This window comes from Eschrichtius robustus, chromosome 1 (assembly GCF_028021215.1).
Source record: "Eschrichtius robustus isolate mEscRob2 chromosome 1, mEscRob2.pri, whole genome shotgun sequence".
In the NCBI taxonomy this organism is placed as follows: domain Eukaryota; kingdom Metazoa; phylum Chordata; class Mammalia; order Artiodactyla; family Eschrichtiidae; genus Eschrichtius; species Eschrichtius robustus.
The window spans coordinates 48,178,677-48,422,469 of record NC_090824.1 but is presented as its reverse complement, the minus strand read 5'-3'; the positions used below and the strand labels follow the sequence as shown (position 1 = coordinate 48,422,469).

General features: G+C 40.8%; 3 protein-coding genes, 3 non-coding genes and 1 pseudogene across 8 annotated transcripts; 5 read left to right on the top strand and 2 right to left on the bottom strand.

Annotated features, from left to right (window-relative positions):
* The first annotated feature begins 8,689 nt into the window (after positions 1–8,689).
* On the top strand, positions 8,690–29,136 carry RTRAF (RNA transcription, translation and transport factor). The gene is made up of 8 exons (XM_068545472.1): positions 8,690–8,845; positions 15,541–15,665; positions 18,933–19,032; positions 23,160–23,246; positions 24,148–24,236; positions 26,413–26,481; positions 28,654–28,702; positions 28,808–29,136. Exons 1-8 carry the CDS (start codon positions 8,785–8,787, stop codon positions 28,960–28,962), a joined length of 735 nt encoding a protein of 244 aa, XP_068401573.1. The 5' UTR covers positions 8,690–8,784; the 3' UTR covers positions 28,963–29,136.
* Positions 16,850–16,960, top strand: LOC137778089 (U6 spliceosomal RNA). The gene has a single exon (XR_011076736.1). It is a non-coding gene; the product is annotated as a U6 spliceosomal RNA (small nuclear RNA).
* A 160-nt stretch (positions 29,137–29,296) lies between the features above and the next one.
* On the bottom strand, positions 29,297–122,549 carry NID2 (nidogen 2). Of its 3 annotated transcripts, XM_068545452.1 has the most exons (21): positions 122,212–122,549; positions 121,226–121,534; positions 112,029–112,261; positions 105,542–106,251; positions 95,307–95,456; positions 94,633–94,878; positions 92,910–93,110; positions 91,335–91,565; positions 57,703–57,846; positions 56,873–57,001; positions 55,106–55,249; positions 41,561–41,680; positions 40,502–40,732; positions 36,823–37,044; positions 36,024–36,193; positions 33,678–33,807; positions 33,100–33,271; positions 32,123–32,280; positions 30,825–30,948; positions 30,249–30,361; positions 29,298–29,967 (listed from the first exon to the last, which is right to left on the bottom strand). In XM_068545452.1, exons 1-21 carry the CDS (start codon positions 122,443–122,445, stop codon positions 29,957–29,959), a joined length of 4,182 nt encoding a protein of 1,393 aa, XP_068401553.1. In that variant the 5' UTR covers positions 122,446–122,549; the 3' UTR covers positions 29,298–29,956. The 3 variants fall into 3 exon arrangements, with proteins under 3 accessions (XP_068401557.1, XP_068401553.1, XP_068401546.1); XM_068545445.1 differs by lacking the exon at positions 29,298–29,967 and having other exon boundaries at positions 30,205–30,361; XM_068545456.1 differs by lacking the exons at positions 55,106–55,249; positions 56,873–57,001; positions 57,703–57,846 and having other exon boundaries at positions 29,297–29,967.
* On the top strand, positions 64,744–65,798 carry LOC137765695 (ATP synthase subunit a-like; annotated as a pseudogene).
* Positions 122,550–156,205: 33,656 nt separating the features above from the next.
* LOC137778510 (U6 spliceosomal RNA) lies at positions 156,206–156,309 on the top strand. The gene has a single exon (XR_011076917.1). It is a non-coding gene; the product is annotated as a U6 spliceosomal RNA (small nuclear RNA).
* A 68,319-nt stretch (positions 156,310–224,628) lies between these two features.
* LOC137752912 (FUN14 domain-containing protein 1-like) lies at positions 224,629–225,096 on the bottom strand. The gene has a single exon (XM_068527830.1). It carries the CDS (start codon positions 225,094–225,096, stop codon positions 224,629–224,631), a length of 468 nt encoding a protein of 155 aa, XP_068383931.1.
* Positions 225,097–227,712: 2,616 nt separating this feature from the next.
* On the top strand, positions 227,713–227,819 carry LOC137776578 (U6 spliceosomal RNA). Its single transcript, XR_011076258.1, has one exon. It is a non-coding gene; the product is annotated as a U6 spliceosomal RNA (small nuclear RNA).
* The last annotated feature ends 15,974 nt before the right edge of the window (positions 227,820–243,793 follow it).

Genomic DNA, 243,793 nt, shown 5'->3' with positions numbered 1-243,793 from the left:
ATTTTATTTTTTTTAAGTTCTCCTTTCCCAAGTCAATCCTGATAGTGGCTCTGCTTTTTTTTTTTTTAATTTAATTTATTTATTTATTTATTTATTTATTTATTTATTTATTTATTTATTTATGGCTGTGTTGGGTCTTCGTTTCTGTGCGAGGGCTTTCTCTAGTTGCGGCAAGCGGGAGCCACTCTTCATCGCCGTGCGCGGGCCTCTCACTATCGCGGCCTCTCTTGTTGCAGAGCACAGGCTCCAGATGCGCAAGCTCAGTAGTTGTGGCTCACGGGCCCAGTTGCTCCGCAGCATGTGGGATCTTCCCAGACCAGGGCTCGAACCCGTGTCCCCTGCATTGGCAGGCAGATTCTCAACCACTGCACCACCAGGGAAGCCCTGGGATGGCTTTTTAAAGGTGATATAAGTCTATCGGTGGGCTCAGAGAAGGCAAGGAGACAGGAAAGGATGGGAGGAGGATCTGAAACGTGAAATCTTCTGACTTCTAAGTGTTGGATCTAATTTTAATTTTTTAGTAGTTCAGATGAAACAAAACATATCTGAGGACCACGTGTGGGCCACTGGTTTGCGGTCTGACATAGGCAGATGGGGCTGAGTTACTCAGTTAAACAGGCAACAGCAGAGGATCAGCACTGCAGTCCCCCGGGTCCCAGAGGCCATGGAAGTGGAGTTCTGTCACTTAGATGGTGCAAGAGCAGTGAGATGTTCCAGAACAACTGAGGGCAGTACAGCACAGAGAACCTAGAGACTCGGCTGTGGGCATGAAGGGGGCCAGCAGTGACTTGTGCACCAACAACCAAAGACTGGACAGAAATGAGAACATCCTGGGGTACCAGGGGTGGAGGAGGTGGTCTGTGAGGACACTGATCCAACACCCACTCCTTGGCGTTTCTGAATGTCCCCCAAATTCAGGCATAACCCTTGGAAACGAGATCATAATGGACTCATCATATCGTAAGTTGACTGTGATTGAGCTTCTACCACAAGTGGAAAGGAGGTTCAAGCAGAAATTCGGTTCACGTTTGGGAACTGTTTTATTTCATTTTCTCCAGCAATGCTTGGATTGGACAGGCTGGCAGGTACTTTGTTTCCCATGAGCGCTATCAGAGGCCCATTGTCAGAAGCAGATCTGTACTTTAAAAAAAAAAAAAAACAAATTCCAGGGCTTCCCTGGTGGCGCAGTGGTTAAGAATCGGCCTGCCAATGCAGGGTACACAGGTTCGGTCCCTGGTCCAGGAAGATCCCACATGCCACGGAGCAGCTAAACCCGTGCACCACAACTACTGAGTCTGTGCTCTAGAGCCCGTGCTCCGCGACAAGAGACGCCACCGCAATGAGAAGCCCGCGCACCGCAACCGAGAGTAGCCCCGGCTCACCGCAATTGGAGAAAGCCCTCGCACAGCAACGAAGACCCAACAGAGCCAAAAATAAATAAATAAAATTTATAAAAACAAACAAACAAACAAAAATTCCAAATACTTCCTGACCGTGAGGAAAGAGTGTGAAAAAGGCAGCACTTTTAAAAACACACACTCTGCTGAACTCTGAAGACTAGGGCTGCCAGAAAGTTGGGTTCATTGGGGAAATAGCTCAAACCCTCATTAACAACCTGAATGATTTATTCCTGCATAGTCATTAGTGGGACCAGTGAGGTCAGGTCTCAGGTTCCAACACCACCGTTGGGGAGATTTCGTGGTGACAGCTGGAGGGGAAAGGGTGAGAGAGAATGCCGGTCCCCGAGGCTAACACCCGCGCCCAGCATGGGATGTTAGGCACCGAACATGGAATTCCCAGGAGGCTGCTGCCGCTGCTCTCATTGGCCAAAGCTCAGGAAGAATGACGCAGCAAACATGAAAAATAAAGAGAAACGAAGTGTTCAAGTGGGGATGAGAGTGAAAAGCAAAATTTTTCCTCCTTATTATTAAACCCCAATGCAGTAGCACATTTACCATATTTTCCAGGGAGCTTTTTAAAAGAAAAAGCTTTTCCTGAACCGAGGAGAGGAATTGGGGCCTGCATCTCGCTGGAAAATAGGAAAATCTGTTTGAATTAAGAGTCAAAATGGGAGAGCTGAGAAATAATGTCTTGACTGACAGGGGCTGTATTTCTCCTTTTCTATCCAATGTGCTCTTGCTCATTAGAATGTATTTTACTATAATGGAAAAATTATCCAAATGGCTCTCCAGCTCTTCCAGCAACGCTGAGTAATAAACAGGAGGTATGAGGGTGAATAGTTTATAGGGATGACACTCCACCATCCATAAACATGGCTGAAAAGAGGGCAAAGGGTAATTTGCAATAGCTAATCCCCTCTCATATACATGAAAATACACCAGCCGGCCTGCTCTGAAATTCGCCCCCTGCTCCCTAACCGCTGCGGCAGCCTCCTAACTGGCCTCCCAGTTTCTTATGCTTTACCAGCTACCTTCTGTTCTCCACCCAGCCAGCAGCCAGGAGGATCATAAAGCCCAAGTCGCAGCTTGTCATCCTCTGTTTAACACCATCAGTGGCTTTCCTTTGCACTTAGAAGAAAACCCAGATTTCTTGGCCTCCAAGGCCCTGCTGACCTGTGTCAAAGATAAACAAAGTCAGATGCTAGTTCAAGTGGTAAGGACAGATTTTAATCAGCAATACGTTTTGCAACAAGAAAGAGTCCACCATGAACAGAACTCGACCTGGATTTGCCAAGGAAGTGCAAGATTACAAAGCGCTGGTCGGTATAAGTGCAATTAGACTAGCTGTGTCTGCTGGCTGGCCACTATGGAAGTTAGGATACTATCTTCCAATAGAGACTGAGAGACAGAGGCCTTATCCTCAGTTCATGGCCAGAACAGACAGCAAATTTTTTGACAGCCTTGAGTTTTCTTAAGTAGGTACTTTAAGCAGGGCAGGGGTGGGGGGGGCTAGGGTTATCTTAGGGATGTGGCCTTGAGCTGTTAGAAAATATGTTAGTGTTTGTTCAAGTCTTTATAGATCAAGCTTAAGACCTAGTCGAGGAGAGGGCTCCAAGGAGCGTGGCTGAAGTTAGGCTGAGAAGAGAATCTTTATCACCTGTCCTTTCCCTACCATCACTCCCTCCCCACTTAAGACAAACATACCCACCACCCACCTTGCTCATGCCCTCCTCCACCCTGCTCTGTCTTCGGTTCCACAGTATCATGTCCTTCCTGCCAAAGGGATTTTTGGCTCATGCTAGTTTATCTGCCTTTTTTCTCATTTGGACATCCAGTAATAGTTGGCCGAAGGTCGCCACCTTCAAGAGGCCTCTTCTGACTACCCTGTCTAAATCAGAGAACTTTCTGTTTGTCTCTATCTCCTTTGCCTTGTTGCTGTTTTCTGTCTCCCTGTTGGGCTATAAGTTCCATGAAGATAAAGGTCAGGTCTGTCTTTATCATCAGTATATCTCAAGTATCTAGCATGGTACAGAACAGATGCTCAATAAATATCTGCTGAATGAATGAATGAATGCTCTCCACCCTCACCCAGGTCTGACTTCCTCCTAGATTGACCCACTGTGAGTTACTTGGGGTTTACATGTCATTTGAGCACAGAATAGTTCTGTGAGACTTTGAAGTACAAGGTAGAGAATCTTGTGTTCCTGCATCAAAATAAAATTTTACATAAAATGTCCTCGTATCTGAGAGCCAGTGTAGGATTAGGGCAAGTCTGGAGGAGTTCCCCATCTCCTCCCTTCTTTACAGCCTGCAGGCTGAGCTCCAGTGCTGTGGTTTGCAGAGAGGAACCCTGCAAAGTCTGGCTCCAACGTGAAGCCTGCATTTGGAGCCCACTTGTCAGGATAATGCCCTTTACAAGATGATCAAAGGGCCTTTGAGAAACCTGACTTCGCAACACTATAGGGACCCCTGCCCAACTCCTAGTATCCTGGAGAGAGACCAGTTCTCAGAAATTTGAAAAAAGGAGGATTTAGCCAGTACTATGCTTAGTGAAATAAGTCAGACAGAGAAAGACAAATACTGTGTGATATCACTTAGATGTGGAATCTAAAAAAAATAAAACAAACTAGTGAATATAACAAAACAGAAACAGACTCATAGGGAACAAACCAGTGGTTACCAGGGGGGAGAGGGAAGAAGGGAAAGGCAAGATAGGGGTAGGGGATTAAAAGGTACAAACTACTATGTATAAAATAAATAAGCTACAAGGATATAGTGTACATCACAGAGAATATAGCCTATATTAAATAATAACTATAAATGGAGTATAATCTTTAAAAATTGTGAATCACTATGTCGTACATCTGAAGCATACAATATTGTAGTTCAACTACACCTCAATAAAATAATAATAATTAAATATATTAGAAAAAAGGGAAATGACTAAGCCTTTGTGGGTGATTCAGAGAGTTAGCAAATCTACCTGAGGGTTCACGGGGGTGTCGAGGAGAGGAAAGAGGGAATAACAGTATCCACAGGAGATCTGGAAAGCAGATTATTTAAATTTATATGTTAATATACGAGATCATAAGCTCTGTCTTATTCATTACCTGCTTTCAAGCATTCAGAATTGGCCCTTCTATAATGTTTAGGGGAAGCTTCGTCAAAATTCTGTCACGCAAATGTTGATCTCCATTGCCCTGCTCCCAACGTTGCCTCTCCAAACCCTGCCTCTCCAAACCCTTTCCTCGCTGCCTTTTGGAACGTGACACATTCCTGGTTTTCTTTCTCCTTCCAACCATTTTTCTCATGAAAGTCACTTTTCCGTGACTTTTCCTCTTACTCCCACTTAACTATGAATACCGGGTTTTCCTAGGATGCAGTCACCAGCACCCTCTTTTCTTTCCGTGGTTTCTCAGGGAGCCTATCCTCATGGTTCAACTACAGCTTTATACTGACGGCTCCTCAGCTGACATCTCTAGCCTGGACCACTCACTCAAGCTCACTCCTGAATCTCAGGAGTGTTCACGGGTGTAAGCGAAGACACATCATAATTCTCCCTCTACCCTCTGAGTTCTTGGCTGAAACCCCTGTAACAACAACAACAACAAAAACAGATTAACCAGAGAAAACCAATCCAGTTATTAACACGTGCAGCACGTAACATGCAGGAGAACCTAAACCAAAAGTAACTCAAAATGGCAGCTTAGAATTCCAGCTTACAGAGCATTTTCGACAGAGAACAGTACATTTGTAGAGAAATAACAGGACAGAGCAGTTTTAGTCTTCCAAGGGCAGCCAACTAAGGAGGGAAGATAAATACATGGGAGGAAACTAATGGAGTAAGGTTTGTTTGCAGATTTCTCTATTGCATCTCTGGGCTGATGAGAGTCTATCTCTAGTAAAAGGAGAATTTATAACCCGCCTTTAGGCAAAAAAAGGGGAGCTTTTTCTGGGTTTGCTGCTTCTCAATTGCCTTCAGCTCAAAATAATTTTTATGTCAAAGAGGTACACCTATTTTGCGGTGACATATTCTGGTTTCCTTCACATTTACATCAACCATCACCTAATTTACATCAACCATCACCTCATTTACATCAACCATCACCTCAGAATCAGTAGGTCCTGAACTTGATTCCTCATGTTCCCCAGCTGGGTCATTTGTACCAATGCTCCTGTTTCTATGCCTGCATCCACCATTCTTCAATTCTCTGATGTGTGACATTCCCAAGGTCACCTTTAAGCCATCCCCGGCTTAACCCATGCTGAGTCCCACCAGCTCTGGATTGTTTCTTTTAACTCTCTCTGGCCTCTGGCCTCATGTTAAGACTATTTCAATCATAAGTGACAAAACCCTAACCCAACCTGGATCAAGCACCCAAAGGAATTTATGGGCTCACATATCTGAAAAGCAAGACATTTTCAGGAATTGTCTTTTTCTACCTCTTGGCTCTGTTTTCTTTGTGTTGCTTTCATTGTCAGGCAAGCTTTTCTCCTGAGTATCAAGTATGGAAGGTGAATGCTTCGTGCTCCCTGTATAGGACTAAGGAAATTCCTATTCATTCCTATTCCATTTCTACCATTAAAATTGAGCTTCACTGGCCTGCTTTTTGATTTTAATGTTAAATCATGAAATTCCAGAGCCTGACCTAAAAAAAAAAAGTGCAAGTCTTCATAATTAACAGAAGAGTCTCAGAAAGAGATGAAGGAGATGTTCTCTCCCAAGGAAGAATAAAGACCTCTCTGCATTTACAACTTGTTAAAAAAGATCTGATCAAATGGGGCATTAAATTGATAGCATTCATTAAAATATCCAACTTGTCTTTCTATGCGATAGAGACTTCTGTAGATATACCCACGTGTTACCAACTTGTTCTGTTCATTGTCTTCGGAAGAATAATTTGAAAAAAGGGGTCTAGTAAAAACTGCTAAGACTTTAAAAACATGTTGCAAGTTGTGAAAATAACCTTCAAAGAGCAACCTGTATCTCTGATTTGTTGTCTGACTTGATAATGCGTTGGCCTGGTAATAATGTTGACATTGCCACCTCCGCATTTCTGAAACCATATGAACTCTTGCAAATATTCTAGGCTCTATGAGCCATGTGTCTCTGTCATAACCATTCAGCTCTACGCTTATAGGACCAGAGCAGCCAGTAAGCAAATGGGTGTGGCTGTGTTCCAATACCACTTTATTTAGGGACACAAAATTTGAATTTCATATAATTGTCATGTGTCATGAAATAGTCTTCTTTTGATTTTTCAATTATTTAAAAATATATAAACCTTCCCTATCTCTCATTTGCACTGAGTACTGTACTAGAACTGTCTTCCCCCATTTATTCATGTGGCTAACTCCCTTACCGCCTTACATCTCTACATTTACCTTCTCAATGAGGCCTAACCTGACCATCCTGTTGAAAACTGCAAGCTGCATCGTTTCCCAGTGCCCCCACTGTCCCCACCTCCCCTCCTATTCGTCTTATCTTATGACTGTCCCATAGGACTTACTGCCTTCTAAAATATGAAATAATTTACTTATTTATAATTATATTGCTCATCTTCCCTTGCCAGATGGCAAGCTCTCCAAGGGCAGAGGTTTCTGTGTAAAGTTCACAGGTGCATCCAAAATACCTAGAAGACTGCCTGGCACACAGACAATATTGAACAACTTTGTTGAATAATTAAACAGATGGATTAATGACCTGTCAACCCCCTGGTCAATTATTAGATTGGAGTTCAGGTCGTTTGATAATAAAAGTCGACTTCCCCTTCTTGATGTAAATACATAGAGGGCTCAGTCTTCAGAAATGGAATTGTCTAAGATTCACTTTTTGTTGGACACTTCATTCAAGATAGGCCAAAGGACTCCTTCAAATGCAGGAAAAAAAGACAAAATGGTTTGTAAATAAAAAAGAAGTTGAATGCTTATAATCTGCTATACGCCTTTTCCAAAATTAGCTTTAACCCCTGCTTGCGTCTGGTGGTCCCTGCAGCCTTCTCTGTGTCTGAATCCTCTTCCAATCTTCTCACAACTGGCGATGATGAGCAGAGTTTCAAGTGGCTGATAACTTTGGGCCTGAAATAGACACGGTTAGGAGAAAACAACTTAGTTTTTTGCACTAAAGAGTCAATTGCAGAAAATAAAATTGAAAAGCTGCTTTCCCCCGCTTTTTACCTTAGTGTGGCATGAAAGGTCTTTCTCGATCGGGTCCTTGCCTCTGTCCAAGTCTCATCAGCTGTCATTCTCTCCTACCTTCCAGCTCCCATAAGCTCTAGCCCCTCTGGGCCGTGCTGCTGCTCACTCCTTGCCTTTGTACGTCCTCTTCCCTCAAAACAAGTTACCCTTTTGACTGCATGGTGAATTCCTCACCATCTTCAAGCCATAGTTCATACTTGTATGTCTGTTTATTGCTTGTTTTCCCTCAAGGGCCTTTTAAACTTCATGAAAGTAGAAGCTTGGTCTGTCTTGCTCACTGTTGTCTCTCCAGTGTCTGAAAGCAGATGGGACTGGATCCGAAAGGGTGTTAAATAAAAGTTTTGATTATTACTACAAGGCAACGAGGACCCACTAAAAGATACTAAGCATTAAACTGTTATGGACAGGTTTTTGTTTTAGAAAATCAGTATCATTGCTGTGTGGGGGAATGGATTGGAGAAGGCAAGACTGGACCTAAGAAATCAGACAATTAGAGTAAGCAAAAATGATGAGGGCCTGATTTGAGGCAGCATCAGTGGGGTTGGGAGAAGATGAGGGATTTGAGAGAGACATGAGAGAGAACAGCAGGAATCAATGAACTACTGGATGTTGTAACTTCAGTGAGAGGGAGTAAAGGATAAGTCCAGGTTTCTGGCTTCAAGATTCCGTGGCTGCTGGTGATGTCTGGAACTATCACACAGTATTACCGTTGTATGTTTACCTGTGGATCACTCCCAACGAGTCGTAAAGGGACCTTGCTAAAAGTCTTTGCATTAGCAGTGTTAGAAGAGCACCTATTATGTAGGAGGCATATAGTAACTAAATGAATGAATGAATACACTGAAAATACTAAACAGTTTGTATGATCAAGACAGCGAGGAAAGCAAGAGGTAACTGGCTTCTCACTTGCTTTCTGCCTATTGTACAACTAGGAGGCTGACAATAAAGTTTATTTGAGCGTCGACGTGCCCCGACGTGGCCCCGCCTTCCCAGCCGGAGCCGCGATTGGTGGGCATTGGCCAGCGGCGGCCGTTCCTAAGCCACGATTGGCTAAGGCCGCCGTCATTTCGGAGCGCCCGGCGCCCGCCCGCCCTCTCGCCGCGTCGCCGGTGTCTGTGCAGCCCGCTCCTCCTCGCCTCTCCTCTCCCGGCCGCAGCCCGGGGGACCGGAGCGAGCAGCGGGCACCATGTTCCGACGCAAGCTGACGGCTCTCGACTACCACAACCCTGCCGGCTTCAACTGCAAAGGTGAGGAGGCGGTCCCGGGCCCGCCGTTCGTCCGTGACTCCCCCCCCACTCCCCGCCGCCCGGCCACCGCTCACTCAGCGCCGGCACCTGGGCTCCCCACCCGGACCGTCCGCGGCCTTGTCTCCCCCGGACTCCTCTCCTCCCGGCCGCCAAGCACCTCTGCTTTCCGCCTTCCTTCCCCGGCTTCGGAGCCCCGTCACCAGCTCTTGCCTTGGCATCGCCACTTTCTGCATTTGCTGGACTCCAGACCCCACGCCCACCCCCCTCGCCCGCACTCTCAGCGCTCTAGAGGGAAAGTCTTCGCTTTTTAACGTAGCCTTTCAGCCCCGTGGTTCCCGGGTGATTGGGCGATACCTGGAGCACCTGCTGGGGGCCCAGCACAGTGCTGGAATCTGAGGAAGATGCTGAGTAACTTGAAGACTCGTTCACTGCCCCTCGGGAACTAAGGGGTGGGGGCAGTGGGAGCCCATCCGGCAGTTTGAGCTCGAGATAGAACGAAGTCCAGGACTGACGGTGTCGGGGCAAGCGCGTATAGGAACGAGCTAGTGACAGTGTGCGAGTCGTGCAAAAAAAGTTAATAGCACACGAGCGGGGCGGTTGAATAGTAAATACAAAGGTATTTGGGATTTCACAGCATTAAAATTGTAAAAAGTATTAACATTGCTACCCACTGCTACTCACCTACTACCCGCTATTCATTTTCTTCCAGAGTTTTTGGCCTGTGGTAGACTAATAAGTTTGAAAGTGATCAAGCACAGCCTGGGATGTTCAGACCATTTTATAAGTCTCAAGACTTCATAAGGGAGGCCTGAATTTGAATTCAAGCTTGAATTTTGTAATTGAAAATAATTTCCAAGCAGGATAGCGGTGTTTTGTTCATCTCCAGTAGAAGCATGTCAATTTATAGAATCTTGTTTTTCTGCTTTGCCTTTTATGTAACAAAAAAGGTTCAGTGGTAGTAGAGCTTAGATCTGAATTTGAATCTTTGAGCCTCAGGTTTTTTCACTGGTAAAATCGGGATATTACCTGCCTCGAAATGATGTGGGAGGATTAAATGAAACAACATCTGTACTTTTTCATGAATGCGTTTAATGTGCCATAACAGTAAATGACAATGGTAGTCAGTATCTTCTTTCTGTTTGCCATTTAATTTCTTGTACATTATGATTGCTGTAAATTTAACCTGGCCCAGTCCTTCCTCCTCCTCTTTCCCATAGGAACTGGAATAATAACTGACACTTAAATAGCAAAACTGTGTGCCAGACACTGTTTTTATCCTTAAATATTTTATTTAATCTTCATAACAACCCTATGAGGTAAGTCTTACTATTACTCCCCATTTTGTAACTCAAGAATCTGAGGCCCGGAAGATTTAGGTAATTAGCCCAAGTTCACACAACCACTAAATGTCTGGAGTCAATTTGAATTCAGGCCAGGATATGAACATAAGTTAATCCAAAGTCTGCACTTTTTTTTTTTTTTTTCACCAGTCATCAATTTTATACACATCAGTGTATACATCTCAATCCCAATCGCCCAATTCAGCACACAACCATCCCCACCCCACCACAGTTTTCCCCCCTTGGTGTCCATACGTTTGTTCTCTACATCTGTGTCTCAACTTCTGCCCTGCAGACTGGTTCATCTGTACTATTTTTCTAGGTTCCACATACATGCGTTAATATACGATATTTGTTTTTCTCTTTCTGACTTACTTCACTCTGTATGACAGTCTCTAGATCCATCCACATCTCAACAAATGACTCAATTTCGTTCCTTTTTATGGCCGAGTAATATTCCATTGTATATATGTACCACGTCTTCTTTATCCATTCGTCTGTGGATGGGCATTTAGGTTGCTTCCATGACCTGGCTGTTGTAAATAGTGCTGCAATGAACATTGGGGTGCATGTGTCTTTTTGAATTATGGTTTTCTCTGGGTATATGCCCGGTAGTGGGATTGCTGGATCATATGGTAATTCTATTTTTAGTTTTTTAAGGAACCTCCATATTGTTCTCCATAGTGGCTGTATCAATTTACATTCCCACCAGCAGTGCAAGAGGGTTCCCTTTTCTCCACACCCTCTCCAGCATTTGTTGTTTGTAGATTTTCTGATGATGCCCATTCTAACTGGTGTGAGGTGATACCTCATTGTAGTTTTGATTTGCATTTCTCTAATAATTAGTGATGTTGAGCATCTTTTCATGTGCCTCTTGGCCATCTGTATGTCTTCTTTGGAGAAATGTCTAGGTCTTCTGCCCATTTTTTGATTAGGTTGTTTGTTTTTTTAATATTGAGCTGAATGAGCTGTTTATATATTTTGGAGATTAATCCTTTGTCCGTTGATTCGTTTGCAAATATTTTCTCCCATTCTGAGGGTTGTCTTTTCGTCTTGTTTATGGTTTCCTTTGCTGTGCAAAAGCTTTGAAGTTTCATTAGGTCCCATTTGTTTATTTTTGTTTTTATTTCCATTACTCTAGGTGGATCAAAAAAGATCTTGCTGTGATTTATGTCAAAGAGTGTTCTTCCTATGTTTTCCTCTAAGAGTTTTATAGGGTCCGGTCTTACATTTAGGTCTCGAATCCATTTTAAGTTTATTTTTGTGTGTGGTGTTAGGGAGTATTCTAATTTCATTCTTTTACATGTAGCTGTCCAGTTTTCCCAGCACCACTTATTGAAGAGACTGTCTTTTCTCCATTGTATATCTTTGCCTCCTTTGTCATAGATTAGTTGACCGTAGGTGCGTGGGTTTATCTTTGGGCTTTCTATCTTGTTCCATTGATCTATGTTTCTGTTTTTGTGCCAGTACCATATTGTCTTGATTACTGTAGCTTTGTAGTGTAGTCTGAAGTCAGGGAGTCTGATTCCTCCAGCTCCGTTTTTTTCCCTCAAGACTGCTTTGGCTATTCAGGGTCTTTTGTGTCTCCATACAAATTTTAAGATGATTTGTTCTAATTCTGTAAAAAATGCCATTGGTAATTTGCCATTGGTTGATAGGGATTGCATTGAATCTGTAGATTGCTTTGGGTAGTATAGTCATTTTCACAATGTTGATTCTTCCAATCCAAGAACATGGTATATCTCTCCATCTGTCGGTATCATCTTTAATTTCTGTCATCAGAGTCTTATAGTTTTCTGCATACAGGTCTTTTGTCTCCCTAGGTAGGTTTATTCCTAGGTATTTTATTCTTTTTGTTGCAATGGTAAATGGGAGTGTTTCCATAATTTCTCTTTCAGATTTTTCATCATTGGTGTATAGGAATGCAAGAGATTTCTGTGCATTAATTTTGTATCCTGCAACTTTACCAAATTCATTGATTAGCTCTAGTAGTTTTCTGGTGGCGTTTTTAGGATTCTCTATGTATAGTATCATGTCATCTGCAAACAGTGACAGTTTTACTTCTTCTTTTCCGATTTGGATTCCTTTTATTTCTTTTTCTTCTCTGATTGCTGTGGCTCGGACTTCCAGAACTATGTTGGATAATAGTGGTGAGAGTGGACATCCTTGTCTCGTTCCTGATCTTAGAGGAAATGCTTTCAGTTTTTCACCATTGAGAATGATGTTTGCTGTGGGTTTGTCATATATGGCCTTTATTATGTTGAGGTAGGTTCCCTCTATGCCCACTTTCTGGAGAGTTTTTATCATAAATGGGTGTTGAATTTTGTCAGAAGCTTTTTCTGCATCTATTGAGATGATCATATGGTTTTTATTCTTCAATTTGTTAATATGGTGTATCACATCGATTGATTTACTTATATTGAAGAATGCTTGCATCCCTGGGATAAATCCCACTTGATTGTGGTGTATGATCCTTTTAATGGGTTGTTGGATTCTGTTTGCTAGTATTTTGTTGAGGATTTTTGCATCTATATTCATCAGTGATACTGGTCTGTAATTTTCTTCTTTTGTAGTATCTTTGTCTGGTTTTGGTATCAGGGTGATGGTGGCCTCATAGAATGAGTTTGGGAGTGTTCCTTGCTCTGCAATTTTTTGGAAGAGTTTGAGAAGGATGGGTGTTAGCTCTTCTCTAAATGTTTGATAGAATTCACCTGTGAAGCCATCTGGTCCTGGACTTTTGTTTGTTGGAAGATTTTTAATCACAGTTTCAATTTCATTACTTGTGATTGGTCTGTTCATATTTTCTGTTTCTTCCTGGTTCGGTCTTGGAAGGTTATACCTTTCTAAGAATTTGTCCATTTCTTCCAGGTTGTCCATTTTATTGGCATAGAGTTGCTTGTAGTAGTCTCTTAGGATGCTTTGTATTTCTGCAGTGTCTGTTGTAACTTCTCCTTTTTCATTTCTAATTTTATTGATTTGAGTCCTCTCCCTCTTTTTCTTGATGAGTCTGGCTAATGGTTTCTCAATTTTGTTTATCTTCTCAAAGAACCAGCTTTTAGTTTTATTGATCTTTGCTATTGTTTTCTTTGTTTCTATTTCATTTATTTCCGCTCTGATCTTTATGATTTCTTTCCTTCTGCTAACTTTGGGTTTTGTTTGTTCTTCTTTCTCTAGTTCCTTTAGGTGTAAGGTTAGATTGTTTACTTGAGATTTTTCTTGTTTCTTTAGGTAGGCTTGTATAGCTGTAAACGTCCCTCTTAGAACTGCTTTTGCTGCATCCCATAGGTTTTGGATCATCGTGTTTTCATTGTCATTTGTCTCTAGGTATTTTTTGATTTCCTCTTTGATTTCTTCAGTGATCTCTTGGTTATTTAGTAACGTATTGTTTAGCCTCCATGTGTTTGTGTCTTTTACGTTTTTTTCCCAGTAATTCATTTCTAATCGCATAGCGTTGTGGTCAGAAAAGATGCTTGATATGATTTCAGTTTCCTTAAATTTACTGAGGCTTGATTTGTGACCCAAGATGTGACCTATCTTGGAGAATGTTCTGTGTGCACTTGAGAAGAAAGTGTAATCTTCTGTTTTTGGATGGAATGTCGTATAAATATCAATTAAATCTCTCTGGTCTACTGTGTCATTTAAAGCTTCTGTTTCCTTATTTATTTTCATTTTGGATGATCTGTCCGTTGGTGTAAGTGAGGTGTTAAAGTCCCCCACTATGATTGTGTTACTGTCGATTTCCTCTTTTATAGCTGTTAGCAGTTGCCTTATGTATTGAGGTGCTCCTATGTTGGGTGCATGTATATTTATAATTGTTATATCTTCTTCTTGGATTGATCCCTTGATCATTATGTAGTGTCCTTCCTTGTCTCTTGTAACATTCTTTATTTTAAAGTCTATTTTATCTGATATGAGTATAGCTACTCCAGCTTTCTTTTGATTTCCATTTGCATGGACTATCTTTTTCCATCCCCTCACTTTCAGTCTGTACGTGTCCCTAGGTCTGAAGTAGGTCTCTTTTAGACAGCATATATATGGGTCTTGTTTTTGTATCCCTTCAGCAAGCCTGTGTCTTTTGGTTGGAGCATTTAATCCATTCTAATTATCGATATGTATGTTCCTATGACCATTTTCTTAATTGTTTTGGTTTGTTTTTGTAGGTCCTTTTCTTCTCTTGTGTTTCCCACTTAGAGAAGTTCCTTTAGCATTTGTTGTAGAGCTGGTTTGGTGGTGCTGAATTCTCTTAGCTTTTGCTTGTCTGTAAAGCTTTTGATTTCTCCATCAAATCTAAATGAGATCCTCACCGGGTAGAGTAATCTTGGTTGTAGGTTCTTCCCTGTCATCACTTTAAGTATATCATGCCACTCCCTTCTGGCTTGTAGAGTTTCTGCTGAGAAATCAGCTGTTAACCTTATGGGAGTTCCCTTGTATGTTATTTGTCATTCTTCCCTTGCTGCTTTCAATAATTTTTCTTTGTCTTTAATTTTTGCCACTTTGATTACTATATGTCTCGGCGTGTTTCTCCTTGGGTTTATCCTGTATGGGACTCTCTGCGCTTCCTGGACTTGGGTGGCTATTTCCTTTCCCATGTTAGGGAAGTTTTTGACTATAATCTCTTCAAATATTTTCTCTGGTCTTTTCTCTCTTCTCCTTTTTTTTTTTTTTTTTTTTGCGTTTAATGTTGTCCCAGAGGTCTCTTAGGCTGTCTTCATTTCTTTTCATTCTTTTTTCTTTAGTCTGTTCCACAGCAGTGAATTCCACCATTCTGTCTTCCAGGTCACTTATCCGTTCTTCTGCCTCAGTTATTCTGCTATTGATTCCTTCTAGTGTAGTTTTCATTTCAGTTATTGTATTGTTCATCTCTGTTTGTTTGTTCTTTAATTCTTCTAGGTCTTTGTTAAACAGTTCTTGCGTCTTCTCGATCTTTGCCTACATTCTTATTCCGAGGTCCTGGATCATCTTCACTATCATTATTCTGAATTCTTTTTCTGGAAGGTTGCCTATCTCCACTTCACTTAGTTGTTTTTCTGGGGTTTTATCTTGTTCCTTCATCTGGTATATAGCCCTCTGCCTTTTCATCTTGTCTGTCTTTCTGTGAATGTGGTTTTTGTTCCACAGGCTTCAGGATTATAGTTTTTCTTGCTTCTGCTGTCTGCCCTCTGGTGGTTGAGGCTATCTAAGAGGCTTGATGGGAGGCTCTCCAAAGTCTGCACTTTCAAATACTACTTCAAGCAGCTCAAGTAACTTATAATTTTGGAGTTAAAAAAAAAAATTCCACAGGACTGTTTGTGAAGAAGGAAGTGTTTTACCTGTTACCTGGTGCTTCTCGTGATTTATACGGTGTTTTCATTGCAGATGAGACAGAATTTAGAAACTTTATTGTTTGGCTCGAAGACCAGAAAATCAGACACTACAAGATTGAAGACAGAGGTAATTTAAGAAACATCCACAGCAGTGACTGGCCCAAGTTCTTTGAAAAGGTAACGAATTAGAAACTAAAATAAAACATACAGGGAGCTTGTGTAAAAATAATATGAAGACAGGCAAGCTTAAAATTACTGTGTTCTTTTAAAATAAATAAAACTAATAATGATCAGTGTTAGAAAAGCTAGACTTCAGGGATTTAGCTTTTTTCTTACCATATTTTTTTGTTTTTAAAGCAGATTATATTATCTCTTCCTACCAAGCATTCAGTATTAGATAGAAATAGTATGGTGAATCATTAGGCATGAGGGTGAAGGGGAGTATAGAGTAGGCTGAGGAGAGAGGTAAGCTCATGTGCCGTAAAGAGTTTGAACTTGACCCAACTGGGGAGCTGTCACAGTTTTAGGTGATGTGACTGGACTAGTCTTCCCACCCCTCACCTTTCCCAACCAATCCCTGGTTTTTTGAAACTGTCAGCTTTAAGCTTATGTAGCTGGAGAGGAGGTGCTTATCCCCAGTACTTAGATGTGTGCCTGACATACAATAGAGAGACCTGTTTGTTTCATGAATTTATATATTTGTGTGTGTTTATTTGTATACATATATGTGTATGTATGTAAATGAATGATATATCAATATTCATTTCTGCATTTTCTCTATAGCAAAACTTACTCTGTATTCATATCCTTTAGGGCCCTGTACCTGACTAGCCCGCTGCCATTGAAAACTAACTTTATAGACTATTAACTAATAAAGGTAATGGCACAAGTAGACACTCAAAAAAAAAAGAAGAAATAGTTTTGTCCAGAAACACTGAGACTTCTTAAATAAACAGTGACACATATTCTCTAAATAGTAAAAATGGCAAAAATCAGAATATTTACATTACATTAAAAATATAGCAGAGATACAGTTAGAGTATTATATTAAAATAAGACATTATTGACACACTTGAAAACTAAGATTATGTCTTGTTTTTGCCTATATTTAACATACACAGTTGTCCCTTGTTATGTACAATAGAAATAATCCTAAAAAGATCTGTGTGTATTATCTTATTTTTGTGGCTGGAATAACTTTCCTGTTGACCTAGTTTAATTTTAGTAATGTTTTTGCAGAAAACAGAGTTGTTTTCAAATTAGAATAAAAATTACATTTTACAGCATCATTATTTACATTAAACATTTTTATTGGCTCTGTTACTTTGATGAGATCTCTTCCTTTAAGAATATGAAAAGTAATGCTCACTTCGGCAGCACATCTACTAAAACTGGAACAATGATATAGAGAGGATTAGCATGGCCACTGCGCAAGGATGACACGCAAATTTCGTGGAGTGTTCCATATTTTTAATTGAGTTATTTGTAGTGAGGTGGATGGACCTAGAGTCTGTCATACAGAGTGAAGTAGGTCAGAAAGGGAAAAACAAATACCATATGCTAACAAATATATATGGAATCTTAAAGAAAAAAAAAAAGATTCTGATGAACCTAGGGACAGGACAGGAATAAAGACGCAGATGTAGAGAGTTGACTTGAGGACCCGGGGAGGGGGAAGGGGAAGCTGGGACGAAGTGAGAGAGTAGCATTGACATATATACACTACCAAATGTAAAATAGATAGCTAGTGGGAAGCAGCTGCATAGCACAGGGAGATCAGCTCGGTGCTTTGTGACCATCTAGAGGGGTGGGACAGGGAGGGTGGGAGGGAGATGCAAGAGGGAGGGGATATGGGGATATATGTATACATAGAGCTGATTCACTTTGTTGTACAGCAGAAACTACACAACATTGTAAAGCAATTATACTCCAATAAAAATACTAATAAAAAAAAGAATATGAAAAGTGACTAAATTTTCATTTACTGGTGTTTAGGTACCTAAGTTTCTAGTTTTATGAATTAGAGGATTGTGTAAGTTACATACTGCCTCTGACAATGGGCAAGTTTATTAACCATTCTGTGGCTCAATATTGTTATCAATAAATGGGGATAACAGTGGTATCTATCTCATAGCAGTGGTATGTTTGTTATTGAAATATACCTATGTACCTTTTCACAGAGGTGCCTTGCCCATAGCAAGTGCTATATGTTTATTAATTTCTCTGCCTCTACTACTATTATTGCTACTACTGGATTATTTTCCTTTGCCCTTCAAGAGTATTTTTGAAAATTTTGATAGGCTTCTTAAGACTTTGAAATACATTGTTAGGATTTTATATTTCCTTGTATTACATCTTATGATGGCCCACTCACGTGTACAAGACAATATAGAGTTCCACATGTGGAAGGGTATTGAAGAATATAAAAAACTTTCTGATGAAGAACACCCAGAAATGACAGTAAAGTAGTATAACCTAAAGATAAATGTATTGGAACTTACACAGATATTATCTTTCAAGGTGGTTTCTTTGGAATGATGATGTCATTGCCTAAAGCATATTTGGAACTTCTTTTGCAATTACTTTTAGATCAGGAGACATCTTTTGAATATCCTTAATATTGACAGTTTTTTTATACTTTGAACATGGATTTGCTTTTTGCATCATGACTAAATCTTGTGAATGAGGTGCTTTTTTTTAAAGCAGGGGAATAAAATTTTTGGTTAGAAAATAAGTTATGGCTAAAAAGTGCTGATTCATTAATTATCCCCCAAAGGATTTCCAAAAAGGAGTTCCAGAAGTTTTGAGTAACATCATTGTTGGTGGAATTAGATTTTAAGTTCCTAGGAGACTTATTTTAAGGACATACTCATTTGAATATGCAGCTTCTGACATTTATTAAAAACGCTTTGCTTGTATGTCACATGGCTTACTCCCTTCAGAAGCATTTCCACGATATGAAAGCTAAGGTTTAGATAATAATTGGTTTTGTTTTGTTTTGTTTGGGAGAAACAAAAGTCCTTTTTATTTAGACTTTTTAAAGTCCTTTTTATTTACCTGCTCTATGTGTATTGAGCCCTGGAATCAGAAAGTATAGATTCAGCTCCCCAATTTAAGTCGTGTAACTGTCAGCAAGTGTTGACCTCTAGGCTTCGGTTTTCTCATCTACGAAATGAAGTTATTCTACATCAGTGGTGCCCTATCTGGAATCTGCAAAAGTAAAAATTTCAAAAAGCATGATGGGCCTGCTTCATTATTTTTCCCTGAGTGGTACACTTAAGTGTTTCCTTTTTTTGGGTTATATAATTGCATCAAAGGTTTAGTAATGTAAATGGTTATAAGAAATTCTTAGAGATCCAAACTAAGGTCTCTTTCAACTCTACCATTTTTTTATTTTGTGACTTTATAGTAATAATGAAACCAGACTTTTTATTCCCCTCACAGTATCTCAGAGATGTTAACTGTCCTTTCAAGATTCAAGATCGACCAGAAGCAATCGACTGGCTTCTTGGTTTAGCTGTTAGACTTGAATATGGAGATAATGGTATGTTTTGTGGGGAATGTGTGTTTTAAAGAGAGAGAGAGGAAAGGTGGGAAAGGAGTGTAAAAATGTAGGGAACTTGCCAGTTTGTCTTACATTGTTTTACCTTTGGTTCATTTTAAGTTTTGTACCTCCTCATCTCACTTTACAGCATCTGTTTACAAATTTACTTTTTGTAATTATTCTCCTGTATCCACCTCCCAAATTGTCTAGGAAAGAATTTTCTTTTCTAAAATTAGAGAGTCTCCTTACTATCATAAGATATTAAAAGCACTGGTTTCCATTGGTATGTAGATTTTTCTTTTAGAATTTGAAGATGATGTCTTCTGAAGAAGAAGGCTAATTGAATGTCTTCTCACAATGTCACATTACTTTGGTGAATTTGCCATCTTTCAGTCTGTACCTTAACCTTTCAAGTTCACTTGTTGCTGCTGTCCCAGAATTGATAGGATTTCAAGTGTTGGTTGCAGCAGGTAATTTCGCAAGAGACTGAAATATACATCTAATGCAAATGTGCACTATAGGCCAAAATATATTTATTATTAATGTTTAGTGTTATTTTATTACAGATACTTGTATCATTGGAAGGTTTTGAATGTTAGTACCTATAGTAAAAATAGTTTTCCAATACACTGTTTTCTCTCAGGCCATTTCATTTTGAAAGGCCTGCTAACATCTGAATGTAATATCTGATTATCTTACTTTACCTCCATCCGCTGCATTTATGTTGTTCTCTTTCATGGGACTGTCAGTTCCGGTCCTCTTAATCATTTACGTTTGAAGCCTTTTTAATGTGTTTGGCCTCTCCCTTTTCCTCTCATTCTGTTCCATCCATTTTTCCCTTGTTGTATCTTTCCTTCTCCATCCTCACTGCTGTCGCCCTAATTCAAGTTCTTGCCACTTTTTCCTGAGATGATTGGAATGTCTTTCATACTAGTCTCCCATCTATGTCACCCTCTAGTCTCATCCACATGGCCCACCAAGCTAATTTTTTGAAACATAAATGTTTTAGAATGCTACACTTTGTTTCCAAACGATAGTTCCTTTTATATATTCAGAAACCATTGCTTTCCCATTTAACTCTATAGCTTTTTAAGTCATTCGCCACTTTCCATTTTGCTTATGTCTTACTTGCCCCACTAAATTGTAAGCTGATACTCAGCTTTGTTTCCTACATGGTACCTCTATTAGTTTCCTGTTGCTGCTGTAACAATTACCACAAACTCAGTGACTTAAAAGACTGTTTATTATCTTACAGTTTTGGAGGTCAGAAGTCCAACATCTGTATTAGGACTGAAGTCAATTTGTTGACTGGGTTGGTTCCTTTTGGAGGCTCTAGGGGAAGATCCATTTCTTTGTCTTTTCCATCTTCTAGAGGCTGCCTGCATTCTGTGACTCTGGCCCCTTTATCTTCAAATCTAGCAACATATCATCTTCTAAGCTCTCTGTGATTCTGCTTTCATTGTCACATCTTCTCTGACCTTCCTGCCTCCCTCTTATAAGGATGCTTTGATTACATTGGGCCCACTTAGGTAATCCAGGATAACCCCCATACCCCCAATTTCAAGGTCCTTAATTTAATCACATCCACAAAGTCCCTTTTGCCATGTAAGATACCATATTCATAAGTTCCAGGGATTGGAATATGGACATTTTTTGGGGGGGGGGAGGGAGCAGTCATGATTCTCTCTGCCACAGTACCTGACATGGTTTCTTGTGTACAGTAGATGTGCTTATCAACTATAAATGCTTGGTAAATTCAATATATGAATGTTTATACATACTGGTGTGGAGCATCAACCAGCTGTTTTTTTGCTGGTTCTTCAAACTTAAGTTTCAGATGCCTTATGGCAGAAATCTTAAGGAAAGCTCAAAGACTTTTTCTTTACTATGGAGCCTTTAGCAAAATCTGCCTGTTCTGGTCTGAGTTGGTAGGAACTCTGTTAGTTAATTTGCAACAAAGTATTTTCCAGCTTTTCAAGTGTTTTTCAGCTATTCCCACATAAAATTATAGTCACATCTCAATTTATTTCTGTTTTACCCTTATTTAGTCCATTTGTCCCATTTTTATAATACTTCAACTTAGGTTACCTAGGTTGTACCAACAACAGTAGATGCCATATGATTGTGTATCCTTGTAGTTGACTGTTAAGTACAGTTACTTCTCAGTGATAGCATGGTCTTTTTTTAATGTATTTAAAAAACTGAGTTTGTATGAGAAACATTGCCCCTTATCGGTAGGAGGCACTGCTGTGCTTTTATGGTTTTACATTAATAAGTTGCATTCTTCTTGACTTTTAAATTATTTTAAATTTTTATTCTTTGATAAAACCATTGTGAATTTTTATTGTTTGTGCCTTAACGTTTTTTAAAGCCTTTTGCTAGCTTGTCAGTTAAGGTGATTAAAATCTGACTTAAATTCTTTTAACTTCTTTGACATAATTTTCGATTTACAGAAAGGTTGCAAGAATAGTAAAAAGAATTTTTCATACTCAGATTCTGCAGATATTATTAACATTTTACTTCATTTGCCTTATCCTTCTCTCTCTCTATATATATATACATACTCCTAATTTTTTTCTAAACCATTTGACACTAAGTTGTAAATGATTTCTCTTTTACCCTTGTGCACATTTCCTAAAAAAAGTCATTGTCTTACATAGCTACAGTACATTTATCAAAATCAGGACATTAACTTTGATTATTTACTGTTATCTATAGATGAGATTCACATTTCACCATTTGTCTCAATGTTCTTTATGGCAAAAACAAGCAAACAAAAACCTCCAAAGCAGTCCTGGATCATGTGTTGCATTCATTCTCCTTAGTCTCTTTAGTCTCCTACAGTCTGGAATAGTTACTCAGTCGTCATGCTTCAGGACACTGACATTTATTTTGTAGAATGTCCTTCAGTTTGAGTGAGTCTGATGTTTCCTCATGATTAGATTCAGGGTTTGTAGTTTTGTTAAGAGTAACACAGAAGTGATGTTGTGTTCTTTTAAGTGCATCATATCAGGAGGCATGTGTTGGTGATATGCCTGAATACTGGTCATGTTATTCTGATCACTTGGTTAAGCTTTCTTCAGTGTAAAGATTACATATCTTGTGGAGAGATATGAGATGATTTCTATATGCTTCTCCTCTTCAAACCTTAGCTTTAGTATACATTTGATGATTTTTGCCTGAGTCAGTTATTATGTTGATTATGATGACTAGAAGGTGTTTTTCTAATTCCATCATTCCTCTACATTGATTTTTTGTTTTTACACTATAAGGAAGAGCTTTCCCTTCTCACCAGTTTATGTTTGTTTGTTTATTCATATCAGTGTAGATATGTGGATTCTTATTTTACTCAGTGGGTCTTAATCCTTTTTTGTCATTGTGTATTTTGATGTTTACATTGTTCCAGGTTTGGCCAGTAGCTCCTTTAAGCTAACTCCTGTCTGATTTAAATTTTAATGCTTTTATTTTCCCTTTTTTTTTTTCCATTAGCAAATCATATAAGCACTATAGCCAAAGATGGCATTTTGGGCATTAAGTTTGGTGAATTACTATTAAATATTTTTATTTGTAAAGTCTTTTAAAATATTATTATTTAGTATTTTTCAGGTAAAAGTAATAAAATCTCCTTTTGGAATTCTGCATTTTAAGTCTCCATAAAATAAGTTTAGGTTTGTATATGATGGTGTATTTGAAGTGATTTTTTTAGAAAGCAAGGTTTTTGGTTTTGTATACAGCATTCACAAGATTTGCAAAGAAACTTCTTAGTGTGTTTGTATTTAACCTCATGTGACCTATACTTACCCTTCTCCCATTCTTCTACCCCTACCAAGTTTGAGAGGAAGCTGAAAAGCAGACTTTCTCTTCTAAAATTTAGATGGTGTTTGAAATGTTTTACTTTAAGAAATGTTACTGAAAAGATATTTGTGTCTGATAATCATTTCAGCTTAATTAAAAAGCTAGTCACATTCTCTTCTAGTAGATTTTTTATTATAGCATTTTTTTTTTTTGAATGCTTGAGTTGTCTCATGCTTATAACCAGTTTGGCTCAGTTAAATTCAGTAAATAAGCAACGTTTGTTTTACCTTAAGTTGAAGCTCTACAAATTGTATTTTTGCCTATTTTTACAGCTGAAAAATACAAGGACTTGGTACCTGATAATACAAAAAACGCTGACAATGCAGCTAAAAATGCAGAGCCATTGATCAATTTGGATGGTAAGTTTATAAATGCATAAAAATGATCATCAACGTTTTTGGTTTCTTAAATGTTTTTTACTTCCTAGAATGAAGTCTGGTTTTATTTGGTTTTAGTAGATTAAGAATGTTTCATGCAGACAACATTTGTGTTGATATTTTATTCTCTATGCTGTTTTTTACTGTCAGTTATAGTGTGCTTTCTCCCTCCTCTTGTAGCTGAATATCTGAAACTGAAAATGCTCTTCTTTCATCTGCTCATAGTAACTTGGGGGTTTTGATTTTATTTAATCATGGTGGTGATTGTTTGCCTTCCTGGGTGCAGAAAATATTTTTTCTAATCTAATGACAGTATGAGACAAGTGTTAAAATTTTTCATTGTTTTAAGTCCCAGATGTCTTTAAGTAATTCTTTCTCCTTTTAAAAGTATTAAGATTCTAATTACTTAGATTATAATATGTTAAATATTCTTTCACTGACTGATCGTGACCTGTAATTTATGAGTTACCCTTATGAATTAATAAGCTGGTTGGACGCTCTAGAGCTGCTGCTTGGAGAAAAGGTTTTGGGAAAACTGTCCATTGAAGGGAATCTGTGTATTAAAATTAATAGCTTTGGGAAGAAAGGTTAATTAATAGTGTTACATAAATGGGCCTTGCAGAGAAAGTTACAGAACAAACCTCATGTGAGTTAATTTAGTCATTTATTGGATTGTTCACTTTGGTTGATTAGTAGGAAAACCATTGATCTCATCAATTTACCTAATTTACCCCATACTGCTTTTGTCAGCAGCAATTTTAGAAATTAAAGAGATTTGTTGTTACTAGAAAATAAAAATATTTTTTTAAGTTTATATGTTTGCATATATGTTTGTAATTACATGCCTGCAGAGCTTTAAGTTTCCATTTTTAATGTTTTATAGTAAATAATCCTGATTTTAAGGCTGGTGTAATGGCTTTGGCTAACCTTCTTCAGATTCAGCGTCATGACGATTACCTGGTAATGCTTAAGGTCAGCTTCATATTCTTGATTCGTGACAAAAACCCTGTATATAATTTTAAAAACTTCATTTTCTAAAAATAACTGTGTTTGATATTTAAATCTATGGTAGAATGAGTAAAATGTTGGAGGAATGTGGGACATAAAGCAGATTTCTCGAATTCATTGGTTTTAGATTACCTAACAACTAATATCAAAGAGTGTTTACTGTGTGCCTGCCACTGTGCTAAATCCTGTGCACAGATGACTCATTCAGTCCTCCCAACAATCCTAGAGGTGGATGTTAGTGTCTTTTTAAAATACGTATATGAAGAAACTGAGACTTAAAGATAATAGATAAATAATGTTCAAGCTGACATTGAAAATGATAGTCAGGATTTTAATCTAGGCGCTCGACCTTATGGTCCATTCTTTTTCTTCTTTTTTTTTTTGGCCGCATGGCATCTGGGATCTTAGTTCCCTGACCAGGGATCGGACCCACGCCCCCTGCATTGGAAGCACAGAGTCCTAATCACTGGACCGCCAAGGACGTCCTGGTCCATTTTTTTTCCTATATCACCCCACTTCTTTTTAATCAGTCCTTTTAAATATTCATGGTCTGTATTCATTAAGATTGTGGAAAATGCCAAACTAGTAATGGTGAATTTGGTCAAAAACATACCCCCAAATCTCTTTGAGGAATGAATGTTTCTGTCCTCCAAGCCCCTTACAGCAGGGAACCTGATGGCCTAAAAGAGGCCTCTTATTTCTGAGTGGAAAAATATACTCATGCTTCAGAAGATTTATGTCGAGTAATTATGATAGTCTAGTGGGGGGAAGGGGAGGGGCAGGGGAGTGGTACTTAAGATACCAGACTTGGAAGTTATTTTAGAAATTATTATTGATTTTATGAGAAATTAAAGAGCTTTAAATTACTTTAAACTACTTTGCAGGAAATTGAATAATTTCACTCTACCCCCAAGAGATCATAATTTATTCTCCTTTTTAGAATTGTATTTATTAAATGACAGTTGTAATATGGGAAGACTGTTCTATTCCTAGATTACTATAATTCTCTATACTGAATCTGAATGTTAACTCAGATTGGACGCCAAGAGACAAAAGTTGTTTTTAGTGAAATTTAGCTCTTTGAAAGGCTTGTTCCTTACTCAGGCAATTATAGAAATTGCTTTGGAACAGTTCTACAGTGGTTATGTCAGCTTTAATCATAAACTGAGTGAGAGGAGAACAGACAATGCTAGCATATTTGGGGTGCTAAAGTACAATATAAGTCAGTTATAATCAAAAGCTTTATAAAATTCTAATCCTAGCATGTTTGTCCTTTTGAGTTATTTTAAGAAGCATTCAAACAATACATGACAATATGGAAAACATCCATATTGCAGCTGTGAGAATCAGTACATTAACTGTTTGGCAACTGGACTGTGTAAATACATTTGCAATCACTGTTAGATTGGTTTAATTCTTTTTCATATGTAGCATTTGGTTTGTTTTTATTAAAAATAATTTTTCAAATTTTCACACTTATCTTGGGGTTGTAACTGTCATCCACTAATTAAAATTCCATTAAAAAATCTTACTTTTTAAGTGTGTGCAGGTGCGTGCATGCATTTGTGTCTGCAGTGGTAAAATGCCTTGCTAATGAAAAAAAAACAATGTGTCCTTTGAAAGATCTGAAAACATTGTACTGTAATAAAGTGAAGAAAGCGGGGACAGTGTGCATGATATGCTACCCTTTGTGTCAAAGGTGCATGTTTGTGTGTGTGTGTGCGTGTGTGCACTTGCATATATCCCTGAGCATGCTTGTAATTTGATAGAGGCCTTGTGAGTATACACAAGGATCTGGTAGCAATAATTGTTTTCTGAAAGTATGGCTGAGGCTTGGGTAGAAAGGAGACATACTTTTTCGCCATGTATCCTTCTTTATTTAAAAAAATTTTTTAGCACCCACAAATTACCTATTCAAAAAACGTAATTGTTATGAACATCATTCCACATTATTAAATACTAGAAGTGAAAACTTTCATTACAGTAGCTATTATTTTTATTTTTAATTTGCTGGGGAGTTTGTTAATGAATTAGGTATTTCTAATTTCATCAAATTGGGCATCCTCATTCTGTATTCTCAGAGAAGAAAAGATAACAAACAGCCGATAAAAAGTAAAAATACTATTTTGGGATTTCTTAGGCAATTCGCATTTTGGTCCAGGAGCGCCTGACACAGGATGCAGTTGCTAAAGCAAATCAAACGAAAGAGGTATGCTGTTTTTTTAATTTAAATAAATTCTAAATTAATTATTACTGAAAGTTTCTTTTGGTTGTCATGAGTTTGAACTTTGCCTGAGAATGCTTAAGATATCTATTCTGTGTTAGAACTGCCTAGAGAAAGAATAGCTTACTTCAGTGGGATTGAATTTGATTCTGAAGCAAACTGTATCCAGTCATTTTTGAGTGAAAAGTGAACTTCATGTTTATCTCACTTCATTACTTTTAAGAAGCCTCCAATAGCATATCCACAGCCTACCAGTTCAAAACTACCGCATGTGCCCAGTTCAAGTTTATTTAAAAGAACTTCCACTTGTGAAATTTACTGGGTTATTTTGACTAACTGCTAGAAAACAGGACACACCTTCTCTTTTTTAGTAATTCATTTTCTTTTCTACCTAAGTCTTTATCTTCACCCTTTTGTTTCTTCAGAGAAATCTCAGTTTATTCTATTTCGTAGCATAAATCATAAAAAAGTAACTTGTTAATAAATCTAGGATATTTTTAGATGAACTGTCCAAGAAACCCAAATGTCCCTGAAGTCCTCTTGACTATGGGTCAGTGCAGAGAATGTCCTCAGGGGTTAGCAGCTGCAGGTGTCTGATAACGCCCCTTCCTGCTACACAGATGAATGTCTTGGGTACAGTCCACATTCTGGACCCTGGGCCTTCTATTGTGCCTCCCTCACCCTCCAATTCCCCAGTGTCTTTTGTCCTCTGATCCCATCTTTATCGAAGCCCAACAGCATTAAGGTTATTAATGCTGGGGCAGTGTAGTCTCCTCTGAAAGACGCTCAGTTTCTTTTAAAGGTTCTTATTGGCTTATTAATTATGTATGAATCAGGCCACTGGAAATTGGATTAAAGATCAGCTTATTTCACCCACACTATAGAACAGACAGTAAATTGTTCTGGCATAATAAAATCATTCATCATTCAGCAAAATTATGCCTTTGGTTTGGAAGGCAGTGCAAGTGAGGCCATAGCCAAATCTCTTTGCTCTTGATTGCAAAGTAAAATTCAATTTTCAATGCTCCAAATAAATCTGAACTTTAATGTCATCTCAAAAGATACTATGCTATAATAATACAGTGGAAGAGTTCTATAGTTGAGTGTTCCTGTTTGCAGTTGTTCATAACTAGCATTTGGGGCGTGTGGTCATCTTCAGGGGTGCCTGTTCCTAGGTGGTCTGTTGGCAGATGAAGGGAGAACAGAACCTCTGGTACCAGACTGACACAGAAAGCTACTCAAGTACAATTCTACTCTAGTTTTTTGCTCACAGAATTTTCATACCCATTTGTTTCTTCATGTGTATAATGTATTACTAGTGATTTTAAAGGATTTTTGAGTCTGGGTAGATTTGCATTAATAATTAGGCAAGAAGTGAGTAGTGACAGCTTAGCATTTGTAATGTTGAAAGTATAGTGACTTTTTAAAAAAAACTGGTAATGATTTTATACAGTATAATCAGCAGAAAGTCTAGACTGCCTGTCCTCGTTTTTATTTGATAGTTATTGTGAACTTTGTACAGGTTGGCGCCACCATAGGCACCATCTCTGGTATATCTGTATGCAGGTGCTGACTGGTTAGCTAAATGGGTTAGATTCTGTTCATTTTCCTAGACGACTTCAAAGTAACTTTTAAATGACCTGTTGAAAGTTAATATATAGATAATCTGGTAAACATCATGCTTGCAGAAAAATGTTATGTATATTTTAGATTTGTGCAGTTCATAAAGACAAATTAATGTGCTCCAAAAGTAAACTTGCTTGAGAAAAGTCATCTTAACAGTAGTCCTATTTGCCCGGTACACTGCTGCTTACTATAACTAAAACGGGACAGTAGCAGCCCTGCTCAACCTTCCTTCCATAGCAGTAGTGACAGCACTTCTGCAAAAAGGAGCTATTCTTTTATATGCCTGGTCTTAAAGGATTGGATGTGTTATGGGACTAGCTGCCCACTACATGTAAAGGCCATTCTTTCCTAACTAGTTAGTTGTAGTAGGAAAAAACTCATAAAAAGGCAAATTTAAAGAGAAAATTCTCAGGCACCTTGCCACTGCAGCTTAAAAGGGTTAAAATAACAATAGCTAGCTGCTTTTCAATTTGAGGTGAGAAAATGTGAACGTATAACTATAGTCTGATTTTTGTCCTTTTTTTTCTAAAGGGCTTGCCTGTTGCTTTAGACAAGCATATTCTTGGTTTTGACACAGGAGGTAAGTGATTTTGTTTTAATTCAAACTGTTTTTAGAGACTTTTTGGGGGAAATGAGTGAATAAATGCAAACGTTATTGATTAATGCAGCGTTTCTTATGAAACAGATGCAGTTCTTAATGAAGCTGCTCAAATTCTGCGACTGCTGCATATAGAAGAGCTCAGAGAGCTACAGACAAAGATTAATGAAGCCATAGTAGCTGTTCAGGCGATTATTGCTGATCCAAAGACAGACCACAGACTGGGGAAAGTTGGAAGATGAACATTTTAGGATTTCATCTTCTCACCTACTTAGTACAGTTGGGAACCATGTACGCTTTGGCATGTGTTTGGAAATGTCATGTCTTCAAGGGAAGAATTCCAGAAAATTGAAATTGACTATGTTCTAGAGATTTACCATCACTGCATTTTCTTCAATAAAAAGTTGGGAAGGTGATGTTTTTGTTTTTTGACCATGTGTTTATGTATTTGTATAATTAATTAATCTGCTTCCTCCCTGGTGGTTTAGGTATATGCCACCCCCCCGACTTCATTACACGTATAGAAAATACAGATCCTTAAGTAAGTCATAGGAAAACTTAAAATATTTTATTGGAGTAATCTAGAAAATTTGAGAACTGTTACATCTTTGGTATTTATATATAAATGTAGTAATCTCTGTGGGTAATTCTATAGAGGGACTTAGGATCAGAAAATACAAACTGAAACATTGTAGCACCTTTTAATATAAATATAGAAATGCACTTATGCAGAGGTTAAAAAAAAAAAAAATCTTAGAATAAGAAGTTGGTTCTTTCCCATCAGTTCTGCATAGCCTTCTCTACGTCAAGGTTTATGATCTTTAGGATCATATTTTTATACCGATCACATGTACTTTAATTTCTTGGCCAGAAAGAATCTGTAGCAATAGTCAGATTTAGGGTCTTAACCTGCTCTAATTGGTTCTTAGTTCAATTAATTTGACCTCTTAAATATGACATAAATGTTTATTAAAAGTTGCTTTAATAAGCAACAATTAAAATTGTTACCTTTTTAAACTTGAAATAACTTTTGTTTTTAAAAATACAGTAGTAAAGATTGAGGTATAAACTTTTCACAAAATATACTTAGTCTTTTTGCACTGAAAATGTTCATCTTATATGTCCAGAACTTCTAATGGCCAATTGCTTTTTCACTTTCTTCACCTTTGTTCGCAGTAAATGTTCTTTAGGGTCCTGATTCCGATTGTAAACTCCAAGTCCTTTATAATACCATATTTACTTTCTTCCTGTGGAGGGAGGGGACAGCATGTGAGTATTTTTATATCCAGTTTGCCACAGCAAGTCTTTTAAAGGGGAAATATCCTAATAGACTGACCTTTTTTGTGTGTATAGTTAAGCTAGGTAGACTTAAGGTAGTAGAATGGTCACCCCTATGTGTTGGCCATTAGCTTTTCTAGGTCAGAGTGGCTCTCACTGGTGGCAGCAGCAGGCCAAGTGTGGTCAGTTACCAGATCTATCTTTCTCTACCTGGCTGATCCAAAGGAGCCACCTGAGCATGTCCGTTTACCTGTTGGGCAGTAGGGGTAGACTGCAGTTATCCCGTAGAGATGAGATCGCTGCTCTGGGAGATACTCATCAGTAAACTGGCCACTGTCTCTATTTACTGATATAACACCATCCCTGGTAACAGAAAGGAAGAGTGAATTCACAGGATTTAAGGTTGGATAGAAAAAGCCAGTTTATCAGGAAGAGAAATCTCTGCCAGACTTCTAGAATACATTTTTAAAAGTCAATTTAAATCACATAACTAAATAAGATACCTCATGGTACCATTTAAAGGTCGTCTTTTATTCTCTGAAGATCAGATTCAGAGTAATGTGCTTCCTTTTTGGATAGTTTATTACCAAATAGCTCTGCCATTTTTAAGCTACATGTGAGCAATACCATTAAATTTCTGGGTGATGTGAAAGTATGCTTTTAAAAGCAGTTAACACTTGAATGATGTCTGCTAATGAAGAGAGAATGAAATGAAAACTTTAGCAGGAGGGCTTAATAACTAAAGTCGCTTACTAACATTTGGTACAAGTGGTGCGTCTTCCAAAAGTTTGCCTTTTCAGGCTTGTCCAGAGTGTGTCAGGCTCACCTTCTCCAGTCGGTGTGGTAGAAGTGATCTGCATAGCTCACAATGCTGAAGGGGTAGTTGAGATTGTTTTGAATAACACGCCGTCCAGTTCCATCAGGCAGTGTACACTCTAGTTTTTTAGTTCCTTTTAAAACATCAAAGAGGGAAAAGAGATCCTTTCATGCGATGGGGAAAAAAAAAATCCTTTACCAATAATAGTGGCAGGTAAGTTCATTCTCAAAGGAAACAAAGGTAGAACTAGAGTATTCTATCCCCATTGCAATAATACAAATTAAAAACTGTAAAATTTTCCTATTCTATTACCAGGCTTCAGTTTGTTTAAGAGCATTCTAGTTTTTAGTGGAATTTAAACTCTTAATCCTTTTTTGGAAGAAAGGATTGCATTTACAGAAATCTGGCTAAGTTTCTCCCAAAGTAGGACATTAGAGATGAAATTATATCAGTGTTAAAAAAGTTTGTGTTAGCTCTTAAATTGTTGTAAACATAACATTTGGATAAATATTAATACTTGCCCTTTGTAAGCAATGTATAATAATAGCCAAGGCTGCCTTTCAACTAAAATACTTAATTTTTTTTTTTAAAGACTGTATTATTTTCTAGTTAGGAATAAAGAGTGCCATTTTTCAATGTAAATTTTTAAATAGCTAAACGAGGCAAGAATTTCCAAGTTTCACGTTTCTCATGGAACCCTGATTTAAATTTCAAATACTTACTAAAAATATAAATGCAGTATAATGAAACAGCATCTTTTCAGTTGTGCTAATAATGAAATCACACAACAGAAAGAGAACCTGGGAATAGGCAACCCAAATATATTACTGAAGGAAGCCATCCTGCCACATCACTTTTCACAGAATGTCCTCAGCACAATAGCATACTGACTGTGAAAGTAACAGATATTTATAAATGTTATAATACTGGCAAAAAAGGAAAATGACCCCTGTTCATTTATCTAAGCCTGTCGATTCCAACAGTGGGTAATATTTATTTTTTAACCTAAAAAGTGTGCCAAGTGCTCATGTGGAGGAAGAGCCAGCAGGACAAAAGTAGGTTGGACATAGCACTAGCCCTCAAACCTACCGCCTAATTCAAACACATACATCCAGGACCTCAGGAAATTCATCACAGGAGTCATTACAAAGTGTCCTTTAAAAGGAGTAGATCATTTGCTGTACTGTTATAAACGTAAGCCAGAAGTCCCAAATGGTGGGATTTGGTTTTACTGTAAAATCTGTTAGAGTGCTCACGCTTACTGGACATTGTGGTGTTCTGTATTTGCATTCCATGAGTAGTAGTACCTGCATCTGCCCAGCAGAGCAATTTGGAGAAGGGGTCAAAGGTTAAGCCATTGGGTAGTCCAATGTCTTTATTCACCAGAATTCTTCTATTTTCTCCATCTAAAGACGACGATTCAATTTTAGGAGCTTCTCGATTCCAATCTGTCCAATACAAGTTGCTGTGGATAAATTAAATGGAGAAAGATAAACCTTCCCCAATGTATAGAACCCACATTTCAGAACGATCTTTGAGACTTTTCACTAAGCATTTCTGAGTCAAAAACACTTCGCTGAAAGTGAAAGCTGAAGGTTATCTTTACTGATTTGAAGGTTTCTCTGGAATTTCATTTGGTAGAAGCCCCATTAAATATGGCAAGAGTTTCTCAAGGTATAGAAATCCTCCCTGATTCTACCGAGTCCCACTGAAACACGGACCAAGTTATATGTCCCAGTTGATGACCTTAGCAATTATCATAGACAGGAAACATTGTTCTTTTGACTGTTGCCACTGTGAAAATGAGGTCAGAGAAATAACATGCCTGGTGTCTGAGTTTTGCTTACTCACCAACTAATGCAGGTAACCCCACTGCAGGTTTAACACTGGGATTTCCTAATGTGTTGCTGGAGGAGACTGACTTCATTCCGGTTGAAGTGCTGTCTCAGGCTTGGCCTGATCATCTGATCCAAAGTAGCCCCCAGTCTCTCGCACATACTCTGAATTCTCTATGTATCACATCACAGGCTTAATAATTTCCTTGTTATTCATTAGTTTACTGTCTTATTTCTTCCTAGTAGAACATAAACTCCATGAAAGGACAGACCTTGTCTTTGCCTAAACAGTACCTGACACCTAGTAGATCCTCAGTGAATACTATTAACTTAATATATTTTGAACTTTCATGCCCATGTTCTGACCCTCCCCTACAACTGTACTTAGAGCCCAAGGGCTTCAAATGAGGATCTACAGGTAACAGGAGAATTAGGGAAGCCCGGCTGACCCTCGGATTGGATCCACAGCGATGGCGCGGGGGTTCACCAGGTCCGTGTGGAAGAGGGCCCTGCGCTCAGAGCCATCCAGCCTGGCCCTCTCTATCTTATCCAGGCCGCTGTCTGTCCAGTACATCGTTCTACGAAAGTGGTCGATGGCAAGTCCTTCGGGGCTTATCAGACCTGGAATAAAACAAAGGCAGGGCTGGAGCGACTGCAGCTATGAAAGGTGAACCTGAAGCAGAGCTCTGCTTACTACGTTTGAATAGTTGGGGGAGAAAAAAGTCTTGAGAGTTTCTAAGTCAAAACAAACAGAGTCAATAGAGGAACAGATCCTGCGTTAGTTTTTCTACCACCTCTAGTACCCTCTAGCCTAACAAGACCTCCCAGCCTGATGGCACTAGGCATCCCCAGGGCTGGGGCCAGGCGGCATCAACTGTAGCCGCGCCTTGAATTCTTACTGCAAGCCCTTTCTATTCAGAGTCCTATCGAGAAGGTAGAGGGGAAACTTTGGCATAAAAGAGGCAAATAACTTGGACTTGGTAGAATGAAATGGAATGGGAGTTGTCTTCTGGGTGAAGCTGCTGACCTGAGTTAATGATGGTCTCGGGCTCTGCTCCCGATTCCAGACGGGCGCGGCTAATTGTCCGTCCAGCAACGTCTGTCCAGTACACCATCCTCTCCCGGCAGTCATAATCAATTCCCACGACTATGGAGCCCTTTGTGACCAAGACACAGAATTGGAAGAATTAGGATTCCTTGCATTTCCCCCGACTTCATGCTCGGCTGCCTCACTCATGCGTGGCTGCAGCGAACAACCCTGCATCGCATGGTTTTATGGCAACCGAGCATAGTGGTTAGATGTGTGGGTGATGGAGGCCAACTTCCCGGGGCAGAGCCAGGCTTGGCCACTTGCTAGCTGTGTGACTTTGGTACTGAACTTCTTATATGCCTTTGTCTCCTCATTTGCCAAATGAAGATAACAATACCTACTTCACGTGGCTGCTATAAACATTAATACCATAAGTGCTTATAAAGTATCCTAATCAGTAATTAATATACTGTAAGCTCTCAATAAGCACTATTACTATTGGTGGTAAAAACAGAAGTGATTTCATGAAAAGATTAGCCCCTTCATTGATAAGAGGACAAACGCTAGTCTCAGCGAAGTAAGTCTTTAATATTTCACTGGACAAAAACTGACTCTTTCAAATGTTATCAGTACTTTTTCAAAAAGCCTTTCTAAAATTTGCCAATATATAACAAAATCTACCCTCCCCTCCCCTGTGAGTGAGATCTTTCTGCTATCTGAGGTGCAGTCACCCTTACCCCCATCTCTGCCTCTTCCTCCAAGGCAATCATTTAGTTGTACTCTTGTGTAAAAAGAAAGTTTACAACTTGATGGGTTAAGGAACTGGGGAATGGTGGTCACCTGACCTCTGGCTAGGGAGCTCTCCCCTCCTTCCTTATTGCTAAATAAATGATGCAGTCTTTTTTTAAATGCCGAGTCTGTGATATTCCTTTCCAAAACTCTGCACAGAAGTTGCTTCATTCAATTTCCAACACAGAGTCCTGCTCTGAGAAGCCTGGCAGATGTGCAGAGCCAACATGCAGGGGCCACCCAGCTGTCCCTGAGGTCATGCAAGCTCCCTGCTTGCCTAACAGCCTCCTGGGGCTGTCCTGAACTTATGCCTCTGGGAGAGGAGTCAGTACAAGAAACTACAAAGCAGGATCAGGCTCCTGTGGAAGAGCGGGCAGTTTATATGGGAGGATCTGAAGGTCAAGTACAGTTTTAAAATTTAAAGTCATCTGTCTCGGGCACAGGTGCACGGGCCTCCACTGACCCAGGGAATCATGGGATCCATTAACTCATGTAATGATTTCAAGATTTCTTGGAGGAAAAAGTCCCAGTTTAAGTAAGTTTCCACAAGATGTGCTTAGAACCCATATTCCATTTCTCTTTCAGTTCCACCACCATTACCATCAACCACCCTGCCCTCATCAGAGGCAAGTTCAGAAATGCAGTGAAGCCACCTGACTTGGCTAGAATAAATAGTTAGCTTGAGGTGATGACAATTTTCTCTTTTAGAGAAACTTTACAAAACAGCGGCGAGTATTTGGAAACGCGTACACAACTCACATCTTGGAAAAATAAAACCCACATTGTTTTCTGAACACTGGCTACTTCTAAACTTTTTTAGACCAGATAAGAGGTTGTTCATTAACAGAAGTAAATGTAAACATGGACGCTGTATTATTCTTTCTCATAGATGAGCAAGTACCTGGAGCGTGAAGTTTAGAAATGGAATTAGGCGATTTTCCATTGTAAGTGTCAGTGCCTTTCTGGTGAACTCCCTTCTCTTTTCTCCATTTTAGAGAAGAAATCCCTTCTCCAAAGTGGAGTGCCTTGACCATAGGGAGGCTGCTGGCTCCGGAAGCAGCCAGCATCCCCTGGGGAAAGCCCTGTCCATTCCTTTCCATGATCGCACGCTCCCCAAAGTTTCATCTGTGACGGAGTCAGAGAAGATAAGAGGTTGGTCAACAGAACCAAATGGGAGGGCAGAGGGCTGCAACGATGAGGCCATCACTAGTTGGCTTCCAGGATCTCTGCAGAGATGTCTATGGCTTAAAGAGAATGCTGGGGACTTGGGTTTACCTTCTGTCATTTTCCCTTGGATCCCCATATGCTGCCTCAATACGCTGCCAACTCTGAAATTCCCTTACCACGTATCCGAAACCCCATGAACCAACTGGAGAAAGCGGCCTTGGTCAGTCAGGCGTGACTCCCAGCCACAGAGAGCCCCCTCCTCTTCTGTGTGTCAGGCTCCCAAAGATGGCAGCCCAGAAACCCTCCAGGATCCCCCTCCACCTCCGGCCTTGCCCAGATCTGGAAACCCGATGCAGACCCGCCCCCGGGGGGAGAAATCCACTTTACATGCAGCGACAGCAGGGTCTTGGCTGTGTCCTTCTGAAGCCTGGTACCATTGAGGGGCAAGTGGCCGATCTGCTGGCCCTGGGCATAGAGCAGGAAGGTGCCCACGGGTGGAGGGCTCACGTCGGGCCGGGGCGTGGGCTGGGCTGTGGGCGGAGCAAGCGTGGGTATACCTGCCATGGGGAAGAGGAGGGTGTCAGGAGCGGAGAGGGAAGGGAACGGGGTGGGTGGGAGCAGAGAGGGAAGGGAACGGGGTGGGTGGGGAGAGGGGAAGAGAAGTTACTTTCCCACATACCAGAGCCTCCAGAAACATCACAAGTTTTTTACCCTGGACAGATGTGCTCCAGATGTTCCTTAAAGTCTAATTTCTAGGGTTTTTTCCCCAAAGATCAATTATGTAAATCACTGCCAATTACTGGGGAGGAAGACAACAAAACATTCCCCTCAGAACAAAGGAGAAAGTTTTCTTTTTCTTTTTTTTTTAAGGGAAAAAATCCAGAGCCAGTGTTGTGTCAGCTTCTCTCTGGGGCCCCAGGGTGACACGTGTCCCCTTTCACCCTGGGCTCAGAGTAGGGGAACTGCATATTGAATTTAGTTCCAGATGTTCTAATTACAGAAACTGTTAATGACAAAACCAAATGTTAAATCTGAATCGGGATCTGGGGCAGACCAGGTTATAAATCAACACGGCTTATCAGCGACTTCTTCTGTTGGACCTGTTCACCCCTCATTCCCCCCACCTTCACCCACAGCTGGCAGCTTTCCTTCAGGGACACCTCAGATGCCGCCCCTGGGTGCTTACATGCAGGGGTGATGCCTGGCTGGGAGCGGGTGCCCGGCACCTCTCTGCCGTCCTGGTCCACACACCAGCAGAAGTCACTCTTCCCGTGGCACTGCAGGGGCATGAAGTAGCCCAGGTCATCGCACTGGGGCACGTACTGGTCGTCCCTTGGTGTGCCACCGTAGTGCTCCAGCAGGCTTTCCCTCCAGCGCTCACAGACGGTCCGGGGCCTCTGGGTGGGCTCTGAGCAGGTGGGGACAAAAGGCCTTTGATTGTGAACCAAGGACGGAATGTAGCACGTGGCTCAAGATCCCCACTCCTGGCCTCCTGGCCTTCTTCCTCCTCGTGTCCATTAACGACGCCTCAGCCAAGCCCCTGGATGCTGGCCCTGAGTAGCAAAGTGCTCTAAGCAGTTCTCCACAGGAATCAGGAGAAGGGGTCGTCCTGATGCTCCTGTCTCCCTAGGCCAGAAGGACTGTCATCAAGGCCCAGCCATATCAGGAAAGAACAAGAGGAGGTAACACCTGGGGTGCAAGGCTCGCTCAGCCTGGGAAGGGGCGTGTAACAGTCCTTTGGGACTCAGGGCCTACATGATGCTTAAAGCCAATATTTATTCTTTCTTGTTTCAAACTCCAGGACCTGCGTCTGAGAGGGCTGTCTTGACACTGGCCAGTGTGTCTTAGAAAGTATTACCGAATGCCCTACTTACGTGGCCCTAAGTATCTACCCACTAGAAAACTATATTGAGTAAAAGTAAAACCTATTGTAATTAGTATGTGTGAGCATAGGAGAGTTGGTGGCAAACAATTTGATACTGACTGTGAGACACTCCAGCTCCTTGAAGTCCTTTGGCCACCCTGCTCTGGGCTTATCTCAAAGCTGAACCTTCTTATGGAGGCTCCAGCTTCCCACCATGCTGCTCTGTCCCCTCCTTTCTCCAGCTTCCTTCCCCATCCTTGCCCCTGCCCCCCACGCCCATACCCCCCCTTCCTCACCACCATGCTTAAACTCCTGTTAGCTGCCCTTGCAGAGCAGTTTCTCTGCCTGCAATTTTTTTCCCAGACTGCTTCCACAGGGCTGCCAAGGCTCTGTCCCAAACACGGCAGTTCTCTGAGAGGACTGCTTCAGGCAGTTTAACTTGTACAGCCTCCTAAGATAGGATTACCTAAAGGAACTTAAGTAGAAGGTACTTCTCCTTTATTAATTCCTGCAACTCATGCCTATGGTCCGTAGAATCATACAGCCAAGTACTTACTTATACCACCATGTGGATGTGTAACAGAGATCTCAGAGGAGAACAAAAACTGGGCTTTCCCCCATCAAAGCTGCTCTCCCCTAGACTTTTCCATGTCAGTAGCCAGCACCTCCATCTTTCCATTGCTCAGGCCCAGTCATCCCTGACTCCCTTCTCTCACTCTCCACATCTGATATGTCAAAAAATGTCAGCAGTATATCTTCACATCTCACCACATCCACCCCTGTCATCTTATGCCAGGATTACTACGATAGCCTTCTTACTGGTTTCCCTGCTTCCATCATCTTTCCTGCCCACCCACCTCACCCCCTCCACCACCCCAACTGTAAACTCAACTAGCAGCCAGAAAGAGTCCCTTTAAAAAAACTCATTTCATGTCACTCCTTTGGTCAAAACCTCCAATGGCTTCAAAGAACAGTTGGAAACATTACATTTGGGCTCCAGCACCTACACTTCCTCTAGGAAAGGATGGTGAATAAAATCTTCAGAGCTCAAACCCAACGAGCACAGCTCCAAGACTCACGACGTTTGGGGGAAACGGAGGCCCTTCAGGCTGTCTCTATAGCTTATGACCCACAAGAAGCAAAGCTCTTTTTAAAACATCTTGGAGAAGGAGAGACTGACTTCCTCACCCAGGTGTGTCTCAAAGGACCCAGAGAAGGAAATGCCACTTCCTCAGACACTCACCATCCATCACCAGAGGTGGGATTCCCTGGAGAAGTTCCCAGCACTGCCCCAGATCCACATAACAAACTCAGAGGATCGATTCTCGGGGGACCACCCAACGAGGCCCATCTCTTTGTTTGGAATGCGACACACAGCACAGCTTCTGGGAAAGGGGCACCTCACGTCACCTACACGTGGGCATCCCAATCATTCCTTATTATTTCAAGCTACTTCTCGATCCAACCATGGATTTATTTCTATTTCTGGTTGGCAGGGTTTTAAATATTTTTAAATCTTGAGCACAGAGTGTTCTCTCTCCCTTCAAAGCTGACCCCGTTATGAAGATGAGACTGGTCAGAAATGGCAGCCGAAGCCAAACCAGCACCGAGAGAGAAGCTTGGCCATGGGAAAGAGTCTGCACAAAGGAACATGTTCTTCTTTTAGTAATTAACTTTTCATTCTCTTGGCTCCCTTCTGGATCACTGTTCTTAACACATGCCTGTCTTCATAAATTTCATAGAATTCTGAACCATTCCCTTAAGGCACCTCCCAACCATCTGATTTCTTCAAACCCCAGCTGGAGTTAGAACCAAGACTTTTTAAAGACTAGGCATGAGTGAAACAGAATTTCTCTGTATTCTTTTTTTTTGGACCTGCAAAATATTTTCCTAAAAATAGGGACAGAGAGGAACTAGAAGTGTCACTGTGGAAGCAAGGGTATATATACATCTAGATCAAGCATTAACAATTTTTACTTATATGAATCTTAGAACCACTAATGTCCTGGTCATCACAATTCATATTATTGAAAGGATCAAAACTGGTAGTAATTCTCCAGTTCTTACTCTTATACATGAAAAGCCAAGACTAGTACTTATGGAACCCTTTTCAATAGTAAAAATGGATCTTTGAATAGCAAGCTCATGGATATGTACAGGAATTATTTTGGCTAAAATGATATCAAACCAATTCTATGTTCTTCATAATAAAGTTCTTCTGTATTAAAAGAAAAAGTTCTTCCCATCTTTCAACACCTCAGCGAGGCATAGAAACCCGCCTTGGCAACCTGCGGTTGGCGTGAACTGAGCGCTTGGGAACCACGCCTCACACAGGTGGGGAGTGCTCATACGGTAACAGGTTCATGCGCTGCATCTCAGATCACGCAGGCTAACAAAACAGGTTCCTGCATCTCTTCCAAAGGTGGCAGGAGCAAGAGCGATTCCCCATCGACATGTGAGCCTGGCTAGAGAGGGCTGGGGTTACTTGCTTAGAGCAAACTAGCTGCATCCACCTACGCGTGTCATACTTATTTTTCCCACTGATACTAAATCAGCCTTCAGACTGTTTCCTGCACTCCGGAAGTCAGAGTTAAATGATACAAAGTTACATGCAATAACAGTTTTCCTTTTGGACAAGAGGCTGGTCTGGCAAGGTCATCAAGCTCTAAGATCTCCCTAAGCTGCAGTAACAGATTTGGGCAGTGACCTCAGCCTGACCTCCACACTCAGTCTCAACTTCTAGTCTTGTACTTGTCTAAGAGGCTGGAGTCCAACATGCATGTCATGCACAGGTCTCTGTGTCCCTGTAAGATGTACGTGCACATAGGTGTGTGCCCACCATTCAGGTGTTCCTAGGAGGAAGGAGGCTATGCAAGGATGACGATCAGCCCTGAGTCTGCGTGGTCTGGGCAGGGGTTACAATCTATCCCACAGTAAGCACCATTCTGCTGCTCTGCCCCAGGCCTGTGCTGGGACCAGGTGTCTTTCCTGACTGGCTTACCTTGTGGTCCGCAGCGAGGCGGGACGGAGCCGGGTGGGGTCCGGGTGCCAGGGACTTCCTGACCATCGGGGTCCACGCACCAGCAGAAGCCAGTGCTGCCGTGACACTGCAGCGGCAGGAAGTGGCCCTGCTCATCGCACTGCGGGATGTGGAGCTGGGCAACGGGATGAGTGCGCTGGGCCTGGGCATCGCGCTGCTGGCTCTCACAGGGTCTCAGTCCAGAGGCGGGGTCTTCCGGGACCAGAGCAGAGGAGATACAAAGGAGGAGTAAAAGGCATTGCAACCCATCCACTTTTACCAGCCAGCCTCAAAGTCTCCTGAGGGTTTCTTTTTTTCTATAACTGGAAGACAGGATAACATGGGAAAAATAGCAAGGCGCCGGAATTTTGGAGTCCTGGGTTCTTATTTTAGCTCTGCCACTATCTACCTAATTTCTCCCTAATTCCCGCAGTTTACCCTGTAAGTCCTGGCTGATTATACAGTGAAACAGCCCCTCCCCTCAGCCCTCAGGGTCCTATTGCCATTTGGGTAAAATGAAGAGCAACCCATGACTTCTGTTCAAACATTCCAAGAGACCCCGGAGAAAACAATTACAACTGTATTCATCCCCTGAGGTCCAGAGCTGGAGTCTGAGAAACTCCAGATCAAGGGCAGTTGCTAGACTGCACCGTGTTGGTCAGGTTCTACTAGAACAGTCACCATGGGGGCTAACTCCCCGCTCACTAGTGCATGTGCCTCCTGGTCGGTCAGCTCGATCTCAAGGCTTCATCTAAATTGCACTTATCAAGGCAAAGCAGATCACCAAGAGAGTTAACCAGAACTGCTACTAGGTAGGACCATGGATGGGTCATACGTCGGGCCTCCCAGAATGCTAATAACCAGTGAACTATCAGTAAACTAGGCAGCCAGAAATAATGCAGGAAAAAATCCAGAGCCTGGAAAATCCACCAACTCAGGCCTCAGACCCGGAGAAGTCAAGAGTGGGCTGAGGTGCTGTAGAAAAACAGCATTGAAGGATCCGGGAGTTTTCTGTGCCTGATCTGGCCCCCCAGACCGTACCAGGTGTGCACTGAAATCCATCCCCACGATATCCAGGTTGGCAACGGCAGGAGAAGGAGCCAGGAGTATTGGAGCAGGTGGCTGAGGGGTGACATCTGTTTTCCGAGCATTCGTCAACATCTGCAGCGGTCAGGGAGGGAGAGAGAGGGAGGGAGGGCGGGAAGGAAGGAAGGAGCATGACCTTCACTGCACACAATCTATGCCACCACATGGCTTTAGTGCACGTGGATCAACCACGAGGGCTCCACTTCAGAAGACCTCGGGCATGAGCAGAAACACGTCGGCACCTTAAAGGCAAGCTTAACAGTCCAAAGTTGAGGGGCACGTTCAGTGTAGAAATCAAACATACACTTCACAGAGAAATATATCCTGGCATCTTTCATGTACAGTGAATTCCAGGAAGTTTTTACCTTTGAACTAACCTTTAGTCCGTAAACCATTCATTCCCTTCCATTGTATTCCATATAATAAATGCACATAACAATAGTTTTTTTTTTTTTTCCTTTCCTTATTGGCACCATCTCCCTATAGCACTGATTTACAGGTGCAAAGAACCCACTGAGCCTCCAAATACTTCTTCAACTAAGTTAGAAGCACATTCAGTCTTACATAGTCAGAGAGTCCTACTACCTAGAATGCCCAATTAATCAGAAATTTTCTTTACTTTCCACCTTTAGAAGAAATAGAAAAGTATAAGAAAAATATTATCAGAGATTTTGAAACAACACATAGAAAAGAAAATCTAAATTTGTCTGGCTTATCAGTACAAACAATTCAGGGTCCTAACATTCTCTATATGGTACCATGAGGATTAATTCTCACATTTCTCAAAACTGCAACATCCTGAAACTTCAAACAAAGGCTGACTTATATTCCTTTTATTTACTGAAATCAGCACAGGCTGACAATAGCAAGACATCACCCCCGCTCCACCCTGCTGCCAAAAAATAAATAAAAGTCTGAAAATATCACTGTTGAAACCAGTGGCCAGTGGTTGAGATAAGCCATCTTCAGAGACAGGAAGTCTTCCTGAGTAAAAGAAGGATAAAGGGTGTAGATCTGATCAAGGCTCAACTGAAAATAAAACGGAGTAGTCACATCTGCGGTAACATCCAAGAAATGTTTTTAAAATGTGTGAACAGGGAAAAATGTGGGACCGGGTGATCGGTGTAAAACCTAGAGAACAGGAGTCCCAGAAGGAGAGAACTGCATCAATTCTGTACAGCTCGTGCAGAGATACATTGCACCCTGGAAGCCGGAGACTTACAGCCCTGAATGTGACGTCAATCAGACGTGGCTCCTCGCCCAGCCTCCGGGACCCAGGTGAGGTCTCCTCTAGGGCGATCAGTGCCACCCTTGCTGTGACCGTGCTCGCACTGAGCCACCTTCCCATGACTGAGGGCCTTTCCCAGGTACCAGTAAGTAGATGTGCTGGTTACACAGCACAGACGTTCTGTTCAGGGGAGAGGAGTCTCTGACATCGTAATTAGCAATGTAATTACTTAATCTGCTTATTGTCAGGCTCAGGGAGTTTACTGCACATAAATTAGTTTACACTGAAGTCCAAAACCCCTGAATGCCCGACACAACCAAGTTTAATGCCACCCAGAGAGGCTCTGCCTAGATGAACAGTGGTCCTGTCTAGTCACCTTCCGTTCACTGACAAAGGCTGGAAAGTGGTTATAAATTCATTTGCAAGCTTAGAAATCAAACCAGGTTTGCTGGTTAGCTCCTCAGTTAACCAAAAATAAACCAAATAAAAATAATTACAACAACAAAAAGCTTATCTCCAATCCAATCATCATGGAGTCTATATTGTCATATTTAATTATCTTTGAGGTTGGCCCTCTGTCTCTTCAGAAGGACAACTCAAATGCCCAGTTGGATGAAGCTGGTGCCCATCCAGATCCTTGGGACTGGAAGATGCTATAAAACCAAAGCTGTAAAAATTAACGTCCAGCCAAATGCAGGAAATTAAAGCTATTCATAATGCATATGCTAAAAGTACTTCTCATGGTAACAGGAACCCCAGGCAATGGCAGGAAGCAGGAATTCCTGAGATACAGGGCCTATTTCTAGAAAGCACGGATCACTTGCTTGTGATTATTTTTGAACTAAGAGAAAGAGGACTCCCCAGAGGTACCGAGTTATGTTCTTAAAGCCTATGGCCTAGGAATTCTGACCGGACCCGAAAGAGCAGCCATCCTCCCACAGATACCAAAGTCACGGGGAGACGATAACTGATGAAGAACCAACAGGGAGAAAGTCTCTGAAGAGACTGAAAGCATCACGAGTGAGCAGCACCTGTCCCCCAAAGCTGGAGAAGTTTAAGACTCCCTGAAGCACGGTCCCCAACACCTCTTTGGAGAACCTTGCACCGTGACAGGAAACTGAGGCTCGCCAGCCAGCCCAGGGCCTGGGTGCAGAGCAGGCTACACCCCCCTCCTTAGGAGCGCCAACCCTGAGGAGTGTGCGGGGGAAGCCCGAGCTTTTGTGTAAAGGAGAAGTCTTCCCAATTTCACGGGCGGTCAGGTGTCGAGAGAAAGTGCAGAGAGACTTTCAACCCCTTGGCAAGGGAGGAGCTTCCTGTTACACCACTGGGGACGGGGCGGGGGGGGGCTGCTTAACCATCACTGTTGGGGTCTTCAAGGATTGGAAGAATACTGAGGTCAAGGCAGCGAGGTTCAAGGCAGAGCAGAGCCCCTTACCAGTCAGATAATGCAAGATGGCTTATTCTCAGTGTAATTCTCCATTCTGTCCTCTACCAAGCTGCTAAGAAAACCTGTTTGGAAACTGTATTAAAAATTCTCTATTTTGAGTTCATGCTTTGGTGCTTCAACATTCTTCTCCCTGCCTTACTTCTGAGCCCACACCCAAAACCAGCTGAAATCCCTTCAAAACAAACCCAACCCCTGGACTCGAGCTTCCCCCTCTCTACCTCCCCTGCTTTGCTTTTCAACCACCCAGTGAAATTTCCTGGCGGCCAACTCACCTCGACCCACCTCCAGACCCCAACAAAGGCTTCGGCCCATGAGTTCCTGCTCCCTACCTACTCGGTCAAGAACGCTGCTGCTGGCTGTGCCCTTTGGATCCTGCGTGGTGTGCAGTGACCCGCTCTCTGGGACCTGAGTATAATCAGCTTCTTCTCTGCTTCCGCTGTGACCACGCCAACTTTACTATACCTTACCCAGCATCTACACGCTTCCAATAGGAACCACGAGAGAGGACAGTGTAAGTACCTCTCCTCACGGCCCTTCTCTGGGTAACGGGCCATCTGTAACCCAGTACCTCAACTCACACGTGAGGAAAGGTCCCAGTTCAAAACACTCTGCTTTTCCACCCGGCAGGATCATCAAGATCTGCAGGGACAAACATGCCTGAGAAATATCCAGCTCACACCAATGCAGGGCTGAAATCAATCCCCATTGAGGGGAGCTGGAAAGATTTCATTCAGTTGCATAAAAGTAATTCCTCTTAGTGACTCAGACTAGGTCGAGAACCCAAAGCCAAGTGCGGCCTCCCTGGGGAACCTGGTTTTTAACAAACTGGCTGGAGAAAAACCCACACACCCTTTTAATGCTAGTTTGATGGAGTGAAAACAAATGTGTGCTTCAAGTGTGCACACTTTCCACAAAATAGAGCCTTCATCTCTATTTTTCTTTTTTTCTCTATCGCTATGGTCACTGGGACATATGCACACTGTGACATGCCTTTAAAAATGCTCACACACACACATTTATATACTTATCCTGCAAGCCTCCTTCATGATTAGCCCAGCCTGATTTATGCACAGCATAGGTCTTTAGGAAAATGACTATTCATTCTCTACTACCCCACAGTCTGGAAGCTTGGACGGCAACCACAGGGTAACTGACTATGGCAGGCAGCCTCTCAGATGGTCCCCAAAGATCCCTTCCTCCTGATATTCAGTGTCTTATGTAATCCCCTTCCTTTGAGTAACTTGCTTCCAACCAAGACGCTAAAGCAGTATTGAAGGGATGTCATTTTTGTGATCACTGCCAACCTGCTGGCAGACCTCCTGCTGCTGGCTTTGATGAAGGAAGCTACTTTGTAGGAGAGGTCCTCATGGCAAGAAGCTAAAGGTCACCTCCAGGCAACAGCCAGCGGGGACCCGAGGCTCTCAGTCCGATAGTCCTTGGGGAACTGAATCCTGCCAATAACCACGTGAGGCTCTTTCCCCACCTGGGCCTTCAGATGAGGCCCCAGGTCTGACAGAGACCCCCTAACTAGACCATATAGAGAATAATAATGTGTACTGTTTTAAGCTGCTATGTTTCAGGGGAATTGGTTATGCTGCAGTAGATCACTAATACACTGGGGAAGCAATGGATGGGCTTGGCCTATTTTTAAGTTTGATGGGTTCCAGAGAGAATCTCAAAAATAGAGAACCAGAGACAAAACAGGGACAACTGAAAATGGCAGAAATCATCAAGAAGACAACAATAACAAAGAATGACAGCCCTATAAAACTCCCAGCATGGAAAAGTAGCTAATATCAGGATCCTAATATGACCCCAAAATGTAACCCAAGTCCTACAGGACAAGCAGAAGTTAAAAGAAGGGAGAGAGAATGATTCTAGAAGGGGTTAGGACAAGAAGCTCACCTACATTAACATTCTGATTTTAACACTCATCACATCTAAGCTGCAATAATTTCAACTTCTTTGTTTTAAACCAAAGACCTAAGGAATGAAATACTTTCAAAACACCATCTCTGCTGACCTGAGCAGCCGGATGTTTAAATACAAAATTCTAGGATTAACCAAGATGGCGGAGTAGAAGGACGTGCTCTCACTCCCTCTTGCGAGAGCACCAGAATCACAACTGGCTGCTGGACAATCATTGACAGGATGACCCTGGAATTCAACAAGGAGGATACCCCACATCCAAGGACAGAGGAGAAGCCACAGTGAGACGGTAGGAGGGGCGCAATCAGAGTAAAATCAAATCCCATAACTGCTGGGTGGGTGACTCACAGACTGGCGAACACTTATACCACAGAAGTCCACCCACTGGAGTGAAGGTTCTGAGCCCCACGTCAGGCTTCCCAACCTAGGGGTCCGGCAACGGGAGGAGGAATTCTTAGAGAATCAGACTTTGAAGCCTAGTGGGAATTGATTGCAGGATTTTGACAGGACTGGGGGAAACAGAGACCCCACTCTTGGAGAACACACACAAAGTAATGTGTGCATCGGGACCCAGGGGAAGGAGCAGTGACCCTGGGGGAGACTGAACCAGACCTACCTGCTGGTGTTGGGGGGTCTCCTGCAGAGGCGGGTGGTGGCTCTGTTTCACTGTGGGGATAAGGACACTGGCAGCAGAGGTTCTGGGAAGTTCTGCTTGGCGTGAGCCCTCCCAGAGTCTGCCATTAACCCCACCAAAGAGCACGGGTAGGCTCCAGTGTTGGGTTGCCTCAGGCAAAACAACCAACAGGGAGGGAACCCAGCCCAACCCATCAACAGTCAAGTGGATTAAGGTTTTACTGAGCTCTGACCGCCACAGCAACAGTCAGCTCTACCCACCACCAGAGCCTCCCATCAAGCCTCTTAGATAGCCTCAACCACCAGAGGGCAGACAGCAGAAGCAAGAAAAACTACAATCCTGCAGCCTGTGGACCAAAAACCACAGTTACAGAAAGATAGACAAGATGAAAAGGCAGAGGGCTATGTACCAGATGAAGGAACAAGAAAAAACCCCAGAAAAACAACTAAATGAAGTGGAGATAGGCAACCTTCCAGAAAAAGAATTCAGAATAATGATAGTGAAGATGATCCAGGACCTCGGAATAAGAATGGAGGCAAAGATTGAGAAGATGCAAGAAATGATTAACAAAGACCTAGAAGAATTAAAGAACAAACAAACAGAGATGACCAATACAATAACTGAAATGAAAACTACACTAGAAGGAATCAATAGCAGAATAACTAGGGCAGAAGAACGGATAAGTGACCTGGAAGACAGAATGGTGGAATTCACTGCTGCGGAACAGACTAAAGAAAAAAGAATGAAAAGAAATGAAGACAGCCTAAGAGACCTCTGGGACAACATTAAACGCAACAACATTCGCATTATAGGGGTCCCAGAAGGAGAAGAGAGAGAGAAAGGACCAGAGAAAATATTTGAAGAGGTTATAGTCGAAAACTTCCCTAACATGGGAAAGGAAATAGCCACCCAAGTCCAGGAAGCGCAGAGAGTCCCATACAGAATAAACCCAAGGAGAAACACGCCGAGACACATAGTAATCAAAGTGGCAAAAATTAAAGACAAAGAAAAATTATTGAAAGCAGCAAGGGAAAAACGACAAATAACATACAAGGGAACTCCCATAAGGTTAACAGCTGATTTCTCAGCAGAAACTCTGCAAGCCAGAAGGGAGTGGCATGATATACTTAAAGTGATGAAAGGGAAGAACCTACAACCAAGATTACTCTACCCGGCAAGGATCTCATTTAGATTTGATGGAGAAATCAAAAGCTTTAGAGACAAGCAAAAGCTAAGAGAATTCAGCACCACCAAACCAGGTCTACAACAAATGCTAAAGGAACTTCTCTAAGTGGGAAACACAAGAGAAGAAAAGGACCTACAAAAACAAACCCAAAACAATTAAGAAAATGGTCATAGGAACATACATATCGATAATTACCTTAAACGTGAATGGATTAAATGCCCCAACCAAAAGACATAGACTGGCTGAATGGATACAAAAACAAGACCCATATATATGCTGTCTACAAGAGACCCACGTTAGACCTAGGGACACATACAGACTGAAAGTGAGGGGATGGAAAAAGATATTCCATGCAAATGGAAATCAAAAGAAAGCTGGAGTAGCTATACTCATATCAGATAAAATAGACTTTAAAATAAAGAATGTTACAAGAGACAAGGAAGGACACTACATAATGATCCAGGGATCAATCCAAGAAGAAGATATAACAATTATAAATATATATGCACCCAACATAGGAGCACCTCAATACATAAGGCAACTGCTAACAGCTATAAAAGAGGAAATCGACAGTAACACAATAATAGTGGGGGACTTTAACACCTCACTTACACCAATGGACAGATCATCCAAAATGAAAATAAATAAGGAAACAGAAGCTTTAAATGACACAATAGACCAGATAGATTTAATTGATATATATAGGACATTCCATCCAAAAACAGAAGATTACACCTTCTTCTCAAGTGCGCACGGAACATTCTCCAGGATAGATCACATCTTGGGTCACAAATCAAGCCTCAGTAAATTTAAGAAAATTGAAATCATATCAAGCATCTTTTCTGACCACAACGCTATGAGATTAGAAATGAATTACAGGGAAAAAAACGTAAAAAAGACAAGCACATGGAGGCTAAACAATACGTTACTAAATAACCAAGAGATCACTGAAGAAATCAAAGAGGAAATCAAAAAATACCTAGAGACAAATGACAATGAAAACACGACGACCCAAAACCTATGGGATGCAGCAAAAGCAGTTCTAAGAGGGAAGTTTATAGCTATACAAGCCTACCTAAAGAAACAAGAAAAATCTCAAGTAAACAATCTAACCTTACACCTAAAGAAACTAGAGAAAGAAGAACAAACAAAACCCAAAGTTAGCAGAAGGAAAGAAATCATAAAGATCAGAGCAGAAATAAATGAAATACAAACAAAGAAAACAATAGCAAATATCAATAAAACTAAAAGTTGGTTCTATGAGAAGATAAACAAAATTGATAAGCCATTAGCCAGACTCATCAAGAAAAAGAGGGAGAGGACTCAAATCAATAAAATCAGAAATGAATAAGGAGAAGTTACAACAGACACTGCAGAAATACAAAGCATCCTAAGAGACTACTACAAGCAACTTTATGCCAATAAAATGGACAACCTGGAAGAAATGGACAAATCTTAGAAAGGTATAACCTTCCAAGGCTGAACCAGGAAGAAACAGAAAATATGAACAGACCAATCACAAGTAATGAAATTGAAACTGTGATTAAAAATCTTCCAACAAACAAAAGTCCAGGACCAGATGGCTTCACAGGTGAATTCTATCAAACATTTAGAGAAGAGCTAACACCCATCCTTCTCAAACTCTTCCAAAAGATTGCAGAGGAAGGAACACTCCCAAACTCATTCTATGAGGCCACCATCACCCTGATACCAAAACCAGACAAAGACACTACAAAAAAAGAAAATTACAGACCAATATCACTGATGAATATAGATGCAAAAATCCTCAACAAAATACTAGCAAACAGAATCCAACAACCCATTAAAAGGATCATACACCACGATCAAGTGGGATTTATCCCAGGGATGCAAGGATTCTTCAATATACTCAAATCAATCAATGTGATACACCATATTAACAACTTGAAGAATAAAAACCATATGATCATCTCAATAGATGCAGAAAAAGCTTCTGACAAAATTCAACACCCATTTATGATAAAAACTCTCCAGAAAGTGGGCATAGAGGGAACCTACCTCAACATAATAAAGGCCATATATGACAAACCCACAGCAAACATCATTCTCAATGGTGAAAAACTGAAAGCATTTCCTCTAAGATCAGGAACGAGACAAGGATGTCCACTCTCACCACTATTATTCAACATAGTTCTGGAAGTCCTAGCCACGGCAATCAGAGAAGAAAAAGAAATAAAAGGAATACAAATTGGAAAAGAAGAAGTAAAACTGTCACTGTTTGCGGATGACATGATACTATACATAGAGAATCCTAAAACTGCCACCAGAAAACTGCTAGAGCTAATTAATGAATATGGTAAAGTTGCAGGATACAAAATTAATGCACAGAAATCTCTTGCATTCCTATACACTAATGATGAAAAATCTGAAAGAGAAATTATGGAAACACTCCCATTTACCATTGCGACAAAAAGAATAAAATACCTAGGAATAAACCTACCTAGGGAGACAAAAGACCTGTATGCAGAAAACTATAAGACACTGATGAAAGAAATTAAAGATGATACCAACAGATGGAGAGATATACCATGTTCTTGGATTGGAAGAATCAACATTGTGAAAATGAGTATACTACCCAAAGCAATCTACAGATTCAATGCAATCCCTGTCAAATTACCAATGGCATTTTTTACAGAGCTAGAACAAATCATCTTAAAATTTGTATGGAGACACAAAAGACCCCGAATAGCCAAAGCAGTCTTGAGGGAAAAAAATGGAGCTGGAGGAATCAGACTCCCTGACTTCAGACTATACTACAAAGCTACAGTAATCAAGACAATATGGTACTGGCACAAAAACAGAAACATAGATCAATGGAACAAGATAGAAAGCCCAGAGATTAACCCACGCACCTATGGTCAACTAATCTATGACAAAGGAGGCAAAGATATACAATGGAGAAAAGACAGTCTCTTCAATAAGTGGTGCTGGGAAAACTGGACAGCTACATGTAAAAGAATGAAATTAGAAAACTGCCTAACACCATACACAAAAATAAACTCAAAATGGATTAGAGACCTAAGTATAAGACTGGACACTATAAAACTCTTAGAGGAAAACATAGGAAGAACACTCTTTGACATAAATCACAGCAAGATCTTTTTTGATCCACCTCCTAGAGTAATGGAAATAAAAACAAAAATAAACAAGTGGGACCTAATGAAACTTCAAAGCTTTTGCACAGCAAAGGAAACCATAAACAAGACGAAAAGACAACCCTCAGAATGGGAGAAAATATTTGCAAATGAATCAACGGAAAAAGGATTAATCTCCAAAATATATAAACAGCTCATTCAGCTCAATATTAAAGAAACAAACACCCCAATCCAAAAATGGGCAGAAGACCTAAATAGACATTTCTCCAAAGAAGACATACAGACGGCCACGAAGCACATGAAAAGATGCTCAACATCACTAATTATTAGAGAAATGCAAATCAAAGCTACAATGAGGTATCACCTCACTCCTGTTAGAATGGGCATCATCAGAAAATCTACAAACAACAAATGCTGGAGAGGGTGTGGAGAAAAGGGAAACCTCTTGCACTGTTGGTGGGAATGTAAATTGATACAGCCACTATGGAGAACAATATGGAAGTTCCTTAAAAAACTAAAAATAGAATTACCATATGACCCAGCAATCCCACTACTGGGCATATACCCAGAGAAAACCGTAATTCAAAAAGACACATGCACCCGAATGTTCATTGCGGCACTATTTACAATAGCCAGGTCATGGAAGCAACCTAAATGCCCATCGACAGATGAATGGATAAAGAAGTTGTGGTACATATATACAATGGAATATTACTCAGCCATAAAAAGGAACGAAATTGAGTCATTTGTTGAGACGTGGATGGATCTAGAGACTGTCATACAGAGTGAAGTAAGTCAGAAAGAGAAAAACAAATATCGTATATTAATGCATGTATGTGGAACCTAGAAAAATGGTACAGATGAGCCAGTTTGCAGGGCAGAAGTTGAGACACAGATGTAGAGAATGGACATATGGACACCAAGGGGGGAAAACTGCGGTGGGGTGGGGATGGTGGTGTGCTGAATTGGGCGATTGGGATTGACATGTATACACTGATGTGTATAAAATTGATGCCTAATAAGAACCTACAGTATAAAAAAACAAACAAAACAACTAATACTAAACTTTCATTGGGTTATTTGCATGGAAATATGTTCATATAAATGTTTCAGACATTACATGAAATTTCTAAAAATCTTATATTTGTATTTGTATGGAAATATGTATGGAAATATGTTAATATAAATGTTTCAGACATTACATGAAATTTCTAAAAATCTTATATGTTCTGGTATAATGTTATAAGTAATAATCCTAGTTATTACTTTAAAATGTATATCTCAGAAATAACTAATTTTCTTGTCAACTGCATTATTATGAACTTTCATCAAATCTTTAACCGTGGTCATTTTTAAGTCTTTTGTCATTTACAGACAGTTCTGGGTGTACTCTGATGATTTTGCAAATATGTTCCTATAAAAGGGTTTCATCTTCAGGAAATTCATGGAAAAGACTCTGACAAGTACAGGTTTCTGGTAACTGACTGTACTGCTGAACTGAATGAATAAGCATTTTCAGAACTCTAATGAAAAACTGATGAACTCATAAAAGTGCTAACAAAAGATCAAGATGAAAAAAAAATTTAATTACATGGGACTGAGTGAACTGATGAGGATGAGTATAATTTTTGTGACTTTCTGTCTGAATTAAAAAAAAAAAAATCCCACAAGGACTCAGAGGCAAAGAATATACAAATCAATTTTCACTGCAAAGTAAAGGAGCTGTTGCAGTGGAGGATTACTGGACTGAATGTCAATATTATGACATAGTATGAGTGTGTTTCATGTTTAGTAATTGCAATCATTGTTGCTTTTGTTGTGGTCATCCATGTACAATGCTTGGTGTCAGTCTATTTATCTCTTGTAAAAATAAAATACAGTGTGTGTGTGTGAAAAAAAAATAAAAAAATAAATACGAAATTCTACTGACAAGACTTTTTCCTCTGTGCATTCTCGTTTCTGAGAGCCAGTAGTGTGTTAAATCGAACTGAATGATGAGTCCCACGAGGTGGAAAGAGCAGTATTTCCACTGCGGGGGCTTAGCAGAAACATGAGAAGTTTATGTGTGTCACCTGACACCCCTCCCTCCAGACCTAGAGGGTACCTCTGTCTGTACAGAGTATCTACTACACATGGAGCTCTCTGGCCGGTCAAGTGGGACAAGCATCTGTGACTTACAAATCTACCTCATCCTAACTTGAAAAGCACCTGAGCTCTGTCTAAACCTGGGGGTGTTTTTAGGGAGAAAAAAAAAAAAAAACCTCAGGGTTGAACTGAGCCATAGCTTTGGGTCATTTCAATATAAACTGTGTTTTCAAAAGTAAACCATACAGCTGAGCTTCTGTACAGCAGAAGTGGAAACATTAAAGAGCCAGGTTCAGACAATCCTGAAAAACCCCATATCTGGAAAGGAGTAGAGGGGCTTTGCTGCCCTGACATGTCTGTTCTGTCAATAACGCGTGGCTTCAGGCTGCTGGTCCACTCAGCCTGTCCTGCTGAAACCAAAGGGAAAAGGGAGGAGGAGGAGAATCAAACATCTAGCGAGGAGGGCAGGGCCAAGCTATTCGATCAGTTGACAAGCTCCCAGGGGGCTTCCCTGGTGGCGCAGTGGTTAAGAATCTGCCTGCCAATGCAGGGGACAGGGGTTCAAGCCCTGGTCCAGGAAGATCCCACGTGCCACAGAGCAACTAAGCCCGCGAGCCACAACTACTGAGCCTGTGCTCTAGAGTCCACAAGCCACAACTACTGAACCCACATGCCACAACTACTGAAGCCTGTGCGCCTAGAGCCTGTGCTCCGCAACAAGAGAAGCCACCGCAATGAGAAGCCTGTGGACCACAACAAAGAGTAGCCCCCGCTCGCCACAACTAGAGAAAGCCCGCGCACAGCAACGAGGACCCAATGCAGCCAAAAATAAATAAATAAATAAATTAAAAAAAAAAAAAAAAAAAAAGAAGCTCCCAGGAGTTACAAGGCTGTTCTTAGCAAATCAGCTCAGTGGGCCCAGGTATACAGGGGCAGAGGCAAGAAGCAATTTGATGAGAGAGGGAAAGCCTGCATTTCAGGTTTATATTCCTAAAACCAACCCTTTTCCCACCATCCTCTCATTCCCAGTGTCTCATTTAACCATTATTTGTGTGCATTACTGACAGATGTTTTGAAGATCTTTAGTGATTACGTAGATTTACTGAATGATCTCTATATTAAGGTACTACTAATCCCAGTTTCATGAACATTTATAATCAGTGTTATGCCTAGTTTTTCAGTAACAACCTCATACAGTTCTAAGTTAAATTTGAACAGTTAGTCCTGCTTTCTAGGTTAGTGATTTTATAAAATTCAGTATGAAGTCTTAAAAATTTAGATTTCTGGGAGAAAAGCTTTGAGTACTTAGGTATGCATGAATATCCTTTTATATCTGTGGATTTATTTCTTCTCTCTCTCTCTCTCCCTCTCCCCTTCCAGGGAGAGAGAAGAAAGGGAATACATTCCACAGAAAGAACTGTATGTATGTTTAGAGATTGCCTAAATTACCACTTCACGCAGGGGAATAGCAACTAAAAATTAGGCAGGACTGGAGGCGCTGAATTAAGCCATTAGCTAGAGAGACTGAAGGATGGAGACTTCCTCCCAGGAGGATATATGACTTTCCCCACATCCCTCCTGGCTACACTAGCTCCAGGGAACAGAAGGTTACAAGCTGGCAGGGTCTCCCCACTGCTCCAGGCACGGCTCTTCCAAGGACAACCATACACGCTCAACAATCTGGTCCCAGGGCAATCACCCTCGGCCTCTCTTTCTGACTCAAAGGACACCTTTTCTTTCTCTTTCGGCAGTTCCACAGCGGTGTGAGTCAAAGGAAGGGAGAGGCTTCTGAGAGGCCCTGGGGATGTGCATCCAAAGCAACGTTCAGGGTCGCTGAGGCCGCCCACAGTTACTCACCGGTGCACTGGTGCCCGTCGCCGGCGTAACCAGGCAGGCAGGCGCAGCTGAACGAGCTGCCTCCGTGGTGAATGCACTGGGCCTGGCCGGCGGGAGCACAGTTGTGATGGCCATCCTCACAGGGGTTGGGAGGTGGGGCGATCACTGAAAAGAGAAGAAGGCAAGGATGTCCAAGAGCCCAGACCTGCGAATGGGTGAACCCTGCTCTCCACAGTGTGATCTGCACACCAACAGCATCGAGACATCTGGGGGCTTATAAGGAATGCAGGTCCTCAGGCCCCAGCGTGGAGCCAGTGAATCAGAATAGGAATTTTAACAAGATCCCTAGATGGTTTGTATGCATATTAAAATTTGAGAAGTGCTGATCATGGTTTGTGGCTCTAACACTAGGCATGAAGATCAGTCATCAAAAACTGTCCTTGGTGGGGCTTCCCTGGTGGCGCAGTGGTTGAGAATCTGCCTGCTGATGCAGGGGACACGGGTTCGAGCCCTGGTCTGGGAGGATCCCACATGCTGCGGAGCAGCTGGGCCCATGAGCCACAACTACTGAGCCTGCGTGTCTGGAGCCTGTGCCCCGCAACAAGAGAGGCCGCGATAGTGAGAGGTCCGCGCACCGCGATGAAGAGTGGCCCCTGCTCGACGCAACTAGAGAAAGCCCTCGTACAGAAATGAAGACCCAAAACAGCCAAAAATAAATAAATAAATTAATTTAAAAAAAAAAGTCAAGCATGGATGGCTTAAAAAAAAACTGTCCTTGATTAAAGTTTATAACTCCCCAGAGCACTGCTGCTTTGCATGCCTGCGTGTACACACACACACACACACACACACACACACACACACACACACACCGTCTCTGTGACCGCTGCTACTTTTTCATCTCACTGGATTGAAAAGTGGGTTGTCTCTAATATCATCTAGCTCTAACAGTGGGATGAATTTGGAATTCTAGTTCTTTTGGATCCACTTTTTTTTTTTCAATTTTATTTATTTATTTATTTATTTATGGCTGTGTTGGGTCTTCGTTTCTGTGCGAGGGCTTTCTCTAGTTGTGGCAAGTGGGGGCCACTCTTCATTGCGGTGCGCGGCCCTCTCACTATCGCGGCCTCTCTTGTTGCGGAGCACAGGCTCCAGACACGCAGGCTCAGTAATTGTGGCTCACGGGCCTAAGTTGTTCCACAGCATGTGGGATCTTCCCAAGCCAGGGCTCGAACCCGTGTCCCCTGCATTGGCAGGCAGATTCTCAACCACTGCGCCACCAGGGAAGCCCTGGATCCACTCTTCGGTCAAGTATTTTTCTGGAATTCTAGAAAGGGTATATTTATTACAGACGGAGCTCTTTGACCAGTCAAGTGGGACAGGCCTCTTTGAATTACAAATCCATTTCATTCTAATTTGAGAAACATTTGACCTCTATCTAGACCTGTTGGTATTAGAGAAGTTCATAGTCTTGTTACATGATTGGGCCAAACACCAAGATACACAGCCATCCCGAAAGAGGTGAACATCCTTCCATAACTTACACCAAAAATATCTATTTAGAGAAAAACAACAACACAAGAACAACAAAAAAACCCAAACAAAAACAAAACCCCAACAAACAGGGCTGAACTGAGCCATAGCTTTGGGTAATTTCAATGTAAATTGTCTGTTTTCTAGAAAACCATGCAACAGAACTTCTGTATAACGGAAGTGGAAACAGTAATGAGTCCAAGAGCAAGGTTCAGCACGATTTTGGCTAAAAAGAGGCACAGTTTTGGCACTCACAGACGCAGGTGTGCCGGTCGTCTGCAAACTCATAACCACTCCGGCACTCACACCTGTAGCTTCCCAGCAAGTTGACACACACAGAATTGGGGCCACAGCGATGGAAGCCGGTTGCACATTCATTTACATCTAAGAAGGAATAAGAACAGAAAAGGCTGCATAAACCAAAGTCCCCACAAGTGCAAGGTCTGCAAACTCAATGTTCTCTCACCCTTAAGAGGTTTCAATGGGACTAACGGTTGGTAGACTCAACAGGGGTTGAAATGCACGCTAAGCACCAGATGTGGATGCATGTTGCCGATCGTCATAAAAATAAACATTTATTTCAAGTCATTCAAGTATGAGCCCCAGGGAGATATGTTTTGAACAAATATTCTGAGAATTCTTTAAACATTTAAACAATTCTGAACATTTAGAAGAAAAACTCACAAAGTAACGATTTTTCTCTTAAAATGTAAAGAAATTTCCACTACTGTTTTTGAGATACAGTAAGTGAAAGAAATAGGTGAATGTCTGAAATCTGAAGGTAACCAGAAAATGTACTCTTTAATGAATGTAAAAAATACTTGATTCCATCTTAAAATGACAACATTTGAGAATGTAAAATATTCAGGAATTACAATAGCCATTTTCAGAGTCCCAGCCCAAAATACCCACCTCCAAACTACCCTCTTAAACCTAACCAGAATATGCTTAGTTTTTAAATAGCTGTATTTAGATGAATAGCTGCTAAACTCATTGATCCATGGAGATGACAAAGCAGACACTTGTCTTCTATGGACATAATGTTGGAGGACTCCATGAGGGAACACAGAGCATACGGCTCTTACCCACGCAACTCCGTCCATCTCCCTGGTACCCGGATGCACACTCGCAGGTGTAGTGTACACCTGTCGCCGGATGGCACTGAGCTGTGGTGGCACATGTGTGACTCCCGTCATAGCAAGGATTCACTGGGGTGGGATCTGAGTCCCCTGCATGGGTAGAGAGAAAATAAAAAACAAAAGCACAATCTGGCTGTCATAAAGAGAACGGCACAGAAGGAAGAAGATCGGCAAGTCCTTGGAACTGTCTGTGAACCTGTCTGTCTGGGGCCCGCCTGGCGACCTTACTAAATTATTAATATCCAAAGCGAGGGCGGATCATCTGCGTAGCAGTTTTCGATTCCAGAATGGCTTCCCCTTGCCTACTCTGCAGACTACTAACCTTTTCTTGTTTACAGCAGGTTTGTGTCAGGGAATAAAAATATCCAACACATGGCATCCTTTTATTTAAAAGTGCTTTCATTCTATCTTCTCAAGATAATTCTGTGAGGCAGGCTGTCATTCCTTTTATTGGTAATTTTCACCGATAAGGAAAATAAGCGAGAGACATTAGAAAAATTGCCCAAGCTCACAAAGCCAGGAAGTGGTACATCAAGGACTTATAGCCAAAATTTCTGCCTCCTAATTGAGCAGTCTCTCACCAAGTGCACTATTCCATGGGTCAAAATTCAATTAATGAGAAAATCTTGCTTTTTAAAAAAAAGATTTATTAAGACCAAATAAATAGGAATGGCTTTCACAGTATTTACTCTTTAGGATTAACCTTGCCATGACTCCACCCATCCACTGGGTAGTGATGACTGTTAACATCTGAAACCTTCCCTAAAGACCTTTACTTCTAGATCGAGTGTAACAGTAATGTGTATTAAGCACTTATGTGCCTAGCACTGTTCTAAACCCATACATATACCATTCCATTAAATACTCATGTCTATAACGTGAGGAAGGTATCATCATCATCTTCATTTTACCGCAGCACAGAGAGGTCAAGTAACCTGCCCAAGGTCACACAGCCAGAAGAAGTGGATGCATCAAAAAGTTGGGCAGTCTGGCTGCAGAGCCCACCCATGCTTTCCATCATTTTGCTACAACTACCACCAAAGGAACTTCATGAAGTCATCTAATCGAAGCCAAGAGCACAGAGATGGTGGCGCTGGAGACAGCCCCAGTTGCCCAGACTGGATGAATCCATTAACTTTGGGCACTTCCATTTACTTCTCCGATTCCTCAGGTGTAAAATGAGAATAAAAATAATGCTTATATCTGCTAGAACTGCTGAAGAAAATAAAGAAAACCCAACTCAATGTATGTGAAAGGAAACTCCACCACAGGCCAGCCCACCCAGCCCCCAGTGACTGCGTTCCTTCTTCCTCATCAGCCGGGCAGAGTTCATTCTCGCTTGAAGTTTTAGCTTTGTCTCAGTCCTGGGAATTAATTCTGACCTTAGATTCAAAAGATTGCATGAGCCCCACCCAAACCTCCCGGGCTCTACCTCAAGCCATCCCTGCTCCTAATGGGGCTCCATCTAAGTCATGATAACTTGACTTCTGTCCCCGGGTTTCTGTCTCAACAGCCAGCTTGGGGCACAAGCCTACCTTGCCCTCCACAGCTGTCTCACTGCCCTAGAAACCAGCAGCTTGGCACCCATAGACTTTGGCAGTACCACCTCCTCCTGGACTCCCTTTGCTTTCACTCTAGCTCACCCACATCTCCCCACCCCCTGACCTCATGTGAGTGGGCCTCACCCACATAATTCCCAGTCGAGACCCAAGTGCTTGCTGCTGTCACCTGCCTCACAGATGGACTTCCCTCCAGTCCTTAGGATGCCTGGTCATTTCCCCAGTGCTAGCCCACCGCCCACGTTATGACTCTTCCAGTTTCCTCTATGAGTCTGCTGTGAATGGGGATGCCTTGGCCGAGTCCCTGATGGGACGCCTTCACTTTCTGGTAAACTCCCATCATCGCTTTATAAGAAACACCACGTGTGGTCCCGTGGTGGAATATTCTCCTATCATTGATTCCCACATTATGGCCTGAAAATAAGGAGGGCCATGGTTTTATCCTCAGTTCACCTCAGTGACACTGGCTGGAGTAACGGAATCTTTGCAAGAAAACAGGACCAACAGTGGCTCTAGCATTTTTAAACCTGAGGAACTGAAGTACGCCAGCAGAGGCCTCGCTCCCCAAATCACGCAGACATCCTTGGACGTCCCTCATCCCTCCCCCTCTGGTTCTCTTGCCAGACGGGCCCAGGAGCACAGCGCTGGGGTTGTAGTTGCAGGGTTGACGTGGTCGTATTGACCAAGGTCCTGAGTCAGTCCCCTGTGTGCTGCAGTTGAGAACGACAGGGTTGCATCCTCACTGAAGGCCCCACGTGAGACAAGAACCTGATTGCCCCCCATTATTCCCTCTCCATTTTAGGAGAAGGTTTTGTACCAATTCCTGACGTACCCAGTCAAAGGAAGAAGTGAGCTTTGAAATGTTTTCGTTTACAAACACTAGTGGCTTAGCCCTCATGTTCAGTACTTTCCAGTATCAAAACTTCACCGTGGCACACTCCAGCAGAGATTAGTGAGTATACGTAATGTCAGGAGTGTACCATCCGGTGAGGCATTAAAAGAAAAAAAATGGGCTTCCCTGGTGGCGCAGTGGTTGAGAATCTGCCTGCCAATGCAGGGGATACGGGTTCGAGCCCTGGTCTGGGAAGATCCCACATGCCGTGGAGCAACTAGGCCCGTGAGCCACAACTACTGAGCCTGCGCGTCTGGAGCCTGTACTCCACAACAAGAGAGGCCACGATAGTGAGAGGCCCGCGCACCGCGATGAAGAGTGGCCCCCGCTTGCCGCAACTAGAGAAAGCCCTCGCACAGAAACGAAGACTCAACACAGCCATAAATAAATAAATAAATAAATAAAAATTAAAAAGAAAAAAAGAAAAAACATGCAGCACAAAAGTTGATTGGCAAACTTGGACGGGACACACTAGCGTACCTGAAATTGCGGAGAAAGTGTGCATAATTACATCATGCTGACTTAAAATAGACTTCACTGACAGCAAGGCCACATCATTTGCTGAGCCCAGTGCAAAACGAAAATGTGGGACTCTATGTTCATAAATTATTAAGAGTTTCAAGACGGTGACAGCACAGCTTTAAACCAAGTGTCAACCCTTTCTGAGCCTGAGGCCCTGTGCTCAGAATTTGGTTTCCAACAACACTATATTAAAAACCCATTTCTAAAAATGTTTGGTTATTCATTCTCTACGGCTAGTTAGCTTTTCTCCTATTATAGTAAGTAAAGAAGAGCTGTATCCTTCTTAAGACATTTTCTATTTCACCCTTACCCTCTGAACAGCTTGACTCTCTGACAGAGGATCTGGAACTAATTTACTCATTTAATCAACAGGGGAAGAGTGGTTTTCCTTAAAGGAACAGTCCGTTCAGCTTCAACGCATGGCCCTCCGCCCAAAGGCTCCTCAACTGGAGAGCTGAGCGGGGGCAAAGGCAGGAAGCGTTCCTGGATCCTGTCCTGTGAACCCACCGATACCAGCCAAGCCGCACTGGAAGCTCAAACTCTCGGGGAGGGCAGGGGGCTGACTGGAGGGTTGTGGAGGGTCTGGAGACTGCTTCTAAATCCCAGGACACTGAACCAGGGGCTCCCACGTCAGGTGGGGCAGCTGTGTTGTTTCACGTGCATTCCAGCCAGATAACTGCTCCCTCCAGAAAAAATGCAAAGGCTCTCGAGAAGATACTGCCATGCGCTGCGAGGGGAAAGAAAAAATAGGTTGTGTTTTGTTTTCCTTTTAATAAATTTTCTTCTTTCTTCCCCATTTTTCTCCTATTCGGGTAGAATGAACAGTATGGCTGTTTTCTGTAGGGGTGGATGAGCAGGGTTGAAACGCAAAGGGTAAATCCCCACGTTCCTTCTTTTAAAGTTTGGTCTATATTACGAGGCAGTCCCGGGGTCTGTGAAGTCAACGTGGAGCCGCAGTGCCTTTGGGGGGAAAGAGTGGGCTCTGGAGCCGGCGTTGGGTTTGAGTCCCAGCTCAACACTTCTAGCTGTGACCAGGCAGATTACTTCATGTCTACACCGCAGTCTCTGTAAAATGAGTCATAATTCCCTTACTGGGTAGCGTTGTGGTGGGGATTAAATGAGTTAATTCATGCAAGGTACTTAGAACAGTGCTTGGCATCAAGAAGACTGTCCTTTGCTACTACTAGCACTACTACTACTACTTATTATTATTTGACCTGGGTAGAAGGGAAAAATCATGCAATTCTAAAGGCAAATTAGCAGCTTGGTACCTGGCCAGTTTGCTGGCTTTCTGACCCTTTGCTACTTCTCCCTCTGGGTATGTCTCTAGGAAAGATACACCCAGAGATCTGTCTTTTCCTTACATGATTCCAGAGTCTGAATGAGACCTTGAGGGCTGGGAGGCTCTCCTGATAAACTACTCCTCTTACAGATCAGACGCCTACAGCCAGAGAAGGGCTGAACTGGACATTCAAAGGTGAAGGTCATTTTCCCCTGGTGTTTTTGTTGAAATTTCTCCTTGAGATCTTTTCCTTCCTTCTGAGGTACGTGTTCCTGTAAAGTCAGCTGACATTTTTATACTATTAATTCACTACCGTATAATCCCTTCTTCAGACAGTCAATGGCTGCGCACCCCGCCCCCCAACCCAGTTTCTTAAAACCAAACCAGCCAACCAACCACACCAACAAGCTCAGGATTCGCATTTTGAATCACCTCTACATCCTAGGGAGGAGCCCTGTCCTCTTACCTTAATCTCCTGTTATCATACTGCTGATGTGACCTCTGCACATGAGCCCAAGGAGGCTTAAGGGGTCCTCAGCTCCAGTGGTGAAGCACAGACTCGCCAGTTACACGCTCACCTCTCTGAGGTATGGATTCTGGGCTCAGCAGTATCAATACAGAACTGAACAAGGGAAACATTCTTTCTCCTCATGTGCCTCTTCTAGGGGAAAACTACCTACTGGTTTTCAGAATTAAAATGCTCCCTTGATCTGACAAGGTCATTTCACATCTGTAGAGTTCCCTGACTTCCCAGGCTCATCCTCTGGCTTGCCTAGAACATTTTAAAAAAATTAACATACTTTATTTTTTTTTAAACAGGTTTAGGTTTACCAAAAAATTGAGCAGAAAGTACAGTTTCCATAGCTACCTCCCATCAAGTTGCACAGTTTCCTCTGTTATTAGTATCGTGTATTAGTGTGGTACATTTGTTATAACTGATAAACCAATATTGATGTATTGTTATTAACTAAAATCCATAGTTTACATTGGCATACACCCTTTGTGTGGTCCAGTTCTATAGGTTTTGACAAATGTATAATGATGTGTATCCACCATTATTGTATCATACAGAATAGTTTCCCTGCCCTGAAGATACCCTGTACTCCACCTATCCATCCCTCTCTCCCTCCCCCCGAGCCCCTGGCAACCACTGATCTACTTACTGTCTCTACAGTTTTACCTTTTCTAGAAAGTCTAGAATCACACAGTACAAAGCCTTTTCAGACTAGCTTCTTTCACTTAATAATATGCACTTAAAGTTCCTCATGTCCTGTGGTTCCTTGATAGAGCTAGAACATTTGTATCCAGATTTTTAATCAAGCTTCACAGGTGATGATGATTGAAGTATAAGAACCACTGCTTTAAGAGTTTTGGTTTTTTCCCCACAACTGTTTTTTCAAATTGAGATATAGTTCACATACCATGCAATTCACCCATCTGAAGTACACATTCCATGCAAATGGAAATGAAAAAAATGAAAAACATCAAGTGCGCAATTAGTTTTTAATATATTCACAGAGTTGTGTAACCATCAACCACAATTAATTTTAGAACATTTTAATTTTAATCCCCCCCAAAAGAAACCTTGTACCTTTTAGCAATCAACTCCCTATCCCACTATTATGCCTCCAACCTAGGCAACCACTAATCTACTCTCTGCCTCCGTAGATGTGCCTATCTGGATATTTTGCATAAATAGAATCATGTAATATGTTGTCCTTCATGACTCATTACCTTCACTTAGCATTATGCTTTCAAAGCTCATCCATATTGTACCATGTAACAGTGCTTCATTCCTTTTTATGTTTTATGTTTATGTCTCTATGGCGTGTCCTCTCCACCTAGATTTTCAAGATGCAACATCACCCATTATAGAAGAACTACTACACTTTCATGATCATACGTTAATAATCATCTTTTTAATCAGCTCCTTGGTCCTCTATATTATTTTACTCATATTAACAACTCAACTAACACATACAAGTACAATAGATGCACAAGAAGTAGAAGCTGTCTGGACAATCTTACCAGCCATTATCCTAATTCTAATTGCCCTGCCATCATTACAAATGCTTTACATGCTGGACTAAATAACCCTTCCCTTACCGTAAAGACTATAGGACACCAATGGTACTGAAGCTATGATATACAGACTATGAAGAATTAAATTTTGACTCCTATATCATTCCAACATCAGATCTAAAAACAGGAGAATTACGACTAGTAGAAGTAGACAACGGAGTAGTTTTACCTACAGAAATAACAATCCGAATACTAACCTCCTCAGAAGACATTTTACACTCATGAGCTGTGCGCCTTTACTAGGCGTAAAAACAGAGGCAATTCCAGGATGTCTAAACCAAACAACTCTCATATCACCACAACCAGGTCTATATTACGGACAATGCTCAGAAATTTGTGGATCAAATCATAGTTTTATACCCATTGTCCTTGAACTAGTACCACTAAAATACTTTGAAAAATGATCCTCATCAATATTATAAATTCCTTAAGAAGCTAAATAGCATTCACTTTTTTAAGTTAAAGACTGGGGGTTAAAACTCCCTTTCATGATATGCCACAATTCGACACATCAACATGATTTATTACTATTCTATTAATAATTCTAGTCCTATTATATTCCAACTAAAAATTTCAAAATATACTTATTATTCAAATCCAGAATTGATGTCTACCAAAGTACAAAAACAATCTACCCCTTGAGAAACAAAATGAACGAAAATCTATTTTCCTCTTTCATTGCCCCAACAATAATAGGACTTCCTATTGTTATCTTAATCACTTTATTCCCAGGTATTTTATTCCCAACACCTAATCAACTAATTAACCATTGTATAATTTCTATTCAACAATGATTAGTTCAACTCACATTGAAACAATAGCTATTCACAATCACAAAGGACAGACCTGAGCACTAATACTTACATCACTTATTTATTCGATCAACAAATCTATTAGGACTATTACTACATTCATTCATACTACTACACAACTCTCAATAATATTAAAAGCAATTTATAATATTAGGAATATTATAATAATAATATTAGGAACAGCAGTTTCTCTATGGGCAAGAACAATAATTACAGGCTTTCATCAGAAAACAAAAGCATGCTTAGCTCACTTTCTACCACAAGGAACACTGGTTCCTCTTATTCCTATGCTAGCAGTCATCAAAACTATTAGCTTGGGGCTTCCCTGGTGGCGCAGCGGTTGAAAGTCTGCCTGTCAATGCAGGGGACACGGGTTCGAGCCCTGGTCTGGGAGGATCCCACATGCCGCGGAGCAACTAAGCCCGTGAGCCACAGCTACTGAGCCTGCAAGTCTGGAGCCTGTGCTCCGCAACAAGAGAGGCCGTGATAGTGAGAGGCCCGCGCACCGCGATGAAGAGTGGTCCCCCGCTTGCCGCAACTGGAGAAAACCCTCGCACAGAAACGAAGACCCAACACAGCCAAAAATAAATAAAATAAATTAATTTAAAAAAAAATTCTATGAGAACAAAGTTTAAAAAAAAAACAAAACTATTGGCTTATTCATTCAACCAACAGCTTTAGCCATACTATTAACAGCTAACATCACAGCAGGACCCCTATTGATTCATTTAATTGGAAGAGCGACTGTAGCATTGCTGAGTATTAGCACCACCACAGCTTGCATTACATTTCCTATCCTTGTCTTACTTACTATCCTCAAATTCACCATTGCAATAATTCTAGTTTATGCATTTACCTTACTAGCAAATCTTTACCTACATGACAATACATAATGTCCCACCAAACTCATGCATATCACATAGTAAATCCCAGTCCCCGACCCCTTACAGGAGCTCTCTCAGTCCTTCTAATAACAGCAGACCTAATTATATGATTTCACTTCAATTCAACATTATTATTAGCACTAGGCCTACTAACTAATGCCTTATCAATATATCAGTGATGACAAGGCATCATCTGAGAAAGCACTTTTCAAGGCCATCATACACCAAGTGTTCAAAAAGGACTTTGATATGGAATAATCCTATTTATTATTTCAGAAGTCCTCTTTTTTACCAGTTTTTTTTTGAGCCTTCTACCACTCGAGCCTTGCCCCTACACCTGAACTAGGGGGATGCCGACCACCAACAGGTATCTGTCCTCTAAATCCATTAGAAGTACTACTTCTTAATACCTCCGTATTATTAGCCTCTGGGGTGTCAACTATCTGACCTCACCACAGCCTCATAGAAGGAAACTGAAAACACATACTCCAAGGTCTTTTTATCACAGTCGCCCTAGGTGTTTATTTTACTTTTCTACAGGCCTCAGAATATTATGAAACATCCTTTACAATTTCAGGTGGGGTATACAGGTCAACTTTCTTCATAGCTACAGGATTGCACAGACTGCATGTTAACTATTGGCTCTTCCTTATTGTCTGCTTCTTTTTTTTTTTTTTTTTTTTTAATTTATTTATTTATTTTTGGCTGCGTTGGGTCTTCATTGCTGCGTGCGGGCTTTCTCTAGTTGCGGCAAGCGGGGGCTACTCTTTGTTGTGGTGCGTGGGCTTCTCATTGGGGTGGCTTCTCTTGTTGCGGAGCACAGGCTCTAGGCACACGGGCTTAAGTAGTTGTGGCTAGCAGGCTCTAGAGCGCAGGCTCAGTAGTTGTGGCACACGGGCCTAGTTGCTCCGCGGCATGTGGGATCTTCCCGGACCAGGGCTCGAACCCGTGTCCCCTGCATTGGCAGGCGGATTCTTAACCACTGCGCCACTAGGGAAGTCCCATCGTCTGCTTCTTATGTCAATTAAAATATCACTTCACATCTAACCACCATTTCAACTTCAAAGCCACTGCCTGATGTTGACATTCTGTAGATGGAGTATGACTATTCCTTTATGTATCCATTTATTGATGAGGATCTTATTCTTTTAGCATTAAATAGTACAGTTGACTTACAGTCAATTGGCTTCAGCAGAATCCGGAAAAGAGTAACTCTAATATTGACATTAATTACAAACATAGCACTAGCCTCACTACTTGTATTTATCACATTCTGACTTCCCCAATTAAATATTTACACAGAAGAAACAAGTCCTTAAGAGTGCAGATTTGACCTTATAGGATCAGCACGTCTACCTTTTTCCATAAAATTTTTCCTGGTAGCCATTATATTCCTCCTTTTTGATTTAGAAATTGCTCTTTTACCCCCTACCCTGAGCATCTCAGACAAATAATCTAAAAACAATACTCATTATAGCTTTATTCCTAATTTTATTACTAGCAATAAGCCTAGCCTAATGAATGAACCCAAAAAGGACTAGAATGAACTGAATATGGTAATTAAACTAAAATAAATGATTTCAACACATTAGATTATGATTAAGTTCATAATTACCAAGTGCTTTTAGTGTATATAATTATTGTAACATTTACAGTATCTCTTATAGAATTATTAATATATTGATCTTACCTAATATCTTCACTATCATGCCTTGAAGGCATAATATTATCACTATCCATTATAGCAACACTAATAATCCTAAATACACATTTTGCCCTAGCCAGCATAATACCAATTGTTCTGCTAGTATTCTCAGCTTGAGAAGCCACACTCGGAATATCCCTACTAGTAATAGTATCAAACACATATGGCACTGATTATGTACAAAATCTTAATCTCCTCCAATGTTAAGAGTTATTATTCCTACAATTATACTAATACCACTAACATAATTATCAAAGAACATAATCTGAATTAATACCACAGTCCATAGCTTATTAGCTCATAGCCTTTTTCTTCTTAATCAATTTAATGACAATAGCCTTAACTTTTCACTAATTCTTTTTCTCCAGCTCCTTATCAGCACCATTATTAACTTTAACAACATGACTCTTACCATAAATATTAATAGCCAGCCAATTTCACCTACTCAAAGGATCATTAACTCGAAAAAAATTATATATTACCATGTTAATTACATTAAAAATGTTCCTAATTATAAAATTCACTGCCACAGAATTAATCTTATTTTATATTTTATTTGAAGCAATACTAGTTCCAACACTTATTATCATTACCCGATGGGGTAATCAAACAGAATGTCTTAACACAGGACTTTCTTATTTTATACACTAGTAGAATCACTTCCACTCTTAGTAGCACTAATACATATTCAAAATGTTACAGGCTCACTAAATTTTCTAATACTTCAATATCAAACACAAGCAATAGCCAACTCCTGATCCAACATTTTCATATGACTAGCATGTATGATAGTCTTTATAATAAAAATACTCCTCAACGACTGAGCTTGCGCGTCTGGAGCCTGTGCTCCGCAACAAGAGAGGCCACGATAGTGAGAGGCCCGCGCACCGTGATGAAGAGTGGCCCCCACTTGCCGCAAATAGAGAAAGCCCTAGCACAGAAACGAAGACCCAACATAGCAATCAATCAATTAATCAATAAAATACATCTTTAAAAAAAAAAAAAAGAACAAGCACAAATTTTCAAAAAAAAAAAAAAAAAAAATACTCCTCAACGGCCTTCACCTTTGATTACCTGAAGCACATGTAGAAGCCCCCATTGCAGGATCCATAGTCCTTGCAGCTGTACTACTAAAACTCAGAGGCTACGGTATATTGCGAATTACAACAATACTAAACCCACTAATATATTTCATAGAATATGCTTTTCTCACACTCTCCTATGAGGACTAATCATAACTAGTTCAATTTGTTTATGCCAAACAGATCTAAAATCACCTATCGCGTATTCTTCCGTCAGTCACATAGCACTTGTTATTGTAGTCATTCTTATCCAAACACCTTTAAGTTACATCGGAGCCACTGCTCTAATAATTGCCCACTGCCTCACATCACCCATATTATTCGGCCTAGCAAATTCAAATTACAAATGAATTTACAGCAGAACAATAATTGTAGCCCGAGGTCTACAAACATTCCTCCCATTAATACCAACATGATGACTACTAGCAAGCCTAACAAACCTAGCTCTACCCCCTAACTATCAATCTAATTGGAGAACTCTTTGTAGTAGTAACATCCTTTTCATGATCAAATATCACCATTATGCTCATAGGAATTAACATAGTAATTACCACCTTATACTCACTATACATATTAATCGTAACACAATGAGGCAAATATACCCACCATCATTCACATGAGAAAATGCCCTTATAACCCCTTCAGTTTTACATCTCTTACTCCTATCATTAAACCCCAAAATCATTTTAGGGCCCTTGTACTGTAAATACAGTTTTAAAAAAACACTAGATTGTGAATCTAGTAACAGAAGACTAAATATTTTTATTAACTGAAAAAGTATGCAAGAATTGCTAATTCATGCTTCCATATCTAACAGTATGACTTTTTCAAACTTTTAAAGGATAGCTATCCATTGGTCTTAGGAACCAAAAAATTGGTGCAACTCCAAATAAAAGTAATAAACTTATTTACCTCTTTCACACTAGTTATACTATTTATACTAACGATACCAATTATAATACGAAACACCAACATCTACAAAAGTAACACATAACCATCCTTTGTAAAAAACCACTATCTCATATGCTTTTATCACCAGCTTAATTCCAACAATAATATTCATTCATACAGGTCAAGAGATAATTATCTTAAACTGACATTGAATTACTATCCAAACCCTTAAATTATCACTTAGCTTCAAAATAGACTATTTCTCAATATTTGTGCCAGTAGCATTATTTGTCACATGATTATAGAATTTTCAATATGATACATGCACTCAGATCCTAACATTAATCAATTCTTTAAATACTCCTTTTTCTTATCACAATACTAATTCTTATCACTGCTAACAATCTTTTACAACTTTTCATTGGATGAGGAGTCGGAATTATATCTTTTCTACTTATCAGGTGATGATATGGACAAGCAGATGCAAATACAGCCACTCTCCAAGCAATTTTATATAATCGCATTGGAGACATTGGACTTATTATATCCACAGCATGATTTCTATTTAATTGAAACTCATGAGAAATACAACAAATCTTTATACTTAACGGAAATCACTCAAACCTACCTCTAATAGGACTTGTGTTGGCTGCAGCTGGAAAATCCACCCAATTTGGCCTCCAGCCATTCCCTCAGCAATAGAAGGCCCTCCTCCTGTTTCAGCTCTACTTCACTCAAGCACAAGAGTTATAGCAGGTATATTCCTACTTATCTGCTTTTACCCTTTAACAGAGAATAATAAATTTACCCAAACAATAACATTATGCCTGGATAAACCTAACTACATTATTTACAGCAATATGTGCTCTCACCCAAAATGACATCAAAAAAATTGTTGCCTTCTCTACTTTAAGCCAATTAGGCCTTATAATAGTAACAATCGGTATTAAACAACCTTATCTAGCATGTCTCCATGTTTGCACACACGCCTTTTTCAAGGCCATCCTGTTTATTTGCTCTGGATCCATTATTCATAGCCTACATGATGAACAAGACATTCGAAAGATAGGAGGTTTATTTAAAGCAATACCTTTTACCACAGCGGCCCTCATTATCTGAAGTCTCTCACCGACAGGAATACCGTTCCTCACAGGTTTCTACTCTAAAGAACTAATTATCGACACTGCTAACATGTTGTACACCAACGCCTGAGCCCAGCGAATAACTCTCGTCACCACATCCGTTACAGCTGTCTATGGCACTCACATTATTTTCTTCGCACTATTAGGACAACCTCGCTTTTCTACTTTAACTTTAATTAATGAAAACAACCCACTGCTAATCAATTCTGTTAAACGTTTATTAGCTATAAGTATCTTTGCTGGATTCATTACCTCCAGCAAAATTCCCCGAATGACAATCCCACAAATAACTATACCTGATTACTTGAAACTAACTGCCTTTGCCGTGACCATCCTAGGTTTTATTCTGGCATTTGAAATCAACCTCACTACACAAAACTTAAAATTTAAATATCCCTCAAACTTCTTCAAATTTTCCAACCTCTTAGGTATTTCCCATTATACACCGCTTCCCACCATACTTAAATTTATCAACAAGTCAAAAATCAGCATCATGTCTCCTAGATTTAATCTGACTAGAAAGTATCTTACCAAAAACTACTTCCCTTATTCAAACAAAATTTTCTATACTAGTGTCAGACCAAAAAGGCCTAATCAAACTATATTTTCTTTCATTCCTCATCACCCTTGCCCTAAGCATAATTCTATTTAATTACCATGATAACCTCTATAATAACCACAACACCAATAAGTAATGATCAACCAGTAACAATTACCAATTAAGAACCATAGCTATACAGCACTGCAATTCCTATAGGCTCTTCACAAAAAACCCAGAATCACCTGTATCATAAATTACCCAGTCCCCTAGTCCATTAAACTTAAATACAATCTCCACTTCCTCATCCTTTAAAACAAAGAATACTATTGAAAATTCTATCATCAACCCTGAAAGAAATATACCTAGAACAGTCTTATTAGAGACTCAAACTTCAGGATACTTCTCAGTAGCCATAGCTGTCGTATAACCAAATACTACTAATATTCCCCCTAAATAAATAAAAAATACTATTAAACCCCCAAGTGAACCACCAAAATTCAACACAATCCCACAACCAACACCACCACCTACAATCAATTCAAGTCCACCATAAATAGGTGAAGGTTTTGAAGAAAAGCCCACAAAACTAATTACAAAAATAGTACTTAAAATAAATACAATGTATGTTATCATTATTCTTACATGGAATCTAACCATGGCCAATGAAATGAAAAATCATCGTTTTAATTCAACTATAAGAACACTAATGAGCAACATCCGAAAATCACACCCATTAATAAAAATTATTAACAACGCAATTATTGACCTCCCAGCTCCATCAAACATTTCATCATGTTGAAATTTTGGCTCCCCACTGGGCATGTGTTTAATTCTACAAATCTTGACAGGTTTATTCCTAGCAATACATTATACATCAGACACAATAACTACTTTTTCATAAGTAACACACATCTGCCGAGATGTAAACTATGGATGAATTATCTGATATCTACATGCAAATGGAGCCTCCATATTTTTTATTTGCTTATTTATTCATGTAGGACAAGGCTTATATTATGGATCTTTTTACAAACATGAAACATTGGAATCATCTTACTATTTACAGTCATAGCTATAGCATTCATAGGCTATGTCTTACCCTGAGGACAAATATCATTCTGAGGGGCAACAGTTATTACTAATCTCCTTTCAGCAATTCCATATATTGGCACAAGCCCTGTCGAATGAATCTGAGGTGGTTTTTCAGTAGATAAAGAAACTCTTACACGATTCTTCGCCTTCCATTTTATTCTCCCATTTATCATTGCAGCACTAGCAGCTGTCCACTTACTATTCCTTCACAAAACAGGATCTAAAAACCCCACTGGAATCTCAACTGATATAGACAAAATCCCATTTCACCCCTACTGTACAATCAAAGATATCCTAGATGCCTTACTGCTAATTCTAATACTAATAATATTAGTGCTATTTTCACCCGACTTACTAGGAACCCAGACAACTACACCCCAGCAAACCTTCTCAACACACCACCTCATATCAAGCCAGAGTGATTATTTTCTATTTGCATATGCAATTCTACGATCAATTCCTAATAAATTAGGAGGAGTAATGGCCCTAATCTTTTCAATCTTAATTCTAGCATTTATCCCAATGCTTCACACGTCCAAACAACGAAGCATGACATTTCGACCTCTCAGTCAATGCGTATTTTGAGTACTAGTAGCAGACCTATTAACACTAACATGAATTGGAGGACAACCCATAGAGCACCCCCTTCATTATTATCGGACAACTAGCATCCATTCTATATTTCTTTTTAACTCTAGTACTAATGCCAGTAACTAGCATCACTGAAAATAATCTCCTAAAATGAAGAGTCTTTGTAGTATCAATATATCTATTACCCTGGTCTTGTAACCCAGAAAAGGAGAATAACACATCTCCCTAAGACTCAAGGAAGAAGCTCCAGCTCCAACATCAGCACCCGAAGCTGAAATTCTATTTAAACTATTCCCTGAAGATTTGTTATGGGACGTTTACAAGATTACTAAGTACAATCTTAGTATTAAAATAACCTCTTTTTACCATAAATTACCATGTACTTCATGCATAATGTGTATTACCACATTAATAAGTACATATACCTCATACCACACATAATACATGATATGTATAATCGTACATTATTTACCCCATACTTATAAGCATGTACATTATTATTACATAGTACATATTATTGATTGTACACAGTACATTAAGTCAAATCAATTCTAGTCAACATACATATCATATCCACTAGATCACAAGATCAGTCAGCAAGCTGTGTGAAACTATCAACCCCACTTAGCAGGTGTCCCTCTTCTTGCTCTGGGCCCATAACTTGTGAGGGTTTCTATTAATGAACTTTATCAGACATCTGGTTCTTGCTTCTTGCTCACCTAAAATCACCCACTCTTTCCTCTTAAATAAGACATCTCGATGGACTAATGACTAATCAGCCCATGCTCACACATAACTGTGGTTATGCATTTGGTATCTTTAAATTTTTATAGGGATGCTGTGACTCAGCTATGGCCATCTGAGGTCTTAACACAGTCAAATAAACTGTAGCTGGACTTTAATTGAATATTATTTACCAACATCATCAACCATAAGGTGTTATTCAGTCAGTGGCTACAGGACATAAGGAAATTACACACACATACATATATACATACACATACACATTGAACAGGTAAATAACCTGTTTAACAAGCCCTCCTTACGCCCCACTAAATCCCATACTCTACATGCCGATAATGCCCTGCCAAACCCCCCAAACAAGGCAAAAACATATAAATACATAGAATTTAGTTAATCTACCCAACAAACATAAACAATGCTCAAAATAGGATATACCTAGAAAATAAACCCTAATCGTACCAATGAATTACTTAGATATTTACCATTTATATAGACAGGCATCTCCCTAGCTCTATAGACAATTTTTATCAAAATTTTGATACTAAATCTAGCATAAACCATACAAAACTATATACATGTTACTTCACAATATAAACACAACTTGTTAATGTAGCTTAAAACCTAAAGCAAGACACTGAAAGTGCCTAGATGAGTTTATCAACTCCATAAACACATAGGTTTGGTCCCAGCCTTTCTACTAGCTTTTAATAAAATTACACATGCAAGCATCTGAGCCCCAGTGCAAATGCCCTCTAAATCATTAAAAGGACCTGGCATCAAGTCCACTAATACTAGTAGCTCATAACACCTTGCTTAACCACACACCCACGGGAAAGAGCAGTGATTAAAATTAAGCCATAGGGCTTCCCTGGTGGCGCAGTGGTTGAGAATCTGCCTGCTAATGCAGGGGACACGGGTTCGAGCCCTGGTCTGGGAAGATCCCACATGCCACGGAGCAGCTAGCCCCGTGAGCCACAACTACTGAGCCTGCGCGTCTGGAGCTTGTGCTCCGCAACAAGAGAGGCCGCGATAGTGAGAGGCCCGCGCACCGCGATGAAGAGTGACCCCCGCTTGCCACAACTAGAGAAAGCCCTCGCACAGAAACGAAGACCCAACACAGCCAAAAATAAAAATAAATTAATTAAAAAAAAAAAATTAAGCCATAAACAAAAGTTCAACTAAGTTGTATTAACTAAGGTTGGTAAATTTCGAGCCAGCCACCACGATCAAATGATTAACCCAAATTAATAGAAATTCAGTGGAAAGCGTGTTAAAGAGTAACATAAAGTTAAATTTTAATTAAGCTGTAAAAAGCCATAGCTAAAATAAAATAGACTGCGAAAGTGACTTTAGTATTTCCTAATTACACGACAGCTAAGACCCAAACTGGGATTAGACACCCCACTATGCTTAGCGCTAAACCCAAATAATTATTATAACAAAATTATTCACCAGAGTACTACCAGCAGCAGCTTAAAACTCAAAGGCTGGGGGGAGGAGAGAAGATGGCGGAAGAGTAAGACGCGGAGAACACCTTCCTTCCCACAGATACAGTAGAAATACATCTACACGTGGAACTGCTCCTACAGAACACCCACTGAACGCTGGCAGAAAACGTCCGACCTCCAAAAAGGCAAGAAACTCCCCCCGTACCTGGGTAGGGCAAAAGAAAAAAGAAATAACAGAGACAAAAGAATAGGGACGGCACCTGCGCCAGTGGGAGGGAGCTGTGAAGGAGGAAAGATTTCCACGCACTAGGAAGCCCCTTCGCGGGCAGAGACTGCGGGTGGCAGAAGGGGGAAGCTTCGGAGCCACGGAGGAGAGCGCAGCCACAGGGGTGCGGAGGGCAAAGCGGAGAGGTTCCCGCACGGAGGAGCGGTGCCGACCAGCACTCACCAGCCCGAGAGGCTTGTCTGCTCCCCCGCCGGGATGGGCGGGGCTGGGAGCTGAGGCTCGGGCTTCGGTCAGAGGTCGGATCGCAGGGAGAGGACTGGGGTTGGCGGCGTGAACACAGCCTGAAGGGGTTAGCGCATCACAGCTAGCCGGGAGGGAGTCCGGGAAAAAGTCTGCAGCTGCCGAAGAGGCAAGAGACTTTTTCTTCCCTCTTTGTTTCCTGGTGCGCGAGGAGAGGGGATTCAGAGCGCCGCCTAAACGAACTTCAGAGACGGGCGCGAGCCGCAGCTAACAGCGCGGATCCCACAGCAACAGGGGCGCAGAGGAAAAAGCGGAGAGACTCACGCACAGAGGCTCGGCGCCGAGCAGCGCTCACCAGCCCGAGAGGCTTGTCTGCTCCCCCGCCGGGGCAGGCGGGGCTGGGAGCTGAGGCTCGGGCTTCGGTCGGATCGCAGGGAGAGGACTGGGCCTGGCGGCGTGAACACAGCCTGAAGGGGTTAGCGCACCACAGCTGGCTGGGAGGGAGACCGGGAAAAAGTCTGCAGCTGCCGAAGAGGCAAGAGACTTTTTCTTGCCTCTTTGTTTCGCTGTGCGCAAGGAGAGGGGATTCAGAGCGCCGCCTAAACGAACTCCAGAGAAAGGCGCGAGCCACGGCGATCAGCGCGGACCCCAGAGACGGGCGTGAGACGCTGGGGCTGCTGCTGCCGCCTCCAAAAAGCCTGTGTGTGAGCACAGGTCACTCTCCACACCGCCCCTCCCAGGAGCCGGTGCAGCCCGCCACTGCCAGGGTCCCGTGATCCCCGGACAAATTCCCCGAGAGAACGCACTGCGCGCCTCAGGCTGGTGCAACGTCACGCCGGCCTCTGCTGCCGCAGGCTCGCCCCGCCTCCTCCGTACCCCTCCCTCCCCGCGGCCTGAGTGAGCCAGCGCCCCCGAAGCAGCTGCTCCTTTAACCCCGTTCTGTCTGGGCGGGGAATAGACGCCCTCAGGCGACCTACACGCAGAGGCGGGTCCAAATCCAAAGCTGAACCCCAGGAGCTGTGTGAACAGGGAAGAGAAGGGGAAATCTCTCCCAGCAGCCTCAGAAGCAGCGGATTAAAACTCCACAAACAACTTGACGTGCCTGCATCTGTTGAATACCTGAATAGACAACGAATCATCCCAAATTCAGGAGGTGGACTTTGGGAGCAGAATATATTAATTTTTCCCCTGTTCCTTTTTTTTTTTGTGAGTGTATATGTATATGCTTCTGGGTGAGATTTTGTCTGTATAGCTTTGCTTTACAATAGCTTTATTTTACTTCACTATATTATAGCCTCTTTCTTTCTTTCTTTCTTTCTATTTTTTCTCCCTTTTACTCTGAGCCGTGTGGACGAAAGGCTCTTGGTGCTCCAGCCAGGCATCAGGGCCGTGCCTCTGAGGTGGGAGAGCCAACTTCAGGACACTGGTCCACAAGAGACCTCCCAGCTCCACGTAATACCAAACGGTAAAAATCTCTCAGAGATCTCCATCTCAACATCAAGACCCAGCATCACTCAATGACCAGCAAGCTACAGTGCTGAACACCCTATGCCAAACAACTAGCAAGACAGGAACACAGCCCCATCCATTAGCAGAGAGGCTGCCTAAAATCATAATAAGGCCACAGACACCCCAAAATACACCACCAGACGTGGACGTGCCCGCCAGAAAGACAAGATCCAACCTCATCCACCAGAACTCAGGCACTAGTTCCCTACACCAGGAAGCCTACACAACCCACTGAACCAACCTTAGCCACTGGGGACAGATACCAAAAACAACGGGAACTACAAACCTGCAGCCTGTGAAAAGGAGACCCCAAACACAGTAAGATAAGCAAAATGAGACGACAGAAAAACACACAGCAGATGAAGGAGCAGGGTCAAAACACTCCAGATTTAACAAATGAAGAGGAAATAGGTAGTCTACCTGAAAAAGAATTCAGAATAATGATAGTAAGGATGATCCAAAATCTTGGAAATAGAATAGACAAAATGCAAGAAACATTTAACAAGGATGTAGAAGAACTAAAGAGGAACCAAGCAATGATGAAAAACACAATAAATGAAATTAAAAATACTCTAGATGGGATCAATAGCAGAATAACTGAGGCAGAAGAAAGGATAAGTGACCTGGAAGATAAAATGGTGGAAATAACTACTGCAGAGCAGGATAAAGAAAAAAGAATGAAAAGAACTGAGGACAGTCTCAGAGACCTCTGGGACAACATTAAACGCAACAACATTCGAATTATAGGGGTCCCAGAAGAAGAAGAGAAAAAGAAAGGGACTGAGAAAATATTTGAAGAGATTATAGTTGAAAACTTCCCTACTATGGGAAAGGAAATAGTTAATCAAGTCCTGGAAGCACAGAGAGTCCCATACAGGATAAACCCAAGGAGAAACACGCCAAGACACATATTAATCAAACTGTCAAAAATTAAATACAAGGAAAACATATTAAAGGCAGCAAGGGAAAAAAAACAAATAACACACAAGGGAATCCCCATAAGGTTAACATCTGATCTTTCAGCAGAAACTCTGCAAGCCAGAAGGGAGTGGCAGGATATACTTAAAGTGATGAAGGAGAAAAACCTACAACCAAGATTACTCTACCCAGCAAGGATCTCATTCAGATTCGATGGAGAAATTAAAACTTTTACAGACAAGCAAAAGCTGAGAGAGTTCAGCACCACCAAACCAGCTTTACAACAAATGCTAAAGGAACTTCTCTAGGCAAGAAACACAAGGGAAGGAAAACACCTACAATAACAAACCCAAAACATTTAAGAAAATGGGAATAGGAACATACATATCGATAATTACCTTGAATGTAAATGGATTAAATGCTCCCACCAAAAGACACAGGCTGGCTGAATGGATACAAAAACAAGACCCATATATATGCTGTCTACAAGAGACCCACTTCAGACCTAGAGACACATACAGACTGAAAGTGAGGGGATGGAAAAAGATATTCCATGCAAATGGAAATCAAAAGAAAGCTGGAGTAGCAATTCTCATATCAGACAAAATAGACTTTAAAATAAAGACTATTACAAGAGACAAAGAAGGACACTATATAATGATCAAGGGATCGATCCAAGAGGAAGCTATAACAATTGTAAATATTTATGCACCCAACATAGGAGCACCTCAATACATAAGGCAAATACTAACAGCCATAAAAGGGGAAATCGACAGCAACACAATCATAATAGGGGACTTTAACACCCCACTTTCACCAATGGACAGATCATCCAAAATGAAAATAAATAAGGAAACACAAGCTTTAAATGATACATTAAACAAGATGGACTTAATTGATATTTATAGGACATTCCACCCAAAAACAACAGAATACACATTTTTCTCAAGTGCTCATGGAACATTCTCCAGGATAGATCATATTTTGGGTCATAAATCAAGCCTTGGTAAATTTAAGAAAATTGAAATCGTATCAAGTATCTTTTCCGACCACAACGCTATGAGACTAGATATCAATTACAGGAAAAGATCTGTAAAAAATACAAACACATGGAGGCTACACAATACACTACTTAATAACGAAGTGATTACTGAAGAAATCAAAGGGGAAATCAAAAAATACCTAGAAACAAATGACAATGGAGATACGACGACCCAAAACCTATGGGACGCAGCAAAAGCAGTGCTAAGAGGGAAGTTTATAGCAATACAAGCCTACCTCAAGAAACAGGAAACATCTCGAATAAACAACCTAACCTTGCACCTGAAGCAATTAGAGAAAGAAGAACAAAAAAACCCCAAAGCCAGCAGAAGGAAAGAAATTATAAAGATCAGGTCAGAAATAAATGAAAAAGAAATGAAGGAAACAACAGCAAAAATCAATGAAACTAAAAGCTGGTTCTTTGAGAAGATAAACAAAATTGATAAACCATTAGCCAGACTCATCAAGAGAAAAAGGGAGAAGACTCAGATCAATAGAATTAGAAATGAAAAAGGAGAAGTAACCACTGACACTGCAGAAATACAAAAGATCATGAGAGATTACTACAAGCAACTCTATGCCAATAAAATGGACAACCTGGAAGAAATGGACAGATTCTTAGAAACGCACAAACTGCCGAGACTGAACCAGGAAGAAATAGAAAATATGAACAGACCAATCACAAGCACTGAAATTGAAACTGTGATTAAAAACCTTCCAACAAACAAAAGCCCAGGACCAGATGGCTTCACAGGTGAATTCTATCAAACATTTAGAGACGAGCTAACACCTATCCTTCTCAAACTCTTCCAAAATATTGCAGAGGGAGAAACACTCCCAAACTCATTCTACGAGGCCACCATCACCCTGATACCAAAACCAGACAAAGATGTCACAAAGAAAGAAAACTACAGGCCAATATCACTGATGAACATAGATGCAAAAATCCTCAACAAAATACTAGCAAACAGAATCCAACAGCACATTAAAAGGATCATACACCATGATCAAGTGGAGTTTATCCCAAGAATGCAAGGATTCTTCAATATACGCAAATCAATCAATGTGATACACCATATTAACAAATTGAAGGAGAAAAACCATATGATCATCTCAATAGATGCAGAGAAAGCTTTCGACAAAATTCAACACCCATTTATGATAAAAGCCCTGCAGAAAGTAGGCATAGAGGGAACTTTCCTCAACATAATAAAGGCCATATATGACAAACCCACAGCCAACATCGTCCTCAATGGTGAAAAACTGAAACCATTTCCACTAAGATCAGGAACAAGACAAGGTTGCCCACTCTCACCACTATTATTCAACATAGTTTTGGAAGTGTTAGCCACAGCAATCAGAGAAGACAAAGAAATAAAAGGAATCCAAATCGGAAAAGAAGAAGTAAAGCTGTCACTATTTGCAGATGACATGATACTATACATAGAGAATCCTAAAGATGCTACCAGAAAACTCCTAGAGCTAATCAATGAATTTGGTAAAGTAGCAGGATACAAAATTAATGCACAGAAATCTCTTGCATTTCTATACACTAATGACGAAAAATCTGAAAGTGAAATTAAGAAAACACTCCCATTTACCATTGCAACAAAAAGAATAAAATATCTAGGAATAAACCTACCTAGGGAGACAAAAGACCTGTATGCAGAAAATTATAAGACACTGATGAAAGAAATTAAAGATGATACAAATAGATGGAGAGATATACCATGTTCCTGGATTGGAAGAATCAACATTGTGAAAATGACTCTACTACCCAAAGCAATCTACAGATTCAATGCAATCCCTATCAAACTACCACTGGCATTTTTCACAGAACTAGAACAAAAAATTTCACAGTTTGTATGGAAACACAAAAGACCCCAAATAGCCAAAGCAATCTTGAGAACGAAAAATGGAGCTGGGGGAATCAGGCTCCCTGACTTCAGACTATATTACAAAGCTTCAGTAATCAAGACAGTTTGGTACTGGCACAAAAACAGAAATATAGATCAATGGAACAGGATAGAAAGCCCAGAGATAAACCCACACACATATGGTCACCTTATCTTTGATAAAGGAGGCAAGAATATACAGTGGAGAAAAGACAGCCTCTTCAATAAGTGGTGCTGGGAAAATTGGACAGGTACATGTAAAAGTATGAAATTAGAACACTCCCTTACACCATGCACAAAAATAAACTCAAAATGGATTAAAGACCTAAGTGTAAGGGCAGACACTATCAAACTCTTAGAAGAAAACATAGGCAGAACACTCTATGACATACATCACAGCAAGATTCTTTTTGACCCAGCTCCCAGAGAAATGGAAATAAGAACACAAATAAACAAATGGGACCTAATGAAACTTAAAAGCTTTTGCACAGCAAAGGAAACCATAAACAAGACCAAAAGACAACCATCAGAATGGGAGAAAATATTTGCAAATGAAGCAACTGACAAAGGATTAATCTCCAAGATTTACAAGCAGCTCATGCAGCTCAATAACAAAAAAACCAACAACCCAATCCAAAAATGGGCAGAAGACCTAAATAGACATTTCTCCAAAGAAGATATACAGATGGCCTACAGACACATGAAAGAATGCTCAACATCATTAATCATTAGAGAAATGCAAATCAAAACTACAATGAGATATCATCTCACACCGGTCAGAATGGCCATCATCAAAAAATCTAGAAACAATAAATGCTGGAGAGGGTGTGGAGGAAAGGGAACACTCTTGCACTGTTGGTGGGAATGTAAATTGATACAGCCACTATGGAGAACAGTATGGAGGTTCCTGAAAAAACTACAAATAGAACTACCATACGACCCAGCAATCCCACTACTGGGCATATACCCTGAGAAAACCATAGGTCAAAAAGAGTCATGTACCAAAATGTTCATTGCAGCTCTATTTACAATAGCCAGGACATGGAAGCAACCTAAATGTCCATCGACAGATGAATGGATAAAGAAGATGTGGCACATATATACAATGGAATATTACTCAGCCATAAAAAGAAATGAAATGGAGGTATTTGTAATGAGGTGGATGGAGTTAGAGTCTGTCATACAGAGTGAAGTAAGTCAGAAAGAGAAAAACAAATACAGTATGCTAACACATATATACGGAATCTAAGGAAAAAAAAAAAAAAAAAAAAAGCCATGAAGAACCTAGTGGCAAGACGGGAATAAAGACACAGACCTACTAGAGAATGGACTTGAGGATATGGGGAGGGGGTGGGGTGAGATGTGACAGGGTAAGAGAGTGTCATGGACATATATACACTACCAAATGTAAAATAGATAGCTAGTGGGAAGCAGCCGCATAGCACAGGGAGATCAGCTCGGTGCTTTGTGACCACCTAGAGGGGTGGGATGGGGAGGGTCGGAGGGAGGGAGATGCAAGAGGGAAGAGAAATGGGAACATATTGTATATGTATAACTGATTCACTTTGTTATAAAGCAGAAGCTAACACACTATTGTAAGGCAATTATACTTCAATAAAGATGTTTAAAAAAAAAACAAACAAAAAAAAAACTCAAAGGCTTGGCAGTGCTTCACACCCCTCTACAGGAGCCTGTTCTATAATCGATAAACCCCAATAAACCTCACCAACCCTGGCTAATTCAGTCTATATGCCGTCTTCAGCAAGCCCTAAAAAGGAATAAAAGTAAGCATAATTATATATAAAAACATTAGGTCAAGGTGTAACCTATGGAGTGGGAAGAAACGGGCTACATTTTCTATCTCAAGAATGTATTTCTCACTACACGTAGGTTTTTATGAAAACTAAAAACCAAAGGAGGATTTAGTAGCAAATTAAGAATAGAGTGCTTAACTGAATAAGGCCATGAAGTAAGCACACACTGCCCATCACCTTCCTCAAGTATTACAATAGCTTCCTACAATCTATTACTAAACACTAATTATATGAGAGGAGACAAGTCGTAACAAGGTAAGCACACTGGAAAGTGTGCTTGGATAAATCAAAGCATAGCTTACAAAAAAGTACCTAGTTTACCCCTAGGAGATTTCATAATTTATGAACACTTTGAACTAAATCTAGCCAATCCCCCACAAGTTTTACTAATATAAGTAAATTAAATAAAACATTTACTCAACATTTAAAGTATAGGGGATAGAAATTTAAAATATCCTCTGGCACTACAGAGAACATACGGTAAGGGAATGATGAAACATTAAAAGTAATAAAAAGCAGTTAACCCCTTGTACATTTTGCATAATGATTTAACTAGTAAACATTTAACAAAGAGAACTTAAGTTAAACATCCTGAAACCAGATGAGTTACTTATGAACAGTTTATTAGAACAAACTCATCTATGTAGCAAAATAAGTAGATTATAAGAAGATTTATAAGAAGATTTATAAGTAGAGGTGACAAGCCTAACGAGCCTGGTGATAGCTGGTTGTACAGGAAAAGAATCTTAGTTCAACATTAAAAATTACCAAAAAAGTTATAAATTTAATGTATTTTTAAATGTTAATCTAAAAAGGTACAGCTTTTTAGAAATGGATACAACCTTATCTAGAGAGTAAAAACAACACCATAGTTGGCTTAAAAGCAGCCACCAATTAAGAAAGCATTCAAGCTCAACAATAACTTTATCTTAAATACCAATTATGAGCAAATCAACTCCTAGCTTTATACTGGACTAGTCTATTGACCAATAGAGGCAATAATGTTCATATGAGTAACAAGAAATATTTCTCCTTGCATAAGCTTACATCAGTAACTAATACTATACTGATAATTAACAGCAAATGAACACAACACAACATTAAATTATTTATTAAGTAAGCTGTTAATCCAACACAGGCATGCACTCAAGGAAAGATTTTAAAAAGTAAAAGGAACTCGGCAAACATAAACCCTGCCTGTTTACCAAAAACATCACTTCTTGCATAACTAGCAGTAGAGGCATTGCCAGCCCAGTGACAACTGTTAAACGACCATGGTATCCTGGCCCTGCAAAGGTAGCATAATCATTTGTTCTCTAAATAAGGACTTGTATGAATGGCCTCATGAGGGTTTTACTGTCTCTTACTTTCAATCAGTGAAATTGACCTTCCCATGAAGAGGCGGGAATAATAAAATAAGATGAGAAGACCCTATGCAGCTTTAACTAACCCCCCAAAAAACTAACTAAACCACTAAGGGATAACAAATTTTTACATGGGTTGACAATTTTGGTTGGAGTGAGCTCAGAGAACAAAAAAGGCTCTGAGTGATTGAAGTCTAGACTTACTAGTCAAAACATATCATCATTTCTCGGGGCTTCCCTGGTGGCGCAGTGGTTGAGAGTCTGCCTGCCAATGCAGGGGACACGGGTTCAAGCCCTGGTCTGGGAGGATCCCACATGCCACGGAACAACTGGGCCCATGAGCCACAATTACTGAGCCTGCGCGTCTGGAGCCTGTGCTCCACAACAAGAGGCCGCGAATAGTGAGAGGCCCGCGCACCACGATGAAGAGTGGCCCCCACTTGCCACAACTAGAGGAAGCCTTCACACAGAAGCGAAGACCCAACACAGCCTTAAATTAATTAATTAATTAATTAAAATAAAAAAAAAAACACCAACATATCATTTCTTGATCCAAAAATTTATCAATGGAACAAGTTAGCCTAGGGGTAACAGCTCAATCCTCTTCTAGAGTTCATATCAACAATAGGGTTTACGATCTCGATGTTGGATCCGGACACCCCAATGGTGTAACCTCTATTAAAGGTTCATTTGTTCAATGATTAAAGTCCTACGTGATCTAAGTTCAGACCGGAGTAATCCAGGTCGGTTCCTATCTATTATATATTTCTCTCAGTTCAAAAGAACAAGAGAAATAAGGCCCACTTTAAAAAAGCACCTGATAAACCAGTTAATGATATAATCTTAATTTAATTAATACATACAAAATATTACCCAAGAACAGGGTTTGTTAAGGTGGCAGAGCCCAGTAATTGCGTAAAACTTAAACCTTTGTAACTGGAGGTTCAAATCCTCTCCCTAACAAAACGTTTATAATTAACACCTTAATACTCGTTATCCCCATTCTCCTAGCCATGGCATTCCTCACATTCATTGAAAGAAAAATCCTAGGTTATATGCAACTTTGTAAAGGACCAAATGTCTTTGTACCATATGGCCTATTACAACCTACTGCTGACACAAATTATTCATTAAAGAACCATTAAGACCAGCTACATCCTCCATTTCCATATTTATCATTGCACCAATCCTAGCCCTAACCCTAGCCCTAATCATATGAATTCCTCTACCTATACCTTATCCCCTCATTAATTTAAATCTAGGGGTGTTATTTATAATAGCTATGTCAAGCCTCACCGTATATTCCATCTTACGATCCGGATGGGCTTCCAACTCAAAATATGTATTAATTGCACCTTACGAGCAGTAGCACAAACAATTTCATATGAAGTAATACTAGCAATTATTCTTCTATCAGCCCTTTAAATAAATGGAACTTTTACTTTCTCAACCCTCATCACAACACAAGAACATTTATGAATAATCTTCCCATCATGACCCCTAGCTGTGACTTATCTCCTCTCTAGCAGAAACTAACCGAGCCCCCTTTGACCTAACAACAGAAGGAGAATCTGAACTCATATCGGGTTTCAACGTAGAATATGCAGCAGGCCCATTCATTATATTTTTCTTAGAATATGCCATTATAATAAATATTTTCACAACAATCCTCTTTCTAGGAGCATTCCACAACCCCTGCATACTAGAACTGCATACAACCAACTTTATTATAAAAACACTATTATTAACAGTTTCTTTCCTATGATTTTGAGCATCCTACTCTCGATTCCAATATGCTCAGTTAATACATCTACTGTGAACAAACTTCCTACCACTAACACTAGCCCTATGCATATGGCACGTCTCACTACCTATTATAACATCAAGCATCCCTCCACAAACATAAGAAATATGTCTGATAAAAGAGTTACTTTGATAGAGTAAATAATAGAGGTTTAAGCCTTCTTATTTCTAGAATCACAGGAATTGAACCTATCCTTAAGAATTCAAAATTCTTCGTGCTACCATATTACACTATATTCTATACTAAGGTCAGCTAAATGAGCTATTGGCCCCATACCCCGAATATGTTGGTTTATATCCTTCCAGTACTAATAAACTCCATCATCTTTATCATCATCCTAACAACAATTCTCTCATAACTGTAACAATTCCCATAACTGTAATAACCAGCTCTCACTGACTACTTATCTGAATCGGATTCGAAAGAAATATTAGCCATTATCCCCATCATAATAAAAAAGTTCAACCCACAAGCTATAGAAGCGTCCACTAAATATTTTCTAACACAAGCTACCGCATCAATATTACATATAATAGCTTTTATCCTTAACCTATTATATTCCGGCCAATGAACCATTACAAAAATCTTTAATCCAACAGTATCAGTAGTAATAACAATAGCCCTAACCATAAAACTAGGACTATCTCCATTCCACTTCTGAGTGCCTGAAGTTACATAAGGTATTTCATTAATAGCACGCTTAATCTTATTAACATGACAAAAAACTTGTACCCTTATTAGTATTATACCAAATTTCACCATCCATTAACCTAAATTTAATACTATCCTTATCCATACTATCTATTATAATTGGAGAGTTATAACATTATAAAAATCTATTCATCAATTGATGGGCATTTGGGTTGTTTCCACCTTTTGGCTATTATGAAGTTTTCATAAGCTTTTCTTTCTTTCTCTTGGTATATAACTAGGAGTAGAGTTACTCAGTCAAATAGTAACTTTGTGTTTAACTTTTTTGAGAAACTGCTGTTTTCCACAGTTACACCATTTTACACGCATACCAGCAACATGTGAGGGCTTCAGTTTCTCCACATGCCCACCAACATGTGCTATTATTCATTTTTTGACTATAGCCATCCACATGCATATAAAGTAGTATCTCATTATGGTTCTGATTTTTGCATTTTCCTGATGATTAATGATGTTGAGCATTTTTTCATGGGCTCATTGGATGATGTCTTTGGAGAAATACCTATCTAAATTTTTTGCCTATCTTTTAATTAGATTATTTGTCTCATTGAGTTGTAAAAGTTCTTCATATATTCTAGATACAAGTCTCTTATTAAATATATGATTTGCAAATATTTTCTCATTCTGTAGGTTGTATTTCACTTTGTTGATAATGCCCTCTGAAGCACAAAAGTTTATTTATTTTTTAAAATTTATTTTTGGCCATGCTGTTTGGCTTGCAGGATCTTAGTTCTCCAACCAGGGATTGAACCCGGGCCATGGCAGCACTGAATCCTAACCACTGGACCACCAGGGAATTCCCAAAAGTTTTTAATTTTGATGACACTCCATTTATCTATTTTTTTCTTTTGTTGCTTGTACTTTTAGCATAATATTGAAGAAGCCATTGCCAAATTCAGGGTCACAAAAGTTCACCCCTAAGATTTTTCTAAAATTTTAATTTAAGTACATTAAGGCTTTTGACCCATTTTCAGTTAATTTTTGTATATGGTGTGAAGTAGAGGTCCATCTTCATTCTTTTTCTAATGAGTATTATTCAATTTTACTACAATTCTTGTTTGTCTAGAAATAGATTTAACAATACTTCACTATTTTATAATGCTTTACAATTAGGCAAAACGCTTTCAGGTTTGCATATGCAACGTTTGCATACGCAATTTCATTTTTTAATTGAAGTATAGTTGATTTACACTATTAGTTTCAGCTGTATAACATAGTGATTCAATATTTTTATAAATCATACTCCATTTAAAGTTATTATAAACTATTAGCTATATTCCCTGTGCTGTACAGTATATCTTTGTAGGTTATTTATTTTATACATAGTAGTTTGTAGCTCTTAATCCCCTACCCCTACCTCGTCCCTCCCTCTGTCCCTCTCCCCACTGGTAACCACTAGTTTGTTCTCCATATCTGTCTATTTCTGTTTTGTTATATTCACTTCATTCACGTTTGTTTTTTGGATTCCACATATAAGTTACAGCATACAGTATTTGTCTTTCCCTGTCTGACTTATCTTACTAAGCATAAAACACTCCAAGTCCATCGTGTTGTTGCAAATGGCAAAATTTCACTCTTTTTCATGGCCAAATAGTATTCCAGTGTGTGCATGTGTGTGTGTGTGTGTGTGTGTGTGTGTGTGTGTGTGTGTGTGTGTGTGTGTGTGTGTGTGTGTACCAAGTGTTCTTTATCCATTCATCTGTTGATTGGCACTTGGGTTCCTTCCATGTCTTGGCCATTGTAAATAATTGTGCTATTAACGTTGGGGCACATGTATCTTCTCGAATTTTTTTTCATTTTCTTCAGATACATACCCAGGAATGGAATTGCTGGATCATATGGTAGTTCTGTTTTTAGTTTTTTGAGGAATCTCCAAACTGTTTTCCACAGTGGCTGCACAGATTTACATTCCCACCAACAGTGTACAAGGGTTCCATTTTCTCCACATCCTTGCCAACACATTTATTTGTGTTCTTTTTGATGATAGCACCTCACATCTGTCAGAATGGCTATCTCATTGTGGTTTTGATTTGCATTTCCCTGATGATTAGCGATGTTGAGCATCTTTTCATGTACCTATTGGCCATCTGCATTTCCTCTTTGGAAAAATTTCTATTCAGTTCTTCTGCCCATTTTTCAATGAGTTGTTTGGGGTTTTTTTAATGTTGAATTGTATGAGCTATTTATATATGTTGGATATATTGAGCATCTTTTCATGTGCCTGTTGGCCATCTGTATGCCTATTTTGGAAAAATGTCTATTCAGGTCTTCTGCCCAATTTTTAATTGGGTTATTTAGTTTTTGGCATTGAGTTTTATGAGCTGTTTATAAATGTGTGGGTTTATTTCTGGGATCTCTGTTCTGTTCCATTGATTTATGGGTATGTTTTTATAACAGTACCATACTGTTTTGATTACTGTAGTTTTGTAGTATAGTCTGAAGTCCAGGGGCATGATACTTCCAGCTTTCTTTTTTCTCAAGATTGCTGTGGCTATTTGGGGTCTTCTGTGGTTCCATATAAATTTTCAGATTATTTGTTCTAATTCAGATTATCTGCTTTCATTCTTGTGAAAAAAAAATGTCCTGGGCATTTTGATAGGGATTGCATTAAATTTGTAGTTTGTTTTCACTAGTATGGACATTTTAACAATATTAATTCTTCCAGTCCATGAACATGCATATCTTTCCATTTCTTTGTATCATATTCAATTTTCTTCATAAATGTCTTATACTTTTCAGAGTATGGGTCTTTCACCTCCTTGGCTAAGTTTATTCCTAAGTGTTTTATGCTTTTTGATGTGATTCTAAATGGGATTGTTTTCTTGCTTTCTCTTTCTGATAGTTCATTATTAGTGTATAGAAAAGCAACAGACTTGCGCACATTAATCTTGTATCTTGCAACTATACTGAATTCATTTATTAGTCATAATAGTTTTTTGATGGAGACTTTAGGGTTTTCTCTATATAGTGTCATGTCATCTGTAAACAGTGACAGTTTTACTTCTTCCCTTCCAATCTGGATGTCTCTTCTTTCTCTTGTCTTATTGCTGTGACCATCTTCATCCTTTTGCATGTGGATATCCAGAGTTATCCCAGAACCATTTGTTAAAAAGAGTACTCTTTCTCCTTATTGAGTTGTTTTGGCATCCTTGTCAAAAATCAATTGACTGTAAATGTGAGTGCTTATTTCTGGATTCTAACTTCTATTCCCATTGATCTGTATATCTGTCCTTATTAGAGGACTGCACTGTATTGATTACTCTTAAGTTTTGAAATCAGGAGGTATGATTCCTCCAACTCTGTTCCTTTTCAAGATTGTTTTGGCTATTCTAGGTTCTTTAAATTTTTATATGAATTTTAGGATCAACTTTTCAGTTTCTGCAAAAAAGCTAGCTGATAGGATTGTGTTGAATCTATACATCAATTTAGAAAGCACTGCCATCTTAACAATATTATGTCTTCCGCTTGTGGTTGCCAAGGGGGATGGTGGGGAGGGGAAGGGATGGACTGGGAGTTTGGGGTTAGTAGATGCAAACTATTACATTTAGAATGGATAAACAAGGTCCTACTGTATAGCACAGGGAACTATATTGAATCTCCTGGGATAAACCATAATGGAAAAGAATAAAAGAAGAATATATATATGTGTATAACTGAGTCACTTTGCTGTACAGCAGAAATTAACACAGTATTGTAAATCAACTATACTTCAATTAAAAAATAATTAATTTAAAAAACACAATATGTCTTCTGATCCGTGAACTTAGAATGTTTTTCCATTTATTTAAGCCATCTTTGTTTTCAGAAACATTTATAGATGTCAATGTAAAAGCATTGCACTTCTTCCTAAAAATTTATTCCTAAATATTTTATTCTTTTGGAAATGGAATCGTTTTAATTTCCTTTTCAGTTTACTCATTGCTACTTTATAGAAATAAAATTAATTTTTGTATACCGATCTTATATCCTGCAACCTTACTGAACTTATTAGTTCAAATAGTTTTTTTTATTAATGAATTCCTTAGTTTTTCTACCAATAAGATCATGTCAGAGGAGAATAGAGATAATTTTACTTCTTCCTTTCCAATCTAGATGGCTTTTTTTTTTTTTTTTTTTTTTTTTTTTTTCCATTTTCTTGCCTAACTGCCCTGGCTAGAACTTCTAGTACAGTGATGAAGTGAAGTATCAAGAGCAGGCATCTTCTTTCTGATCTTAGAGGGAAAGCAACCAGTCTTTCCTCATTAAGTATGATGCTAATTTGGTTTTTTTCATACATGCAAGTTCTATTTCATTTTGTTCTTTTAGGCACTGGCTCTTTGTCCCACCTTGATTTGGTGAAATCCTTCTCATCTTTTAAGTTTTAGCTAAAATTTCACTTCGTTGGGGACATCATTCCTGAACCTTGCAACTAGGCTCACAGCACCCTGCACTTATCACAATCATAACAAATATTTGTCAGCATCAATCTCCCTCCTAACTTGGCCACACGCTGTTCACAGGTGTATCACCAACACAGACGGCACACAAAATTGGGTGTTGCAGCAAACCAGCCTCATGTATATGCTCTATTCCTGATCTTGGCAGGAACACTATTCTAAAAGTTCCATTTCTACCCCTCAAGGAAAGGACCCTGCTTTATTCATCCTTACACCCAGCACCTAACAGAGCCTGGCACTCAGTTACCCTTAGTAACCTATGTGAATCATTCTGAGGCCACTCAAAAGGCATGAAAGAAAAAAGGTTGGATGTAATTTTTGCCCAGCAATAACAAAAAAGGGAAACCATACCTTCAACAGGGCCAATTTGATTGGTCACAGCGAATCTGAGCACTTTTTCTTCATCCGTGTACAAGGCAAAGACCCGGTCCACATTCAGCTGCTGGGTGGTGGGGGTGGCCCAGTGTCTGGGGGCATGCCTGCATGCCTGGTAAGTGATGTTCTGGTGGATGCGGTAGGACCGTGTTTGGTTGATGGCACCCAACGTGAGAGAGTAGGCTCTGGAACTTGTGGAGGTCACAGCTGCAATAGACATTATTCAGTCAAACGAGGAAATTTACAAATATTAAATATAGAGGTTTTTTTATGTGAGGTGAGTTTCTCTACACAGTTTTTAATGTAGTTGCTGGAGCATGTCCCCTTGGGAAGTTGGAGTTTATATGGGGAAACCTGCAAGGCAATCCCAAGAACCCATGTAGATGTAAAACCAAAGCACTGAGAGGGAGGAGGTATAATCACTGCTGTCAATATTCGCAAAGAATAAACTTTACTATATGCCAGCCAATGCCCAGCACTCTATAAGAAGTGCCTCATTTATTCCTCACAACAGCCAGTGAGGTGGGCCCTGCCATCTTGTTTGGAGAGTCTCACAGAGGTTAAAGAGTTAATTAAGTAGTCTAAGAAGCAAAGCTGGTATGCAGAGCCGGAACTGGAACTTAAGTTGGCCTGACTCTACCCTGCTCCCCCAAGTTTTCAACCAATCCATCCACCAGTGCACAGAAAACAAGACTTCCAACACCTTGCACTTAAGTCTGGAGGCTTCTGGGGAAAGGGGCGGGGGTCTTTTATCTCCATCTGAGTGCAGATTGGGAGGCCAGGCAGTTTTCTAGCCATCAGCTACCCTGTGCCCAGGCCAGATCTCTGCTGCCCATTCTCTTCCCTGTGCCTCTTGCCTGGCTTCCAGCTCTCACACCGCACGAGAAGCAAAGGCACAACTCAGAACAAACCCCTGTGCTGCAGGACAGCAACCGAGATTGGGGCAGCGTCTCAAAATCAGGGGGTGTCTTACAGAACACACCACACCTCACACATATCAACCAAGTAAGAGAGACAGAAAAGGGGTGATTATTCTCATTCTAAAGATGAGAAAATAAGCTCTCAGACAGTAAGTGATCTTATTCCCCACATATTTTAAACACATCCATGATAAGAATTCCTGTCTTCTGACTCCAAATCTAGTGGTAGTTTTACAACACTGTGCGGCATCTCTGATTTCAAAGCAGGCTGAAACAAGGTTACAGAACAAGTATAAATTCCAATAATCAATATTTTTCCACAGCCCAGAGATCAGGATGGTTAAAAACTGTACAAAATTATACCATCCCTCCCCACCCCATAAACAAGGTTGTTATTATGTTATTATTATCTGCAAATATTGGGTAGGGATGTTGATATTCTTGTGTACAACAGCCAGCACTTTTCTCACACTAATAAAATAACAAGAATAATAAAAAACACTGAGCTCATTTCATGTGCCACACACTGTTCTATAAGGACATTCCACGTAGTCACTCACATAATCCTCACAACTATCTCGTGAGATACGCACCATCCCCATTTTACGGAGTGAGAACTGGTTGCACGTACCTGAGTCCGAGTAGTGGTAGAGCTCCTTGTAGGGAGCAATGTGGGCTGTGAAGTTTGCTGGGATGTAAGGCACCTGGCCTTGAATGTTGGTTTGAATGCTCAGATAGTTCTCTGGGTCCAGCCCCTCAGCAGTTTGAGTGATTCGAACCCTTTCCTCTCCTGGGTAGAAAGTAACTTCCATGTCATGGATAAAGGTAGCACCTGGAGAGGAAAAACATCCAGCACAGGGATGAAAGAAGGCCTTGTATCTTCCAGCAATAATCACCAGTGCATACTTCCACTTCCCAATTTCTGCTACTGTTGGGGATGGTGCCTAAGGAGATCTGATAACCAAGGTTAAGTACTATCAGCTGTTGATCTCACCAGTTCCCCGAATTTTCTGTTAAAGAGCATGGTTCCATTCTATCCCATCTCACACTGCTTCTCTTTGTAGGAACTTGTTTTCTGTGAAAAATAAACCCCTAGGAACATCCTCGACCTTTCTCTTTCTATGGCTGTCAGACTTAACAAAAACAATCAAAAATCCCCAGGACACCCATTTACATTTGAATATCCGATGAATAAAAAATATTTTTAGTATAAGTATGTCCCATACAATATTTGGGGCATACTTATACTAAATTATTCAATTATTAATTGTTTATCTGAAATTCAAATGTAACTAGGTATACTGTATTTTATTTAGCTACTTTTGACTCAAGGTTTTATCAAAACTTGATTAAGAGCAAGATCCTACAAATGCCTATTGAGCTCTACAGCTGGAGGTGGGCCAAGAACTTTTCTCTCACACTTTATGTGCAATAAAGATAAATCCACTAGGAAACAAGGGGTAGTGAGGTGAGAAGCCAGAAAGTATTCTCTACACCCTTGCTATCAAAGGGTGGTCCTTAGACCAGCATTATCATCTCCTGGAAGCTTGCTAGGAAAACAGGATCACAGACACCCCAGGCCCGCCACCCCCGGCCTACTGAATCAGAGCCTGCACTTTCCCGAGGCCCCAGGTGACGTGCAGGTGGGTTAAAGTCTGAGAAGCACTGTCTATACTATTATAGATCAGAGTCATCAGGGGACAAAGAGGAAAGGCACCCCTCCCCCATGAAGTAAAATCATCTCCAGGTGCCCTGGAACTACCACCTGCATCCCTCTTTGGCAGATCTGTGAGTGACACCTGAATTACACGGAAGCTTCAACAAACTGGGGTAAGAGGGCATGAATGCTCTAAATGGGATCATCCTATTTCTCAGAACAACCTGGAGAACCTTTAGAAGAAATCACTGTCTTTTAAAAACAGTCCTGGGGCTTCCCTGGTGGCGCAGTGGTTGAGAATCTGCCTGCTAATGCAGGGGACACGGGCTTGAGCCCTGGTCTGGGAAGATCCCACATGCCGCGGAGCAACTAGGCCCGTGAGCCACAACTACTGAGCCTGCGCGTCTGGAGCCTGTGCTCCGCAGCAAGAGAGGCCGCGATAGTGAGAGGCCCGCGCACTGCGATGAAGAGTGGCCCCGCTTGCCGCAATGGGAGAAAGCCCTCGCACAGAAACGAAGACCCAACACAGCCAGAAATAATTTAAAAAAAATCAGTCCTGCAAGGCCAAACCATCCCCAACTACCTCGGGGCAGAAAAACTACACCTGTGTGGCTCTGAAACTTTGGACAACTGACTACTGAATGAAAACCCAAGGCTCCAGGCCGCCAAAGCCATGGTGACCTGCGGCCCTCCTCACCTGTGAGGCTGAAGCCGTTCTCCCAGCCTGGTCTTTCTAAAGCAAAGAGCCAGCCAAACAGGCCTCCGATCGGCGTGAGCGGGAGAAGGGCCTGGGCGGCGGGCTGCGGGATGTGGCCGATGGCCAGGTAGGCTCTGCCGTCGTCACCCACCACATAAGCGTGCAGGTCCGCGTCGGTGAAGTGCACAGGCGTGTGGCCCACGCGGAGGTGCCCACTCACCTTCCCATTGACTCGATGAGGTGTCCCTGAGAGACAGCAAACCCCGTCAGCCTTGAACGTCGTCCACACGCACAGATAAAACTATCCCACTGACAGCTCCCCACACTCCACCTTCAGCCCTTTTCACGACTCCCTAACCCACCCGCTACCCATCTAGGTATGAAACAGACCTGCCTTTGATCTCTCTTCTCCCATCCTCCCTCTCTCCTGTCCACTTGGACCCTAAGGAGCTAGCCAAAAGGGAGGAAACATTTCTGTTTAATCAAGTTGGGAAATCAGCCCAAGCGTGTTCATTCCTCAAATGTTTACGGAGCACCTGCAAGTTGCTCGGGCTTTGATTCCAGCAGCAGAGACACAAGGTCCATAAACAGAGCTCACACTGGCAGCTGGAAACAGCAAGGGACAGAAACAGACCCAGAGCAGCCCCCGCCCCAATCAAGCCAGCACCCCTCACCTTCAGGCAGACAGTGCTTCCCGTTCCCGTAAAACCTGGACCGACAGTGGCAGCAGAAGCCCGTGGCGTAGTCAGTGCAGAAGGCGTGCCGGGAGCAGCGCTCGTGGTTGTGTTCGCAGGTCTCCTTGTTGGCAGCGTTGTACGTGAAGACTGGAAAGTAAAACAAACTTGCATGTAGAGGACTAAGGGATTCCAGCATCACGGTTGCCAAGGTTCATCACGGACACAGCATCTGCTCCATAAAATCCATTTAGATTGTAATAAACAAATGGGGTTTTGATGATTAAGAGACGGAAATAACATTCAACTCGGGGGAATTAACTTGCTTTGTCTGCTGGCAAGTACTGCTGACTGCTCCCATCTGGTCTCTCTGCAGAGCTGGTGAGCGAGGATGGGACTGCACCCCTCGGTGCAGTGACAGGAAAGCCAACCAGGAAGTACGTGTTAGGTGGAACTGCCATCTTCTGGGTCAAAAATGGCCAAAGGTCAGCACTTTTATACGGTTCAAACTAATATTAATGAGCTCCCGAGAGGAAGACCAAAGAGAGAAACTAACGAACACGGTCTTCTGTCTAACCGTTCTTTTATTTTTGGTAACCCTGAACTTGAAGAGAATAACCTATAGCTTGTCTTACTTCCCAGGAAAAAATTTTTTTTCCTGAAAGAGAAGAAGGGCATTAAAGAAAGAACACACATACACACACACACCCTAAAGAAAGTGTATGGGAGGCAGGTGGAGATGGAGGGGGAGGAAACAGGGAGCTTGGCTGTGACAGGCTCTGTGCCTTTGCAGGGTTTCTCGTGGTGGGTGTGGCCCGAGCTGGATGTCAGGGCAGCAGCGGAGAGCCTGGCCATAGTCACCATTCTCTAGGAAGCCATGTGGACCTGGGTAACCTCAGTGCTCCAGTAGCTGTTCCTTCCAGCTCCCACTTATTTAGCCCATTAAAAAAAGAGAATCACTTGTGCTACCAAGAAACAAAGGAACTGGAGCAGATGCTATTGTCCCTAAAGGGAATGGCCAAGGAATTGGGGTGTGGCTGGGGCTTGCTGACAGATAAGCGAAAGCTTTGTCCGGGACACAGGGGATGATCCCAATCCCAAGCACGGCCGCCAGGAGGCAAAGTGGCTGTGCACACCTCTGCCTCTGCACCCCCCGGAGCAGGAGTTGGGTGGAGACTCCAGGAGCTGACTGAGCGAAGATGGCACAGAACTCTAGTGCTAGACTCCAGTGCTATTGTGAGGTGCCGGCTCCCGAGGAAGACAGATAACCTGCTCCTGGGAAAAACTGGGTGGCAGTTGTGTTCCACATCTAGGTCTGAAAAGGAGGAAATGGGAAGGGGAAGAAGAAATGGAAAGATCAGTACTTACCCACTATTCCAGGAAGAACAGAAAACAAACCAACGTTGGGGCAGGGTGGGAATGTAGCACCATAGAAGTAACAATGGAGCCAGCGTAGACTTGTATCAGCAAGTGAGAATATAACAAAGTGAACATTGAAATAGTGCCTAATATATGCCAGGTACTATTCTATGAACTTTATTAACTCTTTTAATTTGCACAAGAGCAGGGACTTTTTAAATCTGTTTTGCAGGTAAACAATCTGGGCACAGATTAAGGTGACTCTCCTGAAGTCACACAGGCAGTAGGTGGTGGAGTTGGGATCTGAACCTAGGAAGTCTGGCTCCAGATTCTTAACAGCTGCACTCAACCACCCTCCGGCAGAGCCCAAGGACATCGATCATGAGAGCCAGGCAAAGGATCTGCTCAGGTGACTGGGGTTAATCAACACAGGCTTTGGACAGTCAGGTTTGAGTCCTACTTTATAAATCAGGCTTAATGGGAGAAGATAGCAGAGATTGTCCAGATGGCTGTCACAGATGACAGAAAAGCACAGGTAGGAGAACTGAGTAGCAGCAGTAGCGTTAACTTCTGGACAGTATTTGACTGCTGCTTACAGATTCTTGAGAAAGAAGTGAGCTGGGGGTTGGCAGGACGGACGATCTTGACTCAAGTGGAATATCTGACTGGGAACAGAGTGAGAGTGAAGTCGGTGACTCAAGATTTGGTACCAGGCCTACACGGCTGAGAAATTCCAGTTTGACAAAAATAGAAAATTAGGCATCACCATGAACACTTTTTAAAACAGGAAAGTGACACAAAACTCAAGGCAGAAAAACAGAATGGATAATAAAAAGAGGTTGCTGTGAGAAAACAATGTATCATTATCTATACCATCGGTTTAATAAGGGGGAAAAATTCCAGTATGAGTAAAAATAAATGAATGTAACTTGTCAAAATCTTGGGTTTCTCCAGCTCTGAAAAGTCACAAGTATTAAGAAGCGGCCCCTGGAGGGACTGGCATAGTTGTGTGTTCATGGCGTCGGCTGCCATCAGGACTCTCCCTCCAGAACACAAGGGAAGCAAGGGCAGCAGAGGGTCCCAAGCTCTGACGTTCAGCAGCAGCCTGACTCAGGTGGCTCTGCAGGAACCACAGAAATGCACCGTGTCTGTTTCCTCCTCTCCAAAATCAGGATGACACCCCTTCTCACACCTCATTGCCAGAAACCACGTTATTTCTTAGCGTACTTCTGAGCACCAAGGTAAAAAAGGCAATCTGACGCAGGACTAAAAGGTAGTCATTTTCAGGAAATTCAGGTAAAAATAAAACCACACTAACACTGTTCTGCCCTCAGATTAAAGAAATGATGGGTCTGTATTATATTCCCTCTATTTGTTGTTTTGTGAAGACTTGTTCTTCCGCCCGATCCCTCTTCTAAGAGAGGATCATGAAACAGGGAGAGATGAGCTGGAGGAGGACCACAGGTGTGCTGAGTTGGGTTAATTGAACTAAAACACTAGGAGGAGGCATAGCTTTTCTATGGGTAAAAGGAGAGGCTCAGCAGTGCAGCCAGCAACTTACAAATGCAACTGTGACAAAGTTTATAAGTTCATGGACACGCAGACCGCAAGTTTCTAACAAAAAATAACAGGGCCCCATGAAAGGCTATTACGAGACTGAAACTATAATTATGATGGGTTAAATTAACTATTGGTAAGCTGGCTTGGGGATCTTTTTCAACTGTGTGTGTGTGTGTGTGTGTGTGTGTGTGTGGAAAGCTGCATGCCCAGGATGGGACTCACTGAGCCAAGAACACAAGCTCAGCCTTCCAGCCCACGCCAGTCACACGGGGGAAAGATGGCTGCGCTCCTAGTCAGAGGAACACCGGGATCCCTTTTCCGTGCCTGCCTTCACATGCAGACGTGCACGTGTAACACTGACAATGTCAGCTTAGATGAAAGGTAAACGCCTGTTGCAATTTTCTTTCATTCTTTCAGTAATTCAGACAAATACTTATCGAGCACTCCCTATGGGCCCGGCACTGGACTAGGAATTAGGGATACAGCTGGGAACAAAAGAGACAAAAATTCCTGTCCTGGAGCTTACATTCCCCCCTTTAGGCAGCAGTCAACAGACAGGTCAATTATTCAGTACGGCGGATGGTGTCAAGAACCGTGCAGAAGCTTAAATCGGGGAGGAACAAGAGGGCTGGAGACGGAAGGTGGCTTTGCTTCTTTTAAATGACACAGCCACGGAGGGCCTGGGGAGAGGATGAGCTTTGGGCAGAGGCCCGGAGGAGGAGAGGGTGAGTGGGGGCAGGAGCTCCCGTCAGGCTACCGGGGCGCGTGGGAGGAATGGGGCAGGGAGACAGGAGAAGGCGGGAGAGGTAATCCTGGCCAGTTCTCACCCGTGGGGCCTCACAGGTCAAGGGAAGGATTTGGGCTTTAGTCTGAGTGAGGGGGGGGACGCTGCTGGGGAGAAGAGTGACACGGTCTAACTTACAGGAACCTCAGGAATGAGCCGGTGCCTTGATAGTAGGAGGTCCTGGTGGAGAGGATGAGAAGGGACCGAATCTGGAGTACTTTGAAGGTGGAGCTGCCAGGGTTTGCTGATGAATTGGATGGAGGGAGAGAAAAGGAGGAGTCGGGGGAGGGTAGAGAGAGGGAAGGAGAGGATGGTGGGGAGGACAAGAGGAGAAAGAGAGGGGTCCACAGGGATGTTCATTTCCTGGCGTGGGAACTGGAAGGCTGGAGCTGCCATTTACTGGAGCAGGCTTGTGGCAGATCAGTTCTCCCAACACCTCTGAGGCATCTGGGAAGTCCCACCCCGGCTCTGACAGGGACTTATACCCTCAGCACGGCACTACTCAACCATTCAGAGGGACAGCTGCGTTCCTCCCTATGGATTCTGGGAACCACTGCATCAGAATCACCTGGGATGCCAATTAAAAATGCAAATTCCTAGGGCACACCTTAGACCTATCAGTTCAGACTCTCGATGGGCAGATCCCACGAGTCTGTACCTTAGCCACTCCTGGGGTGACTATTACGTCCAGTGATTACAATGTTCAGGATATTTGCAAACTTTCCATTTCTGAGCCAGAGAATGCTGATTAATGTAGTGAATGAATTTCATCTGACCAATTAGCTCCTGCGGTGGCTGGGATTTCAGGGAATGCTCTAGCATTCATTCCTGGCCTGGCTGAGAAGTGGAACGCTGTGCTTATGGCCCACTTAGGCCAAACCCCCAAGCAGGGCACGTGAAGATCCTTAGTGGAGGGAACCGGGAGCCCAGGAGCCATTTCCCTTCCCTGATGAAGGGGGAGAACAGGACCTAGAAATGTGACCCCACAAGCAGCTCTCTATCCAGGGAAGAAAAGCCAGACTTCTGGCCAATGTGACTTCTCAAATTTCTATGGGAACTGCAGGTAGATTCAAAAATGCTGAATTCCGTGAAGGTGGGGAATCAGTGTCGAAATCCCAGCTGGATGAGATGTGCAGTGAGCAGATGCAAAAACAAAGTGACACTTTTTCTTTTTCTGTGGTCGTTTCTATGCCTCTGTACCTCACAGTTTTGAACGTGTTTTCACACACTTCTTCCTATTCTGGTGAGGAGGTGGTATCCCCTCTTTACAGATGACACCACTGAGGCCCACAAAGATTATATGATCTTCTGGCTCTAAATTCCACGCTCCTTCCATTATACCAGCAGTACTCAAGTGTGATGGGCTTCAGAATCACCAGGAGACCTGGTTTAAAAAGGCAGATTCTGGGGACTTCCCTGGTGGCCCAGTGGGTAAGACTCCACCCTCCCAATGCAGGGAGCTTGGGCTCGATCCCCACTCAGGGAACTAGATCCCGCACGTGTGCCGCAGCTAAGAGTTTACATGCCGCAACTGAAAAAAAGATCCTGCATATCACAACTGAAGATCCCGTGTGCCCCAGCTAAGACCTGGCGCAGCCTAAATAAATAAATATTAAAAAAATAAATAAAAAGGCAGATTCTGGGTCAGAAGGTGGAGGAAGGGTGTGGAATCAGCATTTTAAACCAGGGCCACGGGAGAAAGAGCCACAAGTGGACTAGAGCCGAACTTTGAGAAATATAGTTTTCATTCCACAGATTCCTCTCTCCTGAATTTTACCCACTGGGGCAGGCTGTCTTCCAGACCCTCCGGGGACCCACGCTCTGCCTGGCAGCTCCTGTCACAGAGAGTCAGAAACGATAGGGACAAGTCTGCTGGCAGCTTGGGCCCAGCAGGAGGGCAGAGGCCAGCCAGGTTTGAATGAGCTCAGTTTGCAGCAGCTTTGTTAACTGAGGTTAGACCGTTGCTAAAGGAAACTTCACGTGAGGATTTTTAAAATCTCATTTCTTTTTTCCAGTTAATGCTTTTCACTCTTCTCCTATCCTTAACAGAAAGAAAACTGGGGTAGGGTTAGGGGGGCTATGTAAGGGAAAAGAAGCAAAAGTGCTGCCAGGGTACTTGAGACTTGTCCTAATTGGGAGTTTTTCACACAAATGGAAAACTCCTCCTCTGCACTTATTCTGACCCATCCTTCAGTCTTCATTTCTCCAGAAACACTTAAGCGCTTGTCTTCCACCCTGGCCCGGCCACGTGGAAGGCCAGCAGGCTCCACGGAGCAGACCGGGCTCATCATGCAAACGGGGACGGTGGGCTTCCTGCGCAGGGCTGCCCCTGGCAGCCGAGCTGTCTTTTACTTTTAACTTCCGGCTACCTCAAGAAAAAGGACCTACATTTTCACTGCAGGACAGATTTTTCTTAGGTTTCCCACCTCACAGAATGATAGATGAAGAAGAAAAACCACATCCAACTTTATAATGAAAAACAGTGGTATGCTTTTCCCTCCAGTTTTCGTCTGTTTTGGGGGTATGTGTGTGGTACATCGTGAAGCTCGTTGGGCAAACAGTTATTAGGACCCTGTTTTTCCGTGGGGGGAGGGTTACATCCACCATCGTGAGACTAGCAGGTTCTCCCGTGCAGGTGTCTTCACAGGTATGGGGGGCCTCTTGTTCACAGTCCCTCAGCAACCTGGGGTGCACGCGGGAGAGGGGCTTTTGTGCCTGGAAGGCTGGGCTGGGCAGCAGAGCCTGTTCGAATTCATCCCAGGGTAGAAGCTGCTTGAGCAACACATTCCTGAGGCCTCTCCCAAGGCCAGAAGTAGAGTTGGACCAGAAGCCACAGGGAAATCCCTGTTCACACCCTGGGCCTGCCCTGCGTGAATGCCGTGAATGCCGTCTAAGTAAAATCAACAGGATCCCATGGTGGAGTGAGAACACCTGAGGTCTCTGAAAGCCAGGTGTCCCTCCCCCTTTCCAATTCATCATGCAGACTGAGGTCAAATTCAGCTCCCCATTGCACCACCTGGGCAGGTTTAAAAATCTCTACGACCCCTGTGAATCAAGCTTGTCCTGATGCCCACAACACCGGCAGTCTCTGGTCCTAGGCATCTGGAGCCTCGATGGCAGCTGCCTCTCACATCCCCCGCCCCCAACTCACTCACTCACTCACTCCCTCCCTCTCCATTTCCACCTCACCACCTCCACTCTTATCACTCCTCTGTCCAGAATATGCCCCACTTTCTCCCTCTCTAAACTGAGACTCTGACCCCACGGCCTGGCTCAAGCCCTCCTCCTCCACGAAGACTTCCCTGATGGCACCACAGGTGAATCTGCCCTGCGCTGTGCTACCTGACAGCTTGCTCTAATCTTCACGGCTTCCCTGCAGTACTGGTCTGCCTCTTACGCAGACAAATCACTCAGTATTTTCAGCCTTCAATTTCCTTCTTTGTACTGTGAGAAGGATAATAGTATCTACCCCACAGGGCAATTCTGAGGATTAACTGTGCTAGTGCAATCCAAGCAAAGTTTCCTCTCAGAGTCTGAGTGGACATTTGATAAATACCAGTGAAAACTTCCACTAGTGCCCCGGTCAGAGAAGGGCACAGGGCAGATGCTCAGGTAACTTTTGGTTTGACAACAAGCTTCCAGAGCTGCTTGGAGAAGTAAGACCCCTGAGACAGAGAAAGCTTGTGCATCCAATTTACTGCCGGTTCTGTGGTCTATGAAAACAGAACAAAGCAAATAATACGATCGAGGCTAGAACTAGAGTGAAATTGGGACATTCTTGCCTGGTGTGGACATGATCTAAAAAGAATCTAGATTTCTCAACAAAAAGTCTATAAAAAGAGTCCCTAAGGGGGAAAAAAAAATTTAAAAGAGAAGGGAGAGATATTTGGGGGAGGGCTTTAAATTTTAATTTCTTGGTTTACCAAGCTGACTGCTATGAAGCTTCAAGGGGAAACTAAAATTTATTGGGCACAGTGCTTCCATGCCCAATTTTAATTCTTGCAACTCTTTGATGAGGTCTACATTATCTCCATTTTCTAGCTGAAGAAAATGAGAGTCAAACAGAGAAAATGTCTTATCCCAAACCACATAGCAGAGCTGGGGGTCAAGCTCAAGTCCATCAAACACCAAAATCCACACTCCTCCACTGCATCAGTAGGAAAAGCTGGGCAAGATGGCTTGAGGCTGGACAGTTAGCAGGCGCTCTTTGGTGGGAGTCTCTGCCACCCCGCCCACCGGCTTTCCCAGAGGGGGTCCACTTTTGCCTGATGGACCTCTGGGATGCCAACGTTTTGTTTGAAAAAACAAAGTTCACTGCCAAGAAAAACCCAGTAATTAACAATTGCGTGGTTCTATACAGTCAGCTCCCCGCTATCTCCGCGGATTCAAGGAACGGCGGATCCTGTGCAATGTTAAGGATCTGCGGTTAGGGGAACCCGCATTTGGGGGGGCCTGAGGATGCAGAACCGTGGATACGGAGGGCTGACTAAGGGGCTTGAGCATCCAAAGATTTTGGTATCTGCGGGGGGATCCTGGAACAAATTCCCCATGGATACCGAGTCTTCCTAAAGCCTAAGGTGAAACCAGAGGTTCACCTATTTTTCCCTTTCTGCTTTCAAGTTTTAAAGCTTTCCCTCTCTGCTAATATGGTGGTTGATTTCTTTTTTCTTCGCGTTTCAAAAACTTCTAGTTAGATATTTTTTCCTAAATGTTTCATTGTATTAACCAGCTGTTTAGAAGGCATTTTGCCATTTCTAAGATGTCAGTGGTAGACGTCATCCAGAAGCTGATAAATATCATACATAGTTCATGCCCCGCGAGGGTTCTGGCTGCTGCCTGTTTTTCTCTACGGCCAGTTCCCTAGACCCCTACAGCTATTCCAGCTTTTGCAGCCCTTCACAGTTCAAAGCAGGATGTGCAGCCCCTTCTTCTTAACCCTTTAACAACTCACTGCAGGGATCTGCTTTCTAATATTCCAAGCTCTTCCCAGGGCAGGAAATCACAACTCACAAATGAAAAGACCACATAGGAGCACATCTTTACCTCAAAATCTCTTTGATCAAAGTGTCTTTGATACTTGGCTTTACATTTTGTTTAGATATACGGCACTTATGCTGAAAACTCAGGAGACTATCAGAAGGGTGTGAAGGTTCTGACGCCTTCCAATAAACTTCACATCTTCAACTTGAGAGAAATGTGGTCCTTAGGCACAAATTAAGGCACAAGTATTTAACAAGCCCGCTCTTCATTCTCTACTGCCCCACCCCCATTCCCACTGCTTTAAATCCTCTATAATTAGTAACAGCAGCCGCCATTTATTAAGATCCAACTAGTACAGACGCTAGCCAAAGAACTTCGTTATCTCTTTTAATCCTCTCGACAAATTTAGGAGAAACTGGAGGCTTGGACGCTACATAAAGTGTCACCCAGCCAGCGTGACAGCCAGGATTCAAACCTACACCGACGTTCTCCCTGTAATCATTACACAGTGCCACCTCAGTCACAAAACAGTTTCACCTCTCCTGAAAGAAGGGCTTCTTCAAGCAAATTCTTGCAGATCAGGACCACAGCAGAGCCACCTGGAAGACCCTCTGCTAGGTCAACCTGTTTTACCATAAAAAGTATGGGAAACAGAAAAAGTGAAGGAAAAACACAAAGGTCCTAAAGAACGCTTTCACCTCTGACCTCTCTCCTCCCGTCAGAGGTCAGATGAGCAGTCCCTGGAACAAATGGGATGAATCCGTGGCCAGTTTCCCATTCAGGTGTTTACATCCCTGACGGGGAAGAAAGAGCTGACATGACAAGTCTCGCCTTCAGTAGAAGGTGACATGGGCTCCGTGTCTGTATTAATTAATCATCACCTCCCCTTGGCATTTCTCTGCTGGCCCCTCGCTCTGGTCGGTGAGTCATGAAATGAGGGCAAGTCTCCGGGGAGCTGACTAGCACAGCTGCACAGCCGTGAACCAGAATTGACAAGACACAGGTGGTTCGCCGTTTTCTCTCCCCAGGGGTCCCCTCTCCCACACCCCACCGCCGTGTCTCTAAGCGAGGGGAGCACCGGGGTCATCCCATCACAGAGGAAGAATCCGGAATGTTCATCCGAGCCAGCACAACCCGCTGCTTGAAACTAAAGCCTGAAGCCCTCCATTCCCGTAATGTGTGCGAAGCCTCAAAACGTTTTACCTTTGCTGAACTTTCAGACTGAAATAACTTCATTCCATGTGAGAGCACAGCTGGCACGAGCAACCCCAGTTCTTCCCCACGGGATTCATGAGGCCCATTTTTAAAATAAATAAATAAATAAATAAAACATTAGTAATGGTCAAGAGATTCCAAACAGAATTTGCCTGCCAAGATTTCTTTGGCAAAGGAAAGATACTCTATCTCCTGAAACAATGGGTTTTAGAAATCAGTCCCAAGCTTCTTTTTGCGAAACTCTTCCCTCAACTCGCTTGAGAGAAAATTCACGACTCTCTGGAAGACCAGCATTGTTTCAATGAATGCTTAGTACCCAGGGTTCAAACCCACTTACCCTCAGTGTTGGAACTGATGTCGTCCTCCACTCCGACCACTTGCCTCCTGCGACCCAGGGGTGGAGTGTGATCCGGCCCGGGGTAATTTGGAAGAACCGCCTCTCCTCCTGGATGGGCTGGAGGAACATCTCTGTCTGCAGGCTGTGCCCGTCCATCTGGGTAGGGAGGCGGGGCTTGCTGGGAAGGATCCAGTGAATCTCCAGTCTCTGCTGGAGCAGGGACTGTGGTCGCTGGCTGTTCAGAAGACTCAGCTCGGCCTTTTAAATCTGGGGCATCTGTCTCCCCCTGAGGCCTCCCCTCTTTGGTTGGAGGGTTCAAGGTGGCAGAGTCTGTTTCAGGCCCATCCCTAGATGTTGGACGTGGCAAAGGGGAGGCCAGCTCAGAATCTGGGGGAGAGATCCCACCTCCTAACGGCCTCGAATCAGCTTCCGAGTGGAAGGAAACATCGACTGTGCTGTGGCCATTCGATGCTTCCTCTGGCTCACCGGGGGGGTATTCGACGTCCTCCTCGTTCTCATCATAATAATCCAAATTGCCCTCAGTGTAGTCACCCTCGAGGGCCGCAGCACGGCTGAAGGAATGTCCCAGGGGAGCCGAAGGGTGGGCTTTGGAAAGGTCTCCTCCAACTGTCGCTGGCCTGACATTGTCCAACGGGGAGGTGCTGCCGATATGAAAGGCCCACACTCCAGGAATCCCCAGGTTGCTGTGTCTAAATAAAAAGGAAACAGGACATTGTCACAAAAGTGTCCATCCACCACCTTCCCACAAAGGCGAGCGATTTATTTTAAAACTGAAAGACTATTAAGATCAGATTCAGAGTTTTCACTGGCAGGAAACCCAAATAAAACCAGACTTACACGGTAACTAAAGATTATACTGGAATTTTGATGTAAACTACCTCTTATTTAACAATGGGTTTCAAAGGCCATGTGTCTACCCAATGCCAGACCCTCAAATCAGAATTCTGCTCTACATGTTTTATGCCAGACCCTCAAATCAGAATTGCCAGACCCTCAAATCAGAATTCTGCTCTACATGTTTTATGCCAGACCCTCAAATCAGAATTGCCAGACCCTCAAATCAGAATTCTGCTCTACACGTTTTATCTAAATGGCTATTTGAAAACAAATAGGGAATGTGGCAATATTTTATCCTTCCTCTACTTTTAACAAACTCAAGAAAACATATGCTTAAACATTTTTGCCAAACCCTTAAACAATATTTTTTATTTGAGAGTTAGTTACATGCCAAGTGTTCAACATTCTTCAACACAACTTGCAAGGTAGGGGAAGTGATCATGCCCAATTTTTCAGAGGAGAAAACAGGTTTAGAGAGATTAATCTTCTTAAGGTTGCACAATTAATAACTGACAGAGCTTGGACTTGAAGTCAGCACTACCACCAAAGCCCGTGTTCTGAACATCCACATTACATCAGAAAGCTAATACACTAGAGTCAATCCACATCTTAATTATCTTACTCTACATTACAGAATGTTAGAGACATTTTGGGGTTTAGTCACGTGGATTAATCAATCAACTAATTCACAGAGACTGGTGAACCCATGTCAAAAAATTCAAAGAAATAGAAATGCCTAAGTCTCAAAAATGTTGAGCAAATGTAGAACAAAGTTAAGGGGAAAATAAGAAAGCAAGTTAATCAAACTGCCACGGGTCACAGGTGAGAGGTATCCAGAAACATCTGGAGCCAGGGAGCTCACGCGTTTCCCCCACTAGAAAAGAACACGGGCTCCATTCAGCCTTCCAAATATCCCAGCGATCCATTATTTTAGTCAGTGATACATTCCAAAGAGGATAACCCCATACACAATTTCAAAAAAAATAAGAAAAAACCTGAAGGAACAAAGGGTCTGGCTGGCTTGAATACACCCATTTCTGTACTCTCTGGCATATGGCCCAAACGCCAGGCTCTAAGTCTCTCATGCTGTGGGATTTCCTCAAAAGTCAGTCCATGAGAAATCAGTTAATGACTAATAAGACAACAGGAAATTCATTGAGTCATATAGGGACAAGAGACTTTTGCTCATTTAGGTTGGTACTCATCATATTCATGTGGATTTCCATAGCAATAATATTTTTAACACAATTCCAAGAATCAATCAATCAATCCCCACCCCCTTGTATATTGTTGTTGTTGCCACTGCTGCTGTTGGAATTACTTCAGGGAAACAGGAGCATAGAAAGCAAAACTGTGATCCTTTGTGCAGTATGCTATGTAGACTTGGTCGGTTCTAAGAATTAATGCCGGTGCTTTTTGGCAAGCAAGCAAGGAACGCTGAAGACGATAAGAGAGAATTCTGAAGATCTGAGGATGTTGAGTTTATTATCACATCAGAGGTGTTGCAGCTGTGAAATTTCTTCTTGAAGTCAGAAACAGAAAACTATAAAAGCTTAAAAGAGTAGGAAAATACAAATTATGACAGATAAAAGCTAAATAAAATAATCTTCTAATTAAATATAAATCACTACCCTGGCTTTTGTCATTGTGCATGATGAGAAAGTAGCCAGTTTGAGTTTATCCTAAAATCCAAGGTCATTTGGAAAGCTTAGCGACAGAAAGAACTTTATTTCCTAGAAAGGAAAACAAGGCTACAAAATGAGATGACAGTGCCTTCCTCCCTGGGTTGTTAGGAGGATTAAGTTAGAAAATCACATAAAATGTTCAGCATGGGGCCCTGCATGTAATAAGTACTTAGTAACTACTGTCTTCCAGGAGGTAGGAAAGTATAATCTCAAAAAATACAAATGTGTACATTCATATTTAAATGTGCAGAAGAAGAGTTATGACAAACACACTATGAATTATATAATTTATGACCTCTGAGCTTATAATTATGAGACAAGTTTGAGGAAGACAACAATTCCATTGACGAGGAGAATAACTTTATTTTTTATAGATGCATACTGAAGCATTGAGGAGTGAATGGCATGCTGTGTGTCACTTACTTTAAATCACTTATGCAAAAAAGAAAAAAAATGATGAAGATGGCAAAATGTCAACAGCTTGTAAATCTAGATGACTCCCTCCACTTTTCTGCATATTTTTGAAATTTTAACTAATGAATGCTGGAGAGGGTGTGGAGAAAAAGGAACCCTCCTATACTGTTGGTGGGAATGTAAATTGATAACAGCCACTATGGAAAACAGTATGGAGGTTCCTTAAAAAACTAAAAATAGAGTTACCATATGATCCTGCAATCCCACTCACTCCTGGGCATATATTTGGAGAAAACTATAATTCAAAAAGATACATGCACCCCAATGTTCATTGCAGCACTATTGACAATAGCCAAGACATGGAACCAACATAAATGTCCATTGACAGATGAATGGATAAAGAAGATGTGGTACATATATATAATGGAATACTACTCAGCCATAAAAAAGAATGAAATAATGCCATTTGCAGCAACATGGATGGACCTAGAGATTATCATACAGAGTGAAGTAAGCCAGGCAGAGAAAGACAAATATCACATGATATCACTTATATATGGAATCTTAAAAAGAAAAAAGATACAACTAAACTTATTTACAAAACAGAAACAGACCCACAGACATAGAAAACAAACTTATGGTTACCAAAGGGGAAAGGCGGGGAGGGATAAATTAGGAGTTTGAGATTAACATATACACACTACTATATATAAAATAGATAACCAATAAGGACCTACTGAATGGCACAGGGAACTATATTCAGTATCTTGTAATACCCTATAATGGAAAAGAATTTGAAAAAAAATATATATATATATATCTGAATCACTTTGCTGTACACCTGAAACTAATACAACATTGTAAATCAACTATACTTCAATAAAACACACACACACGCACACACACACCCCAGATAAATAAATAAATAAATAAATGTAAAATAGAAGATTAAATTGAGGAACATTTCTATAATTTGGAGGTACAGAAGGCCTTTCTAAGAATAATACCAAGACCTGAAATCATAAAGGAAAAGGCCAATAACTTTGACAACCCTAAACCTATACCTCCTAGATCATAACTAACTTTAAAGATGAACAACTGGATAAAAATATTCACAGCATTTGACAGGAAATATCTTTACTAGGTTTTTTCTTATTTGTTAAAGGTCTTTGTAAACACCTCAATAGAAAATAGCAAAGAAATGGCTATTAACCATATGAAAAGGTGTTCAGTTTTACTAGTAATCAAAGAAATTAGAGTGAAAATATGAACATTTTACACCTATCAGATTCACAAATACTAGAAAGATTAGAAGCTTGTAGGAAACAGACACTGTTGATCACAGCCCTCCTTACTGGTGAGAATGTAAGTTGGTGCAGGGTTTCTGAAGGGCAGGTGGTTAGCATACATTAAAATGTTACACTGCATATATCCTTTCTCAGCAATTCTACTTTCAAGAATTTACCTTTAAGACAAATGAGCATCTGAGCAATGTGTATTATTTTGTTTACTGAAACAATAATTATAAAAGGAAAAACCAGAAATAAGTTAAATGTTCATCAATAAGTTATTGTCTTAATAATACAGGCTATATATGATGCCATGTTGTATAGCGTTCAAATAATAATGTAGCAGATATCTTACTGAAAGACACCCATAGACAGTGATAAATGGGAAGATGCCATATGTATAACAAAAGAATCATTTTGGTTTTGAAAAAGGTTTTGCATAAACCTAAAATTCTGGAATGACTGTTAATAATGGTTATCACTTGAAGTAGTGAGAATGGGTAATTTTTACTTTTATTTCACATTTCTCAGCATTGTTTGTACTTTATTTTAGTTTTTATACTAAGTACAGATTCTACTAAAGAAAAATTCCTCTGCTGGTCATTTTGGCCCCATATCTTCCACTTTCAATCAAGCAACTCAGAGGTTTCTATGAAGCATGGAAGATAAAGATGAGGTAGGCGTGGAGGGAGGTAAGTGGAAGTGGTGTATATGTGTACGTGTGTGCGTGCATGTGTCTGTGTGAGTTCTTAGAGGCCATTACGGCTATGGTGGGGGAACACGCCTGCTTTTTCCCTCCGGCTTTTCGGCCCTCACTGCCTCCTGTACCCTGAGGAGGTGTTAGCACTTACTCCCATTCTCTGGAACTGTAGTTTGTCCGTTTGCTCTAGGAGAGTGCAGGTTGCTTGTGTGCAGGGCCTGGGCCTTAGACATCTTTCTCTTTCCAGCCCTTGGCCCATGGTGAGCTCTCGATAATGTCTGAGAGGCAGAGAACCTATGGGCTCCAGAGTAGAAGAGGAGGGTGGAACCAGGGGACAGAAAACAAGGAGCTAAGTTTTCTCCAGAGTCAAGACTAAAAGGCAACCTTGGTGGAGCTCAAAAGATGTCCGACATGAGTCATGAGAAGGGGAAAGCAGGCCAGGATTCAGCATAAAATAAGTAGTTCAGAGCTCCAGACTTGTGGTTGAATATTGGCTTTGCCACTTCATAACTTTGAGATTATAGGCAACTTAACTTCCCTAAGCTCATGTGTCACATTGAGAAAAGAGAAGAACTTAGCCCCTGAGATTCTTGTTGAGTTTTAATTAAGAGAACTTCTAGAAAGTGTTTAGCACAAGTTTGGCATACAGTAAGCTCTCAATAAATGTCAGCTCTGAGTAACCCTATTTGGTTGTAGGGCCCGCTCTCTGGTCTCTGAGTAAAGCAGATGGCATGCAAAAGTGTAAGATGTTCCAATACCCAGGAATCATGTAACGAATCTTAGAGGCGCCAAGGGAGGCCAGGTAACCAATATATTCCGTCTGGCTTCTAGACCAGTATTCAGGGAAGGGATAAAAGCAGAGATATTTTTTTAGAGCCTGGAAATTAGTAAATATCAACAGGTGCTAACCCAGATACTGGGCACGATGTGCACGAGCAGAGTGATCTTATGTGATGGGACTAAGGAATGTGCCTGGTCCCAGGCATTGCATGGAAAACCCTCCGGACGATTTCAGATAATGAAGCCACTGAGAAATCCTGAGACTTCCAAAAATCTACCAATCTGTTTGTTTGGTTTTCCTTTTTTTTTTCCCAAATTACACTACTCTTAACTTTTAGCACCTCTCCGTCCAAAAGACTAACTCACAACGTCTCCAGCTGTGAAACGATTAACCTGGAAAAACCTCAACCTGGGCAGTTGTATTACTGGGTATTTTTATGTGGTTCCAAGGGCAATGTTTTCCATAGCAAGCCTCAGTGGCTGTGCTCACACACACACACACACACACACACACACACACACACACACACACAGAGTTCTGTTTCCGGTATCTATAGCCAATAGGGCAGGAAAAATAAAGGACTGTTTATATTTTGGTCAACGTGCTCCTCCCAGGGTCTAGCCTAGTTCCTGGTTTTGATCTGATCCCTTGCTTAGAAAGCACGGAGATGATATTTAATGGGTAGGGCCACTCAAGTTTAGGTAGCTCCTAAGGGTCTTTACATTCCAACAGGAAAGGGCGTAAGCCCTATGTTACTTACTGGTAGAGATTTTTCACAGACTGTTCAGTGCTAGTCAAGCTGAAATATGGTCCCTCTCTCTTCGGGTCATCGACCTCCCCTCTGCAGAAGCCCACCCGGGCTGGAAGCTCGAGCTGGACATTGTAAGATTCTTTGGGGCGGGTTCCAAAGAATTGAAGGCCATTGGCAGGATAAAGAAAGAGGGCGTAGGTGTCAGACTTATCAGATGCCAAAACTGCTTGGAAAGTATTCAGCTGTGAAAAAAAAATAGAAAATATTCTTAATAAAACAAACAAAAAACAAAAAAAAAACCCAAAATGCAAGCAAAGCATTATAAAATGCAAAGGGTTGTCCCCCTTCTCAGGATTTCTCTAAATTGTTTTTACACATAATATTCTTTTAAATTTCCTCTCCAAGTTATAAACATAATTACATAAGCTATATTATTGTTATAATCATCTTTTGTCAATTTAGATTAATAGTTGAAATATGCATAGGTAAAAAAAAAACGCTGGTTAAAAAAAATAAAGCTATTTTTTAAGGTTTCAAACTTCTTTCATCCAAACTTCTTTCAGAGCTGAGAGCAAGTAGCAAAATTAACTTGTACATTCCCACAGCCACTGCCCTAGGTTTCTGCCCTGGGCACTCATCTAAATGATTCATTCATTCATTCATTCACTCATTCACGTATTTATTGAATGCCCATTATGGGCAGGGGTGGTATGAGGCACTGGCTGATCAAAAGGCCTCCTTACTGATCCCAAAGCCTTACTCTCTATTCTCTTCCAACTACCTTTTTTTTTTTATATATAAATTTATTTCATTTATTTATTTTTGACTGTGTTGGGTCTTCGTTGCTGCGCACAGGCTTTCTCTAGTTGCGGCGAGCGGGGGCTACTGTTTGTTGCGGTGTGCGGGCTTCTCATTGCGGTGGCTTCTCTTGTTGCGTGCAGAGCACGGGCTCTAGGCATATGGGCTTCAGTACTTGTGGCACACGGGCTCAGTTGTTGTGGTGCACAGGCTTAGTTGCTCCGTGGCATGTGGGATCTTCCTGGACCAGGGCTCAAACCCATGTCCCCTGCATTGGTAGGCGGATTCTTAACCACTGCACCAGCAGGGAAGCCCCCATCTACCTTTTGACACCAGCACCAGAGTTACCCTACCCTCATTTCTCAGATGAGGAAACAAAGACATAGGAGCTAAGAGATCTGCCTAAGGTCAGGCTACTAGTATGCGGTGGCAGGCCGGCCAGGGTCCCTGCCCTGCACCACCAGCCTGTCCCAACCACTCCTTGGCCGGCCATCTCAGGTGATTTATAAGCTGCAAACTCTCTTCTCAGGCTCAGATCCCCTGCATCTCCACCAGATTATTTAATATTGTCCATTTGCCCCATGTACTTTGATGCTTCTGCACATTTGCTCACGTTTTCCTGTGCCTGGAAACACTCCTGACCTTCTAATGCTGCCCCTCTCCGAGGGGTTTTGCGATTCCCTGTAGATTTATTGCTGTTCTCTGACCCTCTGCAGCATCTCAGTGTTTCAAGTTAGCACTCACCTCGTTTTGCCCGGTTAGCTGCTTACATGTTTGTAAACTCAGTTTATTAATTCACTTGTACATTACTTCAAACAGCCAGGTACCTACTAAGCACTCGACAGTATGCTTGGCACAAAGAGGCCGAGGAACAAAGGATGCAGCCGCTGCCCAGGACAGTCTCAGAGCTTAGGACAGGGAAGCAACCATGGCTGGGATTCTAGGAGAATTGCTGGAGGAGGTAGTAGAGGCCAGAGAGGAGGGCGTGGACCCAACACCTTAAGGGCTGGGGTGGGGAGGCGTTGCAGAGGCTGCCTGTGAACATTAATAAACACTGCAGAAGCCAAAGCAGACCAGAAAGAGAGTCCAGGAGCCTGAGTTAGTCACAGACTCAGCACCCAGGTCCTTATAGAATCACTCCTTAAAGTTCAACTTACTCTCGTATTTTCAACAAGACACATTTTTGCCTTACCTACATCCAGCTACCTCCCCCCAAATGATCAGTTAATGGTGCTTGAGTATCTTAAAAAAGGTGTTATATTAAGGTCTCTGAGAACACCTCTGTCACTAAATCCCACTCCTTTTACAATTTAGCAGGCAGCAGGGGAGGTATTTATAAATACCACCACTTCCTAAACAATGTGGCTCCTAGAAACGTTATTTACTGATAAGTAGCACGGTTTCCCCATTTTGCTAGACAGACAAAATTAGGCAGAGAGAAGCACATCACATTTTACTAAATGAAACAGCAAACAAGAGGCAAGGGCCTGCATTTTGTTCTGTCCTGGGTCCTTCCCCATACGGTGGTCAAGCTCTTTCCTAGTGTTGATTCTTCTTTCCTATGTTTAATTTCAAAGTACAGTTTTGAGGGTTTGCTTACAAGACAAAGAAATTCAGGTGTTAAAATGCTTTTCCAGAAAAAAACCAAAATACTATCCAAACTTTCTTTTAGATCTCCAACACAGAAAAGGTCACCTTGCTTGGCTTGGGTTTTTGCTTTTCTTTCTTTCTTTCTTTCTTTAAGTTCAGAAACTTAATGATGGGGGGCAGGGGGCAGTGCTCATATATTTGTTACTGTTGTCGTTGTTGATTGCTTCATCCGGAAAGCCTGACTTTTCCAAAAACAAAAGGCAAGGGATGTTTTCTAGAATTTCTCAAAGCTCGGAAGCCATAACTTCTGCCAAATGTAAACAAAGGCTGTCCTGTATCATGTCTATACAGAGTATATGCTATTCAGTACATCATCGATTAATGATTCAATAACTTCAGATTCAATAACTTCAGATTCAATAACTTCAGTTTTACTTTAGTCCAAATAAAGTTCAACTAGAGAAAGAAAGGTAATTAAGGAAGGAGACAGATTCTGTTTTAAAAAGCAAAGCTTTCAAAGTTCCTGGCATTGATTGCCCACAATAAACGTCAGATAGGAGGAATCCTGGTTCTAAGTCTAGAGAAATTCTATAAGATAAGGAGGTCCCATAGATTGTGAAGGAATTGAAGGGGATGGGAGGGGAGGGAAAAAGTAAACAGAGCTGTGAAGGGGAGAGTCTGGCTTTTTACTGTGGGGTCTGGGTATTTAGCACTTTATTTTATTCATTCTTTCAGCCAGTCAACAAGTTCATTTCAATGAAAATTTATTCAATGTCTTTTATATGCCATCCTGAGACAAGCACTTACTACAGGTGGCAAGCATTTATTTAATCTACTTGTCTCCACCGAAATAGGCAAATAGAAGAATTTTAAATAGAATATAGGATCCAAAAAAGCCAAAAAAGTTTGGCTGTTTAAAAACCACCCGCATACCAAATGATCACTTTTAAAGTTCTCTCCGTTCCACAAAATTCTACATCTAATCGCTAAAGAGCCCTCTTCATGATGTCCTGCAGGGCTCCTCCCCCAGGAGCACTCCTTGACAGGCTTCCAGACCGGAAAGGTCTTCACATTCCTGGAGAAAAGTCTTCGCAAGAACCCCACATGCTCTGTCCCTGAAGGGAAAGCCTCAGATGGGCTGCCAAACCCCACAAAAGGGTCACCAGTTCCCAACTCCCTCAGGATCCCAGGGAGGAAGAGGAGCAGGGCCAGTGCTTCGGAGCTTCAAGGTCTGCCATCCTGTTATCAGAAAGAGAGAAAAGCCAGAGCCCTCGGCAGAAATCAGGCAGCGCTGGGCTCTCCCTCCCAGGTGTGGGACATTGCTAATCAGTGTTGACTTGATGCTTGGCAGAGCCAGGCTGATAAATAGGAAACATGCCCCTCAATGAGCTCCTGATTTTTGCAACTGATTTAATTAATTTCAGCCATCTGGCCAAAAAAATCACAACGGTGACATCCATGTCCCAAAGGGGTTTGCCTAGAGTGGTTTACAAAAACTACAATGAAAATTAAGAAGTAGGGTGTCTCCGACACACGTCACAAAGTTCTCTTCCCTGTTTTCTCTAGGGTCACATGCTGTCTACAGTCATAGCGTCATTGACTTCTGGCCTCCAGTGTTTGGTGTGAACAGTAATCTCCATTCCTTAGTATATTTCTCCATCTCCCGTTACCTATAGGTCACTGTCATATGCATGATTTTCCCGCGTTCATTTCTTTCTTCCCTAAATCCTACAGATCCTGCCAAAAAATTCAAAAATAAATGCTCAGTACTATCACATCACTAATATTATAACCTTCCTGACACTTAGTCTTTAGCAAAACTTCAGCATTTCTTTAACCAATTTCCATATATGTCTCTGTTCTCTATGTCTGCATAGCTATATCTCAGACAGAGGCTAAACTCTTTCAGGTAGACTGTAGACCTCCCCTCTTCTGGACCTCAGCTTCAGAGCTCAGAAAGCTACAACAGTGTCCTGCTTTTACCTCTCATTTTCTCCCTGGATCCAACCCTCTCTGTCAATGACTATCATTCCTTGAAACAAGTCAGCATGCCTCCCTCCCCATGGTGAAGCCTCCATTGGGAAGTCTTCTGCTTATCTTATGTTACTGCACCACACCTGCCTTCATCCATTTCTCCAGCCTCAGCTCTCTTGGCCTTCCCCCAGGACACACCCTAGGCCAGAACAATCTGTCCTGCTGCCCCATTCTCAATATCCATTCTTTCAGCCCAACTTAATACAGGTCAACAATGCATTCCCTGTACCACACAGATCTATGTAGCCCAGTTCCCTATCCCCCTTCATCCTTCAACCAACAACAAAACAACAGTCTCACCTACCCCACCTCCGGAAAAAAAAACACAGCTAAAGTAAACATATGGGCAGTATGTCTCCTGCCCATAAGTTCTCTGAAGGTCAATACCATGACTTTGCTCTGTGAAGTACCTATGACAGTTCAAGGAGTCTCAGATTGAGTGAGTTGATAAACACCATTTGGTGATGTTTTTAGATGCAGTAACACCTTGATATTCTTGCAGTATCAGGTACCACATCCTGTCACACCCACCACGAACATCCATGTCGAGAAAGGGCAACATCTGAAATAGTTTTAAATGGTAAAGATGCCATTCCTCTGATATCTTCAAGTTTCCAGTAACTCTGCAACATGAAGTTAGTATGCCAAGGTTTAAGAAGGCCATGTAGAATGCACAGTCCTTCAAGCAAAGTAGATTATTGCTTGCCAATATCTATCTCCAAAGAACTGTTAAAGTGAGAACTCATGTCACAGAGCTCTTCAAAGCATTCAGAAGAAACTTCAATGTGGGTAATTAACGAAACATCCTCTCTCCAAACAGAGTATCTCCTTTCTAAATGAAACAAATTCTGAAGCCAACTCAGCATATGGCAACGTCTGAAGATTGATTTTAATTAGAAAAGAGATGGATTCTACAAATCTTCCCCCACTCTGCCCCCACCATAAAAAGGCCTAGACAGAAGTTGGAATTTAGAAAAGCTTGTATTTAAAGAGTCCTAAAGTAGAGGACTTACATCACAGCATCCTTACAAGACAGAGAAATAGAGAAATAAAAGAACCAGAATCTGGTCCCATCAACTCAATGTAAGGGAACACAGATTGGCTGAGCATATGCACTTGCTGAGTCTAAGGGACCGTGATGGCTACTTTAAAATGTCACCTTAGTGAATTCTCACAACAGTTCCGTAAGGTAGGCGTTGCTACTTCATTTGACAGATTAGGAAATTAAGACTGAGGCTGGAGCATTGCTTCCAAAGTCACTGGATAACCTTTCATAAACCACTTCTTTCAAAATGTTTTTTATTATCATTATCTTCACATCAGAAGCATTATTCCCATGCTGCAGATGAAACTGAGAAAAGTAATAAGTCACCTTGTCCGTATTATAATTTTCAGTTTCAAATAAGCCCTGATAAAATTGGAATCCTAAAGCTCTAGTATGACTTCATCACCCCAGAGATTCTGTGCAACTGCTCAACTCTCCGATTCCTCTCACTCAGCTCAACGTTGTCTTTCTCTGTTGAAAAAATAAGCTAGATGCAGCTGAATGCACTTAAGAGCATTGGAATACTGATTTGGAAGTAATAAGGTGTTGGTAGTGTCCTTGGAAAATTTCATTCCAAATTCATTCTTCCTTTGAATGAAATATGGTTCCAAGGACTCTTCTGGTACAAAGATCACATCGAGACAATAAAAAAAAAAAAACTCATTTATTGGAAGTCTTTGGAAAAGGTATAACTATTGCTGTGTCTACCTACATCACTTGTGCCAAGGAAATGGGTCCTGCATGAAAAGTCTGGGTAAAAGCAACAACAACAAAAACCTAAGAATCAAGAAATCTGTATTCTAAACCTGCCTTTGCCTCACTATGTACAGAATTCTAGACAATTGCCTTAACTTACTAGGTAATAGCAAACAATAAGTCTTGCTGTACTTATCTTAAACATGCAGCATTGTTGTGGGAAGACAGCATGATAAAATGTTGTTATAAGAATTAACAAGATATCCTGAATAAACAACATATATAATAATTGTCTAAGTAGTCAGTCTTTCCATTGAACCCTTACCTTCTCAATACAGTCAAAAAGAGCTCTCTTTAAAAAATAAAATAACAACAAAAAACTTCTGTTTAAAATCCTTCAAAAGCTGCCCAATGCCAAAGAACCAAGTCCAAACTCCTAGCATAGCATGATCTGCCCCCGCTCCATGGCCTTCCCAGCCTCATGTCCCACCACCCTTCCTCTTCAGTAATAAGAAACCACATGGAATGCCCCAAACACATTATACAATATAGTCCATGGGTGATATGTCATATGCTACCTCTTCTATTGGGAATGTTCTATTCTACTCAACTCAGATGCAAAGACAATTGCTCACCGAAACTTTCCCAGATCAGTTCCCCTAACAAGGGAGGGGTAGAGTTAGTCTCCTTAAGTCAAGATGCTACTTCACTTATCATACTGAATAATAATCAATATCCCTATTAAACTATGACATCCTTAGGAGTAAAGAATGTGTCCTTTCACAGTCTCTACATGTCCTGACATACAGTAAGTGCAAAAAAGTTTGTTGGATGAATAAATCTCAACTATGTTTAAATATAAATTACTTACATACACATACATATATGAATATGTCACATATAAGATATATGTTTAGAAAAGAAGACTGGAAGAAAACACAATAAAATACTAGCAGTGGTGACCTCTGGTTAGTATAATTATAAACGTTATTTTCTAAACTTTGTATTATAGGTATGTTAAACTTTAAATGTTTTTTAAACTTATGGACAAAAGTGAATTAATGAATGCAACATACCTTATTCATCTTTCTCCAACCCTCCACCTAGACCAATGCCCTGAACAAAGAAGGTGCTCAAAGTCTATGAGTCTGTTCCTGTTTTGTAAATAAGTTCATTTGTATCATTTTTTTTTTAGATTCCACATATAAGCGATAGCATACGATATTTCTCTTTCTCTTTCTGACTTACTTCACTCAGTATGACAATCCATGTTGCCGCAAATGGCATTATTTCATTCTTTTTAATGGCTGAGTAATATTCCATTGTATAAATGACTTAGAGAACAAACTTATTGTTACCGGGGGGAAGGGATAGTTAGGGAGTTTGAGTCTGACATGTACACACTGCTATATTTAAAAATGGATAACCAACAAGGACCTACTGTACAGCACAGGGAACTCTGCTCAATGTTATGTGGCAGCCTGGATGGGAGGGGAGTTTGGGGGGAGAATGGACACATGTATATGTACGGCTGAGTTGCTTTGCTGTGCACCTGAAACTATCACAACATTGTTAATCAGCTATACTCCAATATAAAATAAATTTTTTTTGTAAAAAAAGAAGGTGCTCAGTGTATTTGTTTGAATTGAATGTACTCTGTTGAATTGAATAACTGAAATGTCAAACCTATGCATTAAAAAATCATTCAGTAAACAAAACTAGGTGTTGCCTGACCCCCAAAAAAATGAACGGCAAAAATCAATTCAAATGATTTGTATCTCTAGATCTTCTTTGCTTAGTAAAGCCTTTAGGAAATAGTCCTCTTACTCAGGGAGCACAGAGTAAGAATGGCCACCATCTTGAATCACTCATCGAGAGTGGGCAAAGCTAGTTAATCTCTCTGAACCTACGGAGGATATGTGTCCTCTTTCTATAGCTAAGAATCACTTTGATGAGTTAAAATAGAGATAAACTCAAAGAGCTTCAGCCTTTAGAGTTGACATTTTAGATCCAGGTCTACTTTCACAGGAGGAAGCCCTTACCTACCCCAGGAGTGAGGCAGCTCACCTTTTGCCAAGCCACCCTGGCGCCACCTGATGTCCATTTGGAGTACCTCAAATGTTGCTGCCAAGCCTAATGACCGGGAGCTTACGTGGTTTCACTTTCTCAGGTAGAGACTATTCAAGGAATCAAGGGCAGTCTCCTGTAAAGTACGGAGCATGTGAACCGGTACCTGGAGGGCAATTTGGCAAAGGCTATTAAAACCTTATAAAAAATGCATCACTCTGGCCCACCAATTCCGCTTCCTGGAATGTCAACTAGTGACATGGTACAAAGATTTAGCTTAAAAAAGAAAAAGTGCTTCACAAATATATAATGATGAAAAATTGGAAATAACCTTGCTGACCAGTGGGCACAATGAGAAATCCACTGGATGGGATATATGCAAACATTAACAATGATGTTGTAGAAGTATATTTATTGACAGCTAAACATATTCAGAGTTTACTAATCAGTGAAAAAACAGTTACAAAACCGTATGTGCAATGTGAACTCATCATTAATAGACAGTGATAGATACAGATATGGATAGGAAGAAGCTCTGGCAGATGCACACGAAACTGTTTTAACAGTGGTTATCTTTGAGTGGTAGGAAAATGAGTGGCTGTTCTTTTTAAAATTGCCAGCATTTTCTGATGTGTTTCCTTCAATGAACATGTAATTAGAAATAATTCTTGTATATATGAGGTGATTCTAAAAACAATCAAACCATAAACCCCTTCTGCATCTGCACTGGGGCACTCACATCCCTTAAGCAGTTCTCCTTGCAAGAGTGACCTCTCAGACCCTCAGAGAAAGCTTGGAGAAAACAGCCTTCTTCCCTTCCGAGCCACTTCAGCCCTGGTGCCACCAAACTATACATCAGATTTAGCGGGAGAGCAGACTCAGGAAAAATTTCAAGCCAGTCCCTGGGTTCCAGCCCAGAATTCAAGCCCATCCCTCGGTTGGCACAGAGGCCAAGCAAGCATCCCTGGTCGCTTACCTCTCCCGAGGGCGGGGCCCAGCGCGTGGCCTCCTCGTAGGCGCCCACCTGCTCCCAGGTAGCCAGGAAGGCGTGGGTGGGGGCGAAGTGCGCGCCGGAGCGCGGGAAGCCTGCGCGCACGTAGCGGGCGGCCAGGCCCAGCACCGCCGGGGAGGTGTCCTCGCGGTAAAGGACCCGGCCCCTGCCGTGACTCGTGTCGATGTCGGCCAAGAAAGGGGCGATGGCCGGGAAGTCTGTGGGGAAATCATCGTCCACATACTGGGTCTCCCTGGGGAAGTCCTGAGTGGAGATGATGCCGTTGGTGACCACCTGGAGGACGAGGGGGACAAAAGTGTGACGGTCGCGCACGTTTCAGGAAGCCCAAGGAGGGCCACCACAGGTCCGGACGCGAGCGCCCACCCGGGCTCCGTAAAGAGGGAAGGGAACCGCCCAGGGCATGAGGCTCCCCCTTCCCCATCGGCTGGGAGACCGATTCCTGGTTCAGGGCGACCAGCGCAACTTCAGCCGGCGTCCCACCCGTCACCCCTAGCCCACAAGCGCGGTGCAATAGGTCCAGGAGCCCTAAAACTCGTTCACGTTATCTTCTCACTTCCCGCACAACCCTGGAAAAAAGCTACGGGTCCGAGGAGGGAACACCCAGCTCTGCAGACGTGCACAGCCCGATCGCTGTCCTAACTGGAAACCCCACTGGCCGGCTTGGCAATCCCACCTTCTTTTCTGCCTGGGACGCTTATGCGGCTGCGAACAATTCTGAACCCCTCCCCCCCTCCCCCCGCCCCCCTGAAGCAGGGAAAAGCAGAGGGTCCGGCAACAGCATCGCTGCAAAGCCAGGTCCCACCCCGAGGGCGCTCGGGGACAGCCGACTGTGCGGACTATTTCCTCCCTTCGGAAGGCAGGGGTTCGCTGAGAGCCGCACTACACTGACGCCTGTTCAGAAGCTGCACGAAATCTGCAGAATCCCCGCACCAGGAAGAAGCTAAACTTACGTAGAGTTCGCCGAATTGGGCTTCATAGAAGCGCAGGGGAAGCGCCAGCTTCACGGCAGCCGAGCTTTCGTCGTCGCCTTCCTGCAGGAGCTGGTCCCCTCGCGACTGCCCGTAGGGGAAGAGCTCGCCCGGGTGCAGCGCCGCGGCCCGGGACAGCAGCAGCAGCAGCAGCAGCAGCGGCGGCGGCGGCGGCGGCGGCAGCGCGGGCCGCTTGTCCGCCCGGTCCCCCCGCATGCTCTCTCGGCCCTGGGCTGCCCCACGGCAGAGCGCTTCCCGGCCCCGCCAACCAGCCCACTAGCCCCGCTGCGCTGGCCTCCAACCTGGATCCCGGCGGGGTCCCGGGCGGGGCGGGACTCCGGGCCCTCCCAGAGCGCTGATTGGCTGCGGCCCTGGCCCCGGGACCAATCGCCGGCTCTGAGAAAGTTCGACAGCGGCCACCACATCTGGTTCTCATTTAAGTTTTCTAAGGCAGTGGTCACCGGACCGGCGGGGCTGGCGGGGTGAAACATCCCGGCCAGGGGTGGTCGGAACCATTTCTCCTCCGCCTCCGCTCCCCGAGAGCTCGCGGGGGCACTCTCACCCTCCTCTCGAGGCTGCCCAGGGGTGCCGGCGACTCCCGCCTCCGGGACCAAATGGCCCGCACGGTCCGAAGGCAGCAGCGCTGCAGGAGATGACCTCAGCGCCAAGGGGGACCTCGCGGCGACTTGTGCAGCTGCTGGCTGGCGCGAAGTGTCCCGCCAGGCTGGCAAGGCGAGGATGGTGCCCTGCCCTGGGGTGCCGGGCGCCCCTCGCCCTCGAGGTCAGGCTCTCGGGCCAAGAAGCAAAAGGCACTGTCGCAGCCACAGCTTCCTCGGCCTCTTCGCTCCACCCAGAGACGCTGCGGAGAAGCGCGCCTTTGTATGAAGCCGGGGGGCTGACTCCTAAATTCCGTCCCCCTCCCGAAGGCCGCCTCCTGGGAGAGCTGTACTGCCTGGGAGGACAGGGCCACCAGGCCGAAATGCCTGCCAGTTCGGGTCAAGAGCGTTGTTTACCTTCCCCGGGGAAAACCGCACCCGGGAAGGCCATGAAACGCGACAGTGTGTGATCGGCTCTGTTTGGGGCATGGAATGAGGCATCCGGTTTGGACACCAAGCAGAAATGAGTCAGGAGCCACGGTGGAGGGACCCCGGGTCTCTCGCCCGCTACCCGCGGGCATGGAAGCTGCCCTTGACAGCGCCCACGGAGGTGGTAACCCGAGCTCTCCGCGGGACTGGAAATCGCACAACCTCCAAACCAGCTGCGAGGGTGTGTGGGAACCCCATCTACCATAAACATCCCCGCTGCGAAGCTCCAGGATCCGGACGAGATTTTATTACCAATTTTATTATCAAGAGCTTGATATTTCCCAGATAGACTGTTTTCTCTCTCGGGACCCCCATGGGGTCCTTGGAAGCAAAGGTATTTAAAAAGAAGGGAAAAGCAAACCTTTGGAAATGCCTTAAGGGATGCTCAAAAAACAGATTTCTTTTTGTGGGTGTTTATTCCAGTTATACAAATCCTTACCGGCCCACAGGGACAAGCCCTGAAAACTTTGGAAAGATCAGACTGTGAGACTCACAGAATCAACACAAAATGGAAAATTGCCCCAAAGCAGTTTGCTTCCTTAGACTGTGGAGATTTTGTACATTTGGTGTTACAAAAATGTATTTTTGTTTGCATACATGTTCTCCTTTCTTTTGGAGACAGATATTTTCATTGTACTGAGGAGGAATTAGAAGCTCAAAGACATGAGGTGACTTGACTTGCCCAAGGTCACCTAAAGTTACTCCTTGATATGAAATCCTTCACTGGCTTTCTGTAGCTTTTGCAAATCTCTCAACTGAGAAGAATAATAGTTAACATTTATTTAGTGGTGATAAGCCATAAGTTAGTGGGTCAGGCAGACCCTAAGATGGCCCCCAATGATCCCCAGTTCCTGATGTTCACTCCCTTGCATAATTTCTTCCCCTGGAGTAGTAGGCTGGCCTAGTAACTTCTAAACCAAAGAATGTGGCAATAGGGATAAGAAATCATTTCAATGATTAGGCTAAATCTGTCTTGCTAGCAGACTCTCTCTCCCTGGCTTTGATGAAGCAAGCCATTATGCTGGGAAGGCCCACATAGCAAGGAACTGAGGGCAGGCTCTGGCCAACATCTGCAAGGCACTGCCAACAATCATGTAAGTGAGCTTGGAGTGGATCCTTCCCCAGTCATGTCTTGAGATGGCACGTTAGCTCTGGCTGACACTCTGACTGCAGCCTAGTGAGAGACCCTGAAGCAGAGGACCCTCACTAAGCAGGGCTCAGATTCCAGACCCACAGATACTTGAGAATTTAATAAAGCCATGTTGGTTTTTTTTTTTTGTTTGTTTGTTTTAATTTATTTTATGGCTGTGTTGGGTCTTCGTTTCTGTGCGAGGGCTTTCTCAAGTTGCGGCAAGTGGGGGCCACTCTTCATCGCGGTGTGCGGGCCTCTCACTATCACGGCCTCTCTTGTTGTGGAGCACAGGCTCCAGACGAGCAGGCTCAGCAATTATGGCTCACAGGCCTAGTCGCTCCGTGGCATGTGGGATCTTCCCAGACCAGGGCTCGAACCCGTGTCCCCTGCATTGGCAGGCAGATTCTCAACCACTGTGCCACCAGGGAAGCCCAAAGCCGTGTTGTTTTAAGCTGTTATGGTTTGGGATAATTTGTTATGCAGCAATAGATAAGTGATAGAGCTAAACAGACACTGTGCTAAAGAAATCAAGACTTGATTTCTAGGTAAAAAAAAAAAAAGAACAGTTACTGCTACATGGCTAGTAAGTACAAGAGCTGTGACTTGAACTCAGTTCTGTCTGATTTCTAAACCTCTGATCTTTAGTTCTAAATCACATTGCCACAAGGCCCTCTGCAAGGCAGCTCAAGACTACCTCTCTAACTTCAGCTCTGGCCACCACTGGCCTTTCAGCTGGGACTTTAGTTCTCAAAGGCAACCTCCTATTATATGGTTTGGACATCCCCACATGCTAGTCCCTCTACCTGTAATGTTTTTTCCAATCAATCTCATCTAGCCAAAAACTTATTAAAGATTTGAATCAAAACCCTTCTCTTCAGGAAGCTTTCCTGGAAACCAGTCTAACATAGAAGCCCCTTCTCTGCTACATGTGCCCAGCGCTTGTTATTATCATATCTCCTGCCATCCCTGGTCTCCTCATAGCCCCCTCCCTACCACTACAACACTTGGAGGGAGGGGACTTGGTCTCATTCAGGGCCTGCTACAACTCCAGCCTGGCTCGTTGGAAGACCCTTAAAGAAATATTTGTTGAAAGAGTGAAGCCAAGCAAGGCAACCTAGGCCTAGGATCCATGTCTGCAGCTCAGATGAAACATTCTTGTCCCTACACCACCTTTCCTGCTAATCTGACCTGAGTTTTGTAATCCTCTTTACCAGGCTGCCTAGCGACTCACCTACCACTGCTCTCCAGTTTTTGTCATTCTTTCATTCATTCATCCATTCAGCAACTATTTCCTGGGAGTTTACCATGACAAACACAACTCTGCAGGAAATAACAGAGCGCAAGATGTGACCCTTGACCTTACGGATCTCATAAGCAGTTGCAAAAACAAAGCATAAATATGGAAAAAAAAAAAAAAGGAGCAATGCTGCAATGTAGCATGCATTTAACAGCAAAACGGGCAAAAAATGCCCTTGAACTGAGAGGCCGTCACTAGGTTCGAATCTGATGTTATCTGAATACGAAGAAGTAGATCCAACAGGGAAGAGGCTGAAATGAGCAGTCCTGACTCCTGTCTGCATTAAAGTGGCCGAATTCTTTTTGAAATATGAGGCTTTGGACAGCTGTGCTTGAGCAGACACTCCTTTGAGCTCTTATTCTAATATTGTTTTTAAAAGACTCTATGGTACCCAAAGAGTGGTTTCTCCTTTAAAATGTCACTTTGGGTCTTGGTGAAAAGAAAAAAATCTGTCATAGCTATTTCACTGGTCAAAGTAAATACTGAAAAAGTATTTCTTTTGTATCCCCAGCTCCAGAGTAGAATTTCCATGACCTGCCAGACTAGCTAAAGAGGCAAAGGCCCTTCCAGGCTGGAAGTTATAGAGGACTTCTTCTCTAGACATTTTTAGTCCTCTTGGATTGGATCTTCAGAGTAATTGCTTGAGAGGTAAGATTCCCAAGTGCAGGAGTTTTTATCCCAAGCCAGGGATGGTACCAAATGCCTTGCCAATAGACCTCGGCAAGAGTCTCCAAAGTTATATATATACTTGTGGTTATATTTCTGTTATAAATACAATGACTTCAAGAATGATGACATTTCCTGTTATTTTAATCAAGAGAATGAAAACACATTTGCTCCATGGTATGGCAAATAGATTTTAGTATTCAAGGCCAAGTTCTATGTATAGCACGGACTGGTGTGTGTACATGTTTGTATTGGAGGTGGCCTTGGCAGAAAATATTCTGGTTCTTGTTGCACACAGTGATTCTCTACATGACTTTACTCTCCATTAAATTCCAGGCTGGGTGTTCTAGCTGGTAGAGAAAATAGAGTTGTGCAAATTCGCACATCTCCACAGACTCAGGATTGATTGAAAATTATGTTAGGCCTATGAAAAACCATTCACTACTTGGAAATTCCTAGTGCTTGGGATATATTTGAAGGTCATTACAATGTAGGTGGGATGCCCTACATTTGAATGACCTCCAAACATATCCCAAGCCCTAAGTCTTCACTTGAGTTTTTCATTTATATCCAACTCCCTGCTGAATATCCTCTTGGGATGATACTTCAAACCGACATCTAAGAGAATGAGATCCACTACTCAGAATTTCTGAGTTTTCAGTTTCAGTTAATGGCAGCAGTATCCACTCCCTCTCTATTACCATTGCCCTGGGTCCTCATTATTTCCCACCTGCTAGCTTCTGTGGCGGAAACTACAGGTTAGCTACATACCATACCTAATAACTACCACTTATTCCCAACCTCCTCCCTCGCCCAAATCTACTACATAAGTAAGAAGGTCACTGATTTCCCAGCTTCTCTTACAGTTAGAGGTGGCCAGCTAGTATAGTCCTGACCTGACCACCAGTAGTTTCCTCAAAGTATGGTGGTCCCTGGGAGGGCTTTTCCACTGGTGATTAAAGGGAAGAGTAGCATCTTTCCCTATTCTTGCTTCCTTAAACACAAATGTGTTGTTTTGAGCTCAGAGGGCCATCTTCTGACCATGAGGTGACACTGTGAGGACAAAAGGATAGCAAAGCAAAAAGACAACAAGGACGTGAGTGTCTTAGCCAGTGAGGAACTGCCTACCTCCAGACTTAGAAAACAAACCCTGTTGGCTTAAGCACTGTTCCACGCAGCAGTACCTAATCCTAACAGATACTCTGCTAAATCCTTCCTCTATGTGTATCTCAAACACAAATCTGACCATCACATATTCCTGTCTAAGACCCTCTGGTGGCTCTCCCTCCCCTTTAGGGTGAATCGTAAGCTGGAAGGGCCCTCATGGCTTGGCCTCATCTGTCATCTCCTGCCCCTTCCTGCTCACACCTTTAGCAACACCCAACTGTTTCTAGTTCCCCATCCACACAAGTATTTTGCTTCTGGTGTTCCTCTGGTCACGCTGTTCTTGGACTGGAACACCCTGCCCGTCTCCTGATGGTCTCTCCTTCCCTTCAGGATTCAGGGCAGACATCACATCACATGGGCAGCCTCTCCAAATTCTGGCAGAGAACCTCTCCTCTGCGTGGCTGTGACACCCGGGCACACTCCTGTCTTAGCTCCTCACCGAAAATACTGAAATGGCCTATTTATGTCTGTCCCTTCATCTGGTTGAAAGGGCCTCGGTTGTAGTTTTCCTGTAATGGCACTCTTCTGTGTTCTTTTTTCTTATGCACTCTAATGTCTGTTTCAGACTGTTTTTCCCACAAGCCTGAGCACGGAAAGAGAGATAGGCCTTGACAGTCCCACCTGGCCACTAGAATGTGAACCAGCGCTCGAGGGCAGGATCGGATCTTCCTCATATTCTAAATCTCATGGGTCTAGCACAGTACCTGCTACAACCCTCTGGGCTGTTTAGTAAACCACTGTTGATTTGAAGGGGGAAAAAGTGTTGTAAAGAAATCTTTCTTAACTCGTGTACTTTTTCCCAAGCAACCCACTCCCTGCTTCTTCACACATTAATTATATCCTGGATTGTTGCGGGGAAAGTAGAAATTAAAAGGTGTGGCTTTTATGTTGGTAGACAAGATTCCCACTGCTGATTATATTTGAAGGTATTCCGGTTGATGGCATTAGATGCCTATAGAAAGAATAGTGCAGAAAGGCCAGTACTGCTCCCTTTCCTCCTGTGACTACCCCAAGTACAAGTTAGCATTTAATTACTATAACATCAGCATGCAGCTCCTTCACAAAGACTTCGCTCCCTACCCAGACGGTAAGTTCCTCAAAGGTCCTGTTTTTCACTTCCTTTAAGACTCCCACAGCTGTCTAACACAATGCTGAATAAATAAGGGCTGGTCAACTTCTAATGAGTTGAGTGACTGCCCGGGAGTGATCTCAGTGTGCGCTGTCTCATTGGGTAGTGGCTGTGGCCGTGTTTCCAGAGGCTGTTGTCCTTGGCTTCATCTGTGCTGCTTTCCTAGACATCCTGTGCTTCTTACCGAATTGAATCACCTTGTTTCTGCCGCATGTGACCGGCTGGCCATTGTCACTTCCTCTAGAAGTTAGTGCATGAGTCAGAACAATGCTAATAAAGCCAAAGATAATCATGGCAAGCCTTAATTGAACCTTTATAATGTACCAGGTTCTAGTTAAGGACTGGATAAGAATGAGTTCATTAATCCATTGTACACGCCCATTTTGCAGATAAAGAAACTGAGGCGAGAGGGATTAAGCAACTTGACCAAAAACTTAGCCAGCAAGGGTTGAAACCAGAATTCAAACCCAGGCAGTCCAACTCTGTTAGTTTATATCTATGGCCTCCAGAGCTTTTTTTGATTTGCCACACTGAACATTGCTGTGCCAGGTACCAGGCAGAGAATCTGATCCGAAATTAACCAAAATCCACCCTCAGCAGTAGTTTCCCAGATACATCTGATATTTGAAACACAGCCTACAGGACATATATTCGCTATATTCCTTCCCTGTACTAAGTTATGTCATCAGAAAACAATGCAGTAGGGTTATGTTATCTTACTGCTTCCAAAAAATACCTTGACTGAGTTAAGATTTAATTTTATGCTTTCAACTTTTATGGAAGGTCTTTATGAGAAAAATCAACTTGATAAACATTTCAGTATCTTTTTATAAAGCTACATTTAACGATACTATTTTAATGAATTTTCTCATATAAGGTTTACAAGAAAAATGCCTCCTAAAATTCAGGACCAGGAATAAGTGAGTATCTCCAGTCTAATCTGGGTGTCTCTGGGAATCAAACATTGATTAAACTGTACACCTCCCCATAGATCACATGGTGCCAGTCACAGAACCCAAGAGTTAATCCTGAGCTCATTTCCTTTCAGGAAAGCATTTCAATTCTATAGCAATTCTCCAAGTTCATTGTGCTGAAAACGAATATGTCACCTTTCACACCAACCCAGTCCTTCTCCTGCCTCCCATTGCTGTCAGCTGTGACACCATGTCCCCAGACACCCAAGCCGAAACCTCAGCCACCTCTATTTGACTTCTCGCTTTCCCTTTTCATGTACATCCAATTACTTGACAAATGCCACAGACCACAGATTCACAGAGATCAAGATTTTGTCTTTTTTGCTCACTGGTGTATTCCCTGCCCCTAATGTAATACCTGACACACGGTAAATGTTTCATAAATATTTAGTGAATGAATATAATTCTGTAGATTTACTTCCTGCCTCCTGGTCTCCAGTCTTTTGCCCCCTTCCAATCCTCCCTGCCGTCACTCAAGTCCAGGCACTTACCACCTCTCCTTGTCGTTAAACAACACTCTAATCTACCCAGTCTTAGCCCACAAGTTCCAGTCTATCAGAGTTCAGCTGCTGTTAAGTAAGCTTCCTAAAATACCTGAATATGCGCCTTCCTTGTTCAAAGGCTTCCCTTGACCTACCATTCAAGAGGAGCGTTGTATATTATTCTTACATCTGCTTGCAATAATAACTACATGGTATGAGTGAAAAGGAGAAGGAGCAGAGGCCAGACCACGGCAGCTGGGGAGGAAGACGCTGATTAGAACTAAGCACACGGTCAGGATGAAGACAGATAGCTTACGCACCTTTCAGGTTGTGGGAATGAAAGGAGGTTATGTAAAGCAGGTAAAAACAATAAAGCGCCACAGACAGTTAATGTTTTATCTATCAGTAATACATGTTCCTGTAGATGTCATGAAAAAAAAAAAAAAAAAAAAAGCAAAGACATGTCAGAGAAATGGATGTATCATTTTAGAAAGACTTCTGTCATAGGTTTTCATTCATTATCTTACTAGGTCATAACAATCCTTACAGCAGCAGAGGAGTTTGTGGTTTACAGTGCACGATTTCACATGCATTGTCTCATGCAGTTCATTCCAACATCCTGAGAGGCAAGCATTAGTATCTTCAGGGGAGACCGAGGCTTGGAGAGGTCGGGAGACATGGCCAAAAGTTGCCTAGCTAGTAAATGGCAGTACATGCCCAATGGCACTGACACTGTGGAATTTGTTTGTGGGCACGTTCTTTGCTTCTGTGTTATCTTGAACTAAAACCCTAGACTTTGTATGCCAAGGCTGGTACCTTAGTCACTCCACCAGTGCCGTCCCACTGCCACCATCCACTGCTCTATGTAGTTCTGGCGTATTATCATTCACTATATACTCTATGTAGTAGTGGCAGCAGTAGTACCGGCAATCTACTTCAAATGTTTCCTGATCCAGGCGAGCATGCATTACTTCATTTAATCCTCATGGCAACACTTTGAGGAAAATATTATTATTTCTTTTTACATCTGATGAATTTTTACATTCTGATGAGGCCCAGAAAAGCACTTTAGCTAAGGATACACAGCCACCAAGTACCAAGGCTAAAATTCAAACCTGGGCAGGCTACCTCAAAAACTTGAGTATTTAACATCATTATACCATGTGTCCTAGAATTTTAAACATCTCCATCCTTCTAAATTGTCCTTTAATAGGGTCCTTTGCCACTTCTTTAATTTTTATTCTATATATTCAATGAGCAGTATCCTGATAAACAGGTGAGTTCATGATTCAGGAACAGTCCTGAGCATTATGTATCCTTGAACTCCATTACTGATTTGATCTCATTGGGTTTCATATGTTTTTCCCCTCTTATTTCATAGACTCATAGCCTTTTGGAACTAGAAGGGGCCCAAGAAATCCTGTACTCGAATCCCCTTGCTTTAGTGTGACAAAACTCTGACTCAGAAAGTTCCAGTCTCTCGTTCACACATCGTAGCAGGAAGAGAATCAAGTTTCAAGTTCCCAGGCTAGCAACCATGGAGCCAAAGCTCCAGCCCTTTCTGCCCCACGCAATGCCGGCAATAAACGGAGATGATGGGAAGAAGTACCCTCTCTCAGATCAGTTCAAAGCGCTGGTGATGTACTCTGCTGAGCTCTCTGGCTATGGTCTCTTCAAAGACAAGGTATACGGGAAGGACTTAATAGACCCCTGTTCCCTTGACTTCAACGTGGAAGCATTCACTTGGTAGTTTCGGTGGAAAAGACCACCTTTTAGCACTTAATTGAAGCATCTGGCAGCCACAGTAAACAGAATAACAGAATCACATAAGCAGAATGGTAGCTTCCCAATGTTATTTTCCGACGGGAGGGGAAAGGTGTTCTATTCCAAGAAGGGAAATAAAATGATAGGCATTTGGGGGAGGGTGCTTCCTTCAGTTGAGACTCCTGGGTAAGCGGTTCTGTGAAGTGGTGACTTCACTAAAAACATCTGGTGCATCCTAACCATTACTTAGGGTGCCATTTTAAAGACTTACTTACATGGAATGATCTGTTTTGGCCCTTCTATTTACAACTCAAAGCCTGACTCATTAATAAGCTATGTGAATAGGACAGGCCTCATCTCTACGCTGAGCTGGGAAATGAACGCAACCAAGAAAAATTCAGCCTTCCGGCCTCAGGCCAGCAGATTTTCTTGTGTTGTTTTCTCTTTCTCCTCCTCCTTCTTTTCCTTTTTTTTTTTTTTTAATTGCCCTTCCATAATACACACAAACTTAAAGGAAAAATGTAATTGAAAACATTGCTTTATATTTGGCAAATACCATGCTAACTGCTAAAGAGATTATTCTCACGCCGCCCACCAAAGCATTCCATTGTACATTTTGGAGCCCAGGCAGATATACACAGTTAGGGTCCATGAAAATGTCAGAGGAGAGAGAACCTTGCTTACTGTGGCCCTCAAGGGCCTTCTATACTCATGGTTTTAATAAAAGGAAGACGGAGCATACGAATTTAAGACAAGTAGGATGAAACAACCTTTTGCATCTAATTGGTGGGTGGGGGAAAGGCAACGCTCAGGCGTAAAGGGGGTTAAAGCCTTAATGGACGTACATCTTCCACATTTGTATCATCCACTCCTGAAGAACTGAGCATTGACCTACACTTCATACAGCTTTCGTTTATAAAGAGAGTTTGCAAGTGATGGCTCTGAACTCCCAATCTCTCCTCAAGTAGCAAGAGAATCACAGTTCATTCACACTTGGCCACTGCCTTTGTCAATTTAAAAGCAGCATCTCTTAACTCTACCCAGAAAATTTACAGGATGAATAAAGACTTGTGAAGAAATATATATTTTTCTCATAAAACACTAATTAGATCTTTTCCTTTCAGTAACATTTTTCTGTTTTAAAAGTTATTTTAAAACGTACATACAGTAAATTTTGCTTTTTTGGTGTACAGTTCTATGAGTTTCGACAAAAGCTTAGAGCTGTATGATCACTACCACAATCAAGAGACAGAAAGTTCCATCACCCTAAAACATTGCCCAGTGCATCCACCTCCCTCACCCCACCTCTCAGCCCTAGTCACCACTAATCTGTTCTCCAAATGTCATATAAATGAAATCACAGAGCTCTTTGAGCTGGACTTCTTTCACTTAGCATAATGCATTTCAGATTCATTTATGTTGGTACATGTACCTGTACATTATTCTTTTTTACTGCTGAGTAGTCCATTTTATGGGTGTACTGCAGTTTCTTTATCCACTCACTAGCTGAAGGACCTTGAGCTGTTTCCAGATGTCACTGATTATGAATAAAGCAGCTATAAACATTCATGTACAGGTGTTTGTGTGAAAATAAGTTTCATTCTTTTGTCCTAGGAGTGCAATTTCTGGGTCATATGCTAAGTGTCTGTTTAACTTTATACCAAACTGTCAAACTGTTTTCCAGAGTTGTGGTACCATTTTACATTCCCATCAGCAATGTCTAAATGATACGGGTTTTCCTCATCCTTCCCAGCATTTGATGTTGCCACTATTGTTTACTTTAGCCATTGTGATAGATGTGCTGTGGTAGCTCACTGTGGTTTTAATTTGTATTTCTCTAATTATTAACAATGTTGAGCATCTTTTCATATGCTTATTTGCCATCTGTATATACAGATTTTAAAAACAGTCTTTACCTGGTTTCAAATGTGATACATGCTTGTTATAAAAAATTTAAATGTTACAGAAATATGTTATATTGAATACAAAAGTTTCCTTTAATAATTTTACTTTCTAGTCATAGCTACTGTTAACACCTTAGTGTATATTCCTCCATGTATATGCTAACATATATAGTATTTATAGAAGTGCAAAAATGGTGGCATTTTATATGTATTTTTTGAAAACTTGCTTTTAATCACTTAATAATAATCCTGGATAGCTTTCCACATTGTGGTGTTCAATTGTCTTGTGTTATATTTTCTAATAAAATAGAAATTTTTCTGATTTTAAGTCCAAAAAGTCACATTTTGACAATCCCATATTTTTAAACATAATAGCAATTAGTATTTCTACTATATTCTAGTAAAATTTTAAAGTTGTACCAACTTCCTGATGAAATTATACATTACACATTTCCCAGCTTTGAACTGAGAACTTTGTTGCAGCAATAAGGACTATTTTAGGAGATGTAACCAGTTGAATTATGTGGAAATATAAAACAAGGTCCAGTTAATTGCACGTATGTGTCTTAAGAAACTTGGCATATGGGTAGCTGCTCTATCATAGGGAATAGCAAGACTACAAAGAAATTTATTACATTGTATTATTGCTCACCACAGTTTTCCATATTAAACAAACTGATTTTGGTATGTACTTTTAATTATTTCACTTAAGGGCACTTCCTTTCTGCATCAATCACTCCTATTAACTCATAATATTCTCATGGGGGTTAAATTACTCTCAGTGTCCCTTTATGAATGATTTCATAAAGAATAGATATGAAGGCAAGGGAATGTAAATGATTTATTTCTTGTGACTAAAACTTAGACCCCCATGCTTGTTTAAATTTAAGGAAATTAGGGGGAAATGCTGACAATATGATTATTCTTAAGTAGAAGTGGTTTTTTTGTTTTGGTTTTTTGGTTGTTGCTTTTTTTAATAGCCATAGATAGGCATATTTAATCTTAGAAGGCTATTGAGAAGTAGGAAAGAAAAAGGAAATATCAGAGACCTTAGTGGGTATTTCCTCTCTCTCTCTTCTAAGAGTATTTAATCTTTTGGTTTTCTAAGCAAATCTTTTGCAGCTGCCTAGGCTCTGTTCATGCCAAGGACCCTCTGTTTATACTAACTACACCCAAAGAATTCTTCTTACACGAGTTGTACTACTTAAGCTCTTTTGCAAGTCTCAGACTTTATCGCATACGTGGGGAAACAGAGCCATACTTTTCTTTCTCAACATTCCTTCTGGTCAAAGGAGAATGTACAGGATTTAATTCCTTAAGCATCAGTCTTAACCTAAGACTGCTTGTGACTTGCACGTATCAATGTATGAGAAAATTCTCATAAGCCTTTGGCTAGATATACCTACCATTACCATGCAATGTGAATTTAGGGTGACAGCTCTAAGGGACCAGGAACAACCGTTTAGTCCATTTGGATTCAGGTGGTTTTCTAACCTAAACTTAAAATCAGCAAGAACCAGTCTAAGAAACAGAATAACACAACTAGACCCAGTTCTCCTGGAGAAGACTGGTTCTGGATATTCATTCATAAGTTCACAACTTTTTTAATTCCATGAAAAATACACTTATCTTGGACCTATTTTTTAAAGCCCTTAAAGATTAAAGAAATTATATACCATCTTTTTATCACTGAACCCCAAATTATACAATAATTGAGCTAATTCTCAACTTTTAACATTTTTCCTGAAAGCTCAAAGGCTGTGAATAAAAGGAAGTTCCTTCTGTCCAGCTGTGTCTGTTCAACCCCCAAACTTAATATTATGTAAACATTTGGATCATAAATGCCATTCACTTACATTGTCTCCGTTGATGCCCGTTCAACTGTTTTAGAAATGAGACAGTCAAAGCTAAGAAGGGTCAAGGGACACGTCCAAGATCATGTAGCTGATGTGGCTGAAGGTGGACTCAATCAAGACCCTTCAATTCCTCCATATGTTTACTGTACCACAATTGCTCTTTCCCAGGTTATCCAGATCATAAAAATGAAAATATAGCCAATCATTCTGATGTTTGCTATCACCCCGATACCAGTGAATGATAGCTTTTTTTTTTTTCCATTATATAGATAAAACTTCATCTATGTCCAACCTTGCTTGGCAAACATTACTCTCTCCAGCCTCTTATTTATTTCCCCTTTCCTCCCTAAAAGTTCATCAGGATTCATAGACTCAGGTCCAGCCTTAGTCTAGCCACCCCTCACTCACCTGTGAGCTGTGTGACCTTCACCAAATTCCTTGAGCACTCTGAGCGTCTGTTTCCTCATTTTGTGAAATAAGGAAGACAACAGCAGTCTCCTCAAAATAGCTGTAGGAAAAATTAGGTGAGAAAAGCCTTTAGGGCAGTGTCTGGCCAGGGTAAGTACTCTGCCTCAATGTCCCAAGAAGGCCCCCTCCAAGAATAAATGTATGAAGAGTAGAGAGACTGGGGACCTTGTCACTAAATCGTGGGTGATACAAGTTTGCTCCAGGCTCCAAAACGTGTTTGATGACAATATAACACACAAAGTAAGCTGTGGTGTGCTGGAGGCGGCTGATACCAGCAAGAGTCAATTTCATGTATTTCTTCCCAACTCCATGTTTGGTGAGGTCAAGTAGGTAGCTTGAAATCAGCCATGGTTGCGGGTATTTACACTCCAGGAAACTGGCAAGCACTATAAAGCAGACCTCCCCTCCCCTCCCAGAGAGCCGGCTGTTGGACATTCGCCAGCATACCACAGATAGAGACCAGGCTTTTAAGTCAAACAAATTGACTTTGTAGCCAAACCTAAACTCTGAAGTTTACTAGTTCACCCTGGTATATAGTAGACTCAAGCCATCTGAGTCTCTGCTTCCTCACCTTTGAGATGGGCATAATAGTACTAAGTTTGGAGACTGTTGAAAAAATTAAATGAGATAAAGTATGTGAAACACTTAGAACAGGACCTAAGACCTAGCAAACAATATACATCAAAAAATAGATAAGAGTGGTTGTTATTATTGTTGTAAAGAGTCTGTCAGCCTAGGTTAGGAAAGGCTTTGTTTTATGGAAAAAAATTTCTATTCAAGTTCTTTTGTTGTCTCTGTTTGAGAAAATATTTAAACAAATTTGAACATCTAAACAAAGGCAGTTTTAAAGCCAAAAATCTAAGTGCTCTGAGTCTCCTCTGAGCATTTTTCAACAATGTTGGGCCCCAAGCCAGAACATGTTACAATCTTTTCAACCCACCCCAGGCTGCCTCAACAGCAGGCCTCCCCCAGAGAAAAGAATCTGATGCAACACCAGCAAGACAATCTTCCTCCTTAGACTATCTTAAGTCTTTCATCCTTTTTGGTTAAAAAAAAAAAGCTAAAAACTTGAGATGCAACAGGCTTCCAAATATTCAAATGCAGAGAGTCCAGAGAAAGGAATATTCAAAATATAAAAATCTATGGTTCAGAGGCATGTGGATGAAGGGCCTGGGCCTGAGGTCCCCCTTGCCATACTGCAGGAAGGGCCCAGACGCCCACAGGGTTGGTGTTCCTGGCGACTTCCAAGCCTTTCTTCCAGGTCCCTCATCATGAAGGGAGTAGCTGGTCCCCCTCCTACTGATGCCATTGGTGGAGGCCTGTTGCAGTGGCTCAGGGCAGTCTAGTTGGGCAGTTGGGCGATGGGCCATTCATCTTTCACTCTGTTGCCAGGGCATGCAGGGGTGGGGCAGGAAAAGGAGGACAGACGTGACTTTAGGACACTGGTGGAGCCCTGGAAGCCACACCCCGTGAGCTCATGAAGTAAGGATGTGGAAAGGATGGTCCCTTGCAGGTCAATGTTCTGCGAAGTCTCTCACTTCCTCTCTATCCCCATAATCTGTCTCCTGCTTCTGCTGGAGGGACCGTCAGGAGCACATAATGCATCTGATGTCCCCTCTAGCAGGGTAAAATCAAGATTTTCTGTGGACAGCTGCCTCTTTATTCCTATATAGAATCTCCCCGGCACAACAATACCACGAGCTGTACCACCACTGTCCCATTACCATGGAAGATAAAAGACAAAGAGAACCTTAAAATTGCACTTTGTTCCACGGACAGGACTCCAAGGGGTGAAATCCTTTTTCTACGGTTGCATAGCTTATTAACTGACTGTGTCTGGAGCTCAGATTTTTTTTACTTCCTTCCGAGTGCAATTTTCCCAGTCTGCAACTTTTCAAGTCCAAGACCTTAAACTTCGAGTCTCCTCCTTTGAATTGACTGTTGGAATTCTGCTTCTTCAAGCTAACCTTGAACCAGATTCCCACATGGCAATACCCCTCCCCTTCCATTTTTTAGGAACACTGACCTCCTTCTGGATTCACTTCGTCCCGTGCAGAGGCTGGACCCCAGGGTCCGACTCTGTAGGCCTCCCAGCATCATCAGCCTTCTCTGGATCTCTCCAGCCCTTGACTTTTCCATTCACAGTCTCAGGTTGCCGGGCCTGGCTGTGCTCATACAACCTTAGCTGGGTCCTAATTGCTACTCAGAACCCTTTCTTTGGTTGCTTATTCCAACATTCACCACTGAGACTGACCTAGGCTTTTCCCACTGCCCAGTCCTCCTGCCTCCCCACGACCCCCTCTCTGAAAAGCCTAGAGAAGTGACTCACAGCATACTAAGAATGAGTAGATCCATTAAAGGTTATGTCCTTCAATGCTCTCATTCTACAGAGAAGGAATCGAGATCACAGATGCTCAGAAATGGAGTACCTCAAGTCCCCTGGCCTACAGCTTCCCTTCAGGTAGGTAAAGTCCAATACCATGAGGCGTTAGAGACTCAGATTTGCTCATAGCCCCAGCCTGGCAGATTTTAGAGACACGCCTGTTCCTCTTGACTCCCTGCCTTCAACTTGCCATCTGACCATACCTCCTCTGCACAACTTTAAAATATCTCCATCACTTTCTCTCCTCCTTTCATTCAGCAAGTGTCAATTGAGCATATACTCTACAGTCAGCATAAAGGAGGTGCAAGAGCTAAAAAGATAAAGAGGACACATCCCATCTTCCTAAATCTACATCTCCTTCCTAGAAGAACCCAGACTTTAGCCTATCCTGTTTTAAATAAGGAATTTTTCTCATCTTCCCAGATTACAATTTTTATTTATTAAATGTGTTAAATATATTTATTAAATGTCTCCTCTAAACTCTGTATCTCTTTTCTCCATTATTAATTATGAGACTGGGTTTCTTAACCCCATGTTTTATACAAGGAGCAGGTAGATTTTTGGTCTGGCTACTCTACTGGCTTAACCTGAGTTCCCCAGAAAGCAGAGCCCAAAGCTGCTTTCTATGTCCCTACTTTATTAGGGATGCATGCTCAGGAAGCAGGCACGAGAGACAAGGAGAGAGAGGCAGGAAGAAGGAGAGCCAATGGAAGGAAACTTTATAGAGTTCTGTGCCATTAAATTCAACTGATGCTTTGATACTGTCAGGACCGTCCTTACTTAAAAAGCCATGAAATAAGCTGTGTGTGGGGTAGGGATAAAGGAGGATGAATTTATCCACCAGTTCCCTTCTTCTAGGTCAAAAGTTTGCCCCGTGGAGCATTACTTCCTTCTGCACTTTCAGGTCTGCATGTGTGAGTACCAAACAGGGCCTGTCCCACAGCTCAGCATCAGTAGGGAGGCTAAGGGGCTGGAGACAAGAGGGGTACAACATATAGAGAAGGGGGAGCCCTGGCAGGGGGCACCTGCATGAAGTTTGCTTGAGCCCACAGCAGTGCTGGCCCCCCCAGGGGTCTTGAACAAGACCAGGTAAGGCCTGATGCAGGTGTCTGATATGACGGCTATTGACATTGATCCTGCTCTCTGTTTCCTTATAAAGACAGGAATGACAAAAGTTGTTAGCAGTTGCTTTTGACTGTTCTTTAGCCCATGGTTCTATGGCCATGAGCCTGAAAGGGCTAGGTTGAATGAGCTCAGTACGGAGCCTCCAGGTAATCATACGCACACAAAACTCATACCTTAATAGATCCTGAGGGTCAGGGTTGATAAGACTCATCTTCTAATTGATCAGATAAACATTGTAGCACTGCAAAAGAGAGATGTTCTATGTCTCCTTCTTTTGAACTTTAATTTTAATGATTAAATGCCTGCTATTAAGAATTAAAACACATATTCTCTATACAAAGGATATGGCTTTACTGCAATGTACTAGGAGTGGTCTTTATAGACTATTAGTCTTGCTAATAGATTTTTGCCAGAAATAATGGCTTAAGAATGAATCTTAATAAAAATGATCAACTTTGGTGTATGTTTCCAATTTTAATCAGATTCTATCCATAATTCTGAATGACAGATGTAGTTGCTCCCCCTTCTTCCTTGTTAGCAGAACCCTGATTTTGTTTTAATAGCCATCTCTCCCCCAGCAGACCCTGGATTCTTCTTTTTTTTTTTTTTTTTAAATTATTTTATTTATTTATTTATTTTTGGCTGCGTTGGGTCTTTGTTGCTGCGTGTGGGCTTTCTCTAGTTGTGGCGAGCGGGGGCTACTCTTCATTGCAGTGAGCAGGCTTCGCACTGCGGTGGCTTTTCTTTTTGCAGAGCACAGGCTCTAGGCGTATGGGCTTCAGTAGTTGTGGCATGTGGGCTCAGTAGCTGTGGCTCATGGGCTCTAGAGCGCAGGCTCAGAAGTTGTGGTGCACGGGCTTAGTTGCTCCGTGGCATGTGGGATCTTCCCGTACCAGGGCTCGAACCCATGTCCCCTGCATTGGCAGGCAAATTCTTAACCACTGCGCCACCAGGGAAGCCCAGACCCTGGGTTCTTGATGATGTCTTTTAGTCACTAAACTAACCAACTCTGGAGCTGCTCAACCTGTGGGTTTGTTAAATGGGATAATAACTTTATTATTTGGGCCAGTTGAGTCAGGGTCTCTGCTACTCGCAGTTGAAAGTATCCTGATGCAGTAAGTCAAATTAAGTGGTTTAGCTGGGAATTCAATGTACAATTAATTTATGCTGGAGAGGAAACCAGAAAGGTACATACTTAGAATCAGAAGTTGTATAAGAATTTTATTTAAATTTTTCTATGACTTTGGTGGGAAATGAATATTATCTTCTTTTAAAATTTTCTAATCTAAAATGATTTGTTCCATGCCACAGAAATTCAGAGTCCTGAGTCTTTCTTGTTCATCTATAAGTCAGAGTAACTCCAAACTTGTTTCCTGGGGATGATTTTGGTTCTGCTGTGGTTCTGTCCAGACAACTCTCCTGGTCAGTCTCCCTAATTTCAATAAGAAGATCATAATTTTACCCTTGGCTGTACTGATTGCCAAGGTATTTGGATTTGGTTTTAAAGAACAACCCAGAATATCGCAACTCCAAGTTTTTGCTAAATATTGTAAGTTTCAACTCTCTGTGGTCCAGGACTTATCCAAAGCTCAGCTACAAGAATGGAGCTTGCCAAAAGACACATAATCCATCATTCTACTAGAGATTAGAAACTCTGCCCTTGGCTCAAACAGACTGTCCAGCAACCATGGCTGTACTGTTATGCCTCTTTCCCTCTCCCAAGTCACCCATCAGCCATAAAGTTACTTTTTGAAGTTATATTTTCAATCGAAGAATGTTAAAGAAACAGCCATCTAAATTCTGTATTAAACATAACCCTGCTGAAGCAATGGCCCAGAATCTGAGTGGAGTCCTGGTCACAGAAACATAGTTTGGCAACCAAAAAGTAACTTTGAAATAATGAAAACTCTCTCATTAACATTTGCTTCTTAAATAGAGCAAAGGCAAGACAAAATTCACAGGATATTTCTTAAAAATCTCATCTGTAAGTTCACTATCTTGATTATGGTGATAATTTCATGGGTGTCTACATATATCAAAACATCAAATAGTACACTTCAAATATGTGCAGTTTATTGTATGTCAACTCTACCTCAATAAAGTTGTAAAAAGTAATAAATAAAGCTTCCAGAAAAAAACGCCACCTATGTTCGACAATCATGTCTACAGTTCCTACAGAGTCTCTCAACTCCCAAATCCGTAGAAAACTCCTGACTTGTCCTGACCAGCCTACCCCTAGCCCTTCACCATCCTACTGCCTTCCCTATCAATTCTCATTATGAAACCTCAGAAGAACTGGTCTCCCAAAGGCAGGACCCTGCTTACAAAACAGGGAAGGAGGAAAAACTGATCAGCCAAAGCCCTAATTTTCTATGGGGTGGGATGGAGGTATAGGAAGGAGAGGCTAGGAATACTCATTTTTTGCAGTCCTCACAAAGCAATGTCCTATAATCATATGTGCCACTGGGACAAACCTAACCATGCAGGGTGTGGATATGGCCTATACCACTTCTTGGAGTTGTCTTAAGAAAGACATTCATCTGTATTGACCTGGAAACCAACAAGTTGCCATTTCTTGAGCCTTCTTGTTTTGTTACTGATGAGGCTACCTCTATTTAATGAACACACACCAGTACATTATCCCTTAGTTTGCAACTCTTAGTGGATCAAGTCTTAACTTTGGCCCCTGTTCCAATGTTTCAAGGCCACCTGTGCTGTTGGTCTAACTGTCAGAGAGAAACTGTGCTCTCAGCTCAGATCTGCAGTGATGTCAGTCTAGCCCAGGGCAGGAGTGCAGCGCTTTAGGTCCACCATCCCACCTGGCAGCCTCCCCATATCTCCATAATGAAACAAGGATCCACATCCTCCAGTCTCAGAGTAGTGCCAGCATCCATGGAAGAAATGCCAACAACCAGCTGTGATTCCAAAATGAAACAATCCCTGATTAATATTTCTCAAGCCTTTTGAAGGAGATATATAATCAACAGGAATGTTTCTTAAAACCATTTTGCTCTCCTTGTGCTTCTTTTATGCCTCATGGCTGCTCCAAGCCGACCTCTCCTCCAGAAACTCCTTAAAGAATCCCTCTCCCAACCTTAGTTCACATATACGCCTTGGCTTCCCATCCCTCTCCCTTTCCTCTCAATTAGTCATCCACAAAATCCAGGAAAAAAAAAAAGTCTGCAAAGGCAGAACTGTCTTTACATGGTGGATGAGGAAAAGAAACTGAACGAACAAAGCCAAAATACTCCCTAAAGCAGGGCAGAGGGAAAGGCTGGCGGCATTCATATATTAATGCATTTGCTCCATCACAAATCCCTGTAGGGATCAGGCAGGAGACTACATCATCTGTTACATCTCTGTGTCCTCTTTCTGTGAACAACAGGAAAACATTCACAGGTCAGTGTCATGAAAAGCTGCGCTCCTACTATACAGTACATTCATTTTCATGGATACTGGGAATCTTCTACTGGTAGTGCTTCTGTCCCTGCACAGGTTATTAAGAAGTCTAGAGCCAAATTTACATTATAAACCTAGTAACATGCAGGGTAGTGTCTACAGTATGTAAACTTATGTGCTAATATCACATCTGGGTTTGATAGTTCCTATGCTTGTTTCTCTCATCTACCAGTTCCCTCATCTATTTATATTCTATGTAATTTTACAAACGGTTTCAGATCCACTGTGGCATGAAGTGACAGAATGAATGAATGAATGAGAAAGCACAGATCTTTCCTTCTATTGCTTCCTTTACAAGGTTACAGTTGCCTTTTCCCTTGCCTGTTTTTTTTTTTTTAATTTGAAAATCTGCTGTTTTTATTTATTTATTTAAATTTATTTTTTTCCACTTAGGAAATTCTAAGGTTTTTATTCTTCCAGGTTTATTGAGATATAATTGACAGACAGCACTGTATAAGTTGAAAGTATACAGCATAACGATTTGATTTACATACATCATGAAGCGATTATCACAATACGTTTAGCGAGCATCCATCACCTCATATAGATACAAAATTAAAGAAATAGAAAAAAAAAATTCCTTGCCTTTTAAATCGCAGCTACACCATACTACAAATGCATTTCTGTCCCCGGTTCCCTTGTCTCTCCCAGTGACCCAGGATCAAAAGCTAGACATCATCTTCACCTGCTCTTGTGCCTCCCCTCACAGACAGTCACTAAGTTCTGCCAGTTCTCACTGCATTTGCTGCTGCACGTCTGTTCCTTCCTTTCCAGTCTCAATGACAGATTCTTTTTTTTTTTCTCTTCAAGTACACTTTATTTTTTAATTTTTTTTAACATCTTTATTGGAGTATAATTGCTTTACAATGGTGTGTTAGTTTCTGCTTTATAACAAAGTGAATCAGTTATACATATACATATGTTCCCATATCTCTTCCCTCTTGCGTCTCCCTCCCTCCCACCCTCCCTATCCCACCCCTCTAGGTGGTCACAAAGCAACAAGCTGATCTCCCAGTGCTATGCGGCTGCTTCCCACTAGCTACCTATTTTACGTTTGGTAGTGTATATATGTCAATGACAGATTCTTGTTTGGGCCCTCATCACCTCATGACTGGACTACCGCGATATGTTCATAACATATGTCCGCCGCAGACCCTCTCCACTCCATATCATCCTACAAATGCTGCATCATTATTCCTATCACACCCCCTGATACATATACACTCCTTTTCTTGTCTTTCTTAAATTTAAACCCCAAAATCAAATTTTACTAAAAAACTGTTAATATTCTTTTACATCTTTTACATCTAAATTATCTTTGAGGTTTTCCAGATAGTCCCTGGGTAACCAAAAAGATCTATCCCTTCACCTTATGAGAGGAGCAATACTAAAATAATAAGGCATGCCTCATGCTCTTCATATTGTAATTAGCTCTGTCAACTCTACAAGTGACTGGAACCACTGTGTCAGTGCCCACTTTCTGAATCCTGACGCCAAATGAACCTCTTCCTTTCTTAAGCGAAAACTAGACTAACCCCCTACTTTGAACCTTTCAACCTATGCCAACCTCTTCTCACGCATTGTGCGTTCAGGACAAGGTTACATTTTAAGGGTACTTATTCAAAACTAGGAGTTTATCATAAGCCCATTGCTTATGTTTTTCTCAACCCCTCATCTAAGGCTTATCCACCTTGTTTATCTGCTAGAGGCAGCCAAACAATAAGCAACACTTTAGGCCATTTGATTATCACCTATAAAATTCTTGTGTTGTCTGCTTCCTACACGCGGTTAAATGCTGCTCTGATCTAAACCCAGTAACCCTACCTTTCCTTCCTAATATAAGCAAATCTGCTCTAAGCATACCCTGTTCTGATTGGCTCATGTTTGACCCTGATGACAACCCTAACATGATATTATTTGGTGATCACTACATCTTAAGAATAACCAATGCATAGTTAGTGCTGTATGAATAATAGATTCTAAATATTTGGTTACCCGTAGCTTATTCTCCCCAGAGAGCTCTGACATGAGTATGCCACAATTAAGACAGGGTGAAGTTTACATTGTTCATGATTTTGATATATTATTTTTTTTTTAAATTTATTTATTTATTTATTTTTGGCTGTGTTGAGTCCTCGTTTCCGTGCGAGGGCTCTCTCCAGTTGTGGCAAGTGGGGGCCACTCTTCATCGCGGTGCGTGGGCCTCTCACTGTCGTGGCCTCTCTTGTTGCGGAGCACAGGCTCCAGACGCGCAGGCTCAGCAATCGTGGCTCACGGGCCCAGTTGCTCCACGGCATGTGGGATCTTCCCAGTCCAGGGCTCGAACCCGTGTGCCCTGCATTGGCAGGCAGATTCTCAACCACTGCGCCACCAGGGAAGCCCTGATATATTATTTTTTTAAAAGGGCTTTTCTAACTTCTTTGGACACTCCAATAAAAAATTTATAAAATAAATTAAATTTAAAAACTAAATTATCTACTTATTGTAAACAGTCTAACATCTAAAGGAAATCTCAGTAACTCAGACTGAAGCTCATCCTAAAAGAAAACACACCTGCCTACTATTCTACAAAACAAATAGCCCTTATTGGTGTTACTACCATTAAAAGACAGTTGTTCAATCTGATTTCTGAATAAAATGGACTTAATCAAATTTAACAATTTATTCCACTAGAAAAAAAAGATACTATTTCAAAATTTTCTCACATCCTTTCATGCCTTTCCAAGCTACCTCTCCAGGCCTTTTTACTTATGCACCAAAAAAACCAACCAAACAAACAAAAAAACCCAAGTGGGAGTGGAGGGTCAAATTGGCTCAGACTTTACAAAATTATGGGTGGGAAAAAATATACCTGAGAGACTCAACAGGTGATCAAATTTTGCCCTATCTATAACTATCATAATCCAGGGAGAACTGGCTGATTTTTTTTTAAATGTCACTTTACAGTTAAAATATTTAAAGAAATATTTAAAGAAGCATGTCACTGACACGTCATTCTGGAAACATAAAATGAGTTATTTTATAATCAAAACTATCCCAATTTTCCATTTCAGTGTTATCTGTCAAAATGCCTATAAATTCTCACTGTATAAAATTGTTCCATAAAGCCCTGTGAGACTCAACTTGACCCTCCCTCTGACAGATTCCATTTGGAACATTCTGGCCTTGTCAGACATGATCAGGTTGATATGTAGTCATAGGTCTAACAGATGTGAGCTGCAATTCTAAAAGGTACTTGGCTGAATTCACCACCACATGTTACAGATTTAGGAGACCAAATATACTCAAACAGACTACAATGAAAGCCAGCCTTCAAACTACACAGAATAGGGCCATTTCAGGTGTTCTTAACCACAAATTGTGTTCTTAAGTTCCAACACATACATCACAGACATGTTTGCCCATAAACATACTTAGGATCGCCATCTGAATCTTCCAATCTAGACTACTGTATATCTGACCCTAGGCTCACTAAAAGGCCTCCAGAAGCAGACAGTTTCTGCAAGTTATCAGCTTCCTTCCCAACCCCTGATGGATGAAAAAGGTGACATCAAGTATAGACAGTTTCCTTTTAATACATTTGGATGAACATTTATGGTTGGGTCAAAGGCCTTATCATTGAACTTGAAATTTATTGTTTGTCTCTTTCTTCTTTACTTCTATTCTTTTGTGTTAATCTCTTTTGCCCTCTTAACTTCTTCCTTTCCCATGAATGTCTCCGAACTAAATTTGCCTTTCTCAAAGAATTGGAGTGACCATCAAACTTTCTAAATATTACTTTTGATATACAGCCTCAAAACTCACTAAAATATATATATATTTTATATATATATTATATATATATTTTATATATATATTATATATATAAACTCTGACACATCTATATTCTTTTATTTTTTTAATTTCTTTCTTTATTTTTGGCTGTGTTGGGTCTTTGTTTCTGTGCGAGGGCTTTGTCTAGTTGCGGCAAGCGGGGGCCACTCTTCATCGCGGTGCGCGGGCCTCTCACTATCGCGGCCTCCCTTGTTGTGGAGCACAGGCTCCAGACGCGCAGCCTCAGTGAACATCTATATTCTTTAATGGGATTCTAGGTCCCTACCAATTAGCTGCTGTTACTGATATTTCTCAGAAACTCAAAGGGATCCAAGGACATCAGAAAACAAGGAGACACGTGACTAATTATGCAAACTGGTCCAATTATTTTCCCAAAAAGCTATGCAGGATCATTGCATGATTTTTTTAAACTCTCCCAGGGATTTTGTCTTCCACAATTAGACCAATTAAGATCAAACTGTTATTAGTACCTATTCCCATTAAACAGAACACAATGGCTATTCTTGAGTCTATTCCTCTTGACTAATGAAACAGCCTTTTTGTCCTTACCATACCAAAATGTGATCTATTCTTTGGACAATCTAGTCTTTCCAAGTATTCAAAGCCATCCTTTCATTTGCTCATATTTTATCAAGAGTTTTATATGACAACTTACCAAAAATTGTCCAATATAGCGGATTTCATTGGTTTACACAGGATTCCTGAACTATAATAAAAGCTCCACAATTTATCTTGACAATGGACTTATTATCAAGTAAAAAAAATGCAAGCTTGAGTTGCTCAAGAAGCTAGAATAAATTTGTTGCCTAATATAGTTCTAAAAAATAAAATTGCCCTAGACTATTTCCTGGCCATCCAAGATGAAGTCTGATAATACTTAATGTATTTTATTGTGCTTGGGTAAATACATCAAAAAGGACAAAACAATGAATCAATAAAGGAGATAAAAGTCACTTGGTTAATTAAAACTGATCAAACCAATCCTTTGAGACTTATTCTCCTGATTGGATCTAGACTGACTAAAAATTGAATACAAAATCAGTTCTAATTTTTTAAAATATTTGTTATTATTCTCATACATGTTTGTCTTTCTCTGCCCTTTACTGATGACACTGCATCAAAAAGTGACTAAAGCCCTCATGGTAAACTGCTTCTTTAGGAGTTTGTTTTTACAAAATTGTGTGCTTGTTTATTGTCTCTCTCTCCCCCACTAGAAACATAAGTTTCATGAGAAGAGGACTATCCCCTAAGTTCCTAGATTTAATAGTGCCTGGCATGTAATAGATGTTCAACAAGAATTTGTTGAGCAAAGAGGTTTCCCTCCCCTGCAAAGATGGAGAACAATGTAGAAGTATTCTGAACCTTGGGAAGGGACAATCCAGCTGTCCTCTTGGTGGTGGTCACATGTATGGCTCTGACGGTTGCCATGCTGGGTGAGCCACGTTCCACTATCAGAGAGAGACCTCTGAGGGGCTGTCAAAACCAGGAGCGCAGGGACTTCCCTGGTGGCGCAGTGGTTAAGAATCTGCCTGCCAATGCAGGGAACACGGGTTCGGGCCCTGATCCGGGAAGATCCCACATGCCGTGGAGCAACTAAGCCCGTGTGCCACAACTACTGAGCCTACGCTCTAGAGCCTGCGAGCCACAACTACTGAAGCCCACGTGCTGCAACTACTGAAGCCCGTGTGCCTAGAGCCCGTGCTCCGCAACAAAGAGAGGCCACCGCAATGAGAAGCCCGCGCACCGCAACGAAGAGTAGCCCCTGCTCGCCACAACTAGAGAAAGCCCGCACGCAGCAACGAAGACCCAACGCAGCCAAAAAAAAATAAAAATAAAAATAAATAAATTTATAAAAAAAAAAAACAAAAAAAAAACCAGGAGCGCAGAACCTTGGCTTTGTCACCCACTGTTGCTTCAATAACCAAGACTGGGTCTTAGACACAAATGTGCATCTCTGGGAACCCCCGAAGATTTATTTGGGAAGAAAGACTGGAAGAAATAGGATTTGTAGTCAATTGCCATGAAGACTTGGATATGTGTGTTCATGGAATCACATTTGTGTTTACCAGCTTTAGACACTGGGATTATACTTATATTTTCCATTTTGAATATGTATAATCGGCCTCCCTGACTCAACTGTAAATTTCTCAAGGGCAAGTATTCAGTATGAATGGGGAGTTTTATTGGTTGATGATGGAATGAGAATAACCCCTAGAGGTTTGGGGGAAGGGTAAGCTGGGACGAAGTGAGAGAGTGGCATGGACTTATATATACTACCAAATGTGAAATAGATAGCTAGTGGGAAGAGGCCGCATAGCACAGGGAGATCAGCTTGGTGCTTTGTGACCACCTAGAGGGGTGGGATAGGGAGGGTGGGAGGGAGACGCAAGAGGGAGGAGATATGAGGATATATGTATATGTATAGCTGATTCACTTTGTTATAAAGCAGAAACTAACACACCATTGTAAAGCAATTATACTCCAATAAAGATGTTAAAAAAAAAAAAAAGTAGGTCAAGACCTTCCTATCTTATACTGTGCTCTACTCAGAAGGTCCCTGAAAATAATTTTTAAACCATGTAACATTATAAAATGCAGCAATAAGGAGGTTAACTGAATAAATATAATTTAACATCCAGTATGATCTGGTGGTGGTGTCTCCTTAACTATCTTTCAGAATAGCCAAAAATAAACTTTTTTTTTCTGCTTGTTATTCAGAGAGAGTAGCCCAAAAAGAACCTGACCGAGACTAATGGGGTGAACTTGATTTAGCTACTGACTTGTGTGATTCTGATTCTGACATTTAACTTCCTTCCAACAGTATTTCCTCATCTGTTAAACAAGGATCATATTTTTCTGTGTCTCCCAGAGCTGTTATAAAAGCTTGTATAACATATAAAAGCATTTATCATGTAAACTATTCTGTATTAGCAGGGTTTGAGCACTCCTTCAGTCAATGAATGCATTTGAAGGAGTATTCATGTTGTAGGCCATTTGCTATCACTGAGAAAAACAAATAGTCCTCTATAGGGCAAATTTATGAAGATAAAAAGGTCACTGCTTTGCAAAAATATATTGAAAGCAGAGTCCTCTGCATAAAGTGGTCCTGAGGGTGAAGCCATTATTTCAGCCCAGAAATGTTCAGTTACACTTTCTGCAGGATTTCCAAAAGTGAAACAGAAATCAGCATGCTGGGATTATTGGAAGGTACAGCTGGCTCAGGCCAACGGTTTACCTGTTTGCTTTTATTTCAACTCCTGGCTCAGAGCAGGCAGTATTATATCTGCTGATGCCTACAGACTACATTGCGCACTGCTAACCTCAGCTTCTTGCTAATGCAGAGGAAGCATCACCACATGGGAAGCATCTCTTACAGACTAAGTTAAAAAGTTGAATGGATTAAGCAATAAATGTTAGAAAAGAGAAGTTCTATGCACAGGACATAAGACATTTATAAAGACTCCCAAAAGTTTCAAATATTTCCTGTCTGTTTTTTTTTTAATTTATTAGTACCATGCAATACAGTTTGGTGTTTGACAAATACAAATCTAACTAAGAAAAAGAAACAATTTTTTTTCCTGATGAGTGAAGCAGAGAGAAACCACGTGGCAGGCTTCAAGTCTTTTAATCTCAGGATAATGTGAGAATCAGAGAACCAGAAAGAGTGTCAGGGAGATGTTTAGATGGCAGACACGTAGAAGATTTTCTATTTTGTCCTAAAAGATTTTGCAAAGATGAATATTCTATTCTCACCTCAAGTGGTCTGATAATGTTTGAGCTCTCTTAGATCAACAGAGAGCTTCTCTTTGCCTGAGCTCTCCCTTGCTTCAAGTTCAGCAAATATTGCATCTTCACTGAGGAAATGGAAAACATCTATCTAGCATTATCCCCTTGACTACTGTTTAATATACAATGCCATCATATATTTACATATAAATATGCAAAATCTACACAGCACCTTCATGAGAATGAAAGGGGAAAGATACCTTTTCTGGGTGGGTGTGTGTCCTGGCAAGCAGAAGATGGCTTACTGTGAGAAAAGCATTCTTGTCTTCCTTATGAATTCAGCCTGAGCCAGAGCAGCTTGGCAAGCCCCCATTGGCCTTCTTAGCTGCAACCCTTTGTGCAGTGCACAAATCCAACAACCCTATGGAATAATTCTTCAGGACTCGAGGATAATCACTGTCACAGCCCCGCTTTCTGTCAATAACAGTGTTCCACATCTGTTTGTGCTTTAGAATTTACAAAGTTCTTTTAACATTATCTCATTTAATTCCTTCAAGAATCACTTAAGGAGATAGTTCTATTTCATAGATAAGGAAACCTAGATACAGAAGCTTAGATAGGTTAAAGTACTTGGCTAATAAGTGGCACGGCCAGGCATTGAAGACCAAGACTTCTGTTTCACATCCAGTCTGTGCTCTACACCATCAAAGCTATTCCTTCTTCATTCTACAGTTTAAACACACCAGCTTTGGGGGCCATTTTTCATCCATCTATTTCTCCCCACTTACAATTATCTTTGTAGAACCCTCAGTCCCGTGTCTTTGTAGAGTTTGGAGCTCCAAAATCCAGATACCAGCATATATATCAGCTCATGAGTCAACAGCCTTTATGGAGTGCATGGTGAGGGGATCCAAAGAACCAAAAAGCTCAGCTCCTGAGCTTGAGGGAAGCATTGTTTTCAAGCGGATAGGAATCTCACTGTTACTAAAGCTTGCCTGTGTTTGCTTCTCTTGGGAATGTGAGTTACTGTTTAACACTACCATTTGACAACCGTTCAACAGAATGTTAATGCCATACTTTCCCTCAGGCCTTCCTCATTTCATACCTGTGGTATTTCAGTTTAGATCCTAAATGCCCACTTCAGCATAATCCTTTATCATATTCATTTTTAATTCTTTTTCTGACATTCAATGAACAACTTTCTCTTCATCCTGCCTGATTTAGAGGCACCTACAAATTTAGCCAATATAGGTTCAACACTTGATTTCAAGTCATGTGGGCCATCTCTCTTAGATCTTCTACTGTTGACAGAACCCCTTGCTAAGGGTGTTAAATTGTGTCAGGCTATGTCTCTAAATGCACTAGAGCACAAGTCAGCAAACTTTTTCTGTAAAGGGCCAGAGAGTAAATATTTTAGGTCTTGCAGGCCATATAATCTCTGTCACAACTATTCAGCTCTGCCCTCATAGCACAAAAACAGTCATTGACAATACATAAGTAAATAGGCATGGCTGTGTTCCAATACAGCTTGATTTATGGACACTAAAGTCTGAATTTCATATAATTTTCACGTCACAAAATATTATTTTCCTTTTGATTTTTTTCCTGACCATGTAAACATCTAAAAAGATGGGGGAAACGAGTGAAGGTGATCAAAAGATATAAAATTCCAGGTATAAGATGAATAAATTCTTAGATGTAAAGTACAGCACGGTGACTAAAGTTAACAATACTGTATCATACATGAAAGGTGCTAAGAGAGTAGATCTTAAAAGTTCTCATCACAAGAAAACAAAATTCGTAACTATGTGAGGTGTGATGTTAACTAAACTTATTGTGGTGATCATTTCACAATATACACACATATCAAATCATCATGTTGTACATCTAAAACTAATACAATGTTATATGCCAGTCATATTTCAATAAAACTGAGAAAAGAAAAAAGAAAAAAAGTCCATTATCTTCCTCAAATATTATATTAATTTAACACAAAGGTATATAGCCTACATGATATATTCTTATGAAAAGCCATTAAAATATAAGTAAATAAAAATATTTCATAAATTTTAGATGCCCATGGTAATTGAGCCTACTCTAAACAGTATCATATATACATTGATAAATATTACATAAATAGATAATCATCACTTATTAAAGAAACGTTTATTAAGTGCTTGCTATGAACTTAGATGACGGACACATGAAAAAGAAAGATGCACTCACTATCCTTAACATTTTGGGAGAAGAAGCTTATATTAAATACACAAACAAATAAATCTTCTTAGCTCACAGACTGAACAAAAGCAGGCTAGGATTTGGCAAGTTTTGCTAGCCCTGATGCAAAGATCAATACTTATATTAACATACAGTGAGCAAGGGACAATTAAGTATAACTTTCATGCTCCCCCCCTCTCAGTTTCCCAGGCAGTAAAATCACTAGAATCAAATCCTAAAGTCCAGAGGTAGAAATTAAGAAAAATACCTTTAAATGAAATAAGTTTCAAATTCAATCTAGAAACAACTGCTCCTGTCAAGTTTGATTACAGATTGCTCTAGCTAAGTATATTCATTTATTCAAATGAGGTTGCAGATTTTCATATTTCCCCTTTCCCTTCAAACTTTGGCTTCATGAAGTGTTCAGAGAAAGAAATATATGAAAAGCTGTTTGACTCCACGTTACCAGTAAACAGCTCCAGGCAGTGAGTGCCAGCCGCTCGCCATGGTGCCCTTGGCTTGGAAGTCTGAGCGGCCACCTTGGCCTCTCCTTCCCGTCTTAGGTGATTTTAATTCAGCCTCACAGTACAGGTTTCGTGGTACCTGTCTTCTAGTTTGGTTACACGCCTCTGTGAGTTAAAAAAATGATTCAGATTCCGGACAGTAGGCTCTGGACAAATCTTTTTCAAGAGGAATTTCAAGGTGGTAGGATGAACTGGTAGGATGAAGGAAAAAGAAATGGTGAAATTACCTGTGACGGAAAATGTAAAGTGGGCTCCAAGACTACCAGCCTCATTAGGACTTTGGACCTGAAAACACGACACGCTAGAAAACGAAAAATCTGTATTTTGTAGATATAGCTATTTTGGGCTTTGGCTATGAGGTCTGGATCACAGACTGTTGCCTAAACTTCCTTTTTTTGCATAGCCCATTTCTAGGAATATATCCTAGCAGAAGAATCCTCAAAAGAGAAAAAAGCTTTCAAGCAACAAAGATATTTATTATAATATAATTATGACAGAAAAAGGAACACCTAAATAGGTAACCATGTGGGGAAGACTAAGTTAGCTTAGCTGCACATAAAAAAGCCGGATATGAAACTGTAAGTGCAATATGATTCCCACTATTAAAAAGGATATTTGCATAGAAAACATGGGAAGAAAATATTAAAATAATAGTTACCTTGCTCTTTATACTGTTATGCACGTGATATGTACTATTTCATGTACACTGGTACAATCAGAGAGAAAACATATGGAAAGGCTAGTGAGATACTGCTTAGAGAAAAGAACTGAACATAAAGTTGCGTGGAAAAAATGAGTGCAATGATTAAAAAACCAAAAACTTCTACATCAAGAGCATCAAATTTAAATACCAACAGGAGCCAAACAGGCAGCATAAAGAAATAAAAGAAACTGCACTGGGACAATTTTCAAATTGGCAAGCACCTGCTCCTTCTGAGGGGGACTGCCTCTTCTCAGCTCCTGACATTTGGGAATGCATTTCAATTTTTCAAGAAAAATTCTAAATATGGATTTAATGTGAAATCTCTTCATTTTTGCATGTTAAAATTGAATTTAAATCATAAATATATTGCACAGGCCAAATAAAACATGCCAGATATTTTTTTGGCCCCAAAGCTGCCCATTTGCATCTTCTGCTCTATATCTGAATAAACAGAAGCACGCACACATCAATAGATGTTAGAGACAATCCAACCAAAATGGACCTGAAAACACGACATGTTAGAAAACAAAAAAATCTGTATCCTGTGGAGTTAGCTATTTTGGGCTTTGCTTCCATATAGTCTAAATTTTCTTTAATATGCATGGATGCTTTTATAATGAAAACATTAAAGCATTATTTTTCACTAAAGTACAGAGTTTATCGTTTTTGAAGATTTCTCAGGATCTGGAGATTCTTTTTCTTATTTCCCTCTACATTTTATAGCCATTAAATTAAGCTTTTAATTGTTATTATAGGGATGTTACAGATAGCACCGCCAGTCATACATACAAGACTTAATTAAAGACACCAGCATGAAAAATGACAACTATGTAAAGTGGACAGTAAGAGACAATGTCATTTCCACGTGGCTGCCTAGTCACTCTCTCTCCCCACCCCCTTGCCTTGGTCCTACCCTAACCCAATCAGAGGAAGGACTCATGTCCCTTGAGCCTACTTTATTACAAAGTGCAGCCCAGGAGGGGAGGAAATGGGAGGCAAGTAACTACACTTAAGAGAACTTATGATAATGCAGGGAGAGTTGACGACTTAGAAAAAGTGAAAGATTTTACATCCTGCCCTGAATTCTTTTAATAATTCTGCTTGGAAAGTTGAGCTGTTTCTCCAGACATTTAAAAAAAGGTAATGAAAAACCATCTGCAATTCTATTCAAGGCAGAGCTGCAGATGTTGGAGAAAAAGTATAAAGGAAGTGAGATTTGCTCTTCTACAAATTCAAGTGCCATTAAGGGCCTTTTGATTTCCTTTATATGTTCCTTATAAGATCAAAGGGATAGTTCAAGTTTCACTTTGTGCTCAGAGGTGGCATGCCCTGTGCATGGCAGGAGTCATATTTTCATTCATTCTTTTGCCTCTCCTTGAGAATGTACCCTGTTTTCAGGCCTGCTCTAAGAGCCCCGGGGAAGCTTCCTGCTTGGCATAACAAGAAAGTGTTTGGGGAGGTGGGTTTTCAGGGACTGCAGTGGGCAGGGGGTAGTGAGACAAAGGGGCTGGGGAAGGGTTTGTATACTTTTTTGAACTTCTGCCAGGACTGCTTCATATTCTCTGGAGTTTCCTCTGAAAGGTTATTGTGGCTTGTCACAGTGATGCGCTGGTAAACCTTTAACGACTAGGTCTCCGAGGAAAAGAGCCCTGATCTATAGCATTTGCTCATTTTTGTGGTGTAAATGCTCCCACCATAGCTGATTTCACTCAATGCAGAGCCAGGAAGAGAGATGCACAACTGGCTCCTCCAGCTCACCACAAGTCTGTCTTCTGCATCATCAAGCCAGAGAGGACGCTCAGCCTGTAAGAAGTGCCTGTCATGAAGAAACCCAGCTCCAGCCTCTGCTTTAACCACCTTTGTTCAGACACAGTCTTACTCTGATCTTTTTTAGCTGATCACATTGTTGAACAATTTTATGTTTCTGTTATTTCTCTCTTCCTATAGTTTAGCTTTTCCATTTTATTGATTTTATTTCTTTGCCATCGTCTATTTCAGAAGGGAAACACTGAATCTGGAATTGCCCCTTCTCTGAAAAAGGTAGAGAGCTCATGTCATGGTCGACAATAAGAGGTCCTCTTGTACTCACTTTGGCAGAGCAGGTACTAAGATTGGAACGATGCAGAGATTAGCATGGCCCCTGCCCAGGGATGACACACAAAATCGTGACGTATTCCATATTTTTTTTCTAGGAACCAGCTATCTATATGATGGTGCCAAATGATTCAGACAGATGCTTAGGCTGAGGATGTCCTGTTTCTCCGCTTTGAGTTAACTTTGTCAACGCTGCCACCATCATAAGTCTCCTCAGAAATTACTGAGATGACATGGGTGGAATATGTATGGTGCTGAAAATCAGTCTGACTTCACCTCTAGCTTCCTGTGTGACCTGCTGCATGTCACTTAAGCCTGTTGGGAATTTTATTTTTCCTACATTGATCCTCAAGCAATAAAAGGTTGCTCATTTCTGACTCATGGGGAAAATATAATGAATTGAAAATTCTCTCAGTTGGATCTGTCCCCTCCTCCCCAACCAAGGCTCTATAGTAGAATAACCTACAGGCCTTTGGGGATGGGAAGGTATCACCTTGTGTTGATTTGGACTCCATCAGGAAATGCAAATCCAAGCTAATCGGTATCTGCTTAACTTTTTATAGGAAGGGCACAGGAGGAAATCCATCTTACCTGTGCTGCCTATATCACTTTGGTAACCTTGCATTTCATGCCCTTTATATATGCATGCCTGGACCTTACTGTCTTCTTTATGAATGGAACCACCTCCATCATCATCCTTGTCACCTTTGTGTTAAAGCCCATCATTTATTCCCAACCCCTGAGTGTCTACAAAATGAAGTAAAACATTAAAGAGAAAAAAAGAGGAAAAGAAGTCCTCTCAATCCATCTAAAACTGTTGTAAGGGTCAAAATAACAATACATTTAATTTTTACTGCAAAATTAAAACATTAGGAAATATGGTTAGCAAAGGAAGACAAAAAATATACGCAAAATGAAATAAATAAAAATCACCCATAATTCTAACAACCAGATATAACCACTGTAAATAACTGGCATATATCTTTCTAGACATATACATGTATTTTGTGTTTACAAAATGAGTTTATACTGTTCATTCTGTTTGGTAACCCTCTCCTTTCTATGTCACTAAGTAGATTTTTATTGCATCACTTTTAATGACTACAGTGTATTTCATTCTATTGATATACCTTATTTAACCAATCCCCTATAGCTGGTACTTAGGCTGTTTCTTTTTTGTTTTTATTTATTAAAATTTTTTTGTTATTTTTAATTTTTTAATTGTAGTATAGTTGCTGTACAATATTATATGTTACAGGTGTATGATATAGTGATTCACAATATTTAAAGGTTATATTCCATTTATAGCTATTATAAAATATTGGCTATATTCCCCATTTTGTATATGTCCTTGTAGCTTACTTATTTTATACCTAATAGTTTGTACTTCTGAATTCCCTCCCCCTATACTGCCCCTCCCCATTTCCTTCCCCACTAGTAATCATTAGTTTGTTCTCTATATCTGTGAGTCTGCTTCTTTTTTGTTATAGTCACTAGTTTGTTGTATTTTTTAGATTCCACATACAAATGATATCATACAGTATTTGTCTTTCTCTGTCTGACTTATTTCACTTAGCATAATGCCCTCCAAGTCCATCCAGGTTGCTGCAAATGGCAAAATTTTGTTCTTGGATTGGAAAAATCAATACTGTTAAAATGACCACACTACCCAAGGCAATCTACAGATTCAGTGCAATTCCTATCAAAATACCAATGACTTTTTTCACAGAACTAGAACAAATAATTGTAAAATTTGTATGGAAACACAAAAGATACCGAACAGCCAAAACAATCTTGAGAAAGAAGAACAGAGCTAGAGGAATCATGCTCCTTGACTTAAGTCTATACTACAAAGCTAGTCATCAAAACAGTATGGTACTGGCACAAAAACAGACATGTAGATCAATGGAACAGGATAGAGAGCCCAGAAATAAACCCATGCACTTATGGTCAATTAATCTACAACAAGGGGGCAACAATATAGAGAAAAGACAGTCTCTTCAACAATGGTGCTGGGAAAACTGGACAGCTACATGTAAAAGAATGAAATTAGAACATTCTCTAATACCATATACAAAAGTAATCTCAAAATGGATTAAAGACATAAATGTAAGACCAGATACTATAAAACTCCTAGAGGAAAACATAGGCACAACACTGTTTGACATAAATTACAGCAATAACTTTTTTAATCTGTCTCCTAAAGCAAAGGAGATAAAAGCAAAAATAAACAAAAGGGACCTAATTAAACTTAAAGGCTTTTGCACAGCAGAGGAAACCATCAACAGAATGAAAATACAACCTACTGAATGGTAGAACATATTTGCAAATGATATGACCAATAAGGGATTAATATCCAACATATATAAACAGCTCCTACAACTCAACATCAAAAAAAAACAAACAAACAACAACAATCTGATTGAAAAATGGGCAAAAAGAACTGAATAGACATTTCCCCAAAGAGGAAATGCAGATGGCCAACAGGTACATGAAAAGATGCTCAACATCACTAATCAACAGGGAAATGCAAATCAAACCACAATGAGATATCACCTCACACATATGAGAATGGCTATCATGAAAAAGTACACAAATAACAAATGTTGGCAAGGATGTGGAGAAAAGGGAACACTTACACACTGTTGGTGGGAATGTAAATTGGTGCAGCCACTGTTGAGAGGGGAAGTGTAGTGGGCTGCATCTGGAGTTTAATTGAAGTGGCAAAAATACTATTACAGAAAATGTAAACAGTGAAATAATTTGTACTTAAAATTATACCCAAGGGGAGGAGAGGAAAAGGAGACACGACCTTAACTCAGAAATGGATTTCCTTAAAAGGTGGAAGCATGCTAAAACGGGAACCTGGAAAGGTGAGGTATCGGGATCTGCTGTCAGGGAAATTTGAGCTTTGGGACTAAGTTTAGCTTCTTCCTGAGAGATAAATGATATCAGCTCTGCTGTTCGGATTGGGAATGTGCAACAAATAAGTCAGTTCCTGCTGCAATTCTACTATGTTTCTGACAACCCCCATCTCGGTAGCTTAGAATAACAGATATTTATTTCTCACTCATGGTCTGCAGGTCAGCGGCAGCTGCTCCTCTTCAGACTGAATACAGGTTTCAGGATGAAGGTCTGTCCTGCACACATTCTTCCAGGATGCACGCTGAAGGACCACGCACTTCTAGAGCTAGATCTAACTTGCGAAGCCCCTGAAGTTGGTGCTCGGAAATATCACATGGACTTCTCTGTCCACATCCCATTGGCCAAAGCAAGTCACATGGCCAAATCCATGTCCGAATTATGGGTAAGTAGACCTTGCCCAACAGGGAAGGGGAGCATAGAGAGGAATACAATCAATTACAGCAACTCTTGAAGGTATTGTACATTAATGAAGGTGTTGCATGAGCTAGTTTCCCCTGGAAGTGCTCCCAAGAAGAAAAAAGTGGACAATAGAAGGGAGGGAAAACCACAAAATGAACAGCTTGTTGTATAATTCCCTGGAGGAAGTCCCTCAACAAGCTCCTGACCACCTCTAAGTATAGGACAAGGAAAGTAGTTTGAAAGTGTGGCCCTAGGGCAGGGTGGATCCTGGTTTTGAGGGGTTGCAACCTATAACTTGGGGGACTTCCTTTAAGAAAATAATACAAAATTACAAATATAAAATTATATTTTAAAGTTTTTATTTAAAATGAGAAAATAAACCACAAATCACATATTTTGAAAAAACTGATAATTACCAAAAATATTCCCAAATTCAGAAAAATGATTTTTAATTGATTGACTACCTGACATACCACTATAATAGGTTTTCCTAGATTTTTTGGCTGCAAATATTTCGATAGTCTCTGACAACAATTTTGTAATATCACTTCTGTGGAAAGAATAGATAGATTTAGTCATTCCTCTAGCATGAAAGCTTCTGACTCTATTCCAAACCTGTTTTTCCTCTACAGCTCTCACACTTCTGGCCTCAGGGACCCTGAGCCATGTTCATAGAATAATACCACCACTGGCCCTGGACCTTCATGCTGAATGAGTTAGCACACTGGTTAGGAAGAGCATTCCTGGGAACAACCCAAATATCTATCAACTGATGAATGAATGAACAAAATAGAGTATTATTCAGGCATGAAAAGGAATAACGTACTGATTCATGCTACAACATGAATGAGCCTTGAAAACACTGTACTAAGTGAAAAAAGCCAGACACAAAAGGCACACATATTGTATGATTCCATTTATATGAAATGTGCCAAATAAGCAAATTCAGAGACAGAAAGTAGATTAGGAGAGGATTTAGAAATTGGGAGTCAGCTGGTGGGGGGGAAAGAATAGGTAGTGAACTGATGTGGCTTCTTTTGGGAAGTGATGAAAATGTTCTAGAATTAGTTGTGATGGCTGCACCACCTTATGAATATACTAAAATCACTGAATTGTATGCTTTAAAAGGGTCAAGTTTATGATATATGAGTTATAGCTCAATTTAAAACATTTAAGAAGAGAATTCCTGAGAGCTACTCGTATATTCAAATGGCCAGAAATAACTGTACCCAGAGTACCTGCAAACTATACATCACACTGAACCCAAACTCAATGTGTGTCTTTAACACTCCTTTAGCCAGACCCCAAAATACCCCAAAATATCACATGGCTGCCATGTGATATGAAGGGATGGTGATGGAGGGAAGTCAGCATAGAAAGAGACACTGGTTTTACTCTTGCAAATTTTACAAACCATGTGACCAGGTGAACACATCATCAGGGCCTAAAACTAACCTTTCCCACCCAGTCACCACCCCACTTCCCTAACCCCACCCCTGTGTAGGTCACACACATTTAAGTTTTAGAAAATGGTCAAGGGGTCCTGGATCTTTTTATACAGCTTCCTGAAGGCAAACAAAGCAATGATTTCTTAACTAAATTATTAAATCCTATTTACACTGTATTAATACCTGAATAAACCGACACACTTCCCCTTTGAAAAAAAAAAAGGAGAGAGAGCTTTAAAAGGTTTCTTTCCTTGTTCAGGACTTTGCAATTTTTCCCCTTCTCCATGAAATAAGAGAGTAGCCTCTGAGTAGAATCTCTCTCAACAGGGTCTGACCCTGCTCAGAGGATCAACGCCCAAATTTCATCTCACCACCAAGGTCTAATGAGAATTCCAGAGCCCTCCGAATCCTCTCTGCTCTTCTGACTCAGCCCTCAGGCTGACCCTCACCCACGTGGAATCCCCTCTCCCCAGATGTAGCCCTAAGCATGGCCTGCACCTGGCTGGCTCCTGCTCAAGCCTCTCCCCTACTCAGCTGGATTGGACTCAGGTGTCCATAAACTCTCCAGCTGCGTGGACCCAAACTGCTTCTCAGCCTAGAGGAGGAGCCCTGCCAGATGCAGGGGCTTGACATTCACTCATTTGGGGATTATGTAATTTCAATCTCCAACAGGCAAATATGTGGAGATATTTTTCTGTGTTTCCAACTTTGAGTGGCCTATTTCCTAAAGGACCAAAAGAACTCTTTGGATGCAAACTTCTAACTTCCCACTCAGATATTAACAAGGAATCAGTTTTAAGAAAAATAAATTGTCCCTGCTTCCTAACCAAAAGTTCATGTCCTCTTCTTGTCTCACTTTTGGCAAAGGTGGGTGAATAAGCACTAATCCCAATGGCCATCGGAGGGTCGGCTTCTGAGATACCTGGCTAGTTTAGCCCAAACTGAGACTTTAATTTCAAAATGGTGTACTAAGTACAAGTTGAAGTTTCCTCTGAGTGCCTAGAAATAATTTTGCTTAAAAACTAGATTAAGAATTTAAAGAATAAATGTTGAGGCGGTTGGATTGAAAAGGAAATCTGTAGACTAGACTCATCTGAGACTGCTGAGAAAGGCAGGCACAGACTCCTGGGGGTGGAGGGTACACCTGGAGGCTACACAGACTTGCAGCAGAAAGGGGTCCAGGGCAATAGACAAGGCATAGATACCATAGCAACAGCAGCCAGGAAGCAATGATGGGGTGTCTGCCCCCAGGCTCTATCAGGTCAGAGACAGGGCAGCAGCCGCTGATGACCTCAGGAGGGAGTGGTGAGTACCAACATCTAACAGACCAACCACTAAGGCGCCCTGACAGGTGGCACACCCTGTCCTTCCTCTTCCTGAAAGCAGGCCAGGATGCAAGCTACAAGGGCAACTCTTGCCTCTTTCCCATGCAAACAGATGCAGCAGAGAATCTAACAGGGAATCTCAACCACAAAGCTAAATTCACGATCAAGGAACATGAAGTATTCAAGAAAATCAACCTCCATGAGTGAGACAATGAACTAAAGCAATGGAAGAACTTATATATGATGAAACAAGGTTAATAGAATAAACAAAACTTATTAATAATCAGCACTTAAAAACTAGAACCCTATTTCCTCATTCTTAGGCCACCAATATTTTCCCTCTTCAAACTGCAATCCATTCCAAAATAGGGCACTCCCCATATAGTAGGAGCATTTTTTTAAAATAAATTTAATTATTTATTTATTTATTTATTTTTGGCTGTGTTGCGTCTTTGCTGCCACACGCGGGCTTTTCTCTAGTTGCGGCGAGCGGGGGTTACTGTTCATTGCGGTGCGCGGGCTTCTCATTGTGGTGGCTTCTCTTGTCGTGGAGCACCGGCTCTAGGCGTGCGGGCTTCAGTAGTTGTGGCACACGGGCTCAGTAGTTGTGGTGCATGGGCTCAGTTGCTCCGCAGCATGTGGGATCTTCCCGGACCAGGGCTCGAACCCGCGTCCCCTGCATTGGCAGGCAGATTCTTAACCACTGCACCACCAGAGAAGTCTCAGTAGGAGCATTTTAAAGATATTTCTTTATTTTCCCAAATAAAAGCTATTTGGGGGAACTAACTTGCATTTGAGTGAGGAAAGGTCCACATATATGGATACCTGCTTCATTTCCTCTGCCCATTATTTTAAAGCAAAGCCAGGTATCTGGTCATTTCATCCATAAACCCTTTCTGAAGGAAGAGGTTTTCATGTGGACTTGGAGAATGGATAGACCGTAGATAGGCAGAGAGGAAGGAGTGTGGAATGAAACGTAAGCACAAGGAAAGGTTTGGACAGCAGATGAAAATTGTATGTACAGAAGCAGGAGGAAATGATTTTGGATGGATGGAAGGTTGGACAGATCGGGGGGAAATAATTATGAAAAGTTTCAAATGCCAGCCTGAGGATGTGTGTTTCTACAGGGAAGGTTTAATTATATAATCATACAAAGTTTTAGGGGTGGTATGAATAAAGCAGTGTTTTAGTGAGAATCCTCTGGGGTGAGCGTGGGCCCAGTGGACCCAAGGAAAACAAAATGAATAGAGGGTGGAGGAGCATAGAGGGCCCCGTATTATAATTCAGCCCAACAAGGGCCCAGACCACCTGGTGATGGTGGAAATGGAGAGGAGGGATGAGCTGGGATGCATTTTAAAGATTGAAAGTGCAGAATTCAGTGCCTGGCTCACCATAGTGGTTAAGGAAAGAACTAGACATGGCTACGAGGCTCCAAGTCTGGGCAGCTTGGAGACTGGAAGTGTCATTTACAAAGTTAAAGAAAATGGGAAGAAGAATCTCTTTGGGAGATTATGAGCTTTATTTTGGATTTAATCACGGGATGCCCAATTATAAATATCTGGTAGTCTGTTGGAGATGCAGGCTTGGAACCTGGTGAAAGTGATACAGAAGGTTTCCATTTATTCATCTAAAATTGATAGTTGATATTAGTTTTATGTATGGAGAATGGAAAGAGAAAGAGGGAGAGAGGGTGGGAAGGGAGAGGAAGGAAAAGGGAGGGGAGGAAAGAACAGGGGAAGGTAGGGGAGAGGAAAAGTGAGGGAAGGAGAGAAAAGGAGAGGAAAAGGAGCAAGTCAGGAGGAGGAGGAATCATGGCTAAGACAGGAAAAAAAGGTAAAAGTACCAGGATAGTAAAACAATCTCAGAAGGCAAAGAAGAGCACCTTTCTAAAAAGAAAACTTTTGGTCATTAGTGAGACTCTGGTGGCTGGAAAGCCCACTGAATATGCATGATGTCATTCACTGTACATTCACAGCACACACAAGGCTGCATTCAATCTGCTGACCTCGAGGGCAGAGTACAAGGAGCATTTGTTTCCCCCCAGCCCTTGCCTCTGCAGAGGAGGAGAATTCTGTACTGGGAGGGTTTTAATTTTGAATCAGGCTAGTTGTTAGCTGTGTTGTGAAAAAGCTAGTTTTCAGAAAGTGAAATATTCATTTCTGCTTATGGTCACGGTAGTACGTAGATGGTGGGTAACAGGCTTGGGAGAAAAATGGGCCCCTATTTTTGTGTCAGGGATGAAGTGGCAAAGCCTGGACTCACCAGTGGAGAAGAACCAACCTAGCTTAGGAGGAATGAGTTGTATTGTGACTTGTACTGTGACTCAAACAGGGCTTACTTATGCAACTTAGGTGCCTCCTTTAGTGACTTCTGGCAAAACAAAGCTAAGATATAACCTTGTAAGACAAACTGAAGTCCTGTAAATCATATCAGTCATGGGAAATTTTGTCATGGCCTGGATTAGGTGGCATTACGAATATAAACAGAAGGGAGATAGCTCTAAGAAAAGAGAGGAATTGGGATTTGTCTGTGTATTACTAGAATCATATGCAAGAGAGGTGAGTGGGTTCTAGAAAACTTGGTGGTGCCAATATAGGGAGGAATGGAACTATATAGAGGAGATTGTTAATTCATCAGGTTATTTTGTTCATTTAAATATTCTTTTAGAAATGTCCAGTTTCAGACTATGCTTATTAGAGATATCTTAGATTTTATTCACCAACAATTCATCTTTTTCTTTAATTTTTAAAACCTTTAATGATAGAAAATTTCAAACTTAGAAGTACAAATAGTATAATGAACTCACATGTACCTATTATCCAGTTTCACCAATTTATCAGCAGTTTCTAAAAACCTATTCTCCTTTTTTTTTAATCACCCCATCTTTTTTTTTTTTTTTTTTTTCTCCTGGAGTATTTTAAAGCAAATCTCAAACCTCATATTTACTCACCTGGAAATACTTCGATATGTATCTAACTTTTACTATAAAGAAGTTTAAAAAATGGCAACCATGCCATTTTGATAATAATACAACTTAAAATAACTCCTTTATAAAACTGAATACTAAGTCCATCTTCAAATTTCCCTGATTATCTCAGATATATTTTACAGGAAGTTTGTGCAAATCAGGATCCAAACAAGGTCCATACATTGGATTTAGTTATTCTATCTTTTAAATATCTTTTATTCTCTAAAAATCAATCCCTCTATTTTTTGATGCCATTATTTTTTGGAGAAACTAGCTCATTTGGCTTATAGAATATCTCATTCAGGATTTGATTTATTGCATCTTAGTGGTTTTGTTTAAAATGTTCTTTTTTTGTCTTGTTTTCTGTAAACTGATAGCTAACCTACAGGCTTGATAAGATTCAGGTGATTTTTTTAGGCAAGAATACTTCCTAGGTGGTGGTGTGTTTTTCTTATTGTAGGACATCATTATACAGTCCCTTTAATGATACGAAGATTGATCAGTGGCTTCAAGTGATAGCAGTCTAATATTTCCATTATGAAGTTCTTCATTGAGTTTAACCTAATTGTTTTAGCAAACATTGATAATTGTTGCCTAGATCCATTATTTTATTAGGGGTTGCAAAATGATGATTTTATAATTCCATCATTCCTTCTGCATTCACTGGTTGAATTATTCTATAAAGAACTTTTCCACATCAACAATTTGGTTACCATGAAATACAGTACATACAGGAAAGGCAGAATAAAATCCTTGATATTGCCCTTTTTAATACATTTTTTAGTAATGATTTGGTGCTCTAGCAACCTCCAAAGATGACCAATGACATATTTTTAAAATCACTATAACCTCATGAATTTTTAGTTATCTGATGTGTTCTAATTATTTTTCATGTTCAAACTGCCCTTTCTTCGGCCAGTGAGAGCCTCTTAAGGATGGCTTTTGCATCTTTTTGATGTGACTCTGTTTGTTTTGAAACACTTCCTTGTTTCTTCTTTGACATAAAACTATGTCCCGGACTCACCTTTTAATTCCTGCCCTAGACTTGGAATCAGGCATTTTCCCAAAGAGTTCTGGTTCCTCTTAGTGGAAATGGTATTTAGAGACCATAATCTGAATGCTTGTTGGGCTTATTACTACTAAATTCATTGCTTCTAGGCCTTTTTAAGAGACAAAGCAATGAAATATGTTCTTTTTAATTTATTTTAAGAGACAAAAAATGAATTCATACTGATATTTCCTATTCAAATACAAGATTATGGGATTTTTACTTAACTTCTTTGATTTTGTACTCATGTCAGTAATCTTACTGTTATTAGTAATACTGATGTTTTAGTATCTTTTATTTTTGAATCAATGGCCAAGGTTCACCAGATCTTTAAGAAAATTTGAACAGTGAAAACAGAAACAATAAAAGGAATTAAAAATATATCAATGCGAAAAAAACTCCCTATAATTAATATCCTCAGAGACATAAGAGATAATATTGCCCCCATGGAATTATTACAAAGAAATCTAAACCTGCATTAAAGGTGTTGCAAACTAAAGCTAATTAGTAATGATATTAATATCATAGAAACGAAACTGTTCAGCAAGGGAGAAGTGAGATACAAACACAAAACAAGTAAGTTAAGAAAAAACCCTATAATCTTACATTTAAATTGTAAATATCAGTAAGAACTCAGCTTTTCTCATTTTCAAATGTATATATTTTCTCACTGTTTATTCTGAAAAGTCCACAAAACAATGACAATTCAGTAGCAAAGAATATCCCTCATGCCCAGATGGTGGTCTCTAAATACCATTTCCCAATGAAAAGGAAATAGGAATCCTTGGAAAAATACCACAAGGATGCAATAACCAAATCTAGGATATGAACACTCTACAGAAACATTTGATCAAAATTCTCCTACAAATAAATGGCATAAAAAAAAAAAAACAGAGAGGAAATAATGTGTGTTGTGTGTGGATCTTGTTTGAATCCTATGGTGTAAGAAATATATGGTCTTTGTCCATGGTTATATAATATTAAAAAATTACTAATTTTATTACATATACTAGTAGTATTATTGTGTGGAAAAAAAGAGACCTTGGGCTTCCCTGGTGGCGCAGTGGTTGAGAGTCTGCCTGCCAATGCAGGGGACACGGGTTCGAGCCCTGGTCCGGGAGGATCCCACATGCCGCGGAGCAACTGGGCCCGTGAGCCACAATTACTGAGCCTGCGCATCTGGAGCCTGTGCTCCGCAACAAGCGAGGCCGCGATGGTGAGAGGCCCGCGCACCGCGATGAAGAGTGGCCCCTGCTTGCCACAACTAGAGAAAGCCCTCGCACAGAAACGAAGACCCAATACAGCCAAAGATAAATAAAAAACAAAAACAAAACAAAACAAAAAAAAACTTAAAAAAAAAAAAAAAAAAGGAGACCTTACTGCTAGCAATATATTCTCAAGATTTTACAGTTGAAATGATGTATTTGGGATTTGCTCTAATACACCGTAGGAAAAAAAAGTGGAGACATAAGTGAAAGAAATTTGACAAAATACTGATAAATGTTGAAGCTGGATTGTGCAGATTCGACATACTTTCCTTTCTATTTTTTGTATGTTTGAAAATGATCATAATAAAAAAAGATTTACAAAAAAAAAGACTATTTAGAAACACTGAAGAAGATCCAAATAAATGGAGAGATATTGGGATGCTTAAAAAGTAATAAACTAATTAAGTTAATTAAAGGAGCACAGGAAGCAAGAGAGAATCCAGCCCAAATCCCATGCTTCGGGGTCTAGCAAGCAGCAGGATGTGCCTGAAATTCCCCCAAAGCTTCAGTTTACAGCCTGGACTTGGCTCCAGATGTCCCTTGACCCTTGGGCCTCCCTGGCCTAGGGCAGCAGTTCCCCTTCCCAGCCTGCTGGTGGGAGGCCCTTTATATAGTGGGCTGCACGTGCAGCCTCATGATTTGCAGAGCCCTTTTGGACCTGAGTGAATAGTTGGTTACATTCTCCACATTTTTATGCAGATGACATTGCACAGGGTGGAGACTAGAGACTGAGGCAGCTGATTAGGAAATCATGGAGGGCAGCTCTGGAAAACAATCTCCCTAAGGGACATCACAGGAAACCTGCATAAACTCACATCCCTTTTGGTTTGTTCCTCTGCCATGGTTGCAAGCTTCAGTCCTGCTGCAGTGTCCCTTTCTCCAGCTTCCATCTCCCCCACCAGCTGTTGTTTCCCCTCACTCCCCCTGCTCCCACCCAAGGTACAGGAGGACTTCATTCCATTCAGAGAACTCCTGGTGTTTCCTGGCGGCTGGGGATGATTCATTTTTATTCCCTTGAATCTTCTCCGCGGCCAGAGCATTGTTTTCCATATCCTTCCCACCCCCCCAGGAAAGAACAAAAGGCAATATTTGGTCTTCTGGCTGGAGACTATGCTAGATCATCACATCCCATACATGGCTTGGGCTGTGGGTCCCTCCAGCTCTTAGATTTCACAAAGCATTTTGAGATAAACTCTAACAAGAGGATACATTCACTTTCCGGTTGAAGTGATGTATTTATTATGTGATTCATCTGTTCCCTAAGATTTCCAGTTATAGTCATGAAATCTGTCCTCGACCCCTAAAGCAAACCCTTGTGTTTATAAGAAGTAACCCAAGTAACCCACACATTTTCAGAGCTGGAATCATGCTTCCATCCCATGAGGTTGTAAACTCAGCAAGATAAAATTTTCTCTGTTGCAAATCAACCATGCTTGAAAAGTTGGTACAGAAATAAGTTATAAGTAAGACAGGTTTGAATAAGTTCTAATTCAAGCATTTCATTTTCTCTCTTCTACCCCAAACTGTGGCCAGATCAATGGGACTTTCAATTGTCTTTTATTTCACGTCGTGATCCCAAAAGGAGCCATACCCATTTTAGAAAGGTGAAGGATACAAAATTGACTCAAGCCATCCAGAATTAGATTTGCAGCAGAAGGGAAATAAGGTTCTTGGAATCAAAGAATGTTAGGGGTAGACAGATGTTAGCCAGCATCTATCCTCTCCTTTTACAGGTGAGAAAACTGAAGTCCAAAAAGAGTTATATTTTGCCTAAGGTCACAGAAGTAGTAAGTGAAAACGGGTTCAAAGCCAGGTTTATTACAAAAGACCCCAAACCAACTCTCTCCCTCATGCCAGCTTCTGAAGGGCCCTCCTTACTGGGCTCCACGGCCTCACTCGTCTCTTCTCCTCCCTTCTACAGCCACCTCCTCTACAGCACCCCTCCGCTCACGTCTTTCCTGGCTCAGAACTGTTATTCTTGGCCATCCCCAGTGACTTGCGGTTGTATCACATTGCACTCCTGTGCCCTTCCCAGACCACATGTAAAAGTAGCTCTTCCCCAAGCAAGCTCTGTGCTTGCCTGTATCTTTTCCAATGCAGTTTTCTCTGCCCAGAAGATTCTTCCTCTCTATCTTTACCAGGCAAAATCCTCCTCCCTTTCAGAGGATCAGTTCAGATGCTACTTCCTCCACAACTCCTTCATTAACTCTCCTAAATGAAACCTATTTCTCCCCTCTTTGTCTCCCTGCACTGTATACTGTGGACCTCCATTTTCGTAGATATCACATTCCACCTGATGTAATTCCATAGTTAGTTGTGAACATTCGGCTTCCTCCCACTAGTTTATAAATTCCTGTAAGTCAAGGACCAGATCTCATTTACAGCCCCAGCAGAGTTATTTGCTCAGAGTAAACATCAAAACATTTTTATTCAAATGAATATAACAAAACAGAAACAAACTCACAGATAAAGAGAACAAACTAGTGGTTACCAGTGGGGAAAGGAAAGGAGAAAGGGGCAAGATAGGGGTAGGGGATTAAGAGGTATGAAATACCATGTATAGCACAGGAAATATAGCCAATACTTTATAACAACTTTAAATGGAGTACAATCTATAAAAATATTGAATCACTATGTTGTACACCTGAAACTAGTATTGTAAATTAACTCTAATTCAATAAAAATTTAAAATTTTTAAAAAATTAAATTGGATTGAAATCCATTATTTTTAGAAACCCAACAGCACTTAGACATGCAATTCTAAAGAGCAGAATTTAAGTATTTTATATATTTCTATTCTTGATGTTCTTAGGTACGCTGAAGGGCATTTTTATCTCCTGTAATGTGTCTTGGATAAAAATAAGGAGGATTATTTTTCCTTTGCTATTTACTTAGATCATGCTCAGCAAAAAAGTCCAACTAAACATATATTTGTTGAACATGTAACAGTTGCCAATCGTCCCTGTCTGCTATTAAAGAAAGTTACAATAGACTAATAGCTTAAGGAACTACCTTTGATTAGGAATCAGAAGACCTTGGGTCTACTTCAGACTATACCAAATTTCTATCAATGTGACCTTGGACAAATCAGTTAATCTCTATTCATCTTTCCCATCGGTAAAAAGGGCTGCTTATAAAAGGTGGGTTCTTTCGTGGACATGGATGCCACCCATCTAGCAACAAGGTTGTAGACCAATTTTGCAAACACAGAGTATGAGTTAAAGCACTGGTTCTCAAACTGTAGTCCCCAGGCCATAGCATCTACTGGGAATTTGATAGAAATTCACATTCTCGGGCCCCACCCTAAATGGACTGAGTCAGAAACACTGGTTCCTTGGTCTGGGGAACGTTGGGTTCTGGTGCTTCCTCTCCTCCAAGTGGAAGGTGGTGCTGGTCCTATAGGAGGCTGCGTTGGGGTAGTTCCTCCTTATCCTACCAGCTCACAGTCTAAGCAGTCTAGAATGATCTTGTGCATCATGTTTAAACAATTCTGCTTACCAAAGGCACCATGGGAAAATAACATTTATCCTAACTTTCTTCACACAGGTAAAGCTCTGTCTGAGGCTCAGAGGACATGATTGTGAAAATACCTTGAAAATTGAGAGGGACCATACAAATGTAAATATTGTTAAAGCTGCCAAGTCTCTGGGGGAGTTGTATGAAGGACGAAAACAGAATAAATGGAAGAGACATGGATGACAGATTATATAAACTACTCAGCTTCTGAAGAAACCATCATTTTGATTGTATACATAGCTTTCCTCCCTTGATTTTTATCCTACTTGTCTGTTTATACTTGAAATACAGGCATACCAAATGGATAGAGTGAAGACACAGCAATGTAAAAGGGAGCCCAATACCCCATGACCAGTATCTGGCTACTTGACTTGCTTCTACAGAGATTAAAACCTCTAGCGCCCTCTTGAGGGTTCAACTGGAAGGAGCATGGCATTTGATTGTGGAGCAAATACTGTTTTCCCCCTATTTCCACAACTGCCTGTCACTTGAGTAAAGAATCTGAATTGTTTGCAGGTAGTTCTGCTTCATCACCTAGCACAGACAAGAATCCCTCTTCAGTTTTGCCTAAGCGAGACAGATTGGGTCTTTTTCAAAGGCAGAATTGCTTGTCCTCTTGAATTTTGCCCCTTCCTCCTCTAAGAAACCACCTGTGGGAATTACTTTCCAGAGGGAGCTGTATAATAGGGCAGCTAATGACCTTGAATCATAAAGCCAGAGTTTTAGTTAGGCCTCTGCTATTTACTATATGGCTGTGGGTAAATTCCATCTCTTGACCTCATTTTCCTCAGGGTATTTGAGTGGGCTGTCTGGTATTTGTTAACTACAAAACATTTACAATAGAAGGTGATATTATCGCACTGCTGTTAGCAAAGCATAGTAGCCAAGGAAAACTATCTTGGTCAAGATCTGTTGTTTTCTAAAGAAGATAGTTTGTAGACAGAGAAGGAAGCCATGTTTATCTGCAGAAATTAAATGACAAGGGAACAAACCAAGACACCTACTTCCTTGCATGTCTATCCAAAACACGGTAGAATTAGTTATTAGTGGTTATTGGAGTCTTGTATCTGCTTCTGCATTTAGTCTGTTGTGAGATACTGTTTTAGCTGAAGTCTGTGAAGAAAATCCAGCCTCACACAGAGAAGGAGCTGGAAATGAGAGAGGTATTTCAGCAGCTTTTCAGATATGCTGGTGGCTATTGATTTTTGTACTACACCAAACTGCCAAAATGATCGTTTCTTAAAGAGTAGTAACAATATGGAATCTGAAACCATATCAATGACTTTTTTGTACTCTGTTACACTAAAATCCACTGATCAATCTTGTGGTTTGAATAAATCTTTTACGCACGCATAGGGTAATGGTGGTTCACTGAGTTACACAGAACTTCAAATTTTTCACACATTTCATTACGCAATACCAAAATTCATTAACATCACCACCAAATTCATCAGAAAAGTGTTCAAATATAGAGAATTTGTGAAGTTAACTGTGGTAGATACAAGTTTTCCAGATTTCTAATTTTCATTTGAATGCTCAAATTTTATCTTTGGCACAAATACTGATAATTGATTTCCTTAAACGGATAAGTTCATCTTATTTTTGAGAAAGGATCTGCCAGATACTGAAGTCTGAAAAACCATAATTTGTTTGCCAGATTTTTTTTTTGAAGTAAAAATGGTGTTTCAAAGAAAAGGGACTCTCGTTCAGGTTACGCAAGTGCTTTCCTTCAAGGTGACCTTCCTAATTTGACATTCAGTAGAACTACTTAATGGGTATTCCCGTTTTGTCACACTGAATAGTAAAAGGACATGAATCCAAGGGTCAAAATTTAATAAAATTAAGAATTTTACTGCTTGATCAAGGACATTCTTAGGTGAAACTGGCAATTTTTAAAAAAAAATTATTGCAAATGTGTGATGGTGAAGAATACATTTACTAATAGTTTGGTGCCACTATCTTGATTCTTGCTAGGGTGCCAGCAGTTTTAACTACCATCGTTTTTGCACTGTTGGTTCTGACATCAACCCAGGGGAAAAGGCAAATAATGCCTTGGTATTTATCTGAAAACAGTTTACTTCATGGGCTGCCTGAAAGAGTCTCAATGACACTCAGGAAACTGGGAACCACACTTTGAGAATCAGTGAGGTAGACAACCTTCCTGCCTCAAAGATTGCACTGTAATTTCCTCTAAAACTTCTCTTGAGAGAGTTAGCCTGAAGTAGATATAGAGAGAAAGCTAGAGAAGAACCAGAGGCCTAATAGTATTGATACTTCAGTAGACCAAGAGGCTTCTGAGGAAAACTTATCCTCTTCTGCCCCCTCGTGGTACACCATCAATAATGCAACGGATTACACAAGGGAGGAGTATGGTTTCTTTGTTGATGTGTCAGTGGCATTATTTTACAGCCACACTCCCTACATTCACATTCAAGATCTAAGTGTGTTTGAAAGGGAATGTAAAAGACAAAAAAAAAATCCCTTTTAAAATCGTATCAAAAAATACTTGGGAATAAACTTGACCAAGGAGGTGAAAGACTTACATGCTGAGAACTATAAAACATTAATAAAGGAAACTGAAGATGATTCAAAGAAATGGAAAGATATCCCATGCTCTTGGATTGGAAGAATTAATATTGTTAAAGTAGCCAAACTACTCAAAGCAATCTACAGATTTAATGTGATTCCCATCAAATTACCCATGACATTTTTCACAGAACTAGAACAAATAATCCCAAAATTTATATGGAACCATAAAAGACCCAGAATAGCCAAAGCCATCCTGAGGAAAAAGAACAAAGCAGGAGGCAGAACCCTCCCAGACTTTAGACAATATTACAAAGCTACAGTAATCAAAATAGCATGGTATTGGCACAAAAACAGACATATGCACCAATGGACATGACAAGATGCTCAACATTGCTAATTATTAGAGAAATGCAAATCAAAACTACAATGACGTACCACCTCACACCAGTCAGAATGGCCATCATTAAAAAGTCTACAAATAACAAATGCTGGAGAGGGTGTGGAGAAAAGGGAACCCTCTTGCACTGTTGGTGGGAATGTAAATTGGTGCAGCCACTATGGAAAACAGTATGGAGGTTCCTCAAAAAACTAAAAATAGAGTTGCCATATGATCCAGCAATCCCACTCCTGGGCATATACCCAGACAAAACTATAATTCAAAAAGATACATGCACCCCTATGTTCATAGCAGCACTATTTAGAATAGCCAAGACGTGGAAACAACCTAAATGTCCATCGACAGATGAATGGATAAAGAAGATGTGGTACATATATACAATGGAATATTACTCTGCCATAAAAAAGAATGAAATAATGCCATTTGCAGCAACATGGATGGACCTAGAGATTATCATATTGAGTGAAGTCAGAAAGAGAAAGACAAATACCATATGATGTCACATATGTGGACTCTAAAATATGACACAAATGAACTTATCTACAAAACAGAGACAGACTCACAGACATAGAGAACAGACATGTGGTTGCCAAGGGGGAGGAGGGAGGGGAAGGAATGACTGGGAGTTTGGGGTTAGTAGATGCAAACTATTATATATAGGATGGATAAACAACACAGTCCTACTGTATAGCACAGGGAACTACATTCAATATTCTGTGATAAACCACAATGGAAAAGAATATGAAAAAGAATGTATATATGTGTAACTGAATCACTTTGCTGTACAGTAGAAATTAATACAACATTGTAAATCAACTATACTTCAATAAAATAAATTTTTTTTAAAACTTATCAAAAAAAGATCTAAATGTATTTAATCTTTTAGTGACTACAACCCAGGAGAATAAATTGTTATCGTGATAAAGGCTGAGGATAGGCTCTCTGGTGAAAATAACTGGTACCCATTTAATTCTCAGGGGTCCTCCTGCCACCCCTTTTCTCCCAGTGGCCCCAAGGCTTGGCTCCCTGTGTCAATGAAAACCTTTGCTACCCACCATTGAAGAACAAATTGTTATCCTAGAGTTCTTCTCTCTTCTATCCCCAAAGCAAGCTTAAAAAAAAAAACTGAGTTCTAAGGGTCTTCATGTATAATAAGAATCGGGAGGTGGGCCAGGGATTACAAAGGCTGTGTCCTCTGTGCCTCATTCTGTTTCCATTGGGCTCTCATAGAGACGGACAAAATCCCTACACAGAGGTTCTAACACGGCCCTCTTCACACTTCGGGACAGAGTGGCAGATCTGGGTACGTGAGATAAACCCAAAGGCCAGGGTTACCAGAGGCGTCCATGTATCACAAGAGCTGGTGCGCAAGTGGAGACCTGAGCGGAACTGACGGACAAGGGAGGGGACAGGACCCGGGGCTGGCAGCCCGGGCGGCAGAGAGAGAAGCGGAGCCCGAGTTTTTTACTCCCCCTCCCCCTCCCCTATCCCTTCCCCTCTTGCCCAGCTCCCCCGTGGCGAGGTGAGAGCTACTGCCAACCGAGCCTCCTGGGCAGAGGCGAGCTGCAGCCTACGCAGCTTCGAGAAAACGAAGAGAGAAAAGGGAAGAACAGCCCGGGGGGTGGGTGCGGGGCGATTCGCTCTGCGGTCTCCAGGAGGCCGTTTCTGCGAGGTTATCCATTGGCAAGGAACGCAGAAGGACGTGGAAACCCAGAACTCTCTGTGAGGCTGAGTCGAGGGAGGAGGGATTAAATAACGAGCTAGAAGAGAGAGACACCCGGAGTCTTTTGTCGCGAGCCTTGAATTCATCTCCGCCGGATTTTACGCCAACGTCTAAGGCAGAGGGTGGGGTCAGGGGCCACCCCAGCTCCTTGCTGCGCTCTTACGTGCGGTCTCCAGGTGGTCCCGACGTGTCCTCCTACTGCCTCTCCTGGCTTCCAGCCCGCCTGGAAATGCTCTAGCAAACAACCTGCCCTTCCCTCAACCAGTCATCTCCTCGCTAGTCTCCAGGACCAGCCTCCACTGCTCCGCGGCCTCTCAAGAGTGCCCCCTGGTGGCGCTCGCCCTTCTCACCCATCAGATCCCGTCTGAGAGGTTCCCGAGCGCCTGAGGCTGGGCCACGCCTACGTCCCCCAGGCACCCTGCACTTTACTGGAATTTTACGCGCGTCGCTCACTCTACCTTGCATACCCGCGTTGGTCTGTCTATGCCGAACCGTAAGCACTGTGTGGGCGAGGACTCTGTCTACATCCCTGTTGCATTCCGGGTTCCCAGCAGTGTCTGCAGAGAGCAGGCAAACCGTGAGACCTAGGCTCCAGCTTTGACCGTGAACTCTCAGATCACCTGAGGATACATTCTTCTGAAAAATTCTTCTCCTGCTTCAAGACGTAGCTCAACATTTCGCCCTCCTTGGAGTCTTCCTTCCCTGACGTACCATCCCTACTAATACTTGGCCCTTCCTCTGTGGCTGTAGCCCCATTATTGGTATTGATAGTAGCATATATCCAACTGGCTTGGAGGAGATTTAGATCACTGTATGTGTATCTTCCCCACTGGAGTTCAAGCTCCTTGAAGGCAAATGCCACTCCCAGCCCTATTCCTTCATAGTCCACCTTGCATAGAAGTCACTGTAAAATATGCATTAATTCCATGTTTCCCAGGAAAGAAAACCAAGTTTTTCTCTCAGAAACAAGAACACTGGTGTTACTGGCAGGAGCATGGGTTAGGCAGGTTGAACTTGAGTGATACAATATAAAGCACCACTTCGGGTTGTAATTTTCAAAAAGGATTTGAGGGCTTCCCTGGTGGCGCAGTGGTTGAGAATCTGCCTGCCAATGCAGGGGACACGGGTTCGAGCCCTGGTCTGGGAAGATCCCACATGCCACGGAGCAACTAGGCCCGTGAGCCACAACTACTGAGCCTGCGCGTCTGGAGCCTGTGCTCCGCAACAAGAGAGGCCGCGATAGTGAGAGGCCCGCGCACCGCGATGAAGAGTGGCCCCCACTTGCCGCAACTAGAGAAAGCCCTCGCACAGAAACGAAGACCCAACACAGCCATAAATAAAATTAAAAAAAAAAAGGATTTGACCCACGAAAGATGTTTAAAGTGGATTTTGCTAAATTAATCTATTTATTCACTGACCTTCATCATCATGTCAAAGATGCATTCAGATGGAAAACCTTGTTACCTCAAGCTGAAGAGGAGGCTTGGTGTACTAGAAAACTCACAGATTTTACAATCAGACAAACTTGAGTTTGAATCCCACCTCTGCTCCTTATTCCTTGAACAAATCACTTAACCTAATAATTGTTGTCAGGCTGGCAGAGAGATCAGGCATAGGTGGAATTACTGTTATTATTATTTTTTGTAAGCAGTGAACAGACAAAAAATGTTCTCTAAGTAATAAAACACAAAATTGGAGTATACCCAAAACTTAAGGATATATTCAAATAGCATTTCTAACTAGTATACCTGGAGTACTCTTTCAATTACAAAGATGAAAACTGAATTCAAATAGGTTAAGCAAAAGGGAGAACTATTAAATCACAAGTCAGGGGCATCCAGGTGTGTGTCCAGTTTCAGGCACATCTGACCAGAGGTTCAAGTGACCTCCTCGGAGCTCTGACTGGCTCTCCACACCTTGGGCAGGCTTTCTCCATAGCATGGGTGAGAATACCGTCAGAAACCCAGCTGCTCATCTTATGAGCTGAGCAAATCCAGAAGGAAACAGAAATGAGTCTCTGTGGCCTGGGATGAGGAAGGACCAGGTCAGAACCCCATGGAATGGGGAAGGGCCATTTCCCAAAGCAAAGCTGGGTGGTTTTACCAGAGGAAGAGAGCAAATGCTGTCTAGGCAAAGCCAAGAGATGCACTCTACAACCAGTCTGAATTAACTGGGTTTCAGTTGTTCCCAACTACTTTATAAATATTGCCTCATTTAATCCTTCCACAGCACAATGACATATGTGGTGTTATTCCCATCTTACAGTCATATAAGGGGAATTGATAAAAGTAGTTCACCATCACTCATATTAACTACATATATATATTTTAAAAATTTTATTGGGGTACAATTGATTTACAATGTTGTGTTAGTTTCAGGTGTACAAATACACCTGAAAGTGAATCTGTCATGCAAATACATATACCTACTTTTTTTTGGATTCTTTTCCTACATAGGCCATTACAGAGTATTGAGTAGAGTTCCCTGTGCTATACAGTAGGTCCTTATTAGTTATCTATTTTATATATAGTAGTGTGTATGGGTTAATGCCAATCTTCCAATTTATCCCATAGTAACTATATATTAACTTATACTACCATAGCATCTGCCTTGCTCAAAAACTCTATTTGACATTATGATGAAAGTCAGTGAATAAAGCATGCCCAGAATGTTCTACCTTCTTATCTCCCAAGATCTTGGAGCTCACCAACTCCTTGATGCCTTTCCTAACAAATACACCATTCATTTGAATTATGGTTATAATGACAAACACGTATTGAATTTACTATGTGCAAGTGCTGTGCTAAACGCTTTACATAGATTATCTCCTTTCATCCTCCCCACTCTCCTATGAGGAAGTCACTATTATCTCCTGGGTTCAGATGAAGACAGAGAAGCACAGAAAAGTGAAGTCAATTGTCCAAGGGCGTGGGGTCAGGATTCTAACCAGGGCTTCCCATGCAAGAGCTCGCCCTCTCGACCACTACCACACCTGCATGTGACCCCAGGCACATTATACCATTTAGAACTTATTGCACGTACTTCTTTACACACTAGTCTCCAGCATCTAGCAGAGTCACTGAGCAAGGCAGCTGTGATGGTAGTATAAGTTAAGACAGACTTAATATAAGTGATGGTGAACTACTTTATCACTTCCCCTTTTATGACTGCAAAATGGCAATAATAAAGCCAGGTATCACATTGTGTTGTGGAAGGAGTAAACAAGGCAATATTTGTAAAGTAGTTGGGATAGGGCCTGACACACAGCAAGTTATTGTTATTGTTAGTGGTAGTATCATCATCATCACCAAGCTAATCAGTTATGCTGAAGCCTGGGGATGGGAGACCTGGGTAAGAAGGGGTGTCTGTGTAGAACAAGTCTCTCTTGGATCTATGACAAGAGAGACACCCAAACATCTGGTTTTCCTTTTTTGTTTTCCAAGAGAAGGCTCACCAAAGCCTGGGTGCTCCAGGAGATGCTGGATGGGTGTTCCAGAAGTGCCAAACCCAAGGGTTGGGGAATCAGGTCTTGCTTGAGGAAACAGGTGAGCAATATTTTTTTCTCCTATACCTGGTCAGTGCAGTAAGCCATAGGTGAGATTTGAGGGGAAACTTCTACCAGCACAGCCCCTCGCACCTCTGTCTCCCTCACACTGTTTGAAATTCCATCCATTAGTGGCTTATGTGAGTTAGTGAGGAGGACTTCTAGACAAGCAGGAGTTAGTTACATCTTGGAGTGGCGTCATTAAGTTAGACAATCTACGTAATACAAGGATCCTTAAGCTTTTTGTGCCCTAGCAACTCTGACAGCCTGGTGAAATTTTCTTAGAATACTATTTTTAAATGCATTTTTAAAAACAGATTACAAAGGAAAGCAATGACACTAAAATATAGTTAAAAATAATTTTGTAAGTTTTTTTGTTTGTTGGTTTTTTTATAATGTTATTTTAAATTTGCTCTCTCTATATTTTTTTTAATTAATTAATTTATTTATTTATGGCTGTGTTGGGTCTTTGTTTCTGTGCAAGGGCTTTCTCTAGTTGCGGCAAGTGGGGGCCACTCTTCATCGCAGTGCGCGGGCCTCTCATTATCGCGGCCTCTCTTGTTGCAGAGCACAGGCTCCAGACGCGCAGGCTCAGTAATTGTGGCTCACGGGCCTAGTTGCTCCGCGGCATGTGGGATCTTCCCAGACCAGGGCTCGAGCCTGTGTCCCCTGCATTGGCAGGCATATTCTCAACCACTGCGCCACCAGGGAAGCCCCTTACTTTGTAAGTTTTGATACAATATATGTGCTTCTTTATTAGCTCATAGCTACCATCATTTCAAATTAGTGATAAGGGATTATGATCTTTCAAGATGTCTGCAATAACTGTAATGTGCTATGAAAATATCTGTGCTTTCTAGGGTAAAGAATCACAGGTCCTGCTATTACTACTGGAGTGTGTTGCCTATGCTCGTAATGGAAGGAAATGCTTGATTTCAGTTTGAGGTTAATGAAAAGAAGTAAATACTTTCTTATCCAAGTTCAAAGAACTCTTAAATTTTTCTCTCCAAAGAGTCCAGCTCCCTAGGTTAAAAACAAACAAACAAAAAGATGCTTGCTTTAAGATCTCAAATTAAGAATTTACCTCAGAGCCTGGTGTTAAGAATATGGGAACTTGGATGGAAAGGGACAGAGAAAGGGAGAACCCTCAGGCAGTGGTTCTTACATTTTAGAAAGTCAAAGAAACCTGGAAAGCTTATTGATGATGCAGGTTCTCCCTCCAGAGACTGATTCAGCAGGCCTGAGGGTGGCATCTGGGATTCCTCCCAGGGCCCCTTAGCTAGGAAATGGTTCCACGAGCATCAAACCCAGGTTTATCTGACCCCAGAGCATGGGATTCTAATTAATACGCTCCCCTACTGGAACAAGACAAGGATGCCCACCCTTGCCACTTTTATTCAACATAGTATTGGAAGTTCTAGCCACAGCAATCAGACAAGAAAAAGAAGTAAAAGGAATACAAATTGGAATGGAAGAAGTAAAACTGTCAATGTTTGCAGATGACATGATAGTAGACATAGAAAATCCTAAAGATGCCACCAAAAAACTACTAGAGCTCATCAGTGAATTCATTAAAGTTGCAGGATACAAAATTAATATACAGAAATCTGTTGCATTTCTATACACTAACAATGAACTATAAGGAAGAGAAATTAAGGAAATAATCATATTTACAATTGCATCAAAAAGAATAAAATACTTAGGAATAAACCTATCTAAGGACATAAATGACCTGTACTCTATAAGGAAAACTATAAGACACTGATGAAAGAAATTGAAGACAACATAAACGATGGAAAGTTATATCGTGTTCATGGATTGGAAGAATTAATATTGTTAAAATGACCATACTACCAGAGGAAATCTACAGATTCAATGCAATCCCTATCAAAATACCAAATGGCATTTTTCACAGAACAAGAGCAAATAATTCTAAAATGTATATAGAAACACCAAAGACCTGAATAGCCAAAACAAACTTGAGAAAGAAGAACAGAGCTGGAGGAATCATTCTCCCTGACGTCAGACTATACTGCAAAGCTGCAGTCATCAAAACAATATGGAACTGGCACAAAAAATGACACTTAGGTCAATGGAAGAGAATAGAAAGCCTAGAAACAAACCCATGCACTTATGGTCAATTAATATACGACAAAGGAGGCAAGAACATACAATGGAGAAAAGACAGTTTCTTCAATAAGTGGTGCTGGGAAAACTGGACAGCTATGTGTAAAAAATGAAATTAGAAATTTGCTAACACCATATATAAAAATAAACTCAAAATGGATTAAGGACCTAAATGTAAGAAAAGAAATCATAAAACTCCTAAGGGAAAACAGGTGGAACATTCTTTGACATAAATTAGAGCAAAACTGTTTTGGATCTGTCTCCTAAAGCAAAGGAAACAAAAGCAGAAATAAACAAATGGGACCTAATTAAGCTTAAAAGCTTTTGCACAGCAAAGGAAATTATTGACAAAATGAAAAGACAACCTACTGAATGGGAGAAAATATTTGCAAATGACATGATCAACATAAGGTTAATATCAAAAAAATATATAAACAGCTCATACAATTCAACATCAAAAAAACAAACAACCCAATTTAAAAATGGGCAGAAGACCTGAACAGACATTTTTCCAAAGAAGATACACAGATGGCCAACAGGCACATGAAAAGATGCTCAACACTGTTAATCATCTGAGAATGCAAATCAAAACTACAATGAGATATCACCTCACACCTGTCAGAATGGCTATCATCAAAAAGACCACAAATAACAAGTGTTGGCAAAGATGTAGAGAAAAGGGAACCCTCATACACAGTTGGTGGGAATGTAAATTGGTGTAGCCACTGTGGAAACAGTATGGAGGTTTCTCAAAAAACTAACCCAGCAATTCCTCCCCTGGTTATATATCTGAAAAAAATGAAAACAGTAATTTGAAAAGATACATGCATCCCAATGTTCATAGCAGCATTATTTATAATAGCAAAGATATGAAAACAACTTATTATTTACAGTAACAAAGATATGATATCACTTATATGTGGAATCTAAAAAATAAAACAAACTAGTGAATATAACAAAAAAGAAACAGACTCACAGATATAGAGAACAAACAAGTGGTTACCAGTGGGGAGAGGGAAGGGCAGAGGGGCAAGACAGAGGTAGAGGATTAAGAGGTACAAACTACTATGTATGAAATAAATAAGCTACAAGGATATATTGTACAGCACAGGGAAAATAGCCAATATTTTATAATAACTATAAATCAAGTATAACCTTAAAAATTTTTTTTATTTTTTAAAATTTTTATTGGAGTATAGTTGAACCTTTAAAAGTTGTGAATCATTATGTTGTACACCTGAAACTTATATAATATTATAAATCAACTATACCTCAATAAAAAAAATACACACACACACACACACACATTCCCCTACTAACCAGAGACAGGATCAGGGCCAGGATGTTACCAAGGAAACCAGTGTTCCAGGACATTGAGAAAATTGTGCAAGACACAGCTAATGTGAAAGCCAGGCTTTGCATCCAGGACTCCTGATTCCTAAGCCCAGGGCTGTACCGCCAGAGGGTCATAAAAGGGAGCACAAAATCGACTGACAGTTTTACAGCCTATTCTACGGCTGACCTGGCCCTGTCTCCTACCACTACCTCCCCCACAGGTCACAGTTGCCCTTCTATCGTCAGGCAAGTAGCCCAGCTATTCCTGACCCCATTTGCCCTGCCTCAGAGAAAAATAGGCCTGAGTCTTCATGCAGAAGACTACAGTTCTGCCTGTACCCATTGCTGGCCTCTATCAGAATGGATAGCAAAAGACAGAGCCTTTTGCCGGCAGTCTTTTAGTTTCCATCTGCTAAAATAAAAGCTCAAATCTCAGCAGAGTGTTTTCATAGGGAACATTCCTATGCCTTGCTGGGCACATTTTGAGACGCTATTACTAGTCTGTGATGGAAACTAAAGCACATTCTTCATGGGATTCCCAAGGCAGGGAATTCAGTGGCCACTGCCAGTGAGGAGTTCAATGGGTCCCATCAGTCATCTCCTGTCTCATTTCATTTCTAAGACCTTACAAGAGCTGACAGACCAACCCTGAGTTCTCCCCTCACCCCTTCTGCTTCATACCCTGGGCATTCAATCGTTGACTGTTCCTTACATGATTTATCTGAGTTGTTAATCTTTTAGCAATGTCATTCCAAGTTTTTATTTATTTATCCCCTTGTGGAAATGAAAGGGAGTGTCAATCCCCTGCTAAAGGGCAGATAAGCCTGAAATAATAACTAGGGCCGCTGAAAATTCCCTACTTTCTCCGAGGTCCTCTGCAGTCTAGGAAATGAGCCTTTTAAACCTCTGGGTCTTGAAAGTATATGGCCAGAAGGAAGGGAGGGAGGACTGGGCAGCGTTTCCAGGACCCAGGATGAAGTACCCAGCTGTCCTGCTCGTACCTTGGTCCTTGTGTTAAGCCTTAGATGTGGATATTGCTGGAGGATTTCTACGTAAAAGAATGCATTCTTTGTCCCACCTTTTCTAATTAGACCAGCAGAGACTTTCTCTTTTAATCTTGAAGGTATTTCTCCAAGCCACTTCCTTGAAGGGACAAGCTTTCCCAGTTCTTCAATCATATAAGTTTCAAACATCATATAGGGGACTAGTATTGGTGAACACCAAGATTACCTGTTAACCCTTTTCAGAGTTCTCTCTACTTCCTTAACATCAGGTTCTTAAAGTAGTGAATTCCTGCTTCCTCTGTCTCCTCACAACCCCCTCACTTCTTTCCTCACAATCCGCCTCTACTTCCATCACAACAAACTGCTTCCCTGAAGAACAATCTTTTCCAGTCTTCCACATTCGTCACCTCTGATATCTGCAGCATTTGGCATGTTTGACTCTCTATTTCTTGAGGCTCCTAGGTTCCCACACTCGGCCCTGTCCTGGTTCCAATCCTTCCTTACATCTGCTACATCCCCTCTGCAGGCTTCTCCTCCCTCTCCTGCCCACCTGCCAGAATGTCCCATTTCAGTCCTGGCTTCTTTGCTTTCTTGATCTCTGTGTCTCTGAAGCCATAGCTCTGTTCAGGGGACACGTGGCAGGGAACCACAGTGATAAAGAGGAAGCTCCAAGGCCAAGCTCATAGGCCCGAGGGAGGTGGCCTCCCTTTCAGAGTCACCCTCCTTGCCCAGGAGTTATGTCTGGCCCTGGGGAAATGACAGTGGCCCAGACTGGTCAGGAAAGACTATGGCTCATGGGACAGTCCCCAGACAAGTTATCAGGCTCCTGGTGGCACCTCTGTTATTTTCACAGCAGGAATCTGCCTGGCAACCCTTAAACCAGTGGCCCTTCAGGGTCCTTCTGGATTTGCTGCCCTTCCCACCCAGAACCGTGCTACCTTGCAGCCTTTAGATATGTCTCCGTCCTCCCTGACTCTCCTCCCACCCATTCATTTTATGGAGTGGAAAGAATAATGAAATAGAGGCCAGAAAGCTGAGGTCTAGCTCTGGATCTACCACCAATTAACTGTCTCCATAGGCCTCAGTTTCTCAGCAGTGATATGAGAGGTGGGCCTATGTCATCTCTAAGACCCCTTTAACTCGTGGTCAGGAGGCCTCATCACCTTACCCACCTTGGGAATCAGGAGCTATTAGGGCAGAGCTTCGGCAGATGTTGGCTAAAGGACGATGGAATTTTGTGGCTGAAGGTCTCCCAGTGGAGGAGACTGTAAAGCTGGAAGAGCACTTTTATTGGAGGGCATAAAAGCTCTATAAGCGCTTAGAAAACAAGAGAGTCTACAGTTAACCAAAAGAGCTGTGGGACCCAAAGAAAAGCTTACCCTCGGCTTTGCGAACAGTGGTGCAGTGGCGGAAGCAGTGGGAACAGTTGAGCAAACATAATGACAATCACTTCCAAAGTTTGTACGATAATCATTTATAAGAAGGAAACAGCTCACACCCCTTGGGTCTCTGTGGGTAGAATCTAAGCCTAAGAATTTGATCCTGGATTATATTAAAAAGAACAACTGTAGTTTCAGAGCTTCTGCCAGTTCTTTGTATTTTTTTCATGATAAAGTCATAGAGCAAATAATTCCTTATTTAGCTGACCCCAAAATGAATTCTTATGCTTGCAAAGTCAGGACAACACCGCATTTGGAATGGTGGGAGAAAACTACGATGCTTTACACGCATTTGGAAGTAGTTCTTAAAATAACTGGGTGGAAAGACGGAGGGAGCAATTCAAACGACATGCAGAAGAGAGTAGATTGCATCAAAGAGATACTTTCTGGAGCTGGGAAGGTAAATCAGTAAAAAATGTCTTGCAATACTAATGTCTGATGTTCAGTTGTCTCCTTCCTTGAGCTGCAATTAACCTGCATTACCTCATTATTTTTGAAAATGGTTATAACACGCAACAATCTATTGTGATTGGAACTTTGCGGATGTGAAGAAAGAAGGGTGGTTCCCAATGTGGAATAGGGCACTGCAAGAAAAGGCAGCTGTTGGAGAAGGGATGTTTATGAATAAGAAATAGTTGAGACTTAGGAATTAAAAGGAGGGTGAGGTTGAAGATACAGAAGAGATAGGAAAACTGATAGAAAAGTTTCCTGAGGAGATGCAGACATTAGAACCTGTGGCGTTAAAGGAAGTATTCACCTCAGCAATTGGCACTACCAATCTGAATCCATCCCCATTTCCAGGCTGCCACACAGGGCACCCTATCTGGGCATGCCATTTTTCAGACTTTTCTGTTACTATCTGCTCCTCCCCACTCCTTAGTTAAAACGCCTGTCTTGTGTCCCAGTCTCCCAAAGACTTTATTTGCTATACTCCACATGCTGTCAAGCAGCTAAAAATAAAGTATCCTGGTACATGCTGTGTAATGTGGTAGCTACTGGCTGCAGGTGGCTCTTGAGCACTTGAAGTGTAGCTAGTCTGAATTGAGGTGTGTCTTAAGTGTAAAATGCACACCAAATTGTGAAATTTTGTATGCAAAAAAAGTGTACACTATCACATTATGAATATATTGACTAACGCTGAAATGATCATGCCGGGGGTATGTTGGTTTAAATAAAGTATATTATTGAAATTAATTTCACCCATTTATTTTTACCTTTTTAAATGGAGCTACTAGAACATTTAAATTATGTGTGTTGCTCACTTTATATTTCTACTGGAAAGCAGTAATCTAGACGAATGGATAGTGGACAGGACAGACTAGCTACAGTGTCTACCAGACCACAGCCCCTTCCACGGGCAAGTGCAGAGGGGATTCTAGAGCCTGTAACCCCACACCCTCCGCCCTGACCACTTCCTCTAACAGCTTCCGGAGGAAGAGCACATGACAGGTGATATTTTTGACTTTTTGCAAACAAAAAATACCTTTGTTTTGCCCTCATGTTTGATTAATGTTAGATAGTTAAATATCCTTTTGCACTCAGAATTTTGAAAGCATTACTACATTGTCATTTACGTGTCAACACTGGTATTTTGAAGGCCGCTACTATTTTGATTCCCAACTCTTGGTGTGTGATGCGTTGTTTTTTGTGGATGTCTTCCACATCTGTTTGAGGCTCTTCTCTTTATCAGTATCATGGTATTGGAGTTTGGTGCAGGCCTTTTGTGTGTGTTTGCGTGTGTGTGTTGGACATTTTACAGGCCATCTCAACCTGGAAACTTATGTCCTTCATTCTCGTATTCTTTGCTGGATAATTTCCTCCCCTTCATCTTCTCTGTTCTTTTTTTCCTTTGGATGTTGAAATTCCTTGATTGAACTTCTATTTTTGCATTTTTGTTTCCTATTGTCCATTTCTTTAACAGTTTATTTTCTATTCTGAAAAAAATTCCTCAGCTTTATCTTCCAACCAATCTATTGAATGTTTAATATTCAGCATATTCCCATTCTCTAATTGTTCCTTCTTATAGCAGCTATTTCTTATTTCATGGACACAATACCTTCTTTTATCTTTCTGAAGGTATGAATTATAGATTGGTGGGTTTTTCTAAGTTTTCTTCTGTTCTCAGCATCACTGCATACAAATGTATATAGCAAAATAGAAACAGGCGCACAGACACAGAAAATAAAGTAGAGGTTACCAGTGGAGAGAGGGAAGGAGAGAAGGGCAAGATAAGGATAGAATTTTCAAGATTGCCTTAAGAAGGCAACACTTTATATTGTAATTTTGAGCCTATAGAGGCCAAAAATGTTAATAGAAACCTGTCAAAATGATTGCTACGTACTGACAACATTTTCAATAGTTGAACACAAAAGTTTTTTTTTGACTTGCCTAAGCTATGAATGCTAGATACAAAGTTTCTTCTAGAAAAACTATCAGTTTAGTGAATTTTGGTTCTGCTAGGCTGGAAATGTTACATGCAAAGGTAGTGTGAAGACTTGCATTTGTTTAAATAGCTCCTTTAACAGTGAACAGTTTCTATTTCCATCTTAAATCAACAAGATGAATGAGTACATAGCATGGTAGATTGGATGAAGAAGGCTGACGGAAGTATTCTGCTCTCTTCCTATTCACAGCTAAGATGTCTGATGCCTTACTCTGTGCTATAATTACTTTCTGAAGGCTGTGAACTGAACATCACATGCTTGTGCTTCCTAAATCATCAATAGCCTCCATCGTGGTTGTCACATTGTCAATGACAATTGTCTGACACTTTAATTCACGAATTGTCCATTGTATAAATGTTTCTTCTTAGATTCACTCTGGTTTTAGTTATGTGAGACCCAGAGCTTTCCTAGCAGTCAAATAAAGTAAAAGCAGAGTTCAACAATAATTAGCACTCACCCACCAAGTGGTCATGCAGTACATGTCTGAGTATCTGATACAAAACTCAGAATTAGCACGCTGTAAAGTAACACAGAGCAGAATATAATTCAAGAACTTTTTTTCTTTTTGGTAGCCTAGCAGGACCAAAATTCATTAGTTGTTTGCAGAGAAAGTAGTCAGCTTCCTGGAGTATGCTGAAGAGGACACCAAACTGATATGCCTTGAGAGGGTATCCTTTATATGATACCCGTAATAAAGATCTTTCTAGCCCTTGAATCCAGGAAAGATTCTGAAATTAGAGGGCATGCAAAGCTGAGATACGGATGACAATTCAAAGAATTTTTTTAATTTTCAGAGGCAATTACATTGCTCTCATCACATTTCTAGATGACGATTTAAGAACATGTGTTTTTTTTGGTGATAAACCATTAAATGACTGCCTCTCAGAAAGAAAGGAAGGAAGGAAGGAAGGAAGGAAGGAAGGAAGGAAGGAAGGAAGGAAGAAAGAAAGAAAGAAAGAAAGAAAGAAAGAAAGAAAGAAAGAAAGAAAGAAAGAAAGAAAGAAAGAAAGAAAAAAGGGAAAGAAAGAAAGAGAGAAAGAAAGAAAGAAAGAGAGAGAGAGGGAGGGAGGGAGGGAGGGAGGAAGGGAGGGAGGGAGGGAGGGAGGAAGGGAGGAAGGGAGGGAGGGAGGAAGGAAGGAAGGAAGGAAGGAAAAAACAAATTAAAAGTCAGTGATATTAAGTCTGTTTCTGAAAATGTTCTTGCATCTTTTCAGGAAGTGGTTTGCTTCAATGAAAGTGCATCACCATCAATCAAGTTTTAATGTGCAGGAATCAAAGAGGAGATAACTCTTTACGTTAGGCAGTTACTATCAGAAAGTGAGAAGGACTTGATAACTTAGTGAAAACACCACAATCAGCAATAGCGTACACTGGTAGACTAGTCAAAATACCACTAGCGCGAGTACTATTACCAGTACTATTGCTACTGCCACTACTTCTACTTCTACTACTATTACTATTACTACTACTACTACTGTTGCTGCTGCTGCTACCACTACTACTAGTAATGCTCCTCCCCCACATCAATCTCTTCAGTATTGCCAGTGTGCAGTATAGTGCCCCCAGGGGCCGTCTACAGCCTACAATGCTGAGAAATGTGTTTCTGCACAATAGTGTCCAACTTCTAATATTTGACAGCTGACATTTTTATAGTACAATTGAAATGAAAATGAAAATTTGATAAAGCTTCACATTTCTTTTTTATCCCAGAAATTCAATAAATGATGACAATATTTGTTGTTGGCCTTGGCTTTGGATGAATACTGATTTTAACATGTAGCCATTTGGCTTCTATACATGCTGCATATCCACTTTCCTTTTGTCCTTACGGACTTTCACTTTTTAAAGTTCCTTTACTGTCATTTTAGTGGGATTTTGAAGGGGAGCAAAAATAAATATACATTATTTTTAGGATACATCCTGTTTTTAAGCCTCATCAATTTCCTTAAGAATAAGATCATAATAACAGTTAACACATACATGTCCCAGAAACACTTCCACATGCTTTGCATGTAGTAACTCTTTTAAACTCTCAGATGAGGAACTTGCCCACTCTCACTCAACTAGTAAGTGGCAGAGCCAGGACTCAGACAAAACATTTTGGCTCTGCAGCCTATGCTTTGAAGCTTTAGGCTATACTGCTTCCTGACCAACTTTCCTTATCATGTTCTTCTGCAACACCATTTTTAGGTACTCAGCATTCTGTTGCATGGATAACTAAAAATGTATTTAATAAATCTCCTGTAAGTGGACATCTAGACTATTTCTATTTTTCCTCTATTAAGCAATGTTGAGCTGAATCTAATTATAGCCTATCTTTGCACCATCTGATGATTTCCTTGAATTAAGGATGTGCATTTTCACCATGGCCACTTAGAACTGTTAGAACATGCAGCACTACCCACCCTCCTACCTTTAGGGCAGGCCTCAAAGAAGGCCGCAGTTCCATCTTGCTTTGACATTTCTGCACTTACACCTACCAAGGTGTTAAATTTCCTGTCTTGAGGTTTCACATCCCATCCCCTTAAATCACCCTCGGTGCTCCACCCTTTGGGGCTCACAACTAAACAATGCACGCATACACACATAGAGCCATGGGTCTCAGGCCAACAGACTTCTAATATAGCAGTGGGGAAAGGTGCGGGTAACAAACTAGGTAAATTACCGGTTCATATCACTAACTGATGCTGGCTTGAAGCATTTCTCAGCTTTCTTGGCACTTCTAGTTTTACCTCCTTCAGATGACTTTCCATTACCTGCCCTTAGACAGACACTGTCCTTTTTCTTAGGTTGAACTAAAGGGCCTGCCACTATTCAACCACTTGACCTACAAAAATGGAAATTTCACCTGGTTCCACCTAACAAGGCTGAGATGTTTATTTACCCTTCGGAGAACATGGCAACCATTTGTCATGCTGGGAAGCTGTCCAAAACCTGTGTAAACGCTTCCTATATTGGGGGAAATTTCCATCTTTTAAATCCTGGGAGACTAAAATACATGAATGTGACCCAGTTTCCTCCAGTCAGATGCAAGATTTTTGATGCAGCAGAGAACAACAGGAAGAGCCACTCTGCCTCTGATGAGATGTGGGGACTGGGAGGGGGAGAAAACTCTAGGGTGCTTTAAAGTTCTATTACTTGACCAGGGTGGTGGTTATATGGAAGCTTGCTATGTAATAATTCTTTTATGTTTTGTGCATTTTTTGCATGTGTCATTCTTTATTTTTACTTTTTTTATATATAGGTTTATCTACTTTTCTTTTTTTTTAATTAATTTATTTATTTATTTATTTATTTATTTATTTTTGGCTGTGTTGGGTCTTCGTTTCTGTGCGAGGGCTTTCTCTAGTTGCGGCGAGTGGGGGACACTCTTCATCGCGGTGCGCGGGCCTCTCACTGTCGCGGCCTCTCTTGTTGCGGAGCACAGGCTCCAGACGCGCAGGCTCAGTAATTGTGGCTCACAGGCCTAGTTGCTCCGCAGCATGTGGGATCTTCCCAGACCAGGGCTCGAACCCGTGTCCCCTGCATTGGCAGGCAGATTCTCAATGACTGCGCCACCAGGGAAGCCCCATTCTTTATTTTTTAATAAAAGTTTTAAAAACTCAATTGTGGCAAATATAGGGGAGAGACATGGAGCTTCCAGAACGAGGCAGACAGAGGTCCTGGTATCCTGGTAGTCCTCCCGAGCCCTGCATCAGCAGTGTGAGTTGTAGGCCTCATGTTCAGTGCACTCCAAGGGAGCAATTCCTCAGGCAATTTGGGCATAGTTCTTGACATATAGCCTCCAAGACTGTTTCTCTGACTCTCCTAGTGTTCTGTGATCTACCAAATATCCTTTAATAAATACTCTTCCTGCTCTAACTAGCTAGAGAAAGTTCTTGCTTGTTGACTGATACAAGGAAATTCAGGTTCTTTTCAGGTCAGATCTTGACTTGACACTAAAAATACAGTCCTCAGGGCCACCAGAATGCTAGCTTGGTGGTCCCTCCAGACACTAGGGGTTCCTCTGTTTTACAATCAGAGCATACAGGGTTGAAACCACACATAGCATGCTCTGCTGCTTTTGAAACCATGGGTAATTATTAGTTAAATCCATTTCACCTGTAATCTGCCTTCACTAATCAAGGTCGTTTTAATTGTTGCTGCTAAAGACTTGCAGGTCCTCCAAGCAGCACACAGCCTAAACAATACAATGTTTGTCTGAGTTCTTTTTCAAGAACTTGGAGTCAGCTGTGTCTAGCTCGAGTTGAGCGGGTAGGACTGGATAAGACCACCAACCCTCCAACTGGGCATGCACGAGTGTCCACTCAGTGACCTTTTGACAGCAGAGGACTGAAAACTCCACCCTCACATCATGCTAAGCACCTCCATTTTTGAACATGCAGAGGCCTGTAGCTTAGTTACACCTGTGCAGAAGGATGATTACTGCACCTTTTCCCTATTACCTTTTCCCATGCCCCCTTGCCTCACACTGCCATGCTTCTTTATTCTTTATCCCATAAATACCCCGAGCCCCTTGCCAACAGGGAAGCAGATGTGAGACTTGTTCTCCCATCTCCTGCCTTGGCTGCCTTGTGAATAAACTCTCTCTTTGCTGCAAACCTCGGTGTCTCAGCATTTTGGCTTACAAAACTAACCTGGTTCACTAATACTTTCAATTGACTATTACTACCTGCTCTGAAAATCATCAATTTTTCTACATCAATCTCCACTATTTTTCCTTTCCTCGCTGCTCCCTAGAAAATACATGTAGACACACATACACACCACCACCAGTGCAACCCAGGATACCCAGGAATGTGTAAAAGTCATGACATACTCATGTGACACTAGAAAGTAAGCTTCATGGGCAGAGATGTTTGTCTATTTTGTTCAGTGCTCCATCGCAGCATTTAGAATGGTGCCCAGCACATATTAAGTACCCAATAAATATCTGTAAAATGAGGGAATACCCTGCCCTAAAATGCATTCATCTGCTAGTTCATCCAACAAAGAACAGATGCTTATGGAGAGTGACATGCTCGTGACGGCACTGGTCTGGGTGTCGGACATGCCATGGTGATTAAGGCACAACTCTGCCCATGAACAGTTCAGAATGAGCTGCTTATTCCAGAAACATTGCTACCAGCCCTCAGAATATATTTTGTCCCCTCTATAAGCCCACTTGGAGCTTCTCTTTAATGAAGATGTGGGACAGCGCAGATAGGAGGTTTTTTAAATCAAGAAGCAATATCTTCCCTCCGTGATCTCAGCTCCAGGCCACGCAGGAAGGAGCAACAATGCAGAAAGGCAGATGAAATATCCAGGTGTGCTGAATATTGGTCCATGCTAGTGCCCTGACTTTGGTCCCAGTCTTTGGTCCATGCTAGTGCCCTGGCTCAATGGTTATGAACCAACTTTGACCCTGAATAAGGCAATATCAGGGTGGCGACTCAAAATCAGATCTTATCACTCTCCCCAGGGGCTTTTCCTCGGACTTGGAATTAAGCCACTATCCGATCTGGCCCCTATATGATCCTTACCCTAGATGATCTGGCCTTGCTTGCCTCCCACCACCCTGCAGTTGCCTCTCTCACCAACCCCACTGGCCTCCAGCACAAACTTGTCCCACCCTTGGTCTTTCCTCAATCATTCCCTCTTCTAGGAATGTTCTCTCCACTGACGTTGCACTTACTGGTTCTTTTTTTAATCACTGAAACTCAAATGTCACCTTCTTGGCCACCCAAACAAAGGTAGTCCTCCCACCATTTCTTTCACATTACCTCACTCACTGTGTGGTAATTTGGGATGCTTCCGTATCTGGCCTTTTTCTTGTGTTTAACATTCTTCCTCTACCCTTCTTCCCCCTTCTTCTCTCCCTCCCTATTCCCTTCTTTCCTTCCTTCTCTTTCTCTTTTTAGGTCCACCTTCTCCTCTAGATTCTTAGTTCCATGAAAGCAGGAGCTTGTGGATCCAATTCACCCGTGTGTCCCCAGTTTCTGAAACAACGCTTCACATACAACAAACATGCAATACACATTTGCTTAAAGGATACATTCATCTGCATCTTTAAAAGCTGAGGCTGACATCACTCCCTGCCAGGGTAAACTATTACCTGCCACTTGTTAAGCAATTTTGGCAGAATTTTCACAATTGCAGAGAAACCATGCTTAATAACAGCTTCCTGGGAAAAATATGTGTTGGTATTATGGTTTGGGTCATCACTGGTGGAAAGGCTGTGAAAAGAAGTGGCCCAAACAAGAAGTGGCACGAAAAGATAACAGCTAAAATTCAAGATGATCAAGAAGTAAGTCAGCATTACATTGTTCAGAGCATCAAATGTATCCCTTGTTAATGTGAAAATTTAAGAAGTTCAATGTCCTTCATACACAGCTCAGGGAACAATCATCCAACAAATGTGCTCCCCTTTCTAATTGTTCTCCCACGCTCTACTGCACTTAACCCTCATAGCAGCCCTATGAGAAGAGCCTATTCTTTTTTCTTTTTGAAGTCTTAATCACGGCAACTTTAATTTATTTATTTATTTTTGGCTGTGTTGGGTCTTCGTTGCTGTGCACAGGCTTTCTCTAGTTGTGGCAAGTGGGGGCTACTCTTCATTGCAGTGAGTGGGCTTCTCATTGCGGTGGCTTCTCTTCTTGCAGAGCACGGGCTCTAGGCACATGGGCTTTAGTAGTTGTGGCACGTGGGCTTCAGTAGTTGTGGTACTTGGGCTCAGTAGTTGTGGCTCATGGGCTCTAGAGCGCAGGCTCAGTAGTTGTGGCACACAGGCTTAGTTGCTCTGTGGCATGTGGGATCTTCCCAGACCAGGGCTCGACCCATGTCCCCTGCATTGGCAGGTGGATTCTTAACCACTGCGCCACCAGGGAAGTCCCTAGAAGGGCCTATTCTTTATCCCCATTTTTCAGATGAAGAAACAGCTTAATGAAATCAGCAATTTGCTCAAAGATGCAGAGCCAAGTCTGCCTTCAGAGCAATTAGGAATTGTTACTGAGCTCAGAAATGAGCAACAATAATAATGCATGTGGGTTAAGAGGAGTCCTTGGGGACATTTTTAAAATTGCTTTTGTGTGTGTGTGTGTGTGTGTGTGTGTGTGTGTTTCACAGCACAACTCTAGGAAAACATTCCAAGCCACACCAAGGTCAGAAGATATGACTCTGTTCCTAGGTCTACAGCGGACCAGCTGTGGCAGTGACTGAGTCACTGAAGATTATAGATGAGAAAGACTACAGACACTAGGAAAGAGTCTATTTGGCTCAAGATACTTTCCAGCGAAATGATGAATATAATAGCTCTTTGTGCATTCCTGGTTGATTTTAAAACATCAGCCTAATCAAACCAACAATAGCTATGCGAGAGGGGAAAAGAGTCTGAGATACTTACAGATGATGTAAGAAACATTTAATGACTATGTGGCAGAAAAATAGCTCATATCAGGAAATTTTTAAGACACTGTTTGGAATACATGGTCCATTTCCATGTATGAGAGGTATGGATTCACCGTGACCTGAAAAAGCACAGGCACATTTTTAAAGCCATGTACCCAATTTTGTATATTTTCTATATTTTATCTTAAAGAAAGTCCCCACAAAATCCAATCAGTCTGTGCATGCCCCACATGGGAAGAGGAGCTAAAAGTGCAATAGCCCTGAGAAAGCTAACAAAATTAGCCCTGCTGAGCGACTGTGCCTTTACGTTCCAAATCTACTTAATTGTCTTCAGTCATGTTTAGAGTTAGGCTGGGTTGATGGGTTGGTTGGTGTGTTTATTAATTAAGCATAACACAAAAATGTGTTTTTAGAGGCTAATTTAGGAGATCATCAAAATGGATTTCAATAGGACAAAAGTGATACTGTACTTTCATTTTAGCTATTAAAGCAATGAATTTGAATATGCTGTCAATCTCAGTTCATCCCCCAGGATTTTGTGATTTGAATTGTATCTCACATAAAATAAATTCCATTCCTTTTTTTATTCTGTGACTTGGCAATAAATCATAGAGAAGACTTAAAAGAAACACGATTGCATTATTAAAGTTATTCTAACCGAGGCCATTTTGCAAAGAATTTTTTAAATGTTAAGTAATGTTCACACCTAGTTATAAAGGCAATGGATAGGGAGCATTCGTATTCTAATTGTTCCCAGAATGACGTGTACAACACTGAGCAGGACACACAAAAAATGACAAGAGAATATTCGCCTTGCCAGTCAGATTAGTAAAAATAGCACATCCAAAGGGTCATCACATCCATCAAAATAATGAATTAATAACATTAAAGTTTATATTTTCTGAAAGCTTCTGCTGAAGTCAGAGAGTCATCAGAGCTTTATTCCCAGAACACTGGAACAGGGAACTTTGTTTTCCTTCTGGCCAGGCTAAATTGGGGAGTTCTCAGGATCTTAGATTCATGGGTTGCTTTTGTGGGAGCTTAAGAAAGAGAAAAAAGAAAACATACCCTGTGCTCCCAGTACTTTTTCAATTTTTCTATTTCTTCTTAAAACCTGAGTGCTGTGTGCATGTGTGTGTGCGTGTGCACACGTGCGTGTGGTGGTTGTGGGGTGGGTGGGATGTTCTATTTGAAGCACAATTTTAATCCCAGATCTCGGTAAGAACTGCCTCATCTCCACCTAATCAAGATCTACATCACACTGCTTCCCTCCCTCCACTTCCCCACTCACCCAACAAACCCTCCCCCATGCACACTTCACACTGTCTGTGGTTTATCTCTTCTGACCAAAAATGGATCCTAATGGGGGAGGAGGATGAAGAGAGAAAGATATATAAGAAATGCTACCACCATGACCATAACCACCAACCAACAGTTGATGCTCCTCATGGCCCACCCCCGATCCTGGGGAGAAAGGCACCCCCAGAGGTAGAGTTGGAGAACATTATCCCTTATTATTATAGATGCAAAAGCCCTTAAAAATATTAGCAAACAGAATTTAGCAACATATAAAAATAATCTACACCATGACCAAGTTGGGTTTCTTCCAGAGAAGCAAGCTAGTTCGACGTATGAAAAGCAATCAATTAACCATATTAAGAGGTTAAAGAAGAAGGAAAAAAAATCACATGATGTTATCAGTTGATGCAGAAAAATTATTTGACAGATTCAAAAATCATTTGCTCATTCATGATGTTAAGAAAAAACTCTTAGAAAAAATAGGAGTAGAGAACTTCCTCAACTTGATAAAGAGCATCTATAAAAAATCTACAGCTAACATCATACTTAATAGCGAAAGACTGAGTGCTTTTTCCCTAAAATCAGGAACTAGGCCAGAATGCTCACTGTCATCACTCTTATTCAACATAATGCTGAATTCCTACTTAGTGCATTAAGATAAGAAAAGGAAGTCAGATGTATACAGAACAAAGAAGAAATAAAACTGTTCCTATTTGCAGATGACATATGCAGAAAATCCCAAGGAACCTACAACAACAACAAAACCTCCTAGAATTAATAAGTGAGTTCAGCAAGGTTGTAGGATACAAGGTAAACATATAAAAATCAATTGTATTGCTATACACTAGGAATTAACACACAGACACCAGCATGTATAATCACAAAAAAAAAAAAAGAAGAAGAAGAAATACTTAGGTGTAAATCTAACAAAACATGTGTAAGACTTGTATGCTGAAAACTGCACAATGCTGATGAAAGAAGTCAAGGAAATTCAAATAAACAAAGAGAAATAGTGCGTTCATGGATAGGAAGAGTCACTATAGTAAAGACGTCAATTCTCCCAAATTAATATTGATGTTTAATAAAATTTCTTTTTTTTTAAATTTTTAAGAACATTTTATTATAGAAAACAATAAAAACAATAAAATATAAACAAAAATAGCAGTATAATGAACTCTTCTGTATCCATCATCCAGGTTCAACTCATAGTTAATCTTTTTTTTTTTATTTCTGAGATATACATTTTAAAGTAATAACTAGAATTATGACTTATAACATTATACCAGAACATATAAGATTTTTAGAAATTTCATGTAATGTCTGAAACATTTACATTAACATATTACCATACAAATAACCCAATGAAAGTTTAGTATTAGTTGTTTTGTTTGTTTGTTTGTATTTATACTGCAGGTTCTTGTTAGTCATCAATTTTATACACATCAGTGTATACATGTCAATCCCAATCGCCCAATTCAGCACACCACCATCCCCACCCCACCGCAGTTTTCCCCCCTTGGTGTCCATATATCTGTTCTCTACATCTGTGTCTCAAATTGTGCCCTGCAAACTGGCTCATCAGTACCATTTTTCTAGGTTCCACATACATGCGTTAATATACGATATTTGTTTTTCTCTTTCTGACTTACTTCACTCTGTATGACAGTCCCTAGATCTATCCACGTCTCAGGAAATGACCCAATTTCGTTCCTTTTTATGGTTGAGTAATATTCCATTGTATATATGTACCACTTCTTCTTTAACAATTCGTCTGTCGATGGGCATTTAGGTTGATTCCATGACCTGGCTATTGTAAATAGTGCTGCAATGAACATTCAGGTGCAGGTGTCTTTTTGAATTATGGTTTTCTCTGGGTATACGCCCAGTAGTGGGATTGTTGGATCATATGGTAATTCTATTTTCAGTTTTTTAAGGAAACTCCATACTGTTCTCCATAGTGGCTGTATCAATTTACATTCCCACCAACAGTGCAAGAGGGTTCCCTTTTCTCCACACCCTCTCCAGCATTTGTTGTTTATAGATTTTCTGATGATGCTCATTCTAACTGGTGTGAGGTGATACCTCATTGTAGTTTTGATTTGCATTTCTCTAATAATTAGTGATGTTGAGCAGCTTTTCATGTGCTTCTTGGCCATCTGTATGTATTCTTTGGAGAAATGTCTATTTAGGTCTTCTGCCCATTTTTGCATTGGGTGGTTTGTTTCTTTAATATTGAGCTGAATGAGCTGTTTATATATTTTAGAGATTAATCCTTTGTCAGTTGACTCGTTTCCAAATATATTCTCCCATTCTGAGGGTTGTCTTTTCGTCTTGTTTATGGTTTCCTTTGCTGTGCAAAAGCTTTGAAGTTTCATTAGGTCCCATTTGTTTATTTTTGTTTTTATTTCCATTACTCTAGGAGGTGGATCAAAAAAGATCTTGCTGTGATTTATGTCAAAGAGTGTTTGTCCTATGTTTTCCTCTAAGAGTTTTATAGTGTCCAGTCTTATATTTAGGTCCCTAATCCATTTTGAGTTTATTTTTGTGTATGGTGTTAGGGAGTATTCTAATTTCATTCTTTTACATGTAGCTGTCCAGTTTTCCCAGCACCACTTATTGAAGAGACTGTCTTTTCTCCATTGTATATCTTTGCCTCCTTTGTCATAGATTAGTTGACCATAGGTGCGTGGGTTAATCTCTGGCCTTTCTATCTTGCTCCATTGATCTATGTTTCTGTTTTTGTGCCAGTACCATATTGTCTTGATTACTGTAGCTTTGTAGTAGAGTCTGAAGTCAGGGTGTCTGATTCCTCCAGCTCCATTTTTTTGCCTCAAGACTGCTTTGGCTATTCGGGGTCTTTTGTGTCTCCATACAAATTTTAAGATGATTTCTTCTAGTTCCATAAAAAATGCCATTGGTAATTTGATAGGGATTGCATTGAATCTGTAGATTGCTTTGGGTAGTATACTCATTTTCACAATGTTGATTCTTCCAATCCAAGAACATGGTATATCTCTCCACCTGTTGGTATCATCTTTAATTTCTTTCATCAGTGTCTTATAGTTTTCTGCATACAGGTCTTTTGTCTCCCTAGGTAGGTTTATTCCTAGGTATTTTATTCTTTTTGTTGCAATGGTAAATGGGAGTGTTTCCATAATTCCTCTTTCAGATTTTTCATCATTGGTGTATAGGAATGCAAGAGATTTCTGTGCATTAATTTTGTATCCTGCAACTTTACCAAATTCATTGATTAGCTCTAGTAGTTTTCTGGTGGCATTTTTAGGATTCTCTATGTATAGTATCATGTCATCTGCAAACAGTGACAGTTTTACTTCTTCTTTTCCAATTTGTATTCCTTTTATTTCTTTTTCTTCTCTGATTGCCGTGACTAGGACTTCCAAAACTATGTTGAATAATAGTGGTGACAGTGGACATCCTTGTCTCATTCCTGATCTTAGAGGAAATGCTTCCAGTTTTTCACCATTGAGAATGATGTTTGCTGTGGGTTTGTTGTATATGGCCTTTATTATGTTGAGGAAAGTTCCCTCCATGCCCACTTTCTGGAGAGTTTTATCATAAATGGGTGTTGAATTTTGTCAAAAGCTTTTTCTCCATCTATTGAGATGATCATATGGTTTTTATTCTTCAATTTGTTAATATGGTGTATCACATTGATTGATTTACTTATATTGAAGAATGCTTGCATTCCTGGGATAAACACCACTTGGTCATGGTGTATGATCCTTTTAATGTGCTGTTGGATTCTGTTTGCTAGTATTTTGTTGAGGATTTTTGCATCTATGTTTATCAGATATTGGCCTGTAGTTTTCTTTTTTTGTGACATCTTTGTCTGGTTTTGGTATCAGGGTGATGGTGGCCTCATAGAATGAGTTTGGGAGTGTTCCTTCCTCTGCAATTTTTTGGAAGTGTTTGAGAAGGATGGGTGTTAGCTCTTCTCTAAAAGTTTGATAGAATTCATCTGTGAAGCCATCTGGTCCTGGACTTTTGTTTGTTGGAAGATTTTTAATCACAGTTTCAATTTCATTACTTGTGATTGGTCTGTTCATATTTTCTGTTTCTTCCTGGTTCAGTCTTGGAAGGTTATACCTTTCTAAGAATTTGTCCAATTCTTCCAGGTTGTCCATTTTATTGGCATAGAGTTGCTTGCAGTAGTCTCTTAGGATGTTTTGTATTTCTGCGGTGTCTGTTGTAACTTCTCCTTTTTCATTTCTAATTTTATTGATTTGAGTCCTCTCCCTCTTTTTCTTGATGAGTCTGGCTAATGGCTTATCAATTTTGTTTATCTTCTCAAAGAACCAGCTTTTAGTTTTATTGATCTTTGCTATTGTTTTCTTTGTTTCTATTTCATTTATTTCTGCTCTGATCTTTATGACTTCTTTCCTTCTGCTAACTTTGGGTTTTGTTTGTTCTTCTTTCTCTAGTTCCTTTAGGTGTAAGGTTAGATTGTTTACTTGAGATTTTTCTTGTTTCTTTAGGTAGGCTTATATAGCTATAAACTTCCCTCTTAGAACTGCTTTTGCTGCATCCCATAGGTTTTGGATCGTCGTGTGTTCATTGTCATTTGTCTCTAGGTATTTTTTGATTTCCTCTTTGATTTCTTCAGTGATCTCTTGGTTATTTAGTAACGTATTGTTTAGCCTCCATGTATTTGTGTTTTTTATGTTTTTTTCCCTGTAATTGATTTCTAATCTCATAGTGTTGTGGTCAGAAAAGATGCTTGATATGATTTCAATTTTCTTAAATTTACTGAGGCTTGATTTGCGACCCAAGATGTGATCTATCCTGGAGAATGTTCTGTGCACACTTGAGAAGAAAGTGTAATCTGCTGTTTTTGGATGGAATGTCCTATAAATATCAATTAAATCTATCTGGTCTATTGTGTCATTTAAAGCTTCTGTTTCCTTATTTATTTTCATTTTGGATGATCTGTCCATTGGTGTAAGTGAGGTGTTAAAGTCCCCCACTATTATTGTGTTACTGTCGATTTCCTCTTTTATAGCTGTTAGCAGTTGCCTTATGTATTGAGGTGCTCCTATGTTGGGTGCATATATATTTATAATTGTTATATCTTCTTCTTGGATTGATCCCTGGATCATTATGTAGTGTCCTTCCTTGTCTCTTGTAACATTCTTTATTTTAAAGTCTATTTTATCTGATATGAGTATAGCTACTCCAGCTTTCTTTTGATTTCCATTTGCATGGAATATCTTTTTCCATCCCCTCACTTTCAGTCTGTATGTGTCCCTAGGTCTGAAGTGGGTCTCTTTTAGACAGCATATATATGGGTCTTGTCTTTGTATCCATTCAGCAAGCCTGTGTCTTTTGGTTGGAGCATTTAATCCATTCCCGTTTAAGGTAATTATTGATATGTATGTACCTATGACCATTTTCTTAATTGTTTTGAGTTTGTTTTTGTAGGTCCTTTTATTCTCTTGTGTTTCCCACTTAGAGAAGTTCCTTTAGCATTTGTTGTAGAGCTGGTTTGGTGGTGCTGAATTCTCTTAGCTTTTGCTTGTCTGGAAAGCTTTTGATTTCTCCATCGAATCTGAATGAGATCCTTGCCGGGTAGAGTAATCTTGGTTGTAGCTTCTTCCCTTTCATCACTTTAAGTATATCATGCCACTCCCTTCTGGCCTGTAGAGTTTCTGCTGAGAAATCAGCTGTTAACCTTATGGGAGTTCCCTTCTATGTTATTTGTCATTTTTCCCTTGCTGCTTTCAATAATTTTTCTTTGTCTTTAATTTTTGCCAATTTGATTACTATATGTCTCGGCATGTTTCTCCTTGGGTTTATCCTGTGTGGGACTCTCTGCGCTTCCTGGACTTGGGTGGCTATTTCCTTTCCCATGTTAGGGAAGTTTTCGATTATAATCCTTCAAATATTTTCTCTGGTCCTTTCTCTCTCTCTTCTCCTTCTGGGACCCCTATAATGCAAATGTTGTTGCATTTAATGTTGTCCCAGAGGTCTCTTAGGCTTTCTTCATTTCTTTTCATTCTTTTTTCTTTAGTCTGTTCCGCAGCAGTGAGTTCCACCATTCTGTCTTCCAGGTCACTTATCCGTTCTTCTGCCTCAGTTATTCTGCTATTGATTCCTTCTAGTGTAGTTTTCATTTCAGTTATTGTATTGGTCATCTCTGTTTGTTTGATCTTTAATTCTTCTAGGTCTTTGTTAATCATTTCTTGCATCTTCTCGATCTTTGCCTCCATTCTTATTCCGAGGTCCTGGATCATCTTCACTATCATTATTCTGAATTCTTTTTCTGGAAGGTTGCCTATCTCCACTTCATTTAGTTGTTTTTCTGGGGTTTTATCTTGTTTCTTCATCTGGTATGTAGCCCTCTGCCTTTTCATCTTGTCTATCTTTCTGTGAATGTGGTTTTTGTTCCACAGGCTGCAGGATTATAGTTTTCCTTGCTTCTGCTGTGTGCCCTCTGGTGGTTGAGGCTATCTAGGAGGCTTGATGGGAGGCTCTGGTGGTAGGTAGAGCTCTTAATCAAATCTCTATCAAAAATTTCAAAGAGAGTTTTGTAGATATAGGCAAGACTATCTTAACATGTATATGGTAAGGAAAATCACTAGAATAACTAAAGCAACTTTGAAAAAGAAGAATAAAGTGAGAGGAATCAGTCTATCCGATTTCAAGTCTTACTGTATAGCTACAATGGTCAAGACTGTGTGGTACTGAAGGATAAAAACATAGATCAATAGAACAGAGTACAGGAGAACCTTCAAGATACCAGAGAAGTAAGACCTGGAGGTCACCTTATCACCACAGATACATCAAAAATACATCTACATGTGGAACAACTCCTACAGAACACCTACTGAACGCTGGCAGAAGACCTCAGACTTCCCAAAAGGCAAGAAAATCTCCATGTAACTGGGTGGGGCAAAAGAAAAAAGAAAAAAAAGAAGAGATAAAGGAAAAGGGATGGGACCTGTGCCTTTGGGAGGGAGCTGAGAAGGAGGAAAAGTTTCTGCACATTAGGAAGCCCCTTCACTGGGGAGGATGGGGGCGGAGTTTCAGAGCCTCAGAGGAGAGCGCAGCAACAGGGGTGCAGAAGGCAAAGTGGAGAGATTCCCACACAGAGGATCGGTGCCAGCCAGCACTCCCCAGCCTGAGGTGCTTGTCTGCCCGCTGGGGCAGGTGGGGACTGGATGCTGAGGCTTGGGCTTCAGAGGTCAGACCCCAGGGAGAAGACTGGGGTTGGCTGCATGAAGACAGCCTGAAGGGGCTAGTGCACCACAGCTGAGGGAGTCTGGGAAGAAGCCTGGGCCTGCCAGAGAGGCAAGAGGCCATTGTTGGGGGGTGCACAAGGAGAGGGGTGGGCCCACCATAAGAGCTTCTTTCTCTGTGCACTCATAGATGGCAGGGCACCACCTACATGAGCTCCAGGGGTGGGCACAAGCCACGGCGGCTATCTCGGTCCCCAGAGGCAGGTCCTCTACCGCTGCCGTCGCTGCCACCAAGTGTCCTGTGAGCAAGTGCAAGTCACTGCCCACACCTTCCTGGGAGCCTGTGCAGCCTGCCACTGCCGAGGTTTCTGTGATCCGGGGCCAACTTCCCCAGGAGATCGCACAGCGCGCCTCAGGCTGTTGCAGCTTCTTGCCAGCTTCTGCTGCCGCAGGCACTCCCCGCACCTCCCAACTGTGACTGCCGTATCCCTCCATCTCCCTGGCCTGAGTGAGCAAGTGAGCCCTAATCAGCTGCTGCTTTCACCCCCTCTTGCCTGGGCAAGGAACAGACTCCTGAGAGTGGCCCACATGCAGAGGCTGGGCCAAAACCAAAGCTGAACCCCAGGGGCAGTGCAAGCAAAGAAGAAGAAGGGAAGTCTCTCCATGTAGCTGTAGGAGCAGCGGATTAAATCCCCGCAATCGGCTTGGTAACCCTGCATCAGTGGAATATCTGAACAGACAACAAGTGTTCCCACAATTGAGGCTGTGGACTTTGGGGTCAAATAAGACCAGATCAGAATCTGAGCTAGTCCCACAGTACCAACAGCAGGTCCAGAGACCTACCTAGAAGTACTGAGGACGTCCTGGGTAGGCAGGGATTGGTTCACTGTGGGGGCAAGAACACTGACAGCTGAGACTGCAGGAAAATATTATTATCATTACTATTTTTTTTGTTTTGTTTTATTTTGTTCTGTTGTTCTTTTTATATAATTCTTTTAATTTTTATTTATTTTTTCTTTTTTATGCTTTTATTTTTAATATATATTTTTTTATACTTCTACTTTTTCATTAGATTGTGTTTTTTCTTATTTTAGTTTTTTTCCTTTGTTTTAAACTTTTTTAACTGTATTTTCTATTTTCTATTTTTACTTTACTTTTTTGTTGTTTTGTGTTTTTCCTTTTGTTTTCTTCTTTCTTTTGTTTTTATCTCTTTTTTGGTCATTTCTGTGTGTTTGTTTTATGCTTTCTTTGCCTCTTTTTTAGTTTGCTTTCTGCTTTTGATTTGTTTTTGATTTTTTGTTTTTGTGACTTTAGTTTTTAGTGTTTGTTTTCCTTTTGGGGTTCGTTTATTTGTTTGGTTGCTCTCTTTTTTGTTTTCTCGTGTGTGTGTGTGTTTCTTTGTGTGTTTTTGTAGTTTGGTTTGCTTTTACCATTTGACTTAGGGTTTTGTTTGTCTGTTTGTTTCCTTTTTTTTTTTTTTTCCTTTTCTTCCGCACTGTGCAGCTTGCAGGGTCTTGGTGCTCTGGCCAGAGGTCAGGCCTGAGCCTCTGAGGGGGGAGACCTGAGTCCAGGATGTTGGACCGCCAGAGAACTACCAGCTCTAGGGAATATTAATCAACAAGAGCTCTCCCAGAGGTCTCCATCTCAACACCAAGACCTGGCTCCACCCAATGGCCAGCAAGCTGCAGTGTTGGACCCCTCACACTAGCAAGACAGGAACACAACCCCACCCATTAGCAGACAGGCTGCCTTAAGTCATACTAAGCTCACAGACACCCCAAAACACACCACCAGCTGTGAACCTGCCCATCAGAGGGGCAAGATCCAGGGCCAACCACCAGAATGCAGGCACCTGTCCTCTCCACCAGGAAGCCTGCACAAGCCACTGGACCACCCTCACCCACTGGCGGCAGACACCAAAAACAATGGGAACTATGACCCTGCAGCCTGTGGAGAGGAGACACCTAACACAGTATGTTAAACAAAATGAGAAGACAGAGAAATATGCTGCAGATGAAGGATCAAGGTAAAAACCCACAAAACCAAAAAATAAAGAGGAAATAGGCAGTCTACCTGAAAAAGAATTGAGTAATGATAATAAAGATGATCCAAAATCTCAGAAATAGAAGGAAGAAACTACAAGAAATGTTTGACAAGGACCTAGAAGAACTAAAGAACAAACAAACAGTGATGAACAACACAATAATTGAAATTAAAAATACTCTAGAAGGGATCAATAGCAGAATAACTGAAGCAGAAGAACAGGTAAGTGAGCTGGAAGATAGAATGGTGGAAATAACTGCCACAGAACAAAAAAAGAAAAAAGAATGAAAAGAATTGAGGACAGTCTCAGAGACCATTGGAACAACATTAAATGCACCAACATTCGAATTATAGGGGTCCCTGAAGAAGAAGAAGAGAAAAAGAAAGAGTCTGAGAAAATATTGGAAGAGATTATAGTTGAAAACTGCCCTAATATGGGAAAGGAAATAGTCCATCAAGTCCAGGAAGCACAGAGAGTCCCATACAGGATAAATCCAGGGAGAAACATGCCAAGACACATATTAATCAAACTATCAAAAATTAAATACAAAGAAAAAATATTAAAAGCAGCAAGGGAAAAGCAACAAATAACATACAAGGGAATCATCATAAGGTTATCAGCTGATTTTTCAGCCTAAACTCTGCAGAATAGAAGGGAGTGGCAGGACATATTTAACGTGATGAAAGGGAAAAACCTATAACTAAGATTACTCTGTCCAGCAAGGATCTCATTCAGATTCGACAGAGAAATTAAAACCTTTACAGACAAGCAAAAGCTAAGAGAATTCAGCATCGCCAAACCAGCTTTACAACAAAGGCTAAAGGAACTTCTCTAGGCAGGAAACACAAGAGAAGGAAAAGACCTACAATAACAAACCCAAAACAAGTAAGAAAATGGTAATAGGAACACATATATCAATAATTACCTTAAATGTAAATGGATTAAATGTTCCAACCAAAAGACATAGACTGGCTGAATGGATACAAAAACAAGACCCGTATATATGCTGTCTACAAGAGACCCACTTCAGACCTAGGGACACATACAGACTGAAAGTGAGGGGATGGAAAAAGATATTCCATGCAAATGGAAATCAAAAGAAAGCTGGACTGACAATACTTGTATCAGATAAAATAGACTTTAAAAAAAAGACTGCTACAAGAGACAAGGAAGGACACTACGTAATGATCATGGGATCAGTCCAAGAAGAAGATATAACAATTGTAAATATATATGCACCCAACATAGGAGCACTTCAATACATAAGGCAACTGCTAACAGCTATAAAAGGGGAAATCAACAGTAACACAATAATAGTGGGGGACTTTAACACCTCACTTACACCAATGGACAGATCATCCAGACAGAAAATTAATAAGGAAACACAAGTTTTAAATGACACAATAGACCAGATAGATTTGACATTTATAGGACATTCCATCTGAAAACAGCAGAATGCACTTTCTTCTCAAGTGCACAGGGAATATTCTCCAGAAGAAGTCACATCTTGGATCACAAATCAAGCCTTGGTAAATTGACAAAAATTGAAATTGTATCGAGCATCTTTTCCAACCACAACACTATGAGATTAGAAATTACAGGGGAAAAAACTGTAAAAAACACAAACACATGGAGGCTAGACAATATGCTACTAAATAACCAAGAGACCACTGAAGAAATCAAAGAGGAAATCAAAAAATACCTAGACACAAATGACAATGAAAACACTATGACCCAAAACCTATGGGATGCAGCAAAAGCAGTTCTAAGAGGGAAGTTTATAGCAATACAATCCTACCTCAAGAAACAAGAAACATCTCAAACAGTCTAACCTTACAGCTAAAAGAACTAGAGAAAGAAGAACAAACAAAACCCAAAGTTAGTAGAAGGAAAGAAATCATAAAGATCAGAGCAGAAATAAATGAAATAGAAACAAAGAAAACAACAGCAAAGATCAATAAAACTAAAAGCTGGTTCTTTGAGAAGATAAACAAAATTGATAAACCATTAGCCAGACTCATCAAGAAAAAAAGGGAGAAGACTCAAATCAATAGAATTAGAAATGAAAAAGGAGCAGTAACAACTGACACTGCAGAAATACAAAGAATCATGAGAGATCAGTACAAGCAACTGTATGCCAATAAAATGGAAAACCTGGAGGAAATGGACAAATTCTTAGAAAAGCACAACCTTCTGAGACTGAACCAGGAAGAAATGGAAAATATGAACACACCACTCACAAGTACTGAAATTGAGACTGTGATTTAAAATCTTCCAACAAACAAAAGCCCAGGACCAGACAGCTTCACAGGCGAATTCTATCAAACATTTAGAGAACAGCTACACCTATCCTTCTCAAAGTCTTCCAAAATATAGCAGAGGGAGGAACACTCCCAAACTCATTCTACGAGGCCACCATCACCCTGATACCAAAACCAGACAAAGATGTCACAAAGAAAGAAAACTGCAGGCCAATATCACTGATGAACATAGAGCAAAAATCCTCAACAAAATACTAGCAAACAGAATGCAACAGCATATTAAAAGGATCACACAATGTGATCAAGTGGGGTTTATCCCAGGAATGTAAGGATTCTTCAATATACACAAATCAATCAATGTGATACACCATATTAACAAATTGAAGGAGAAAAACCATATGATCATCTCAATAGATGCAGAAAAAGCTTTTGACAAAATTCAACACCCATTTATGAAGAAAACCCTCCAGAAAGTAGGCATAGAGGGAACTTACCTCAAAATACTAAAGGTCCTATATGTCAAACCCACAGCCAACATCGTTCTTTTTTTTAAATTTAATTATTTTTCGTATTAGTTACCCATTTTATAATTAAGGAAACACTCCCATTTACCATTGCAACAAAAAGAATAAAATACCTAGAAATAAACCCACCTAAGGAGGCAGAAGACCTGTACTCAGAAAACTGTAAGACACTGAGGAAAGAAATCAAAGATGATATAAACAGATGGAGAGATATACCATGTTCTTGGAGTGGAAGAATCAACATTGTGAAAATGACTATACCATGCAAAGCAATCTACAGATTCAATACAATCCCTATCAAATTACCAATGGCATTTTTCACAGAACTAGAACAAAAAATCTTCAAATCTGTATGGAGACACAAAAGACCCTGAATAGCCAAAGAGATCTTGAGAAAGAAAAAAGGAGCTGGACGAATCAGGCTCTCCAGCTTCAGACTATACTGCAAAGCTACAGTAATCAAGACAGAATGGTACTGGCACAAAAACAGAAATATAGATCAGTGGAACAGGATAGAAAGCCCAGAGATAAACCCGGGCACCTATGGTCAACTAATCTATGAAAAGGAGGCAAGAATATACAATGGAGAAAAGACAGTATCTTCAATAAGTGGTGCTGGGAAAACTGGACAGCTACATGTAAAAGAATGAAAGTAGAACACTCCCTAACACCATACACAAAAATAAACTCAAAATGGATTAAAGACCTAAATGTAAGACTGGACACTATAAAACTCTTAGAGGAAAACATAGGAAGAACACTCTTTGACATAAATCACAGCAAGATCTTTTTTGACCCACCTCCTAGAGAAATGAAAATAAAAACAAAAATAAACAAATGGAACCTAATGAAACTTAAAAGCTTTTGTACAGCAAAGGAAACCATAAACAAGACAAAAAGACAACCCTCAGAATGGGAGAAAATATTTGCAAACGAATCAACTGACAAAGGATTAATCTCCAAAATATACAAACAGCTCATGCAGCTCAACATCAAAAAAACAAACAACCCAATACAAAAATGGGTGGAAGACCTAAATAGACATTTCTCCAAAGAAGACATACAGATGGCCAACAAACACATGAAAAGCTGCTCAACATCACTAATTATTAGAGCAATGCAAATCAAAACTACAATGAGGTATCACCTCACACCGGTCAGAATGGCCATCATCAAAAAATCTACAAACAATAAATGCTGGAGAAGGTGTGGAGAAAAGGGAACCCTCTTGTACTGTTGGTGGGAATGTAAATTGATACAGCCACTATGGAGAACAGTATGGAGGTTCCTTAAAACCTAAAAATAGAATTACCATACGACCCAGCAATCCCACTACTGAGCATATACCCAGAGAAAACCATGATTCAAAAAGACACATGCAGCCCAATGTTCATTGCAGCTCTGTTTACAACAGGTCATGAAAACAACCTAAATGCCCATTGACAGACAAATGGATCAAGAAGATGTGATACATATATACAATGGAATATTACTCAGCCATAAAAAGGAATGAATTTTTTGGGGTCATTTGTAGAGACGTGGATGGACCTAGAGACTTTTATACAAAGTGAAGTAAGTCAGAAAGAGAAAACAAATATCGTATATTAACGCATACATGTGGAATCTAGAGAAATGGTACAGATGAACCTGTTTACAAGGCAGAAATAGAGACACAGATGTAGAGAACAAACATATGGACACTCGGGGGGGAAGAGGGGGTGGATGAATTGGGAGATTGGGATTGACATATAAACACTAATATGTATAAAATAGATAACTAATGAGAATCTGCTGTACAGCACAGGGAACTCCACTTTGCTGTACAGTAGAAACTAACACAACATTGTAAAACAACTATATCCCAATTAAAAAAAAGAGTAGAAAACCCAGAAATAGACCCACAAAAAATGCCCAAATGATTTCTGACCAACATGAAAAATCAATTCAATGGAGAAAAGATAGCCTTTTCAACAAGTAGTGCTTGAAGAAATTACACATTGATAGACAAAAAGAGAACAATGACCTAAACTTCACACCTTATTCAAAAATTAACTCAAAGTGGGTCATAGACTTAAATGTTAACATGAAACTATAAAACTTTTAGGAAAAAAAATGTAGGAGAAAATCCTTGAAATCTAGGTGTAGGCAAAGATTTCTTAATTTGACACCAAAAGCAAGATCCATAAAATGAAAAGTTGATAAATTGAACTTCATCAAAATTAAAAACTTTTACTCTATGAAAGCTCTGTTAAGAGACTTAAAAGGCAAGCCACATAGTGGGAAAAAATATTTACAAACAAAGAATATATAAAGAATACATAAAGAATTCAAAACTCAACAGGAAAAAAGCAAACAATCTATGGGCAAAAGACATGAAAAGACATTTCACAAAAGAAGATATACAGACGGAAAGTAAGTACATGAAAAGGTGTTAAACATCATTAGCCATGAGGGAAATGCAAATTAAAACCACAATGAGCTATCATTAAACACCTATCAAAATGGCTAAAATAAAAAATAGTAACAACACCAAATTCTGGAAAGAATGTGGAGAAACCAAATCATTTTTGCATTACTGGTAGGAAGGCAAAAGGTACAACTACTCTGGAAAACAGTGTGACAGTTTCTTTAAAAAATAATGCATGCCAGTAATCAAAGCAGTGTGGTATTGGCACAAAAACAGACATATAGATCAAAGGAACAGAATAGAGAGCACAGAAATAAACCCATACACCTACAGTCAATTAATCTTCAACAAAGGAGGCAGAATATACAATGGAGAAAAGATAGTCTCTTCAGCAGGTAGTGTTGGAAAGCTGGACAGCCTCATATGAATCAATGAAATTAGAACACTCCCTCAAATCATATGTAAAAATAAACTCAAAATGGTCTAAAGATATAAATATGACATGACCCCATAAAACTCCTAGAAGAGAACATAGATAAAACATTCTCTGACATAAATCATACCAATAGTTTTTTTAGGTCAGTCTCCCAAAGCAAAAGAAATAAAAGCAAAAATAAACAAATGGGACCTATTCAAACTTAAATGCTTTTGCACAGCAAAGGAAACCATCAATAAAATGAAAAGACAACTGACAGATTGGAAGAAAATATTTGCAAATGATGTGACTGATAAGAGATTAATTTCCAAAATATACAAACAGCACATACAACTCAATATCAAAAAACCAAACAACCCAATCATTAAATGGGCAGAAGACCTAAATAGACACTTCTCCAAAGAAGACATAGGGAGGGCCAATCAGCATATGAAAAGCTCAACACCACTAATTATTAGAGAAATGCAAATCAAAACCACAATGAGATATGACTTCACACCTGTCAGAATGGTTATCAACAAAAATTCTACAAATAATAAATTTTGGAAGGGTGTGCAGAAAAGGAAACCCTCCTGAACTGTTGGTGGGAATGTAATTTGGTGCAACCACTAAGGAAAACAGGAAGGAGTTTCCTTAGAAAACTAAAAATAGAGCTACCATATGATCCAGTAATCCCACTCCTGGGAATACATCTGGAAAAGATGAAAACTCTAATTCGAAAAGATACACGCACCCCAATGTTCACAGCAGCGCTATTTACAATAGCGAAGATATGGAAGCAAACTAAATGTCCATCAACAGATGAAAAGGTAAGAAGATGTGGTATATATATATATATATATATATATATATATATATACACACACACACACACACACACACAATGGAGTATTACTCAGCCATAAAAAACAATGAAATAATGCAATTTTCAGCAACATGGAAAGACCTAGAGATTATCATACTAAGTGAAGTAAGTCAGACAGAGAAAGACAAATATTATAGCGGAGACCTTCAATATGGTGGAAGAGTAAGACGTGGAGATCACCTTCCTCCCCACAAATACATAAAAAATACATCTACATGTAGAATACCTCCTACAGATCACCTACAGAACGCTGGCAGAAGACCTCAGACGTCCCAAAAGGCAAGAAACTCCCCACGTACCTGGGTAGGGCAAAAGAAAAAAGAAAAAAGAGACAAAAGAATAGGGACGGGACCTGCACCACTGGGAGGGAGCAGTGAAGGAGGAAAGGTTTCCACACACTAGAAGCCCCTTCGCAGGTGGAGATGGCGGGTGGCGGAGGGGGGAAGCTTCAGAGCCATGGAGGAGAGCGCAGCCACAGGGGTGCAGGGGGCAAAGCGGAGAGATTCCTGCACAGAGGATCGGTGCTGACCAGCAATCACCAACCCGAGAGGCTTGTCTGCTCACCTGCCGGGGCGGGCGGGGCTGGGAGCTGAGGCTCGGGCTTCGGTCGGATCCCAGGGAGAGGACTGGGGTTGGCGGCGTGAACACAGCCTGAAGGGGGCTAGTGCGCCACAGCTAGCCGGGAGGGAGTCTGGGAAAAAGTCTGGAGCTGCCTAAGAGGCAAGAGACCAATGTTTCCGGGTGCGCGAGGAGAGGGGATTAAAAGCGCCACTTAAAGGAGCTCCAGAGACGGGCGCGAGCCGCAGCTATCAGCGCCGGACCCCAGAGACGGGCATGAAACGCTAATGCTGCGGCCGCTGCCACCAAGAAGCCTGTGTGCGAGCACAGGTCACTATCCACACCCCCGACCCCGGGAGCCTGTGCAGCCCGCCACTGCCAGGGTCCCGTGATCCAGGACAACTTCTCCGGGGGAATAAGGAGCCCTCAGGCTGTTGCAACATCATGCCGGCCTCTGCCACCGCAGGCTCCCCCCACATTTCAATTATGACTACCATACCCCTCCCTCCCCCCAGCCTGAGTGAGCAAGAGCGCCCTAATTAGCTGCTGCTTTAACCCTGTCCTGTCTGGGCGGGGAACAGCCACCTGAGGGCGACCTACACACAGAGGCAGGGCCAAAACCAAAGCTGAACTCCAGGAGCTGTGTGAACAAAGAAGAGAAAGGGAAATTTCTCCATGCAGCCTCAGGAGCTGTGGATTAAATGAACTTCATGTACCCTGCATCTGTGGAATACCTGAATAGACAACAAATCGTCCCAAAATTGAGGCAGTATACTTTGGGAGCAACTGTAGACTTGGGGTCTGCGGTCTGTGACTGAGTTGTTTCTTATTTTTATGTTTAGCTTAGTTTAGTTTATAGCACTTGTTATCATTGGTGGATTTGTTTATTTTAATAATTTTTTTTAATTTTTAAAAAATTTTTACTTTTTGTTTTCTTTCTTTTTTCTCCCTTTTCTTCTGAGCCATGTGGCTGACAGGGTCTTGGTGCTCCAGGCTGCTGTCAGACCTGAGCCTCCAAGGTGGGAGAGCCAAGTTCAGGAAACTGGACCACCAGAGACCTCCCGGCCCCATGCAATATTAATCAGTGAGAGCTCTCCCAGAGATCTCTGTCATAACACTAAGACCGAGCTCCGTCCAACGGCCAGCAAGCCAAAGTGCTGGAAGGCCCATGCCAAATAAGTAGCATGCCAAATAATAAACAACCCCACCCATTAGCAGAGAGGCTGCCTAAAATCATACTAAGTTCACAAACACCCCAAAACACACCACCGGATGCAGTCCTTCCCACCAGAAAGACAAGATCCAGCCCCACCCAACAGAACACAGGCACCAGTCCCCTCCACCAAGAAGCCTACACAAACCACTGAACCAACCTCACCCACTGGGGGCAGACACCAAAAACAATGGGAATTACGAACCCGCAGCCTGTGAAATGGAGACCCCAAACACAGTAAGTTAAGCAAAATGAGAAGACAGAGAAATATGCAGCAGATGAAGGAGCAAGGTAAAAACCCACCAGACTAAACAAATGAAGAGGATATAGGCAGTCTACCTGAAAAGAATTCAGAGTAATGATAGTTAAGATGATCCAAAACCTTGGAAAAAGAATGGAGAAAATACAAGAAACAAGGACCTAGAAGAACTAAAGAGCAAACAAACAACGATGAACAACACGATAAATGAAATTAAAAATTCTCTAGAAGGAATCAATAGCAGAATAACTGAGGCAGAAGAACGGATAAGTGACCTGGAAGATAAAATAGTGGAAATAACTACCGCAGAGCAAAATAAAGAAAAAGAATGAAAAGAATTGAGGACAGTCTCAGAGACCACTGGGACAACATTAAATGCACCAACATTTGAATTATAGGGGTCCCAGAAGAAGAAGAGCAAAAGAAAGGGACTGAGAAAATATTTGAAGAGATTATAGTTGCAAACTCCCCTAATATGGGAAAGGAAATAGTCAATCAAGTCCAGGAAGTGCAGAGAGTCCCATACAGGATAAATCCAAGGAGAAACACACCAAGATACATATTTATCAAACTATCAAAAATTAATACAAAGAAAAAATATTAAAAGCAGCAAGGGAAAAGCAACAAATAACATACAAGGGAATCCCCATAAGGTTAACAGTTGATCTTTCAGTAGAAACTCTGCAGGCCAGAAGGGAGTAACAGGACATATTTAAAATGATGAAAGGGAAAAACCTACAACCAAGATTACTCTACCCAGCAAGGATCTCATTTAGATTCGTTGGAGAAATTAAAAGCACCACCAAACCAGCTTTACAACAAATGCTAAAGAAATTTCTCTAGGCAGGAAACACAAGAGAAGGAAAAGACCTACCAAAAAAACCCAAAACAACTAAGAAAATGGTAATAGGAACATATATATCGATAATTACCTTAAATGTAAATGGATTAAATGCTCCAACCAAAAGACATAGACTGGCTGAATGGATACAAAAACAAGACCCATATATATGCTGTCTACAAGAGACCTACTTCAGACCTAGGGACACATACAGACTGAAAGTGAGGGGATGGAAAAAGATATTCCATGCAAATGGAAATCAAAAGAAAGCTGGAGTAGCAATACTCATATCAGATAAAATAGACCTTAAAAAAAGGACTGTTACAAGAGACAAGGAAAGACACTACATAATGATCAAGGGATCAATCCAAGAAGATATAACTGTAAATATTTATGCACCCAACATAGGAGCACCTCAATACATAAGGCAAGTGCTAACAGCCATAAAAGGGGAAATCGACAGTAACACAATCATACTAGGGGACTTTAACACCCCACTTTCACCAATGGACAGATCATCCAAAATGAAAATAAATAAGGAAACACAAGCTTTAAATGTCATATTACACAAGATGGGCTTAATTGATATTTATAGGACATTCCATCCCAAAACAACAGAATACACTTTCTTCTCAAGTGCTCATGGAACATCCTCCAGGATAGACCATATTTTGGGTCGCAAATCAAGCCTTGGTAATTTTAAGAAAATTGAAATCAAAGCATCTTTTCTGACCACAATGCTGTGAGACTAGATATCAATTACAGGAAAAAAAACTTTAAAAAATACAAACACATGGAGGCTAAACAATATGCTACTAAATAACCAAGAGATCACTGAAGAAATCAAAGAGGAAATCAAAAAATACCTAGACACAAATGACAATGAAAACACAATGACCCAAAACCTATGGGATGCAGCAAAAGCAGTTCCAAGAGGGAAGTTTATAGCAATACAATCCTACCTCAAGAAACATCTCAAATAAACAACCTAACCTTACACCTAAAGCAATTAGAGAAAGAAGAACAAAAAAAACCCCCAAAGTTAATGGAAGGAAAGAAATCATAGAGATCAGATCAGAAATAACTGAAAAAGAAATGAAGGAAACAACAAAGATCAGCAAAGATCAATGAAACTAAAAGCTGGTTCTTTGAGAAGATAAACGAAATTGATAAACCATTAGCCAGACTCATCAAGAAAAAGAGGGAAAAGACTCAAATCAATACAATTAGAAATGAAAAAGGAGAAGTAACAACTGACACTGCAGAAATACAAAGAATCATGGGAGATTAGTATAAGCAACTATATGCCAATAAAATGGACAAGCTGGAAGAAATGGACAAATTCTTAGGAAAGCACAACCTACCGAGACTGAACCAGGAAGAAATAGAAAATATAAACAGACCAATCACAAGCACTGAAATTGAGACTGTGATTAAAAATCTTCCAACAAACAAAAGCCCGGGACCAGATGACTTCACAGGCAAATTCTATCAAACATTTAGAGAAGAGCTAACACCTATTCTTCTCAAACTCTTCCAAAATATAGCAGAGGGAGGAACACTCCCAAACTCATTCTACAAGACCACAATCACCCTGATACCAAAACCAGACAAAGATGTCACAAAGAAAGAAAACAACAGGCCAATATCTCTGATGAACATATATGCAAAAGTCCTCAACAAAATACTAGCAAACGGAATCCAACAGCAGATTAAAAGGATCATACACCATGATCAAGTGGAGATTAACCCAGGAATGCAAGGATTCTTCAATAAACGGAAATCAATCAATCAATGTGATACACCATATTAACAAACTGAAGGAGAAAAATCATATGATCATCTCAGTAGATGCAGAAAAAGCTTTCGACAAAATTCAACACCCATTTATGATAAAAACCCTCCAGAAAGTAGGCATGGAGGGAAGTTACCTCAACATAATAAAGGCCATATATGACAAACCCACAGCCAACATCGTTCTCAATGGTGAAAAACTGAAACCATTTCCTCTAAGGTCAGGAAGAAGAAAAGGTTGTCCACTCTCACCACTATTATCCAACATAGTTTTGGAAGTTTTAGCCACCGCAATCAGACAAAAAAAAAGAAATAAAATCGGAAAAGAACAAGTAAAACTGTCATTGTTTGCAGATGACAAGATACTACACATAGAGAATCCTGTGCTACCAGATGCTACCAGAAAAGTACTAGAGTTAATCAATGAATTTCGTAAACTAGCAGGATGCAAAGTTAATGCACAGAAATCTCCTTCATTCCTATACACTAATGACGAAAAATGTGAAAGAGAAATTAAGGAAACACTCCCATTTACCCCTGCAACAAAAAGAATAAAATACCTAGGAATAAACCTACCTAAGGCGATGAAAGACTTGTATGCAGAAATCTGTAAGACACTGATGAAAGAAATTAAACATGATAAAAACAGATAGAGAGATATACCATGTTCTTGGATTGGAAGAATCAACATTGTGAAAATGACTCTACTACCCAAAGCAATCTACAGATTCAATGCAATCCCTATCAAACCACCAATGGCATTTTTCACAGAACTAGAACAAAGAATTTCACAATTTGTGTGGAAACACAAAAGACCCCTAATAGCCAAAGCAATCTTGAGAAAGAAAAATGGAGCTGGAGGAATCAGACTCCCTGACTTCAGACTATACTACAGCTACAGTAATCAAGACAGCATGGTACTGGCACAAAAACAGAAATATAGATCAATGGAACAGAATAGAAAGCTCAGAGATAAACCCACGCACATATGGTCACCTTATCTTTGATAAAGGAGGCAAGAATATACAATGGAGAAAAGACAGCCTCTTCAATAAGTGGTGCTGGGAAAACTGGACAGCTACATGTAAAAGAATGAAAGTAGAACACTCCCTAACACCATACACAAAAATAAACTCAAAATGGATTAAAGACCTAAATGTAAGGCCAGACACTATAAAACTCTTAGAGGAAAACATAGGCAGAACACTCTTTGACATAAATCACAGCAAGATCCTTTTTGACCACCTCCTAGAGAAATGGAAATAAAAACAAAATTAAACAAATGGGACCTAATGAAACTTAAAAGCTCTACACAGCAAAGGAAACCATAAACAAGACGAAAAGACAACCCTCAGAATGGGAGAAAATATTTGCAAATGAAGCAACTGACAAAGGATTTATCTCCAAAATATACAAGCAGCTCATGCACTCAATATCAAAAAAACAAACAACCCAATCCAAAAATGGGCAGAAGCCCTAAATAGACATTTCTCCAAAGAATATATACAGATTGCCAACAAACACATGAAAGCATGCTCAACATCATCAATCATTAGAGAAATGCAAATCGAAACTACAATGAGGTATCACCTCACACCGGTCAGAATGGCCATCATCAAAAAATCTACAGACCATAAATGCTGGAGAGGGTGTGGAGAAAAGCGAACCCTCTTGCACTGTTGGTGGGAATGTAAATTGATACAGCCACCATGGAGAACAGTATGGAGGTGTCTTAAAAAACTAAAAATAGAACTACCATATGACCCAGCAATCCCACTACTGGGCATCATATACCCTGATAAAGCCATAATTCAAAAAGAGACATGTACCACAATGTTCATTGCAGCACTATTTACAGCAGCCAGGACATGGAAGCAACCTAAGTGTCCATCGACAGATGAATAGATACAGAAGATTGGCACATATATACAATGGAATATTACTCAGCCATAAAAAAAAGCGAAATTGGGTTATTTGTAGTGAGGTGGATGGACCTAATCTGTCATACAGAGTGAAGTAAGTCAGGACGAGAAAAACAAATACTGTATGCTAACACATATATATGGAATCTAAAAAAATGGTTCTGATGAAAATAGGGGCAAGACAGGAATAAAGATGAAGATGTAGAGAATGGACTTGAGGACACAGGGAGGGGGATGGGTAAGCTGGGACGAAGTGAGAGAGTAGCATTGACATATATACACTACCAAATGTGAAATAGATAGCTAGAGGGAAGCAGCTGCATAACACAGGGAAATCAGCTCTGTACTTTGTGACCACATAGAGGGGTGGGATAGGAGGGTGGGAGGGAGGGGATATGGGGATATATGTATACATATAGCTGAGTCACTTTTTTATATAGCAGAAACTGTATAACAATTGTAAAGCAACATTAGAATACTCCTTAACATTGTAAAGCAATTATACTCCAATAAAGATTTTTTAAAAAAATTTTTAATAAATATATAAAAAAAGAAAGGAGAAAATAATTCTTTTCACTGTGAATATTAAGGAAGCTTCCAATCTATAAAGAGATATTTAGGCAAGGGTCTCCCAAAATAAATGTGCACAGAATTTTAAAGGTATTTTTTCCAATATTAAGCAGAAAAAGATATAACCACTTTATACCTAGATTGCTATCTTTACTGACAATTTTCTTTGAATTTTATTTTATTTATTTACTGACATTTTTATCTTACAAATGCCATAGATATTTTTTCTAGGAGAAAGATATTTTCCATTACTTCCATAATTAATTTAGATATGGTGAGTCCCTCTCCTGGGAATAATGGTTTTTTTTTCAGTGAGAAATAAACAACACTGGCTATATCTGCAAAGGACCACCAACTGAGAAGATACTGAGAGGTTTCTGAGATTTGAGATCAGGGCAGATTTTAATCATTTGCTATGCTACTTTGGGAACTTGTTAGTGAATTTCTCCAAAGAAGATATAGAGATTGCCAACTCATCATTGACATCAGTATATACAATTACATTTAAGAAGCTTTATTTAGCCAAGGCTAAAATCCTAATCATCACCACCCAGAGAAAAGCATAACAGACTAAATTACAGACTAATCAATCTTGAGTTACTGAGGTTGCTCTGAAGTTGATCACACTGGGAGGGGAGACCAGAGTGTCCCAAGAAGGTTACTTGGTATCACGACCTAGGCAGGGTTGGTGCAAGGAAGACCCAGCCATCAAATCTGGCTGAAAGCCAACCTGGCAGTGCTGAGAGTATTAGTGTACAAGATCAGTAATTATAGATCAAGATGTTGTGGAGAAGGATGGGGAAAATACGATTAAGTAAGGCATTTGGTATTAATCAAGGCTAAAACATAGAGCATCTTTGAACCAGAAGACAGTGGAGAGTTCCCTAATTAGACCTCTCATTGAATCAGGAGGCTCCTCTCCCAGATTCCCAAAAGGTGGCTATCTAATCTGAAGACCACAAAACCAATAGAGCACAAGGAATAAGCAACAAATTCTCCTCATGTCCCTTGAGCTTTTTAAAAAATTTATTTTGTAGATTGACTGAACAAACATCCAGCATCCTGAGTGTGGCTGAAGAAAATCACCCCACTGCACAGATTGGTGCCCCATCAAAACATCTGTCTCTAACCCTTGCTGGGCCCTCAATACTACATGACCAGCCTTCTTATAGCCTCTTCCCTCTCTCTCTGCTACTCTCCTTGAAACCTATCTTCAACCTCATTGCTCTTCTAACACCCTCACGTTACTCGCAGCAGATGAACTCAGCTTCCACTGTATACCATCCAATGGGGTGCATCCCAGATTCCTGAGCCCCAACAATCAAGTTTACACAGTTGTATCTGGTTTCGCCACCCCATCAGCATGGAGGAAGCATTTGCCTTTACAAGCCTGGCTTTTTCACCTCTGCTCTGATTTCCATTCCCTCCCTCCTCAGGAGCCTTCCTTTAGACATCAGCACCTTGCTTTTGTGTCTTTAACGTGTCTTTTCTGCTGGTGTTTCCGTCAGCATTAAATATGTGCTTTGACCTTCTCATATTTAAAAAAAACACATTTGACCTACATTCCACTCTACTTAGCATCATCTCTTTCCTTTCATATCAAGCCTCCTGAAAGCTTTATTTATGCCTGTTTTCACTTCCTCAAGTCTCATTTACTCTTCAATCCCTTGTGATCTGGACCCAGTCATTCCCTCCCGCCCCCAGCCACTACCACCAAAGCTGCTCTGGCAAAGCAGTTTACTGAGATCCTTCTTGTTGAATCCAATAGTCTTGTTGTTTGTAGCCCTTTTATTATTTGACCTCCCTGCAGCATTTGTCGTTGTTAAATAATATCTCCTTTTTGAAACTCCACCCTCCCGGGCCTTGCATGATTCAACTTCCTCCTGATTTCTTTCCTATCTTTATTGTGCTTATTAAATACATGGGTCCTGATTCAACGCAACTGTGAAAAAAATTACAACATTCATGAGACAACTGAAAATCTGAACACTACTTTTTTTTAATACAAAATACACATAATATGTATTCATATATATGTAGAAAAAATTCCAAAGGCTATGTATCAAAATATGGACAATCATTATCTCTAGGTACATCACATTATCGACATTCTATATATTCTTTAGGCTGATGTATTTTCTATAATAAACATATTTCATTCATATTGCATTTGAAATAAGAAAATGTTAAAAATCATCTTTTTTTCTGAGGGAGATTGGGGAGGGCTCTAAGAATAAAAAATAAAAATCAGTCAAAATGTCCTTACAAATCTTCCAAATCCTAAGCCACAAAATATCTATATTCCACATACTCAAGTTTTAATAAATCTTGCAAACAACCTTTATGCCCTCAAACATAAAAGTCCCCATTTTAGACAAAGGCAAGCTCTAGGCTTTTCATTCAGGCCAAGCCCCACCAAGTCATTTCTGTTGGAGCTTCTGATTCACGGGGCTGCCATACAGAGAAGATTTCCTATAGGTTGACACCAACTCTAGCACAGTCATATGCTTTTCACGTAGTCATTCACAACATCAGCTGAATACCTATGCTGAGCAAAGCATTACACAGGGTGCGTCACAAGTTATAGATTAATTAACACCACACACGACTGCCTCAAGTAGCGTACAACCTCGTGGGGAAACGGCACGGACACGAGGCAGAACAAAGGGCACTAACAGAGAGGAGAGTGTATGGAGAGAGCTGATAATATTTCACACTGGTATACAAATATTTTCAAACAAATCAACAAATACTTGGAAATGTATAGGTAAAAAATGAAGTGCTCTTTTTCACTTTTCATTCATGTCTGGACTCTGAAAGTAGTTATCTCTACAACGCATTTGCCACTAAATCATACGCCAGGTTCTCCTATATTAGTATGTAACTTTTCATATAGGAATATTTAGTCTTCATTTGAGGGCAGACATTTTTGTGCCCACCACTTTCCCAATGTATCAGACAGAACAGACACTATAAATATTTCCAAAATGAACAAACTGAGCCAGCTCCTAGAGCTTCCCTCAGTAGCCTGCCACACTGTATCAGATGAAGGGTATCACCCAGATATGGCACACAGAAGCACGGCCCAGGTTCTGCCTAACGTAGAATATTTTTCCCTTTTAATTCCACAGTCATGAAAAGCTAGGCAAGGCAGAAACAGAGAAAAGCTCAAAGAAGAAAAATTAAGTATTTATAAGCAAAATCACTTCATATTAAGAAAGTCTGAGTTTTATTTAGCATTTTATCTGAGGCGCTGAGAGTAAAGGAAGAAAATGAAGATCAATCCCACATTCAATTTTAAGGAGTCTTGCAAAAATGAAAGCACACAAACTGTAACAATCTTGCAAGTATGAAATGCCTTATGTTTACAATACACAAAAAATACTATAGGGGCTTCCTATCAAAAGGAGATAGTCTGAGTATCTGCAAAGTCTTTCCAATCTGAAGATTCCAACACACGTCGTTCTGCTGTTTTTCCCAATTCCAACGTAGAACTCTGGACAAAACAAACAATACAAAAAGCTTTTCTAGGCCAAGGACCCTCTGAGGGAGTGTGATATCGGCCAAAACAAACAATACAAAAAGCTTTTCTAGGCCAAGGACCCTCTGAGGGAGTGTGATATCGGCCCTGAGAAACAAGTCAACTGGCCTAGTGTTGGGACCAACATAAAATGCTACCTAGGGGCTTCCCTGCTGGCGCAGTGGTTGAGAGTCTGCCTGCCAATGCAGGGGACACAGGTTCGAGCCCTGGTCTGGGAAGATCCCACATGCTGCGGAGCAACTGGGCCCGTGAGCCACAACTGCTGAGCCTGCGTGTCTGGAGCCTGTGCTCCGCAACAAAAGAGGCCACGATGGTGAGAGGCCCGTGCACCGCGATGAAGAGTGGCCCCCGCTCGCCGCAACTAGCGAAAGCCCTCGCACAGAAACGAAGACCCAACACAGCCATAAATAAATAAATAATTAATTTAAAAAAAAATGCTACCTAAAAAGCTGAAAGCCTCAGCATTTACATCTCAGACTAGATCAAAGAGATGATTCTCTTTAAACTACAATTTCATGATTATATAGAAAATCACTGTTCTTCAGACAATAAATTCATACTATACTACTAAGTATTTTAAGGTGATTTTTACCTCTTTGTAAAGAAAGGGTCAAAATAATAATTAGGATTTTTTTAATGAAAAACAAGGTTCACTCAAAGTTAATAAAACGAATCAGTGACCCAACTATATGTACCCTCAAAATAATTAATTCTACCCAGGCTGTCAAGATAAACAAATGAATAAAAAAATTAGAAGCTTATACACAAGAAGATATTTTTAAACTATAGACATCAAAAAAAGAAAAAGTGTTTTAGACATGTAGTATTTCCCTAGAAGAGCATTTCCCTAGAAGAGCATTTACTACAGTTATTACATAGTAAGCAAAGTAAGAATTGCAGGAAAAAACAACCTAAAAATTGGTATTAAATTTGTTTAATATCTTTAATAATTCTATTATTTGTAAATCCTTCCATAAAAAGGGCATTACAGTTCTTCAGTTTATTGCAAACATATCTTTAAAAAAAAGTCAGCCCTACTGTTGAAGCTATAATACAAATTTTTAAATTATTGGCACTATACTAAAAAGCACAATGGAGAACATCTTATTTAAATAAAATGAGGATGATACTTCACTGGGGAATATAGCCAACAGATTTTTTTCTCTCTCCATATCTACATCCAACGGTGGTGTTTTATAGGCAAATTTTAAGCAAATGCAAGTTTTTAAAAAGTAATGAAAGCCAGTTTTGCTCAGGAATACTATTATACACAGATCATATAGATTGTTTTATAGCAGATACTAATCTGCCAAATTTCAGATGGCAAAATGCTAAGCAGTGAGTTTGGTACTGTCCAGCTAGTTGTTTCTTGTCATCCTGGAGAATCTGTCAATGCGTAATGTTTTTTGTTTGTTTGTTTGTTTGTTTTAATAAGCTTTTTGTGTTTTTTTTAAGTATTTTAATTTATTTATTTATTAATTTATTTATTAATTAATTTATTTATTTATATTTTTGGCTGTGTTGGGTCTTCGTTTCTGTGCGAGGGCTTTCTCTAGCTGAGGCGAGCGGGAGTCACTCTTCATCGCGGTGCGCGGGCCTCTCATTATCGCGGCCTCTCTTGTTGCGGAGCACAAGCTCCAGACATGCACGCTCAGTAGTTGTGGCTCACGGGCCTAGTTGCTCCGCGGCATGTGGGATCTTCCCAGACCAGGGCTCGAACCCGTGTCCCCTGCACTGGCAGGCAGATTCTCAACCACTGCACCACCAGGGAAGCCCATGGGTAATGTTGAGACCATCTTGTCACCACCATTTCTCTTCTCAGAGGTGACTCCACTATGATAGAACATTCATATCCTTAAGATGCAAGGCCTAGCAAAAAACCACCCACAAATCCACTGGATATCACAATGTTCTGTTTAACAAATTCTGTTGCTTCTTCTATTATATTGTTGATTTCAGGTGCTGCCTTATTTGCTCGTTTCTTAATCTGTCTTTTTGCTTTGTTTACATCTTTTTCAACTCTCTTCCAGTCGATCCGCACATAGCCACTGTGACTGGCAATCTGAAGGAGAAGAAAGCCACCACCTACTGCAGTTGCTGCAAGTTTTCCAACTTTCTGGAACAAAAATCCCACACACCAGCCACTCACTCTACCCATTACAATCTGGGTGGCTACTGAGTATTTTTCTACCATAGGTCCGGAACTGTGGCCAAACACTCGATTCCACCAGTGGTGTCTTCTTGCATACTCAGTTAAATACAACACTGCGTAAGAGTCATCATCACTTTCATATGCTTGGGGAGGGGCGTTCCAGGTCTCCATGATCTACTTTTTTTTTTAAATAATGCAAGCTGCTCAAAACCAAGATAATGACTTTTAATATGAGAGTACAAGACTTTTAGTTATATAACAAAGATGGGGGTAAGGGGCCTGAGACAACACCTAGCCCAACTTCCTTCCATCAGACCCATTTTATAGATTAGGAAATGGAGGCACCAGGAAGTTAACTGAATTACCCAAGAACATATAAATAGTATTTACCTCTTACCTTTTATGAACACTTACTCTTTATGTGATTATATTACGGAATTATTAACTTATTAAAGTATGAAAATGGTATTGTGGCTATACTAAAAAATCTTATTTATTGGAGATAAATACTGAAATATTTGTGGATGAAATGATGTGATGGCTAATATATGCTTCAAAATAAGATAGAAGTGAGGTGAATGAATGAATAGGTGTAGATGAAACAAGATTGACCATGAGTTGCTAATTATTGAAGTTGAGTGATATGTGTCTAGGATTTCATCTTACTCCTCCCTCTTCTTTTACATGTGTTTGAAATTTTCAATCATTAAACAATTTTTTAAATAAAAAACTCTATAGTGGATTTTGTTTTTGACTATGATAGACTAAATGGTACCTGTGGTAAACAAGCATAAAACTAGAAAAATATATGAAACAATCATTTCAAATGTTGGACAAGAGGCAGTGCAGGATTGTGATCCCTGATGGAAGGGAAACAAATGATGTAAGTAGCACAATCACCCTTGTTTTCTGACCGGAGATAATTTTCCTTACCATGATGCAAGGATGGGGAACCCAAACAGAGCTGGTAGTCTCACTGAGCTGAGGAAACATAGTTTAAAGTTCAAAGGTGTTGAGATGAATGGAATTTTCTCAGAAAGAAGGGAGCTTCACAAAGATAATCTAGAAATCTGCATGAAGTTCCCCTGATAACTTCTACTGAATTCTTAGCTGATCTTGCACAGTCCAAGACTCCTGAAGGCCAAGCAGGAAACCATCACAGGGGTCCTGCAGCTTACACAGGGCTGGGATACATGGAATGCTAACCAGTAGAGAGGAGAGACCCCTGGTACTCAGTTGATAGCCAAGAAAGGCCACACCTTAGTACAATGGATATTCTAGCTCTAAAATAAAGACTAGATCTGCCCTAACCAAGTTAAAAACAAGATTCAAAAGTACTGTGTCAATTCACAAGTAAATTAACTGCCATCAGAACAAAATTCAACACCATCTAAAAGAAGACAATAAAATCTAGGCACTTAACAATATACTATACACAATCCAGCATAAAATTTAAAATTATCAGGTAGAAAAAGATCTCTCTGTACTTTTCATTCAATTTTTCTGTAAGCTGTTCTAAAAAACCACTTGGTATTGGGACACCATCAATATCAAGTGATATAGCATATGTGTAATTGGGTTTATAGGATAGAGTGAGAAAGAACTCTATCCTATTAACTATCAACTCTATCCTAATAGCTCTATTATTTGGAGGAATAATGCCTGATTTTTTTCTTCAAATTTGACGGAAAATATCAGCACACAGCTCTAAGAAGTACAACAAACAACAAGAAAGATAATCACAAAGAAAATAACATCAAGACTCATTGTAATTACATTGTTGAAAACTAATGATAAGAGAAAATATTTAAAACAGCCCAAGATGCATTACATACAGGGATCTATGACAAGAATTATGACTGACTTGTCATCAAGAACCAATGCAAATCAGGAGACAATGGAATGACATTTTAAAAAATTACTAGAGGGGGAGGAAAAGGGGACCCATCAACATTTATTAACCTGTAATTGCATATCCAGCAAATATCTCCTTTAAAAAATGAAGGTGAAATAAAGACATTTTCTTACCAGGAAACCTGCACTGCAAGAAGTGTTGAAGGAAGTTTAGGATGAAGGAAAATGACATCAGGAAGGAAACTTGGATTCATACAAAGGAATAAAGAGTACATGAAATGGTAATATATAAAACAGAAAAATCTATTTTTGAGTCTGAAAACATAATACATATCTGAAAAATCCAAATGTAGATATTTTAGGCTGTCAGTATATCAATGGCCACCGTGGCTTTCCAATTTTGTGCTTTAAAAAAATTACAGCATTGGCCTTCTGCCAAGTGAGATTACAGTAAGAAGACTGTGGTCTATGAGGAAGCAGGTTCTCACTAGACACTGAATTGACCATCACTTTGATCTTGCACGTCCAGCTTGCAGAACTGTAAGAAATAAATTTCTGTTGTTTATAATCAAAAAACAAATTTACAGCTTTCATTAGATTGTGTATGAAAAAAACTGGTCATGAAATATTAATACATGGCATTTAACTAGTGCAATCTCTGTTATACCATGCTTCTCTTTTTCTGATTCCTTTGGATAACTTATTAGAATATTTAAAAAGAAGCAGAAGTATAATAGGTTTATGTTAGCATTTAAATAATATTTTGATAATAATTTCTTCTCTTTTTATAATCTCCTATTGATTTACCTACTATATCATTCTTCCCCACTCCCACCCCCAGCCAACCTGCTGAGTTCAATTTTCCTCATATGTACTTTCAAACTGATAATTAAAAAGAGGGTATAAAAACAGTGTCAAAAGAAAATCTAGAAGGTGCTCGCTTCAGCAGCACATATACTAAAACTGGAATGATACAGAGAAGATTAGCATGGCCCCTGCCCAAGGAAGACATGAAAATTCGCGAGGCATTCCATATTTTTCAAAGAAGACATACAGATGGCCAAAAAGCACATGAAAAGATGCTCAACATCACTAATTATTAGAGAAATGCAAATCAAAACTACAGTGAGGTATCACCTCACACCAATCAGAATGGCCATCATCAAAAAATCTACAAACAATATATGCTGGAGAGGGTGTGGAGAAAAGGGAACCCTCTTGCACTGTTGGTGGGAATGTAAATTGATACAGCCACTATGGAGAACAGTATGGAGGTTCCTTAAAAAAACTAAAAACAGAACTACCATATGACCCAGCAATCCCACTACTGGGCATATACCCAGAGAAAACCATAATTCAAAAAGATACACGCACCCCAATGTTCAGTGCAGCACTATTTACAATGGCCAGGATGTGGAAGCAACGTAAATGTCTATCAACAGAGGAATGGGTAAAGAAGATGTGGTACATATATACAATGGAATATTACTCAGCCATAAAAAAGAACAAAATAATGTCATTTGCAGCAACATGGATGGACCTAGAGTTGTCATACTGAGTGAAGTAAGTCAGACACAGAAAGACAAATATCATGTGATATTGCTTATATGTGGAATCTCAAAAAAGGTACAATTGAACTTATTTACAAAACAGAAGTAGAGTCACAGATGTAGAAAACAAACTTATGGTTACCGGGAGATGGGTGGGGGAGGGATAAATTGGGAGATTGGGACTGACATATACACACTATTGTATATAAAATAGATAACTAATAAGAACCTGCTGTATAGCAAAGGGAACTCTACTCAATACTCTGTGATGGCCTATATGGGAAAAGAATGTAAAAAAAAAAAAGAGTGGTTATATGTATATGTATAGCTGATTCACTTTGCTGTATACCTGAAACTAACACAACATTGTAAATCAACTATACTCCAATAAAAATTTTTTTTTAAAAAGGTAATTAAGGTAAAATAAGATCATATAGATGGGCCTAACTCAATAAGACTGGTGTCCTTGAAAGAAAAAATTAGGACATAGAGACACACAGAGAAAAAAGTCATGTGAGGACACTGGGAGAAGAGTGCTATCTACAGGCCAAGGAGAGGGGCCTCAGAAGAAATCAGCCCTGCTGACACCTTGATCTTGGACTTGTAGTCTCCAGGATTGTGAGAAAACGAATTTCTGTTAAGCCATCCAGTTTGTGTACTTTGTCATGGCAGCCCTAGGAAACTAATACATCCTCTAAGAAAGAAACTAATACACCCTCTAAGAAAGAAACTAATACAAGATAGTACATCAAAAAAAAAAATCTAGAAGGAAGAATAATATGTATTTCTACCTAAGTTCTTTCTGCAATTTGGGTTACAGGCATATATATTTTTTTATTGATGTAATTATGCTATAACTTTGTATCCCACTTTTTTACTTGACACTATACTGTAATTAGTTTCCATTTTTTATATATCTGTGTAATATTCCATGCTTTAGCTTTTATTCTTTTATTTGTTTTTTTAAGTACTTTATTTCAGTTTGGACATTTTGGTTGAAGAGTGGGTAGTTTTAATGGATAACTCTGTGTTCATGTGTTTTTGGTTTTATTTATTTTTGTGTGAATGGTCTGTTTCTGATATCAGACTGGTACTTGCAATATCTCTTTGCAACTGAACAATCATTCACATCACAGAGGTTTATTTTTTCAACTTTCTCCCTTTTCTTGCATCTCATCCCCCAAAAGTATAATCTCATCCATCCCACAGGGTCCAGTTCAGATCTTAACCTCTTTACTGAAATTTATCTGAACTTCTTCTCGGATCCTCTGTAGTGCAGGATGTATAGTGATATTCAATAAATACGTGTTGACTTAAAATGAAATTGAATCTGGGGCTAGTCATTTATAACTCAACAAAAATTAGTTTAATAACATTATTTTATTGGAAGTTGTGAAGGTTTGAGAAAACTGTAATGATTTAACCATTAACTTTATTTTCCTTTTTGTGTATGCAAAGGAGTATTATATGTAAAAAAAATCTATATAAGCCCAATTCTAAATGATTTAAAATTTTTAATTAAATGAAAGCAGTGTAATATAATTTAATTGACATGATTTTTTCATAGTGGTACAAAAATAATCGTATATTTTATAATCTATAGCATCTTGAATTCAATAAATACACACTTGGGGTCAGATGTGGTGGCAAGGAGAGTATATATTCTGGCTACCTGGGAGGTTAGAGAGGAAGACCCAGGGAAAAGGAGAGGAGCACAGAAATGAGAAATTGGAAGATGTCAAAAGCAAATGTCAAAACGTCGTGTCAGGACAGTTCTGTATATTCCACAGAGTTAACACCAAATTACATACTCCCTTGCATGATTCCCTCATAGTCCTTGTGTGCTAGTTCTGTCTTCCCAACCAGATCATACATTTTGCAAAGGGAAAGGTGGTGTAATCTTCACCCGTAGAGCTGGCAAAGCACTTGAGCTGCAAACCTCGGCTTGGTGTTTAGTGATTGTGCATTGTTTCATCTAAACGTACACCCATCAGAAAGACATTTCTGTTTTGGACTCTAACCTGAAAATCAAATTATCCTTTTATTTTTCTGGTCTTATGAGTTAATATGAATCAGAATCTTATTAGTATATAAAAGATGCTATTCTTTACTTAAGACCACTCTGCTAACTAGACATCCCACGGACTGCACTCTCATGCTTATTTATGAATATGTGAATATCACAAAAGGAAACCAACACAACTTTGCTAATGACAATATATAAGCTGATGCTAACAAAGAGGAATGGAAATCTTGAAGTTTACCCCTTAATTCTCTAATGGCCCTTAATTCTCTTATGGTATATATAATGAAAAAACCTTAGTCTTCCATCTGCCTATGTAGGGAAAAACCCAGTTCTTCCTACTGTGTGTTTCTTTCCTATGTGTCTCCCTTACTAGGTCCCACAGAACACTTCACTCTGGTCACCAACTGTGTGGAGGTTTTTCCCCACATCAAGCAATTCTCCACGATACCAGCTGTGTGTTCTACAGTCTAACTCAGTTCTGACACTGCTTACCTGGACTTAGCATCAGATCCCTCAGGTTAAGGGCTCAGTCCCACAAGATTGCCCCTCCCACCACACTTCAGATGCCAATCACTAGTAGGTCCCCAGGCTACCCACAACTTCTGTCTGAGTTTGCCTACAAATCAGAGGTTCCAGTGACCCCCTCCTCAGGTTTGATTAATTTGCTGGAGCTCACAGAACTCAGGGAAACACTTACTTACATTCACCAATTTCTTAAAGGATATAATAAAGGACAGATGAACAGCCAGAGGAAGAGATACATAAGGCAAGGTCTGGGAGGGTCCCAAGCACAGGAGTTTCTGTCCCCATGGAGTTGGGGTGCATCACCCTCCCTTATAGATGTGTTCACCAACCTGGAAGCTCTCCAAACCCCATACTTTGGGGATTGTATGGAGACTGTATTACATAGGCATGATAGATCATTAACTCTATTTTCAGCCCTTCTTTCTTCTCAAGATATTGGAGGGTGGGGCTGAAAATTCCAGGCTTCTAATCATGGCTTGGTCTTTCTGATGGCAAGCCCTCATCCAGGAGCCATTTAGGAGCCCACTCAGAGTCACATCATTAGAACAAAAGATGCTCCTAGTGGCCTTATCACATAGGAACTTACAAGGGTTTTAGGAGCCCTGGTCCAGGAACCAGGAGGAGAGACCAATATATATATTTTCTATTATTTCACAGTATAATATACAGATTTATTTTTAAATTTTTTCAAATATTTTTAAAGATCTTTAAAAACTCAACACATAAATAGGGAAAAATAAATAAACAGGAGTCTGGTGGAAGAGAAAGTAATACAGGTGAAGAAAGCAAAGAGAGGGCACGATCCTAATGCCTGGTAGTAATGGATCAAGGTTGTTTGTGGATTTGCTCACTATTGACAACTGTAACCATACTAAAACATTTTGCTTTGAACAGAATTAGATTTTGGAGGAAAGGTCAGTCCCCAGATTTCTCATGCACTGGAAGTAGCCTCATTTTCAATTAAACCTTGTAGGCATATTCTGACAATAACACTGTTTTCATTACTCAGCGTACTTTAAAACATGCATGTGACTCAGGAAACAGACGTTATGAAAATTTTTATATTTATCTGTACTAAAAGTGTCCATCCACTACTGGACCTTATTTTTAAGCCAATATTCTCTTCATAGTAAAATATTTTCATCAATTTATAATTTTTTCAATACAATATTTGCTCTGGAGATACGGCAAAAGCGTGGAGGCAGATAGGGAGTTGGGAAAGAGATCTCAAGAGTATTCAGGGCAGAAAAGGAAACATGTATGATGAAATGGAGGGAAGAAATGAAGCATATACTCTGTGAACCTCAATTCAAAATGTCCAAAAACTTGATTCATCATCCACTACTACTTCAGTGGAAAGATGAAAAGAAGAGAAAAGTGGGGGAAATATTTAGAAAACTAAATTGCCAGAACTTAGAGAAAAACATGGCACAGTGGAGAGAACACAGTCTATGGAATCACACCTGATCTTGAAGACCAGCTCTGCCACTAACCAGCTAATAATGACCCTAGGCAACTTAACCTCTTGGAGACTCTATTTTCTCATCTGCAAAATGTGTACATTTATAATACCTATGTCATTTGGTTGCCAGGAATGTTAAAGAGTTTTCTCTTTTTTGGCCACGCCGCATGCAGGATCTTAGTTCCCCGACCAGGGATCAAACCTGTGCCCCCTGTAGTGGAAGCGTGGAGTCTTAACCACTGGACCGCCAAGGAAGTCCCTAAAGAGTTCTTACTGGACTCTACTAATGATCCCTTTCCTGTGACTTCAATCTCATTATCTCTTTAGGCTCCTTTCCTTGGACATTTTTTTAGTCTCATGCTTCTGTTTGTTTTATTGTCCTTCATCTTGGATAACTTGATGCCAAATGCTGATCAGCACTTTCCCAAATGATTTTCATGGAGCCCAAATTCCATAAATGTTAATAGAATAGGATTACTTCCCTGTGGTCAAATAAATCTAGGTAATACTAGGTTAGAAAAAAATTATCAAGGTTCTTTTAGTAAAGAATTTCTCAGTCTTTAATATACTCATGTGCATCATAAGTCTCCAAGAGAGTGCGTGTGGTTTTTCACACACTTAATTGACATTATGACTCTTTTTCCTGAGGAATCATATGATGCTAGTATTACCCCCAAAACATTTTTTGGCAGTGGGAGACAATGGCTCAAACTCTCTTAACGGGTACCACATCCTTTTTTTGCCTCACTCACTACTTTTTGGGAAATCCTAGTCTGGAGTTTCTCTCTCCAACTGCCCTCTTGCAATTGTCAACTGGGCCATAATTGGCGGAGTTAAAAAGATGTTCATTTAGTACAAGAAGTCCTGTCAATGATCATTAACAAGGCTGGGATGAAGAAGGGTCATCTAAATGGCAAAGGCTTTAAAAGATCAAACCTTGTTGATTCATAGTCTTGGCAGCAGAAAAACACAAGGATAAATGTACCATTCTTGCGACGGATGTTGCTAATGAGGCTCTGCATAAGTGGGGGTAAAAGGGTACATGGGAAATCCATGCCTTCCACTCAATTTTGCTGTGAACCTAAAATTGCTCTAAAAATAAAGTCTATTTAAAAAAAAAACTGAAAAAACATAAAAACAAACATGAGCACTCTGACATTGTGAAAAAGGACCGCTGGTGCTAGTAAATGTCAGATAAACAAAAGTTTTTCTTTATGGATTACTTTTAAATCATTGTAAGATTTCTATAATAACCAAGAATTTATATCATTTCGTTTATACCATTTATACTATTTTATATCATTTATGTACCTCATGACAACTTAATTATCCTAGTGACAGGATTATAAGTTAATATCAGGTCATCAGTTAGAATTTTGAATCTTGTGGTTTAAATCCTGGGTGACTTGAGAGATTAGCTAGCAGAACTATTCCAAGTCTTTAAAATATGATCCTGGGATGACATGAAGGGGGAATTATTTAATATTTTAAGACCGATTTTAGCTATCTTGATGTGATTTTATGATGAGTATTTTATACACGTAAGCATGTTTAACATGTTACAGCTAATTCATTTCACTAACATTTGGATAAGAGAATAGAAGAATTGTTCAACAACTTCCCACACCTCTTAAATAAATAGACTTTAACTAACACCCAAACTCCTGGCATTCTTTACCTCTTCTCTCCATGTCCCTATAAGCATATTCTATCTTCTCTATCTGCAGCTTTCTGAGCTAGTTTTTCTGGGCAGATTTCTGGGCGAAAGATTTAACTCTGCCATTGTAATAGGTGTCTTAGCTTGACAAGAAGCTGGGACCCAGACTCACCAGGACCCAGGGATTGGGAACACCTCTCTGTGCGCTTGGCCTGGGCGGGGGGAAGCTCACAAAGCTCCTCTCTTCTCCTAGTTCCGTATTATTTGTAACGGCAAATGTCACCTATTTGCCATTACAAATAATGCTGCAGTGAGCATCCTCTATGTGCCTCCTTGTGTACCTGTTCAAGAGTTCCTAGGGTAGACACCTTGAAGTGAAATTGCAGCATTATAGTGAATACGCATTCTCAACTTTACTAAATTTTGCCAAATTGCTCTAAGTGATGATTCTAACTTACTCTCTCCTCTCCCACCCCAGCAGTGTTGATCCATATTGTCTCCACCCACTGGGATGGTCAGACTTTTTAATTTTTACCAATAAGACAAGTGTGAAACGGTACCTCACGGTGGTTTTCGTTTGCATTTCCTTGATTACTCTTAAGGTTAAACCCCCGTTCCTCCATGAATTGCCTATCTATATTCTTTGCCATTTCTATATTGTGTTATCTTTTCCTTTTCTTTTTAGGAATCATTTACATATTAAGTACCAATTATTTGTCCATCGCCTGCACTGTAAATACCTTCTCCCAGTCTGTAGTTTATCATTTCCTCCATACTATCTTTTGTAATATGGAATTTTGAAAAAATCTAGTCAAATATTCCAATCTTTCATTTATGGTTTGAACTTATTTTGTCTTTTTTAAAAAATATTTTCACGCCCTAACATACAGAAATTTTCTTAAATTTTCCTCCAAAAGAGTTAAAGTTTTGCTTCGGACGTCAAGGTCTAATTCAGCTTGAGTCACCTCTTGTATATGGTGAGATGTGGAGCTCTAGTGCGATTTTTCCTCCTGTGGTTAACCATTTTCCCCAGAACCATTTCTCACATAGTCCATCTTTCCCCTGCTGATCTGTATGGACATCTCTTTTATTTATTTAGCAAGTTTTCTTACTTGCATGGGTCTGTTCCTGGACTCTCTAATCTGTTCCATATTCCATTTGTCTATCTCTGTACTTATATCACACTGTTTTAATTACTTAACATCATTACAATTTTGATATCTGATAAGGCATGTCTCCCTGCTTATTTGTCTTAATTTCTCTTGGCCGTTTGTTCTTTTGTATAAAATTTAGAGTCAGCTTATTAAATTCCACAAAAATGGAATTTTTATTGTATTAACATTTATTAATTCAAGATTTGTTGTATTAACATTATTAACTTGGTAAAAATAAACTTTTTCTATTTAATCTACCTATTTACAAAATAATAATAAACCTTTCCATTTATTTAGGTCTTCTTTAACATCTTCACCTCAAAGATCTGGTACATATTTTGTGATATTTGCTTCTCAGTGCTTTCTGTTTCTTATTGGTCTTAAAAAATGATATTTTTATTAAAAAAAAATTACATTGACATAACTTATTGGTGTAAAGGATTGTAACTGATTTTTTTAAAATAAATTTATTCATTTATTTATTTATTTTTGGCCGTGTTGGGTCGTTGTGTCTTCGTTGCTGTGCACGGGCTTTCTCTAGTTGCAGCGAGCAGGGGCTACTCTTCGTTGCCGTGTGCGGGCTTCTCATTGCAGTGGCTTCTCTTGTTGTGGAGCATGGGCTCTAGGCGCGTGGGCTTCAGTAGTTGTGGCATGCAGGCTCAGTAGTTGTGGCTTGAGGGCTCTAGAGCGCAGGCTCTGTAGTTGTGGCACACGGGCTTAGTTGCTCGGTGGCATGAGAGATCTTCCTGGACCAGGGCTTGAACACATGCACCCTGCATTGGCAGGCAGATTCTTAACCACTGCACCACTAGGGAAGTCCCTGTAACTGATTTTTGTATAAGGATCATTTATCAAGTCATCTTGATGAATTCCAATAATGTGTCTGTCAATTCTCCTGGATTCTCTTTGTACAGAATTGTTTAATCTGCCATTAATGAGAGCTTTTTTCCTATCTTTCTTTTTATTTCTTATATGTTTTACTTGATCAATTGATCAATTGATTGATTGATTGATTGACTTATTGCAGTGGTCAGGATATCTGCTACTATGGCAACAAAATAATGGTAATGTGATAATCCCTGAGTTTTTGTTTATTGAGCTAAAAAAAAATGTGTCTAACTTTTCTCCATTTAGAAAGAAGATTACCATTAGTTTTTGGTATATAGACTTCATGAAATTAGGGAAGCTCTCATTTACTCCTTCTTTCCTTAGAGTTTATTTATTTTCTTATTTATTTTAGGTGTTGAATTTTATCAAGTGTTTTTTCTATAACTATTGAAATAAACATGTGATTTTTCTCTTTTACTGCATTGAAGTAATGAATTACATTAATAGATTTCTCAGATGTTAGACCATTCCTGCATTCTTGGGAGAAACTACTTTAACCTAATATATTTCAATATACGGTTGGGTTTGATTAACTAATAGTTTACTTATGATTTCTATGTTAATAAGTGAAAATGGGCCTGTAACTTTCTTTGCTTTTCGTCTCCTTATGCAATTTTGAAAACAAGTGTAAACCAGCCTCATGAAAAGAGCTGGGGCATGGTTTTTGAAACAACTTGCACTAAACAGCATTATCTTGCTGTTTATCTATACCTCTATCTATATCTATACCTATGCAACTGTTTAAGCCTGGAGCTTTTAGGGTGACTGGGGGAGATCTCTGATGACTATAATTGTAGTTACTTTAATGATTATTGGTCTGTTCAAGTTATTTTTTGTGACAATATTAGCTTTCTATTTTTCTCAGAAATTCACTTTTATAAATTTCAGATTTATTAGCATATAGTTGTTAAAAACTATTCTTTGTCATATGAATGCTACAAAGGAGGCCAGGAAATTTAGTTTTTATTCTGGGTAATCATGTGTCCAGCTAAAAAATGGGTATTCTTTTTTCAACTTATGAAAAAACAAATATTAGTAGACAATTTGCAGCCATTTCCACAGCTGCCTTGATTAGCAACATGCTCCTGGCTGATGCCACGGCCTTAGCTTGTGCTTTCCCGGCAGGTCTAAGGGGCAAGAATGAGGGCAGACCTCAGTGCCTGTGGTGCCCGGATTGAAATTACCACTCCTGCTTTTTCTCTTCATCAGGCAACTGGGCCCCTCAGGAACCCCTACGTAACTCTTCTACCCCGAGGCTGTTCTATGTAAAAGTTCCCCCTTGTTATACTCTCCTGGGCCTCTGGGAATGGAGGGAGAGGAGGGACATTCAGGGAGTTGGATGTCTGCCTGCATATGACCAGCATTCTGTCCTTACCTCCCACTTACCAGGTTATATTCCCCTTATGGTTTCCCATGAGGGTTTCACTCAAATTTTCCCTTTATTTTTTTACTTTTTTCAGCTCCATACACCTCCCTCTCCCTCTGAGGCCCCTCCAGGGATAGGTTTGGAGGAGGAGGCCAGCAGCCTGAGCTAGTCTCCTACTTGTCAAGAACCAGAAGTGCCTTGTTTTTGTTCTAATTTGGGGGGCCTGGAGGCCTCAGCAGAAGTTATTTATGTCCCTCTGTGGGGAGAGGTACATGATGTTATCAAAGATGTTTCCCATCCCAAAAGGAAATGAGAATTCAACCAGTGGCTACAAAGGGAGATGTAAAACCTGAGATGCACAGTTTCTGAGAAGAGCCTGGACCCAGGCTGCTTCTCCTGCAGGCTGAGCCCCAATGTTGTAGGGTTGATTAGAACTTTCTGATGAGTTTGGGGGGCCTCAAGAACAGAGTTTTGTACTTCCCTTCCCTGGGTAAACTGAGAGAAGGGCCCTAGAGGAGCTCCAAGTCCAGCCTGACTCAAGGCAATGAATTAGCAATGCTGAGTGTGGTGTCCATGTAAGTAGCCCTGACAGCAGCCCCAAAGAGGCCCATGCACACCTGGGTGGCACAGAAGAGCCTCTGGAATTGGCATTTGCCCTGAAGAACACAGAGCTGAGAAGGAAGAGGGCTCATAACTGCGACAAAGAGGAAGCAATGTGTGTGGAACTTGCTGACTACAAGCCAAGATGGAGCTGCAGACATCAGCAAGGGAGCCGGGTGGACACAGGACAAGGTCAAGCCCAGAGAGAGGACACCAGTGAGGGCAGAGGCTGGCCCACTCACAGGCATCCCTCCCTCACGGTCAGGACACTGTGCAGCCCCTGGAGTCTCAGTCTACCCCCAGGAAGAAGGAAGATGGAGAATGTTAAATGAACAGAGCAATTAGACAAAACTGATTGTTTTAAACTGGAAGGACTGAATTAAATTGAATTGGCAAGTTTAAGTTTTCTACCATTAGCAAAAACTGAATTGAGCTGACTTACGGAGATATAAGGAAAGCTCCCCCCACTTCATTTTTTTTGCACACCCAAACTGAAATAATGAATATCATAACAGAGACAACCCTCACTTTGATTTTTATCTTATTAGTTTAAACCTTTTTTTTTTTTTTACCATTTAAACCTTCTCATTCTATATGTTTTGCTCAGTTTATTGCTCACTAAATATTATTTCCTTTTTAAGCTTTTCTGCCTTTCCCCCTATGTCTTCTATTTTATTACTGATTCATCTTTATTTTCCAATTTATTATTTATTAAAATCTCACTTTCTTATGTTTTTAGAGTTACATATATTTGCAATGAGTAGCAAATACTATATAGATCTATAAGGTAATATCTTCAACCCACCAATTTAACACTTTTAAAAATTAAATAGTGTAAAAATATTTAAAATGGAAGACAAGCCAGGCAATTTAAGATAGATCTGTATAAGCTTAACTAGCAAATAAAATAGTTTGACCCTTTATATTTTTATAGCCAAACTTAAATATCCAATATAAATTTTAAAGTAGAGCAGCAGCACTTGATATCTGAAAGTTAATTTATATATATTGGTACGTAAAGCATTTTTTGGAAAAGAGAGTATTTGTTATGATTTAAAATTTGTATATTAGAGTCTTTTTTTTTTTACTTTGCAAAATACCAGATCAGTGAGGTCACAGTCAACTGGTTAGTTAGTCACAATAAGTTGGTGAGCGAGGACAGCCTCCTATGGCAAACATAGCTGACAACTTTATGTGAACAAACCCAGTTTGCTAGAGCCTGCCTTCCAACAGCTGTGTTATAAACCATTCATCTCTCAACAGTCTTTGAAACTATCATCACAAACTTTCAATATTAAAGGAAGCACTTTGCCCTCTTAGTAAACAGATTTAGATGAACCTGCAAATTCATGATAAGAAGCAATTATAGATTGAACCTACATTTTATGGCAAATCATACTATAAATATTTACTTACCATCTACCTGGTCTGTCTAAATAAAGGTTAATTGTTAATCCAGTGCTTTCAGTGGTTTCAACTTACAAAAGCATTTATATCAATGGTATCTTAGAGTTTTCCTACAAGTTCCCGCTTCAGAAAAATTTGACCTGAGTTTAACTTTATATTGAGGCTGAATCAAAAACAGTGAGGGGGAGGACCTTCAAGACAGCAGAGGAGTAAGACGTGGAGATCACCTTCCTCCCCACAAATACATCACAAATACATCTACATGTGGAACAACTCTTACAGAACTGGCAGAAGACCTCAGACCTCCCAAAAGGCAAGAAACTCCCCAGGTACCTGGGTAGGGCAAAAGAAAAAAGAAAAAACAGAGACAAAAGAATAGGGATGGGACCTGCACCTCTGGGAGGGAGCTGTGAAGGAGGAAAGGTTTCCACACAGTAGAAGCCCCTTCACTGGTGGAGGCAGGGTGGGGGGAAGCTTCGGAGCCACAGAGGAGAGCGTAGCAACAGGGGTGCAGAGGGCAAAGCGGAGAGATTCCCACACAGAGGATCGGTGCCAACCAGCACTCACCAGCCCGACAGGCTTGTCTGCTCACCTGCCGGGGCGGGCGGGGGCTGGGAGCTGAGGCTCGGGCTTCGGAGGTCAGATCCCAGGGAGAGGACTGGGGTTAGCTGTGTGAACACAGCCTGAAGGGGGCTAGTGCGCCACAGCTAGCCGGGAGGGAGTCCGGGAAAAAGTCTGGAGCTGCCAAAGAGGCAAGAGACCATTGTTTCAGGGTGCGCAAGGAGAGGGGATTCAGAGAACCGCCTAAACGGACTCCAGAGATGGGCGCGAGCTGTGGCTATCAGCGCAGACACCAGAGGTGGGCATGAGACGCTAAGGCTGCTGTTACAGCCACCAAGAAGCCTGTGTGCAAGCACAGTTAACTATCCACGCCTCCCCTCCCGGGAGCCTGTGCAGCCCGCCACTGCCAGGGTCCCGTGATCCAGGGACAAATTCCCCGGGAGAACGCACGGCGCGCCTCAGGCTGCTGCAACGTCACGCCGGCCTCTGCGCCGCAGGCTCGCCCCGCATCCGTACCCCTCCCTCCCCCCAGCCTGAGTGAGCCAGAACCCCTTAATCAGCCGCTCCTTTAACCCCCGCCTGTCTGGGCAAAGAATAGATGCCAGAGGGCGACGTACACAGAGAGACAGGGCCAAATCCAAAGCTGAACCCCAGGAGCTGTGCGAACAAAGAAGAAAAGGGAAATCTCTCACAGCAGCCTCAGGAGCAGTGGATTAAATCTCCACAATCAACTTGATGTACCCTGCATCTGTGGAATACTTGAATAGACAACAAAGCACCCCAAAATGGAGGCGGTGGACTTGGAGAGCAACTGTAGACTTGGGGTTTGCTGTATGAGACTAACTAGTTTCTGATTTTTATGTGTATCTCAATATTGTTTTTAGCACTTGTTATCATTGGTGGATTAGTTTATTGGTTTGGTTGCTCACTTCTTTTTTTATTACATTTTAATTTTTTTATTTTAATAATATTCGTTTTAATTTTGGTTGCCCACTTTTTTTATTACATTTTAATTTTTTTATTTTAATAATATTCGTTTTAATTTTTTATTTTAATAACTTTATTTTATTTTATTATTCTTTATTTTTTTCTCCCTTTTCTTCTGAGCCTTGTGGCTGAAAGGGTCTTGGTGCTCTGGCTGGGTGTCAGGCCTGAGCCTTCGAGGTGGGAGAGCCAAGTTCAGGACATTGGACTGCCAGAGACCTCCCGGCCCCAGTAATATCAATCAGCAAGAGCTCCATCTCAACGCTAAGACCCAGCTCCACTCAACGACCAGAAAACTGCAGTGCTGGACACCCCATGCCAAACAACTAGCAAGACAGGAACACAACCCCACCCATTAGCAGACAGGCTGCCTAAAATCATAATAAGTTCACAGACACCCCAAAGCACACTACCGGACACAGTCCTGCCCACCAGAAAGACAAGATCGAGCCTCATCCACAAGAACACAGGCACCAGTCCCCTCCACCAGGAAGCCTACACAACCCACTGAACCAACCTCACCCACTGGGGGCAGACACCAAAAACAAAGGGAACTACAAACCTGCAGCCTGTGAAAAGGAGACCCCAAACACAGTTAAGCAAAATGAGAAGACAGAGAAATATGCAACAGATGAAAAGAGCAAAGTAAAAACCCACCAGACCAAAAAAATGAAGAGGATATAGGCAGCCTACCTGAAAAAGAATTCAGATTAATGATAGTAAAGATGATCCAAAATCTTGGAAATAGAATGAAGAAACTATAAGAAACATTTAACAAGGAACTAGAAGAACTAAAGAGCAAACAAACAACAATGAACAACACAACAAATGAAATTAAAAATTCTCTAGAAGGAATCAATAGCAGAATAACTGAGGCAGAAGAATGGATAAGTGACCTGGAAGATAAAATAGTGGAAATAACTACCACAGAGCAGAATAAATATAAAAGAATGAAAAGAATTGAAGACAGTCTCAGAGACCTCTGGGACAACATTAAATGAAGCAAAATTCGAATTATAAGGGTCCCAGAAGAAGAAGAGCAAAAGAAAGGGAATGAGAAAATATGTGAAGAGATTATAGTTGCAAACTCCCCTAATATGGGAAAGGAAATAGTCAATCAAGTCCAGGAAGTGCAGAGAGTCCCATACAGGATAAATCAAAGGAGAAACATGCCACAACACATATTAATTAAACTATCAAAAATTAAACACAAAGAAAAAATATTAAAAGCAGCAAGGGAAAAGCCACAAAAAACATACAAGGGAACCCCCATAAGGTTAACAGCTGCTCTTTCAGCAGAAACTCTGCAAGCCAGAAGGGAGTGGCAGGACATATTTAAAGTGATGAAAGGGATAAACCTACAACCAAGATTACTCTACCCAGCAAGGTTCTCATTCAGATTCGACGGAGAAATTAAAACTATTACAGACAAGCAAAACTAAGAGAATTCAGCACCACGAAACCAGCTTTACAACAAATGCTAAAAGAACTTCTCTAGGCAGGAAACACAAGAGAAGGAAAAGACCTACAAAAACAAACCCAAAATAATTAAGAAAATGGTCATAGGAACACACATATCAATAATTACCTTAAATGTAAATGGATTAAATGCTCCAACCAAAAGACGTAGACTCGCTGAATGGATACAAAAACAAGACCTGTATATATGCTGTCTACAAGAGACCCACTTCAAACCTAGGGACACATACAGACTGAAAGTGAGAGGATGGAAAAAGATACTCCATGCAAATGGAAATCAAAAGAAAACTGGAGTAGCAATTCTCATATCAGACAAAATAGACTTTAAAATAAAGACTATTACAAGACACAAGGAAGGACGCTACATAATGATCAAGGGATCAATCCAAGAAGAAGATATAACAATTGTAAATATTTATGCACCCAACATAGGAGCACCTCAATATATAAAGCAAATGTTAACAGCAAAAATGGGAAATTGACAGTGACACAATAATAGTAGAAGACTTTAACACCCCACTTTAACCAATGGACAGATCATCCAAAATGAAAATAAATAAGGAAACACAAGCTTTAAATGACACATTAAACAAGATGGACTTAAGTGACATTTATAGGACATTCCATCCAAAACCAACAGAATACAGTTTCTTCTCAAGTGCTCATGGAACACTCTTCAGGATAGATAATATCTTGGGTCACAAATCAAGCCTCGGTAAATTTAAGAACACTGAAATCATATCAAGCATTTTTTCCGACCACAACACTATGAGACTAGATATCAATTACAGGAAAAAAACTGTAAAAAATACAAACACATGGAGGCTAAACAATGCACTACTAAATAACCATGAGCTCACTGAAGAAATCAAAGAGAAATCAAAAAATACCTAGACACAAATGACAATGAAAACACAACAACCCAAACCTATGGGATGCAGCAAAAGCAGTTCTAAGAAGGACGTTTTTAGCAATACAATCCTACCTCAAGAAACAAGAAACATCTCAAATAAACAACCTAACCTTACACCTAAAGCAATTAGAGAAAGAAGAACAACAAAAAAATCCAAAGTTAGCCAAAGGAAAGAAGTCATAAAAATTAGATCAGAAATAAAGGAAAAAGAAATAAAGAAAACAATAGCAAAGATCAATAAAACTAAAAGCTGGTTCTTTGAGAAAATAAACAAAATTGACAAACCATTAGCCAGACTCATCAAGAAAAAAAGGGAAAAGACTCAAATCAACAGAATTAGAAATGAAAAAGGAGAAGTAGCAGCTGACACTGAAGAAATACAAAGGATCATGAGAGATTAGTACAAGCAACTATATGCCAATAAAATGGACAAACTGGAAGA

Coding starts and splice junctions, on each gene's coding strand:
- RTRAF (XM_068545472.1), top strand. CDS start 8,785: ATGTTCCGACGCAAGCTGACGGCTCTCGACTACCACAACCCTGCCGGC. Junction 15,666..18,932: donor GGCCCAAGTTCTTTGAAAAG/GTAACGAATTAG, acceptor TTCCCCTCACAG/TATCTCAGAGATGTTAACTG. Junction 23,247..24,147: donor GCCATTGATCAATTTGGATG/GTAAGTTTATAA, acceptor AATGTTTTATAG/TAAATAATCCTGATTTTAAG.
- NID2 (XM_068545445.1), bottom strand. CDS start 122,445: ATGCGGGGGGACCGGGCGGACAAGCGGCCCGCGCTGCCGCCGCCGCCG. Junction 112,262..121,225: donor GGGCCCCGCCCTCGGGAGAG/GTAAGCGACCAG, acceptor TTTTTTTCACAG/CTGAATACTTTCCAAGCAGT. Junction 32,281..33,099: donor GCTGTGGATCCAATCCGAGG/GTCAGCCGGGCT, acceptor ATTTATCCACAG/CAACTTGTATTGGACAGATT.
- LOC137752912 (XM_068527830.1), bottom strand. CDS start 225,096: ATGGAGACCTGGAACGCCCCTCCCCAAGCATATGAAAGTGATGATGAC.